General features: G+C 43.0%; 3 protein-coding genes across 6 annotated transcripts; 1 reads left to right on the top strand and 2 right to left on the bottom strand.

The window, feature by feature from the left end:
- Positions 1–1,520: 1,520 nt before the first annotated feature.
- Positions 1,521–37,218, top strand: nipal1 (NIPA like domain containing 1). 2 transcript variants are annotated; one of them, XR_004413259.1, is made up of 7 exons: positions 1,521–1,807; positions 11,584–11,850; positions 14,028–14,084; positions 28,267–28,357; positions 30,377–30,537; positions 35,566–36,849; positions 37,207–37,218. XR_004413259.1 is itself a non-coding variant. In XM_033028191.1 (6 exons), the coding sequence occupies exons 1-6, from the start codon at positions 1,786–1,788 to the stop codon at positions 36,195–36,197; spliced, it is 1,230 nt and encodes a 409-aa protein (XP_032884082.1). In that variant the 5' UTR covers positions 1,521–1,785; the 3' UTR covers positions 36,198–37,015. The 2 variants fall into 2 exon arrangements, 1 of the variants encoding a protein (XP_032884082.1); XM_033028191.1 differs by lacking the exon at positions 37,207–37,218 and having other exon boundaries at positions 35,566–37,015.
- A 25,897-nt stretch (positions 37,219–63,115) lies between these two features.
- On the bottom strand, positions 63,116–113,846 carry LOC116974472 (tyrosine-protein kinase TXK-like). Its single transcript, XM_033022967.1, has 15 exons — positions 113,723–113,846; positions 84,372–84,420; positions 84,155–84,257; positions 83,286–83,491; positions 82,177–82,242; positions 81,024–81,078; positions 79,144–79,223; positions 78,126–78,259; positions 74,399–74,473; positions 72,930–73,101; positions 70,983–71,199; positions 70,052–70,116; positions 68,484–68,602; positions 66,230–66,387; positions 63,116–63,394 (listed from the first exon to the last, which is right to left on the bottom strand). The coding sequence occupies exons 1-15, from the start codon at positions 113,736–113,738 to the stop codon at positions 63,320–63,322; spliced, it is 1,590 nt and encodes a 529-aa protein (XP_032878858.1). The 5' UTR covers positions 113,739–113,846; the 3' UTR covers positions 63,116–63,319.
- Positions 113,847–123,649: 9,803 nt separating this feature from the next.
- Positions 123,650–240,976, bottom strand: tec (tec protein tyrosine kinase). Of its 3 annotated transcripts, XM_033028206.1 has the most exons (19): positions 240,623–240,702; positions 226,403–226,531; positions 223,998–224,193; positions 209,036–209,140; positions 182,206–182,287; positions 177,179–177,307; positions 175,368–175,405; positions 163,560–163,771; positions 158,093–158,158; positions 154,380–154,434; positions 152,620–152,699; positions 141,568–141,695; positions 141,143–141,217; positions 137,329–137,500; positions 131,312–131,528; positions 130,200–130,264; positions 127,021–127,139; positions 126,355–126,512; positions 123,651–124,409 (listed from the first exon to the last, which is right to left on the bottom strand). In XM_033028206.1, the coding sequence occupies exons 2-19, from the start codon at positions 226,507–226,509 to the stop codon at positions 124,338–124,340; spliced, it is 2,076 nt and encodes a 691-aa protein (XP_032884097.1). In that variant the 5' UTR covers positions 226,510–226,531; positions 240,623–240,702; the 3' UTR covers positions 123,651–124,337. The 3 variants fall into 3 exon arrangements, with proteins under 3 accessions (XP_032884115.1, XP_032884107.1, XP_032884097.1); XM_033028224.1 differs by lacking the exons at positions 226,403–226,531; positions 240,623–240,702 and adding an exon at positions 240,863–240,976 and having other exon boundaries at positions 123,650–124,409; XM_033028216.1 differs by lacking the exon at positions 226,403–226,531 and having other exon boundaries at positions 123,650–124,409; positions 240,623–240,708.
- Positions 240,977–243,793: the final 2,817 nt, after the last annotated feature.

The raw sequence follows: 243,793 nt of genomic DNA on the forward strand, positions 1-243,793 counted from the left end.
TTTAAGAATTATTCACATTTTAAGCTTTAATAAATCCCTTTTCCACTTGTCGTGCCCGTCAGCTGCCCCTGCGCAGTAATACCTGCGTGGTCTACGTCACAATGGGAATGATGCAATGGGAGGGAATTGCTGCGCTGCCAGAGATCCACTAAGAGTGGATGGGGGGGGGGAGAGTTTGAGAGGGTGATGTAGTGAGTGCGTGGGGGGGGGGGGGGGAAGGGCAAGAGGGGGGGTGGGGGGGGGGGGGTAAGGGGAGGAGGGGGGATCAGAGGTGTCACAACGGGAACCCGTCAGCCGTGCCCGCGCAGTTGGGGGCTCTGCGTGAGTGGTGGAATATTAGAATTGGTGGTGAGGTAGAATATTGCGTTGGGGGACCAGCCCTCCCGTGTGAGAATGGGACCCAATGGGTCCTACAGTATAGTACATAGTAAACGCAATAGTTTCTGATATAATTTCAACTGTGGTAGTGACGACCTGTATGCCATGTCAAACTGTTGCAGCATGTCAGTGTTCCCTTCTCCCTCATTCACTCTCCCAACCAGAACTCAACTTTTTCTTTTCATTTCAGGACAAGCTAATGACAGCTGACACTTTCTCATCAATATTCCCAGCAAGCCTGCATCCTGGTCACTAAAATCAGTCTGGATCAGCGAAGCAATAAAAAATATTGACAACAAAAAAGACATTTGCTCATCAGTCACCTCTCACTATAGTTTAGGTTTGACTCTTGTCAAGATTATTCAGCAAAAAATGTGATTACAGCCTTGGTACAGATTACAATACTGAACAGCAGGGAAAACGAGTATTCTCCTTGCTATCCAGAGGAAATTCACTCAAATGACTCATGCCCTGTTGAAACCCAAATCAATGAAGATCCGGAGAAAATTCTCCAGCGACTAGAGTCTCACTGAGCACAAAGGAAGATAATATGGTCATAAGATGCCTCATTTAACACTAAAGTATCTGAAGGCAGCTTTGGCTCAATGTCTTCAGCTGGTTTACCAATGGCCTTATCTCAAATAAAGGTTGAGTGGCAACACAAGAGACTACAGCTACTGGAATCTTGAGGGGAAAAAACAGAGGGGAACAGGAGGAATCACAGAGCTACTGCAGGAGGAGAGCATGAACCACAAAGGGGGAACAGTGAGAGAGGGTCAGAAGAGAAGTTTAACGTGGGTTTCCTGCCACATCCCAAAAATGTGCGGGTATGTGAGTTAATTGGTCTATGTAAAATTCCCCCTTCTGTGTAAGGAATGGGTTAACATGTGAATGAATGGGTGATCAGTGGTTGGCGGGGACCGAAGAGCCTGCTTCCACACTGTATCTCTAAAGTAAACTCGAAACATAACGCCAGTGCAATGCGTTAGCAGGTCGAAAGAAAACTATTCTACCTAAAATCGTCACTAATGACATCACGCAACCGCTTGGGGACAACGAGTCCCCTGTACCTGCTGTGAAACAAGGGCGGGACGGGACGGGACGGGACGGGACGGGGCGGACCGGACTGTCTGTGCGCCAGGTTGCCTCCTCATTGACACCTGGGGTCTGGCGAGCAACACGTGGGAGGGACGCCTGGCGGGAGTGTCCGCAGCCCCGCGATGCAGTAGGTATCCAGCCGAATGGGGGAGGATAGCGACAGAGTTAAAAGTATAAGGAGTTTCAAATTGTGAGCTGGACAAAGATTTTGGTGAGCAACTTTCAGCGCGCCCAAGATATTAGCCAAAAAAGACCTGCTTATTTAGCTTCGGGGAAACACCGCTTCCAGATATACAGAGACATCTTTTAATGGATCCAGCGTGTGTTGAAGGTAATGTAAATGTCTTTTAGCTGTGCCGGCCATGATCACATTGAATGGCGGTGCTGGCTCGAAGGGCCGAATGGCCTGTTCCTGCACCTATTGTCTATTGGCCTGCCAGTCCTATTTTAAGTGCTTTATATTTGCTGTTGAAAACTGTTTTATTTCCACCCATCGCACAAATATTACACGGGGCATTTAATATTGCACGATTTGAACTTCACAACAGGTTTCCAACATATATTTCATGTGATTACGTACTTGTACTTCCTTGTCAACCTACAACAATGTGAAGGCAATCGAAACGCTGTGTAAACGTCATCCTCTGTTTGTGGAGCTCAAAGTTGCCCATAGTAGTCCAGTACTGAGCTGACCCATTTTATATAGGTAGACAAAAGTGCTGGAGAAACTCAGCGGGTGCAGCAGCATCTATGGAGCGAAGGAAATGGGCAACGTTTCGGGTCAAAACCCTTCTTCAGACCTTGTAGGGTGGGAGTGGGAGGGGGGGGGGGGGGGGGATGGGGAGAAGAAAGGAAGAGGAAGGAGAGCTGAGAAGGGGAGGAGACAGCAAAGGCTACTGGGGGGATGGGAAGAGAGAGCAGTGTTACGGGGTATGGAAGAGACCCTTGTGAGAGCCTCATCTATAGTAGGGGAGGGGAACCCCCGTTCCCTGAAGAATAAGGACATTTCCAATGCCCTGATGTGGAACACCTCATCCTGGGAGCAGATGCGGCGTAGACGGAGGAATTGGGAGATGGGGATGGCGTCCTTACAGGAAGCAGGGTTTTTTGTCTAATTGTAGGTCTGTGTCCAAGATGGCTGCCGTGAAGAGAGAGTGGACGCTGGCGCGCTTTGGCTGCCGCTGCTCTCTTTTCACACTGTGTTTTTGATTTTCTGTTTTTGGATTGAATTCTGTTTTTAATTTGTGTCACTGTGATGTCTTTAATTACTTGTTTTATTCCGATTATATGTTTTTATTCCGATTACTATGTAAGGTGTCCTTGAGATGTATGAAAGGCGCCCATTAAATAAAATTTATTATTATTATTATTAGGGTGGGAAGAAGAGTAGTCTAGATAGCCATGGGAGTCAGTGGGTTTATAGTGGATGTTGGTCAGAAGTCTATCACCTGCGATGGAGATAGTGAGGTCAAGAAAAGGTAGGGAAGTGTCGGAAATGGTCCAGGTGTATTTGAGTGCCGGATGGAAGTTAGTGGTGAAGCGGATGAAGTCAGTTGTGTGTGGGTGCAGGAGGTAGCACCAAAGCAACCGTTGATGTAATAATAATAATAATAATACATTTTATTTATGGGCGCCTTTCAAGAGTCTCAAGGACACCTTACAAAAATGTAGCAAGTAGAGGGAAAACATGTATGTGGAATGAAATAAATAGTAGAGACATGACTAGTACACAAATTAAAGACAGAATTCAATTCAAAACACAATATGAGGCAATTCAAGCACAGATGAAAAGGGAGGGGGACGTGGGGCTAAGGATAGGCAGAGGTGAAGAGATGGGTCTTGAGGCGGGACTGGAAGATGGTGAGGGACACGGAATTGCGGATCAGTTGGGGGAGGGAGTTCCAGAGCCTGGGAGCTGCCCTGGAGAAGGCTCTGTCCCCAAAACTGCGGAGGTTAGATTTGTGGATGGAGAGGAGACCGGCTGATGTGGATCTGAAGGACCGTGAGGGTTGGTAGGGGGAGAGGAGGTCAGTGAGATATGGGGGGGCCAGATGGTGGAGGGCTTTGTAGGTGAGGACCAGGATTTTGTAGGTGATCCGGTGGGAGATGGGAAGCCAGTGAAGTTGTTTGAGGACTGGAGTGATGTGATGCCAGGATTTGGTGTGGGTGATGAGTCGGGTGGCTGCGTTCTGGACCAGTTGGAGTCGGTTGATGTAGGTGGAGCTGATGCCAAGGAGAAGTGAGTTGCAGTAGTCCAGTCGGGAGGAGATGAAGGCATGGATGAGTCTTTCAGCAGCGGGAGGTGTGAGAGAGGGTCTGATTTTGGCGATGTTGCGGAGGTGAAAGAAGGAGGTTTTAATGACATGGCAGATGTGAGGCTCAAGGGAGAGGGTGGAATCAAAGATCACGCCAAGGTTGCGGAGATGGGGAGACAGTGGTGCCGTCGATGGTGAGAGTGAGAGATGATGTAGCGGAGGTAGAGGTCGGGGATAGGCCCCGGGTATGTCTAGAACAAGGATTGCTCGATGTACCTTACAAAGAGGCAGGCATAGCTGGGGCCCATGCACGTGCCCATAGTTACGCCTTGTATTTGGAGGAAATGGGAGGAGTCAAACGAGAAGTTATTGATGGTAAGGACCAACTCCGCTAGGTGGAGGTGAGTATCAGTGGACGGGTATAGGTTGATTCTCCGGTCGAGGAAGAACCGGAGGGCTTTGAGACCATCCTGGTGGGGGATGGAGGTGTAGAGTGACTGGACGTCCATGGTGAAGATGAGGGGGTGAGGGCCTAGAGAATGGAATACCCGGAGACAACGGAGAGTGTCTGAGGTGTCTTGAACGTAGGGAGGGATTTAACCAAGGGGGATAGGATGGAGTCATGGTATGTGGAAATAAGTTCGGTAGGGCACGAATAGGCAGAGACAATGGGTCTACCAGGATAGTCAGGTTTGTGCATTTTGAGGAGAAGGTAAAATCGGGCCGTGCGGGGCTGGGGAATGATGAGGTTGGAGGCTCGGTCGGGCAGGGAGCCGGAGTTGATGAAGTCGGTGATGGTGGTGGAGATGGTGGCCTGGTGCTCGTCAGTGGGGTCATGGTCCATGGGTAAGTAGGAGGAGGTGTCCGAGAGTTGGCGCGTGGCCTCGGCTTTGTAGAGATCGACGCGCCAGACTACCATGGCACCTCCCTTGTTGGCGGGTTTGATAACCCAGTCTGGGTTGTTGCGAAGTGAGTCGATGGCTGTACGTTCAGGGGGCGAGAGATTGGAGTGAGACAGGGGAGTGGAGGTGGTTGATGTCGCAACGGCAGTTTTGGATAAAAGGGTCTAAAGCCGGAAGGCCATGAGAGGGTGTCCACGAGGAGGGGGTTCGTTGGAGACGGGAAAAGGGATCATCAATGGGGGGCGAGGACTCCTTCCCATGGAATAACGCTGTGAGGCGGAGGTGATGGCAGAAGAGCTCCAAGTCGTGGTGGGCGCGGAACTCATTGAGGTGGGGACGGATGGGGACAAAGGTTAGACCTCTGCTGAGGACCGACAGTTCGGTGTCGGAGAGGGGGAGGTCGGGGGGATGGTGAACACCCTGCAGGGATGGGGGTTGGGGCGGAGGAAGGCAGGTAAGTGGACTGAGGCCGAGGGGATGTCTGGTGGTGGGTGGCCAGGGAGGAGGGGGGCATGAAGACTGTAGTGTGGGTGGGGAAGAGCAGGGGTCACATAGTTAGAGGGGGATGGGGAAGACACAGTGGAACAGCCACTGAGGTTACCTGGGTTGGGGAGACTAGCACTATGACCCAATGCAGTAAAACCCAGGGGAGTGGAAGTTAGCAGCGTGGAGGCTTCAGGCCCAGTGCTGAGTCTAGGCTGCAGGTAAGGCGACGGCTGCGAGCTGCTGGAGGGCGGTGGAGTGGCGAGCTTCGGTGGAATCGATGGTAGGAGTCTGCGGGCAGTAGAGTCCGGGTCGGCGGGCGATGCGTGGGAGGACCTGGTGGGTGGATAGTCGGTGGGGCAGCGCGGTGAGGCAATGAGGTGAGTAGGGCGCGGTGCGACGGCCATGTCTACAGAGAGCCCTGGTCCAGCGGCGATGTTGGATGGGACGGGTGCGACGCCGATATTCGGCGTGTCCAGTGTGACGGCGATGTTGAATGGGTCCGGTCCGACAGCGATGTTGGATGGGCCGGGTGCAGCGATGAGGTTAGGCGGTACCGGGGGATGGATTATATAGGTCGTTTTGTAAATTTCACTGCTCTTGGCATCAAATTCTGGCATTCATCAAGTTATCATTTATGAAATTGGTTATCACTTGGGAAATTGTTATAATATGAAACTTACTGCTGTCGCCATGTAAGGAATGGCGTTAATAGGGTTTATAACCAGAAAATCGAGTCTGCCAAAAATCAAAACTCCGTTGGTTATGAAATGTCACTTAACCCCGAAAGTAAATTTGTTGGGGGACATTGACATGGCATCACAATTTACATTATTCAACCTTAACTAGTTGTACTGCTGTTTACAGAGAAAACAAAATATTTCAGCTCTGTGGCCTTTTGTTCCGTGACCATAGTTCAAAGCAGGTGTTTTTTTCAGAAACAATCGACAGCAGATGCTGGCTTACAAAAAAAGACACAAAGTGCTGGTGTAACTCTGTGTGCCAAGAGCATCTCTGAGAACATGAATATGTGACGTTTCAGGTTGGGGCCCTTCTTCAGACTGATTGAGGTGGGGGAAAAATGCTGGAAGAGAGGTGGGGGCAGGATAAAGCCTGCCAAGTGATAGGTGGATACAGGTGACATGTGCAGTCTAGTTTTCTTAAATTCTAGCAATATTTTAAACTGTAGGTTAATTGGATGTCATTTGTGTGATCAAATCATGAGATTTTGTAGGAGGGAACTGCAGATGCTGGTTTAAACGGAAGATAGACACAAAATGCTGGAGTAACTCAGAGACAGGCAGAATCTCTGGATAGAAGGAATGGGTGACGTCTCATGAGATTTTATTGTTCTGGTATATTTGACCTGCAATGGTGACAAATTGGGTACAATATTTCGAGTCCAGTTGGCATACTTTCCAAGAGTGGAACATATACTAGATATCAATATTATACTTGTAGAATTTAATGTTTTACTGCAAAATAAATAAGTTTTCTCCAAGCAAATATTCATTATGAAGTCAATTTTATCCCAGTAGTTATAATTTTATCCAAGTAGTTATAATTATATGTTGGGTTAAGTTTAAAGGCAGAATGTTTAGAGCCATTGGAAAATTCAATTCAAGATTCCTGTTCAGAGAACACTCATGAAACAAAAAATTGTTTGTATAAATTAAGGAAAAGCAGGATTTAACATTAGCTTTTACAAACAATATTGATACATATTTTATGCCGAATTTACTAATCTGAGACCAAAAAAGAGATCCATGATCTTGGCAGAATTCTGTTTACACATTCATTCTACCTTCCTATTCATTAATTATCATCTTGGAAATCCGGCAGCAAATTTGATTTGTGGTATAACTGCATGGCTCTCGAATAATCACATCTTTGACCTCGATTTTGCTGCTTGATTTCATTTTCAGTCCAAAGCCTACTGAGGCCCTGAGAGTGCAAAATGTTTTTGAGAAGTACGTCCTTATCTCAATTTTAAATGGTTAAACACTTATTCCCCCACACTTGCTCCTTCATAATACCTCCCAATAGTATCTACTTCAAGGCCCCTCTGAATTCCATCTCTTTCTTCTAAACTCCAGAGATCAATAACCGATTTTGCCCAGTCGTTCCTCATAGGTGAACTTCTCATCCAGGTGAATGTTCACTGCAGTGCATCTAAGCAAAAAATATATATTTTATGTTTTAATAAAGCAAACAAAACTGTGCAATGCTTCATGTGTGGTTGAGCCTAAAGGGCCTGCCCCACTTACATGTCCTTGGCACGTAAATTATGCGAGCCGTGACGGTCCTGCGAAGGTCGCGTGTGATTTCATGCGTACGCACAGCCGTCTGGAGCGTGTGACGTCATTTGAAGATGGACGCAAAATGCAGGAGTAACTCAGCGGGACCGGCAGCAACTCTGGAGAGAAGCAATGGGTGACGTTTCGTGGCAAGACTCTTCTTCAGTCTGAAAGAAGGGTCTCGACCCGAAATGTCACCCATTGCTTCTCTCCAGAGATGCTGCCGGTCACGGTGAGTTACTCAAGCATTTTGTGTCTATTTTCAACGTCTACGCCCCACTCTGGGAGTAGAAGTGGGGGCGGATCCGGACCGCAACGGCCGTGAGCCACAGGCCGAGTTCGACGATCGTTTGCCTGTTTCTGCTGCTGTTGGAGGTGAGACGTTGCGTCGCGCCAGGATCTTGGGCCTGTCCCACTTTGGCCGTCAGTTCCGGGACAGGCCGTTGGTGCGCGAAGATTTTGTTTGTTACAAAAATTTCGGAGCCCCGCGCGATGTCGCGCACAACTACATACCCCTTCGCGCTTCTCAGTGGGACCGGCCCCGCACAGACTTATGATGCCTGTGCGCCTCAACATGACCACGAGGTCGCGTAATTTGCGGGCCAAGGACATGCCCTTAAGCCTGGTTAGCTGCAGCAAGACTGCTTTACTCTTGCAGTCCATCTTACTACTGGAAAGGGCATTTGTGTTCTTAATAATTATTGTTCCTATTTGATCATATTGGATGAAAGCACCTAGCTTTCTCTACACATTGATGATTAGCTACACATTAGTCACAATTTGGATGCTTTATTCCTGTTATGTTCCAGTTCAGAAGTTTACAGCCTGATCAAATTTACAAAAATATCAAGCAATACAAATCAAATATAAAATCTGATGTAAATATCCAATTGTTTTAACTTCATTGCAGAAGCAAATGGGCTCATCTTAGCAAAGGTTCTTTACATTTACACTGAGGAAACCAATTGGGTAGAACTTTTTATTTGACTGTTCTGTGATCCAAATTCTTGACCTAAAATGATTTATTCTCACTCTGAAATTATTTTTGTGTTGGCTTAATATAGTTTGGACTTGATCTGACGCACACCGAGTCGGATCCCATTATGCCTTCTATGTTTTGGTGTTTCAAGTGATCATCTGAATACTCCTAAATACCATAAGATCTTTGCTAAATACGGCTAAAATGTCATGGGAGTATCTGCCACCAGCAAGCACTCAGGCAGTGCATTCCAAATCAAAAGCATCCAGTTGGTGAAGCACCATTTCTGCAAATCACCTCTGAAACCTCTACTCCTTGCTTTAAATCAGTCCTTTGGTTATAGACAGACACCTCTGTTTTGGAGGAAAGTTTCTTGCCATCTACCCTACCTTGTGTCTCATAATATAGAAATGTCAGGTCCCACCCTCCCACAACCCCCTCTTGCTCCAAGGAAATCAAACAAGCCTATCCAGTCTTTCCTCATAACTCAATCACTACCTCACTCTCCAGTCTTTCCTCATAGATGAATCTGAGGTGACTCTCCATTGCTTCCTTTATGGTGCAATCATAGAAACATAGAAAATAGGTGCAGGAGTAGGCCATTTGGCCCTTTGAGCCTGCACCGCCATTCAATATGATCATGGCTGATCATCCAACTCAGTATCCTGTACCTGCCTTCTCTCCATACCCCCTGATCCCTTTAGCCACAAGGGCCACATCTAACTCCCTCTTAAATATAGCCAATGAACTGGCCTCAACTACCTTCTGCCAACTACAATCATATCCTTTGTGTAGTGGAGTGATCAGGGCTATGCACTAAATGTTTTATATTGTTGCATGATTACCCCTTTGACCCTGGATAATGAAAGCAAGTATCCTGTCTGCTGTCTTGAGTATCACCTCTAGTACTCCTGCTACAATCTTCAGGGATCCTTGTACACTCAGATTCTTTGTTTCTCAGCACTTACTTGGGTCCTACAATCCATTGTTTGTGTCTGATGTTGGTCCATCACCTCACATATCTTTTTTATCATGATTAATTTCCATTTGCTCTTACTCTGCCCTTCTTACCAACGCATCAATAACATTCTGTAGCCAAGGGCTCTGTTTATTAAAAATAAATAAATGAAATTAAAATGCTTTTAGCAGTATTTGAAAGTCATCCAGTGTTTTGGGTTAATATATTTTCTTTGTTCAACATCATCATGCACATTGTCTGGTCAAAAGTGGGTGGTATTGTAGATAGTGAAGATGGTTGTCAAAAATTGCAGCAGGATCTTGATCGGGTGGGCTCGGGAATGGTTGATGGAATGAGGTGTTGCATTTTGGGTGCACTAACATGGGCAGAACCTACACTGTGAATAGTAGGGATTTGGGGAGTGTTGTAGAGCAGAGGGATCTAGGAGTACAGGAATATAGTTAGTTGGAAGTGGCATCACAGATAGATGGGGTGGTCAAAAAGGTTTTTAGCTCATTGTCCTTCATCTGTCAGAGTATAGAAGTTGGGCGGTCATGTTGCAGTTGTATAAGACATCGATGGAGCAGCAATTGGAGTGTTGTGTTCATTTTTGGGCACTATGTTATAGGAAAGATGTTGTCAAGCTGGAAAGGGCGCAGAGAAGATTTACAAGGAAGTTGCCAAGACTTTAGGGCCTGAGCTATAGCAAGAGGTTGAGCAAGCTGGAACGATTCTTTGGAGCGCAGGAGGATGAGGCATGATCTTATAGAGGTGTACAAAATCATGAGGGGAATAGATCGGGTAGACGCACAGAGTCTCTTGCCCAGAGTAGGGGAATCATGAACCAGAGAACACGGGTTTAAGGTGAGGGGGGAAAGATAAGAACAAGAGGGATAACTTTTTCACACACAGGGTGATGGGTGTATGGAATGAGCTGCGAGAGGAGGTGGTTGAGGAAGGTACTATCGCAATGTTTAAGAAACATTTAAACCGGTACATGGATAGGACAAGTTTAGAGGGATATGGGCCAAATGCAGGCAGATGGGACTAGTGTAGATGTGACAAGTTGTAAAACTCTATGACTCTATTTCAAGAAGGGCCGAGATGGCCTGTTTCCGTGCTGTAATTGTTATATGGTTATATGGCTATTTGTAAGTTTTAACTGGTTTTGTTCCTTTCTGAGGGTGACTGACTAAACTGGTATGTTGTAAACTGGGAGCCTCCTAATGGAATAGACTGCAGCTGTGTCAATTTGTCTTTCTATTGGGTATTCATTAAGTGACAGTTGCTCTCAGATTCATGGTACATTAGTTAAATTATCACCATGGATTCACAGTCATGGATGTTCCTCCAGCCTCGGCTACCCTTCTATGCCATTTTCCCCATTCCCTCACCTCTTTCAAATCGTTAGGAAGAAAAGGGAGAGCATTTTAAAAATGAGGTCATTTTGAAACATAAAATTCTGAGTGGTGTTGATAAGATAGATGCTGAGTGGGAAGTTTCCTAATGGGATGGAGATTTGTCAATAAGGGAGGGGGTGAGGTACATATAAGATGGAGGTAAAGAGGAATTTCTTCTCTAGCAGTCGCTACACCAAAGGCTGTATGAAGGCTGAAATGGAAAGGTTTTTGAGCTATTGGGATACAAGGGGTATGGAGAACAGGCAGGAAGGTGGAAGGAGGGCTGGATCAGATTTACCATAATCTTAGTGAATAAAGGTGAAAACTGTCCATATCACAATTTTAGATAATGCAACGCGGTGTCATCGATTCAAGCTTAGAGAAGTGTGTTTGGAAAAAAATTATTATTTATTTACTTTTTTCACAAATTCTGTAAGGGTGAATTTTATTTCATATCTCAGATCTTTGGGTCGTGATTTGTGAACTATAAGGGTGAATTTATTTTACACAAATCACTATCGTTGGGGTTGTCTGCATTGGAACAGATTTATGAATCTAAATGCCTAATTCTCTCGTTTCTTGTGTTGGTTTTTTCACATTTTTGGTAATTTAAAAAATTTGCAAAACTGAATATTTTGAGTAAAATGTGGTTATTTTAAAAATAAATACAAATTAGCTAAAATACATTTCTCAATTTACTTTTTTATAACCCTTTAGTGACATCATCTAATCATAGGTGGGGTACTTATGTATAACTTGAAGTTGCACCTTCATGTGTTCAAAAAGATGTTTCTTCTTTAGCTTGATTAAAATGAAAATGTTTTCCCTTACAGGTTCCTTCATTTCTTTAGCTTGCCCTTCTGCTCGACAGGCTTTATGTCAGATCATCAATGTAACCAAAATGAAAGACATGCACCGCCAAAAGCAAAATGAAGAATTCAATGGGACAGCCCTTGGAAAAGTAATTTGGCCCGAAACGCAATACAACTTGTATATAGGGTTGGCCTTAGCAATTACATCCAGCCTCTTCATTGGAAGCAGTTTTATACTCAAGAAGAAAGGTCTCTTGCGATTGGCTGAAAAAGGAATTGCCAGAGCAGGTAAATGTTCACATATTTTTTAGGCATTTTGAAATCAACATACTATAAGTTTCAATGATGAAGTGGCTTTGTAATTTGTTGGAACCACTGACTGCACAAATTGATTATCCAAAATCCATGTACCCATAAAGTTTGAGGGAATTTGGACATGAGCTTGATATAAATGGTGTATAAATGGAAGTATGGATGACATTCAAACTTTATTTCCATGACAAATATCTTGAGATAACTTGCAAATAGAGACCATGAAATTTTCCTTTATAACCAAAGGATAAAGAAATGTAGCACTGTAGTTCAAAGCCTCCCTTTCATAGATAGGTATGCAATTCTTTCGAGCTTAAGCAAAGTTCCTTGCAATCTTTATTGACCAGTCCTACCTGTTCATTTTGTAATGTGGGGTATAATAGTGTATGGTAATCAAATCATCTTCCTCCATTTATCCTGGCGATCTTGTTTTGGAATTTATTGCAATAGTGAAGCAAACTTTGATCTTAAACTATAAAATATAATTAAGCCCTTAATTTCATCACGTAAACTTGAAAATAAATGTGCTGTTGAAGGACTCTCTGAACTTTGAATGCAGTTCATAGAAGGTTTACTAGATTGATACCTGAACTGCCATGTGTGGAAAGGAGGGGCAGGCTAGGCTTGTATTTGCTGAGCTTAAAAGAGTGAGAGGGGACTTGACTGACACATAAGATCCGGAGAGATCATGACAGAGGATATGGAGAGGATGTTCCCTTGTAGTGCCAGAGTATTGTAAAATTGCCCATTTGACACCCATTTCAAAACGGGGAGAGTGGGAGAGACAAGGGGTAGATAGTTATGGGCTGATTAGCCCAACATCTGTTGGAAACGTGTTCAGATCAATTATTGAGGAATTAATAGTTACACATTTGGAAAACTGGGTTCTAATCAAGCAGTAGGCCTGTTTTTTTCTGAAGGGGAAAAATTGTGTCTGCAAATACCTTGGCTTTATAAGCAAATCTTAATAAAGTGTATCGTGGAGAACCAGAAGATGTATTTGAATGTTCGGAAGACTTTTGACAAGGGTATCTCAAAAAGCTAAGTCATCAAAGCTAAGTCATCGGAGGTTAATCTATTGGCAAGGATGAGGATTGATCAACATGCAAATAAGGATAGGGAGTTAAGATTGGTGAAAAACCAAGGAGTCTTGGTCTTCTTCTTGCGTATGGCGTGCACAGCCTAAAGTTGGAGGACAACTTGTTCTATTCGATCTTATTTGATTGTTCACGTCGGGTTGATTGCATTAGTCGAAACAGGGTGGACCACGTGAAGGTTGCAATCTCCCACCCCAGGAGCCTTGGTGATAGGTCATAAGAGCTCCTTGTTTCGGACATTATTGTCAGTCAAGGCATTGTTTCTGTTTAAATTGAAAAGGCATGGGGAAATGGGACCAGAAAGGTTCCTTGGAACAATGTATTGATTTTAGGGGAGGAGGGGTGGACTGGGGCTGATGCGAGAAAGGGAGGTGGAAAACATTCAATGATGTCCCGATAGAATGCAAAGTACAGGCTATGATGGTATACTTAATCTTTTGAGTGATATGAGAAAGGATTATGGTTGATAGTACCAGGAGCGAATGTGTTGGGTTGATTGTAAGGTTACCATGACCCACCTATAGCCTACATTAGAAAAAAGTTAGCAACCTGACGGCCTACTTTCTCACTATTTGTGTGGACATACACAGCACAAAGCTGCTTTCTATATTAATTCAAAAGAAAAATGCTGCCATGCTAATTTGCTGAAGTTCATGTGTATTCTTAAATTCACCATTACTGTTACTGGATTAACTGGTAAATTTCTGAGATCCAACTTCCGCTGAACTGCTAATTTTGCCTGCTCAGCTCTCATTAGTCTAGTTGCTGGAAGTAGACTTCAATTAATTATCAAAAATGTAATTGATTCATTTTACATGACTCATTTTGTAGTGGCAATTAATACTTCAAATAATACAAAAGTAGGGTATTAAAGTTTGAAGCTATGAACTTTCTAGGGAGGGGGTTGTTGAATAACTTTCTGCCTGTGACAATATGTTAAGATAATAATCCTTACTCCTATTCATTTGCACCAATGGTTAAGGTGGAGATTGCTGATATTTGTTACCTGGCACAAATACAATCTATCTTTTTAATTCTTCTGTGATAACTTCACAGGTCAAGGAGGATATGCCTATTTAAAGGAATGGCTCTGGTGGGGAGGACTTCTATTGAGTAAGTTGCTTTACATATGTTGTACATTAAATTTAACTTGAGCTACTTAAAGTGGTGTGTAATCAATCCATTCAAACCGAGCTTGCAGTATCGAAGTTACTATTGTGCAAGGTTGCTAAAGGTGATCTGTCTTAAATTTGCAAAGTAAATTGAAATGACCACATCTTTGGTTTTATTTTTAAGCCAATTGCTTGGGACCTACACTACAGATCTCAGAATGGAATATTGAAAGGCGAGGGCTGGTAACAGCTGTTAGCATCGCATCTATTAGTACTGATGCCCAAAGTCAATTTCTCCTTCTCCAGTCTTGCAATGCTTTCAGGAATTTTATGTTTTTTGATTTCTTATTGTTGTATTTTTACTTTCATTTTTATTCCTGATTTATGTGGTACACCTGCACAATAATGTCTGGAGATATTAGTAAAAACAAACACTCTTCCCAGAGGAAAATATTTTTTGAAATGTGAATTGGCATGAGTGGATTGCTTATAGAATAAGCAGCAAACAACATTTTATGCAGCTTTTAGTGACTACAACCACTGATCATAACATCAGAGATAGACAAAAATGTTGGAGTAACTCAGCGGGTGAGACAGCATCTATGGAGCGAAGGAATAGGTGACGTTTCGGGTCGAGACCCTTCTTCAGACTGATGTGAGGGTGGGGGCGCGGGAAGAAGTGGAGACGAGCTGTGGGAGAGCTGGGAACGGGAGAGGAAAGAGGGAGAAAGCAAGGACTACCTGAAATTGGAGAAGTCAATGTTCATACCGCTGGGGTGTAAGTACCCAAGCAAAATATGAGGTGCTGCTCCTCCAATTTGCGATGGGACTCACTCTGGCCATGGAGGAGGCCCAGGACAGAAAGGTCGGATTCGGAATGGGAGGGGGAGTTGAAGTGCTGAGCCACCGGGAGATCATCTGAAGGGAATACACCAATAAAAACCGTGAAGGGATGATAGTGAGACCCAGAATTGAACTTTGATGCTCATAAACAAAGTATTGGGCCACAATGGAGATACAGGAAACTGCAAATGCTGGAAACTTGAACAAAGAACAAACTGCTGGAGGAAGTCCGCATCATACTGCATTGAAACAGGCCCTTCGGCCCAACCTGTCTTTGCTGACAAATGCCCCATTTAGGCTAGTCCCATGTACCCGGCTTGGGAGCATGTCCATCTTTTCACTTTACCTCAGTACACGTGACAATAAACAAACTGAACTTTCCTATCCATGTACCTGTTCAAATGTGTTTCTAAACAATGTTATTGTAACTGTCTCAACTCCTTTCTCTGGTAGCTCGTTCCATATACCCATGGGAAGGGGAGTTAAATAGTTAGCAGCAAAGCGATACCTGATTCGGGTGGAGAGCCACCTGACTAAGGTATACGTAGCATACATTCTTTAATTGTGATTTCACAGTTACCCAATTTTTACAAATGTACACTCCTGACATTTGGTTATGACGTGTGTGTATGTGTGTGTTGAGATTTTGTTGGCATTCATCCAAAAAATTTTTTTTTACCCTTTCGAACACATTCCTTTTGTAGATAGCAAAGGCCACTCCCTGTGGTGACTCTCCAAAAGGAATGTGTTAAGAAAATCTGTTCTAGTCCGTCTACCCCAATAGCTAACAAAGGTTTTGTACTCTGTACAAATGTAGCACCTCGTGCTGAACAACATAAACGTATTATCTGTGTTTAGAAACATAGAAAATAGGTGCAGGAGGAGGCCATTCGGCCCTTCGAGCCAGCACCACCATTCATTGTGATCATGGCTGATCGTCCCCAATCAATATCCTGTGCCTGCCTTCTCCCCATAACCCTTGATTCCACTAGCCCCTAGAGCTCTATCTAACTCTCTCATAAATCCATCCAGTGATTTGGCCTCCACTGCCTCTGTGGCAGGGAATTCCACAAATTCACAACTCTGGGAGAAAAAGTTTTTTCTCACCTCAGTCTTAAATGTCCTCCCTTTTATTCTAAAACTATGGCCCCTGGTTCTGATCTCGCCCAACATTGGGAACATCTTTCCTGCACTAGCTTGTCCAGTCCTTTTATAATTTTATATGTTTCTATAAGAATCCCCCTCATCCTTCTAAACTCCAGTGAATACAAGTCTTTTCAATCTTTCCTCATATGACAGTCCCGCCATCCCAGGGATCAGCTCATGAACCTGTGCTGCACTGCCTCAATCACAAGGATGTCCTTCCTCAAATTAGGAGACCAAAACTGTACACAATACTCCAGATGTGGTTTTACCAGAGCCCTATACAACTGCAGAAGAACCTCTTTACTCCTGTACTGAAATCCTCTTGTTATGAAGGCCAACATTCCATTAGCTTTCTTCACTGCCTGCTGTACCTGTAAGCCAACTTTCAGTGACCGGTGTATAAGGACGCCCAGGTCTCTATGCATCACCCCCTTACCTAACCTAACCCCATTGAGATAATACTATGCCCCCTTGTTTTTGCCGCCGAAGTGGATAACCTCACATTTATTTATATTATACTGCATCTGCCCACTCACGCAACCTGTCCACAGGGCCGGTCCTAGGCCTATTGGACCGATTTTATCCAAATTGGGCCCCGCGCCCAAGGGGGGCCCCGCGTTAATTTTCCGTATTTCATATGGAAATACAAATTCGCTTTGTTAAATAAAGATTTAAAAAAAAACATTTGCCATACGGATTTGTTTACAAAACGAACATGGATAACAACCGCTGTGAATAATAAACGATGTGTTAACTGCTACTCAACAATGGGTCATCAATGCATATCGATACCCATTCCTCAGTAAATACGTTAAATTGTGTCACTCGCTGCCGCAGGAGCGGCCGAGACGGGGGGGGGGGGGGGGGGGAGGTAGGAGTCCACAGGGCAGCAAGCCCCAGCACCGCAGCGAACTCAGCCGTGAGTATTCTCGGGCAGGCAGGCGGTGTGTGCGTGAGAGGGGGGGCGAGAAAGGGTCGGCCCGCTCTTGGTAGGGGGGGGGGGGGGGGGATAGAGTTAAAAGACCTGAAGCAGAAACGAAAGACAACTGGCCGGATAATTGCGGGAGGGAGACAATCTGTGGATAAACAGATCTGGGGGTTGTGTTAACTCGTTCGTTGCCGGTACAACAGCAGACCAGGTTGGAGGTTTGAGTCTGTGTTACCATTGGTGTCGGGGTTAATGTCTGGGCCGGGGTACGGGTGGGATTTAACTCTGTCTGTGTCTGTCTGTATGTGTGTGTGTGTGTCTGTGTATGTCTCTGTGGCTGTGTGTGTGTGTCTCTGTGGCTGTGTTTGTGTGTCTCTGTCTGTGTGTGTGGGGGAGCCGTGGAGAAACAGAGGGGGGACTTTCAGATGCAAACCACACGTTTTCAGTTCAGAGTTGGACACGATTACTGTCAATATGAGCAGCTCACGGAGCAGAGTCAGAATGAGAAACACTGCTCGGCTCTCACACACACACTCGTGGACTGAACTGTAGACATAAACGTGGCTGGGGGAGATGGAGAGAAAAGAGAGGAAGGGGGAGAGAAAGAGAGAGGAAGGGGGGGAGAGAGAAGGAAGAGAGAGGGGGGGGCGAGAGAGGGAGAAAGGGGGAGAGAGAGAGAGTTCTCCCTTCTGCCTCACCACTGTTGGCTGCCCTTTGTGAGATGACTGGAGACCAAAACCAGTTACCCTTTAGATCTCCCTCTCCCTACCTCCTTCTCCCTCCTTCTTTGGAGAGGGGGGGGATGATGAGGGTAGGAAGGGGGGAGAGGGCGGAGGGGAGAGAGGAGTGTGCCTTGCTTGGTGGAGAAGAGGGATGTGGGAACGCTGACTCACTCTCACACTGGGATCCCCCCCCTGTCATTGCGCAGTCTATCTGACTCCCTGCACCCCCCCCCCCCCCCCCCCCGTCCCTCTTTGGAGCGAAGGAAATATGCAACATTTCGGGTCGAAACCCTTCTTCAGACCCGGCCCGAAACGTTGGCTATTTCCTTCGCTCCATAGATGCTGCCTCAAGCCCTGTCCCACTGTGCGAGTTCACCCAAGAGCTCTCCCGAGTTTAAAATCTCTGTGTAGCATCTCTGTCCCTATCTTCAAATTCCCACTTTGAAATAAAAAACAATTTTCGACTTAAAAATTTCGCAGCAGGATCGCGATTAGTCGATTCCCACGCATTTTCAATCGTCGTTCGATTCAGTGTAATTTTCACACCTGGTTGATGTAGTTTAAAAAAAAATATATGGTACATTACAATAAACAGTTTCAAGCATACCCGGTACTAAACGCACAAACATTAAGGTGGTTACTGATGTTACAAACTGTTATAAATGAATATAATTTCAAAGTGAAATAGGAGATTTCCGTGGAAAGAATATTTAACCAGAATATGGTGAGGTCGCTGCAAAATGCTCACTTAACGGTTGAGACGGCGTTCTGGCGGCGGTGACCTGAGTCCGGGGTTCAGCGCGGGCCAGCGGCTGCGTCCGCTGGACTGGAGGGCGGCAGCTTCGACCACCCCGGGCCACGGTGTTTGAGCCGGCCCGTTTGCGGGGTTCGGTGAGCCGCGGGACTGTTTGTACCATCGCCCGGTGGGGTATCGCCTCAGCGCAGAGGTAGAAGAGGAGGGAAGAGACTGCAGCCCTAAGATTTTTGCCTCCATCACAGTGAGGAGGTGCTTGGTGGACTCACTGTGGTGGATGTTAATTTGTGTTTATTGTTGTTTATTATTGTATGTATGACTGCAAGCACGAAATTTCGTTCAGACCGTAAGGTCTGAATGACAACAAAGGTAATTCTAATTCTAATTCTTCTAAAACAATACGCCGTCAACTCAGGATTGTTTCTTAGCCCTCTGACAGGTGTTTCAATCTCACCTCGTAGCTCGCTGTTAATCGATTCATAGTAAAACAAATGTTCTTCTTCAAGTACTGTTGTTTCTGGGATGGGGGTGACTGATAACAAATAACCCACATTCTGTATTTTGTCATAATGTGGCTGAAACAATGGCATATCTTGTGATATTTATTGAGATAGAAAGATACAACGGAGTTTGGGCAAGATATTACCTTGCAACATTCTGTATGTCTGATAGATATTGTGAAATGGAACTCAGAAATTATGGGCGGATTACATAAAACTACAATTCAAAGGTAATGAATATACAGAGTATTCTTATTTCCATCATGAACATATAATAGTGATATAGGACACCAGGTCCTACTACGGCAAACTCACGAGCTACTACGATATGACTACGTGTTAAAAAGTATCACATTTTTACATCCTGAGTATATTTTACTCGTGGACATTTTTCAACATGTTGAAAAATCTTCACGAGTCACCACGTTTCCCAAGTACCTGCCATTAGCGCTAAGAAATGGCATGTTGGCCTTTATAACAAGAGGAATCGAATATCGGAGCAAAGAGGTCCTTCTGCAGTTGTACAGAGTTCTAGTGTGACCGCACCTGGAGTATTATGTGCAGTTTTGGTACCCTAATTTGAGGAAGGGCATTCTTGCTATTGAGGGAATACAGCGTAGATTTACAAGGTTAATTCCGGGATGGCGGGACAGTCATATGCTGAGAGAATGGAGCAGCTGGGCTTGTACACTCTGGAGTTTAGAACGATGAGAGGGGATCTCATTGAAACATATAAGATTGTTAAGGGCATGGACACGCTAGAGTTCCCGATGTTGGGTGAGTCCAGAACCTGGGGCCACAGTTTAAGAATAAGGAGTAAGCTATTTACGACGGAGACGAGGAAACACTTTTTCTCAGAGAGTGGTGAGTCTGTGGAATGCTCTGCCGGTGGAGGCAGGTTCTCTGGAAGCTTTCAAGAGAGAGCTAGATAGGGCTCTTAAAAATAGCGGAGTCAGGGGATATGGGGAGAAGGCAGGAACGGGGTACTGATAGGGGATGATCAGCCATGATCACATTGAATGTATGTGATATGAAAGTGAATTAGGTGTCAAATTAAACTTCTTTTTATGCTTTATCTGATGGGATAAATTGCAGACTTGATTTTTTAAATCTCAAAATTTTTAACATTGCTAGAAAATGTACCTGCATCTTGGAGGCCGGAGGTTAGGTTATTAGCAAAGAAAGACAGGCTTCATTATCCCTCAGTACAGCAACATCAAGAACGATGTTGCTGTACTGAGATACAGCCAAGTCTATCTCTCATTGCTAGCAGCTGATGGGAAACGGCTGTAAAGTTGGAAGCGGCTGTAAAAGGACAGCGCTGCTGGGGGGGGGAGGAGTTCCTTTCAGAGCGTGTGGGAAGTCTGCCCAGGGGTAAAGTAGCGGGGAGGGCAGGACGGTTGAGATGGAGGGGGTCGGCTGGGGATCATCCAGCTCAAGAGCGGGTCAGTGGGCGATGGAGCTTACTCCATATGTCAGGGCGAGTAACCTCAATTGATCCCTTGTTCGCGCTGACACAGGATCAAGCTCCATCGCCCGCTGTGATGTTATCAATCACCCGCTGACCCACTCCGCTTTGCTCTTGAGCTGGTCCCCTCTCTGTTCAGACGGAGAGCACTGCCAGAGGTGAGCGGGCCGGCAGAAGGCGCTGAGATGGCAGTCGGTTCCGCTGTCCGGTGATGGAAGCCGCTCGTAGCCACACGAGCTGCTTCCCTCCCCGGCCACAATGCGGTAGCTCTGCGCCCGGAACGCCGCGGCAGCGGTGAGTGAGTGTTACTGGCATGAACCCGACCCCCTCCTTCTCAACGCTCCCGCAACTTTATACCTGGCTAGACTCCCCACACGCTGTGGAAGGAACTCTCCCTCGAATTGTCATGACACGTGACTCATTTATAATTATTTATTTATATTTATACGAAAAAATTTCCCAATTGGGCCCCGCACCTCCTAAGGCCGGCCCTGCCTGTCCAGGTCACCCTGCAACCTCCTAACATCCTCTTCACAGTTCACACTGCCACCCAGCTTTGTGTCATCGCAAACGTAAAAAAAAAAAAGAAAACAACATGCTCCACAAATCTCCTTTAAATGTTACCCTTTTCACTTTAAAACTATGCCTTCTAATCTTTGACATTTCCATCCTGGTGAAAAAGTTTCTGACTATCTTCCCTATTTACGCCTCTCCTAACTTTATACATTTCTATCAGGTTTCCCCTCAACCTCCAACATTCCAGAGAAAGAATGCATCTTTGTTTCCTTATAGGTCATGACCTCTAACCTATGCAGTATTCTGGTAAACTTCTTTGGCACCCTCTCCAAACCCTTCACATCCTTCCCATATTGGAGTAACCACAACTGTACTCCAAATTCAGTCTAACCAATGTCCTATAAAGCAGCAACATAACTTCCTGAATCTTGTACTCAATGCCCCGACTAATGAAGGCAAGCATACCTTATGCTGGGTTTTGCACTTTCAGGGAGCCATAGACTTGGACCTCCTGATCCTCTGCACATCTATGCTGTTAAGGGTTTTGCCTTTAACTATATACTTTATTTTTCCATTTAATGTCCCAAAGTGCAACATCTCACACTTGCTCAGATTGAACACCATCTGCCGTTTCACTATCAATTTCTGTAACTGATCTATCTCCCACTGTTACCTTCCTCACTGTCCGCAACTCCACTTTTGTTTGTCGTCTCCACTGGTCACAGCCCCCCGGCCAGAAAACACGCCACAACCACCTGTCTTCCATGAGTAAACCAGTTCTGAATTCAAATCATCAAATCATCTTGGATCCCTTTACCTCTGGTTCAGCCTGCCATGGACTTTTATAAAATGCCTATAGCCAACATCTCTACCCTACACTCATCAGTCACTTTCATCACCTGCTCAAAACCGAATCATGTTATTCCTTAAAGAACAGGATGAGGGGTGATCTTAGAGGTGTATTAGGTCATGAGAGGAATTAGATGGGGTAAATTGAGTCTTTTACACACAATATGGGAATCAAGAACCAGATAACATGGATTTAAGGTGCAGTGGGAAAGATTTAATAGGAACACGAGGGGCATTTTTTTCGCACACAGGGTGGTGGGTATGGAACAAGCTGCCAGAGGAGGTAGTTGAGGCAGGTACAATCTCCTTTCTTGTCTCTCAATAACCTCGGATAAATCCCATATTCGTGCTATTGAGGGAGTGCAGCGTAGGTTTACAAGGTTAATTCCCGGGATGGCGGGACTGTCATATGCTGAGTGAATGGAGCAGCTGGGTTTGTACACTCTGGAGTTTAGAAGCATGAGAGGGTATCTCATTGAAACATATATGATTGTTAAGGGTTTGGACACGCTAGAGGCAGGAAACATGTTCCCGATGTTGGGGGAGTCCAGAACCAGGGGCCACAGTTTAAGAATAAGGAGTAAGCCATTTAGAACAGAGACGAGGAAACACTTTTTCTCACAGCGAGTGGTGAGTGGAATTCTCTGCCTCAGAGGGCGGTGGCGGCAGGTTCTCAAGATTATTTCAAGAGAGAGCTAGATGGGGCTCTTAAAAATAGCGTAGTCAGGGGATATGGGGAGAAGGCAGGAACGGGGTACTGATTGGGGATGATCAGCCATGATCACATTGAAGGGCCGAATGGCCTACTCCTGCACCTATTGTCTATTGTCTAAAACCCTGGGGTTTATGCACATTAATGCTCTTCAAGAGACCAAAATAAAATTATTCACCTTGATCTTAAACTGCCCTTTCATATTAGACTTCCCCCACACTGATCTCACTGTCCTACATGTCTTTCTCCTCGGTGATTAGAGATGCAAAGTGTTTGTTTAGTACCTTACCCATGTCCTCTGACCCCAAACGTAAATTCCTTCCTTTGTCCTTGTGCCACCTTTGTATAACCTTGGTTACCCTCACTTTCTATAATCTGCCTCATCAATGACATTTCATGGCTCCTTTTGGCCCTTCTAGTTGCCTGCTTGAATTATTTCCTGTTTTATATTCCACAGAGGCCCTGTTTGATTTCAAATTTCTAAACATGCTTTTTTTTCCTCTCTTTTTGACCAAATTTGAAACCTCTGGTCATCCAACGTTCCCTTACCAAACCATTTATTTCCTCCTTGTTAGAACATGCCAGTCCTGAGCTGGGCTTTTAAACGAATCCCATGTGTCAGATGTGGACATACCCAATAATAACTGTTCGCAATTTACTCGCCTGGGCTGCTGCCTAACAATTTTGTGAACTGCCTTGCCCATATTCCCCCAATGTCCAGACTTCCCCTTATTCATAAATATCTTAAAACATTTGCAGTTGTAACTGCTGCTCCAAAATACTCTTCCACTGAAACACCAGTCACATGGCCAGGCTCATTTTCCAATACACAAACCAGTTTGTCCCTCCTCGTGTTGGACCACCCACAATACTGCTTCAGGAAACCCTCTTGGATACCTCTTGGATACACCTAACAAATGTGGCCCTGTCTAAGCCTTTTGCACCTAAAGTCTCAGTCAATATTTGGGAAGTTAAAGTCACCCACTATGACAATCCTGTTGCTTTTGCATCCTTCCATAGTCTACAAATCTATTCCTCTACCTCCCGCTGGTGGTCCATAAATACAATTTTATTAGAGTGAGCACACTGTTCTTATTTTTGAAGATGGACACAAAAAGCTGGAGTAACTCAGTGGGACAGACAGCATCTCAGGAGAGATGGAATGGGTGACGTTTCGGGTCGAGACCCTCCTTATTTTTTAGCTCTACCCATATTGCCATAATAGATGAATCTTCCAGTATGTCCTCTCTAAGTATCACCATGACATTCTCCCTGGTTAATTAAGCAACTCCTCCACCTCTTTTACTGCTCTCTATCCCATCTGAAGCAACAAAATGGTGGAACAAGTCTCCGTAATGGCCATGATCTTTGCAATTGTCCGTGCAAACTTTATAAAAGCTTTTATTATAAGATTCTTTCAAAACCAGTCTGCTTGATCATGAAGCCGCTTTCTCCCCCCCCCCCCAACTCTTTCCTTCCGTTTTGGGATAATATACTATATTCGGAAAAAGGCCTTTCATCTCCATTAGACTTGTTCTGCCTCCAGTGAGAAATGTAACTTAATAAGCGAGTTCGGTATTCCGAAAAACGCAAGGAATCATGGGATTTGTCAAAGGTCATTCACCATAAAGAAAAGGCGAACAAAGCGCTGTCTGAAGAAACTGTATAAATTCTTATCTTTATTCATAATTTATGCATAAAAATATATTTAATCTGAGGAACGGGGGTGCCGTGTGTTCACATTATAAGAAAATTAATGTATTCCAGACTGGAACACAACGAGGGGTGGGAGATTGCAACCTTCACGTTGTCCGCCCTGTTTCGACAAATGCAATCAACCCGGTGTGCACAATCAAATAAGATCAAATAGAACAAGTTGTCCTACAACTCTAGGCTGTGCACACCATACGCAAGAAGAAGAAGAACTCAACGATGCTAGTTTCTGAGTCGAATTTCACTATTCTGCTACATTCAAGGCAATGGAATTCTTCAGCCTCATCTATGAATACGAATGAGCAATGAAATTATCGATTCCAGAGGGACTTCCATAAATGGTCAACTCCTCATCTCTTCCCCCTCAAAGGGCAGATGCGAGTGGGAGACAGGAGAGCCGCACACAGACCCGTGCCTCATCCGCTGCCAGGATCGAACCCGGGTCCCTGGCACCGCAAGCACTGCCGAACCGCCACTGGACCGCCCCCCCCCCCCGAGTGTCCCATCCCCACCTGGGGGTGGCGGCCGGAGATGTCCGGGGCGACCCCAGACCAACAACACCAGCGGCCCCAAGCCCACAGTGCGGAGAAGCGCCAACCCCAGTACAACTCCGCCTGACCCGCCAAGCCACTGCAGCACACCGTGTGCATCCCCGCCCATGATCGGCGCTCGGTCCCCTCCGGCACCGAGGGGGCCAACTGACAGCCACTGGACAAGGAGAGAGGCGCACCCGACGGTCCCCGGTCCGCCCGGCTTGCCAGCCCGGCCCGACACCTCTGGCCAACCCCGGACAGGGACGGGGCACCCGGGAGGGTACGGGGATGGCCCAGCAGCAACTCAACAGCGCCCGTAGCATCGGAGACCCGGTCCCGACCTTGACCATGAACAAGCACGATCTCGCTCACTCACCAAAACATAAAGCAATAAAAACGACAAAATAATCTTAGCTTTTAACAAAGGAACAATAAATACAACTAATTCATAGTTTGAAAGCCATATTTTCTTACCTAGAAAAATCAATGCTGGAAAAACCGGAAGAAATGAAGGTGTATCTGTACACAGCTCCACTGCTTTCCAGCAATGTTTTTTGCATAGTGACCTTTGACATGGGCATGCGCAGGCCGAATACCGAACTCTTATTCTTGCCACCGAGCTTGATACCATAACCTCTAGAACAATTACCTCAACATATCATGCTTGTCTTCAAAGGGTCAGTTGTTCAAACCTTCAACAACACTTGGAACCAAATGCTCCACTTTGCCCCCATTCTTCGTTGGAAGTAGTGTATTCAGATATACCCAGCGAAGGGCGCAGCATGGACATTGCTGGGGGTCGCCAGAGAGGTGTGCTCCGATCGCTGGCCCGCGGACTGTTACATCCTGACGCCGCGGTCTGTGGAGCTTCTAGCCGCGGGCGTGGCGTGGACTTACCATCCGGAGCCTGGGATCCCTCGCTGGGGATCCCTGGAGAAGAGCTCCGACCGCCGGCCTGCGGCCTACATCATCCTGAAGCCACGGTCTCCGGTAAGAAAGCGCCGATTCGGGATTTACAAGCCGTGGAATGTGTTTGACCATCCCAACGTCGGAGTTTCAATCATCCCGACGAGAGGCCCTATAAATCGGGCTGTCCATAGTGGCGACTGCGGAGGTTTATAGCCCCGACCATGGGTGAACAAGGAAGAGGGCTTACTAAACTTTGTGGCTTCCACCATAGTGAAGAATGCTGTGGTTGATTTTTGTGTTAAATCTTACTGGGTATTGTGTTTTCTTTTTAAGTATATCGCTACTGGCAAATTCATTTCACTACACGTTTGGGTGTATGTGATGAATAAAAATTTGACTTTATTCCTTTTATTCCATTTTATTCTGCTATATTTCCAATAAATGCACCCAATCATCTCGTGGATCCACTGATTGGGGATCATTCACCAGAGCAGTTTCCAAAGATGAACCATGCTTTCTTTTGCACTCTTGTTGCTCTCAATAAATTTATTTTTAAAGGAAGTACTCTTTTTAAAGGAAAGGTGTTTTGCAGAATGTTATAACTCTATCTGCTGTCTGTCTTGTGAATTGCAGCTAGCATTGTTAACTTGGTGAACATTTATTCCAGAAGGGTGAGAGAATTAATTTGAACTTTTCAGAAGCAGCAGCAGAACTTGCTAAATGAAGTTCAAACACAGGGTCCTGCTTACTCAAAATAAGATTATTAGGGCCGGGCATATTGAGAATCATTTATTTTGACACTGAAATAAAAAGAAAACACTGGAAATAATAGATAAAATAATCTGATGAATATTTGCAGCGTTTCTTTTATGTTTGATAATCAGCATCCTGCAATATCTTGTTTTGGATTTGTGTATTGAAATGTTTTTCTACTTTTCAGTTAGCTTAGATTTGCTACTGAAGGAGGCTATTCATCTCATCAGGTCGATACTAACTCCCTATAGAACGGCTCAATTCCACTTCATAGCTTATCAGCACCTACGAAAATGCAATTTAATATTGGTTAATAAATAATGATTTTATGTGTGCATTACAAGAATTTTTTTTTTTAAATCAATGGTCAGCTTCCTCTTTGGAAGTATAACTAAGCCACCTAAACAATAGCTAAAGTGTAGTTTGTTATTTTACTCCATGTTAGCACTGTTTTAATAGAATGTTAAGGGAATCAGCAGATACCCTTACTTCCTTTCTCAATACATTTCAGCGTGCCAGTAGGCCAAAGGCTGTGTGCATCACCTTCATTTTAATGTGTCTGGTATTTGTTTTTAAGGACCCAATTATTTTAGCGGCTTCAGCTGTTAATAAAACCAATAATGCCTGTATCTAGTCCAATTCAAAGTATTTATTTTTTTAATGAGCAAATATTTTGCTCCAGCTATTCTATGGTTCCTAAGCCCCACTCCCATCTTGCCATTCTTTCTCTGTGGTGTATCAAACTAGGACTGCCTATAAGTAGGTGACTTCTTAGGTGAGGAATATCTGCTTGCAAGGTAATATGTATACTGCTGGATCAATGAAAATTGAATATTGTTGATTGTAACATTTCCTGCAGTGCAGAAATGTTGTTCCTTCTCTAATCCTGAAAGTTGTCATGTTGAGGCATGCAGAATATAAGATAGATTAGTGAGAAAAACAGTGTCCCTAAAGTTGCACTTGTGGAAGATATGTGTTGGACAGAACACATTCACTGTTAATTAGCTGATGCTGAACAACATATCACATTTTCTTTTTTAAATGTCTTTAGTGCTATCGATATTAGTGAAATTTACCAAATCCCAGGGGTCCTTCGGTCGCAAGGTTTCTCTATGCTGGAATTGCATATTAATATTATTTGTGAGCATGCCTCAATATAAGATGTAATTTTTGATTGAAAAAATTAGTTTGGTTAAGTATTGGTTCATCTAGGAGTGTTTAATCAAAAATTGCTTCAAACATATATTAGTTTAGTAATTTGATAATAATGAAGTAAAAAATAACGACATTTAATTAATTGTGCTTTTGCTGGCTTCCTAATGAAACTACTCCATAAACCCTTGTTTCACCACCATAACTCTGCATATTTTTTCACTTTATGCTTATCAAGTTTCCTTGAATCTGTTTCCACCATTCTGACAGGTAGAGCATGTTCAAGAAGGAACTGCAGATGCTGGAAAATCTAAGGTAGACAAAAGTGCTGGAGAAACTCACCCGCTGAGTTTCTCCAGCACTTTTGTCTGACAGGTAGAGCATTCCTAGTCATAACTTGATGCATAAGAAATAATGTTTGTCAAATATCTTTGAATTTGCATTATCTAGTTCCTGGTCTTGTGTCAATGAAAACTGTTTTCCCTCATTCACTCTCTCAAAACTCTTCATGATTTTTAGCATATCAATAGCACTAAAGAAATTTTTAAAAAGTAAATCATTTGGCATTGGCCTTTCCCAAATTGATATGGACACAATGGAAAATGAATTCTAAAAGCTTTCAAAAAGCTAGGGTGGACAATCCCTTTCATGTTTCTAAACTCCTTCTTGCTATTTTATTTTGCAGTGGGTGCTGGAGAAGCTGCAAACTTTACTGCATATGTGTTTGCACCTGCCACACTGGTTACCCCATTGGGTGCACTAAGTGTGCTAATAAGGTATGTTTTATTATTGCAATAATTAAAATGGAGGGTTGCATTTGAAACATTACCATATTGAAAGGTACAGCATGGAAATGGGCCCTTTGCCTCACTGACTCCATACTAATCATCGATACCCATTCACACTAGTTCCACCTTTCCTACTCTTGAATCCACGCCTTGCACACTAGCAGAAATTTACAGAGGTCAATTAAATTACAAATCTGCACGTCTTTGGGATGTGGGAGGAAACGAGCACTCAGAGGAAACCAGAGCACTCGGAGGAAACCCACAGGGAGAACGTGCAATCTTTACACAGACAGCATCCAGTAAGGTAAACAAAATGGGCTTCAAGGTCAGTTTATTGTCAAATGTACCAATTAAGATACAGTGAAAATTGAGTTACCATACAGCCATACTAAGTGAAAAGCAACAAGACACACAACCACATAAAAATTAAGATAAACATCCATCACAGTAGACGTTTATGATAAATGTTGGGCCAGTTTTGAAGTAAAAGTGGGACCAAATGACATTGTTAAATTTATAGTTTGATTTCAGTTTTCTTTCGAAGTTCTCAGTGGGTGCTCTAATTGATAACAATAATCAGTTCAATTTTAAATGGGAGTTGACATCCCTGGTTTTGACTAGATTATGGCAAATATATCTTTGTGTACACTGCTACTCGGGGCATTACTGTACAATCAATCCTACAAACAAAAACTAGGCCATCCTTTTGTTAGGCAGGAGAAAACACAATGTGTAGGAAGAAACCGCAGATGCTGGTTTAAACCGAAGATAAACTCAAAAAGCTGGAGTAACTCAGCGGATCAGACAGCATCTCTGGAGAAAAGAGATAGGTAAAGTTTCGGCTTGAGACCTTTCTTCAGACCACATCAGGTGTGAAGAAGGGTCTTGACCCGAAATGTCACCTATTCCTTTTCTCCAGAGTTGCTGTCTGACCCACTGAGTTACTCCAGTTTTTGTGTCTCTGCCATAAAATGTTTTTTTCTCTATGCATGTTTTAAAGCACAAGTCTGTCAACTTTCATAAAATCCGGAGACGCGAGACTGCAGATGCTGGAATCATGATTTAAAAAAAACTAACAGACTGACTTCGACAAGGGCAGTATTTGTGGAGGGAAATGGACAGACAATATTTCCGGTCAGGACTCTTCTTCAGCGGAGGTGTAGTCATTCTGAGGAAGGTTCTTGACCAGAAATGTTGTCTGTCCACTTCCCTCCACAGATGCTGCCTGACCTGCTGAGTTCCTCCAGGTGTTTATTTTTTACCCATAAAATCTGGAACAGATGAATATTATCAATAGGAACACCTATTGAAAACTTAGAAGTAAATCAAACTTCCTTGTAAATGGGTTAGGATTATTTATTGTGTTCAATATAGTCAGTGTAATGCCTGTGTACCATAACCTTATGTGTTGTCCTACAAAGAAAATAAAATAGTATCTTCATCATCCAGGGGTGCAATGCACAGACATAATGTTTAGGGGGTCTTGTGCCTGGGGAAGTCTAAAGTAAAACCTGCTGAAAGTAAAACAAGTAAATCAGGACAAAGGCATTGATAGTAAATGACAAATTTGCTTGAATTACTTGAGAATCTTATAATAGAGCCATGAGTGATACAGTGTGGAAACAGGCCCTTCGGCCCAGCTTGCCCACACTGGCAAACATGTCCCAGCTACACTAGTCCCACCTGTCAGCATTAGGTCCATATCCCTCCAACCCTGTCTTATCCATGTACCTGTCTAACTGCTTCTTAAATGTTGGAATAGTCCCTGCCTCAACTACTGTAACTTGTCTAGCAGCTTATTCCATACATCCACCACCCTGAACGACTGAAATACATCACTGGACCACATTTAAGAACCAATACTCATGGATCAATTCATTAATGCTGGAATGTTAATTGTCTAGGAAAAATATTATTTAAAAAAAAACATTATAGACTGAACAAATCTTCCTTTGTTTGCAAATCGTTCACTGCAGTATCCTGCTATTTTTTATATTTTCCAAACAGTGCTGTGCTTTCATCTTATGCCTTGCATGAGCGACTGAACATCCATGGCAAGTTGGGGTGCCTGCTCTGCGTTGTAGGATCAACTATAATAGTCATTCATGCACCGGAAGAAGAAGGAGTCCACTCCTTGGATGAGATGCAAGAGAAGCTAAAAGACACTGGTACATCCGTTTTATTTTAACAAAACATTTTTGCACAATAACCAATTTGGAAAAATCAGGAATGGTTGTTCATTCTTAGACATTACTAGCTGCTTTCTTTGTATTGGATACTGCAAAAATCTGGTTCAGTCTAATAGGTTTTTTTTTTGCTGTAATTCTATTTGATTATTGCACCAAATTTTAATAAAGTAAGAAAACTATTGGTTATTTAGTTAGCAGAAACAAATGTTGAAAAATGCAGGAAATACTCAGCAGGTCAGTTAGCATCTGAAGAGCGAGCAACCAATTTAACATTTCAAGTCAGTGACATTTAATCAGAACATGGAAAATTTAGAAATCAAATGTATTTTTAATTGTGAAGAGAGAAGGGAACAAAGGGAATGGATTCCAGGAGCAGCTGAATGACATAAGACTGCTGCTGTCTGAGAGAGGCTAGTTAATCAAGGCCATTCTGTATGGAGATGTATAGAAGAGATAAAAGAGAAACACAAATGCTGGAACTGAGTTTATAAAATGCTGCAGTTGCTGGAATTCTGAAATCAACAAGTTTAGACAATAGGTGCAGGAGTAGGCCATTCGGCCCTTCGAGCCAGCACCACCATTCAATGTGATCATGGCTGATCATCCCCAATCAGTACCCCGTTCCTGCCTTCTCCCCATATCCCCTGACTACGCTGTCTTTAAGAGCCCTATCTAGCACTCTCTTGAAAGTATCCAATTTACTGAAAATAACAAGCCGGACAGGCAGAATGTCTAGAGAAAGAACATTACAAGTTGATCTTTTTTATTTCAGACTTTCTAATTACTGAAAATGAAAACACTAGTTGACTGAAGCTGTTGAATTCTTTCAGTCTTGAGACTTATGAGCATCAAATGCAATACACTAAATTAGAAGAAGCACAAGTATATTTGTGCCTCGCTTGGATGAAGTGCTTAGATCCTTGGTTGGAAAGGAAGAGGTAGATATGACTCGTGCAGTTGCTTGGAAAGGTGCCATGAGAAAGGCAGTGAATGTCAACTGAGATGGATCAGTCTGGTAATGGAATCACATTGGGATGGACGGTATTGGGTGATCTGTATAATATGGAGGCTAGTGGTTTAGAAGATAAGGAACAAAGAGCATTCTGTGGTTGTTTTGGTTGGGAAGGGGAAAGTGGAGATGTATAGAAAATAGGACATATAATGCTGCAAGCCATTTCAACAATTATGGAGGGGAAACCACAGATCAAGAAAAGGGGAGATATCTAGGCAGCACTGGTATAGGAGGTGTTGCCATCAAAATGGATATACCTGTAACATACCTGGAGAAAATAGAAGAATAAAGTGCTGTCCTTGCAGGAAACAGTATGGGATGAGTTGTAGACCAGTTAGAAACTGAGCTTGGAATGGATATTGGTCACTAACTTACCATGAGATGGGAATGGAAAAATCAAGAAAAGGAGGGGGATAGTGGGAGATGGACCACTTAAAGGTAAGAAAAGAGGAACAATTAATAATGAGAGTGAAGCTTTTGAATTCTGTATGAGAGCAAAAAGCAGCATTAAAACATTTAGAAAAGGACACGTAGGGTTCAAGATAGTACTGAAACAGTTTCACATTTTCTATAATAGCTGAGCACAATTTGGACCCCTGTATTCATAGCTGCAGCCTACACATTTTTAAACCAGGCCTCCAGGAATTCACTTGCTCTAGTTCCAATTTGGTGTACTGCATTCAGTGCTCACCATCAGGGGCAGAAAACCCGGGGGGGGGGGGGGGGGGGGCAGAGGGGACACGTCCCCCCCATGTTTTTGTCATCCGGATTTTAAAATCTCCGCTTTTCTCGAGACAGTGGAGGTGGGACTGCTGATTGGACGAGAGAGACGTCGGTCAGCAGGCAATGGGGGCGGGACATGATGATTCAGCGCGATGATTGGAGGAGGGAGGAGTGGGGGGGGGGGCTGGGACTGAGGATAGAGTGCGGTGATTGGAGGAGGGAGACGTGGCACAGACCTGCGCTTCATCCGCAGCCAGGATCGATCCCGGCCGGGTCTCCGGCGCTGCCCCTTCCCCACCCGAGTGGCCCCCCCCCCCACGGGTGGCCAGAGAGGTCGGGAGTCAGACGGGAGCTGTACCCACAGGCCCACAACCAGCGCAGAGAAGCAGCGCTAAACCCAGCTCAACTCTGCCTGAGCCGCCAGGTTAACCTGCCTGGGCTTGCGGGAAATATGGCCCAGGTATACAGCCAGCGCGGAGAAGCAGCGCTGGTGTCCTGTCAGTCCAGGCAGGGCTGTAGGTTAACCCGGCGAGACAGGCAGAGTTGAGCTGCATTTAGCGCTGGATTGAGTCTCTGAAGTGTGTGAGTGTGCGCATGCACGCGCGGCCGCCAAAAAGATTGTGTCCCCCCTGTCCCCCGGTCTCCTCCATATTTTGATACTGAGTTCCGTGCCTGCTCACAATGCAGTCGCTTCCACGTTGGAGAACCCAAACACATATTGATTAACCACTTTGCAGAATACTTTCGCTCATTCTGAACTGCCTGTTGCCTATCACTTTAAATCTTTATTCTGACTTTTGGCCTCTTCCTAATCAGTATTTCCTTTTAATTGGGTAGATATCAAATCTCATGTATCAACATTGAATTTGGCAATTTGATGTAACAAGCCTTCCCATCTGCAAAGCCACTACTAGTCATCAACCTGTTACACTAACACAATTTTTCTCCCTACACGGGTACTGCCTGACATTTTTATGTTTATTTCTAAGATTTCCAGCAAATACAATGTTTTGTATTTCACTGTTCCAGCATTGTTCTTTGTCTTATCTCTCATTCCTCTGTCAGCGTTCACAGATCAGTTGCAGTTAACAAACCTTCACTGTCCTCTTTCAGCTGGCACCGCCAGCATTTGTCTTTCCATCTCTCTGAGACTTCACACTATCATATATATTCCCTTTGTCCTCCCCCACTTCCTGTATAACTGCATTTTAAACCAGGCATTGCATTTTAACTTTTCTCAGTTCCTGTGAAAGGCCAGTGATCATTTTCTAAGTAAAACACCAGCTCTGATTCTCTCGCCAGATGCTGTCTGATCTGAGTGTTTCCGACCGTTTGTGTTATGGTTTAAGTTTTACAGCTTGTTTGTGGTAGATTTTCATCTATATTTTTCAGCATAATATATTTTTGAATCTCATGGTGAGAAACAGATTTATTAGAAAAATAAATATGGCGCATTTTTGAGAAGCATCACTGAAACAGCCCCTTCAGCCCAACATGACCATGCCGATCAAGATGCCCCATCTACGCTAGTCCCATTTGTCTATGTTTGCCACATAACACTCAAATTTTCCTGTCCAAGTGTCTTTGTTATACTCAATTACCTCCTAGCAGCTCGTTCCAGGTACCCACCACCCTCTCTGGAAAATGTTACCCTCTGGCTCCTATTAAATCTTTCCCTTCTCACCTTTAACCTCTGTGCTCTGGTTCTTGATTCCTCTACTCTGGGTAAAAGACTGTGCATTCACTCTTTCTAATCCCCTCAAGATTTTAAACACCTTTACAAGATCACCCATCAACCTCCTGTGCACCAACTAATAAAATCCTAGCCTGCACAACCTCTCCCTATATATCTCACGCCCTCAAGTCCTGGCAACATACTTGTAAATCTTCTCTGTACTCTTTCCAGTTTAATTACATTCTTCCTACAGCAGAGTCCAAATGTGGCCTTGCCAACATCTTGTACAACTGTAGCATAATGTCCCAACCTCTGTATTTGGTATCCTGACTGATGAGGTTCAATCTATCAAAAGACTTCCTGACGACCCTATCTACCTGTGGTGCCACTTTCAGGGAACGATGTACCTATGCTCCTAGACCCCTCTGCTCAACAACACTCCCCAAGGCCTCACCAGTCACTGTGGATTTCCTGCCCTGGATTGACTTCTTGCAACATCTTGCACCTATCTGCATTAAACTCCATTCCATCGCTCACTAGCCCAGCTGATCAAAATCCTGCTGTAATTTCTGATAGCCAGTTTCACTATCCATGACACTTTTGTGTTTTTGAGCTGTATATTTTGGAGCCGTGTAGAGCCAGAATCTAGAATGATGCTTCTTGTTTGTCTCATTGAGACAAAATCAGTTGACTTATCACAACTCTGAAATCAGGTTGCCTTCAATCCTTTTTGAAAACAGGAATTGTTTGTTAGTTCTGCGTTCAGAGGAATAATAAATGTGAATTACTGAATGCAGCTGGAGGATCTGTATTTAAGGTGCATGAACAACCAATCAGTCCGTGAATTCTGGTGAAGAATGCGAGGGGAACAAGATTTATATCAAACCCTCTACTTGCCAGAATTGAGTTGTGATGAGCTGTGAGAAATTGCTAATGCTGTTGGTGTGTTTCTTATCACTAATTTTTCACTCTTTAGATGAGTTAAATCATACTGAGAATTGATTGCAGCTGTTATTCCCCATGTTTTCTGGTAAATAAAGTTGCTTAACAATTCATATTTGGCATTTTGCAAAGAGTACCTATTGCCTTTGGCAATGGCAGGAGAAAATATGAAACATGATCACATGGGCCTATTGTTACACCTGTAAATGGATATTTTGTCAATGTGGATACATCGCTGAATATAAAATACTTGGGCAAATTGTGTGGGCAACTGAAGACTCTAACTCACTGAGGGAAAAGTTAGAGCGGCATGGTGGCGCAGCGGTAGAGTTGCTGCCTTGCAGAGCCAGAGACCCAGGTTCGATTCTGACTACGAATGCTTTCTGTGCAGGTCACGTTCTCCCTATGACCGCGTGGGTTTTTTTCCGGGTGCTCTGGTTTCCTCCCATATTACAAAGATGTACAGGTTTGTAGGTCAATTGGCTTCTATAAAATTGTTCCCAGTGTGTAGAACAGTATTAGTGAACGGGGATCGCTGGTCAGCGCGGATTCAGTGGTCAGAGGGCCTGTTTCCGTGCTGTATCTCTAAACTAATCGAATTTAAAACTTATTTGTTTATGTTTAATTTATGTTTTGTTTTTCTTTTTTCTTTCAGGATTCATCATATTTGCCAGCATAATGATCATAGTTTCTGTGGTGTTAATTTTCTTTATTGCCCCTAAATTGGGAAGAACAAATATTCTGGTCTATATCTTAATTTGCTCCCTGATTGGTGCCTTTTCTGTATCTTCGGTAAAAGGACTCGGCCTTGTGATAAAGGAGCTGATTGAGAACAGACCTGTGATCAGCAAACCATTCAGTTGGGTTCTGCTCCTGACCTTGATCATTTCTATTGGCACGCAAATCAACTATTTAAATAAAGCTCTTGATACCTTCAACATCTCCTTAGTTACCCCAATTTACTATGTGCTCTTCACAACTACCGTCATCACTTGCTCTGTCATCCTTTTCAAAGAATGGAATGGTGTGAATGTCAAGGATGTCATTGGGATTATCAGTGGATTCTGTACCATCATTTTGGGCATCTTTTTACTTCATGCGTTTAAGGATATTGAAGTCACTTGGCAACAGTTAGTATCTCTGACAAAGAAGATTGAAAAAGAAGAAACAAATGGATTTGAACATGATGATCATCATACATTATTGGAGAACATGGGCAGCCCATCTGCCAGATATGAAGATGAAATGCATATATTCTTTGATAGGAGAAATGATGATTTACAATAGTGGCCTAATTTAAATAGCTAATTATGAAAAAGGAACATTATTTTGATCTGCACATTACCTGTGCAACCAGTGTATTAGATCATAAGATCGCTATATGTACATCTTTTGATTTGCACAGTATTTACATTATTTATATCATTGGTTTCTAGATTTAATTGTGCACTCAATGGACAGTCCTGTGTTCTAAATTAAGTAATGCAAGTACAAAGGAACTGCTAGCAGTTCATCTTTGGTCAGTGATGTTAAGTATTCTATATGGTTGCATAATCATATCAGCATTTTGTATTCTACCTCCAGAATTCATTCCCTTGATTGAATTCTGATCTGAGAACACTTCTGCAGTTATTAACTAACACCATTTGTTCCGAACAAATTAGAGAGAGTTTTTAAATGAACTGCTTTGACTTGTAGGAAGTATAGTGCAATTTCAATGTGAGGCATTTGTTTCTGGGATCATGGTGAAAGAATGGATATTTGCATTAGAGATTTGGTCTTCAAATAAGATTTCTGGAACTTGTTGCTGTGCTCAATTAAAATGGGCTGCCTCGTACCATAAAAAAAAAATAAGATCTGGGTTGCAACTCTTGAATTGTACATTGTATGCCACATAGGTATTTTTTTTTCAAAATATTCTAGCACTTTTGTTAACAATGTATTACAGATGTGTATAATTTAATAAAGTCTGTATGCAGTGGAGATTTGTAAACATAGCTCTCACTCCATGGCAAATAGTTCCTATTGAGGGTGAAAGTGTTTGAATATAACTGCAAGTATTTGCTTTATTTTTATAAATAAAGGTTGGCCTATATTAAGATCAACTATCTGATCTGTACTTTTCTTAATTTTTGATAATCCATGTTTTCATATTGATGTTTTAGAATTATTTTAAATGTTAGCTTATCTCAAAATTATTTTGACTTTATCAGTAGACCAAATGAACATCTTTGTTTTCATATGTGAACAGCAGGATAAGCATTCAACCTAATACTTTACTTTGTGGTAAAAAAAGATGTGGTATACTTGCCTTCATAGGTCAGGGCATTGAGTGTAAGACTCAGGAAGTCATGAAGCAGCTTTATAGGACTTCGGTTAGGCCACATTTGGAGTATTGCGTGCAGTCCTGGTTGCCCCATTACAGACAGGATGTGGAGGCTTTACAAATACTGCAGAGGGGGCTGATAAGGAAGTTGTAGCTACTGGGAGAGGTCGGACAAACTTGGATTGTTTTCCCTTGAATGCCAGAGACTGAGGGAAGACCTGATAGAAGTATATAAAATCAGGAGATGCAGAGATCATGTAGACCTATTTCCTAAGATGGAAATATCTAACTGTACATGAAGGTTTCTCTTTAAACTGAGAGGGGCAAAATTAGTGTCTGGTGAGTGTCTGGAGCATGCTGCCATAGTTGATGATGGAGGCAAATACAATAGTGGCGTGTATGAGACTTTTGTATAGGCACATGGATATGCATGGCAAGGGGGGAAATGAATTATGTGCAGGCAGATAAGAGTTGTTCTTGGCATAGTGTTTGACACAGACATTTTGGGTCATAGGTGCTGTTCCTGTGCTGTACTATGTTCTAACTTGCCGTGTTATAAACAAACAAGCTTGTGATGTGAAGATTATAAACTGTAGTCTCATTCATTTGAATTTGAAGAAAGATCCCAACCTGAAACGCCACCTATCCATGCTGGGACTGAAGAAGGGTTCCAACCTCAAACATCGCCTATCTATGTTCTCCAGGGATGCTGCCTGACCTGCTGAGTTACTCCAACGCGTTGCATCTCATTTAAACATCTCAAGAAATGACATGAGTACAAGACAAGAATGTCAAATAGCTGGGGAATATAAACAAGTCTTTAATTTCATGCTGTTCCAAGTCAAGTTGTCAACATTTTGCTGGTATTTCCAAAATAATTGAAGTATTGGTATAATGTAACAGTCTTGGGAATAGCCAAAGCTGGACAACCAGACAATCTTATTTTTACATGTCAATTTGTGTTTTATCTTAATCAGCTTATGTCAAAGTTTGTTACTTTAATAACTAGTGTGATTTGTAATTGGAGGTACCTGTAATAGTTGCTGGACAAACTATTCTTACTGCAGTGGGTAACAAAGAAGATATCTGTTGACAAGCAGTAATTCTTGTACTTATAATATGCTCTGATGGAGGTAGGGAAGGATAGTATGTCCTCAATTGTTTTGGTATCATACTCCATTTGGGCATTGATTTTTGGTTTATTCTATTACTGTGGCCTGCAATTTAAGGAATTATATTCTCATGCTTTTTTTCCCAATCAATAAGATAAACAAAACTACTGCAAGCAATGGATTCATTTTGAAGTGCACTTGCAGTCCAAAAAGGTCAACCAGCCAGGAAATATTGATTAGTACATACAATGATTTAAGGGATGTCCAGGGAGAAATCATGATCACACCTCCAGGAGAACTTACTGATATATTTGAATAGCACCATGGAACCAACTAACTAATACAATAAACTGAATTCAGCAAATCAAAGTAATCAATGGAAGTCAAGATTTGTCCAACTTTTAATTTCATTTAGTTGGACAGATCAACATTAGAAGAAAAGAAAGCATCTAAATGTTTCATTCATACGGAATTTACTTAAACTACGACACGTGATGTTTCAAAGGTTGAGTTGATATGCATACCTAGTTGGGTTATAGTAAACCCTTGACCTGATGATTGCAGCGATTTTGAAGAAGCAGTAACAAAAAAAATGTGTAAGATAAGATATATAAAGGGAAAGTGCTAGGCTGTAAGAATGTATCATTTTTTTTCAAAATTCCTATTTTGGTCACATGAAACAAACCAGGAACTATCATTGGGTATTTATAGATTTTTTAAAATTGTGAATGACATAATTTAGATATTATTATAGTCATACAACACAGAAATAGACCCTTTGGCCCAACTTGTCCATGTCGACCAAGATGCCCCAATCTAAGCTTGTTCATAGAAACATAGAAATTAGATGCAGGAGTAGGCCATTCGGCCCTTCGAGCCTGCACCGCCATTCAATATGATCATGGCTGATCATCCAACTCCGTATACTGTACCTGCCTTCTCTCCATACCCCCTGATCCCTTTAGCCACAAGGGCCACATCTAACTCCCTCTTAAATATAGCCATTGAACTGGCCTCAACTACATTCTGTGGCAGAGAATTCCAGAGATTCACCACTCCTGTGTGAAAAATGTTTTTCTCATCTCGGTCCTAAAAGATTTCCCCCTTATCCTTAAACTGTGACCCCTTGTTCTGGACTTCCCCAACATCGGGAACAATCTTCCTGCATCTAGCCTGTCCACCCCCTTAAGAATTTTGTAAGTTTCTATAAGATCCCCCCTCAAACTTCTAAATTCTAATGAGTACAAGCCAAGTCTATCCAGTCTTTCTTCATATGAAAGTCCTGACATCCCAGGAATCAGTCTGGTGAACCTTCTCTGTACTCCCTCTATGGCAAGAACGTCTTTCCTCCGATTAGGAGACCAAAACTGTACGCAATACTCCAGGTGTGGTCTCACCAAGACCCTGTACAACTGCAGTAGAACCTCCCTGCTCCTATACTCGAATTTCCATTTAACTGTGTTTGGGCTATGTTCATCTACACCTTTTCTATCCATATACCTGTCCAAGCGTCTTTTAAATGTTCCCATAGTACCTGCCTCTACCTCTTCTGGCAGCTCATTCCATATACCCACCATCCACTGAGTGAAAAGGTTGCTCTTCAGGGGCTTAAGTCTTTCCCCTCTCACCTTAAACCTATGTTTCGTGGTTCTCCTACCCTGGGTAAAAGACTCCATGCATTTGCCCTCATGATTTTATGCACTCTATAAAATCATTCCTTGGCCTCCAAGGAATAAAGTCCTAGACCCCCTAACCTCTCCCTATAGCTCAGCTTCTCGAGTCCTGTCAACATCCTCGTAAACCTTCTCTGCACCCAGCGTATTGCTGTCAGCACGGAGGCCTCAGGATTTGTCCTCAACAAAGCACTTGACCCTCAACAGAGTCTTTCCCAGCACGTGACCTGTGTTATATCTACTGTGCTACTCACAGCAACTCATTTTAATTTGTCTAATTATCTTCTTGATCTCTTGCTGACTGCCTGCTCTGCGTACTAGACTGACCCAGTTTCCTTTTACTTGACGTCAGTTGAGTTTTGCTTTTGATTCAACGGAGTCTGGAGCTTATGGATATTTTTTTTAATGTTAAAGTCAAAAGAGAGTCGTGTGCTAGAAGCACTTATCTACTACGGCACATATAGGTTTCTCCCAAACGTGGTCGGTAGTTGTTCCCTTTGAGAAATACAGAATGGCATCAAGAATGAGCAGAAAGCAAGCTTCTTGAAGTGACACTTTGGCGGATCAAGGCAAAGACGGTTTGTTCAAATCAAATTTATTCTTAATCTGATTAACTGATGACAGTCTTGACAAAGCCACAGAAATGCAACTGACCACAATGGTGGTCTCCCAACGACTGAAGGGCGGAGCCCTGAAAACAGCGCGAAAACACGACCCCTCCCAGAGTTACGTGCACTCGGATTCTGACCGCAGGGTACGATACTTGCGAGCACCTGCAGGTGCCACTACATACCCCCCCTCCAGAAACATAGAAAATAGGTCCAGCACTTTGTTTCTAGATTCTAGCAGCTACAGTCTGTTCTGTCTTCGTCATTGTCCTCCTAAACACCACTATTGGCAGAAGAGGCCTGATCTTCCTAATTGCATCATTATGAGATGGGATAGTTGTTAACATAGAAACATAGAAAATAGGTGCAGGAGTAGGCCATTCGGCCCTTCGAGCCTGCACCGCCATTCAATATGATTATGGCTGATCATCCAACTCAGTATCCTTAACCTGCCTTCTCTCCATACTTGATACCTTTAGCCACAAGGGTCACATCTAACTCCGTCTTAAATATAGCAATGAACTGGCCTCAACTACCTTCTATGGCAGAGAATTCCACAGATTCACCACTCTCTGTGTGAAAACATTTTTTCTCATCTCGGTCCTAAAATACTTCCCCCTTATCCTTAAACTGTGACCCCTTGGGGAAGTCCAGACCCCTTGTTCTGGACTTCCCCAACATCGGGAACAATCGTCCTGCATCTAGCCTGTCCAACCCCTTAAGAATTTTGTAAGTTTCTATCAGATCCCCCCTTAATCTTCTAAATTCTAGCGAGTACAAGCCGAGTCTATCCAGTCTTTCTTCCTATGAAAGTCCTGACATCCCAGGAATCAGTCTGGTGAACCTTCTCTGTACTCCCTCTATGGCAAGAATGTCTTTCCTCAGATTAGGAGACCAAAACTGTACTCAATACTCCAGGTGTAGTCTCACCCAGACCGAGGTACGGAAACGAACCGGGAACCGAATGGTACGACCTGAACGCGTGGTCCTCAAACGCGGGAAGGGCGTAACAACAAGGACCGGTGGAACAGGGCCGGGAACAATAGCGCGAGGGAAAGACTGAACAGCCTGCAGACGACCTCTACGCCGTGGTGTAGCCACCAGCACTGGGCTGTCCTCATCCACATGAGCGGGCTTGAGACGGCCGACGGAGACAAACTCCTCCCGGCCACCCACGTCCAACGTGATCGTAGCGACTCCAGTTCGCAGCACCCGAAAAGGCACCTCATAAACCCGCTGCAGTGACGAGCGGTGAGCGTCCCTGCGAAGGAAAACATAAGCACAATTCTACAATGCGGTTGGCACATGCACCATGGCCCACCCATGCCTGGAGGTAGGGACAGGAGTCAACGCGCGCACCTGTTCGCGAAGCTCGGCCAGTACCGTCAAAGCTGAAACAGGCAGGAAATCCCCAGGCACCTGTAAGGCTGAGCTGTAAACGAGCTCAGCCGAGTAGGCAGCCAGGTCCTCTTTAGGCATAGTACGAATGCCCAGGAGGACCCAGGGCAACTGATTCACCCAATCCGGACCGGTGAGCTGGGTCTTCAACGTTGACTTAAGGTGCCGATGAAATCTCTCGACCAGCCCATTCGTCTCCGGGTGATAAGCTGTCATTTGGTGCTGACGGGCGCCGTATAGCTGCGCCAGCGTGGACCACAGAGACGAGGTGAACTGGGTCTGTGGTGATGTCAGAGGGTACCCCGAAACGGGTGATCCAGTTGGTTGCCAAAGCCCGGGCGCAAGCCTCCGCGGAGGTATCCGATAACAGGATAGCTTCTGACCACCTAGTAAACCTGTCCACCACAATAAGCAGGTGTGTGGCACCCCGCAAATAAGGCAAGGGACCTACTAGATTGAATTGAAATGAATTGAATCCTTTATTTGTCATTCAGACCTTTCGGTCTGATCCACATGGATGTGCAGGAACCTGCCATCAGGCAGAACTAAATCCTGCACGGGCGGCTGTACATGTCGCTGAACCTTGGAAGTCTGGCAAGGAATGCACTCACGAGCCCAGATGCACATCTCGTATGTGTATGTGACGAATAAACTTGACTTGACGACTTGACTTGGGCTTGCGGAGTCCGTGCCAGACGAACTTGGACGCTACCAGGGCAGACGTGGCACGAATAGAGGGGTGGGCTAAACCATGGACCGCATCGAAAACCCGCCGCCTCCAACAAACGGGAATAACCGGGCCTGTGGATACATTGCACAGGACCTTAACACCACCCGCGCCGCAAGGCACCTCGGCTAGCCTAAGGCCAGAATTAACATTATGATAGTCATCCACTGCCAGCTCACCATAGTCGACGCCCTGGTCCAGAGCCGAGACTGACGGAATGGCCAGGCGGGACAAAGTGTCGGCTACAACGTTAAGTATCCCAGCCACATGCCGAACGTCAGTAGTGAACTCGGATATATAGGCGAGGTGCCACTGCTGCCTTGCGGACCACGGATCAGTGATTTTACTCATCGCAAAAGTGAGCCGTTTGTGGTCCCTGAAAGCAGTGAAAGCGCGGCCCTCGAGAAAATAACGGAAGTGTCTGATCGCTAGACAGGCAGACTTTACTCAGAACTGCTGTAGTTTTGGGAGCAACAGCAGGAGGAGTTTAGCAAGAGATAAGACTGATTGGCACTAGCCCGAGTGGGAGGAGAGAAGTGAGTCAGTGCCGGGAAAACAGTTGAAAACTGAGGAATTTGGTTTGTAAATTGGTAAATCAGGCAATTTATCAGTCAATTTAAGCAAGACGGCTCTTGAGGAGTGGCAGTGAGTGAGCGGCCCTGTGAGAAAAGTGTGTGTCTTTGGCTCGAGAGTCTTAGGAGAGGAGACCACGCAATACGCTTGAGAGGTAGAGACGAAAGAAGGAGATGTCAGGCAAGCTGATTCAGTGCGATGCTTGCAGTATGTGGGAGGTCAAGGACACTGCTGGTGCCTCTGGCTGCTACAAATGCGAGAAGTGCATCTAGGTACAGCTCCTGAAGGACCGTGTTGTGGAACTGGAGAAGCAAGTGGATGACCTCCGGTTCGTCCGAGAAACGTAGTCGTTCCTCGACAAGTCCTACAGTAAGATTGTTACACCTAAGGTACTGGAAGAGAGAAGGTGGGAGACAGTGAGAAAGGGAGGGAAGCATGGAATGCAAACGTCCCCAGGTGTTGTACCTCTTGTGAACAGGTTCACCCACTTAGAAGCTGTCGGGACAGAAGACGTGTTTATAGTGAGCGGCGGACTGGCTTGCGATGCGAGTAGGGCTGTTGAGCCAAAACCAAAAAGGCCTAAGGCAGGCAACGCCATTGTAGTGGGAGACTCCATTGTGAGAGGTACGGACAGGGGTTTCTGCGGCAACAGACGGGATGCGAGGATGGTGTGCTGCCTTACTGGTGCCAGGATCCAGGATGTCACGGACAGAGTGCAGAAAATCCTCAAGGGCGTAGGTGAACAGCCGGAAGTGGTAGTGCATGTCGGCACAAACGATGTCGGAAAGAAAGGGATGAATATTCTGCAGCGTGACTTTAGAGAGCTCGGAAAAATGCTGAAAAGCAGGACCTCCAGGATTGTTATCTCCGGTTTGCTTCCAGTTCCTCGTGCTGGCGAGAGCAGGAACAGGGAGATACGGGACCTGAATGTGTGGCTGAGGAACTGGTGCACGGGGCAGGGATTTAGATTCTTAGATCACTGGGATCTGTTTTGGGGTAAGGGGGAACTGTACAAAAGGGACGGATTGCATCTTAACAGGTGTGGGACCAGCATTCTGGCAGGCAGGTTTGCCACTGCTACACGGGTGGGTTTAAACTGAATAAGGGGGGTGGGGTGTCGAATGGGATAGTGGAGGATGGAGTTAAAGGGAAAGGGTTTCTTAAATGTGTGAGCGTAGAGACAGAGGGGTGTAAAATGAATGTAGAAGCAATAGGTAGCAAGGTAAAAAGTAAAAGCGGCAGGCCGGCAAATCCAGGGCAAAAATCAAAAAGGGCCACTTTTCAGCATAATTGTATAAGGGGTAAGAGTGTTGTAAAAACAAGCCTGAAGGCTTTGTGTCTCAATGCAAGGAGCATTCGTAATAAGGTGGATGAGTTGAATGTGCAGATAGCTATTAATGACTATGATATAGGTGGGATCACGGAGACATGGCTCCAGGGTGACCAAGGCTGGGAGCTGAACATCCAGGGATATTCAATATTCAGGAGGGATAGACAGAAAGGGAAAGTAGGTGGGGTAGCGTTGCTGGCTAGAGAGCAGATTAACACAATAGAAAGGAAGGACTTTAGCTTGGAGGATGTGGAATCGATATGGGTAGAGCTGCGAAACACTAAGGGGCAGAAAACGCTAGTGGGAGTTGTGTACAGGCCACCTAACAGTAGTAGTGGAGTTGGGGATGGCATCAAACAGGAAATTAGAAATGCGTGCAACAAAGGTAAAACAGTTATAATGGGTGACTTCAATCTACATATAGATTGGGTGAATCAAATTGGCAAGGGTGCTGAGGAAGAGGATTTCTTGGAATGTATGCGGGATAGTTTTCTAAACCAACATGTAGAGGAACCGACGAGAGAGCAGGCTATTCTAGACTGGGTATTGAGTAATGAGGAAGGGTTAGTTAGCAGTCTTGTTGTGCGTGGCCCCTTGGGCAAGAGTGACCATAATATGGTTGAGTTCTTCATTAGGATGGAGAGTGACATCGTTAATTCAGAAACAAGGGTCCTGAACTTAAAGAAAGGTAACTTTGAGGGTATGAGACGTGAATTGGCCAAGATAGACTGGCAATTGATTCTTAATGGGTTGACGGTGGATATGCAATGGAAGGCATTTAAAGACTGCATGGATGAACTACAACAATTGTTCATCCCAGTTTGGCAAAAAAATAAATCAGGGAAGGTAGTGCATCCGTGGATAACAAGGGAAATCAGGGATAGTATCAAAACAAAAGATGAAGCGTACAAATTAGCCAGAAAAAGCAGCCTACCAGAGGACTGGGAGAAATTCAGAGACCAGCAGAGGAGGACAAAGGGCTTAATTAGGAAAGGGAAAATAGATTATGAAAGAAAACTGGCAGGGAACATAAAAACTGACTGCAAAAGCTTTTATAGATATGTGAAGAGAAAAAGATTAGTTAAAAGAAATGTAGGTCCCTTGCAGTCAGAAACGGATGAATTGATCATGGGGAACAAGGACATGGCAGACCAATTGAATAACTACTTTGGTTCTGTCTTCACTAAGGAAGACATAAATAATCTGCCGGAAATAGCAGGGGACCGGGGGTCAAATGAGATGGAGGAACTGAGTGAAATCCAGGTTAGCCGGGAAATGGTATTAGGTAAATTGAATGGATTAAAGGCTGATAAATCCCCAGGGCCAGATAGGCTGCATCCCAGAGTACTTAAGGAAGTAGCCCCAGAAATAGTGGATGCATTAGTGATAATTTTTCAAAACTCTTTAGATTCTGGAGTAGTTCCTGAGGATTGGAGGGTAGCTAATGTAACACCACTTTTTAAAAAGGAAGGGAGAGAGAAAACAGGGAATTACAGACCAGTTAGTCTAACGTCGGCAGTGGGGAAACTGCGAGAATCAGTTATTAAAGATGGGATAGCAGCACATTTGGAAAGTGGTGAAATCATTGGACAAAATCAGCATGGATTTATGAAGGGTAAATCATGTCTGACGAATCTTATAGAATTTTTCGAGGATGTAACTAGTAGAGTGGATAAGGGAGAACCAGTGGATGTGTTATATCTGGACTTTCAGAAGGCTTTCGACAAGGTCCCACATAAGAGATTAGTATACAAACTTAAAGCACACGGTATTGGGGGTTCAGTATTGATGTGGATAGAGAACTGGCTGGCAGACAGGAAGCAAAGAGTAGGAGTAAATGGGTCCTTTTCACAATGGCAGGCAGTGACTAGTGGGGTACCGCAAGGCTCAGTTCTGGGACCCCAGCTATTTACGATATATATTAATGATTTGGACGAGGGAATTGAATGCAACATCTCCAAGTTTGCGGATGACACGAAGCTGGGGGGCAGTGTTAGCTGTGAAGAGGATGCTAGGAGGCTGCAAGGTGACTTGGATAGGCTGGGTGAGTGGGCAAATGCATGGCAGATGCAGTATAATGTGGATAAATGTGAGGTTATCCACTTTGGCGGCAAAAACAGGATAGTAGGTTATTATCTGAATGGTAGCCAATTAGGAAAGGGGGAGATACAACGAGACCTGGGTGTCATGGTACACCAGTCATTAAAAGTAGGCATGCAGGTGCAGCAGGCAGTGAAGAAGGCGAATGGTATGTTAGCATTCATAGCAAAAGGATTTGAGTATAGGAGCAGGGAGGTTCTACTGCAGTTGTACAGGGTCTTGGTGAGACCACACCTGGAGTATTGCGTACAGTTTTGGTCTCCTAATCTGAGGAAAGACATTCTTGCCATAGAGGGAGTACAAAGAAGGTTCACCAGACTGATTCCTGGGATGTCAGGACTTTCATATGAAGAAAGACTGGATAGACTCGGTTTGTACTCGCTAGAATTTAGAAGATTGAGGGGGGATCTTATAGAAACTTACAAAATTCTTAAGGGGTTGGACAGGCTAGATGCAGGAAGATTGTTCCCGATGTTGGGGAAGTCCAGAACAAGGGGTCACTGTTTAAGGATAAGGGGGAAATCTTTTAGGACCGAGATGAGGAAAACTTTTTTCACACAAAGAGTGGTGAATCTCTGGAATTCTCTCCCGCAGAAGGTAGTTGAGGCCAGTTCATTGGCCATATTTAAGAGGGAGTTAGATGTGGCCCTTGTGGCTAAAGGGATCAGGGGGTATGGAGAGAAGGCAGGTACAGGATACTGAGTTGGATGATCAGCCATGATCATATTGAATGGCGGTGCAGGCTCGAAGGGCCGAATGGCCTACTTCTGCACCTATTTTCTATGTTTCTATGTTTCTATGCTAGGTAGAGCGCGAGGAGTTCCCTGTCGAAAGCGTTGTACTTGCATTCCTGAGCCCAGCAGCTGTCAGCTGAAAAACGGCAGCGGCTGCCAGCGGTCATCAACCAGCTGCTCCAGGACTGCACCTATAGCGACATCCGAAGCGTCAACGGTGAACTCAGTGGGAGCAGACGCCCTCGGGTGTACCAGCATGGTGGCGTTAGCCAGCACTGCCTTAGCACCCTTGAATGCCTTATCAGCCACGTCTGACCACACCAGGTCCTTCGGCTTGCCCGTCAGTCACTGGAACAGGGGTCGCATGACGGCAGCGGCAAATGGCACAAATCGGTGGTAAATATTTACCATGCCGATGTACTCCTGTAGACCCTTGACGTTCAACGGCCTAGGGAACTGGCGAATGGCATCCACCTTCGCAGAAAGTGGCTCAGCACCCTGTGGGGTGACCCGATGCCCCAAGAACAAAATGAAGCGCAGGCTGAACTGGCACTTAGCGGGACTAATCACCAGGCCGTGTTCGCGCAGGCGCTTGAACAAAAGGCGAAGGTGTTTAACGTGTTCTGCCTGCGAGCACCAGAATGTCATCCAAATAAATGAAGATAAAAGGCAAGCCCCGCGCGACCTGATCCATAAGCCGCTGGAACGCCTGAGTGGCGTTCTTTAGGCCGAACGGCATTCGAAACCATTCGAAAAGGCCGAACGGGGTGATGATGGCCGTCTTGGGGGTGTCATCGGGGTGGATGGGGATCTGATTACAGCCAGGTCCACTTTCGAGTAGAAAGTGGCGCCCGCAAGGTGTGCCGAAAAATCTTGTATAAGCGGCACCGGGTAACGGTCTGCCGTGGTCACATCGTTAAGCTGCCCAATATCAGCTGGGCAACAATGAACTTCCACCTATACAGGTGTGAGTCGAAAATGGGTCCGCGTACCGTACGTTCGAATGTCACTCCCAATAACGGCCGAGAGGACGGGGCCCATCTTACCACCACAGTTATCACGGCCGGTCGGGGGAAAGATGCTGACGATAGCACCGGAGTCCATGAGAAAATGGCGGCCAGTGTGGTGGTCACGGACGTAGAAGCATTCGTTCGGGCCGATCGCGGTCGCCTCGACAGGCGATCAGCCGAGACATTTCCCTGAAACATGCAGGGATTACGGCACTGTGGCGCTTCCATGCCTAAACGGAGGTGATAGTAGCACCAGTGGAAACTACTATGTATTTCAGGACGTGGCGGCTGTTCCTCAAAGGAGGCCGGTGGCGGGACCTCCTCGCGTGGCCACCGTGGTTGGAATCGAGCCTGTGCAGCTGGACGGCTGACATTGCAGACCTCCTGGTGTCATGTCATCCACAGCTCGTCGGCCCTCTCCGCTAGCTGTTGAGGATCGTTAAAATCGGCGCAGGCGAGCATCAGGCGGGCATCATCGGGCATCTGTTTCAGGAAAGCCAGTTCGAAAAGCAGGCAGGGGTGGTGACCATCCATCAAGGCAAGCATCAGGGCGGACGGTCTTCGATCACCCATGCCGTCCGTGTGAAGGATCCTTGCGGCATGGTCACGACGACTGAGCCCGAACGTGTGCAGTAACAGAGCCTTGAGGCCCTCGTACTTGGCCGTTGCAGGTTGGTCTTGCAGGTAAGTCAGCAAACGGGAGGCAGACTCCTGCGGTAGGGCTCCCACCATGTGGAAGTATCTAGTCTCATCCACAATGATGTGATGCAAATGGAATTGTGCCCCCACGTGCGCAAACTATACGTGGGGTTGATTGGGCCAAAACGGGGGTAGTCTGAGGTTGACCGTCTCTTGCTGAGCGCCCGCATCACCGGCGGGAAGGTAATTATCCTGCATATTCTTTGCCGGTTAAACGCGTCGGGGTCACCAATTTGGCGGATCAAGACAAAGACGGTTTGTTCAAATCAAATTTATTCTTAATCTGATTAACCGATTACGGTCTTGACAAAGCCGCAGAAATACAACTGGCCAAAACGGTAATCTCTCAACGACTGAAGGGCAGAACCCTAAAAACCGCGCGAAAAAACGACCCCTCCCAATCCTCACGTGCGCGAGGATTCCGACCACAAGGTTCGATACATGCGAGCACCAGTAGGTGCCGCTACAACACAATATAAAACCACTATTGACTTATCTTGGCATGTCCTGAAGAGTATAGCCAACACATCAAGTCTGGAATGTGTTAGTTGAACCTACATGAGGGATTATTGCTTTTATTTACAACTAGACTTAGTGAGACCCGTTGGGTCACAGCATCACATGGGAGGGCTGGTCCCCCAACGCAATATTCTACCTCTCCACCAGTTCCAATATTGGTGGCCAGTGGGGGGGAGGGAGGGGGGGGGGGTTCTGGAACGCTAGTGTGGGTGTTGTGGGCTGAAGGGGCTGGTTTCCAGAGAGCTAGTATGGACATTGTGGGCCAAATGGATTCTTGGGGTGGCAGCTCAGTCACTCAAGCCTGATGTGCAGGCAGTCACTCACGGCTGGTGGGCTGGCAGTTGACTCACGGCTATTCCTTGAAATTCCATTTCAAGCAGGGTGCAAGGCCACCAAATTCAGGTGCAGTTTCCTATCACTTCAAGCAGGTTGCAAGGCCACCAAATGCATGCAGTTTCATGCCATTTCAAGCAGGGTGCAAGGCCACCAAATTCAAGTGCCGTTTCATACCATTTCATGCAGGGTGCAAGGCCACCACATTCAAATGCAGTATAATACCATCTCAAGCAGGGTGAAACCACCATAAACCACCAAAAACCTCCATAAAACCACACAAAACAACAAATAAACACCACACTCACGGTTCAGTGGATATTCAGCGTGTTCAGTTGATTAACAGCTCAGACAGTCGTGACCTCTCCCTCCCCATCTTGCAGAGACTGAGCCACACCCACACTTCCGGGTTTTATAATCCCTCCCACCTCCCACCAGAAGGGGTGTGGCCTTCATGGCATGATTGACAGGAGAGAGAATCTCAACATTTTTTAAATGCTAATAACTTTTATTTTTCATCGATGGGAAAAATCCTCTTGTCCTACGCAGCGGAGGAGGACTCTGAGTAAGATGGCCAAAAATCACAGCTGAAGTGGCAGCGTTTTTTCCAAAATCAATATACAGAACAACAGGAAATGGTCAAGATCAAACTTTTAGTAATATAGATTATTGGCAACTTCTGAAGTTGACACAGTATCAAAATGCAAAACTCAGTGTGTGATGCTTTAATTATTCTCCACAGAAGCAAACAACTGCCAAAACACCTCGACAGATACATTAGTACTATTATCTGCTGTGCTTTGGATTTAGAAATGGAATTCTGAACCTGCATGGGGGCACTGCAACTGTTAGAACATCATCAATCTGATACATAGAAGGGTCTCGACCCAAAATGTCACCCATTCCTTCTCTCCAGAGACGTTGCCTCTCCCGCTGAGTTACTCCAGCATTTTGTGTTTACCTTCACTGATACTTCTACTTTCACCATAGATGTTGCCCAATATTTGCAGCAATTTGTTTTATTAAAAACTTTTGACCAATAGACAATAGGTGCAGGAGCAGGCCATTCGACCCTTCAAGCCAGCACCGCCATTCAATCTGATCATAGCTGATCATCCACAATCAGTACTCCATTCCTGCCTTCGCCCCATATCCCCTGTGCTATTTTTAAGAGCCCTATCTAGCTCTCTCTCTCTTGAAAGCATCCAGAGAACTTGCCTCCACTGCCCTCTGAGGCAGAGAATTCCACAGACTCACCACTATCTGTGAGAAAGGGTGTTTCCTCGTCTCCGTTCTAAATGGCTTACTCCTTATTCTTAAACTGTGGCCCCTGGTTCTGGACTCCCCCAACATCGGGAACATGTTTCCTGCCTCTAACCTGTCCAAACCCTTAACAATCTTATATGTTTCAATGGGATCCACTCTCATCCTTCTAAACTCCAGAGTGTACAAGCCCAGCTGCTCCATTCTCTCAGCATATGACAGTCCCGCCATCCCGGGAATTAACCTTGTAAACCTACGCTGCACTCCCTCAATAGCAAGAATGTCCTTCCTAAAATTAGGGGACCAAAATGGCACACAATACTCCAGGTGTGGTTTCACTAGGGCTCTGTACAACTGCAGAAGGACCTCTTTGCTCCTATATTCGATTCCTCTTGTTATAAAGGCCAAAATGCCATTCGTTTTCTTCACTGCCTGCTGTACCTGCATGCATACATACTTTCATAGACTGATGTACAAGGACCCCCAGATCCCGTTGTACTTCCCCTTTTCCCAACTTGACGCCATTTAGAGAGTAATCTGCCTTCCTGTTTTTGCTACCAAAGTGGATAACCTCACATTTATCCGCATTAAACTTCAACTGCCATGCATCTGCCCACTCCCCCAACCTGTCCAAGTCACCCTGCGTTCTCATAGCATCCTCCTCACAGTTCACACTGCCACCCAGCTTTGTGTCATCTGCAAATTTGCTAATGTTACTTTGAATCCCTTCATCCAAATCATTGATGTATATTGTAAATAGCTGCGATCCCAGCACCGAGCCTTGCGGTACCCCACTAGTCACTGCCTGCCATTCTGAAAGGGACCCGTTAATCCCTACTCTTTGTTTACTGTCTGCCAACCACCTCTATCCATGTCAGCACTCTACCCCCAATACCATGTGCCCTCATTTTGCCCACTAATCTCCTATGTAGGACCTTATCAAATGCTTTCTGAAAGTCCAGGTACACTACATCCACTGGCTCTCCCTTGTCCATTTTCCTAGTTACATCTTCAAAAAATTCCAGAAGATTAGTCAAGCATGATTTCCCCTTCGTAAATCCATGCTGACTTGGACCGATCCTGTTACTGCTATCCAAATGTTCGGCTCTCTCATCTTTTATAATTGACTCCAGCATCTTCCCCACCGCCGATGTCAGGCTCACTGGTCTATAATTTCCTCTCTCCCGCCTTTCTTAAAAAGTGGGATAACATTAGCTACCCTCCAACCCACAGGAACTGATCCTGAGTCTATAGAACATTGGAAAATTATCACTAATGCATCCACGATTTCTAGAGCCATTTCCTTAAGTACCCTGGAATGCAGACCATCAGGCCCTGGGGATTTATTCTTATTTCAGTCCCATCAGTCTATCCAACACCATTTCCTGCCATATGTGGATTTCCTTCAGTTCCTCTGTCACCCCAGATCCTCTGGCCACTACTATATCAGGAAGATTGTTTGTGTCGTCCTTAATGAAGACAGATCCAAAGTACCTGTTCAACTCATCTGCCATTTCCTTGTTCCCCATAATGCCTTTGATTCATATAACAAATTGCAAATAAGCTGTTAACAAAATAACGGGTCTAGGCAGCATCTCTGGAGAATATGAATAGGTGCTCTTTTAAAGTTTGACACCTATTGTTTTTGTCGTTCATAAGATATGAACAAAACTGCTCCAGTGAATGAGACTCCTTTTCAGTTACTAATAGCAATTATTAAAGGATTATGAGTTCAAAAAAAAATCTACTTATTTAGATTTGCTAATAAATAGATGAAAAACAACATCATAAACAAGCAGTGATGTTATGTCTAATTTACCATGACATTTGTTTTTAGAGAATTACAAGCATCAAAAGTTGATGGTAGGGGAACACCCACTTCTTCAAGCTTCTTGACCACATCATTATGTGAAGCATTAAAGATTTGGTTTCTCTACAGATCAAAAAGATGGGGAGATAAGAACAGCACGCAATACCTACCATTTTTTATGTTGCTTAATTCTAGCTATAGCTTTTACATGCACTAAATGTCTGCTGCTTATCTTGGCACCCTCATAGAGTCAAACAACATGGAAACAGGCCCTTTGGCCCAACGCCCATGCTGACCAACATGTCACACCTGCCTACATTTGGCCTATATGCCTCAACCTATCCATGTCCCCCTCAAAATGTTTCTTAAACATTGTGATAGTCCCTGCCTCAAGTACCTCCTCTGACAGCACAGTCCATATACCCACCACCCTTTGTGTGTAAAAGCAAACAGCAGAGGTTGGGATTGAACCTAGATCACTGTCACTGTCATGCCACGGGTCTACTAGTTGTGTCACCATGTTGTTGATTGTAAGGAAACATAGGTTGGAGAATGATTTTGACCATCCAATAAATTGGGTAAGGTGATGGCAGATGGAATGCAATCCTGATAGACGTGAGGAGAAGCATTTTAGGAGATCAAATAAGAGGAGAATCTATGGCTCAAAACAGTCCAACGGACTTTTGAGGAACAAAGGGACCTTGGTATTTAAGCCCAAAGATTCCTGAAGGTGGCAGCACCAGTAGCAAAGGTGGTGTGCACTGTGCAGCATTATATAAGAACAGGGAGTACTTGATACAGCTTAATGAAACATTGGTGAGGTAATGGCTGAAATACCTTGTGCAACGCTGGTTGCTATGATTTAGGAAGGACATGTTTTCACCAGAAAGGGTGCAGAAGAGATTCACCACGATATTGCTTCGGATGGATTATTGCAGTTATGAGAAGAAACTGACACGATTAATTAGTTTGCAGATACCACCATAATTGGTATTATAGCAGACAGTGAAATATGTCATTTAAGGTTGGGCATTGTGGGCAAGGGAATGACAAATTTAATTTAATTCGGACAAGTGTGAGGTGATGCCTTTTGGAAGGTTTGAGATGAAAAGGCAATGGTTAGTGATATAAGGAGATGAGATATATGTTTCTATGTTTCTATGAGGTTTGAAGTATAAAGCCAGTGAATATAACTGAAGGGAGGCAGGGGAAAGAGTGAACTGGGTGCACATCAAGATGGGACACAGGGATAATAATAATAATAATAAATTTTATTTATGGGCGCCTTTCAAGAGTCTCAAGGACACCTTACAAAAATTGAGCATGTAGAGGAAAAACATGTACGGGGAATGAAATAAGTAGTAAAGACATGACTAGTACACAAAGTAAAGACAGAATTCAATACAAAACACAGTATGAGGCAATTAATGCACAGATGAAAAGGGACGGGGACGTGGGGCTAAGGATAGGCAGAGGTGAAGAGATGGGTCTTGAGGCGGGACTGGAAGATGGTGAGGGACACGGAATTGCGGATCAGTTGGGGGAGGGAGTTCCAGAGCCTGGGAGCTGCCCTGGAGAAGGCTCTGTCCCCAAAACTGCGGAGGTTGGACTTGTGGATGGAGAGGAGACCGGCTGATGTGGATCTGAGGGACCGTGAGGGTTGGTAGGGGGAGAGGAGGTCAGTGAGATATGGGGGGGCCAGATGGTGGAGGGCTTTGTAGGTGAGGACCAGGATTTTGCAGGTGATCCGGTGGGAGATGGGAAGCCAGTGAAGTTTTTTGAGGACTGGAGTGATGTGATGCCAGGATTTGGTGTGGGTGATGAGTCGGGCGGCTGCGTTCTGGACCAGTTGGAGTCGGTTGATGTAGGTGGAGCTGATGCCAAGGAGAAGTGAGTTGCAATAGTCCAGTCGGGAGGAGATGAAGGCATGGATGAGTCTTTCAGCAGCAGGCGGTGTGAGAGAGGGTCTGAGTTTGGCGATGTTGCGGAGATGAAAGAAGGAGGTTTTAATGACATGGCGGATGTGAGGCCTCAAGGGAGAGGGTGGAATCAAAGATCACGCCAAGGTTGCGGGCCTGGGGAGATGGGGAGACAGTGGTGCCGTCGATGGTGAGAGTGGGGTTATTGATTTTGCTGAGTGTGGCTTTGGAGCCTATGAGGAGGAATTCTGTCTTATCGCTGTTGAGTTTGAGGAAATTATGTTGCATCCGGGTTTTTATAGCTGACAAACAGGAGTTGATATGGGAGAGGGGGGGGTTGTGGGGGGATTTGGTGCCAAGGTAAATCTGGGTGTCATCAGCGTAACAGTGGAAGTCCAGATTGAAGTGGCGGAGTATCTGACCAAGGGGGAGGATGTAGATGATGAAGAGGAGGGGGCTGAGTACGGAGCCTTGGGGAACGCCTTGAGTGACTGCGGCTGTAGCAGAGGTGTGGTTGTGGAGAGAGATGAAGTGGGATCTGTTGGAAAGGTAGGAACGGAGCCAGCTGAGTGCAGAGCCTTCAATGCCGAGGTCTTTGAGTCTGGTGAGCAGGATGTTATGGTTCACTGTATCGAAGGCTGCGCTCAGGTCGTGGAGGATGAGGATGTTGAGGGAACCAGTGTCAGCAGAGGTGAGGAGGTCGTTGAGGACTTTAATGGGGGGAGGGGGAGTGGGTGTGTTAGTAGATTAGTTACCTAAATAGGATAATTCAATGTTCATATTGTTCGGTTGTAAGGTACTCAAACAAAATATGAGTCTGTCCCTCCAGCTGGTGCATGGCCTCACTCTGGCAATAGAGGAGCCCCAAGACAGAATGGTGTGAATGAAAAGTGGGGTGAAAATGGTTAGCAACCGGGAGATCCAGTTGGCCTTGACTGACCGAGTACATGTTCATGTGAAACGATCGCCTAGTCTACGTTTGTGCTCGCTGCTGTACAGGAGAGCACATGGGGAGCACCAAATACATTAGATCAGATTAGAGGAGATGCACGTAAACCTCTGTCTCACCTGGAAGGGCTACTAGGGTCCCTGATGGTTACGAGGGAGAAGGTACAGGAATAGGTGTTCTCCCTCCTGGAATTGGAGGGGAAAGTACCTCTGGAAGTGATGTCTAGGATGGGAAGGGATGAGTGAAGCAAGGATTTGCAGAGGGAATTGTCTCTGTGGATAGAGGTGGGGATGGGAAGGTGTGACTTGTGATGAGGTCATGTTGAAGGTCAAGGAAATGTCAGAGAATGATGTGTTGAATACGGAGACTGTATGGGGGTTATGGGGTGAAAGGTAAGGATGAGGGGAACTCTCTACTATTCCATCTGGGTGGACTATCCATGGACCCCAGCAGCCCTTCCAGGTGGACAGAGGTTCATTTGCACCTCTTTTTCCTCATCCATTGATTTTGGTGCTCCCAATGTGTGGCCTCCTTGACATGGGTGAGACCAAGCTTACACTAGGCGACAGTGTTGCTGAATACTATTGCTCAGTCTGCCAATGCCTGCTGGATCTCCCAGTTGCTAATCATTTTAATTCCCCTTCCTATTCTCATACTGATTTTTCTGTTCAGCACCTCCTTCAGGAAGGATTAAGCGAGAGAGAATGCAGAAAAGTTTCACAAGGATGTTGGTGGAACTGGAGTGCTGAAGTAGTTACTGTATAAAGAGAGATTGGAAAGGTTGGGACTGTTTTCCTCGGAGCAGGGGTGGAAATCCCGGGGGGGGGAGGGCAGGGGGGACATGCCCCCCCCCCCTCTGTTTTGAGAGGTGGGGGACGATCCCCCCCATTTTTTTGTAATTGTGATCGAGGGCGCCGATTGGACAAGAGAGACGTCGGTCAGCAGGCAAAGGGGGTGGGACATCCTGATTCAGTGCGATCATTGGAGGAGGGAGGTGTCAGTCAGAGGCAGAAGTAGGGGGGATGGGACTGAGGATAGGTGCGGTGATTGGAGGAGGGAGATGTGCCAAGACACTTTTGGCACAGACCTGCACCTCATGCACAGCCAGGATCGATCCCGGCTCTCCGACGCTGTCCAGTCCCCACCCGAGTGCTCCCCTCCAAGCCCGGAGATGGCCATAGACGTCGGGAGTCTGACAGGCGTGGTGCCCCCAGGTCCACAGCCAGTGCAGAGAAGCAGCGCTAAACCCAGCTCAACTCTGCCTGTCCCGCCGGGTTAACCTACCGCCCTGCCTGGACTTGCAGGAAATATGACCCAGGTTTATAGCCAGCACGGAGAAGCAGCGCTGGTGTCCCGTCAGTCCAGGCAGGGCTGTAGGTTAACCCGGAGAGACAGGCAGAGTTGAGCTGCATTTAGCGCTGGATTGAGCCTCCGAAGCCTCGCGAGTGTGTGTGTGAGTGTGCGCATGCGCGCGCGGCCGCCAAGAAATTCTGTCCCCCCTGTCCCCCCTGTCCCCTCCATATTTTAATAGTGATTTCCGTGCCTGCCTCGGAGTGCAGTCGGCTGAGGGGGTGACCTTATAGAGATTTATAAATTCATGTTGGCCTTGGATAGGGTAGATGGTCATAGTCTTTTTTGTTCACAGGATAGGGGAGTCTAAAATTATAGTGGATAGGGTTAAGGTAACGGGAAAGATTTAAAGGAGAGCTGAAGGGGAAGTTTTGCACGCAGAGCGTGGTGGGGATATGAAAACAACAGCCCAAGGATGCAGTGGAGGCAGGTACACTTACAATACATAAAAGATGATATTTGGACAGATTTGTGGATGGGAAAGATTTAAAATAGGCTATTGTGCCCAGCTTAGGCAGGCACCTTGGTTAGCATGGACAAGTTGATCCATAGGACCTGTTTCCATATTGTGTAATTTTTATGCTTCTATGATTCGATGACAGAGGCATAGGTAAGGAGGTTTGGAGAGGATCTGAAGAAGAATGTTATTCACACAAATGGATGATTGTAATCTGGAATGCACTGCCTAAAAAGGTGATGGAGGTAGTTTCACCAAAAAAAACATAACTTTTGATTTCCTCTGACTAATTGATGAATAAAAAACAAAAATATCCATTTTACTTTTAAGCTTCAATTAGATCCTGGGGTACTTATAATCCATTGGGTGATTTTGCCTTCATTTCTTTTCTTCATCTTTGGTCATCAGGTCATAAGTCATAGGAGTAGAATTAGGCCATTCGGCCCATCAAGTCTACTCTGCCATTCAACCATGGCTGATCTATCCCTCCCTCCTAATCTCATTCATCTACCTTCTCCCCATAACCTCCAACACCTGGACTAATCAAGAATCTATCTATCTCTACCTTAAAAATATCCATTGACTTAGCCTTCACAGCCTTCTGTGGCAAAGAATTCCACAGATTCACCACCCTCTGACTAAATAAATTTCTCCTCATCTCCTTCCTAAAAAACGTCCTTTCATTCTGAAGCTGTGACCTCTCTTCTCTATCTTCCCCCTCAGTTTCTTTAACACAAAGCAACTGACAGGAAATGTACCTTGTGAACTGAATAGCAATGGAAACATGATGAGCGCCTGTACAGGAAATCAGAGGTTAACACCCACATATTTCTCATAGAAGCACATAAAGGTATGTAATGTTTATGTTTTTGCATTTTGCAATTGTGCCACCAACATTTACCATTGACAAAGATTATGGCTGAATTAAAATGCTGCAAAGCCTTGGATCCTATCTGTTAGATGTTTCATCCAATCCAACATGCATCACTCCACAAGATTCATGTTGGAGTGGATATATTTGGGATTTCTTCAGATAGTTCCTTTATCAGCTCTTACACTCTTTAAGTAGGACAGAGTAAATACTGTGACAGCTCCCCCTCCCTCGGATGCCAATCTGATCCCCATCACTGGCAGATAGGCCAGAAGAGGCCAAATCTCAGGACCATTGAGCTGAGGATTGGCTCATCTGTACCTCGTCAGCCTATTCCTTATAAACCCAGCTCTTCCAGCCAGAGGGGGAGGGTGAGAGAAGAAAGAGAAGAAGGAAAAGAGAGAGGATGGGAGAAAATGGGGTACCTTACTGCTAGCTGTATTTCCCCATTTACTTGACTTTAGACATACAGCACAGAAACAGATCCTTCAGCCCATCGAGTCCGCTGTGACTAACACTATCCTACACACTAGGGCCAATTTTATAATTTTACCAAAGCCAATTAACCTACAAACATGTACATCTTTGGAGTGTGGGAGAAAACCGGACCACCCAGACAAAACCCATGGAGGACCAGTATCGATGGGGCATCTTGGTTGGCATGAACAAGTTAGTATGAATTGCCTATTTATATGCTGTATGAGTCTCTGACCCAAGGCAAATAGCCTAGTACAATGTGGTCAGAAAATGACTGACACCATCATATGTGGTCACAGGGAGAACATACAAACTCCTTCCAGACAGCACCCATAGTCAGGATCGAACTCAGGTCTCTGGAGCTATAAGGCAACAATTCTACCGCTGCACCACTGTGTCACCTGTATTGCATATTAATATTAATTCAAATTGCCATTTATTATTAAGAAGGAACTGCAGATGCTGGAAAATCGAAGGTACACAAAAATACTGGAGAAACTCAGCGGGTGCAGCAGCATTTATGGAGCGAAGGAAATAGGCAACGTTTCAGGCCGAAACCCTGTCTGAAGAAGGGTTTAGGCCCGAATCGTTGCCTATTTCCTTCGCTCCATAGATGCTGCTGCACCCGCTGAGTTTCTCCAGTATTTTTGTGTACCTGCCATTTATTATTATTTCCTCATTTCCCTAACCCCAAAACACAGCAAAAATATTTCTGCACGATCAACAACTTTATTTGAACAAAGAGGAATCTTAGGACCAGCCTTCATTATCTATACATTTGATTGAACAGAATAAACATCTCAATACAATTCCTTGCAATTATGCTACGTCTTCACATCTACACTGTATATAAAACTTACAAATACTTCACAAAAAACATGTTTCAGGCACAATTCATTATCTACAGAGTCACCAAAAATCTCATCAAATGATAAAATAATCTCTATTACATGTTAATAACTTTTCTTTGCTGTTATAGGATACACATACAAAATTTAAACTGCTTAAGCAGAGTATATTATTAAACAGATGGTCATGATGCAGACTGGGATCTGTGGTCTGCAGTAGATGTGTGCAACCACCCTGACTAAACCAGGAAAATATTTTATTTGTCGTCTTCTAACCTGGTAGAGGCTACTGAAGAATGCAGTGCTCTGAGCTGCCTCAGACCTTCCATTCACAAACCTTTTCATGATGGAGATCAGAATCAATGCTGCCCACAAAAACTTTGATGGGCAACCGAGACACATGGTCTGCCTCAGCTGCCAGTCAAAGATATTTTGCCAGGAAATCTCAGAGCAACGGGATTCATGTGATAGATCCTTTTGCTGGTCTTTGGAGATGGAGGGAAGAGGTCATTGAAGCTAAGGAGAGGGTGGGCGAGCCCAGGAATCAAGCCAGTCAGCAGTATTGAGGAAAGGAGGATCGTCTGGGGGAATGTTGAAATTCAAAATATCCTGGAAGCACTTCCAGACAAATTGTTGAAAGTTCAGCAATCAATTAGGAGGATGAATGCTTTGTTGGTTTTTAATTCGCAAGAGAATTTGAATATACAAGGTCTTACGGCAATTAAACATGGACCTGGTGAGACCACACTTAGAATGCTGAACATAATTTTGATTTCCTCTGCTAAAATAATATAAACTTTCCATGGAGGGGTCGCAGTGAGAGGTGACAGGACTGGTTCAAGTGATGGTGGGTTGCTATACGAGGGGACCAGGCCTGTATTCTTGACAATTTACAAGAATGAGAAGGGCTAATGACAAAAGGGCTCAACAGGTTGGATGCAAGGAGTATGATTCCTTTGGCTGCAGTAGGTTAATTAGGTCTGATGTGGAATTACTTCACTGAGGTGTTGAATTATTTGAATTCTAAAAGGCTGCGGTAGCTCATATGTGGTTCATTCAAAACAGAGATTTATCGTTTTCTGGACAATAGGGGAATCGAGGGAAAGTGGGAAAGGAGAGGTAGAAGATCAGACATGAGACTGGACAAGTGCAGTGCAGTCCACAATGGGACAAAGACTAACCCCTGCTGCTGTTTCTGATGATGTGTTCTTATCAGGAACAACATCAGGAGAGAAATGAGGACCATTCTTCTAAACATTAATGAATATACTCACAAACTATTTATCCTCTCATGACAGGTTCTCAGAGCTGCAAATCTCTCAGGAAGGCTCTGGAGGATGATGAGGGGAATAGAAATGAAATAAGAGCATATGGGGAATATGTAGTGTTGATGCACAGTCATTTACACAGAGTAGGGGAAAACAAAAAGCTTTAAGGTAAGAGCGGAAAGATTATTCGGAACCTGAGGGGCAACTTTTCCACACAGAGGATGGTAGGTATACGGAACGAGCTGCTAGAGGAGATAGTTGAGACAGTTACCATAACAACATTTAAAAGACATTCGGACAATTACATGGATAGGAAAGGTTTAGAGGGATATGGGCCAAATGCGGGCAGGGAGGACCAGTATAGATGGGGCATCTTGGTCGGCAAGGACAAGTTGGTATGAATTGCCTGTTTCTCTGCTGTATGAGTCTCTGACCCAAGACAAACAGCTCAGGACAATGTGGTCAGAAAGTGAATGACACCATCATTTGTGTCCCTGCTGTGGAAGTCCCAACAATTTGCAAGACAACACAAAACCAAGATGCATTTCATATCTGGTGCCATTTGACCCAAAGGTAATACAGTAGCAACTGCCAGACTCTTGGCTTCAATTCCACAGCACTGAAGAGAACAGTACTAGGCTTTGAATTTACAGGCACACAAATATTTCTGAATAATTCTAAACATTAGGAAAATTTAAAAACTGATCAAAAATATCAGACTATTAAAATTCTACCCATAAAATCTAAAACACTTAGAATACTTTGAAGTGTGTTTACAAATATAATAGAAAAAATCGAACAATATTGTCACCTTAATCTACCATGCCTGTTTCTTCAACTGGATTTGCTAGCAAAGGGGCTGGAGCATTGTTGCAAGTTCAAGCTGCCTTGCTGGGCACAGTAAGGAGTCCAGTGTCACATCATTGTTGGGAAAGTGAGTTATCAACTCGCAGAAAATTTGAAGTCACACACGCTTTGGAAACCCTAAACTTGCTGTGATTTACACAGGAAAATGCCAGCATTTTCCCACAAAATCCAGACTATTCATTCATGTCAACGAATACAACCTAGTTGTGGGACAAGCTCACTTCAGTCCTAAAATGCTCCTCTTTCACCAGAAAGTTAACAAAATAAACGTGCATTTACTTAAGCCCATGTATGTTTTAACAAAACTTAAGCACAAGTTTCTGTTCTTTTACATATCCAAAAATTTCCCTTTTAACGAATGAATGTTTCAAAGCTTCTTTTTGATTTGCTGTAGTGAACTTGTTCCTGGTCTTTCTGATTAATGACACCATTTTTGTGGTATTAGCCAGAAGGAACAATGTAAAGATGAGAGGGTACACAAAAATGCTGGAGAAACTCAGCGGGTGCAGCAGCATCTATGGAGCGAAGGAAATAGGCAACATTTCGGGCCAATCAACGTAAAGATGAGCATTTCCAAATTAAGCACTTTGCACTACTACTTTTAATGCTGTGCTCTCTAATTTGTACTCATTTGTGATTGTAGTTATCACAATTAGCACATCTAAATGTAATCTTATCAAGTTCAATAAAGTCCTGCTTTATCAGCTTAAAATTATTAGTAAATATGTGATGCACCGGTAACTGTGATAACTTTAAAGAATCACATTGATGGCCATTTCAAAAGATAGCTAGGTAACCGTAACACATACTAACAGCACAAAGCAATTCCAATAGAAATATGAATATAAATATACCTGTAACTTACAGATAATATTTGAACCATATGTATCTCTTTGGAATTTTTTTTACACAAATATAGTATAATAAACAAAAATAACACAGTTAATACATTTCAACAAGATTTTCTAATATCTTTTCCTGAATATTTCTTTAATATTGCATTTGAATGCTTGCCAAACTGATGGGAGAATGAAAGATAACCTTCCAGAGATTCGAAGCACTTGTTTTTTGTAGCAGAATGTTTGAGGTAAAGTATCGATAGATGCAACACCTTGCTTGGAATGTTTTCTGAGGATTCTCAATATTTTATCATTTAAATCCAGCATTTTGAGCGTGTAGGAAGCTTTTTTAAGTATGATCATTCACAGCAACCTCATTGATTGAGTCCAATAATTCATGAAAGCTTGGTCGCCCATCTGGTTTCTGAAAAATGGTTGGAAAATGTGTTAGAGTGATGAGTATCATCTGTACAGGAACTGCTCTGTAGTTTTCTTTGGTACTGACCCCATTTCAAAGCCAAAGTCCTTGTATTATTCTGAGTTGCCCAAATGACTCCCTGCCACTCTGCATTGGATTTATATTATCAGGAAGAGAACAAATGTACTGGAGAAGCAGATTATTAGAGAAGACCCACTTTCTGGTTAATACATACCCTAATTTGGCAACACCTTTGGAGAACATGGATAGGTGACGTTTCAAGTCGGGACCCTTCTTCAGACTGACTTGAGTCTGAAAAAGGGTCCTGACCCAAAACATCACCTTTCCATGTTCTCCAGAGATGCTCCTGCACCTGACCCGCTTAAGGGCTTGTCCCACTTACCTGTCCTTGGCACGCAAATTACACGACCTCGTGGTCACGTTGAGGCGCACAAGGCCAGTCCCACTGAGAAGCGCGGAGGGGTATGTAGTTGTGCGCGACATCGCACGGGGCTCCAAAATTTTTGTAGTGAACAAAATCTTCGCGCGCCAACAGCCTGTCGCGTAACTGACGGCCAAAGTGGGACAGGCCCAAGACCCTGGCGCGATGCAACGTCTCACCTTCAACAGCAGCAGAAGGAGGCAAACGATCGCCGAACTCGGCCTGGGGCTCACGGCCGTTGCGGTCCGGATCCGCCCCCACTTCTACTCCCAGAGCGGTGGGCCAAGAAAATTGAAGATAGACACAAAATGCAGGAGTACAGGGCCTGTCCCACTTATGTGTCCTTGGCATGCAAATGTACGCGACCTCGTGGTCTCGTTGAGCCGCGACAGTCCCGCGAAGGTCGGGAGCGATTACATGCGTACGCACAGCCGTCTGGAGCGCATGACGTCATTTGAAGATGGACACAAAGCTGGAGTAACTCAGTGGGACCGGCAGCATCTCTGGAGAGAAGCAATGGGTGACGTTTCGTGTCGAGACTCTTCTTCAGTCTGAAAAGAAGGGTCTTGACCCGAAACGTCACCCATTGCTTCTCTCCAGAGATGCTGCCGGACCCGCTGAGTTACTCCTGCATTTTGTGTCTATCTTCAATTTTTTTGGCCATGCTCTGGGAGTAGAAGTGGGGGCGGATCCGGACCACAACGGCCGTGAGCCTCAGGCCGAGTTCGGCGATCGTTTGCCTGCTTCTGCTGCTGTTGAAGGTGAGATGTTGCGTCGTGCCAGGGTCTTGGACCTGTCCCACTTTGGCCGTCAGTTACGCAACAGGCCGTAGGCACGCGAAGATTTCGTTCACTACAAAAATGTCGGAGCCTCGCGCAATGTCTCGCACAACTACATACCCTCCCGCGCTTCTAAATGTGACCGGCCCCGCGCGGCCATACGATACCCGTACGCCTCAACGCCACCACGAGGTCGCGTAATTTCCGTGCCAAGGACACTTTAGTCACTCCAACACTTTGTGTCCTTTTGTATAAGGACCAGCCTCTGCAGTTCCTTGTTTCTGCCATTACATTTCTTGCGTTTTTAAACATGCATGATGTTAAAGAAACAATGAACAAAACAAATGCCCTCTGCTGTAGCAACTGCTATGGATAGAGTTATTCAAATAAAGCAACATTTAATGATGAAAAGGCTACAGTTGGGCAAAATTCATAAGAATGATCACTTGGGTGGGGGAAACATTAAAATATTTGACCCCGACTAAATTGTCAATGCACTTGTCAGTAGTAACAGATATCTTTTCAATTAGTCTCAACACTGTTGCTGTATCATGATTTACACAAACTGTTGAGATTAGCACCAAAGCTTTGGAGGATATTTGATTGTTTAATGTATAGTGCATGCTTTATATTCATAAAATTATTGTGCTATAACAATTATATTTAATAAATATTTAAGGTCCCAAATTCTAAGGGAACACGTTCATTGGCATATACTCAGGAAGTGTAGAAATCCCCAAACTACAAATTCCACCACCTTTAACTTGTAGGAAAAGGCTGTGCTATGAACCATCCTATATCAATGTTTCTTCAAGGCCACAACATCACCCACACACTCAACTCCAGTCTATACACCTGTCGGTGTTCCAGAGATGCAGAAAACCATTATGGTGCTGTGTGGAGTTTGTATGTTCTCCCTGTCACTGCTTGTGTTTTCTCCGGGTGCTCCGGTTTCCTCCTAATGATGCGCAGGGTTTGTAGGTTATTTGGCCTCTGTAACTTGACCCTAGTATGTAAGCAATGGATGAGAAAGTGGGATAACATTGAACTCGTGTGAAAGTGATCAATGGTGAACATGGACTTGGTGGACCGAAGGGCCTGTTTCTATGCTGTACCTCTAAACTAAACTAAATATTACCATGAGAAGATTTTAAAAGGCCTGACGAAAATCGGTGTTTTTCAATGGAAATATTCGGCTTCCACAGGAAGATAATCGATGCTCTTTCAGATTGATCAGCTTTTTTGTTAATGTTTTAGGTTTTTATTAGGGCACCAAGGGAAGACATGAGCTCTTAACTGATATCACTAAATCTCACTAGAGGCTTCAGCAAAATGTCCCTCCAAATGTACATGAGCGGCTGACGATGAATGAACTGCCTTTGTTACTTTTAAGGGGTATAACTCAAGCAAAACTGGATAGTCCCCTCAACTTCCAGACCCTTCCTGTGGAAATTCCTCATCCACCTCATCTAAACCCAAGACGTTATAGTGCCATAATATGCATAATTGTTTGCAATATTTTACATAAAAGGAAACTTGGTGAAACAATTTTGATTGAAATGAAGATATCCTCCTGTCACAATGATGAAAGCAGCACAAGTAGACGCGATTGGAACGAACCTCGTGCCAGCAGCTATACATGACCTGGAACACCACGGGCGATGTGTGGGATGGTCGGTAAAGCCGTTCTCCTCGAGATATCTCATCAACAACCTCAGCATTCGATTTGTTCTCAAAGGGCATCCTACCCTCAGTAAAAACTTCCCACATCAGAACACCTGAAGAGAAAAGACATAGAAAGCAGGGATCAACAGGGAGTTATCCAAATTGAGGCAGGAGCCTGGAAATTGACTTCCTTTAGGTCCTTTGCGTCCTGACCTGCAGGGCTGAGGCAAAGAAAGTTCCTCTCACATCTGTTGCAAATTCATTACAGGGACTGTAACAACACTCATTACGGATTTGAGTTAAGCTGAGTCACAATTATATACTCATAATTGTTTCTGTGGCATTCAGTAGCGGCTGTTTTAATCTATTATGTATTAAATAGGATTACCTATTTATGAGGTCAAAAACATTTTTTTCCAATCCACCCTTAGAAATTAGTCCAGTAATGTTGGAAACAGGGTGGCACAGCTGTCGAGTTGCTGCCTCACAGCTCCAGAGACCCAGGTTCGCTTCTGACTACGGATGCTGTCTGTATGGAGTTTGTATGTTGTCCCTGTGACCGCGTGGGTTTCCCCCAGGTGCTCTAGTTTCCACCCATGCTCCAAACAAGTACAGGTTTGTAGGTTAATTGGCTTCGGTAAAGATAGTAAATTGTCCCTAGTGTGTAGGATAGGGCTAGTGTACGGGGTTGACTGGTCAGTGCAGACTCGGTGGGCCGAAGGGTCTGTTTCCACGCTGTATTACTAAACTAAACTAAGCTAAACAATATACAATTACAAAATATGCAACATTTTGCAGATACTGTAAATCTAAATATAAATGAGGCGGCACATTGGCGCCGCTGGTTGAAATACTGCCTCACAACACCGGAGACCCGAGTTCAATCCTGTTCTTGTGTGCTCTCTATGTGGAGTTTACATATTCTCCCCGCTGCATGGGTTCCTTGCAAGTGCTCCGGTTTCCTTCCACACGCCAAAGACGTGCGGGTTTGTAGGAGATAACATGAAACTTGCGTGAATGGTGATCTATGGTCGGTGCGGACTGTGGGCTGAAGAGCCAATTTCCATGCTGTATCAGTCAGTTCATCTTTCAATGAATCAATGAAGCAAAAAACGTTGGAAACAATCACCAGGTTAGGTAACGCCTTTCTAGAGAGTCATACAACGTGGAAACAGGCCCTTCGGCCCAACTTGCCTACACTGACATGTCCCATCTACACTAGTTCCACCTGCATGCATTTAGCCCATATCCCTCTAAAACCTATCCTATCCATGTCCTGTCTAAATGTTTCTTTGACATTAAAGAGTGAGAGCTGGTAGTTTTGAGTCCACAATTGATTCCGATCACACAGAAGATTTCCAGCATTTTCGGGCTTTATTGTTTACTATACCAATACAATCAATAATAAGGCTGGGTCCAAGAACTTCAGCTGAACTGGCTCCAAGAACTTGCTTATATCTTGCGGATCAGAAGTTCTCAATGTGAAGACTTACCATATTAGAATTATATATTATATGCTTAACATTGATCTGTTGAGTCGGCAATTTAGATAAACATTGATCTGCCTTACCAATTGCCCGATCACCTAGATATGTCGAGTGCCAAAAATGATCATCAGTAGCTTTCTTTCAACCTTACTCTCAGCTCATTTGATATCACACAGAGAAAACAGGACAAACAACCCGTTCTTTATGGTATTCATGACTTTCTTTTGTATCTTGCACTTTTTCGTTAAAATGCAGGAGTATGGGGCACAGGAGGATGAGGGTTGATCTTATAAAGGTGTACAAGATCATAAGTAATAAGGTCATAAGTGATATGAACAGAATTAGATCATTTGGCCCTAATAGATAGGGAAAATGTCTTTTATCCAGAGTTGGGGAATCACGAACCAGATGATAAAGTTTTAAGGATAGGGGGGCAAAGATTTAATAGCAACCTGAGGAGCAACTAATTTACACATAGGGTGATAGGTGCATGGAACAAGCTGCCGGCGGAGGTAGTTGAGGCAGGTATTATCACTACATTTAGGTACAATGGATAGAATAGGTTTAGAGAGATATGGACCAAGCACAGGCAGATGGGACATGGGACATGTTGGGCGACGTGGGCAGGTTGGGACAAAGGGCCTGTTTCCACGCTGTATGACTCTATGACTCTCTAAACATGATCAGCCACAAGCTCAATGAATAAGCAGAAATTATTTTACCGAATGACCAGACATCTGATTTACTGCTGAATTTAGAAAAGTGGAAGACCTCAGGTGGTGACCATTTCACAGGAAATTTGGATCCGGTTGAGCTGGTGTACTCATCATCAAGAACGTACCTGGAAAATAATCACCCTGGATTTTAAACATACATTTTACAGGAACCCAATTACTTCACCATTATGGTTAATGATTGAAACTCCAAGCATTAGTTTTCAAACAATACATGTTTTTAAATTGCTGTGCCTTTAAGTTCATAGAACTTAAATTAGCCAATGTTTAACAGAGACGAGTCATTACAAGCTGTGAAAGTTATTCACATTGTTAAACTCCTTTTTCACAAACTCTTCTGGGCTTTTGATGCAACTACTAACGTTACAGAAGACAACATGAAGAATCCCCTGGAAACTCATTCCCAAAACATCCAATTACCTTTGCCCACCTATTTATATTCCGCAGTAGGCTTGTGGCATATTTCATGCTATCTGGTGCAGAGGTCACTTCCTTTGCCAAATATGGCAATGCAGTCTTTTCTTTGTACTTTTCTTTTCTAGCCATGCACCATTATTGATCTGTTTTTTTCCCTTGAAATTAAGATTCCCATCAAGCTTAATAATTCGATTTTGTAATGAATAGCAGTTTAAATTTGACATTCATATTCTATGTTCATAATAGTTGATATTCAAAGTTCACGAATGCACTACAATGAATAATTATTTCCTTTTGGTAAGAGAGTGCTGAGACGCCTCTCAGGAAAGGGGCTTTTCAAAATAACATCCGGTCTATAACTTTCTGCATCTGCACCTACATTCACAAACACATACCACAACAGAGACATTATCAAAATGTAGACTGGTGATTACATGCACGGCATTGAGAAAATGTACTTTATTATGGATAAAGAACTGCAACAGCATCTATTTATGAGGCATCTTTAGTATAGTGAAAACATCCCAAAATGTTTGACTGAAACACTTTTGAACAAAATGCACGTGCACTTAATGTCCATCACATTTGACTCCTTATAATAAGTTTCCAGCATAAATGCTTCCTGTGACCATGTGATTCATTATGTGCTCTGACCCCCAAGCCCACATGTTTTGGTGTAGTTAACTTTATAGGTCAATATTTTACTAATTGCTTTTAACCAAAATTAATTTTGTGCTTTTAACAGTTACAAAGCATTTGAGTGACCCGAAGAGTTACAAACTGATGCGGGTACCTGATTTGTGACAATGGTGAATTTTGATATGTTAATGATTTCCCATATCAAGAAATATTTTCAACATTTTTAGCAAGATAAATGTATATATTATTAAGCCACTTTTATCAAAAGGATAAAATGACACATGGAATACATTGTCCAGAGATATTAAATAATACCTGGAAAAGAACAATGGTCCTATCTTATGCTTCTGAATGCTTTAACACTTGCACTTTTGGGGATCCTTGGAGAGAATATTCCCTATTAATGACTCCAGCAGCAACATTAAATAGTAAGAAGGTGGGAAGTAGCTCACTAAAAATGCAAACTTAAGTCAGAATTGTGAATCAGCTAAACAACTTACCTTGCCATTCCAAAATCGGAAACCTTCACCACATTCTTGTCACTGACCAAACAATTCCTTGCAGCCTGGTTACAAGAAAACATTAAAAAGTGAATTTCATTGTTTCTAACAGATTGGTTATAAATTTATGACCCAATTTGATGGACTCACAAAGGATTTTTGGAAGTGAGGCTTGAAGTTGAAAGGTGCAACACTGTTAAAGGTATGGGGAAAGGAGATGGAACTTATTGACAAGCTGAGCTTTGGAGCAGATGCAAGGAGAGGGACTAGAGGGAGATTAAATTCAGGAAAAATGCTTTGGGAGAATTATGAACAAGTTGGCACCTGGTGAGAACTATTTAATGTGGCATGTTGGCGCAGCGGTAGGGTTGCTGCCTTACAGTGCCGGAGACCCAGGGTCGATCCTGACTATGGGTGCTGTCTGGATGGAGTTTTTACCCTCTCCCTGTGAATGCGTGGGTTTTCCCCGAGTGCTCCGTTTTCCTCCACATTAAAACAGCTTACAGGTTTGTAGGTTAACTATCATCAGTTCGTTTGCACGTGTGTCAGACGATGTCGCTCACTGTTGGCTTCTGTCATCGTCCAACATGTTGACAGAATTGTCATCCGACACGTCATAGAGTCCATCGCGTCATCACTTCCAGGGATCGCCAGGAGGAGGCTACTGTCATGATCCCCACTATCTTCAGTAAAGATTATAAATAGTCCCTAGTGTGTAGGATTGTGTTAGTGTACGCTGGTTAACGTGGACTCAGTGGGCCAAAGGGCCTGTTTCCGTGCTGTATCTCTAGAATAAACTAAACTAAGCTAGATGTGATACTCTTGGATGTGCACAGTATCACCTACAACCATTGATATTTCTTAATGCCATCCTAGTAAATTGCTAGTTTAAACTCCACTACCAGGTTTTGATTGTTGAGAGAAATCTTACCAAGTCCCGGTGAATGAAGTGGTTGCTCTCAAGATATGCCATCCCTTCACACACATCCTCACAAATACCTAATAAGACATCTTTGTTCAGTCGGCCTTGTCTCTGCCGCAGATAATTGAGTAGGCAGCCATTCTCCATGAACTCAGTAACTATACAGATTGGCTTCTGCTGTGTGCAAACTCCATAAAGTTGAACCAGGTTTGGGTGAGACAATCTCCTGTGGAAGGAAAGAAGTACGTGAGTAGCCAATTACATTATTCTATTAGGGGGTAAAATGTAAAATCCACATAGCCCTGTTAACATGTGGGATTATTTTGAATCGGAATATCCAAGACTTTATATCAAAGATTGCTGGAAATATTTAGCTGGTCAGGCTGTATCTGTGGAGATGGAAACAGAACTAATGTTTGAGGTTGACAACCATTCATCAGAACCTTTTGAGCTGTTAATTCTGTTTCCCTCTACATGTATTGCTTCATCCGATGAGGTTTTCCAAAATGTTCTATTTCATTTTGGGATTCCAGTTTTTGCAAAATTTTGAATGTTTTATTTTAAATTGGTGAGGGGAGATATGAATTGTGACACTAGTATCTGTATATATTTATTTGATGAGATCTAATGCATTTACACCAAAAATATTTTATTTATCTGTAAGAGTCATAGTCATACATCAGGGAAATGGGCCCTTCAGCCCATAATATCCATGCTCACCTTTTTTACCCATCTAAACTAATTCCATTTGCTTGCATTAGGACCATATCCTTCCATACCGTGACTATTTCAATGCCTGTTTAATTGCCTCTTAAACATAATAATTGTCTTTAATTCCGCCTCCTCTCTGACAGCAAGTTCCAGATATCAACCTATGTATAAATAAAATACCTCTCCGATCCCCTTTAAAACCTTCCTCTCATCTGAAGTCTAAGATCTCTTGTTTGTGATACTCCTACCCAGGGAAAAAAAGATTATCTACTCTTTTGATGCCTCATAATCTTATATACCTCCATCAGGTCACCCCTTCACACTAAAGAAAACAAGCCCAGTATATAAAATCTCTCTCTATAATTACAGTCGCCCAATCCAGGAGAAACCCTGATGAATCTCCTTTAGCCTCTTTTCAGTACAGTCATGTCCTTCCTATAGTGTGGTGACAAGGACTACAATATTCCATGTACCAACCCTTATATTCTATTCCCTGACCTAAGCAGACAACATGTAACCTCCAGCTTCAGGAAAAGCTTCTTCACAACAACCATCAGGCCATTGAACACAACTAACTCAAGCTCACCCCCCAACTACAGATTGCCTTGGTTGCACTTGGGATTTGTTTTGGGCTTTTCTTTGCACTATGTTGGCTTTTTTAAATTTATTGAGCTTCACTTTTTATGTTTGTTTATTATATTATCTATTAAGTACAGTGTTTAAAAACCTGTCATGCTGCTGCAAGTAAGAATGTCATTATTATTGATTGGTTGATGCCATATTTCCTCACAACCCTAATGACCGGTATTGCCACCTTCAGGGGACTGTGGACTTTTACCCAGAAGTCTCGCTGTTCATCTAATTCCTTAATGCCCTACCATTGACTTCATATGTGTTAGCCCTCTTTGACATCCCAAAATGCACCACTACAGAATAATGGAGATGTATGATAATGGATGTTTTACAGGATGGCTTCTTGTCAATTCCTTCCACTTTCAGGTTTTCCTCATCTTCTAGTCCTGAAGCAGCGAAACATTTTTAGCTTCTGAATGCAATCTGCCCTAACTAAAAAAACTGGGAATTCCAATAGAAATAAATTTGATAATTGTCTGATCTCAGAGGATTGTTCAAGGTCAGTAACATGTGGATTGATTTTCTGCACTAAGTGAATCTCCATGCCTATGACTTTTAAAAAAAACCCACACAAGTACCCACTGCTCTTTCTATATGATCAACAGCACTTACATCATGACCTTAGCTTCCTCAATAAAATCCTCTTCTGACATGGAACCTTCAAAAACAGTTTTGATTGCTACTTTATGCGTTGCTCTCCATTTTCCGAGACGCACCATCCCAAACTGTCCGCTCCCCAGCTCCTTCATGAAAGTCAGTTCCGACGTGTTGATCTCCCACTTTTCTGTGGAGGAAAAAAAATCAGCTATGGTGGTCAGCATGGAAATGTTTCATCCAGATTCATCAATTAAAATATGAAATAGGCCCACACAATCAACAAATGAAAGTGAAAAGGCTCAGAGATGGTGTGTGGTCGAGGATAGAATCATATGGCACAGAAACAGGCCCTTCAGCCCAGCTCATCCATGCCAACCAAGATGCTCCATCTAAACTCAACCCATTTGCCTGTGTTTCGCCCATATCCCTTTATGAATGCCAGGGCTTTCAACATCAACGTGTCTTTCTCACTCTTCTGCTGGAAGGGCTGCGACTCTTTTGCTTAAGTTACAACAGATGAGCTGGAGAATCCAAGTGGATTTTCAACCTGTAACTCTTCAACACCTCTTCAAATGAAACGTTGAATAATCTTTATGAAAATTAAAGGGGGAGATTTTCCCATTCGTGTGTTTGCCTGAGCAAAATGATTAGAAGATAAACAAGGGTTGTGGTGTTAAGTGGTAAAACCCGCCCATAAAGGAGCTGCAACTGGCTGCCTGTTCCTTTGGGCTCCTGTTTGTGTGCCCCATCTTGGGCTAACATGAAGTTTGGTTTAGAGACACAGCATGGAAATAAGCCCTTCAGCCCATTGAGTCCACACCAACCATCAATTGCTCCTTTATGTTGTCCCATTTCTCATCCACTCCCTGCACACCTGGGGCAACCTACAGAGGCAACAAATGTGTCACTGTGGAGGCAGGCCAGCCTATACATTACTCTTTTCAAGCACAATGCAGATTATCTGAAAGCCACATCACAGTAGAGCAGTGGAATATATATTTATTAAAAGATACAGAATGGAAACAGGCCCTTCAGCCCATCCAGTCCACACCAACCTGTTCACACTAGTTCTGTGTTTTACCACTTTCTCATCCACTCCTTAAACACTAGGGGCAATTTACAGAAGCCAATTAACCTACAAACTTGTGTGTCTTTGTAACGTGGGAGGAAACAGGAGGAAAGCCATGTGGTCACAGAGAGAATTTGCTAACTCCACACAGAGAGCACCCGAGGTCAGGCTCTATCAGCTGCTTCATTGTGCCTCCCGTTAGTTAACGCTTAATTCTTCCCGTCTCATATTTTATATTTTCTGTCTTAATACCAGGAGAAATTAGATTTAGGATATTTATATGTACACGCACGCACGCACGCACGCACGCACACACACACACACACACACACACACACACACACACACACACACACACACACACACACACACACGCGCACACACACACACTGATTTATGGAATAGTATACATTACCATAGCTGAAGCCAGCTGTTGCAGGAATGCATCTTCCCATTAATCCAACAGGATATCGAAATCTTGTGATAAGGCCTAAGCAATATTATGGAGTAGAAAATATTATTTATTGCAAATATTTATGGTCATTATGATAGTGAGGCGAAATAAGTGTGTGTCATGCATTTGTAAAATTGATTTTAAAATGGTTAGTTAGCTGTTTTTGTTCTTAATAAAAGCAATTTGCGAACTCCACACTTTTATTCTTAATAAAAACAACAGGGGCATTGTTAATTTTTTGGATGTCACTGAACGGTTGTAGCACATGCTTATTAATAATAATTATTATTAATAAGAATGTGCCACGTAATGAGGAGGAGGTGGGGGGGCGGGTACAAAAGAAAGAACCAGTGGTTTTGGGTAAGCAGTCAGGGAGCAAAAGGGTTGGATGAGGTGAGGGGCTGAAGTGCAGGAGTTTGGTGATGAGTCTCCATTGGGGATTGTAGGAGAAAGATAAGAAGGCTGGATTGGGTCCTTCAGGAACTGAGTTGGGTAGATGATCTGTTGAGGGTGGGATCATTAGTGCCTTGGACCACCTGGAATCTCAGGAGAGATCATGGGTAGGAAGGTAGTGCAGATGAAAGATGGTATTTTGTAACTTTTCCTGTACTCACTTCTCCATTAACTCCATCTTTATACTCCCAATTTGCCAATCACTAAATAGTGGGGGGGGGAGGGATTGAGGGAATTAAAGGAGAAGTGAGTGCAGGAAAAGTTACAAAAGATTCCCGAATAATGGGAAGGAAAGTTTGAGAAGGGATAAGAGAGTAAGGTCAGGCCAATAGGGACCGGAGTGAGAGGGGAGTGAGAGGGGTGTTGAATACAGAGGTCAAAGTGTTGTATATGAATACGCGAAGTATAAGAAATAAAGTGGACGAGCTTGAGGCTCAGTTAGAAATTGGCAAGTATGATATTGTGGGAATTACAGAGACATGGCTGCAAGAGGGCCAGGGCTGGGAACTGAATATTCAAGGGTATACCTCCTATCAAAAAGACAGACAGGTGGGCAGAGGGGGGTGGGGTAGCTCTGTTGGTGAGGAATAAAATTCAGTCCCTTGCAAGGGGTGACATTGAAACAGGAGATGTGTAGTCAATATGGATAGAACTAAGGAATTGTAAGAGTAAAACAACCCTAATGGGACTAATCTACAGGCCCGCAAATAGTAGTCTGGATATAGGGTGCAAGTTGAATCAAGAGTTAAAATTGGCATGTCGTAAAGGTAATGCTAGGGTTGTTATGGGAGATTTCAACATGCAGGTAGACTGGGAAAATCAGGTTGGACTGGACCCCAAGAAAGGGAGTTTGTTTAGTGCCTCCGTGATGGATTCTTAGAGCAGCTTGTATTGGAGCCTACCAGGGAGAAGGCAATTCTGGATTTAGTGTTGTGTAATGAACCGGATTTGATAAGGGAACTTGAGGTTAAGGAGACATTAGGAGGTAGTGATCATAATATGATAAGTTCTTCTACACTTTGAGAGGGAGAAGGGTAAATCGGAGGTGTCAGTATTACTGTTGAACAAAGGGGACTATGGAGCCATGAGGGAGGAGCTGGCCATAGTTAACTGGAAAGATACCCTAGCAGGGATAAAAATGGAACAACAATGGCAGGTATTTCTGGGAATAATACAGAAGGTGCAGGATCAGTTCATTCCAAAGAGGAAGAAATATTCCAAGGGGAGTAAGAGGCGACCGTGGCTGACAAGGGAAGTCAGAGACAGTTTAAAAATAAATGAGAAAAAGTACAACATAGGAAAGATGTGGGAAGCCAGAGGATAGAGTAATGTTTAAAGAGCATCAGAGGATAACTAAAAAGGCAATACGAGGAGAAAAGATGAGGTACGAAGGTAAGCTAGCCAAGAATATAAAGGAGGATAGTAAAAGCTTCTTTAGGCATGTGAAGAGGAAAAAATTAGTTAAGACCAAAGTTGAACCCTTGAAGACTGAAAAGGATGAACGGGATCTGGGGGTTCTTGTTCATCAGTCTATGAAAGTAAGCATGCAGGTACAGCAGGCAGTGAAGAAAGCGAATGGCATGTTAGCCTTCATAACAAGAGGAGTTGAGAATAGCAGCAAAGAGGTCCTCCTGCAGTTGTACAGGACCCTAGTGAGACCACACCTGGAGTATTGTGTGCAGTTTTGGTCTCCAAATTTGAGGAAGGACATTCTTGCTATTGAGGGAGTGCAACGTAGGCTCACAAGGTTAATTCCCGGGATGGCGGGACTGTCATATGCTGAGAGAATGGAGCGGCTAGGCTTGTATACTCTGGAATTTAGAAGGATGAGAGAGGATCTTATTGAAATATATAAGATTATTAAGGGTTTTGACACGCTAGAGGCAGGAAACATGTTCCCGATGTTGGGGGAGTCCAGAGCCAGGGGCCACAGTTTAAGAATAAGGGGTAAGCCATTTAGAACGGAGATGAGGAAACACTTTTTCACACAGAGAGTTGTGAGTCTGTGGAATTCTCTGCCTCAGAGGGCGGTGGAGGCCGGTTCTCTGGATACTTTCAAGAGAGACCTAGATAGGGCTCTTAAAGATAGTGGAGTCAGGGGATATGGGGAGAAAGCAGGAATGGGGTACTGATTGGGGATGATCAGCCATGATCACATTGAATGGTGGTGCTGGCTTGAAGGGCCGAATGGCCTACTCCTGCACCTATTGTCTATTGTCTATTGTCTTATGCTGGCGTTGAGAGCAATAGAGGTAAATGCAAGGAAGGGACTTTCCTTAGTAAAGACTCAGTCCAGTGCTGTGGCAAATTAAACCCACAGTTGTCATGGGAGAAACTAAAACTGGTTGGTAACATGATCTAATGTTCTCTTGTAATGGAATGATGTATGTTGATGTACATTGATCACAATATTGCTCAGTTACATGAAATGAAGGTCAAAATGGTGGATATTATGTTGTACGTTATAGTTATCATTGCATTTTATTGCCAAATGCATTTTTAATTGTGCAGCATTGAAATAAACTGAGACATGCGGTCTAATTTCTAAGAAGTTCCACTATTCAGTTCATATGGAAAATCGTGCTAACCACCTACATCTGATCCATCAAAGGAAAACCTCTGAAGATAGAAGCAGGAAAAATGCTTGTATTTATCTTCTGCCTGTTGCATCTTAAAATATTTCACACATCACAAGTTACTTTGAAGTGCAGAGAAAGTTAAAATGTAGAAGGTCCTGATGACGATTTTGAACATGGTACATACACAGTATAAACCACAATGTGGTAAACTGACAAGAACGAGGCATTACTGGTTGAGAGAGGTATTTTGCCTAACAAAATGAACTCCATGTGTAGGAAGGAACTGCAGGTGCTGATTTAAACCAAAGATAGACACAAAAAGCTGGAGTAACTCAGCAGGTCAGGCAGCATCTCTGGAGAAAAGGAATAGGTGACGTTTCGGGTTGAGACCCTTCTTCGGTGTTTTTTTGTGTCTATCTAAAATTAACTCCCTGTTCTTAACTAAGTATCCAAGTGGACAACAGAGCCAGGCAAACATAGTGAAACAATACCATATTCAGCATTGTAACATCTCATCACCGCCACGCTCCCAGTACAGAGTTCCCAGTGTAAGCTGACCGAAACATAAACTTGTGATCCAGATAATGGATCAGAAAATACATAAAAATCACACTTACTCAATGTTTAAACAGAATTGCATTTTCACGTTCCCATACCTGCTGCATTGTGTTCATGATATTCAATAAGCTCATGAATTGTATCAAATAGATGTTTCTCTGCCACGTAGTATTGTCTCTGTGACGCCTGCGTCTGCTTAATGTGATAATGTCTCACTGATCCATTTTGATCTCTGTTGGAACACACAGTAATCAGAAATAGAAACATAGAAACATAGAAAATAGGTGCAGGAGTAGGCCATTCGGCCCTTCGAGCCCGCACTGCCATTCAATATGATCATGGCTGATCATCCAACTCAGTATCCCATCCCTGCCTTCTCTCCATACCCCCTGATCCCTTTAGCCACAAGGGCCACATCTAACTCCCTCATAAATATAGCCAATGATCTGGCCTCAACTACCTTCTGTGGCAGAGAGTTCCACAGATTCACCACTCTCTGTGTAAAAAATGATTTTCTCATCTCGGTCCTAAAAGACTTTCCTCTTATCCTTAAACTGTGACCCCTAGTTCTGGACTTCCCCAACATCGGGAATAATCTTCCTGCTTCTAGCAGGAATGAAATGTATCCATTCAAGTAATTGTATTCCCACAATATTTCATCATATATTTTCTTACAGTTAGTATTGTAATTCAAAGGGGAATTGTTACCAAGTCATCACTGATCATCTATCTCACATGTCAATAACATGGTGTTACCAGTAGAAAAATCAATAAGATAACCTATTAGAAAGAATTACCCCATTCACACTAGTTCTATGTAATGTCACATTCGCAACCACTTCCTGCACATTAGGTGCAATATCACAGAGGCCAATTAACCTACAAACAAGCTCGTCTTTGAGATGTGGGAGGAAACCAGAGCCCATGTGGTTACAAGGAGAAGATGCAGACTCCACTTAGACAACACCCAAGTCCAGAAACAAACCTGGATCTCTGGCACTGTGAGGCAGCAGCTCCATCAGCTGTGCCATTGGGAGATAAAGGCACTTCCCGTAAAGATTTCTTATTTTTATAGATACACATCTGAATTGATGGTCTCATTAAATCATTGCTTACCCTCCAGCTCTGGTAAAAACAGATACAGTGTAAATCCCTTGTTGGCTGGAGTCTCTGACAATAAAGGCCCCTTCTTTACTCTGAAAGAAAAGATACATGAAATGATACCAAACAGCTTTTAAAACCAATGAACAAGTTTGCAAAAGATGTGGGTGATGAAATTGAATTAATTACTCATGGGAAAAGAAGAAATGGACCATTTGGCCTTTCCAGCTTCCTTTACCATTCAGGTCAATCATGGCTTATCTTCCAACTCAGTAGCATGTTCCTGCTCTCTCTCCCCACACCCCTTCATATCCTTTGTGATTCATGTCCATCCATTTCCTTCTTAAGTACATTCAGCAACTCACTAGGTTTCTGTGGTAGCAAATTCCATTAGCTCACCACCCTTGAAGTGAAGATATTTCTAAATGCCTTACTCTATTCCCCGCTACTGCGAACCCTCATTTTAAATCCACCATACACGGAAAAACGTTCCTCTGCCAATCCTTCCAGCTTATGAAGATGTGTCAGACTTTTATAAGTTTCCACGTGATCTCCTCTTCATCTTCTGCACTCCTGGTTGACCCAATCCCTCTGCATACAACAGTCCTATCATCCTGGAGACCAGTCAGGTGAATCCAAATTACCCTCCCTCCCTACAAGTGTATTCTTTCCCAAGTTGGGAGACTAAAACTCCAGATAATATACCAAGAGAAATCTCACCGAGATGCTGTAGAATGAGAGTAATTAGAAACATAGAAACATAGAAAATAGGTGCAGGAGTAGGCCATTCGGCCCTTCGAGCCTGGCTTTATTGATTCACAATGCACGGAAACAGGCACTTTAGCCAAACCTATCCATGCCAAGATATCTAAACTAATCATATTTGCCCACATTTGGCCAACATCCCTCTAAAACTTTCCTATCCATGTACCTGTCCAAGTGTCTTTTAAATGTTGTTATTGTACCTGCCTTAACTATCTCCTCTGGCAGCTCATTCCATGAGCAAGTTACACCTCAAGTTCCTATTAAATCTTTCCCTCCTCACCTCAAACTTATGTCCTCTTGATTTCCCTACCCTAGGGAAAAATATTGTAGTCACCCTATCTAGTCTCCTCGTGATTTTATATAGAGTACCTCTACGAAATCACCCTACAGTCTCCAGCACTGCAAGAGATAAAGACCTAGCTTGCCAACCTCTCCCTATAGCTCAAAGTCCTGGCAACAGCCTCATTAATCTTTTCTGCGGCTTTGTGAACTTTTTTTATTTTGTTGGCGTCAGAAACGTGGCGACTCTTTGTGCACCGTCTAAGTGAAGTCTGCTGTATAATATTACCAGAATGTATATAAAAACAATGAATTTTACTATACCTAGGTACATCTGACAATAAAGCATCATTGAATCAGTGAATGAATCAAGCTCTTGGTCCTGTCAGTTGAATTCTAAGATGCTCAGACTTGCTATCTATTGTGTTAACTCAACACGACACCTCTTTGCATCCAAACCTGACCTTAACTTCTTTTATTCATCACATTTGGGGAATTTTACTTCAGTGATGAAAGTCAAACAAAAATAAATAAAATATGAATGGCTGCCATTTCAATGAGAATGTATTTGTACCATAGTTGAAAATCAACTTTATTCATTTCCTCTGGAAAATATTAATAAAGGTTAAAAGGTAAAAAATGTCTCATGTGGCTAACTACTAATATTTCTGTTTTGTAAAATGCAATTCCTTTAATATACCACATAACTGTCACATCAAATACACATATATTTAAATTCTAAATTAGAAAAACAAATATTGAACAAAATCATATATTTTTTTAAAGTATTATGTAACTTTAAATTAAATGTATGTCCAAAGTACAATTGTAGAAATTTCTATGCAATTTACCTCTTGCCGAAGGAGCTGTTCTGCTTTGTTCCGTGTGATATTTTTACAATACCACCTGGGAGAAAGGGAGATTGTTATTATAGGAATATCTACATGTGATAGTACATACAGCATAGCTCTAGCAGTGCTGTACCTACAATGAAAAAGATCAATACATCTTTGTACAGCCATTCCTTAATTTATGAAAAATAAAATCAGAAGCCATGAAAAATGCATCACCGACATTTCAATACTGTGTATTCCTATGAGTGAAGAGTGGTAGGTTATTCTTGATAGTGAAATTTGATTAACTATTTCAGGTTTGGCTCTGCCCAAATGCGAGTCTCATGGCCAAAACCCCTACCCCACAGAAGCATTAAAAGCTCTTGTCTTTTACAGGCGCCCTGCTTAACGGAACAAAACCTTTCTGAGTGATACGAGCTGAGCTTTGCCAGATAATCTTCCCTCTTTGTGTATTTTATTTTGTTTACGCCCATCCCCACCTCACCCTCCCCTAATCCCCATGCTTCTTCTTTCCGCTTAATTTCAGATATTTCAATGGGAAGTCAATAGTGAAGTTAATGGCTATTTTCTTGATAATAAAGATAGGTATGCCTCGGAAAATCTTGAATGCCCTCCATGATTGAGTTAATGGAGAAGTAACCGTGAAGACTTCAGTCAATTGCATTTCATGATCCTGAACCAATTGTTGAGCAGGTCATCAGAAACGCTGTGTGTGAACTAATTCATGAGGCAGAGGTAGCTAAGAATTGCAATGACATTTCCTTCATGCTGCCACTCCACTACCACAATGACAGGATCCACAACTGTCTTACCCAACTCAGAAGGACAGAGCTTTCAGAGCTTTTAAATCACCCTGGTAACCTCCACACCCCTGGGCATGAAGCCCCAAAGAGTCAGTGATATTATGGTGAAAATGTATGAGAATGAAAAGTAACATCCATAAAATGAGGAATGTTCCTCTTTTCAGTATGTACCACACAAATGTATCACAGATCTGATTACCACATCAGTATAGTGTAATGCACGACAGCACAAGGATATTGCTGAATTAGAAACATTTGCCGACAACTACTCACTTTTAAACTATTCTTAATAACATAACAGGATTTTTGTTAATATTGAAATAGCAAGCTGTTTGAGGTGAACTTACTCAAATGCCTCTAAATTAATAGATTTCTTCTCAGTCACATAGTTGCTTGGAATGAATCCTTCATTTCTGAAATAGCACGCATAAATTATTCTTTATTTTGCAGCAATCAGATTAACAAAGCTTAAAGACAGTTCACAGCCTAAGTTCAAAGTTTGGGAGGTGGTTTCTGAGAATGTTTTTCAGTTACGCCACCACATTGCATGAATAAAGTCACCTAACTCGTCTAACTCATACTAGTTCTATGTTATTCCACTTTCGCATCCACTCCCTACATATGAGGGACAATTTACAGAGGCCAATTAACCTACAAACCAGCACGTCTTTGGGATGTGGAGGAAACTAGAGCACCTGCAAGAAACCCACACTGTCACAGGGAGAAAGTGCAAAATACAAACATGAGGTCATAGAAACATAGAAACATAGAAAATAGGTGCAGGAGTAGGCCATTCGGCCCTTCGAACCTGCACCGCCATTCAATATGATCATGGCTGACCATCCAACTCAGTATCCTGTACCTGCCTTCTCTCCATACCCCCTGATCCCTTTAGCCACAAGGGCCACATCTAACTCCCTCTTAAATATAGCCAATGAACTGGCCTCAACTACGTTCTGTGGCAGAGAATTCCACAGATTCACCACTCTCTGTGTGAAAAATGTTTTTCTCATCTCGGTCCTAAAAGATTTCCCCCTTATCCTTAAACTGTGACCCCTTGTTCTGGACTTCCCCAACATCGGGAACAATCTTCCTGCATCTAGCCTGTCCAACCCCTTAAGAATTTTGTAAGTTTCTATAAGATCCCCCTCAATCTTCTAAATTCTAGCGAGTACAAGCCAAGTCTATCCAGTCTTCCTTCATATGAAAGACCTGACATCCCAGGAATCAGTCTGGGTCATAAGGTCATAAGGGATAGGAGTAGAATTAAGCGATTTGGCCCATCAAGTCTACTCCACCATTCAATCATAGCTGACCTATCTCCCCCTCCTAAACTCCTGCCTTCTCCCCATAGCCTCCGACACCTTAACACCCGAGCTGCTTGCTAAATCCAACTAAAGGTCCCTCAAAAATGTACACTCTATATTGTATCAAATATGGCAAAACTAATTCTTACCCATCCTTGTCTCTCGCTTTCCACCAGTGAGGGTCATGCTTCTGAAGTATCATGTACTCTTCATACCTCCTGACACTCAGGTCAGTGGGTTCCTGGGCACAGAATTCATACAGTGCAATCACACGGACCTCTCCTCCATCCTCCTCATCAGCCTGGGGAGGTGGGGGAGGCTTCCTTCTCGATGGGACCCCCACTGTCCTGTTCACCTGCCCAGTGACACAGCATCGTAAGATAATAAACATATTGCAACTGTTAAAAATACTGTTAATCAGTGCAAAATATATATACCCCCAAAATAACAAAAATCAGTCATAATTCAACTAGGCAGAGGCCTGGATATGAAGAGGGTACTCCAGTAGTAGGAGTGTCTCGGATCGGAGGCCACAGCCTTTCAATAAAAGGACATACCTTTAGAAAGGAGATGAAGAGGAATTTCTTCAGCCAGAGGGTGGTGTATCTTTGGAACTCATTGCCACAGATGGCTGTGGAGACTGTCATTGGGTATTTTTAAAGCAGAGATTGATAGATTCTTGATTATTAAGGGTGTCATATATTATGGGGAGAGGCAGGAGAATGGCGTTGAGAGGGAAAAACATATCAGCCATGATTGAATGGCGGAACAGACTCGATGGGCCAAATAGCCTAATTCTGCTCCTTTGTCTTATGATCATAAAGACGATCTGTTTCTACATCTTTGAAAGCTTTCCCAGTGCAGTGGATGCATCTTGTAAATGGTGAAGTGAAGTGAAAGTTGCCTTTGTGTGACTGTTGTGATAAATGTCTCTCCCAGCTGTATATACAGTCGTGTTACGTGCAAGTTATATCCTGTATCATTTATTATGAAAACATTACAAAAATGTTTAACGTACTCTGTAAATATTTGATGAAGGATACGATGACTGGCGCTCTCTCAAGGGATACTCGTCCATGAGATCCGCATTATCTTCCAGGCTCATCTGAGTCGTGACTGCACTAAAATTGAACAAAAGTAAAGAAGGCATTAACCATGTTACTGTAGGCCATAGATGCTCAACACAAATATTTGAAATATACATTTAGCTGAAAGGTATTAAAGGCACAGCTTACCGCTTTTGAACAGTGCAGCAGCAGCAAAACACCGACTGGATGGTATGGTCTGAGGAGAGAGGAATTTGTTCAGCAACAACACTGTATTAACTGGAGAGATGATAGCACAATATAGCAGGTAACAGAAATGTGCCATTGACGTTGTGTTCTTTGAAACCCCAAAAAAATATTGTGCATCCACAAATGTTATCATTTGGAAGAAAATTTTCAGAGAGATTTATAGGGTTTCAGAAAAATGTAAGAACAAATGGTGGCCATAGAAATTCATCATTTGAAAACATAGCAACATTCACCTCTGATGGCATTAATTTGCACATTAATTTTGAGATTGTAATCTGGGACTATGTAATGAAAATAAATAGCACAAAACATGGTTTATTTTCTCTGAAATGCCAAAGGTTGAGGGGAGATCTGATGGAAGTGTATCAAGTTTTGAAGGCACATTGCATAGTGGCATTGGGGAGATTTATAGATAGGCCCATGGATACAAAGGGAATGGAGGGATATGGATCATGTGCAGGCAGAGGAGATTAGTTTATCTTGGCATCATGTTCTGTATAGATATTGTGGGCCGATGGGCATGTTTCTATGCTGTACTGTTCTATATTCTATGTTCTAAAGAATTTAAGTTTTAACTGACTATCATCTTGCATTTAATTATCTGTAATAATTTATGTTGTTTTAAAAGTCTATACAACAAGTCAATTTACCCAATACAGGGTGTCAGGGGTTGTGGGGAGAAGGTAGGAGAATGGGGTTAGGAGGGAGAGAAAGATTTAAGAAAACCTGATATACATCAGGAGGTGCAACTCCAGAGCCAACAATATCATGAGAGACCCCTTCCACCCCTGCAACGGACTGTTCCAGCTGCTACGGTCAGGCAAACGCCTCCGTTGCCATGCGGTGAGAACGGAGAGGTTGAGAAGGAGTTTCTTCCCAGAGGCCATTTTTTATATGACTGAGACTGTAAATGCCTATCTCACCAGGGACTAACTCTACTGAACGTTTTTCCTTCCATTATTTATTATGTAAAGGTATATGTGTGTTATGATTGTGTTTATAGTTTGTTTGGTTGTTTGTCTTTTTGCACAAAAGTCCGCGAGCATTGCCACTTTCATTTCACTGCACATCTCATATGTGTATGTGACAAATAAACTTGACTTGACTTGACTTGACTTGATCAGCCAATGGCGGAGTAGACTTGATGGGCCGAATGGCTTGATTCTACTACTATAATTTATGACCTTGTGAACAATACCCACCCACAAAATCATCCATGTCCCAGAATGGAATGGGTCAATTTGTCACATTGTGCCTTACAATGTTGGGTGAATGGGCACCTGTGATCACATGAATCCATATTGTCAATGATCTGCAGGTGTGGTGACCGACATTCTGGTGAAGCCACACTCGGGTCTGTTTCACAATAAATGTTACAATTACTTTAGATCACTTTAAATTCAGTTTCAATGTTAAAATGCTATCAGTTGAGCCGCTTTTGGTTGATGAGCCAGAGCTAGCGGCCCATTACACTCACTCATTTTTTCTCCGTCTTATGCAGGTATTACATAAATACATTTTCTGCTTAAATTGGTTTCTGGCTTTGGCAGAGTGGCAGCAAGAAGGAAATAATTCTGGCTTTGCGTGGCCAAAATGGTCGCATTATAGTCATTAGTTGACTAAATTACAATGAGTTGAGCTGATTGATGGGAGATTTTATGTTTGCTAATGAACGTTGTGGGAAATTCGAGTAACACTGGATTCTGGTAAAACCAGTATGAATTCCAGGACACGCTGGGTGTTATGTCCTGGGAATGGAAACTCGTTGCAGTAATTTCTGACCATCTCTAGGATATGTCATTGGGTTTCTCGTTCATATCATCCTCAGCCAATCAGAGCTGAAATAGTTTTATGGTAGAAGGCAGCCTGTTCAAGTCATGGACGGAACAAGCTGCAAAAGTCTCCACCAACACCCCCACCTCTCCACCTCTCTTCCAGCACTCTCCTCCTACTACAATCAAGCTGAAGAAGGAGCCCAACCTGAAACGTTGCCCATCCATGTGTTCCAGAGATACTTAGGAAGGAACTGCAGACGCTGGTTTATACCGAAGATAGACACAAAATACGAGAGTAATTCAGCAGGTCAAGCTGTATCTCTGGAGAAAATGAATAAGCGATGTTTCGGGTTGGAACCCTTCTTCAGAATCCCAGTCTGAAGAAGCATTCCAACCGGAAACGTCACCATTTCTTTTTCTCCAGAGATGACCCGCTGAGTTACTCCAGCACCTTGCGTCTATCCTCCAGAGATGCTACCTGACCTGCTGAGATATTCCAGCACTTTGTGTTCTGTGCAAGATTCCAGCATCTACAGTTCCCGACTGATGAAGGCCATTGTGCCAAAAGCCCTCTACACCACTCTATCTACCTGCAACACGACTTTCAGGGCATTGTATAGTTGTGCTCCTCGATCCCTCTGCTCTGCGACACTCCCAAGGGCCCTACTTTCACGGTGCATGGGAGATTTCTGGATTAGCTTCTCAAAGTGCAACAATGTACACTTATCTGGATTAAACTCCATTTGCTGTTCCTTGGCCTACATGCCTTCACGATCACGTTCATGATGTAATTCTTGATAGCCATCTTCATTCCCCTAAATCCACCTATTTTAGTGTCACCTGCAAACCTATTCTCATCCAGATCATTGATAGTATGACAGCGAGCAATGGCCCAGCACTGACCCAAGGCACACCACTAGTCACAGGCCTCCAGTCCAGTTCCTACCCTGAAGCTATTTCTGTATCCAGTTAGACTCAAACAACTGCAGATGTGGGTTACATAAAGGGACCCAAGTGCTGGAGTAACTCAGCAGGTCATGCGGCATCTTCAGAGGACATGATAGGTGATATTTTGGGTTGGAAGAAGGGTCCCCAACTGAAACATCACCTATCCACGTCGTCTAGAGATGCCGCCTGACCTGCAGTATCCAGTTAGCTAACTCTCCCTGGATCTCATGCGATCTAGTGTCCTCACAGTGTTTGGCTCATTCTAACAGATATTGTTTTATGTTTTGAAATATCAGACATATTTTAGTTTTGTTGCATTGTTACACATTATTACACATCACTTACACATCAACCACCCATTTAGCAGAAAATGTTGTAAATACTCATCAAGATAGGCCAATCTGTGGGAAGAAAAACAGAGTTAACATTTGTTTGAAAGGTCTTTGTCCTGAAATATTAACTCTGTTTCACTTCCCGGAGATGTGGCCTGGCCTGCGGAGTATTTTCAGCATTTTCTGTTTTTATTTTATACTTCGAGCAAGTGCAGTTAGTTTGATTTTCAAACACCCATATAATTTTTAGACATAAAATCCAGCCAATCTGCAGACTTCACTTTCACATACTAACATTGGCATACGTACTTTCCACAGGAACACTTACTTCATTTCCAAGTAATCACAACTACACCACAAGTTAGACTTGTATTTAGCATTTCCTGCTTTCATCATTTCTGCCCTAGCCAAACTCCTTTATATGACTCAGAAATGTATGTCCAATGATGGAGCGATCAGTTTATTATTCATTTCAAAGTCCAAAGTTGGAAAGTTCTTCCCTGAAGTTAATGGAGGTAAAATACTTCTAGCCCTTTGAAACAAACTTTCTTTCATACAGTTAGTCCCTTCCTTTCCTTTCTTACAAATGATGCAGAGAAATTAACAACCACTTGCTTAGAAGTGTCTCAGTTATGGGGCGAATTTCTATTTTCCTTTTCATTTCTTTTGCTCAGAAATCCTTAAACTGAACCTGTCAATTCAGACGGAATCAATCCTTAATATATCATTTAATGTGTCTATATTTAATACTGCCAATTTACATGAAAAACTGCAACTTTATCATAATTATAACTAAAATTATTTTAAAAGTTGGAGTACAACTTAACTTGAATTCCTGGAGATCATGTGTCATATCAAAAAGATAAAAAGAATGAGAACAACTCTTTTTGTGAAATATTAACCCCTCAGATCCCCAAAAGAATGAAAAAGAATACACTGGGCATTTAATGTAGGTAGAACAGGAAAGAGATTGAGAGGTTGATGATGGGGAACAGAAAATGTTGTTGGATGTTAATGTTTTGTGAATATTTCTGAAAGAATGAAGTTGATGGTGGAGGGAGGAAAAGGTCCAGAGGTAAAATAAAATTCATCTTGTTATTTAATGATTGCTTGTCATCAGTTTCACAGAAAGTTGTTTAGGTTTATTTTTGTTACAAATGGTGTGGTATGGTGAGAAAAAACCTTTGTTTGCTTGCCATCCAATCAGATCAGATAATACTATACATGAATACAAACTAAACACATGAACAAAATATAAAGGGAAGAGAAGATACCAGAGTGCAGAATATAGTTTCTTAGCATTATAGTGTTGCAATTCCACAGAAAAATGTCCAATGTTCGAAATGAGGCAAGTTGGAAGAAAGTGATGTACCCTAGCATATGGAAGGACCGTTCAGAAGCCTGACAAAAGAGGGGTAGAAGCTATTCTTGTGTCTGGTGATATACACTTTCAAATTTCTGTATCTTCATGCCTATCTACATGAATTCCACTTGCCTCCATTAATTTCAAGGCCCCCTATACATGTGAGAGCAGAGAGAAGATGGAATAACCAGGGTGAGAAAGGTCCTTGATTATGTTGGCTGTTTTCACAAGGAAGTGTGAAATGCAGATTGAGTCAATAGTGGGGAAACTGGTCGGTGTGATGGGCTGGTTTAAAATCGTTCAGTACAGAAAATTGAACATTTTAGAACATCATGCTATTTTAAGCAAAGAGAGAATATTCATAGTAAACAAGTTTTGCGGATAGTTTCAAAGTGTTTATGCTGTTAGAATGTACGCAGGATGTATACATTGGAGTCTGCAATCCCTTTGATGGAGTGGACGGTGATCTTGGGCAAACTTTGCAAGCAAAGGGAGTCCCAGCAGTGTAGAGAAGGCATCTTAATTCAATAGCCCATCGGTAACCAGCCAGGTGGCCTAGGCCAGACAGATAGGGTGGAAGGCGACTTCGCTTACTGGCCCATTCACTGCAGCAGAGGCCAGGAATTGACAATAATTGTGTCGGCACGGTGGCACAGCAGTATATTTGCTGCCTTACAGCACTTGCAGCACCGGAGACCCGGGTTCCATCCCGATTACGGGTGCTGTCTGTACGAAGTTTGTCCATTCTCCCCGTGACCGCCTGTGTTTTCTCCGAGATCTTCAGTTTTCTCCCAGACTCCAAAGATGTACAGGTTTGTAGGCTTGGTATAAGCGTAAATTGTCCCTGCTGTGTTGGTCAGCGTTAATGTGCGGGGATCATTGGTTGGTGCGGACTCGATGGGCCAACGGTCCTGTTTCTGCTCCTGTCTGCCCCACAAAAAAGTTATGAGTCTCCAGATCCTAGAGCACATTGGCATTATTTCAGAAAATGTGATGAGGATTTTTTTATTAGTTATTTGTTGGATGTGTACATCATACCAATGTCAAATCCCAAATAGAAACATATAAAATTCTTAAGGGATTGGACAGGCTAGATGCAGAAAAAATGTCCCCGATGTTGGGGGAATCCAGAACCAGGGGTCACAGTTTAAGAATAAGGGGTAGGCCATTTAGGACTGAGATGAGGAAAAACATTTTCACCCAGAGAGTTGTGAATCTGTGGTATTCTCTCCCACAGAAGGCAGTGGAGGCCAATTCACTGGATGTTTTCAAGAGAGAGTTTGATATAGCTCCTAACAGGGCCGGAATTACGTATAACCCTGACAAGCTTAAGCTTAGGGCCTCGAGATCTAGGGGGGCTTCGCAGAGCCGGATTTACCACTAGGCTTCATAGGCTGAAGCTTAGGGCCTCGAAATCTAGGCGGCCTCCGGCCAAGGCAGGACACCTGCCGTTCAACTCTGGGCGGCCCCCCTATCTCTCTCTCTGTCTGTCACTCTCCGTCTCCGCCCACCATCCGTATCCGTGTCCGGGCCGCCGGGTCTCCGCTCCCCGCTCGCTCCTCATCCACTGGCACGACAGGCCGCCTTGCACATGCGCACTGCAACGGCCAGCACATCCCCACCCCTGCACAAGCGCACAACCACGGCCAGCACATCATCGGCCACCCTACGCATGCGCACTGCCACGGCAACTGGTCGGCACTGGTCACTTTCTCCCTCGCTATGAATTGTGGGCGATCTGGCCGCCATTGCTGTCCAGTCGCCGCCTCTCCGCGACCGCTGAAAACCAACACAGAATCGCTCCCTGACCCTGGATCTGGAGTAACTCCCTGGAGTAACTCTTGTTTCTGGTTTCCTGGTCCTCCATAAATATTCTAAATGGAATTTAAACTGGAGGTGGTGGAGGGCTGAACAATAACAGCCCATTGCATTTTATCTGTTTATTTACTGTGTATATATATGGTCTATGGTATATAAACACACTGAACTTTTATCTCCTGTTCTGTATTATGTTTACATATTCTGTTGTGCTGCAGCAAGCAAGAATGTCATTGTCCTACCTGGGACACATGACAATCAAACTCTCTTGACTCTTGACTTGGACTTAAGCAAAAAATGGTTCTTGGGGAAAAGAGAGGTACCTTAAATTTAGTTGCGTCTGGTTGGGTAACTATGGTAGGGTGAAAACTATTCCATGCTTTAATTGTGCGGGGGAATTCCATGGAGCAGCCAGCGTCTCTGGATAGAAGAAATTGGGTGACGTTTCAGGTAGAGACCCTTCTTTAGACTCCCTCTGGTTTTAGTGTTGTTAGTTTAATTTAAAGATACAGCATGGAAACAGGCCCTTCGGCCCACCGAGTCCATGCCGACCACCGATCACCCGTACACTAGTTCTATCCCACACATTAGCGACGCAAGTCAAGAGTCAAGAGTGTTTTATTCTCTCACGTCCCAGTTAGAACAATAAAATCCTTACTTGCAGCAGCACAACAGAATATGTAAACATAGTACTCTGTAAACAATGTTATAAACGAGAAAACAAAATGATGTATATTTATATATGAATATATAACTATATAAATATATAATTGTGTGTGTGTGTGTGTGTGTGTGTGTGTGTGTGTGTGTGTGTGTGTGTGTGTGTGTGTGTGTGTGTGTGTGTGTGTGTGTGTGTGTGTGTGTGTGTGTGTGTGTGTGTGTGTGTGTGTGTGTGTGTGTGTGTGTGTGTGTGTGTAATATATATATCCACACACACTCACACAATTTCCCTCCTGGGATTAATAAAGTTCTATCGTATAGTATCGTGTGTGTAGGAAGGAACTGCAGATGCTGGTTTAAACTGAAGATAGACACAAAAAGCTGGAGTAACTCAACAGGTCAGACAGAATCTCTGGACGAAAGGAAAATATTACGTTTTGGGTTGGGTCTGAAATAGGTTCCTGCACACCTTTGGAATGTGGAAGGAAACAAGAGCACCTGGAGAAAACCCATGCGATCAAAGGGAAAAGGAGCAAACTCTATACAGACAGCACCCATATTCAGGATCAATTCCGGGTCTCTGGCGCTTTTAGGCAGCAACTTTATGGCTAATGTACTGCCCCATAGTCTTGAACTTAATTAAAACAGACAGTAGCTGTAAAGGGGGACATTGCGTCACTTGGGGGTGGGAGATTGCAACCTTCACGTGGTCCGCCCTGTTTCGACGAATGCTATCAATCTGGCGGGCACAATCAAGTAAGATCAAATAGAACAAGTTGTCCTACAACTTTAGGCTGTGCATGCCATACGCAAGAAGAAGAACAAGAAGAAGAAGAAGCATCACTTGGAGATTTAAAACTGAAAATGGATATTTTCATTTTTAAGTAACCAAAGTTATCAACGTATAATTTTTTGTGTGTTGGAAAACAAAATATAGTGGCACAGCTGGTAAGCTTGCTGCCTCACACGCCAGAGATCTGTGTTCGATCCTGTCCTCGGGCACTGTCTGTGTTCAATTTGCACATTCTCCCTGCAAGCGTGTGGGTTTCCTCCCACATCCCAAAGATGCATTGGCTTTGTAGGTTAACTTGTCTCTGTAAAATTGCCCCTAATGTGTAGGGAGTGGGTGAGGAAAGTGGGATAACAGAACTTGTGTGAATGGGTAGACAAAAATGCTGGAGAAACTCAGCGGGTGAGGCAGCATCTATGGAGCGAAGGAAATAGGCGACGTTTCGGGTCGAGACCCTTCTTCAGACTGATGTGAGGTGGGGGGGATGGGAAGTAGAAAGGAAGAGGCGGAGATAGTGGGCTGAGGGAGAGCTGGGAAGGGGAGGAGAAAGCAGGGATTACCTAAAATTGAAGAAGTCAATGTTCATATTGCTGGGGTGTAAACTACCCAAGCAAAATATGAGGTGCTGCTCCTCCAATTTACGGTGGGCCTCACTCTGGCCATGGAGGAGGCCCAAGACAGAAAGGTCGGATTCGGAATGGGAAGGGGAGTTGAAGTGTTGAGCCACCGGGAGATCAGGTTGGTTATTGCGAACTGAGTGGAGATGTTGGGCAAAGCGATCGCCAAGCCTGCGCTTGGTCTCACCGACTGGTAACTACGCACTTCGTCCGAGCACATTATCGCACGCTTCATGCAAGCCGTCTTAAATGACCACCTAAACTGTCATTTGGCAACTTAAAAAGCTGCCAAGGTTGCCCGGCTGGCATCAGGGAAAAAAAATTAAGTGAGAGCCCTGCAAGGTATATAATATTTTTGACACCGTCATAGGCCTTTCTTACAAAGTCAAATGTGGGTCCCTTGAAGGCAGACATGGGTGAAATTATTATGGGCAACAAGGAAATGGCAGAAGAGTTGAATAGGTACTTCGGATCTGTCTTCACTAAGGAAGACACCAACAATCTCCCAGATTTACTGGAGGATCTAAGGGGGTAGAGGAACTGAAATGAATTGTCATTAGGCGAGAAATAGTATTGGGTAGGCTAATGGGACTGAAGGATGATAAATCCCCTGGGCCTGATGGTCTGCATCCTCGGGTCCTCAGGGATGTGACTCTAGAAATAGTGGACGCATTGGTGATCATTTTCCAATGTTCAATAGATTCAGGATCAGTTCCTGTGGATTGGAGGATAGCTAATGTTATCCCACTTTTCAAGAAAGGAGCGAGAGAGAAAACGAGGAATTACAGACCAGTTAGCCTGACTTCGGTGGTGGGAAAGATGCTGGAGTCAATTATTAGAGAGGTAATAACGGGGCATTTGGATAGCAGTAAAAGGATTAGTCCAGGTCAGCATGGATTTATGAAAGGGAAATCATGCTTGACTAATCTTCTGGAATTCTTTGAGGATGTGACAAGTAAAATGGATGAAGGGGTGCCAGTGGATGTAGTGTATCTAGACTTTCAGAAAGCATTTGATAAGGTCCCGCACGGGAGACTGGTGACTAAAATTAGAGCACATGGTATTGGGGGTAGGGTGTTGACATGGATAGAAAATTGGTTGGCAGACCGGAAGCAAAGAGTAGGAGTGAACGGGTCCTTTTCAGAATGGCAGGCAGTGGCGAGTGGAGTGCCGCAAGGCTAAGTGTTGGGGCCACAACTGTTTACCATATATATTAACGATTTGGAAGAGGGAATTAGGAGCAACACTAGCAAGTTTGCAGATGACACAAAGCTGGGTGGCAGTGTGAACTGTGAAGAGGATGTTAGGAGGTTGCAGGGTGACCTGGACAGGTTGAGTGTGTGGGCAGATGCATGGCAGTTGCAGTATCTATATTACTAAAAGTCTGTTCTTGACCGGTTTTGGCCATCTGTGCTGTGATTTCCGAGAGAACGCCGCCACCTACGGCCGTCATTTTTGGCCACCTCGCTCAGAGCCCCCCTCCGCCGCATGTGTGCCAAGGATCTTTCCCGTCGATTAAAAATGACAGAGATATTAATGTTTTTACAAAATTACCCATTCTCTCTGCTGCCCCCGCTGGCGGCAGGGGGGAGGGACTATAAAACCAGGAAGTGGTGTGCCACACAGTCTCTTCAAGATGGAGGAAGGCAGAGGGTCACGTTTCACTGAGCTGTGAATAACACTGAACACATGTCTACTCAAATGTATGTGCCCTTAGTGGTTCTAAAATACTTGCAGAATGTGTCTATTGGTTCTAAAGCTTGCAAAAAAAGTGTCCATTGGTTCTAAAGCTTGCAAAATGTGTCTCTATTGGTTCTAAAGCTTGCAAAAAAATGACTATTGGTTCTAAAGCGTACAAAAATTGTCTCTATTGGTTCTAAAGCTTGCAAAAAAAATATTTATTGGTTCTAAAATGATTCATACTAGCGCTCCTTGGGTGCAATGGCTTGAAGTTAAAATGCATTACTTACTGCAAATGGGGGCGTGGGTGCATTGGCTTGAAGTTGAAAGGCACTACTTACTGCAAATTGTGGCTTGAAGTTGAAAGGCACTAACTGCAAATGGTGGCATGAAGTTGAAAGGCACTACTTACTGCAAATGGTGGCTTGGGTGCTTTGGCTTGCAGTTGAAAGGCAGTACTTACTGCAAATGGTGGCTTGGGAGCTTTGACTTGAAGTTGAAAGGCACTACTTACTGCAAATGGAGGCTTTGGTGCTTTGGCTTGAAGTTGAAAGGCACTATTACTGCGAATGGTGGTTTGGGAGCTTTGGCTTGAAGTTGAAAGGCACTACTTACTGCAAATGGTGGCTTGGTTGCTTTGACTTGAAGTGGAAAGGCACTACTTACTGCAAATGGTAGCTTGGGTGTGGCTTGGGTGTGGCTTGAAGTTGAAAGACACCACTTACTGCAAATGGTGGCTTGAATTTGTAAGGCACTACTTACTGCAAATGATGGCTTGGGTGCTTTGGCTTTAAGTTGAAAGGCACTACTGACTGCAAATTGTAGCTTGGGTGCTTTGGCATTAAGTTGAAAGGCACTGCAAATGGTGGCATGAAGTTGAAAGCCACTACTTACTGCAAATGGTGGCTTGGAGCTTTGGCATGAAGTAGAAAAGGCACTACTTACTGCAAATTGTGGCTTGGGTGCTTTGGCTTGAAGTCGAAAGGCACTACTTACTGCAAATGGTGGCATGAGGTTGACAGGCACTACTTACTGCAAATGGTGGCTTGGGTGCATTGGCTTGAAGTTGAAAGGCATTATTTATTGCTAATGGTGGCTTGGTTGCTTTGACTTGAAGTTGAAAGGCACCTCTTACTGCTAATGGTGGATTGGGTGTGGTTTGAAGTTGAAAGGCACTACTTACTGCAAATGGTGGCTTGGATGCAATGGTTTGAAGTTAAAAGGCATTACTTACTGCAAATGGTGGCATGAAGTTGAAATGCACTACTTACTGCAAATGGTGGCTTGGGTGCTTTGGCTTGAAGTTAAAAGGCACTACTGTAAATGCACTTACTTCCTGTTTGCACTGTATATTGATTTTAGATAAAACGCTACCACTTACGGCTGTGATTTTTGGCCATCTTACTCAGTCCCCCTCCGCTGAGCAGATGCAGAGAATTCTTCCCATCAATGAAAAATAAAAGTGTTATTAGTTTTTTTTTAAATGTTGAGAATCTCTCTCCTGTCAATCACTCCATGAAAGCCACACCTTTTCCGGTGGGGGGGGGGGGGAGGGGTTATAAAACCCGGAAATGTGGGTGTGGCTCAGTCTCTGCAAGATGGAGGAGGGAGAGGTCATGACTCGCTGTCTTTAGTGGCTTTGCACCCTACTTCAAATGGTATGAAACTGCACTTGAATTTGGTGGCCTTGTACCCTGCTTGAAATAGAATTTCAAGGATTAGCCGTGAGTCAACTACCAGCCCACCAGCCGTGAGTGAGTGAGTTGCCAGCACAACAGGCTTGATTGACTGAGACGCCAGTCCAAGAATCCATTTGGCGCACAATTTGCATACTAGCCCTCTGGAAACCAGTCCCTTCAGCCCACAACATCCATACTAGCGCTCCAGAAAGCCCCACCCCCCAACTGGCCACCAATATTAGAATTGGTGGAAAGGTGGAATATTGCGTTGGATGACCAGCCCTCCTGTGTGATGCTGGGACCCAATGGGTCCCACTTAGTCTAGTATATTACTAAATCTCTGATCTTGAGCGCTTTTGGCCTACTGTTCTGCGATTTCCGACAGAACGCTGCCACCTACGACCGTCATTTTTGGCCACCTCGCCCAGAGCCCCCCTCCGCCTTACGGGTGCGGAGGATTTTTCCCATCGATGAAAATCAGAGAGATATTAATGGGTTTTTTTTTAATCACCATTCTCTCTGCTGCCCCTGCTTGAGGGAGGGGGGGGGGACTATAAAACCAGGAAGTGGTGTGCCTCATTCAATCTCTGCAAGATGGATGAAGCCAAGGGTCACGTCTCTCTGAGCTCTGAATAACACTGAACAAATGTCTACACAACTGTGAGTCCACTTAATGTGTGGGTGCCTCACTCTCTACAAGATGGATGAAGCCAAGGGTCACATCTCTCTGAGCTCTGAATATCACTGAACAAATGTCTACACAACTGTGAGTACCCTTAATGTGGTTTGAAAATGAGAATATGGTTTGTTTGAAGTAAAAAGGCACTTCCTGCAAATGGTTGTTTGGATGCTTTGGCTTGAAGTTGAAAGGCACTACTTACTGCAAATGGTGGCATGAAGTTGAAAGGCACTACTTACTGCAAATGGTGGCTTTGGTGCTTTGGCTTGAAATTGAAATGCACTATTTACTGCAAATGGTTGCTTGGGAGCTTAGGTTTAAAGTTCAAAATGCACTACTTATTGCAAATGGTGTCTTGGGAGCTTTGGCTTGAAGTTTAAAAGAATCACCATTCTCTCTGCTGCACCTGCTGGAGGGAGGGGGAGGGACTATAAAACCAGGAAGTAGTGTGCCTCACTCACTCTCTGCAAAATGGATGAAGCCAAGGGTCACGTCTCTCTGAGCTCTGAATGACACTGAACAAATGTCTACACAACTGTGAGTACCCTTAATGTGGTTTGAAAATGAAAATATGTTTTTTTTTTAAAGTAAAAAGGCACTGCCTGCAAATGGTTGTTGTGTGCTTTGGCTTGAAGTTGAAAGGCATTACTTACTGCAAATGGTGGCTTGGGAGCTTTGGTTTAAATTTGAAAGGCACTACTTACTGCAAATGGTGGCTTGGGAGCTTTGGCTTGAAGTTGAAAGGCACTACTTACTGCAAATGGTGGCTTGGGTGTTTTGGCTTGAAGTTGAAAGGCCCTACTTACTGCAAATGGTGGCGGGAGCCTTGGCTTGAAGTTGAAAGGCACTACTTACTGCAAATGGTGGCTTGGGTGTTTTGCTTGAAGTTGAAAGGCACTACTTACTGCAAATGGTGGCTTGGGTGCTTTGGCTTCAAGGTGAAAGGCACTACTTACTGCAAATGGTGGCATGAAGTTGAAAGGCACTACTCTGCAAATGGTGGCTTGGGTGCTTTGGCTTGCAGTCGAAAGGCACTACTTATTGCACATGGTGGCTTGGATGCTTTGGCTTGAAGTTGAAAGGCATTACTTACTGCAAATGGTGGAGGGAGCTTTGGCTTGAAGTTGAAAGGCACTACTTACTGCAAATGGTGGCTTGGGTGTTTTGCTTGAAGTTGAAAGGCACTACTTACTGCAAATGGTGGCTTGGGTGTTTTGGCTTGAGGTTGAAAGGCACTACTTACTGCAAATGGTGGCGTGGGTGCTTTGCTTGAAGTTGAAAGGCACTACTTACTGCAAATTGTGGCTTGGGTGCTTTGGTTTGAAGTTGAAAGGCACTACTTACTGCAAATGGTGGTGGGAGCTTTGGCTTCAAGTTGAAAGGCACTACTTACTGCAAATGGTGGCTTGGGTGTTTTGCTTGAAGTTGAAAGGCACTACTTACTGCAAATGGTGGTGGGAGCTTTGGCTTCAAGTTGAAAGGCACTACTTACTGCAAATGGTGGCTTGGGTGTTTTGCTTGAAGTTGAAAGGCACTACTTACTGCAAATGGTGGCTTGGGTGCTTTGGCTTCAAGGTGAAAGGCACTACTTACTGCAAATGGTGGCATGAAGTTGAAAGGCACTACTTACTGCAAATGGTGGCTTGGGTGCTTTGGCTTGAAGTTGAAAGGCACTACTTACTGCAAATGGTGGCTTGGGTGCTTTGGCTTGAGGTTGAAATGCGCTATTTACAGCAAATGGTGGCTTGGGAGCTTTGGCTTGAAGTTTAAAAAAATCACCATTCTCTCTTGCATTTGGTGGCCTTGCACCCTGCTTGAAATGAAATTTGAAGGAATAGCCGTGAGTCAACTGCCAGCCCACCAGCCGTGTGAGCTGTCAGCACATCAGGCTTGAGTGTCTGAGCTGCCACCCCAATAATCCATTTGGCCCACAATGTACATACTAGCCCTCTGGAAACCAGTCCCTTCAGCCCACAACACCCATATTAGTGCTCCAGAAATCCTATCCTGAAGAGTTCCCTCCAATACCTTATCTACCACATGTGGGGCTCACTAGCCTATAATCCACTGGATTCTCTCCCCTTTATCTAATCTTGACTCTAATGTATCTGTTTATGGGGTGGGAGATTGCAACCTTCACGTGGTCCGCCCTGTTTCAACTAATGCAATCAACCTAGCGTGCACAATCAAATAAGATCAAATAGAACATGTTGTCCCACAACTTTAGGCTGTGCACGCTATCCGCAAAAAGAAGAAGATTGTAACTTATAAATTTGCCTCATTAGCTTTATGAACATTCGTGCTACAATTAAACAATATAACCCATAAAATAGGTGTATTTTTAGATACAAACCATAAAAATGTTATTCACATTTTAGATATGACGCATCAGCGCTGCAGTCAGGAAATGGATTGCTAAATATAGCAAAGGTGGTGGGAGGCATAGTTTTGTTCTCTGAATATTCCAATGAACTGAGCAGAAAGAATCAGAAAAACTTTCAAAGGAACGCTGATTATGCAAATGAATCGATAGGTCATTTGATGGAAATCTGTTTGTGATGCAATTAGAGTTAATCTAATATAATTTAAAAAAATCATCTGTGATCATTCCTACTTGATCAAATGCAAGATTTTCAGATGGATAATGAGAGACTGGGAGTTGCTAACAATTGTCTCCTTGACCACAGTTACTGTAAGTTCCTGCAAGCTCATTATGAAACTTTCAGTTACAGATCCACAATTAGCTACTGATTTGAACTTTTATTTATTCATCTATCAGGATCTGAGCATCACAAGTAGACTCATAGACTAATAGAGAGGGATAGTGTCATGCAGCGTGGAAACAGGCCCATCGGCCCAACTGAGTAAGGCCAGGATTTATACCCAACTTCAATAGCCCATGAAAAGCCGTTGATAGGGCACTTTTTCTGAACCACCGTAGCCCTTGTATTGAAAGCATTTCTGCAGGTCAGTTGGGGAGGCAGATCCACTTGGCACCTAAAAGATCTGGCTATATATTTCCAAGTGAGGATGGCATGTAACTCGGAGGGGAATATACCAACCTCGCTTGGAGATGTGTGGCGCTGGAGTTGCTATATAACTTGCGTAAGCGATAAATGCAGTGCATTTTGTGGATAACGGACACTGGAGTTGATGCACCGGTGGTGAATTTAGTTAATAATCTTGAATATAATGAAGAGACTGTCTCTAATGCCCCTGTTCCACTTAGGAAACCTGAACGGAAACCTCTGGAGACTTTGCGCCCCATCCAAGGTTTCCGTGTGGTTCCCGGAGGTTGCAGGTGGTTGCCGGAGGTTGCAGGTAGTGGAAGCAGGTAGGGAGACTGACAAAAACCTCCTAATTCCAGACCTGAACACTGCTGTCTGAATTGGAAAAGCTATCACACAGGTCAGTCATGAACATGGAACAATACAGCACAGGAACAGGCCCTTCAGCCCACAGAAACTGGTAGAGAAGCTGCCTCACAGCACCAGAGACCTGGTTTCAAGGTCAGTTGTACCAATTAAGGCACAATGAAATTTCCGTTACCATACAGCCATACTACAGGTAAGTAAAAAGCAACAAGCCACACAACCACATAACAGTTGACATAAACATCCATCACAGTGGATTGCATCCACATGCTTCACTGTGATGGAAGTCAATAAAGTTCAATTTTCTTCCTCTTCAATTCTAACCTCAGGTGCTGTCTGTGTGGAGTTTGCACCTTCTCCCTGTGATTGTGTGGGTTCCCTCAGGTGCTCCGCTTTCCTCGTAAGTTATGAATTCATAATTTGCAGCACATGAATACAATTAAATCAAGCACAAAAGGTAGAGAAGGGAAATGAAAATGGGGGGAAGGCAGGAGAATGGGGTTGGGAGGGAGAGAGAGATCTGGCATGAATTGACAGAGCAGATTCAAAGGACCGAATGGCCTAATTCTTCTAGGAGAATTAAGGCAATTAATCTCCAGGACATGATGACTTACATCCAGATTGTAATTACACCAGTTGTGAGTGTAGTCAAGAGAGAGTTAGATAGTTAGATTTAGTTCTTAGGGTCAAAGGAATCAAGGGATGTGGGGGAAAAGCAGGAACGGGGTACTGATTTTAGATGATCAGCCATAATCACATTGAATGATGGTGCTGGCACGAAGGGCCGAATGGCCTACTCATGCACCTAATTTTCTATGTTTCTAAAATTCTATCGATTCTAGAACTTCCCCATTAGATTAGAGGGACCAAATGTAACCCCATTATTTCAGAAAAGAGAGGGAAGAGAATAAATTGAACTATACTGACATTATTAGTATGGAAAATGCTAGAATATATTATTAAGGAAGTCATAAAGAGGAATGAAATTAATAGTAATGTTGGACAGTATTAACATGCATTTATCATCAGAGAGTCATGGACAGCATGGCAACAGGTCCTTTGGTGCAACTTGCCGATGCTGACCAAGATGCAATATCTACACTCATCCCACCTGAGAGATCCCACTCTCTCTCTACTTACTCTTGAGTCACCCTCTCTCTAGAATGGACAATAGAGTACGGTCAGGGCCAATTGCGAGCGGTGCGAGGGGGGAAGTGAATACGGAGGTCAAAGTGTTGTATATGAATGCACGAAGTATAAGGACTAAAGTGGACGAGCTTGAGGCTCAGTTAGAAACTGGCAAGTATGATGTTGTGGGAATTACTGAGACATGGCTGCAAGAGGGCCAGGGCTGGGAACTGAATATTCAAGGGTATATCTCCTATCGAAAAGACAGACAGGTGGGCAGAGGGGGTGGGGTTGCCCTGTTGGTGAGGAATGAAATTCAGTCCCTTGCAAGGGGTGACACTGAAACAGGAGATGTGGAGTCAGTATGGATAGAACTAAGGAATTGTAAGAGTAAAACGACCCTAATGGGACTAACCTACAGGCCCCCAAACAGTAGCCTGGACATAGGGCGCAAGTTGAATCAGGAGTTAAAATTGGCATGTAGTAAAAGTAATGCTGTGGTTGTTATGGGAGATTTCAACATGCAGGTAGACTGGGGAAATCAGGTTGGTACTGGACCCCAAGAAAGGGACTTTGTAGAGTGCCTTCATGATGGATTCTTAGAACAGCTTGTATTGGAGCCTACCAGGGAGAAGGCAATTCTGGATTTAGTGTTATGTAATGAACCAGATTTGATAAAGGACCTCGAGGTTAATGAGCCATTAGGAGGCAATGACCATAACATGGTCCGGTTTAATCTACAATTGGAGAGGGAGAAGAGTAGATCGGAGTGTTACAGTTGAATAAAGGGGACTATGGAGCCATGAGGCAGGAGCTGGCCAAAGTTGACTGGAAAGATACAGTAGCAGGGATGACAGTGGAACAAAAATGTTTCTAGGAATAATACAGAAGGTGCAGGATCAGTTCATTCCTAGGAGGAAGAAAGATTCCAAGAGGAGAAAGGGACGACCATGGCTGACAAGGGACGTCAGGGGCAGTATAAAAATTAAAGCGAAGAAGTACAACGTAGCAAAGATGAGCGGGAAACAAGAGGATTGGGTAATGTTTAAAGAACAACAGAAGATAACCAAAAACACAATACAGGGAGAAAAGATGAGGTACGAAGGTAAGCTAGCCAAGAATATAAAGCAGGATAGTAAAAGCTTCTTTAGGTATGTGAAGTGGAAAAAAATTAGTTAAGACCAAAGTTGGACCCTTGAAGACCAAAAAAGGTGAATTTATTATGCGGAACAAGGAAATAGCAGATGAGTTGAACAGGTACTTTGGATCTGTCTTCACTAAGGAGGACACAAACAATCTTCCTGATATAGTAGTGGCCAGAGGATCTGGGGTTACAGAGGAGCTGAAGGAAATCCACATTAGGCAGGAAATGGTGTTGGATAGGCTGATGGGGCTGAAGGCTGATAAATCCCCAGGGCCTGATGGTCTGCATTCCAGGGTACTTAAGGAAGTGGCTCTAGAAATCGTGGATGCATTGGTGATCATGTTCCAATGTTCTATAGACTCATGGATCAGTTCCTGTGGATTGGAGGAAAGCTAATGTTATCCCACTTTTTAAGAAAGGTGGGAGAGAGAAAACAGGGAATTATAGACCAGTTAGTCTGATATCGGTGATGGGGAAGATACTGGAGTCAATTATAAAATATGAGATAGCCATACATTTGGATAGCAGTAACAGGATCAGTCCAAGTCAGCATGGATTTACGAAGGGGAAATCATGCTTGGCTAATCTTCTGGAATTCTTTGAGGATGTGACAAGTAAAATGGATGAAGGGGTGCCAGTGGATGTAGTGTATCTAGACTTTCAGAAAGCATTTGATAAGGTCCCGCACACACTTCATTAACTTGCCCTTCCCAATTTCACAATACTAGATCCAGCGATGCCCTGTCACATGTAGGGGCCTCCATATACTGCTTAAGAAAACGTTCCTGAACACTTTCGAGGAATTGCACCCCATCTAAACCATTCATGCTGTGAAGTTCCCAGTCTATATTGGGAAAGTTAAAATCTCCTGCTACAAAAACATTATTTGACCTGCAGCTGTCTGCAATCTCCTGACACATTTGTTCTTCTAATTCCCGTTGACTATTCGGGGGTCTGTAGTACACCCCCAACAAGGTGATCATCTCTTTCTTGTTCCTCAGCTCCACCCATATAGCCTCACTAGACGAACTGTCCATAATGTCACCTCTGAACACAGCCATGACATCCTCCTTAACCAACATGCACCCCACCCCCCCTCCTCTTTTTCCCTCACCCCTGAAGCTCCTGTACCCTGGAACATTGAGCTGCCAGTCTTGCTCCTCCCTTAACCAGGTTTCAGTCATGGCTACAACGTCCCAGTCGCTCGTTTAGGGCATGGACCGATCCATGCCCTAAACTCATCTGCCTTACCCGTCAGGCCCCTTGCATTAAAATACGTGCAGTTTAAACCAACCCTCCTTCCTCACTCGCTGCCTTCCACCTGCCCATTAAGTCCACTAACCTTTCCCACACCACCATCCATACCAACTTCTAGCCTCTCATGTGCCTTTGTCCTGCACGAGATCCCACCCCCCTGCCAATCTAGTTTAAACCCTCCCGTGTAGCATTAGCAAACCTTCCCACAAGGATGTTGGTCCCCCTCCAGTTTAGGTGCAACCCACCCCTTTGATACAGGTCACCCCTGCCCTGGAAGAGATCCCAATGATCCTGAAATCTGAATCCCTGCTCCCTGCACCAACTCAACCACTCCTCGGACATATATGATTGCAATCAAGCCGCCACAATGTATAAATAGACCACAAATTGAACTTTGTTTGCTCATTGTGCTTGTAAATGTTGCCTAGATTAACTTCCCCATTTAATGTTATGAATCCAACAGAAGTCTGAAGAAGTGTCTCGACCCGAAACATCACTCATTCGTTCTCTCCAGAGATGTGGCCTGTCCCGTTGAATTACTCCAGCATTTTGTGTCTATCCTAGAAGTATTTTGTTATACTTCACTCCTGTTTGAAATATTTTGATTGTAATAGTCTCATAAAGTCATTATACAGCTGTTTAGGGGTTCTCAATTATAACGCAGGTCTGTATTTCTATGATGTAAATACCTTGGGTGTGAGGCTCCAGTCTGTCACCGTTTGATTTTCGGGGCTACTGGTGTCAGAAACATTCAGATGCTGATTTTCCGTGGCTAATCTTGAGAAACAGAGGCCAATGCTGGTGTCATTCTACAGTGGTGCCAAGAAGTTCAAATCAAGCCAGGAATGAAGTCTGGATCCTTTGGACTCACTATCATGTTGTCATTATAAGCAGAATCATGAAGCAATAGCAGCAGTTATTGGGAATTCTATTATGTTATTAAAATGTTGGCGATCAGTTTGAAGATGGCTTCCGACCCGATACGTCACCTGTCCTTTTTCTCCAGACATGCTGCCTGACCCGTTGAGATACTCCAGCACTTTGTGTCTATCTTCAGTATAAACCAGCACCTGCAGTTCCATCCCTACACCTTAGTAGATTATTATCTTTAACAATTCTTCACCTTTTTAAATAGGATTTTCATTGCTTTAATAAATAAACCTTAACCCTTTTCAAATATTCTATACTCCTTATATGGAGGCATTTACTTCCTGCCCTCAACCCCAATAAACTTGACGAATTTAATGTTACTAATGCGCAATCAGTAGTTGAAGTTGTTAGGAATGCATTCAAAAAGAAAGAGCTCAATGTGTTGAGGGTCCTGAGATCGCAAGCACAGAGAGCTGACAGATCTTTGCATTGGTCCTCCAAAGAGGGTGGGTATCAACCAGGTGCAGGGCAAAGAGGACTGAGGCTTCTATCTCTCCCAGCCTCCCACAACCAAACTAAAAGCGTTTTATTTTTCTGCGAGCAGCAGGTGCACGCAGCAGTTCATCTTATCACATCATCTGATTTTTTTTCTGTGGAAGTGGTTTATCTTCATTTGAAACCTCCTCCCATCAACCAGCTTAGAGATTCAAAACACACAGCTTGCTTATATGTATAACTCAAAGCCTTAACCTCAAATTTACCAGGGCACTGTACACATGTATGCTTCTCACTGTATTCCTTTAATGGTTTTTCCATGGTTATTCCATCTAGGGATTAATAGTTTTCACTTTAAGACAACTATCCAAACAATTATCCAACTATTCTTCATCTGTAGACATCTATCTTCTATCTATCTATCTTATGTAAAACAAAAACTCTGATCTTGTTATCTTCCAGTTAGCATGGTTTTTCTATTTGTGCAAAAACGATATATGATAGCACTACAATTTTTCACCACCTTACTCACCATTCTCCTGTGCTGCAAATGCAACAAGTTTTGTTCCAATCGATGGTATATTTAAAAGTTATTAAGGTTTAAAAATCTTAAAAACCGCGCATGCGCAGATTTGTCTCCTCTCCTATCAGTCACCGTCACGCAGATTGGTCTCCTCTCCTGTCAGTCACTGCCACAGCCGGGACAGCGATGCCCCTTCCTGCACCATCGCCACGCTGATTGGCCGCGTCCACTGTCACTCACTGGTGGTGCTCGCCTAGCCCAGCGAGGAGAATAAAGCTGAAGGAGCGGAGTGAGCAGAGTGTGCATGATCAATGTTCTGCCGGGTGGAGAGTGGCTAGGGCTGCGTCTGCGGGCACCGACGATCCGGGGCCTGGGCTCCGACGATGCGGGGCCTGGGTGCTGAGGATGGCTCTCAGGCCGACGGCTGCAACCTTGAGATCCTGGGGAGGTGAGGAAGGAGAGGGGAGGATTGTGGGAGATGAGGTGGTAGGGAGGGAGAGGGGCGAAAGTGGGGGAGGTCAAGTGGGGAGAGTGGGGGAGGAGGGGGAATAGAGGGAGAGGAGGGGGGATTGGGGGCGGTAGGGAGTGGGGAATAGAGGGAGAGGAGGGCAGTGGGGGAGGTGAGGAGGGATAGTGGGGGAGATGGGGGGAGGTGAGGTGGGGGATAGAGGGATAGGAGGGGGGTAGGGAGGGGAGAGAAGCTATGGAAGGAGGGAGGAAGGGAGTGACTGAGGGTAGGGGAAAGGAGAGGGAGAGTTGAGGGCGGGATTGGGCAGGGGAGGAGGAGAGGAGAAATCCTGGGTAGGTGAGGAGGGAGAGTGGGGGTACTGAGGGAAAGGAGGGGGTAGGGAGGGAGAGGGGGGAAAGTGGTGGAGGTGAGGAGGGACAGTGAGGGAGGAGGGGGAATAGAGGGAGAGGAGAGGGAGAGGAGAGGGGTAGGGAGGGGAGCAGAGCTATGAAGGGAGGGAGTGACAGTGTAGGGGAAAGGAAAGGGAGGGATAGGTGAGGGAGGGATTGGGGAGGAGAGGGGAAAGATCCTGGGGAGGTGAGGAGGGAGAGTGGGGGCGATTAGGGAGAGGAGGGTGTAGGGAGGAAGAGGGAGCAATGTGGGGGTGATGAGGAGGGATAGTGGGGGGGATAGAAGGAGGTGAGGAGTCGGTCAGGTGGGGGATAGAGGGATAGGAGGGGGGTAGGGAGAGGATAGGAGTTATTTAGGGTGGTAGGGGGTGACTGAGGGTAGGGGAAAGGAGAGGGAGGGAGACGTGAGGGAGGAATTGAGGAAGGGAGGAGGAGAGGGGAAAGAAAAGGGAGGGTGAAGAGGAAGGGGAGGGAGAGCTGGGGGATGAGGGGAAATGAGCAGCACCTGCGCAGTTGGGGGCTATGGGTATGTGGTGGAATATTGCATTGGGGAATGGGTTGCGTTGGGGGAACGGGTTGCGTTGGGGGAATGGGTGAGTGGTTGAATATTGCATTTGGGGAGCACTTAGTCTAATAGACTTTAAAAATAATTCTCCATTTGGTTCCCTGCTTGATCATTCTAGAATAATATTAATGCCTGCTGGATCTCCCAGTTCCGATCCACTTCCCCTTCCCATACCAACCTTTCTGTCTTGGCCTCCTCCGCTGTCAGGGTGAGGCCACACGCAAACTGGAGGAACAGCACCTTGTGTCCATTTGGGTAGCTTACAACCCAATGGTATGAACATTGAATTCTCCAATTTTAGGTAATTAACCACAGCCCTTTCCTCTTCCCCCATCACCTTCCACCTGCATCTCTACATCTGACCTCCTTACCTCACCACCTTCTGTGTTCCTCCCATATCTGGCCTTTGACCACCCATCTGCCAATCAAATTCCCCCTCACCTGTATCCACCTATCACTTGCCAGGCTTTATCCCGCCTCAATCTCTCTTCCAGCTTTCTCCCCCCTACTACAATCAATGTGAAGAAGGGTCCCGACCGGAAGCGTCGCCTATTCCTTCGCTCCATAGATGCTGCCTCACCCGCTGAGCTTCTCCAGCATTTTTGTCTACCTTCGATTTTTCCAGCATCTGCAGTTCCTTCTTAAAAATAACTCAGCAGGTCAGGCAGCATCTCTGGAGAAAAAGGATGGGTGATGTTTCGGGTCTGAAGAAACGTTACCCATCATTTTTCTCCAGAAATGTTGTCACACCCACTGAGTTACTCCAGCATTTTGTGTCAATCTTTAATGCAATAATAACATACATTCCTTGAAATATCAGGAGGTCTCTCTCTGAGTCGACCAATTGAGTACTGGCCCCTCACACCCTAATCCCTCCACAAAAATTCTGTGCTTAGTCAATTCCTTGGTCAGAATGAGTCTTGTAAATTGCACAATAGTTTAACACCAACTGATTCCTTTGCCATTTAATTGTTAAAATAGTTAGAAAAGTGGCTGCCAAATGAACATTGGACTTTCATATAGGTATGTGTAACATCAGTCTTAGTATCCGTGTGAGATAGCACCTTGCAACTTTGCAGCTGCATGGATTTTTTTGCCACTGATCTCACTTGCTTTCTTTATGGATTTAACCTTTGCCCAAATGCAAACTCCATTTTATCCCAATTGTGACAATAATGCAATCAAGTTCAAATTTTGAAATCCAGTCAGACTTTGGAATTGGTTTTCAGCAGACCACAGAACACATGGGAACAGCGTGAATAATGGCTTAAAATTCCCTGTTGGCGATTAATTAAACATTTCTCCCCAGAATTGTTTGTTTTACTAAAAATTGTCATATGAATAAAACTAACACCTCTTACACTACCAAGAACTTCTTTTCTAATTGTGTGTTTTTGTACTAATTTCAGTTTTATTTTTGGACAATCTTTTTCTTTTCAGTGACTTGCAGAATTTGTGTGTTATTAAGGTATAATTGAGGTATAATTTATGTTTTTGCGTGTTGTCTGAGTGTATCTGTGATTTACTGCAAGCAAGATTTTCATTGTACGTGTAACTCACTGTGTTTGTGATTTGAACTTGAACTTTGACTTGAGCTAATGGTTGTTTAGGCAAAACAGTCGTGACATTTGCTGCTTCGGTCTATCTTTCCTGCTATTGTATCTCAGTCTATTTTTAATCTCTTTCACCTCTTCAATTCCAAAGATAGAAGCTGAAGAGAAGCACTCAAACACTCTACATGAATGACCACTGCTCATGTCTGAGTCTTGTCAATCTTGATATTGAAGGAGCAGCATCTCATATTTTGCTTGGGTGGTTTACAACTCAGCAGTATGAATATTGATTTCTACAACTTCAAATAACCCTTGCTTTCCTTTTCTCTCTGTCCCTCCCCCACCTTAATTCTCTGACTAGTTTCACTGTCCTGATTAATTTTACTGATTGTGCACCTCCTTGTCCCCTCAGCTAACAATGAACCATTCTACATTTCCTTATCATCGTCTGCTTTGATCTGTCATTTTCAAACCTTACCCTTCCATATCTCAAGACCCTCTCCCGACTCTCAGTCTGAAGAATCTCGACCCTAAACATCACCCATTCCTTCTCTCCAGATTGTGGCCTGTTCCATTGAATCATGCACAGTCTGGGTGGGAGATTGCAACCTTCACGTGGTCCGCCCTGTTTCGACGAATGCAATCAACCTGGTGTGCACAATCAAATAAGATCAAATAGAACAAGTTGCCTACAACTTTAGGCTGTGCACGCCATACGCAAGAAGAAGAGGATGTACAGTCTGGGAGTTTTTAGCTGGTGAATGTTTCGCTGTGTTACACTCAGGATGTGACACAGAGATCCGATTGAACAGTTTACAGTTATGTTCATTGTGATTCATCTCACAGGAAACATAAGTTCTAGAAAATTAAATTCCAGGCTAAGGTACAACTAAATGAACTTTAAGCACACATTTGAATGACTTTAATTGAAGAGGAAACAATTTTCAATGTTGTGAAAACTCTGTTTTACCTTTAATACCCTATTTTGGAAAAACTGCCAAACCCTTAACCTCAACCACCTAAAAGACCAAGAACAGGAAGCGCTTGGGAACACCACCACCTGCAGGTTCACCACCAGGTCATGCACCATTCTAATTTGGAAATGTATCACCATTTCTTCATTTATAGGAAAGAACTGCTGATGCTGGTTTAAATCGAAGGTAGACACAAAATGCTGGGGTAACTGCGGGACAGGCAGCATCTCTGGAGTGAAGCAATAGGTGACGTTTCAGACTAAAGAAGGGTCTCGACCCAAAACGTCACCCATTCCTTTACTCCAGCATTTTATGCCTATCTTTGATAATGTAAGCTTCGATTCAGTAGAGATATAGTATTGTCTAGTCCTGTCCATACCTGATGCTCACACCAGCAATCAACAGTGTTTATTGAACAGAATTCGGGAGCAAGAAGTACACCTGACCTTCAATATTTCATGCTAATCTACAGCTTTTAGCATAACAGAGCATCCCAAGCCAATGCCTATAAGCATTTGGAAACAAAAGTTGATGCAGAGCAACTAAATGTCGCCAAAGAGATAGTCTTTAGAGAAATAGAGAAGAGAAAGGCAGAAAAATGCAAAGGGTCATTTTCAATGGTGGAATTTCAGCATGGAATGTCTGATTGGCAGCAGAATTTTGGATGCACTGATGTTTCTGGAGGGTTTTGCACAAAAAGCTGGTGGAGGAAGTATTGGAATTGTGGCGGAAGCCACATGAGAAGAACTCTGCAGCATGTGTGCTGACTGGAGCAGAGATGGGTGAAGTTGTGCAGATGCCTTGTGCACCACATTAACCCGCACAAGAGTCACGTAATTATGATGGGGCAAGAAACATAGTGGGATCTAAGCCAATGAGGCAATTTTCTTTCCAATCCCATCAGGCTTTCAAAATTAATTCAATTTCAAATTGTTTTGATATTGTTGAAAAATTCAAAAGCTTGAAGTAAAATTGCACAGCAACAAGAGAAAATAAGCAATGTAATAATAGGGTAAATGCAGAATCTTTGGCCCAGAGTAGGGTAATCAAGAACCAGAGGACATAGACTTAAGGTGAGCGGGCGGGGGGTGTAGGCACGTTGGGCCAAAGGGCCTGTTTGCATGATGTATAACTATGACTCTAATAATACAAGAACATACATCACACAAGAGAGCAATGCTAGGTAGACTGAGATAAAGATCACCTCTGCACCATGTCTTAAAGGCAGACGACAAGTTGCAGTTGCAGCGAAACACTGCAGTGACTGTGATCAATAGACAATAAAAATATCTGATTCACAGAAGGATTGGATGGATGCAATATTGCTGGCTACAATGTCTTCTGGAAATATAACTTAGGAAAAAAAGGTTAAAGAGGGGCAGTAATTGATCAAGGATATTCCAGCACTGGAAAAGAATGATAACTGATATTAATTTGAATTTGCACATGCTTTCAGAAAGTACAAAAGCAAGGAACTTACATTGTCTTTATATGTATTATATCGTAGTACCACAGGCATTATATCATTTCCATTTACATGGGTTTTAAAGATTTTTGACGGGTTTAAATCTTATTATATTCCATAATGGATTTGGACTTTGCTGATAATAAATGTTTATTGCCCCTAATCCTCTGGAAGTGATAATAAGTTAGCTTCTTTAACCACTGCAATCAACATGGTAAAGAAATCTTACAATAATGTTAAAGAAGGAACTGCAGATGCTGATAAATCGAAGGCAGACAAAAATGCTGCAGAAACTCAGCGGGTGAGGCAGCATCTATGGAGCGATGGAAATAGGCGACGTTTCGGGTCAAGACCCTTCTTCAGACCTTAAGGTTGTTCTTAACATTACAATAATGTTAAGTAGGAAGCACCAGGATTTTGCCTCAATGATAATAAAGGAATGTGTAAGATTGTGATTTGGAATGGAATTCAGAGAAAATATTGACCAGAGTGGAAATACTTCACCTGCATGGTAAGAATTATCAATTTGGAGATGGGGGCTTACAAAGGAGTAACTCGAGAGAAACTGTAATGGAAATGATTTGTTCGCTCGTGTGTCAGACGACGTTCTGCCATTGCTTGATGGTCAATGAAGCAAATTGGCAAAAGACCCAAAGAAGATATTAAGACAAAAGAACTAAATGGAGAAATTTGTCATCTGGAATGCATTGCCTGAAAGGTGGCAAAAAAAGTTCAATGGGAACTTATCAAGGGAATCGGGTGATTATTTGATCGAGGAATGTTTGCAGGAACTCATCGAATAACTCTTCCACAGAGCTGATGCAGGCACAACACAATTATGCCTATTTCTATACACTTTGTACTAATCAGGGATTGTGCTTAGGTATGGCGATACTTTACTGAACTGTATGCAAAAAAAGAAGTTAACAATCCATCTGTACATATGATAATCAAGTACCATTGAACAATCTGAACAGTCACCTATGGATCTGCATTACCACATGATTCTATAATACAGCAGTACAGATATCACAACACTCATGTGTGAAGTAACAGACCCTGCATATTAAACTCTTCATCATGGCATCTAAAATTCAATCATCATCCACAGACACACTAAACTGTTCAGGATAATATGGTTTGAATATTCAGGTGGAATCATAGAAAATTCACAATGTAGTCAGAGGCCATTTGACCAATTGCATCAGCAGCAAAAGAATTACCCAATCTAACTTCATCTTGCGATGCTTGCTCCATGGCCCTGCAGGTCATAGCTCTTTGGATGCACATATAAGCATCTTTCTAATTTGGTGAGGACTTCAGCAAAGAGATCCAGCCACAGATCACCCACCAGTGCAAACATATCTCTTCAGCTTCCCTCCACTAATTACTTTATGCCCATTGGTTTTCAACTTCCTTTCTAATGAAAACAGTGCATTCAAGATGCAGCGTTATGGGGCTTTGGTTAGTCCAAATTTAGAGTATTATGTGCAGTTCTGGTCTCCCCATTTACAGGTGGGATGTGGAGGCTTTAAAAGAATGCAGAGGTGGTTTACCAGGATGGTGCTTGGATTAGGGGATATTAGCTACAGGGAGAGTTTGGGCAGACAGATTGCTTTCTCTGGAATGCCACAGATTGCAGGGAAACCTAATAGAAGTCTACAAAATTATGTGCGACATAGATAGGATAGAAAGTCAGAAGCTTTTTTTGAGGATGGAAAAAATCAAACACTAGAGGCCTGAGGTTTAAGGTGTGAAATGTAAAGTTTAAAGGAGATATAATTGGCAGGTTTCCATATTTCTATCAGTATCATTGTTGTCAAGATAGAAAACAGCACTAATACAAGAAACACAATTAGATGAAACTCCAGAGTTTTGTGAAATATACCTGTTAAATTGCCAATGACACAAGATGGTGACTGTATTTAAATAAATGTCCATACAGGGAAGAAAACTGAACGGTTAGCATTATGCAGCCTAACTACTTGTCTGACTGCAAAAACTACTCCTATTACACCAACAGCATCATTTGCCATTCTTTATTTAGTATAGTCTGACTGTAAATTTGATATTCAAATTCTATATTCACATAAACAAATGACATTCGATATTCACATAAACATGACAACATAAGCAAAAAACGTTTCTCCATTCATGTTTAAAAAGTCTAATGTAAATTCGAAGCATTAGGAATGAATTATAAAGACTATTCATTGACGCATTCTAACTTGTGTATCTGAAAATCATTTATCCACTCGTTAAAAAAAGGCCAAACCATTTTCTCTTTACAAAAGTCTTTAAAAATGTCATTTCTTTTTTCCCCTCAGAGGCCAAATGGCCTCCTCCTGCACCGATTTTCTATGTTTTCTATGCAATGGAGGTGAAAATTAAGCAATGAAACCGACCAATCTTTCATACACTCAACTGCTCCAATATAAATTATTTTTGGTAATAATGCATGTATTTAAATTTTTGTTTTCATAAGTGACACATATAACTTTGAATTATGCAGTCGGAGAATAAGCATTTTAACATGCGGTCGGAGAATAAGCATTATTCAAAGAAGAAAATACAGCCTAAGTTATACCTATTTTGAAAGCATTTTGCACCATACAACCTATCGCTCATAGAAATATTCATTTCCACAGGTTGACTAACTTAAAATTGGCTATTTACTCCCATTCCAAATATTTCCTCTTTATTCTGTGCATACGGTAAACGCATGTAATAGGATGGTTACTTACAAGTAGAAAGAATCATTTTTTTCTTTTACTGCAATTAAAACATCCTTTTGAACGGCGACTGCTTAAGCTTTTCAATGCTTTTCATCCTCAATGTATTGCTTGAAGCATGCACAGTCTGATAATTTTTAGCTGGTGAACGTTTCGCTGTGTTACATTCAGGATGTGACATAGAGATCCGATTGAACAGTTTTCAGTTATGTTCATTGTGATTCATCTCACAAGTTCTAGAAAATTAAACTCCAGGCTATGGTACAACTAAATGAACTTTAAGCACACATATGAAATACTTTAATTGAAAAGGAAACAATTATCAATGCTGTGAAAACTCTGTTTTACCATTAATACCCTATTTTGGAAACACCTGCCAAACCCTTAACCTCAACCACCTAAAAGACCAAGAGCAGAAAATACTTGGGAACAACACCACCTGCAGGTTTACCACCAGGTCGTGCACCATTTCCATTTGGAAATGTATCACCACTTCTTCATTGGTAGGAAAGAACTGCTGATGCTGGTTTAAATCGAAGGTAGACACAAAATACTGGAGTAACTCAGCGGGACAGGCAGCATCTCCGGAGAGAAGGAATGGGTGACGTTTCGGGTCGAAACCACTTCTTCATTGTTATTGATCAGAATACTGGAACTCTGAACCCAGAAGCATTAGGAGAGCACCTTCACCACAAGGGATACTGCAGTTCAAGCAGGTGGAGATAAATGTTGGCTTCACAAACAACATCTGTATTGTGTGAATAAATATAAATATTTTTAAGGTTTATGAATTGGGTCTTTAGTTCTAAAAATGCATCCTCTTAAGGATGGGGGAGTGGCAGGTAGTTAATGATGATGCAAGATGAAAGATGGAATTGAGACAGATTGTCAGCATGGCTATGGTAGGGCAATGGGCCTGTTTCCATGATGTATGACTCCATGCTTTCTTAAAAGCCTACATCAAGCAAAGACAATTTAAAAAAGGGATGAATCCAATGAGATTATAGGATTTTCAGCTCTGGAAGTATTATAGTGCCCTCCATAATGTTTGGGACCCAGACCCATCATTTATTTATTTGCCTCTGTATTCCACAATTTGAGATTTGTAAAAGAAAAAAATTACATGTGGTTAAAGTGCACATTGTTAAATTTTAATAAAGGCCAATTTTAATCTCTTTTAAATCTGCCAAATAGTCCCTTTTAGAGGAAAAGTTATCTTTAAGGCCCCGTCATCATCCAGATCAATTTGCAACGCATCTTGTCTCTTGCATGCCTATGTCAGTGTCCAAATTTAACTGCAGTACGCACATGGGATCTGACAAACTCTCTATACAGCTGGTTTCCTCACTTTTGAATTCTTATTGGTGACGATGCAAAATCTTGCTTTAGATTCTATGATTATTATGTAGCTGATCATTATCTTAGTGGTATGTACATGTTCATACAATTCCCTGTAATCAACCACAGCTCCTACAGTGCCCTCCATAATGTTTGGGACAAAGACCTATCATTTATATATTTGACTCTATACTCCACAATTTGAGATTTGTAATAGAAAAAAAAAATCACATGTGGTTAAAGTGCACATTGTCAGATTTTATTAAAGGGTATTTTTATACATTTTGGTTTCAATGAATTTTGACTGTGAATAAGTCACATGGAGCTGTAGATGTAAAAGTCTTTATTCAGCACAAGAAGGCATTCTAGAGCATATGTCTCTCTCTGAGAGAATACGCTGGAGAAACTGGAGTATTTCTCCAAATTGCAAATACATTGAGTTTTTATATTCTGAAGAGCAAAAATAACAGATGATGTTTAGATGCCGTTTCAACAGTTGCAATTAAACAGTTTACTTCAATATGTGCTGACAATTGGTTCTATTGAATTATATGTTACTAAGGGAGTGCATTGTAACTGAAAAGACACCTCTGAATATTCAGACACCTCTGCTGGGCTACGGTAATTCACACAGATCGTCCAAGCCCCAAAATTATTGTTGCAAGGGGTGACTCTTTGGATATATAAATATCCTGATTATTGAGTAGAGCAAATATGCCCGTTGATGTGCTTAGTGACAAAATAGGTCTGGTCTGGAACCTACTTTGATCTCTGAGACAATAATGCAAAATAACTTGGCTGAAGGTGTCCGATGCCTAGCTTGATGCAGGCCAATGAACCTCTTCTCCTGAATAAAATTTCTCACTTTTCCAGTTTTGATGAAGAGTCCAGGACCAGAAAACTTTGATTCTGGTGCCCGGCCACAAATGCTGAGTGTTTCCAGCATCTTCAGATTTTGTTTCGGATTTCCAGCATCTGCAACATTTGCCTCAACTCCCATTGTACTGTTTTGTGTGAGGTTCCAAGATTGAGGTCCAAATCAGAAGACAGGGTGATTTGGTCTGTCGCCACAGACTCTGAGCAATGTCTACAGCTGTATAGTACAGAGCATACTGGCTGATTGCATCACCGCCTGGTTCAGCAACTCAAACGCCCAGGAACAAAAGGAAGCTGCAGAAAGTAGTAGGCATTGCTCAGTGCATCAAGGGTACTGACCTCTCCGCCATCGAAAGGGTCTACAGGAGGTGCTGTTTCTAAAAAGCAGCTAATTCCTTCAGACCCATACCATGATGGTTCTGCTCTCCTCTGTCTTGTACCATCGAAGCAAGGAAATCCTAACCTCCAGGTTCATGAACAGCTTCTTTCCCGCAATCATCATGCTCTTGAGTGCACAATCTCACCTCAGCAACTCTGATCTACTACGGACCTTGTTTTGGTTGAACTATAGACTTCAGCTTTGCACTATCACAGTCTGGATGCCAAGTATTACTTTGTTCTATTAATTTGTTTTCTTGATAACTGTATGTTTATTTGCATGTTATTGCATTAATGGGTATGTAAAGCTGCAGCAAGTAAGAATCTCATTGCTTTGTTGTTGGTACACAGGGCAACTAAACACTCTTGGATCGTGAACGTTTTCGTTCATTGTCCAATATCCATGACCAGTACCATGAAGTCATTGTCAAGGCAAAGATTGAGGCGCCAAGCAACCATACTCTTTCGTCTCTGACCATTACTCTCTTTAATCATTTATTTTCTGCCTATCCATATTCTTATCGCCTGTCGTAAATGCAGCTGATCCCTAACACACATTCACTGCAAAGCTCTAAATATTTGTCCACCTTTCCCAACAATGTTTTTGAACATTATCAATTGTATATAAGCCTTGGTACACTCCCCAAATGACATTCTTCTGTGACAGTGATCATTAGTCTTTGCCCAATACAGCTTTAACACCTTTCACCATTCCTTTTCACTGTATCTTACTAAGTGAGGTGGCAGTGGCTTGTTTTTTCTCTTCTGATCAACTCATGGACTCTTCTTCAGACAGAGAAAATAGATACAGGAGGCCATTCGGCCCTTTGAGCCACCGCCATTCATTGTGATCAAGGCTGATGGTCCCCAATCAATAACCCCAGCCTGCCTTTTCCCCATATCCCTTGATTCCACTAGCCCCGAGAGTGCTATCTAACTCTCTTAAATCCATCCAGTGATTTGGCCTCCACTGCCCTCTGTGGCAGGGAATTCCACAAACTCACAACTCTCTGGGTGAAAAGGTTTTTTCTCACCCCAGTCTTAAATGGCCTCCCCTTTAATCTAAGACTGTGGCCCCCTGGTTCTGGACTCGCCCAACATTGGGGAACATTTTCCTGCATCTAGCTTGTCCAGTCCTTTTATAATGTTATATGTTTCTATAACATCCCCCTCATCCTTCTAAATTCCAGTGAATACAAGCCTATCTTTTCAATCTTTCCTCATATGACAGCCCCAACATCCCAGGGATCAATCTCGTTAACCTATGCTGCACTGCCTCAATCACAAGGATGTCCTTCTTCAAATTAGGAGAACAAAACTGTAGATGATATGTGCATGTACCTTTAACATAGTGACCTCACCACTACTAACCACTCCCCATATCACAAGTATAATTACAACCTCCCCACCCATTGATCTCTCCCTAGTTCCCGTGACAGACCACGTACAGCTAGGGCAGTAACGTATGTACATCATGAATAAACAGTAGTAAAGACACAGTGTGTTGATGACTCTTCTTTACAATAACTGTACACAATACTCCAGATGTGGCCTTACCAGAGCCCTATCCTCCAGTTTGATGACCTGGAAAAGATCATCCACACATTCATCTCCTCCCGCCTAGATTACTGCAACTCCCTTTACATTGGCATCAGCCAATCTTCCCTGTCCCGCCTGCAACTGGTCCAAAACGCCGCAGCGAGACTCCTGACGGGCACCCGAAAAAGGGACCACATCACCCCGATCCTGGCCTCTCTCCACTGGCTCCCTGTGCGGTTCCGTATAAACTTCAAGATCCTCCTCCATGTCTACAAAGCCCTCAATGGGCTTGCTCCCACCTACATAAAAAGTCTTCTCTCCCACCACTCCACCTCCAGGCCCCTCAGATCGGCCGACTTGGGGTTGCTGAATATCCCACGGTCTAGGTATAAGCTCAGGGGCGACCTCACCTTTGCGGTTGCAGCCCCTAGACTGTGGAACAGCATCCCCCTTCCCATCAGAACTGCCCCCTCCATCGACTCTTTTAAGTCAAGACTAAAGAGTTATCTATACTCCCAAGCCTTTCCTGACGTCCTCTGAGTGAGGGCTACATGTATATAGTGTTCAAAAAGGAACTGCAGATGCTGGAATATCGAAGGTACACAAAATGGCTGGAGAAACTCAGCGGGTGCAGCAGCATCTATGGAGCGAAGGAAATAGGCGACGTTTCGGGCCGAAACCCTTCTTCAGACTGATGGGGGGTGGGGGGGGAGAAGGAAGGAAAAGGGGAGGAGGAGGAGGAGCCCGAGGGCGGGCGGATGGGAGGGTGGGAGGAGACAGCTAGAGGGTTAAGGAAGGGGAGGAGACAGCAAGGGCTAGCAAAATTGGGAGAATTCAATGTTAATGCCATCCGGACGCAAGGTCCCCAGACGGAATATGAGGTGCTGTTCCTCCAATTTCCGCTGTTGCTCACTCTGGCAATGGAGGAAACCCAGGACAGAGAGGTCGGATTGGGAATGGGAGGGGGAGTTGAAGTGCTGAGCCACCGGGAGTTCAGGTAGGTTATTGCGGACTGAGCGGAGGTGTTCGGCGAAACGATCGCCCAACCTACGCTTAGTCTCCCCATATATAGTTTGTTTTGTTGTGCTATTCAAATAACAAATGTAAAGCACTTTGGCCAACGAGATTTGTTTTTTTAAATGTGCTATATAAATAAATGTTACTTGACTTGACTTGACTATACAACTGCAGAAGAACCTCTTTACTCCTATACTGAAATCCTCTTGTTATGGAGATCCTCTTTCTCTGTCTCGAACCTCTTCCAGCCCTCAGAGGATTTTTGAGTTCCTCAGTCTCTGGCCTTTTGTACATCATTCTCTTTTCATCCCATTACCAGCATCTATCAGTTATCACGGGCCAGACATTTGTAATACCCACTGAACTTGTCTTCCGTCTGTTTCTTTTTATTTGATCTTCCTTAAAGCACACTGCTGACAGATCTATTAGCTTCCCCTCTTGATAAATTCCTTATGTTACTGACATTTTCTATTGATAATGTTTGTTTAAAGCACTTTACAATACTTGGTTATAAATGCCAGTTGCTATTTCTAGGTATGTTGCAAAGCCCACCTGAAGCGTCGTTAAAGATCTGCTGCTGAGGGTGTGCGCGATTTTGGCGCCGTTTAGAGGGGGCGGGTTTAAAACGCGATTTTCTCTAAGCTGTTCCAATCGAAAATGTTCAGCCTAGTTAATTATTAACGAAAAATCGCTGGAAGACCCCGTCGCAAAAGCTATTATTAGGTTTAAAGGCCTTGAATAATAGTTATAGTAGTTTAAAAATCAATCTCTAAACCCGCGACCGTCAGCAACCGCAGGGTCTCATAAAGCAAATAGCAGAAGTTAGGTTGTATATTTTTACATTAAAAAGGGCTTCTAAAGATCCCTTTATACTAAGTTTAATATTGCGAGTAGCTCAATTTGGGCCCATTATATCGCGCAGTATTTTTCTCGGCATTTGGGGCACAAATCTACCGCAATGTGAACGTTCTAAACCAGCGCGTTCCACAGGGACCCACTGGAAAGCTGATTTAAATGGGCATTTATTTACAGCAATTAAACACTAAATTCCTTCCATTTGGCCTATAAATTAATGTAAATGAGATTTAAAAATCATGTTTTATTGTGAATTATTTGTGAATATTATTTGGACATTTAGGCTATTTAAAAATGTTAATCATTTATTAAGAAATGGATAGATGTTTAGATCTAGTAATTGAAGTCTGAAATTAGCTACAATTAGGTAACTAACTAATTATATGCTTTAATTTCAGGTCATCCAAGTAAGATTATTTTATATTTGTTTCAGAATGCTTCAATCTATGATAACTGAAAATTTCATTCAGTTCTCTTAATTTTTAAGAAAGTTATGGGCTTTTGACTGTTCACGATCACAGCTTTTTTGTTATGTCCATAGAAAATCAATAGGGAACAAGATGCTCATTTCCCAGTATGAAAATGGCCATAACTTTTTAAATACTTGAGATATGAAAGTGAATTAGGTGTCAAATTAAACTTATTTTTATGCTTTATCTGATGGGATAAATTACAGACTTGATTTTTAAAATCTCAAAATTTTGTAACATTGCTACTATTTCTACTTAAGCAAATGCACTTGTTTTTTTTTTCTCTGAAGATCAAAGTATTGGGGAGTGGCAAGGAAAGATTGAACAGATCAGGATTCAGATCCATCCACTAAAACTCTGATCTTGTTATCTTCCGGTTTGGTGGTCTTTCTATTTGCGCAAAAACGGTTTGCTATAGCGCTATGATTTTTCGCCAGTTCACTCACTGTTCTCCTGTGCTGCGAATGCGCCAAGTTGAAAAATGTTAAAACCGCGCGTGCGCAGGTCGATCTCTTCTCCTGCCAGTCAGTGCCGCGCGGATTAGTATCTTCCCCTGTCACTACCCCGGGATGGTCCCCCTTTCCTGGTCCAGCCCAGCGTGGGAGACCCAGCCCAGCATGGAGTTGGAGATGTCGCCCGTCACCAAACGTAAAACGGACTCTGATCCTGGCAGAGACTCTGATCCCGGTGGCGGACACTCTGATCCCGGCAGAGGAGAATGACCAGCGCCGGCTGTGAGTCCCTATCGCACTGCCAATTCCGCCCACTACCCCTCTGGTCCCCCTCGCTGGCTCCTCCCTCCTCACCCCCATGGCTCTTCCCATATCAATGCAAGAAACAGTCGTGAGGGATGGAGATTTTGAAATCACAACTACAAATTTTACATTTAAAAATATTTATTTGGTTAATGTACAAACAAATGTGAAAAACACTTAGAATGTTCTATTTATAACATGTTAAATAGTTCACTGTCAGCAGCATGAAAGGCAGAAAATTAAAAGTCTGAGTTATTACACAAATTAAATCACTAATTAGGAATAAAAATTTGAAGCTATTCTAAACAGATCATTATTGACCCTGTAATATTCACAAGCATGTGCTTGTTTGTGAATATACTGCTTATGAATAATCACTGAACAATGTAGATATTGGACTTCATAAAAAGCAATTAATTCTGATACAAGCATATATCCCAAATTCACATTTGTGGGTGTTTGTTCTTAATAAAATCACCATTTTGACTGCAATATAAAAATATTTTTTTGGATTCATATATTGCAAATATAATTCTAAACTTAAAAATCTAGATTTAAAAAATCACAAGATGTTTCTAGTGTTGGATATGTATATATATATATATATATTCTTTATTAATCAACAAATGAATATTCAGTAAATTTATGGTAACAGAGATATATATATATATATATATATATATATATATGTATATGTATATGTATATGTATATGTATATATATATGCATATATATATATACATATATATATATATATATATATATACATATACACACACACATAAATATATATATATATATATAGGCCCCACCGCTGCTGAGTTTCCCGCTTCCACTGCCGAGGCCCCACCGCCACAGAGGTTCCTACTACCACCGAGATTTGCTAGTGCAGCTGGAATTTGTGGCATCCAGGAAGGGTTCACCTTGCTTAATAATTATGAAGGACACCCTTACCCCTAAAGATGAATCTTAGATAAAAGTGGTAAACGTTGAAGGAAAATGTTGAAGGAGACATTGCCCTAAAAGCTGGTGCCAAAGAAAAAAAATGCAGATGCTGAAAATCTGAAATAGAAAATGTCAAACATTCACAGTGCCCCACGGTGCACATATGGAGAGAGAAACAAATTAGGTCACATACAGTAGAATATAGAACAGTACAACTCAAGAACAGGTCCTTCGGCCCACAATGTCCATGCCGAACATAATGCCAAGACCAGTCCTTATCTACCTGCGTTTAATCCATATCCCTCCATATCCATATGCCTACCCAAAAGCCTCTTAACTACCACTATCATACCTACCTCAACCACAAATCCTGGCAGCATGTTCCATGCATTCACCGCCCTCTGTGTAAAACAATTACATAGAGGACGTATCTCCTTTAAACATTGCCACCTCTCACCTTAAAACAATGCTCTTTTCTATTTGATTTTTCCATCCGGGGGAAAAAGGTTCTGACCATTTACCCTAGATATATAGATATAATAGATATACAGTACATTTAAATCAATAGTTCCTTTTTAAGAGACTTTATTTACACGTTGCTACTCTGATATTCTCTAGCACCAAATTCCACTGGATCAGTGGGTTGCACTTGTCCTTATCCAATGGCCCAAGTTGAAGGTTGGTTTTCCTTTTTAATTAACAGATTACTTTCATTCAGTTTTGCAAATTTTGTTTCAAACCTTATTATGAATTTCACATAAGACTCTATGATCGAGTCCCCACACAGGAGGCCTCATTTGGAAATGGAACCATTAACCAGAGAGACAGAGTCCATGTGCTAATTCATGTCACGAACTATAATGTTCTACAATTCCATTCAAAATGTAACTGATGTACTTAGGTCAGCCACTCGATATTTTCAGTCATCCCAATGTTTTATCAATGTTTTATCAACCCATACAATCAACTATGCAAAACAATTTGACTAAGTCATTGAGAAAAGTTGATACTTCCAATTTTGAAATGGAGTTCAAAACTAGATTCATTGCTTCATACAAATAGATTGATATCATTTTCTACTGTTATTTACAGTTGTATCTTCACTTGAATTGAAAGATAATGTGGACATAATTTTTTCCGTAAAAAATATAAAAATTCAAAATGAATGAGATAGATCACCCCAATGTAAGTTAAGTACACCAAAAACTCCACGTAACCATATTTTTCCAATTACTGACAGAAATATTTCCAGCAACTTTAAAAATATATTGTCTGTAGTAAGATGTATGAGCTCTCCAAGTTTAATAAATCTATCTAATTTGGATTATGCATTGCTCTTCCAATTAGATACTTAGATATTGTCAAATACTATCTCCGCATTCAACATCTGGAGTATTGTGTACAGTTTTGGTCTCCTAATTTGAGGAAGGACATCCTTGTGATTGAGGCAGTGCAGCGTAGGTTCACGAGATTGATTCCTGGGATGGCGGGATTGTCATAAGAGGAAAGATTGAAAAGATTAGGCTTGTATTCACTGGCGTTTAGAAGGATGAGGGGGATCTTATAGAAACATATAAAATTATAAAAGGACTGGACAACCTAGTGCAGGAAAAATGTTCCCAATGTTGGGCGAGTCCAGAACCAGGGGCCAGTGTCTTAGAATAAACGGGAGGTCATTTAAGACTGAGGTGAGAAAAAACTTTTTCACCCAGAGAGTAGTGAATTTATGGAATTCCCTGCCACAGAGGGCAGTGGAGGCCAAGTCACTGGATGGATTTATGAGAGAGTTAGATAGAGCTCTAGGGGCTAGTGGAGTCAAGGGATATGGGGAGAAGGCAGGCACGGGGTATTGATAGGGGACGATCAGACATGATCACAATGAATGGTGGTGCTGGCTCGATGGGGCCGAATGGCCTGCTCCTGCACCTATTTTCTATGTTTCTATGATATTTTAGAATTATGCAATGGCACATAGTCTATCAACCTCAGAAAGGCAAGAAAGAAAGAAAGAAATAGTTGCTAAAAATTAGTTCAGCAAAAATTGTTGATGGTTTAATTAAATTTCTAGTGTCAAGAATAGTAATGGGTTAAAAGTTGCCCTTAGATGTGAAATTGGCAATGAGATATAATTATTAAAAATGTGACAAATCAGAATCAGTTTCAATGCAAGGCTTCAATTATGCTCTCTATCATTTCAGATTACATCACAGAAAGTGAATATATTACTCTACAAATGTACACAGTGATGGTTAATATTCCATTTACACAAGGCGTATTTGCATCAAACATGTGATTTCCTCTTCTTAATCACCATATTGTGTTCTAGATATGCACAACGCTTTTGAACTGATGATCTGAATTATTGACAAACTCCCAAAATAATTTGTCATAATACATAAATGTATGGATCTTTGACTTGATTCAAAAACATTTTACAGCCAGCTGAAAGTCACTTTAATAGTCAGGTTCCATTATTTCATTGATCTTCACTAGTAACTCTGAAAAACATGGTCTTCCTTCAGCTTTCTGGAAAGATAAATGATACAACAAACATTATCATTAAAAACAAATCTAATGAACTGAAATTAGATTTAGTCAGAGACAGCTACAAATAAAAAATATTCTTCTATGGATCTAGAAATCCACCAGAAGCTTTTGCAAAATTGAATATAGTAAAAGACAATGTAAATACTACACATACTATCTGCCTTAGTTTATATAGGGACTCCCAAACTTAATTACCACATGAAGCCTGACAGATCTACCATTTTCCTTTAAATATTGGAGACCTTCAAAACCATACCCATTTTTCTCCAAAACTCACCATTGATTCTCTGCATTTTGTTCTTAACATAACATTGAACCAATGTCACCAAATTGCAAGTATAGCCACAGTTGATATAAACTAAAAGGGCCAATCAAGTATAAATTATACTGAAATTGGACAAATCCTACTTGACAAAACACAAATAGTTTTTCACAAAATGTGGTCAATAGCAATTATATATTTGTGAATTAAACTAATAAAAAATGATATTCACTTCCTTTGGAGTCACTAAGACTTACCAATTTCAGATAACCATGGAGTTAACACATTTGTCCCATTCTCAAGCTTGCAGAAGCATTTCATAAATGAGTTTAGATGTAGCGCAAACTTCCTTCTTTCCCAATATGTTCAGAGCAGTACAAACCCTAGGTTCAAATATTTCAATGTACTGCTGGGATTTTTATCATATTCTATTCTACTCAACAACATCAACCAAACTTTGCTGACCATACTGACCATGTCCCACTTTGCATCTAGCTCCTTTACCCATTAGTTTTGTGCTTGCTGACCAATAACAGCTATTGGTTAAACAACATCAGTATTTTAGAAAACCAATGTGCTTTCAAATCTCTCTAAGGTCCTGTCTCTTCCCGTCTCCGTGGCCTCTTCAACAAGATAATCCTCAGAAGCACCTGTGCTCCTCCAGTTCTTCGGTATTCTCCAGTCGCTTTAATATTCCTTAACTTAATTTCCAAACCTATGGTAATATGACATCAATTGTCAAGGTTCTAAGCTCTAAAATTCCCTGCCTAAATGTATCCCTCTTTCTGACTCTTTATTCCTTAAGACACTTCACATTAGCAGAACCTTAGTCAAAATTCTTATGCCCAAATAACACATTTTTGAATAATGCTTATGCTTACATACAAATAATGCTTTCTTTGAGATGTGTTGCTACATAAAGAAGCAGCTGGATGATGTTTTACTGCAAATTCCAAACATGGGTGAGCACAATCCACCACTAACATCAGTGGCATAGACTTATACAGCATGGAAACACCCTTTTCAGCCCAACTTGTCCATGCCAACCAGGTTGCCTATCTGAGCTGGTCCCATTTGCCTACATTTGACCCATATCCTGATGAATCTTTTCCATTCATGTACCGGTCCAAATGTCTGGCATATATTGTAACTGTAACCATTTCCACCACTCCCTCTGGCAGCTCATTTCAGATATCCATCACCCTCTATGTGAATAAATTGCCCCTCATGTCTCCGTTAATCTTTTCCCTCTCATTTTAAATTTAAGCCCTCTAGTTTCAGATTTCCCTACCCTGGAAAAAGATGTAACCATTCACCTTATCTGCACCCCTCAAGGTCCAATATATATCCATCTGGTCACCCCTCAGCCTCCTGTGTTCCAGAGAAAAAAGCCACAATATTTCCAACTTTTCCTTAAAACCGAAGCCTTCCAGATCTGGTAACATCCTTGTGAATCTTTTCTGCGCCCTTTCCAACTTAATGACATGCTACCTATAGTAGGTGACCAGAACAATATTCCAAGTGTGGTCTCATCAACACCATGTACAGATGTAACAACGACGTCTTAACTCTTGCACCGTGGGTGTACAATAATCTGGGTAATGTATTAACTAATTTCAAACATTTTTATTCATAGAAGCAATTAAAAGTTGTGTCACTAACCTCATGCCAACAAAGATTCATGATCTCGTAAACAGCTTTTGATGCTTGCTTTGGTCGATATAATCGAAAGCCAGATGAAATGAATTCAACTACTTCTGCATTTGTTTTAGTTTCAAATGGCATTTTTCCATCATTGTAAACTTCCCACATCAGAACACCTGTAAATTTAAATTTAAAAATTGCTATTGAGGTTCCCAAGACCAAATTAACCTCATATCAAATTATTCACTATATATCAACATAAAATAGGTAGACTGAATTATTCTGATTGTTTTTTTGAATTTTCCAAACTGACTAGATAGATATGTTCTGATTCTCCCAAATGATTTGGAAAGAATGAGTACACAATGATGTTCAGGAAAACAAGAAAAAGGTTAAATGTATATGAATTAATCATAACACTTGTGTATAATAAGTCTTAATGTCAAAGGAGAAATATTTAAAATTTTCAAGCTTGTGGCTCATGAGATGCTCAGGTGGTTTTGGAGCTCCGGTTTTTAGTACGACAGCTGGGTCCATTGCCCTTGCTATATCCAGTGTTCTCAGCCATTGTATTTGATTGTAATGTTCACAATAAAAATGGCTTTTAATTGTTAGAGATACGCAAAATAAAGTAGAGAGTAAGGCATGTATTTAAAGTGTATACTCTTGATTACATTTGCTTACCAAACGACCATATATCCGATTTACTGCTGAACTTCGAGTAATGTAGCACCTCAGGGGGTGACCATTTCACAGGAAACTTGGCACCTGAAGAACTAGTGTACTGATCATCCAACACGTATCTAAAGATTGAGCAATTAAATATAGTTATATTGTGGATATCTTAACAAAAGGAGGCCATTTGTTTCATCACTAGGGCATCGGTGCTATCTATTCCAATCTATTCTGTTCTTCTCCACATCCAATATTTTGTACACATCTACAAGTTACTGAAATGTGTTTCTGAAATGGTACCAACAGTGGCATATTTGAATGCATTATATATTGTATTAATGCATAGAAAAAATATAAATTTTATGCACGCATTCAAAAATCTGCAAATTTCAGCCTCATTATATTTTCATTAATCGTTGGAAATTAGGTTTCAGCACAATTGTAAAATGCTTCAATATCTACTTAGTTATCACTAAGGTTATGGTTTGAAGCTACTCTCCAGAATTTCAGCTCTAACAGTTTATGGGATTACTTCTGAAATTATTGTGAAACACCAAGTGGAACCATTAAATCCTACAGACAAATACACCTTCAGAGCTGCACTATATTGAATGTTGACGGCTTGTGCACAATTGTCTATTATCCCCCTTGAGAAAGTAAAATTCAGATTCAGGTCACAATTTCACTGATCTGGGCTAAGAATTATTATGTTTATGCTTAGGGTTTAGAGTTTATTTTTAATAATTAGTTTCAAATCAACAATATGATGACATACAACCTCTTGAAATTAGTAATATTTTATTTTACTACATGTTACTTTTACTTAAAATTGACATGAAATATTTCAATTGACTTTAATCGATTTCATTTTGAGCAAATATCCATGGATTAGGATTTATTTTTTTTAATCAATTGTTCCTATTGTAAAAGTGGGAAAATGCAAGAGATGTTTTTCTGGTAACAGTAACATTTTCACATTCAAATGTCCATCATGAAATAAATCAATGAATTAAGTTAATAATGTCCACTTAAAGCCTAGACATTGAAGATAGTTTGAGGCTTTACATTAAAATAAAACTTCACCTATACAGTGAGTACATTTTTTAATTTTTTTAAAATTTTGAGTAAAATGTTTCCTTGGACATTACCTTACGAAGTAGAAGAGTGCATTAGAATTTAAAGAATAACTGATGTAATATAATGTGGACCAATGACACCATGGCATTCATTTAGCTCGTTGACACAGAACATAGCACAGTACAGCAGAAGAATAGGTCTAACAAATATGGTCTAACTAAAGTACTATCATCACTTCCCTCAATGCTCCATACCATATGCCTTTAGCCCACAATGTCTGTACCAAACATGATGCCAAAACCAATTCATGGTTTCACAATTCACTAATGTGGCCAAAGTACTATAAAGCTGCATCATGACTCCCTTCAATGCCCCGACCAATGACGCCAAGCATACCATATGCCTTCTTTACCACTCATCCATTTGTGTTGCCACTCCAGGGAGCTATGGACTTGGACCCCAAGATCCTTCTCTACCTCAAATTGTATAATTTTCCCCTTACATTTGACCTCCAAAATTGCAACACCTCACATTTGCTCAGATTAAATTCTATCTGCCATTTCTTCACCCATCACCGTAGCTGATCTATATCGCACTGCATACTTTGACAGCCTTCCAAACTTACTAACGTCTATGTATACGTTCAAGTCATCTATACATATCATAAACAGCCTGAATATTGTCCTTCCAGCACAACTCTCTCTCTCTTCTATCAATAAGCTTGTTCTGAACACATACAACCAAGTCACTGTTAATTGTGTTCATCACATTCTTCTGGATCAGCCTATCATGGGGGACTTCATCAAAGGCCTTACTAAAATCCACGTTGACAACATCCATAGAAACATAGAAACATAGAAATTAGGTGCAGGAGTAGGCCATTCGGCCCTTCGAGCCTGCACCGCCATTCAATATGATCATGGCTGATCATCCAACTCAGTATCCCGTACCTGCCTTCTCTCCATACCCTCTGATCCCCTTAGCCACAAGGGCCACATCTAACTCCCTCTTAAATATAGCCAATGAACTGGCCTCGACTACCCTCTGTGGCAGAGAGTTCCAGAGATTCACCACTCTCTGTGTGAAAAAAGTTCTTCTCATCTCGGTTTTAAAAGATTTCCCCCTTATCCTTAAGTTGTGACCCCTTGTCCTGGACTTCCCCAACATCGGGAGCAATCTTCCTGCATCTAGCCTGTCCAACCCCTTAAGAATTTTGTAAGTTTCTATAAGATCCCCTCTCAATCTCCTAAATTCTAGAGAGTATAAACCAAGTCTATCCAGTCTTTCTTCATAAGACAGTCCTGACATCCCAGGAATCAGTCTGGTGAACCTTCTCTGCACTCCCTCTATGGCAATAATGTCCTTCCTCAGATTTGGAGACCAAAACTGTACGCAATACTCCAGGTGTGGTCTCACCAAGACCCTGTACAACTGCAGTAGAACCTCCCTGCTCCTATACTCAAATCCTTTTGCTATGAAAGCTAACATACCATTCGCTTTCTTCACTGCCTGCTGCACCTGCATGCCCACTTTCAATGACTGGTGTACCATGACACCCAGGTCTCGCTGCATCTCCCCTTTTCCTAGTCGGCCACCATTTAGATAAGTCTGCTTTCCTGTTTTTGCCACCAAAATGGATAACCTCACATTTATCCACATTATACTGCATCTGCCAAACATTTGCCCACTCACCCAGCCTATCCAAGTCACCTTGCAGTCTCCTAGCATCCTCCTCACAGCTAACACTGCCCCCCAGCTTAGTGTCATCCGCAAACTTGGAGATATTGCCTTCAATTCCCTAGTATGATTTATCCATCGCCCTACCCTCATCAATCAGCAATTATAATTGCTTCTCTGGGATTGTTGTTACTATTTGGATGTTAGATTTTCCATTCTCAACATGATACAGAAAGGAAAATTAAAATGCATAACACTCTTGCCATATAGAAGATCTTTTTTTTCTCTTAAATGTATGGGATATGGTTAGTTTACATTAACTATTAAGGAACTGAAGTACTTAAGTCATATGAAGCAGTCTCTTAATAGATTTGATGAATTTGATTTTGTTTAACAAATCACAAGAAAACCTTTTGGTACAAGCATAATCTTACCTGGTCATTCCAAAATCAGACACTTTCACCACATGTGAATCACTCACCAAGCAGTTCCTGGCGGCCTAAAAAAAATGCCATACTTCTTAAAATAAAATTTGAGCTTTTCATTGCTATTGGGGTGAACAATGGCAATCATTGTTAAACAATTCACAATCTCAACGAGAATGAGGTTTGCTTTAGATTTCCATGTAGTTATTCAAAGGGTCAAGTTTCACATGTTCATCATTATAATCACATTCATGCTTAATTCATTCTATTTAGTAGTATGATTTATCTGATTTATCTGAGTATTGGAGTTGAATTTACAAGTTTTGTTTGACTATCTGCTATAAGGAACAGACCAATTAAACTATCCATAGAAATTCAACATTACTTATCACATAAATTCAAAAATTGTACAGGGAATTTAACAATACATAACTTCGATTATGTATAAACTTCAGAAAGTTGATAACCAATGAAATTCAATCTAACAATTTTGAACTATACCCACAGGCACTTATTTTCAATGTTTCCATGAATAAATTGTTAATGGATACTACCTATGCAAACCTGTTACTTATTCCTTCCATTCCTTGAGGACTATGCTTGGGGTCTTATTTGCTATTTTCCCATCTGTTTCATATACAATGACATGACTGAAAATAATACACATTAATGTTTGCAATTCAATTTCAATTATCATTGGTATTAATTGACAACTTAGTAATTAACCATCTCAATTGTAATATTGTAGTTTTACTGATATAACATATACAAAGGGTTCGTAATCCAATCGTATGAATAACTGTAGGCTGGCAAAGTTTACAAAATGCAAAGTTTAATATTTAAATAGTTCTGGTGGCTTTGAACAAAGAGACCAAGGGGTATAGTTCCTCAAATAATTAATTTCATTCAAGAAAATATGACTCCTTGCTGGGCTATATACGATTTGTATTGCTGAGCTATACATGATTTGGACTGTTGCATTCAATCTGGATTCCGCAAACTTTCTTTTAATTTGGACTCTACACGTTTTCTCTCCTTTTCAAAAGGAAAACCTGCCATTGCAGTTCAAAGTATTTTGATACAAATTTGCATTATTTATCGTAAAGCAATTGAACAATTACCAGATCTCTGTGGATGAACCTATTTGCTTCCAAGTATGACATGCCTTCGCAAACATCCTGGCACATGCTCAGTAACATTTCATGGTTTATCTGTCCTCTTCTTTGTCTGAGATAGTTCAGTAGACAACCGAGTTCCATAAATTCGGTCACAATATAAATTGGCTTTTGCTGTGTGCAAACTCCATATAATTGCACTAATTTAGGATGAGATAACTTCCTGCAGATAAATTAATGAGGTTATGAATGTTTGAATCCAAAGTTGAATTCATTTTTTTATCACTATATTTATGGAACAATGACACTTATTTGGAATGGACAACTCTAAAATTGCACGGAAACAGCAGCAACATAAGATCGTGCTCACCTTTAACCAGTGGAACTAACGCCCATTTCCTGCCCACTCTTCAGCATGCATTGAAAGGTAGAAATCAGTGACAAGATGGAGATCGATGCTAGTGCATCTGACCTTGCACTCAACTGATGGACTGCACAAAGTTCAGTGGCAGATCACAGGAGGACAAAGCAAAGAATAAGATGTTTTGCATCTTAAGTAAAAATAGAAAATGCTGGAATGATGCAGCACATGTGGGAAGAGAAACCATTAACATTTCAGATAAAACGTCCATCAAAATGGAGAAACAGAGAATTTCTCTTTCCACAGATCACAAAGTGCTGGAGTACCTCAGTGAGTCAGGTAGCGTCTCAGAGGACATGGACAGGAAGTTTCAGGTTGGGACCCTTCTTAAGCCTTGAGTATCCTCATCCTCCAGAGATGTTGCCTGACTTGCTGAGTTACTCCAGCATTTTGCATTTAAATCAAGATTCCAGCATCTCCAGCCCAGTATTCCAATTGTTTTAATTGAGGTGGTATTGTACATTTTAAAGGATTTACATTTTTGTAATTATTTATCTCCATTTCAACAAAGTCTTTAGATGCTTGACAATCAGATACATTTAAAAACAGATCATTAACAACATTGAGCTGTTACAGTGTCAGCAGATGTTCTGTTAATAGGCAAAGCTCTAGGATGACCACAGAAGGTTTAGTCACTGTTCACAACATGCTGCACTGAGGATAACACCCAGCTTTCCCAATCCTCCTAATCAATAACTGGAATTTAGAAGGATGAGAGGGTATCTTATAGAAACATATAAAATTGTAAAAGGACTGGAGAAGCTAGATGGAGAAAAAATGTTCCCAATGTTGGGGGAGTCCAGAACCAGGTGCCACAATCTAAGAATAAAGGGGAGGCCATTTAAAACTGAGATGAGAAAAAACTTTTTCAGCCAGAGAGTTGTGAATTTGTGGCATTCTCTGCCACAGAAGGCAGTGGAGGCAAATTTACTGGATGAATTTAAAAGAGAGTTAGATAGAGCTCTAGGGGCTAGCGGAATCAAGGGACTAGGCAAGGGACAAGGCAAGGGTCCCAACCTGTTCCGGTGGGCGGCGCGACTCACGTCGCAGCGGCCTCTGCAGTCCGTCTGTCTTTTTATTATTTTTTATCTCGTTTGAATGTAGTTTTTATTTTATTTTTTTGTGTATGTGTGTGGGTGTGTGTGGGTATGTGTGTGGGGGGCGGGGGGCTGGGGGTGGGGGAAACTTTTAAAATCTATCCCCTGCACGGAGAACCCGACCTTTTCTCTGTCGGGTCTCCGTTGTCGTTGGGGCCGAGCACCGTGGGGCAGCCTCCAGCAGGAACGACCTGGGGCTCCAGTCACGGAGCTGCGGACCTACTCACCATCGCGGAGCTGGCCGAGTTCGGTGCGGGTGGAGCTGTGGTGGCGCTCGGCTGCGACCTGACCCCGGAGATTCAGAGCTCCAACCACAGGTCTGGTGGACAGTGACACCGGGTCCCTGCTGGGAGACCGCTTTTCGGGGCTTCCGCAACGGCGACTTCACCAGCCCGAGTTGCGGGGTTGAAGAGTACCTGGAGCGCGGCCTTGCATCACTCGGCACGGCGTTAATGGCCGCGGGACAATTACCATCGCCCGCCGGGGGCTTTGACTCTGGCATCGGGAGGGGAATGGGAAGTGCAGGGGAGAGATAAGTTTTTGCCTTCCATCACAGTGAGGAGGAGATGCGCTGTGATGGATGTTTGTGTAAATTGTGTTGTGTCTTGGTTCTTTCTTGTGTATGACTGTAGAAACAACATTTCGTTTGAACCTCAATGGGGTTCAAATGACAAATAAATTGTATTGTATTGTATTGGATATGGGAGAAGGCAGGCACGGGTTGCTGATTATAGATGATCAGCCATGATTACAATGAATGGCGGTGCAGGCTCGAAGGGCCAAATGGCCTCCTCCTACACCCATTTTTCATCTTTCTATGCAATAACAGGATAGTGCTGAGACAGATATGGTGGCTGGTGAGATCAGGGACAGAATGATCTGAGAGTGGGAGAGTCTAGGTCTAGGTCATAGTCTCAAAATTAAAGGACGTTCCTTTGGGAAGGAGATAAGGACGAATTTCTTTAGTCAGAGGGTGGTGAATCTGTGGAATCTTTGCCACAGAAGGCTGTGGAGGCTGTCAGTGGATATATTTAAGGCAGAGGTAGATAGATTCTTGATTATTACAGGTGTCAAAGGTTATGGTGAGAAGGTAGGAGAATGGGGTTAGGAGGGAGAGATAAATCAGCCATGATTGAATGGCAGAGTAGACTTGATGGTCCAAATGGCCTAATTCTGCTCCTATTACATGATCTTATGATCTGATATAGTACTAAACCAGTCAGAGTTGCGCAGTATAAAAACAGGCCCTTTGTCTTTGCTATCCATCATGCCCATCTTTACTAATCCAAATTTCAGGTATTACTTCAATATCTCTCAATGCCTTGCTCATTCATGTATCTGTCCTGATGCCTCATAAATGCCGTTACTGTTTCTGCCTCCATCACCTTCTCTGGCAGCTCATTCCAGTTAATAACTAGTCTACATGGAAACGTTTTCTCTCAGATCCCCTTTAAACCTCCTCCCTCTCACAGTTTCAGATACTCCTACCATGGGAAGGACTCTTCCTTTCTACCCAACTATGCCTCTCCTAGTTTTATATACTCCATGATGTCACCTCTCGGCCTCCTTTGCTTCAGAGAAAACAGGCCCAACCTATCCTGATAACTCAAGCCATTCTTGTAAATCTTTTCCGCACTCTTCCAGCTTAGTCGCAGCTATCTTATAGGGTGGCAGAAATGTACGCAATACTGCAAGTACAGCCTATATATAGAAGCTGTAACATAATGTGCAAATTCCAATATTCAATGCTTCAGCTGAAGGCAAGCATGCCAGACACTTTCTCCCAGTGTCACCACTTTCATGGAACTACATACATGTACTCAAGGTCTGTCTGTACAATACACACCCCAGGACCTTGCCATTTGGTGTGCATATTCTGGCTTATTTTAACTTCGCAATGGGCATAATGTCTGAATTAAATTTCATCAACCATTCCTTTGCCCACTTTCCCAGTAACCGAGACCCTGTTGCAACCTTAAAAAACCTTCTTCACTATCCATTATATCACTAATTTTAGTATCAACTGAAAACTAACTGACCATGCCACTGACATTCTCTTCCAAATGATTAATATATATGACAAACAACAAAAGACCCATTCCCAATCCCGGAGGCATATCACTAGTTACAGGGCCCTAATCCGGAAAGTAATCCTTTCCTATCACCTTCTGTCACCTACCACCAAGCAAATTTTGTATCGAATTCACTATCATACATTGGATCCCACTTCTCATAACCTTCTGAACCAGACTACCACGAGGGACCTTGTCAAAAGTCTTGCTAAAGTTTATCTACACAACATCCACTGTTCGATGTTGTCAACATGGACTCAGCCTTCGTCAATCCTCATGACCACTTCTTCAAAAAAAAAAAACTCTTCTTTTCTGTATCTTATCCCTCAGAATCCTCTCCAGTAACTTTCCTACCACGGATATCAGGCTTACTCGTCTAAACTGCCCAAGTTTTTCTTTCCGGACTTTTTTTTAAACTGAGGCAGAACATTATCCACCTTTCGTTCTTCCAACACCTCAACCTCATCGAGCAAAGATTCATTTATCTCAGCGAAGGCTCCTGCAATTTTCTGCTTGAGCTTCCCACAGTCCTTGGATATATCTGATACCCTGAAGATGTATCCATCTGCATACTTTTTAGGATGTCCTGCGCCTCCTCAATTGTAATACGGAATACGGACTGCAAGGTGACTTGGATAGGCTGGGTGAGTGGGCAAATGTTTGGCAGATGCAGTATAATGTGGATAAATGTGAGGTTATCCATTTTGGTGGCAAAAACAGGAAAGCAGACTATTATCTAAATGGTGGCCGACTAGGAAAAGGGGAGATGCAGCGAGACCTGGGTGTCATGGTACACCAGTCATTGAAAGTGGGCATGCAGGTGCAGCAGGCAGTGAAGAAAGCGAATGGTATGTTAGCTTTCATAGCAAAAGGATTTGAGTATAGGAGCAGGGAGGTTCTACTGCAGTTGTACAGGGTCTTGGTGAGACCACACCTGGAGTATTGCGTACAGTTTTGGTCTCCAAATCTGAGGAAGGACATTATTGCCATAGAGGGAGTGCAGAGAAGGTTCACCAGACTGATTCCTGGGATGTCAGGACTGTCTTATAAAGAAAGACTGGATAGACTTGGTTTATACTCTCTAGAATTTAGGAGATTGAGAGGGGATCTTATAGAAACTTACAAAATTCTTAAGGGGTTGGACAGGCTAGATGCAGGAAGATTGCTCCCGATGTTGGGGAAGTCCAGGACAAGGGGTCACAGCTTAAGGATAAGGGGGAAATCCTTTAAAACCGAGATGAGAAGAACTTTTTTCACACAGAGAGTGGTGAATCTCTGGAACTCCCTGCCACAGAGGGTAGTCGAGGCCAGTTCATTGGCTATATTTAAGAGGGAGTTAGATGTGGCCCTTGTGGCTAAGGGGATCAGAGGGTATGGAGAGAAGGCAGGTACGGGATACTGAGTTGGATGATCAGCCATGATCAAATTGAATGGCGGTGCAGGCTCGAAGGGCCGAATGGCCTACTCCTGCACCTAATTTCTATGTTTCTATGTTTCTATGTCCCCAAGATATCAGCCATTAACTTTCTCAATCTGCCTAGTTTTCATGTCTTCCTCCGTGGTAAAAACAGGGGAGAAATATTAATTGAAGACATTACCCATCTCCTGCAGCTACGCATATTAAACATTTATTTCGTTTCTGAGGGCCCCCAATTTCCTCTTGTTACACTTTTCTCCTAATATACTCATAAAATCTCTTTGGATTCTCAATCTCATCTGTCAGAGAAGTGTTGATCAACTAAAAGTCACAAGAATATCACCGAAAAAAACACATGCAATCCTATCTTGGACACTATATTTTTGTAGTGCATAATAGATGAAGCTGGAAGAGTTGCGGGACCATGCAAAGGCTACTATAATACACATGAATGATGCTGTTGAGGAAGGATGGTCAAACATGTGATCAAAGCTTCTAATTATATTAATTGGGTAGCACAGATGGGTGAATGGTAGAGCACAATAAGAACTCATCTGTGAGTTGATAAACACCTGGCTCCATGGCAGAGCAGAGCAGGTAAGGTTGGACCCCTCTAACTTATACCAAGTAGACATCAAGTCTCAGATCAAGGCACATTTCGATGTGAGGGACCTTGGATCTGCAACTACATTTTGCACAAGTGACATCAAGACATACATTGCATATTGAGCCAATACTCGTTTTCATGGTTAATTTTGTCCAGGGATGACCTGGAGCACATTTTCAAAAGTCTGCAATCTGCTCACAAAGCATCCAGTTGCCTTTAGAGATGGAGATCAAATTTGTTCACATACTGCACAACAAAATTGAAAAATGTGATATAATTTCCATCCTGAGAGACATATAGTACTTTAACCACATTGAATAATTTTGCCAAACCATGTGAAACAATTCTACCATAGTTTATTGATTTGTTAAAGCTATATAAAATCTGAAGTTAATTTGGTATCACTCACATCATGATCTTTGCTTCTTCTATGAAATCCTCTTCACACATTGCACCTTCGCGAATTGCTTTAATTGCTACTTTGTGTTGAGCTCGCCATTTCCCCAAACGTACCACTCCAAACTGTCCACTTCCTAACTCTTTCATAAAAGTTAGTTCAGATGGATTTATTTCCCACTTATCTGTGTGAATAATAAACAAAATTTTAGATTGTGTTAATGAATGGAAACTTCCAATAATACAGGAGAGAAATGAACCTGCTTATTTGTATCAGTCTAATTTTAATTGTATTAGTTGCCTTTATCTATAAAGTGCAGACACACTTTAAAGCATCATTATGGCAGTATGCAATGGATGGGAACCTGTGTCTGAAGAAATAAAACCTGTTTGTATTGCAAACAAAAAATGTCTTTTAGACACAAAACAAAAGCTTTGAGGGTCTATATTTAAGTATTATTTTGTAAAGAAAAAGCATTTAAAGTATTTTAAACCAAATTGTGCATCTACATTTCCATGTAGTAGTTTGGAACGCACCTCCATTTTATTCGAAGCTATATATTTTATAATATTAATGTGTTGGAATATTTTACTATATCATTGCTACATTGCAAAATCATCGGAAAAATATATGAATACAAAAATGTTATGAATGTATCAGCCAAAGCTTACAAAAGCTGTTTACTGGAGAATGGCATCCACCTTGATTAAAAATACCTGATTTTGATTCCAGATAATAGATGGATTAGACAATAGACAATAGATGCAGCAGTAGGCCATTCGGCCCATCAAGCCAGCACCGCCATTCAATGTGATCATGACTGATCATCCCCAATCAGTACCCCGTTCCTGCCTTCTCCCCATATCCCCTGACTCCGCTATTTTTAAGAGCCCTATCTAGCTCTCTCTTGCAAATATCCAGAGAACCCGCCTCCACCGCCCTCTGAGGCAGAGAATTCCACAGACTCACCACTCCCTGTGAGAAAAAGTGTTTCCTCATCTCCGTTCTAAACAGCTTACTCCTTATTCTTAAACTGTGGCCCCTAGTTCTGGACTCCCCCCAACTTCGGGAACCAGTTTCCTGCCTCTAGCGTGTCCAAACCCTTAACAATCCTATACGTTTCAATGAGATACCCTCTCATCCTTCTAAACTACAGAGTGTACAAGCCCAGCTGCTCCATTCTCTCAGCATATGACAGTCCTGCAAATCGCGGGAATTAACCTTGTAAACCTACGCTGCACTCCCTCAATAGCAAGAATGTCCTTCCTCAAATCAGGGGACCAAAACTGCACAAAATACTCCAGGTGTGGTCTCACTAGGGCTCTGTACAACTGCAGAAGGACCTCTTTGCTCCTATATTCGATTCCTCTTGTTATAAAGGCCAACATGCCATTCGCTTTCTTCACTGCCTGCTGTACCTGCATGCTTACTTTCATAGACTGATGTACAAGGTCCCCCAGATCCCATTGCACTTCCCCTTTTCCCAACTTGACGCCATTTAGATAGTAATCTGCCTTCCTGTTTTTGCTACCAAAGTGGATAACCTCACATTTATCCGCATTAAACTTCATCAGCCATGCATCTGCCCACTCCCCCAACGTGTCCAAGTCACCCTGCATTCTCATAGCATCCTCCTCACAGTTCACACTGCCACCCAGCTTTGTGTCATCTGCAAATTTGCTAATGTTACTTTGAATCCCTTTATCAAAATCATTGATGTATATTGTAAATAGCTGCGGTCCCAGCACCGAACCTTGCGGTACCCCACTAGTCACTGCCTGCCATTCTGAAAGGGGCTCGTTAATCCCTGCTCTTTGTTTCCTGTCTGCCAACCACTTCTCTATCCATGTCAGCACTCTACCCCCAATACCATGTGCCATAATTTTGCCCACTAATCTCCTATGTGGGACCTTATCAAATGCTTTCTGAAAGTCCAGGTACACTACATCCACTGGCTCTCCCTTGTCCATTTTCCTAGTTACATCATCAAAAAAATCCAGAAGATTAGTCAAGCATGATTTCCACTTCGTAAATCCATGCTGACTCGGACCGATCCTGTTACTGCTATCCAAAGGAGCGGCTATCTCATCTTTTATAATTGACTCCAGCATCTTCCCCACCACCGATGTCAGGCTAACTGGCCTATAATTCCGTTTTCTCTCTCCCGCCTTTCTTAAAAAGTGGGATAACATTAGCTATCCTCCAATCCACAGGAACTGACCCTGAGTCTTTAGAACATTGGAACATTATCACTAATGCATCCACGATTTCTAGAGCCACTTCCTTAAGTACCCTGGGATGCAGACCATCAGGCCCTGGGGATTTATCAGCCTTCAGTCCCATCAGTCTATTCAACACCATTTCCCGCCTAATGTGGATTTCCTTCAGTTCCTCCGTCACCCCAGATCCTCTGGCCACTACTATATCAGGGAGATTGTTTGTGTCCTCCTTAGTGAAGACAGATCCAAAGTAGCTGTTCAACTCATCTGCCATTTCCTTGTTCCCATAATAAATTCACCTTTTTCGGTCTTCAAGGGACCAACTTTGGTCTTAACTAATTTTTTCCTCTTCACATATCTAAAGAAGCTTTTACTATCCTGCTTTTATATTCTTGGCTAGCTTACCTTCGTACCTCATCTTTTCTCCTCATAATGTCTTTTTGGTTATTTTCTGTTGTTCTTTAAACATTACCCAATCCTCTTACTTCCCGCTCATCTTTGCTTCGTTGTACTTCTTTGCTTTCATTTTTATACTGTCCCTGGCGTCCCTTGTTAGCCATGGTTGTTCCTTTCTCCCCTTGGAATCTTTCTTCCTCCTAGGAATGAACTGATCCTGCACCTTCTGTATTATTCCTAGAAACACCTGCCATTTTTGTTCCACTGTCATCCCTGCTAGTGTATCTTTCCAGTCAACTTTGGCCAGCTCCTCCCTCATGGCCCCATAGTCCCCTTTATTCAACTGCAACACTGACACCTCTGATCTACTCTTCTCCCTCTCCAATTGTAGATTAAACCTAACCATGTTATGGTCACTGCCTCCTAATGGCTCATTAACATCGAGGTCCTTTATCAAATCCGGTTCATTACATAACACTACATCCAGAATTGCCTTCTCCCTGGTAGGCTCCAATACAAGCTGTTCTAAGAATCCATCATGAAGGCACTCTACAAAGTCCCTTTCTTGGGGTCCAGTACCAACCTGATTTTCCCAGTCTACCTGCATGTTGAAATCTCCCATAACAACCACAGCATTACTTTTGCTACATGCCAATTTTAACTCCTGATTCAACTTGCGCCCTATGTCCAGGCTACTGTTTGGGGGCCTGTAGGTTAGTCCCATTAGGGTCTTTTTACCCTTACAATTCCTTAGTTCTATCCATACTGACTCCACATCTCCTGCTTCAATGTCATCCCTTGCAAGGGACTGAATGTCATTCCTCACCAACAGGGCAACCCCACCCCCTCTGTCCACCTGTCTGTCTTTTCGATAGGAGGTATACCCTTGAATATTCAGTTCCCAACCCTGGCCCTCTTGCAGCCATGTCTCATTAATTCCCACAACATCATACTTGCCAGTTTCTAACTGAGCCGCAAGCTCGTCCACTTTATTCCTTATACTTCATATGGGATTCTACCATCAATTCTATACATTGAATTGGGTTGGATGATTTTCAAATAAACAAGTAAATGCTCAACTGACAGGAAAAAAAAGCAAACATTAGTTATATGAGGTAGGTAGGGGGTTTAAGAAACAGACACAAATCTACAACAGAAGTTGCAAAGTGTTTGGGTTACTGAAGAATTAGGTAATTAGATGGCCATATTACCATAACTAAAGCCAGCAGTTTTAGGTGCAGATCGTCCTTTGCGGCCCACTGGATATCGTAATCTTGTGACCAGACCTAAGATGATATTGCATGATGTTATTCGGCATTAATTCTGCACTTATTTTTCTTCAATGTCTTACAATCAGTTTTGCACCAGGATATATGAAACATGACAGAACACGGCACAGAATTAATCCACCACCGCTTTTTATCATTCACAGCATTAGATCCAACAAAATCAATCTATGTCATGAGACTTCAACATATTTTCTGTAACAGGATCCCCCGAAGATGTCTTGGACATACGTATTATCTTATATTTTATGCCCCTACCAACAATCTCAAAACACTGACTTTTAAACCCATTATATTTTATCTTAAAATAATTTTGTATTTGTTTGGATTTTGCATTTGGGTCACATTACCTGCTGCATTGTGTTGATGATATCCAATTAAATCAGGAATATTATTAAACAGATGTTTTTCTGCCAGATAGTACTGTACATTAGGTTTCTGGTTTAACTTTATATGGTAATGTCGAATAGATCCCTCCCTGAAAAAAAACATAACTGATGGTCAACAATTATTCTTCAACTCTTATTTAACAAATACTGGGGATTATGGCCCCTCATCACCTTTGCTTCTTCCTCTTATCAATTTAAGTATATACAAGTTAGAAAGTATTAATTATTTATTTCATTAAACATATTCATAATTTTGAATACTTTGATCAAATAGTGACCTGTACCATGCAGAAATGGTCTGTTGACTATTCATATAATTCCAGTTAATCACTCCTCCTCAAGGTTGTAATATTCTTTCCAACATCCAGTGCCACGAATGTTTCATAAACACTTCCTTGAGCCTTTTCTCCAATGACCAAAGTTGATCCCACACACGTGTTTAAGCAGTGTTCTTGATTTTTCCTATTACATTCAAAGATACACTGAAACCCTACATCCACCCACTTTAGTATAATTCCATTTAGCAAATATCGCCCGGTCCACCAAGGACTACCGGATTTCCCAGTTGCTAAAGGGCCTGTCCCACTATACGGGTTTATCCAAGAGCTCTCCCGAGTAAAAAAAAAATCAAACTCGTGGTAAGTACGTAGAATGTACGTAGTGGGTAATTTGGAGCTCGGGACGTCTCTTAACGGCTCGTAACGCTAACGGCAGCTACTCGGGAAACGGGGTATGCTCGTGAAGTTTTGTCAGCACTGTGAAAAATGTCCACGAGAGTCCCGAGTACCTACAAATGGCTATTACCGTAATTCTCCGAGTTCGAATCAGGGGAAACTCAGGAGAACTCTTGAATTACCTCGTACAGTGAGACAGGCCCTTAACCATTTTAAATCCCTTTCACACACCAACACTGACCTTTCTGTCCTGGGCATCTGTCAATGCCAGACTGCCACATGCAAACTGGTGGAAAAATCTTGTCTTAACAATTTGCTTAAATATTTCAAAGAAACATCAAAGTGTGTTGATGAACAACTTCATGGAGTTCAGCAAGGCTCTTGTCGAGCCCATGAGAGCAGGCAAATTGGAAGACTGGATACTAAAATGGTTTGGTAATACGAGGCAGAGTGCGATTTCGGGAGTTGTTTTTGTGACTGGAAACCTGCGATTGGTGGTCTACTGGAGGATGTGGGACAGGGTACCAAGATGTTTGTTATATATATTTTGGATGTGAATGCTGGAGAAATGATCAGTCAGTTCAGAGATGACATGAAAATTGGTGGAATCATTGATAGTGAGAAGGTTAATCCTATATTATAGAACACCTGTCTTCTGCCTGTTCTTTTTATTTGATCTTCCTTAAATCACACTTCTGACTGATCTATTAGTTCCCCTTCTTGATAAATTCCTTATCTTACTGACATTTTCTATTTAATACTTTTGGTTATAAATGCTAGTTGCTATTTCTACTTAAGCAAATGCACTCGTTTTTTTTTCTCTGAAGAAAATATTGGGGAGTAGCAAGGAAAGATTGAACAGATCAGGATTCAGATCCATCCATCCATCCACTAAAACTCTGATTTTGTTATCTTCTGGTTTCACGGTCTTTCTATTTGCGCAAAAACGGTTTGCAATAGCCCTATGATTTTTTGCCAGTTCACTCATTGTTCTCCTGTGCTGCGAGTGTGCCAAGTTTCCTTCCGATCGGTTGCGATGCCAGTTGAAGGTGATTGCCAGAGGTTGAAGGTGGTTGCCGGAGGTTGCAGGTGGTTGCCGGAGGTTGCAGGTGGTTGCCGGAGGTTGCAGTTGGTTGCCGGAGGTTGCAGGTAGTGGAAGGTAACCACCTTCAACTAGCATCGCAACCGGCTTCGACTAAAAAATTACTGATTTTTAAAACGGCAACCTATTTTTAGTCGCGGACGGTTTTGGATTTTTTGAAATAATCATATAACCATATAACAATTACAGCACGGAAACAGGCCATCTCGGCCCTACAAGTCCGTGCCGAACAATTATTTTCCCTTAGTCCCACCTGCCTGCACTCATACCATAACCCTCCATTCCCTTCTCATCCATATGCCTATCCAATTTATTTTTAAATGATACCATCGAACCTGCCTCCACCACTTCCACTGGAAGCTCATTCCACACCGCTACCAATCTCTGAGTAAAGAAGTTCCCCCTCATGTTACCACTAAACTTCTGTCCCTTAATTCTGAAGTCATGTCCTCTTGTTTGAATCTTCCCTATTCTCAAAGGGAAAAGCTTGTCCACATCAACTCTGTCTATCCCTCTCATCATTTTAAAGCCCTCTATCAAGTCCCCCCTTAACCTTCTGCGCTCCAGAGAATAAAGACCTAACTTATTCAACTATTCAGGGATAGTTAATCGCCGGAACATAGAAGAAGTGGAAACCACTTTCGATCATTAGGGAGACTGACAAAAACCTCCGGGAACCGCACGGAAACCTTGGGTGGGGCGCAAAGTCTCCAGAGGGTTCCGTTCAGGTTTCCTAAGTGGGAGAGGGGCATTAGATTCTTAGATCAGTGGGATCTGTTTTGGGGGGCCAGCATTATTGCAGGCAGGTTTGCCATTGCTACACGGGTGGTTTTAAACTGAATAAGGGGGGTGGGGTGTCAAATGGGATAGTCGAGGATGGAGTTAAAGGGAAAGAGAGTAAAGGGATAGTTAATGACCCCAGAATTAACAGGAAAGGAAGCTCACAAAGGGATAGGAGAGTATGGCCAAGTGTAATAGGGATCGATGTGAAAGGTGAGATGCGTAAGGAATTAAAAGTATTGTATATGAATACGCGAAGTATAAGAAGTAAAGTAGATGATCTTGAGGCTCAGTTACAGGTTGGTAGATATGACATTGTGGAGATTACTGAGACGTGGCTGCAGGAGGATCGGGCCTGGAACTTAATATTCAGGGTTATACATCTTATAGAAAGGACAGGCAGGTGGGCAGAGGAGGGGGGGTAGCTCTGCTGGTGAGGGATGGCATTCAGTCCCTTGCGAGGGAAGACATAGGGACTGACGAGGTAGAGTCACTGTGGAATGAGTTGAGGAATTGTAAAGGCAAGAAGACACTAATTAATCTTATCTACAGACCCCCAAATAGTAGCCCAAATGTATGGTGTAAGTTGCAGCAGGAGTTAAAACTGGCATGTAACAAAGGTAATGCCACTGTGGTGATGGGGGATTTCAATATGCAGGTAGACTGGGAAAATCAGGTTGGTTCAAGACCCCAAGAAAGAGAGTTTGCAGAATGCCACCAAGATGGATTCTTAGAGCAGCTTGTAATGGAGCCGACCAGAGAAAAGGCAATTCTGGATTTAGTGTTGTCCAATGAACCAGATATGATAAGAGAACTCGAGGGGAAGGAACCGCTTGGAGGTAGTGATCATAATATGATTAGTTTTAATCTGCAATTTGAGAAGGAGAAGGTTAAATCGGAAGTGTCAGTGATGCAGTTGAACAAAGGGGACTATGAAGGCATGAGAGGGGAGCTGGCCAAGGTATACTGGAAAGGGATCCTAGCAGGAATGATGGTGGAACAGCAATGGCAGGAATTTCTGGGCATAATCCGGAAGACACAGGATCATTTCATTCTGTGAGGGATAAGATGATTAAACCACCATTGTGAGGGGCCGAACGGTTGTAGTCACCAACCTTGTGATGGGCTGAGTAACTGGAAACACCAACCTTGTGATTCGAACAAACAGTCAGACCTTCAGAGCTGTTGATAACATTGTCCCATAACAAGATGAGGTAAGGAATGTAGCTGACAACGCAGAAGCTATTCTTTAGGTCAAAGGCAATTAATTAGGTTAGGGCACAGATACTGCGCATGCTTAATAAGTTAAATGAATATTAACTTTACGCCCCTCATGACAAAGAACCTAATTTAAATGTACATGCGATGTATGATGTGGGAGGAGAGGGAATGATTGATGACGCACGGAGGAGAGGGTTGGAAGATTGTGAACCTCGGTACCCTGATTGGAAGGGGTCAGAAGGGGAGGCGTCCGATCAATAAAGACTGTATACTGAATTGTATAAAACAAGACGTTTTTCCTTTGCTCGGTGTGTCTCAACTTGGAGAGGCACCCGATTCTGCAGACTCGCAAATAAAGCATTTCTTGTTTCCACGATTTAGTCTCTGAGTAGTGATTGTGAGCACAAACAATATATCTCACAATTCCAAAAAGGAAGAAAGATTCTAAGGGGAGTAGGAGGCAACCGTGGCTGACAAGAGAAGTTAGGGATTGAATAAAACTAACGAAAAGATGTACAACAGCAAAGAGGAGCCGGAAGACAGAGGATTGGGAAACTTTCATAGGACAACAGAAGGAAACAAAACGGGCAATATGGGCTGAAAAGATGAAGTACGAAGGGAAGCTGGCCAGGAATATAAAGAATGACAGTAAAAGCTTCTTTAGATATGTTAAGAAAAAAAGAGTAGCAAAGTCAAATGTGGTTCCCTTGAAGGCAGACATGGGTGAAATTATTATGGGCAACAAGGAAATAGCAGAAGAGTTGAATAGGTACTTCGGATCTGTCTTCACTAAGGAAGACACAAACAATCTCCCAGATGTACTGGAGGACAGAGGATCTAAGGGGGTAGAGGAACTGAAATAAATTTTCATTAGGCAAGAAATAGTATTGGGTAGGCTAATGGGACTGAAGGAGGATAAATCCCCTGGGCCTGATGGTCTGCATCCCAGGGTCCTCATGGAGGTGGCTCTAGAAATAGTGGACGCATTGGTGATCATTTTCCATTGTTCAATAGATCCAGGATCAGTTCCTGTGGATTGGTGGATAGCTAATGTTATCCCACTTTTCAAAGAGTGAGAGAGAAAACAGGGAATAACAGACCAGCTAGCCTGACTTCAGTGGTGGGAAAGATGCTGGAGTCAATTATTAAAGAGGTAATCTTTATTAAAGAGGTTATCTATTTTGGTGGCAAAAACAGGAAAGCAGGCTATTATCTAAATGGTGGCCGACTAGGAAAAGGGGAGATGCAGTGAGACCTGGGTGTCATGGTACACCAGTCATTGAAAGTGGGCATGCAGGTGCAGCAGGCAGTGAAGAAAGCGAATGGTATGTTAGCTTTCATAGCAAAAGGATTTGAGTATAGGAGCAGGGAGGTTCTACTGCAGTTGTACAGGGTCTTGGTGAGACCACACCTGGAGTATTGCGTACAGTTTTGGTCTCCAAATCTGAGGAAGGACATTATTGCCATAGAGGGAGTGCAGAGAAGGTTCACCAGACTGATTCCTGGGATGTCAGGACTGTCTTATGAAGAAAGACTGGATAGACTTGGTTTATACTCTCTAGAATTTAGGAGATTGAGAGGGGATCTTATAGAAACTTACAAAATTCTTAAGGGGTTGGACAGGCTAGATGCAGGAAGATTGCTCCCGATGTTGGGGAAGTCCAGGACAAGGGGTCACAGCTTAAGGATAAGGGGGAAATCCTTTAAAACCGAGATGAGAAGAACCTTTTTCACACAGAGAGTGGTGAATCTCTGGAACTCCCTGCCACAGAGGGTAGTCGAGGCCAGTTCATTGGCTATATTTAAGAGGGAGTTAGATGTGGCCCTTGTGGCTAAGGGGATCAGAGGGTATGGAGAGAAGGCAGGTACGGGATACTGAGTTGGATGATCAGCCATGATCATATTGAATGGCGGTGCAGGCTCGAAGGGCCGAATGGCCTACTCCTGCACCTAATTTCTATGTTTCTATGTAATAATGGGGCATTTGGATAGCAGTAAAATGATTAGTCCAAGTCAACATGGATTTATGAAAGGGAAATCATGTTTGACTAAACTTCTGGAATTTTTTGAGGATGTGACAAATAAAATGGATGAAGGGGTGCCAGTGGATGTAGTGTATCTAGACTTTCAGAAAGCCTTTGATAAGGTCCTGCAAGGGAGACCGGTGATTAAAATTAGAGCACATGGTATTGGGGGTAGGGTGTTGACATGGATAGAAAATTGATTGGCAGACCGGAAGTAAAGAGTAGGAGTGAACGGGTCCTTTTCAGAATGGCAGGCAGTGGCGAGTGGAGTGCCACAAGGCTCGGTGTTGGGGCCGCAACTGTTTACCATATATATTAATGATACGGAAGAGGGAATTAGGAGCAACACTAGAAAGTTTGCGGATGACACAAAGCTGCGTGGCAGTGTGAACTGTGAAGAGGATGTTAGGAGGTTGCAGGGTGACCTGGACAAGTTGAGTGAGTGGGCAGATGCATGTCAGATGCAGTAAATTATAGATAAATGTGAGGTTATCCACTTTGGTGGCAAAAACAAGGGGGCAGATTATTATCTCAATGGGGTTAAGTTAGGTAAGGGGGAGGTGCAGCGAGACCTGGACGTCCTTGTACATCGGTCACTGAAAGTTGGCGTGCAGGCAGTGAATGGTATGTTGGCCTTCATAACAAGAGGATTGCAGTATAGCAGTAATGAGGTCCTTCTGCAGTTGTATAGGGCTCTGGTGAGACCACATCTGGAGTATTGGGTACAGTTTTCGTCTCCTAATTTGAGGAAGGACATCTTTGTGATTGAGGCAGTGCAGCGTAGGTTCACGAGATTGATTCCTGGGATGGCGGGACTGTCATATGAGGAAAGATTGAAAAGACTAGGCTTGTATTCACTGGAGTTTAGAAGGATGAGGGGTGATCTTATAGAAACATATAAAATTATAAAAGGACTGGACAAGCTAGATGCAGGAAAAATTTTCCCAATGTTGGGCGAGTCCAGAACCAGGGGTCACAGTCTTAGAATAAAGGGGAGGCCATTTCAGACTGAGGTGAGAAAAAACTTTTTCACCCAGAGAGTTGTGAATTTATGGAATTCCCTGCCACAGAGGGCAGTGGAGGACAAGTCACTGGATGGATTTAAGAGAGAATTAGATAGAGCTCTAGGGGCTAGTGGAGTCAAGGGACATGGGGAGAAGGCAGGCACGGGTTATCGATACGGGACGATCAGCCATGATCACAATGAATGGCGGTGCTGGCTCGAAGGGCCAAATGGCCTCCTACTGCACCTATTTTCTATGTTTCTATGTCACCTTGCTCTTCTTGGGCACCGGTATTATTGATGCCCTTTTAAAGCAGGAGGGAACCTCAGACCTCAGAAGTGAGAGGTTGAAAATGTCCGTAAAAACTCCAGCCAGTTGGTCCGCACAGCTTTTTAAAACACGCCTGCGTATACCATCAGGTCCAGGTACTCTCCGAGGGTTCACCCCTCTGAAGGATCTTCTGACGTCAGCCTCTGTGACTGTGACCGAAATACCAGCACGGCGAATGAGGGCTCGGGAAGGAACATTAGTGTTCTCCCTATCAAAACGTGCGTAAAACGCATTGAGCTCATCAGAGAGTGATGCTACGCTGACATGTGAGCTGCCTCCTGATTTCGCCTTGTAGGATGTGATTGCATTCAAACCCCGCCACAGCTGCCGAACATCTGTCTCATCCTCCAGCTTGGAGCAGAAGTCCCTTTTGGCCTTTTTGATGGCCAAAAGTTGTATCTGGACTTCTTGTAGACCTCTGTATCTCCAGACCTGAATGACCGGGATCTGGTCTTCAGAAGAATGCGAATCTCATGGTTTATCCAAGGCTTCTGGTTAGGAAACACTCAGAAGGTTTTTGTTGGGATGCAGTCCTCCACACATTTCTTTATGAAGTCTGTGACGACTGTGGCGTATTCGTTCAGGTCCGTTGCCAAGTCCCTGAACATTGCCCAGTCTACAGACTCCAAACAGTTAGGGAGCGATTTCTTAAGGTTGGCTTTGTTGGTCCCCGGCTACGGTGGTAAACGCCTCGGGGTAAGCCGTCTGTTGCTTGTTGACCACGACGTGCTGCTCCTCCAGTGCCAGACGGACGTCTGCCTGGGGTGGGACATAGACCGTGGTCAGGATGATGGAGAATTCCCTCGGTAGGTAGAAGATATGACACTTCACTGCCAGATGTTCGAGGTGCGGAGAGCAGGAGTTGCATAGGACTGCCACGTCTGAGCACCACGCAGAGTTGACCATGAGGCAGACGCCCCCTCCTCTCCCTTTCCCAGATGCCAGTGTACGGTCCATACGGTGGATGGAGAACCCTTCAGGCTGGACCGCTGAGTCTGGGGTGCTGGGGGTGAGCCATGTCTCTGTGAAACAGAACACAGAGCATTCCCTCAGCTCCCTTTGGTAAAGCAGCCTTGACCTTAAGTTTGTTTTCTAGTGACTGCACGTTGGCCAGTAGGATGGTAGGGAGAGGGAGCCGAAATCCCCTACACTTCAGTCTTACTTGTAGTTCTGCTCGATTACCACATTTCCGTACTCCATGAAGCCCTCCTCGGTGTTTACAGGTACAGTACTTACGGGTCTCCGTGAGGTCGGGGATTCCCCTGAGATGGGGAATTCCCATACAGTCGGCACCTCTAGCTCCTTTGCTGCTGGGAGATCTTGCCCGACGGCCTCGATTCCGGACTCCATTAGGGCCTCCCCGGTGTTTACAGGTACAGTACAGGAAGGATTCCCTTCCGTTCGGTGATTCCCTTACCGTCGCTATCTACGAGAGTTCGCAGTAGCGCTAATGTATTTAAATGTGTTAGCAGCTTGCTACTTACAACGTTGGTTTCTGCAGATTCTTTGATACAGATGAACTCAGAAATACTATATTTGAAGATTTTCTGTTGTGCCGCTGGCAAAATGTCGCTGCAGGTAGGCGCCATGTTAGGAAAACTCGCTGCATATTAGGAGAACCAATAAGGTAAGGACAATACACAATGAATGATAGGGTTCAAGGGAGTATTGAGGAACAGAAGAACCTCGGTATACAAGTTCCAGGTTCCATGACAATGCCAGTACTTATGTTCCACCAGACTTAATTGAGGACATCAATCTCAATGTATTCTTTTATTCCAGTTCAATTATATTCTTTCCAAACTTTCCCTAAAATGTATCAATGCAATTTCTTTGAACTAGCTGAATCAAGTTTCTAAATAGACAGAGGCATCAGTGCACTTTATCGTCAAGTGATCAACCCATGAAACTGGCTGAAATCTCACATTAGGTTTAATGCCCTGATCGGGATCATGGATGAAATACTAACAGAAATCTTGCATTTCACTCTGCTTAACATAGCTCATGATCCCAATGATTGGGGTGGGAGATTGCAACCTTCACGTGGTCCGCCCTGTTTCAACGAATGCAATCAACCTGGCGTGCACAATCATATAAGATCAAATAGAACAAGTTGTCCTACAATTTTAGGCTGTGCACGCCATGAGCAAGAAGAAGAGATCCCAATGATTGCAACGCTTTCCTCGGTACCTCTCATCACATGCCTCATATGCCCATAGAATGTTTTCTCTATTTCCTAATGCTAATTTATTCACTATCATTCTCCTTACTTCTGGACACCTTATTCATCCTGCATGCAGAATGGCCTCCTCCTGCACCTATTTTCTATGTTTCTATGTTTCTAATTAATTCTAGAAGTGCAGTTAAAATCAAAACTCAGCTTCCCAACAGTTCTATTTTCAAAATCTTCAACATCAGTTAAAATATATTTAAAAAATTCAAACTTGCTCTGCTACTGAAACAAAAGATTAACAGGAGATGCAACTTGTCCATTTTTTTCTTAATTAAGTCAAGAATATCTTTAAATATCTGCATTAGCCAACTTCATATAATCCTCTGTAGAAAAATATTAAATCTTGGATACGAATATTTGCTGAAATCTGCGAGTATATGAAAATATCATAGATATTGCACAATATCAATATGGAGTACTTTTACCAATCAACATTGCTAAAGATTTAGCCATCAGAGGTATAACTAAAGAACACAAGAAATAGATGGAGTATGCTTGGCAGCCCCTTGAGTTCCGACCACCTTCTAATAAGATTGAGGAATATTGAAATTGACACGATCATTGGCCTCAACTCAAGGGTCCTCAACCCCAACTGCCAAAGATTCACCACCATCTGACATGAGAATCCCAGAATTAGTAACTCAAGCTATCCTCAAAGTTTCTTTTTGATGTAGCAAAGTAATGCAAATAATTGAAAATTTTGTTTTTCCAGTAATTTTATGCTTCCAAGCCAGCGCCCAACCAAGGTAACTATTTGCACGCTAGCTGCAAAAGCAGATCTACAATCACATATTACAATTGCCCAACACTAAATCTCTACACTGTCAATGGCTCGATTGAAATCATGTGTTGTCTTTCCGATGACTGGATAGCATGCAACAAAAGCTTTTCACTGCACCTCAGTACAAGTGACAATAAACTAAACTAAACAGAACTGAATTTCAGATATGACATTTTCCAAGCCTTTGATCACCTTCTGGCCATCTCTTCCTCCGTCTCATTTTGCTCCTTGAAACACTTGGGGCTGCTTACATTGCAGGAAAAATGTAAATTAAATGTTTCTGTTGTATCATCTGCAGAAAATTTGTGGACACACATTAGCTCAATGATACAAGCAGAGCCATAAACATCACTTTTGGAAAGGATACAAAGTGCTGGAGTAACTCAGCAAGTCAGGCTGCTCGACCTGCTGAGTTACTCCAGCACTTTGTGTCTTTTTGTGAATCAACCAGCATCCCCAGTTCTTTGTTTCTACCATTTTGGGAGATATTCATTGTATTAGATCATATGGTTTTCTTCTAAACTCTGAATCACAAATGAATGCAAATCAAACGTACTGCACAAATCATGCATTCAATTCTCAATAGCGCAAGCTGTTTACTTCTGTAATTTTCCAGGAGTAAAATAATGGAAGCATGATAGAATTAAGCTACCTCCTTCAATTCTATAATAGCATCTCTCATTTTAGGTTTGTATGGATGAAAAAATGTATATAGCAGAATTTAATCAGATAACCCCAAATCCTGGGTGGAGAATCAAACCCGTCTGGCTGGCCAATGCCATCTGTAGGCCTTCCGACAGCCAGTCCATGCCCATCTGGTGAAGAGGGAAAAGGATTATTGAAGTAGAAGCAGTATATGCTCACCCTCCAAATTTAGTGTAAAGAGACACAGTATACATCCCTGGTTGGCTGGAATCTCTCACCAAAAATCCTCCCTCTTTGTCCTGTAAAATAAATAAATATTTAAACCTTCGCAAAGTAATTTCCTGTCAAAGTAACTGGAACAAAATATAAAAATCAGTAATTGATTTTCCCTCAGATTCCTTCATATTAATACATTTTTTAATGAATAAACTGATATTTTAGAGGTACTTTTCTTTTATATTGTGGGTTTGGGATGGCATACCCACTATCAGAAAGTTATGGGCTCGATTTCTTTCATAAATCACATATCCCAGCATTTCAATAAAGTACTTCTAATTAGAGATTCCATATTTCAATTGAGATGTTGAACTGACACTGCCAATCTTCTGAGTTTGGCATAAAAGACCACACCATTATTAACAGCCGAGAGATAACTTGTTTTAATAAAAGCATAAAATTATGGAAATGTACATTATGTCAGGCAATATCTCTTGAGAGAAACAAAGTTAATGTTTCCTGTCCCTTGCCTCCTGACCAACATTTAACTGTCAATGAACACCAGGAAAACAGATCTTATTGCGGCAAAACTTTTATTGTATGCTTTACATTACAATGCTAATTACACTTCGAAAGTTCTTCACCGACTGAAAAGTCACTGAGAACTTAGATTGCAAGTGTTCTATTCTAGGATATTTTGAGAGAAAATTCAAAACATTTGAAAAGATCACCTAAACAATAAAAGCAATGCTACAGAATGACAAAAACGTCATTTTAAAAGCCATCTGGCACTCATATGAAGAATTCACCAACTGAGCAACTGAGGCCTTGTTTGCTGATGAAACTTAAAGATGCACTGAAAATTTAAAGGTGCACATTACTAAGTGATGAGATTTATACACATCACACTCAGAAATGGGTGATCTTATATCCAGACCTTTTCTGGATTTGCCAAGGTAAACCGTGTTTCAGTTGAGACCATGGTCGCAACTCCTTGGTTCACATCCCTTCCCACCCAAACCATCTCTTCCCAAAGCACTTTCCCTGCAACCGCAGGAGATGTATCACCTGTCTCTGCGCCTCCTCCTTCACATCTACCCAGCGACTCCAGCAGCCCTTACATGTGAGACAGAGATTCACATGTACCTTCTCTAACCTCATCTGCGGCGTTCTGTGCTCCCGATATGGCCTGCATATAGCTTACACTAGGTGACCCTACCTTGGCACTGTATCAATAAATGACTTTCTAATGTTTTATTGTGAAGACGTTCGGCCTACGATCAATCAAACGAGAGATGGAATAAGGGTTATCAGAAGCATGCAGATGCTGGCAATTGATGCTGCTCTTTTCAAACCAAAGGAAATTACAATTCATCCACATGTGCAGTGATTATGAAATGGATCAATTCAAATAATTCAAGATGACCTTAATGAAATTTTGCCTAAGGTTTTTCAAACAAGAACATCCCAAATTGTAATTGAACTTGTGTTGCATGTAGCTCTATGACTTAACACAATTAATTTCAATAAAGTATAGAGCATTTTATAAATGCAACAGACTTAGTTATAGCACTGAAATTATTGTTAACTACATGCAGTTGACTCTTTGCTCAAGATATTGTTAAGCATAAATATTAAAACATAGCCTCATATGTTGTGCGCTTTCTGTGTTGGTGTTATCAATAATCTAGTTTATCCAACTTTTCCATTTATTTGAATACTACATTAATGTGTAACTTCTTTGTAAATAATGTCACCATTACCTCAGATCTCAGTAAACACTCTGCTTTACTTCTATTAACATTTTTGCAATACCACCTAAACAAACAAAAACAAATCAGAGAATTGCATAGTTTTCAGTAAATTACATCCACAGCATTATGTTTAAGAAGGAACTGCAGATGCTGGAAAAATCGAAGGTAAACAAAAATGCTGGAGAAACTCAGCGGGTGAAGCAGCATCTATGGAGAGAAGGAATAGGTGACATTTCGGATCGAGACCCTTCTTCAGATTCCTTCTCTCCATAGATGCTGCCTCACCCGCTGAGTTTCTCCAGCATTTTTTGTCTACCTCCACAGCATTTTAGGTAAGCAGTTATTTATGTCATTGCAGCCTATGGAAACCAACTGTATGATCATTTGCCGTATGGTTTTAGAATACCCCAAGGATGGATTAAATAATAGCAAATTCTTACAATGCTTCTCAAAACAAAATGGTGCTGGTGCGTCAAAATCTCCACGTGTTTTAGATTGTCTGATGGAATTGAAAGATTGCTCTTAGGACTTCCTCTCAGGGTAAAAAGTTGGGCAAGTGGCTGTATTGTCAGGCCGGGTGCACTCTGGGACCAGTGACCATAATTAGATTAGATTTACAATCATCCTACCACAACCAGAGAGCAGTGCTGAACTACTATCTACCTCTTTAGTGACCTTCGGACTATTCTCGATCGGACTTTGCTGCCTTTACCTTGCATTAAATGTTATTCCCTTATCAGTGTATACACTGTAAATGGCTCGATTTTTAATCATGTATTGTCTATCTGCTGACTGGTTAGTACGCAACAAAAGCTTTACACTGTGCCTTGTTACAAGTGACAATAAACTAAACTGAACAGATAAACTAAACTGAAATAGTTATGGAGAAAGGTAGGACTGGTGCAAAGTCCAGGTCCTAAATTGGGGCAAGGCCAATTTTGAAGGCACAGGCAGAAACCTGCAGAGGTCAATTGCGTGAGACTGTTTGCAGGTCAAGGGAGGCTTTTAAAAATGCGATAGCAGGAGATCAGAGACATCATGTTCACGTTAGGGTGAAGGGCAAGGCCGACTGATTTTAGGAACCTGCACTTAAAGCATATCAAGTTGGATAAATCCCCAGTGCCCCAGGGCCCAACAAATTGCATCCACAGGTCTTGTGGAAACTTAGGGAAGAGTTGTGGAGCCCTTTGCTAAGATATTTTATGATTTTTATAAAAACATGATTTTTAGCTACATCTGAAGTTCCTCAAGACGGGAGGCTGGCTAATATTGTACTGTTATTTTCAAAGGTCTTCAAGGACAAGCCAGGAACCACAGGCTACTGAGCTTGATATCAGTGGTGGGTAAGTTACTGGAGCGGATTAAGGGGGACAGCATCTACCAGCATTTGGATAGACAAGGACTGATTAAGGATAGGCAGCACAGTTTTGAACTTTGGAAACCATGTCTCACAAATCTATTCTGGCTATTTTGAACCAATCAAGGGGACTGATGAGGTCAAGGCAGTAAATGTTGTCTGCATAGACTACAGCAAGGTATTTGATAATGTTCTGCATGGTGGGCTAGTCTGGAAGGTTAGATTGCAGAGAGATAGATTTTGCTCTCAGGGTTAAAGGAATCAAGGGATATGGGGAAAAAGCACGTGCGGGGGGCACTGATTTTAGATGATCACCCATGATCATATTGAATGGCGGTGCTGGCTCGAAGGGCCGAATGGCCTCCTCATGCACCTATTTTTCTATGTTTCTATGATCCAGGAAGAGCGACTAATTAGAAACATAATTGGCTATATGGCAAAAGGCAGAGGGCAGTGGTGGAAGGTTTTCTTTTTCTGACTGGAGGCCTGTGACTAGTGGTGTAGATAGATAGATAGATAGATAGATCCTTTATTGTCTCAAGGATGGGTACTGGGCTCATTGTTGTTTGTCATTTATATAAGTTGGATTGGAATATACATCCTGAGGTTCAAAGGTATCAAAGGTATTTTATTAGTCACATTCACCCAGGTGTAGTGAAGTGAAATGCTTTTTGCCATTTTGCAGCACACAAAAAATACAGACATAACACCAATGAGAGTCTTATCCCCCCACAATGGCTCCCACCATGAGGGAAGGCACAAAGTCCAGTCCCCAGGTTGGTAAGTTTGCAGATGATGCTGAAGTAGGTGGTTTCATACACATTGAAGAAGGTCGTCAAAGATTACATCAGGATCTAGAGCAACCAGGTAAGTAGGTTGAAGATTGACAAATGGTGTCTAATTCAGATAAGTCTAAGGTGCTACGTTTTGGGAAGACAAACTAAGGTAGGACTTTCATAGTGAAGAATAGGGCCCAGGGGAATGTTAGGGAACAGCAGGATCTAGGACTGCAAATGCATACTTCAGTGAAAGTGTCCGTGAAGGACCAGAGGTGAATACACATTATTTTTCACAGGTAAGATGAGTAAAAAATTAGAGGGCGTGCGTTTAAGCTGTGGGGGGAACAATTTCAAAGGGAATTGAGGGGCAACACCTCCACACAGAGAATGTGCAGATATTGAATGAACTGCCAGATAAAGTTTAAGGCGGGTGCAGTAACAGCATTTAAAAGACATTTGGACAGGTACATGGATAGTAAAGTTTTAGAGGGTTATGGGCCAAAATTGGGCAAATGGGACTAGATTAGATGGGTATCATGGTCAGCGTAGATGAGTTGGGCCTTAGGCCTGTTACTGTGCTGCATGTCTGACTCTGGTAGTTGATTTTCATGTATTTTCTCTGTAAGGGAATATGTGTAGCACTGTTATTGAGAAAGGAAACAGGAATTGGGGAACTAAAAAATGCAACAATCCATTTCCCATGAAGTGGTGACCAGGTACATAGAAAATGACGAAGGAGTGTCAGCATGCTCTATCTGAAGGAAGTCACATGTAGAAAATGTAATGAATGGAGTGGGTAATAGGGATATCATTAAATGGAGTAAACCTGAAATTCAAAGGTACAGGATACGAGCACAACTACTACAGCTGCTGCCTTAGAATGTCTGGAATCAACCCTATCCTCAGTGTAGTCTGTGTGTCATTTGCACTTTCTCTCTGTGAGAAATGCAAAATGTATCAACAGTTTGGGTTTTATCCAGGAGCTCTGTTTTCCTATTACATCCCAAAGGCACGCAGGTTGGTAAGCTAACTGTATTATAAATTGACCCCAGTCTATATACAAGTTGTAGAATCTAGAAAAGTTGATGAGAATGTAGGGAGAATAAAACGATAGGAATATATACATAATAGGATTAATGTATATGATTGACCGATGGCCAGCATGGAATTAGTGGGCCTCGCTCGGATGGAGATATTTGCACTGAAACAGGTCTCAGTGAGGATGCCCTGGTAGACACTGTATATTTCTTGCCAAGGTTCAGTTGGAGCACTGGTGTCTACACATCATCCTGAAATTTGGACCATTCACCCAACGTATCTTGTTCTTAGACACAAAATGCTGGAGTAACTCAGCGGGACAGGCAGCATCTCTGGAGAGAAGGAATGGGTGACGTTTCAGGTCAAGACCCTTCTTCAGGCTGATGATCTTATTCTGCTCTTTGTACAGTCTCCACTGTTTCCTTGTCATCATATATTACAAGCCCAAGGCCTGGTAATTTCACCCCACATATCCCGAGTCAAATCTTACAATAATTTAACATAAAGCATTAAAATTCTACATGACTGTAGAAGACTGCAGGACTTACTCATATTTTTCCAAATTGCTGGATTTCTTCTCAGTTACATAGTTGCTTGGAATGTAGCCCTCAAATCTATTAAGGAAAAAATATATGCAATGATTCTAATGATACATGTACCATTACTATTTACTTATACTGCAGTTTTCTGCTTTATACTACCAGTCTGAAATTGTAAACTGCAGAATTCTAAAATTGTACATTCTTCAAATGCCTTCCTTTTTTAATGTTAGTTGCGTATGGATAGTACTGTCCACGTTCTTATAAAATTAAAGACATTCGATGCAAAATGTATCAACTGTTGATTTCAACTGACTGTGTGAATAAACCCAAGATTTTATAATTGGTCTTTTTGACTTAGTGTCCTCATTATACTCTTTTATATCGCTAACCCAAGATTAAATGTTGTGATTTCAACTTGATTCCATGTGAATACAGTACCATAATTAGTTCATACTAGAAATAGCCAGGGCTATGACAGAAATATTTCAAATGTCATTAGAAACGGGAATAGTCCCCGAGGATTGGCGTACTGCGCATGTTGTTCCATTGTTTAAAAAGGGTTCTAAGAGTAAACCTAGCAATTATAGACCTGTTAGTTTGACTTCAGTGGTGGGCAAATTAATGGAAAAGATACTTAGAGATAATATATATAAGCATCTGGATAAACAGGGTCTGATTAGGAACAGTCAACATGGATTTGTGCCTGGAAGGTCATGTTTGACTAATCTTCTTGAATTTTTTGAAGAGGTTACTAGGGAAATTGACGAGGGTAAAGCAGTGGATGTTGTCTAAATGGACTTTAGTAAGGCCTTTGACAAGGTTCCTTATGGAAGGTTGGTTAAGAAGGTTAAACTGTTGGGTATAAATGCAGGAATAGCAAGATGGATTCAGCAGTGGCTGAATGGAAGAAGCCAGAGGGTAATGGTGGATGGCTGTTTGTCAGGTTGGAGGCAGGTGACTAGTGGGGTGCCTCAGGGATCTGTGTTGGGTCCTTTGTTGTTTGTCATGTACATCAATGATCTGGATGAAGGGGTGGTAAATTGGATTAGTAAGTATGCAGATGATACCAAGATAGGGGGTGTTGTGGATAACGAAGAGGATTTCCAAAGTCTACAGAGTGATTTAGGCCATTTGGAAAAATGGGCTGAAAGATGGCAGATGGAGTTTAATGCTGATAAATGTGAGGTGTTACACCTTGGCAGGACAAATCAAAATAGGACGTACATGATAAATGGTAGGGAATTGAAGAATACAGTTGAACAGAGGGATCTGGGAATAACCGTGCATAGTTCCTTGAAGGTGGAATCTCATATAGATAGGGTGGTAAAGAAAGCTTTTGGTATGCTAGCCTTTATAAATCAGAGCATTGAGTATAGAAGCTGGGATGTAATGTTAAAATTGTACAAGGCATTGGTGAGACCAAATCTGGAGTATGGTGTACAATTTTGGTCGCCCAATTATAGGAAGGATGTCAACAAAATAGAGAGAGTACAGAGGAGATTTACTAGAATGTTGCCTGGGTTTCAACAACTAAGTTACAGAGATAGGTTGAATAAGTTAGGTCTTTATTCTCTGGAGCGCAGAAGGTTAAGGGGGGACTTGATAGAGGTCTTTAAAATGATGAGAGGGATAGACAGAGTTGATGTGATCAAGCTTTTCCCTTTGAGAATAGGGAAGATTCAAACAAGAGGACATGACTTCAGAATTAAGGGACAGAAGTTTAGGGGTAACATGAGGGGGAACTTCTTTACTCAGAGAGTGGTAGCGGTGTGGAATGAGCTTCCAGTGGAAGTGGTGGCGGCAGGTTCGTTGGTATCATTTAAAAATAAATTGGATAGGCATATGGATGAGAAGGGAATGGAGGGTTATGGTATGAGTGCAGGCAGGTGGGACTAAGGGAAAAAAGTTGTTCGGCACGGACTTGTAGGGCCGAGATGGCCTGTTTCCGTGCTGTAATTGTTATATGGTTATATGGTTATATCAGCACTGTATTGGGATCCTTATCAAGAAAGTACCATTAACATAAGCAGATGCACAAGAAAGAAAAATGCACACCATTTCAGTCAGAAGCGTTCTTTCACAAATGTGGTTGTGCCGTTTTGCAGAAAGGATGGTATCAGTCTGTCAAATGACATGTGTGATGAAACATGTTTTTATAGGATCAGATCTTATGTAGTTCCAAACTTTGCCTCTACAGCTATCTTTAATTTTAGAACTAGTTACTGTATCCCCTTTCCTAACAGGAATTCAGCTCGTTATCATAATGTGCTTCCATGGAGAGTTTGATAGCAATATGGTTTTATTTTACAATTGTTTGGCAAAACAGCACCTCAGAGTGCAACCTCCTTATTTCTATACTATAATCATTCATTTGTAGTCACCAGAATAGGTTATCCAATTTCCACATAAATAACAATCAGCACTGTTATTTCCATTACAAAATTAATTTCTAAATCTGAATCAATGATCTTGCAATAAGCAAGTACACTATAGCCAAGAGGTTGATTTAATCTATAATCACAGTAAAACAGCATTGAAGCTAGAAGTGCAAATGATCACCACTAGGGGCGCTGCATTGAAGGCGCCTCTACCTACAGCCTGTCTGTTTTTTTCTATCTTTTTTTAATTTTAGTTTGTCTAACAGTTTTGTTTTGTGGATTCTTTCGTTTTTCTATGGGGGGGGAGGGATAAGGGGGAAACCGCTTCCCAGTCGCTTCCTGGCGAGGATGCGACTATTTCTCCGAGTCGCGCCCTCGCCCCCCCCCCCCCCACCTCGGGGCCCACCAGCTGGATCGGAGCGGCCTTTTCTACCGGAGACTGGGGACCAGACCAGAGCTTCGGCAGCGGCGCGGTGCTGGATTCAACGCGGAGCGGGCGATAACTACTTGGATCGCCGTTTGGAGCTCCGGAGCGTTGGTCCCGCTGCTCCGACATCGCGGAGCTGTGGTTCACGGATCTCCCAGCGCGGGCGGCGCTGACCGACATCGCGGAGTCCCCGGGGCCCTTTGCCGAGGGCCGCCAGGGCGAGTCTCCGCCCGGCGCGGCCTGGGGACGTCGGGAGCTGCGGACTCCGGTGGGAAGCAGCCGTTTTGGAGGTCCAAGCAGCTGAGGTTGGCCTCCAGCCCCGACATCGGAGAGCCAACATCCCGGCGAGCGGGCCTGAGCGGCGGGCTGCCCATAGAGGCAACTGCGGAGGGCTCCGGAGGCCCCAACCACGGGTGAACATTGAGGAAGAGACTGACTTTGGTGCCTTCCATCACAGTGGGAAACTTTTGATTCTGCTGTGTTGGGATGTTTTATGTTTAAATCTATCGTGTGTTGTGTTCTTTATTTAAGTGTATGGCTGTATGGTGATCACATTTCACTGTGCCATCAATGGATCCACAAGCCATGAAAGAGGGTTCTGGGAGAGTGCTCACAAGAAACCTGGGTAGCAGAATGCAGGAGGCCACAGAGGATCTCGATGATTACAGCCACTGTGTAAATGTTAACATTATTTGCAAAAGATATTTGTCAGAAAGTAAATACTGTAGTGGATGAATCTTCTGCCAAAAAAAAAAGAACAAGCACCCTGATGGACACTAAGCCACCCACCGTTACACGCTAAATTATTCCATCCTGGGTCATCCCAATTTTCAACAACACTGTACCTCTTTAAAACTATTGCACAATGGTAAATTTAAGTGGCACGGTGGCACTGGTGGTAGAGCTGTTGCCTCACTGTCAGAGACCAAAATTCAATCCTGACTTCAGGTACTGCCCATGTGGCAGGTGCACAAAATTGCTGGGGAAACTCAGCGGGTGCAGCAGCATCTATGGAGCAAAGGAAATAGGCGACGTTTCGGGCCGAAACCCTTCTTCAGACTGATGGGGGGTGGGGGGGGGGGAGAAAGAAAGAGAAGGGGAGGAGGAGGAGGAGCCCGAGGGCGGGCGGATGGGAGGGTGGGAGGAGACAGCTACAGGGTTAAGGAAGGGGAGGAGACAGCAAGGGCTAGCAAAATTGGGAGAATTCAATGTTAATGCCATACGGACGCAAGGTCCCCAGACGGAATATGAGGTGCTGTTCCTCCAATTTCCGCTGTTGCTCACTCTGGCAATGGAGGAGACCCAGGACAGAGAGGTCGGATTGGGAATGGGAGGGGGAGTTGAAGTGCTGAGCCACCGGGAGTTCAGGTAGGTTATTGCGGACTGAGCGGAGGTGTTCGGCGAAACGATCGCCCAACCTACGCTTGGTCTCCCCGATGTAAATCAGCTGACATCTAGAGCAGCGGATGCAGTAGATGAGGTTGGAGGAGATACAGGTGAACCTTTGTCGCATCTGGAACGACTGCTGGGGTCCTTGAATGGAGTCGAGGGGGGAGGTGAAGGGACAGGTGTTGCATTTCTTGCGGTTGCAACGGAAAGTGCCCGGGGAGGGGGTGGTGCGGGAGGGAAGGGAAGAATTGACGAGGGAGTTGCGGAGGGAGCGGTCTTTGCGGAAGGCAGACATGGGGGGAGATGGGAAGATGTGGCGAGTGGTGGGGTCACGTTGGAGGTGGCGGAAATGGCAGAGAATTATGTGTTGTATTTGCCGGCTGGTGGGGTGAAAGGTGAGGACCAGAGGGACTCTGCCCTTGTTGCGAGTGCGGGGATGGGGAGAGAGAGCAGTGTTACGGGGTATGGATGAGACCCTGGTGTGAGCCTCATCTATGGTGGCGGAGGGGAATCCCCGTTCCCTGAAGAACGAGGACATTTCCGATGCCCTGGTATGGAATGTCTCATCCTGGGAACAGATGCGGCGTAGGCGGAGGAATTGGAAGTAGGGGATGGAGTCTTTACAGGGGGCAGGGTGGGAAGACGTGTAGTCCAGATAGCCATGTGAGTCAGTGGGTTTGTAATGTATGTCGGTCAGGAGTCTGTCCCCTGCGATGGAGATGGTGAGGTCAAGGAATGGTAGGGAAGTGTCGGAAATCGTCCAGGTGTATTGGAGTGCCGGACTCGCTGCGACCTGACATGGTTTTCCTCTGGGTGCTCTGGGTCCTCTGGGTGCTCTGGGTGCTCCAGTTTCCTCCAACATCTTAAAGAAGTGAGGGTTTGTAGGTTAATTGGCTTTTGTAAAACTTCCTCCTAATATGTAGGGAATGGATGTGAAATTGGGATAATATGAACCTAGCGTGAACATGTGGTCAATGGTCAGCGTGGACTAGATACACCAAAGCACCCGTTTCCATGCTGTATCTCTCTAAACTAAACTTAGCAAAAATAAAATAACACAGATATTGAATTCTGGAACCTACTCTCCCAAAAAAACTTGTAAACTCAGAATGGTTCAGGTATAGATGAACACTAGAAATGTATATAATGCTAAACAGTTTTATAATGGGAATGGAACCATATAAATTAACATTTAAATGTAGAACTGTTACGTTCAAGTCACATCCTACATTCAAAATACACTGGGTTCAAGTTATAAGAGCCACTAGAAGACACTTACCCATTTTTATCTTTTGCTCTCCACCAATTTACATCAGATTTTGTTAGAAGCTCATATTCTTCTCCCTTAACTAGACTTAAATCGTGAGCTTCCAATGCTTCAAAATCATACATTGCAAGAACCACTTCAGCTTCTTCCTCCTCCTCTGTTTCTTCATGTTGTGGTAAGTGTGATGGAAACTTGTGAAGAGTTCCTGTGAGATTGTTACGTAGCTGTTGAATTATGATGGGAATAAAGGCAGAATATTATACAATGAAAAGTAACTTCCATGGATCAAATGCTATGAAAATCATCAGCCTCATTTTACATTCAATTGCCAAGTTTGTACTTAAATATAAAAGCAGCATTTAACACATGAACATGTCTGGTCAAGAAAGATTTTCCCTCACCAGGATTCTAAAAGTAGAAAAATATTTGGGTGCTTTTATAAATCTCTAGCATGTACAAATTCTTGAACTTCAACTCAGTTCTGTTTTCTCTTTAGCCGTCAAACCTTAGGCTATAGGTTTTCAAGAGATAGTTAGATTTAGCTCCTAGGGCTAAAGGAATCAATGGATATGGGGAAAAAGCAGGAATGAAGTACTGATTTTGGATGATCAGCCATGATCATATTGAATGGTGGTGCTGGCTCGAAGGGCCAGATGGCCTACTCCTGTACCTATTTTCTATGTTTCTATGTGTTTCTATAAAAAATTAGGCTTTAGTGTTCCTATAACATGGCAAAATCAAATAGCCATAGTTGGTTAGATGGCAATTCCAGGCAAATTCAATTGATGCTTAATGAATGGGTTTACTTTGCTTTGGCATTTTTTTTATACGCCTGCTTTATTAATACCTGGTTTCACCCTTTAGCTAAAATAAACCCAAGGCTTTGTCACTATCACACGCATAAATATCACCTAATTACAACAAAAATAAAGCCTGTGTATAATCCTGAATTAGCTACATTTCTTTCAAAAAGTTCAGAATAAAAGTGGAGAAAAAAAAATGATAGGAGCTTCTCGATGGAGGAGAATTAATACATGCGGTCGAGTCTATTCTGGATGCGTTTTATATCATCTGAAGTGAAGAATTAGACTCAAAAGATTAAACTAAAAACATTCAGAAGATACCAACACAGTATTTGCCATATTAATAAGACAGTCTCAATATTAATTTGCATGATGGAGTAAATATTTTGCCAAAATAATGAAACTAGAAAAAGATATAAATATAGCTGATTGAACTAACAAAATTGGCCACTGGAGCACAAAGCATTCAAGATTATATGAATGCAAGACAAGCCACATTGAAATTGATCAATACTGATTTACTGCACAACAATCTTGAACAATTTAGTCAGAAGCTTTCTCACTGATACCATAGAACTTAATAGAGTCAGTCAGTAATGGAAATACCAATTGACTGAATGTAATCTGACAACGCAATTCTGAAACTGAGCTCCATCTTACATGTCAATTATAACCAATCCAGCCAAGTATAGTAAAACTCTGATACTCTATTACCCTTTGATAACTCGGTGTCTGGCGCACCAGGTAATATTTACCATGCTACATTGCAGGTTCCCTGGATCCTGTGCTCCCTTTCAACTCATCAATGATGTCCACACTCTCTGGCACCTGTTACCACTCTCCCATTCCATTTAATGGGGCAGGTTGAACTGTTCTGGCAGCTCCACGCAAATGTGGGTATTCATACTTATCAACTGAAGCCAAATGTTTAATATGTTTGCTTTATTAATGCCCATTTTTACATTTTCACAATCACAATCACAATAATACTTTATTAGCCAAGTATGTTTTGCATCATACGAGGAATTTCATTTGCCAAGTCAGTCATACAAATAAAAAGCAACGGAACACACAAATCACATTTTAACCTAAACATCCACCACAGTGACTCCTCCACATTCCTCACTGTGATGGAAGGTGAAAAAAAAGTTCAAATCTCTTCCCTTCATTGGCCTCGAGCCCTCCGCCTAGGGGCGATCAGCACCTGCATCGGGGGGATGTCAGCTCCACCGTGCCGGCGATCGGAGCCCGGGTCGGGGCTGGTCGAACCTTTGCGTCGTTGGAGTTCCCGACTAGCCACTCCTCAGACTGCAAGCTCTTGATGGTGTCCGCAGGCCGCGGTTGGAGCGATCCCAGGCAAGGGATCGGCTCTGATGTTAAGTCCACGCCCCACGGTGGGGCTCAAGGTCAGTCCGAGGAGGCCTCCAGCTCCATCGATGGTAGGCCGCAGTGACCGGAGATACGATCCGGAAAATAATCGCATCTCCGGCAAGGAGAGAAACTGAAAAAAAGTTTCTCCCTCCCCCCATAAAACAAAACGGAGAACATTTACACAAACTTTTAACACACACTAAAAAAAACTTTAAAAGACGAAAAACAAACAGACTGTTGGCGGGGCTGCCAATGATGCGGCACCTCTGGTGGAATAACCAAAAATATATCCGAGGCTTTGTCACCATCATATTCATAAATATCACCTCATTAGAACAAACATTACATTCTGGGTATAATCCTGAATTCATTTCTTTAAAACAGCTCAGAATAAAAGGAGGTAAAATAGGAATGTACATTTAGTTAGAAAAGATAGTTGCAAGATGATAGGAGCATCTAAATGGAAGAGACAAATGGAGAATGATTATCTATTCTGAATGAGGTTTATATCATATGAAGCGTGAAAAATTTGAGTGAAAACTTTGAGTGAAAAATCAGACTCAAAGTATTAGTCGAAGAAAATTCAGAAGCTATGTCAACACAGTTTTTGCCATATTAATAAGACCTTCTAACTGGCTTAATTATTATGGGGATATTATGTGGGGGTATTCATTTATTGTGTATATTAATTTATTGAGTTTTAGTTTAGTATATATTATCGATGTGTATTGTGTTTACAGGCCTGTTGTCCTGCTGCAAGTAAGAATGTCATTGTTCCGTTGCTGGTAGATATGCCAATTAAACATTCTTGACTCACAAAGGTCCCCATTTCCAGCCAGTCTTTAATCTGATGATGATCCAATTTCTAGTCCTCTCTTTAACTGGGAGGCTATAATATTGTGCATCACCACCAAAAAATTGCGTGGGGATATTAATAAGAGTACCATCCAACAGGCCAGAAAAATCAGCAAATCTGCGGCCACCAAAGTCCTGAATGAGCCTGATTATCAGAATTTCACTGGATAATGTTGTTCCAACTAAAAATGACTATACCTGTTTAACATTTATAACTAAAGGTTACAGGAGAATTTCTGATGACATTCTAATAACCATAATGCTGCAGAACCCGAGTCAACCTAGAAAAAAAGGCACTTCCTGCTGTCCAGGAAACATGTTTGTTTCCGTCAACAATGATAGGAACGTTGCCTTTTCTGACACCGACAATTATCAAGAGTTCAGTTCATCGAGATTCCAAACATTTCACTGTTGCGATACCATCAAGCTGGATGAGAACTCTCATCGGAAAAAAACTAGGAATCAATGTAATATTAACTTTTTTAATTTAATCTATGTATAATAGTCATTTAAGAATAAGGGGTAAGTCATTTAGGACTGAGATGAGGAAATTTTTTTATAGCCAGAGAGTTGTGAATCTGTGGAATTCTCTGCCACAGAAGGCAGTGGAGGCCAATTCACTGGTTGTTTTTAGGAGAAAGTTAGATTTAGCTCTTAAGGCTGATGGAATCAAGGGATATGGGGGAAAAGCAGGAACAGGGTACTGATTTTGGATGATCAGCCATGATCATATTGAATGGCAGTGCTGGCTCAAAGGGCCAAATGGCCTACTCCAGCACCTATTTTCTATGTTTCTATAAAAACTGAAACATAAACAAGCTTCTAATAAGAGGTGAAATGTCAAGACTTTTTTAAAAAAACACATAAAATGTCATGTCTTGGACAAACTCTTGCTGAGAATATATAAATGCAAAATTATTATGCTTTTTAAAAGGGAAAATCATAGATTAGAATACTTTTAAAAACTTACTTGAAGTACAAGATATGCATGGTATTTTCGAGGACTATTTCATGTAACCTGTGATTTCTAATGGTTTCAGCTTGATTTCAGTGGAGAAGGTTGCAACAGGCCTGGAATGGCTGCATCACTGATGGCAAAATCAGAACAAACACTAAAATAAAAGTGAAAATCTTGCCAATACTGAAAGAGTGCTGCAGAGGGCAGCACCGAGGCACAGCAAGATTTCCTTCGCTCCATAGATGCTCCATAGGTGCTGCCGCACCCGCTGAGTTTCGCCAGCACTTTTGTCTACCTATCTCATTTTGACCCTGTCCTCTATTGCTGATTGTGTCATTTTGACCCTGTCCTCTATTGCTGAGAGTTTGCATGCGCTCCCTGTGCCTGGTTCCTCCAAGTGCTCTGGTTTCGTCCCGCATCCTAGACACATGTTGGTCAGTAGGTTGATTGGCTATTGTGAATAATTCCTTATGGTAGCAGAAGCAGGGTGAATTTCTTAGGCATATAAGTATGAATGTGTTACAGGGAAATAAGTGAGGGAATGGCATTGATGCAATTACAAGTGACCCCCACCTTACAGCAGTTTGAGTAACTGAAATGTGCACTTCCGGAATTCACAAATCACTCCCAAAACTCTGGCCTATGGAATAAACATTTTCTCTCTCAAAATTTATGTTTACATTTTTATGTGTCCCATAACACCCAGGGATAGACCTCATCCTGCACTGGGGAATTGTCCACCTTAATGTGCATCAATTTCCCTAATGCTTCCTCTCCGTTACACACACATTCAAGACTTTCACTGTACATTTCCCTAAAGCAAATTATGGATTGTGCACACAACACACATCTCCTGGCTCCACACAAAGATTTTCCTTTCAGCTCCTGAAGCAGGGCCGGATTTACGTATAAGCTAGACAAGTTTAAGCTTAGGGCCTCGAGATCTAGGGGGGCCTACTCACCTCGCTGCCTCACCGGACCCGTCGAACCTCGCCGCCCCACCGACGAGGCCAATTCACTGGATGTGTTCAAGAGAGTTAAATATAGTTCTTAGCACTAATGGAATTGAGGCATATGGGAAGAAAGCAGCTTCTCCAGAGATGCTGCCTGACCCGCTGAGTTACTCCAGCACTTTTTGAGTCTTTTTTCCCCGTTGAATTACACTCTGCTGACTCATGGTTGACTATCAACAGGGAATATCTTTCTGCTCCCGATCCTCGCAATTGCTCCCAGTCCCAAATCTGGAATTTTCCATCCCACCTCCCCTCCCCTCCCCCAAGTCCCCAATCCCTGGACTCCCCCATCACAGGTGTATATTCCCCTCTGCTCCATATCCCAAGGATTAGGCATGGACATGTTGGACGCATTGGCGAGTTGGGCTGAGGGGCCAATTTCCATGCTGCATGACTATGACTTGAGCGGTGCAGAGAGGTATAGGTTAGTGGAAGAAAAACTAACGGATGCTATAACCAGCATTCACAAGGATAAGATCTGGATGGGATGAGATAGTGGATGGGACGTGGAGATTCCAGTGGCGCCGTGGTAGAGTTGCTGCCTTAAAACACTTCACAAGTCGGGGCTGTCGGGGGCCTCACAAGTGAAATAGCTTAGGGCCTCTCTTCATCTAAATCCGGCCCTGTACTGAAGGGATCTACTTATTCCCTCGATACCTTTTGGTTCTAATTTATTCATAATAGATTTTGGAATTCTCTTTAATTCTATTGGCCAAGACCATTTCATGTCCCCTATTTGCTCACACGATAATGATATTGTACACCTGGCTTGTACTTCCTTCATTTTCTCCAATCAAATCCTCAATTTCCTTTGTTAACCAAGATACCTTAATGTTACCAACTGCTTTTTATTCTTACAGGGACATAAGAGTCATACAGCACGGGAAACAGGCCCTTTGGCCAAACCTGCTTATGTAAATCTACTGAAGTTTTTCTGAAGATGTAACTGGTTGAACAGATGAGCAGAAATCAGAGAAGGCAGTGCATCCTAATTGTCAAAAGGTATTTGATCAAATTGGACTTGAGGTAAATTAAAGTAAATGGGATTGGGAGTAAAATATTGGCATGGATTAAAATTAGTTGACCAATGGAAAACAAAATAGGAATAAATTTAATTGTTTTAGAATGGTAAAGGTAGACTGGTGGTGTTCCACAGTGTTCAGTGCTTGAGCCACAGTCATTATCAAAAATTTGGATGAGTAAAACAAATGTAATATTTCTAAATTTACAGATGACATGAAATGGAGTGGGATTAAGAATTGTGAAGAGGTTGTAATGACGCTTCACAAGAAATTTCGTGAACAGGCAGATAGATCACAAATGAACATAACATGGATAAATAAGTAGTTATTCGCTTTTAGCGGAAATTATCTAAAAGGCAGGTTGTTATTTAAATTATCATTCAATTGGGAAATGTGGCTGTGCAGAGTGATCTGGGTGTCATTATATACCTGTAGCCAAACAAGCAAGTGCACCCACCAGTTAAGAGGTCGTTATGTCATGTTCTTCAGTTTAAAATATGTTTTAACTACCGGAGCAAAGATGTCTTACTACAATTATACAAAGCCTTGAGGAGCCCAAGGAGTCTGGAGTTTTGTGCCCACTTTTAGTCAACCAAGCCTGTATCCAAGTATTAATAAAGAAAGGAGATTTTATTGTAGCATACATTTTTACAGGGCTGTACAGGTTGGGTGGAGAGGAGATGTGTCCCTCCATTCCACATCCACAGTGATCACAGTCTCAGGATACAGTGCAAGATATTTAAGATTGAGATGGAGAGGAATTTCTTCACTGAGGGCACTGAACCAGTGGAATTTTCAACTTCAGAAACCCGTGGAGGCCAAGTCAGTGAGGAAAAGGAAATCAATAGATTCACAGATACGAAAAGCAGCAAGGATCATGGGGAGAGAGCAGTAATGAGGTAGGCACTTCTTCTATGGCAAGAATAAAAGTGGGCAAAACCCTCCAGATGCGAGCATCTTTGCTTCTATACTGAACAATGCCTTAAATTGAAGGACAAGATATAATTTGACATCTTAACTGGTGGCTGTGCTTGTATGTTTGGTTACAGGTGCACAATGACACCCAGATCTCTCTGCACAGCAACATTTCCCATTGGTCAATAATTTAAATAATAACCTGTAGTGGCGCCTGCTGGCGCACGCAGATATCGAACCCGGCGTTCGGAAGCCGCGGTCACGTGACTCGGGAGGGGCTGCTGCTTTTGCGCGGTTTCGCTTTCGCGCCACAGTTGTTTTGCTGACCACCGTTGCGATCAAGCATGTTTGCAGAGACTTGTTTGCCAAGGAGCGATTTTGTAAATAAATCAGTTCAGAAAACTTGGTTGTCGTTTCTGCATCCGCTAAATTGGTGCCCCGACCTGTCTGGCCGTCGTTAGACAAGAGATCATGCAGGAGGATTACATCCCCGCAGAATCAGCCAGCACGAGGCAGGGCTCACCGGGCTTCAACCTACCTTCCTTTTGGCCAGATCAACCTCAGGTGTGGTTCGCCCACATAGAGGCACAGTTCCATCTGTATCGACTAATAGCGGATGACACGATGTATTTTCACGTGGTGGGAGCTCTGCCACAGGACTGTGCCTCGAGGCTGCTGCCGTATATCAGAGACCCACCGACGATCACAAAGTACGAAGGTTTGAAGGCCCTGCTTCTACATACCTTCGGTCTCAGCCGTAGAGACAGGGCGACGAAGATCCTGCACATGGACAGTGTCGGCGATCGGGTGTCCATCCACCATCATGGCGTAGATGCTGGCCCTGATGGACGGGCATCGCCCGTGTCTACTATTCGAACAGGCGTTCCTAGAGCAGATGCCAGACTAGGTCCGTTTGATGCTCGCCGGAGCCGATTTCAGCGATCCCCAGCACCTCGCAGAGAGAGCCGACGAGTTGTGGGCCCACAGACGGCGGGATGTTTGTTCTTTCACCCGCCCCACTGCCACGGCGTGGGTGCAACCAAGACGACATCGGGACGAAGGTCAGGATCCGCCCAGCGCCGAAGAAGCATTGCCGCAGCCGGAGGTGTACAGCCGTCGCCGTTGGTGTTACTACCATCTCCGTTACGGTGTGGAAGCCCGAAGATATCAGAGTCCCTACTCGTTTCAGGGAAATGCCTCGGCCGATCGCCCATAGAGGCGAACGCGATCGGCCCGAACGAACGCCTCTACGTCCGTGATCGCCACTCCGGCCACCGTTTCTTGGTCGACTCCGGTGCCATAACCAGCCACCGACCGCCCGAGACACCTGCGTCGGTAAGGTAGCTCCCGTCCTCTCGGCCGTTAATGTGAGCGACATTCAAACTTATGGTGCGCGGACCCTGGACTTAAATTTCGACTCCCACCCATATAGGTGGAAGTTCACCGTTGCTGACGTCGCCCAGCCGATATTGGGGGCCGACTTCTTGCGTGCGTTCTCCCTGCTAGTCGATGTGCGAGGCGGGCGCATGGTTCTGTTGTCGGACCTGTGCCCTGCCAAGCCGCATTATACATTCACGCCCCAGCAGCATCTCGACGAGGTGGCTGAGATCCAGCAACCTTTCTGTAACTTGGTTTCTGCAGTCATACAACAAGAAAAGAACCAAGACACAACACAATTTACACAAACATCCATCACAGTGAATCTCCTCCTCACTGTGATGGAAGGCAAAGTCTTATCTCTCCCCTGCACTCCCCATTCTCCTCCCGATGTCAAAGTCAAAGCACCTGGCGGGCGATGGTAAGTAAGTCCCGCGGCCATTAAGGCCACGCCGGGCGATGCAAGGCCATGCTCCGGTTCTTGATGTTGGAGCCCGCTGCGGGCGCTAGCAAGTCCCCGCGGCCATGAAAACCGCGCCGGGCGATGCAAGGCCCCGCGCCAGGTAATTTTCAACCCCGCAACTCGGGCAGGAGAAGTTGCCGCTGTGGAAGCTCCGAAAAAAAGCATTCCCACCGAGGGCCCACTGCGCATTGCATGAGACGAGTTCAAGATCATGGAAGACATGGGGATTGTCTGGCAGTCGGATAGCCCTTGGGCTTCCCTTTGCATATGGTGCCCAAAGCGTCCGGGGGATGGAGACCTTGCGGTGATTACAGGCGTCTAAACACGGTAACCACAGCAGATCGGTACCCAGTCCCGAACATCCAAGATTTCTCGACTCATTTGGAGGGAGCCGCCTTCTTCTCGAAGGTCGACCTGGTCCGCGGGTATAATCAGATCTCGGTCCATCCCGATGACGTCCTAAGACGGCCACCATTACCCCTTACGGCCTTTTCGAATGGCTAAGAATGCCTTTTGGCCTGAAGAACGCCGCTCAAGCATTCCAAAGGCTAATGGATCAGGTCGGGCGGGGTTTGCCGTTCATATTCATCTATCTCGATGATATTCTGGTAGCCAGCAGCTAGCAGGCTGAACATGTTAAACATCTCCGCCTGCTCTTCGAACGGCTGCGTAAGCACGGGTTGGTGATCAACCCCGCGAAGTGCCAGTTTGGATTGCGCTCCATCTCCTTTTTAGGTCACAGCATAACCTGACAAGGCGCGCAACCGCTGCCTGAGAATGTCGACGCAATCCGTCGCTTCCCAAGGCCACTGTCCGTCAAGGGCCTGCAGGAATTCATTGGAATGGTCAATTTCTTCCACCGATTCGTCCCGTCAGCAGCCGCCATCATGCGGCCGTTGTTCCAATGTCTGGCCGGCAAGCCCAAGGACCTGGTTTGGTCCAAGGAGGCAGGGATAACTTTCGAGGGGGCTAAGACCGCGCTGGCCAATGCCACCATGCTGGTGCACCCTTGGGCATCAGCCCTCACAGCTCTCACCGTGGACGCGTCGGACGTCGTGGTGGGTGCTGTCCTCAAACAGCAGGTAGGTAACCGCTGGCTGCCGCTGGCGTTTTTCAGCAGGCAGCTGCGGGCCTCGGAGATCAAGTACAGCGCTTTCGATCGGGAGCTCCTCGCGCTTTACCTAGTGATCCGACATTTCCGTTATTTTCTAGAGGGCCGCGCGTTTACTGCATTCAAGGACCACAAGCCGCTCACATTCGCTTTAAATAAGGTGTCCGACCCCTGGTCTGCAAGGCAACAGCGGCACCTCGCCTACATATCCCAGTTCACGTCTGACATTCGGCATGTGGCGGGGAAGCTGAACATTGTGGTCGACACGCTATCCCTTCCGGCAGTCCCTGAGGTTTCCGTTTTAAACCTCGGTGTGGATTATGCGGGCCGACGCCGGCATGGAGGGTTATCGCAATTCTGAATCAGGTCTCAAGCTGACTGAGGTGCCTTGTGGCGCCGCAGGCGTGCGAGTCATTTGCGATATCTCAACGGGTAAAGCCCGTCCGATTGTCCCGATTGCCTGGAGGCGTCGGATTTTCGACACCATCCACAGCCTCGCTCACCCGTCCATTCGCGCCACCTCTGCCCTGGTCGCGGCCAAGTTGGTCTGGCACGGGTTACGAAAGCAAGTTGCAGCATGGGCCCGCGCTTGTATCCCCGTCAGACTTCCAAGGGGCAGAGGCATGTGCGCCCGCCCGTGCAGGATTTTGCTGTTCCAGACGGCAGGTTACTGCACATCCATGTTTGCCTGGTGGGTCCCTTGCTGTGTTCGCGTGGGGCCACTCACTTACTATCGTGGACAGGTTCACCAGGTGGGCGGAGACAATACCGTTAACTGATACCTCCGCTGAGGCTTGTGTCCGCGCTATTATCTCCAGTTGGATCGCCCGTTCTGGGTCCCTTCAGATATCACTACCGATCGTGGGGCCCAGTTCACGTCCTCCCTGTGGTGTGGTATGGTGCAGCTGTACGGTGCGAAGCTGCACCAGCCCACTGCGCAGCATCCGGAGGCGAACGGTTTAGTCGAACGTTTTCACAGACACCTTAAGTCGGCGTTGAAAGCTCGGCTCACCGGCCCCGATTGGGTTGACCAGTCGCCCTGGGTTCTCCTGGGCATCAGAACTACGCCTAAGGAAGACCTCGACGCCTCCTCGGCCGAGCTGGTTTATGGCTCGGTTTTGCGGGTACCTGAGGATATTTTATCCACCACCCGTGATCAGGAGGTCCCGGCTTCGGCGGTGCTAGCTGACCTTCGCGAGCAGCAGTCACGTGACTCGGGAGGGGCTGCTGTTTTCACGCGGTTTCGCTTTTGCGCCACAGTTGTTTTGCTGACCACCATTGTGATCAGACGTGTGTGCAGAGACCCGTTTGCCAAGGAGCGATTGTGTAAATAAATCAGATCAGAAAACTTGGTTGTCGTTTCTGCATCCGCTAAAAACCTGCCTTTATTTTTTTTCCTGCAAGGTATGTATTTGCCTGCTCAATAAATTTGGTATGAAGCCTCTTTGCAGCCCCTCGCAATTCTCAATCCCACCCCTGTTTAATATCATCGGAAAACATGGAAGCGTCAGTGATCCATGATCATCATCAGTACCTACGCAAACACAAAAGGAATACACTGAAGAAGGGTCTCGACCCAAAACGTCACCCATTCCTTCTCTCCATAGATGCTGTCTGTCCCGCTGAGTTACTCCAGCAATTTGTGTCTACCTTTGATTTAAACCAACATCTGCAGTTCTTTCTTACAGAAAAGGAATACTCCTGCCCTTATTTTTCTTTGCCACTTAATGATAGGCCAGTGCTATAATAATTCAATTATTAGAGTTGGTCTGCAAAAATTGCTGGAACCACTTGCCAGTACTTTATAATCATTTCCATCTGCTATATTGAGCATCGACGATTTGAAAGTTTATACCACAGTGAGAGAACATTCAAAAAGTAATGCTTGCAATAATGAATTTACTGTAGACGTGACATTTTGTCATTTCTTACCACATCATCAGGCGTTGGTGGAAGTGGTTTACGTGTAACTAAAAATAAAAGACATTGTTTTCAGTATTGACGCAATCTCTAGCAGAAGACTATAAAGAACACTTTGGTTCATAAATTGATAAATGTTCCTTATGTTAGTGCAGCTATTGTCAATGAAATTCTCACTCAAAATAATTAATTCACCATTCATTATAAATGCTTGTAGCTTGACTACTTCTGACTCACTAAGCACTAAAACTACCGACCGAACATTTGACAGAATACACAATATCATATTTACATGAGCATGCTATGATCAACAACAGTAGGTGAATTTTCATAAAAAGAATCATGATTAGATTTCACGAATACATCCTTAGATCAAAAGTGAAAATACATTGAAAAAGAATATTTATGTAACAATAGAATATTAATCTGACAATGCCTGACAGAGAGGCACCATAATAATCTAGTCTGAAATAGAACAATTACCAGGTGTCCCATTTTGTCATCTAAAAAAGGCAGTGGGTTTTGAACAATGGGAATGAGGAACCTGATGAGCCTGTGTCAGGTCCCCTACAGTAAGCTGACGGTAACATACAAGGATGATGTGAGGCCAGCCCTGATAGAACATAGAAGAGCACAGCACAAGAACAAGCCCTTTGGCCCATAGCATCTGTGCTCAGACCAACACTTATCTACCTGCACATAACCCATATTCCTGCATTCCCTGCATATCCATATGCAAATCCAAAAATGCTACTAACATATCTGCCTCAACCAACACAGCAACACGTTCCAGACACTCAACACTATGTAAAAAGGTTGCCTTGGCCATCTTCTTTAAACTTTGCCCCTCTCACCTTAAAGCTATGCCCTCTAGTATTTAATATTTCCATTCTGGAAAATAGATTCTGACCGCCTATCCGATCTATGCATCTCATAATTTTATTTACTTCTATCAGCTCTCCCTGTAAACTCTGGCGTTCTCAAGAAAACAATCTAACTTCTCCCCGTAGCTAATATCACCTAATCCAGAATTCTTCCACTACTGAGGGCTTAAGAGCAACTGAAAACTAATGGCAAGTTCATTCAGCAGTGGTGCCTAGTGATTTAAAGTCAGCTGTCCCACACCATTAATCCTCACTCAGGATTCACCTCAGAACAAGTGGTAAAACAATGTTCAAAATGAAAGCATAAACTGCCAGCAGCTTGAACAATATTTTTCTGATAAAGTCAGACTTCTATTTCAAGCTAGTCCCTGGATTTATGGCCAGGGACTAGCTTGTGGTATATGGACACACTTTTATATTATGGTATATGGACACACTTATCTGTTTTGTAGTAAATGCCTACTATGTTCTGTGTGCTGAAGCAAAGCAAGAATTTCATTGTCCTATACAGGGACACATGACAATAAACTCACTTGAACTTGAGGGCTGTCTGCTTGCACATCATTCCTTTTGGACTCAGAAACTCAGAAAAAATGGAACAAAAATTGCCATATCACAAGCATAACATGGAATGGCTGATTGCATCCAATTTACAGTGTTAGCTCAGCTTCAACAGGGAATTGCATCTTTTCAATTGTCCAGCAAAATTATATATAAGTATATATAAATTTTCTGAGTGATTTTATTGAATGTCATGAATGTTTAACCCAGTGCCTTTTCACCTAGATCTATTAGATGCACGTAAACAGCAATATAGAGCATGGCTAATAACAGAATATGTAGCATGAATAACACATCCTTTTCCAAGATAGCAATGACATTTTCCTCAATGTCAAATATCACAGCCTTATTGTCAAACACGAGACGCCCAATACTTACTATCACCGAAGAGGTTATATTCCTCACAGCCTGGAGCAAGTTTATCTGCTTGCCTACAACACTGCCATGATCCATCTGCCCAGAACTTCGGATGGTATTTTGGCATTATCAATTCATTGTTTCTTATTTCTATTTAAAAGAAAATCGAAAGGTATTGATTAACCACAAAGAATAATGATTGTTGGACGATAACTTTGGATAATGAAATTACAATAGCTCCTAATGTGACCATAATCAACCCAGATCTAATTTATATGTACTGCAACAGTAGATTGAATATATGTTTTATGTCATTTGAAACTGAAACCTTAAGGTTTTTAATTAAGCTACAAAGCCAAATCAAAAAGGTAGCATGTTTATAAAAACAATTTATAAGGTATAACTTTTCTTTTTTTCCATTGTTTTCTTAAAATATGTATTACTATTTAAACTGTGATGGTTAATAATATTTCATTGCATAGCTGCAGGGGATCGCTAAATCATCTAATTTGACTCAATCACAACATTTAGTTCAATAACCCCTCAGGTATTGCTTTACACAATTATTGACAGTTCCTGTACAGGTCATACACAGCTCAAGGCAAATTAGAACTAAACTTGCCAGAATTTCTTTAGGCTTACGACAGGATGGCAAATAGATTGGGTTCTTGATGGCTTCTGTCTTCATCAAACCCAAGTACATCGGAACTTAGACTCACACGGGCAAACGGGGTGAAAAGATGAAGTATGAGGGTAAGCTGGCCAAGAATATAAAGAAGGATAGTAAAAGCTTCTTTAGGTATGTTAAGAGAAAAAGATTAGTAAAGACAAATGTGGGTCCCTTGAAGGCAGAAACGGGTGAAATTATTATGGGGAACAAGGAAATGGCAGAAGAGTTGAATGGGTACTTTGGTTCCGTCTTCATTAAGGAAGACACAAACAATCTGTCAGATGTACTAGAGGACAGAGGATCTAGGGAGACAGCGAGACTGTAAATAAAATTGCATTAGGTGAGAAATAGTATTTGGTAGACTGATGGGACTGACGGTTGATAAATCCCCAGGGCCTGATAGTCTGCATGCCAAGGTTCTCAAGGAGGTGGCTCTAGAAATTGTGGACGCATTGGTGATCATTTTCCAATGTTTTATAGATTCTGGATCAGTTCCTGTGGATTGGAGGATAGCTAATGTTATCCCACTTTTCAAGAAAGGAGCGAGAGAGAAAACAGGGAATTATAGACCAGTTAGCCTGACTTCGGTGGTGGGGAAGATGCTGGTCAATTATTAAAGAAGTAATAACGGTGCATTTGGATAGCAGTAAAAGGAATGGTCCAAGTCAGCATGGATTTATGAAAGGGAAATCCTGCTTGACTAATCTTGTCAAATTTTTTGAGGATGTGACAAGTAAAATGGATGTCCGGAAGACGCAGGTTCATTTCATTCCACAATGGAAGAAAGATTCTAAAGGGAGTAGGAGGACAGAGGATCTAAGGGGGTAGAGGAACTGAAATAAATTTTCATTAGGCGAGAAATAGTATTGGGTAGGCTAATGGGACTGAAGGATGATAAATCCCCTGGACCTGATGGTCTGCATCCCAGGGTCCTCAGGGAGGTGGCTCTAGAAATAGTGGATGCATTGGTGATAATTTTCCAATGTTCAATAGATTCTGGATCAGTTCCTGTGGATTGGAGGATAGCTAATGTTATCCCACTTTTCAAGAAAGGAGCGAGAGAGAAAACGGGGAATTACAGACCAGTTAGCCTGACTTCAGTGGTGGGAAAGATGCTGGAGTCAATTATTAAAGAGGTAATAATGGGGCATTTGGATAGCAGTAAAAGGATTAGTCCAGGTCAACATGGATTTATGAAAGGGAAATAATGCTTGACTAATCTTCTGGAATTTTTTGAGGATGTGACAAGTAAAATGGATGAAGGGGTGCCAGTGGTTGTAATGTATCTAGACTTTCAGAAAGCCTTTGATAAAGTCCCGCAAGGGAGACTGGTGACTAAAATTAGAGCACATGGTATTGTGGGTAGGGTGTTGACATGGATAGAAAATTGGTTGGCAGACCGGAAACAAAGAGTAGAAGTGAATGGGTCCTTTTCAGAATGGCAGGCAGTGGCGAGTGGAGTGCCGCAAGGCTCGGTGTTGGGGCCGCAACTGTTTACCATATATATTAATGATTTGGAAGAGGGAATTAAGAGCAACACTAGCAAGTTTGCGGATGACACAAAGCTGGGTGACAGTGTGAGCTGCGAAGAGGATGTTAGGAGGTTGCAGGGTGACCTGGACAGGTTGAGTGAGTGGGCAGATGCGTGGCAGATGCAGTATAATATAGATAAATGTGAGGTTTTCCACTTTGGTGGCAAAAACAAGGGGGCAGATTATTATCTCAATGGGGTTAAGTTAGGTAAGGGGGAGGTGCAGCGAGACCTGGGTGTCCTTGTACACCGCTCATTGTAAGTTGGCGTACAGGTACAGCAGGCAGTGAAGAAAGCTAATGGAATGTTGGCCTTCATAACAAGAGGATTTCAGTTTAGGAGTAAAGTGGTTCTTCTGCAGTTGTATAGGGCTCTGGTGAGGCCACATCTGGAGTATTGTGTACAGTTTTGGTCTCCTAATTTGAGGAAGGACATCCTTGTGATTGAGGCAGTGCTCACTAGATTGATTCCTGGGATGGCACGACTGTCATATGAGGAAAGATTGAAAAGCCTAGGCTTGTATTCACTGGAGTTTAGAAGGATGAGGGGATATCTTAAAGAAACATATAAAATTTTAAAAGGACTGGACAAGCTAGATGCAGGAAAAATATTCCCAATGTTGGGCGAGTCCATAACCAGGGGCCACAGTCTTAGAATAAAGGGGAGGTCATTTAAGACTGAGGTGAGAAAAAACTTTTTCACCCAGAGAGTTGTGAATTTATGGAATTCCATGCCACAGAGGGCAGTGGAGGCCAAGTCACTGGATGTATTTAAGAAAGAGTTAGAGCTCTAGGGGCTAGTGGAGTCAGGGGATATGGGGAGAAGGCAGGCATGGGTTATTGATAGGGGACGATCCGCCATGATCACAATGAATGGCGGTGCTGGCTCGAAGGGCCGAATGGCCTCCTCCTGCACCTATTTTCTATGTTTCTATGTAGGAAAGCCAGTGGATGTGGTATATCTGGACTTTCAGAAAGCCTTTGCTAAGGTCCCACACAGGAGATTAGTGGGCAAAATTAGAGCACATGGTAATGGGGGTATGGTATTGACATGGATAAAGAATTGGTTGGCAGATAGGAAACAAAGAGTAGGAATAAACGGGTCCCTGTCAGAATGGCAGGTAGTGGCAAGCGGAGTGCCGCAAGACTCGGTGCTGGGGCCGCAACTACTTACAATATATATATTAATGATTTAGATGATGGGATTAAAAGTAACACAAGCAAATTTGCAGATGACACAAAGCGGGGTGGCAGTATGAACTGCGAAGAGTTTGCTCGGAGGTTGCAGGGTGACTTGGACAGGTTGAGTGAGTGGGCAGATGCATGTCAGATGCAGTATAAAGTAGATACATGTGAGGTTATCCACTTTGTGGCAAGAACAAGGGGGCAGATTGTTATCTCAATGGTGTCAGATTAGGAAAAAGGGAAATGCAATGAGACCTGGGTGTTCATGTGCACCAGTCACTGAAAGTAAACATGCAGGTATAGCAGGCAGTGAAGATAGCTAGTGACATGTTGGCTTTCAAAAGAAGAGGATTTGAGTATCGGAGTAAGGAGGTCTTTCTGCAGTTGTACAGGCCCCTGGTGAGACCACATCTGGAGTAATTTTACACAGTAATTTTATTTACCTAACTTTGAGCATTATAAAACTCTTATCAGGATAGGTACAACTACTGGGTTCAACAGCAGCCATCAAAGCAACTAATGACTACATATCAAACAGAAGCGACACACTTGCACTTACACTTGCAGCCATTCAGAATTAATTAGTTTATTCAACAGGAAGCAGGAATAGGAGCCTGATAATTGCAATGTCCAGGTTCAGGAGCAGCCACTTCCCTGGAACCATCAGGCTATAACACTGCAACCTCCAAATTAAGCTCCGAACTACATAGACTTGGGGCATTATTTTTGTCTTTGCACTATTATTGTTTGTTTTTTTGTATAGTCTTACAACATGCAAACAGGCTCTTCGGCCCAACTTTCCCATGCCGACCAGCATATCCCATCAGCACTTATCCCACTTGCCTGCGTTTGGCGTATATCCTTCTAAACCTATCTGATCCATGTATCTGTACAAAAGCTTTTTTTTTAAGTTGGGTTAATACCTGCCTCAACAACCTCCTCTGGCAGTTTGTTCCATAGACCTGCTACCCTTTGTGTTAAAAGGTTTCCCCTCAAGGTCCTATTAAATCTTCTCCCCCCCCCCCCCTCCCCCTCACTTTAAACCTATTTCCTCTAGTTCTTGATTCCCCCTACTCTAGACAAAAGACTGTGCATTTACCCTACCTATTCCTCCCATTTTGTACACCTCTATATGATCACCCCTTATCCTCTTGCGCTCCAAGGAATAAAGTCCTAGCCTGTTCAACCACTTCTATAGCTCAGGCCCTCGAGTCCTAACAACATCTTCGGAAATCTCTCTGCATACTTTCCTACTTAACACCATCTTTCCTATAGCAGGGTGACCACGACTCTAAATGTGGCCTCACCAATGTCTTGTACAACTGCACCATGACCTCCCAATGTCTATACTCAATGCTCTGACTGATGAAGGCTAGTGAGCCAAAAGCCTTCTTGACCACCCTATTTACCCGTGATGCCACTTTCAAGGAACCATGAATCTGCCCTCCTGGATCTATTCTCTACAGCCACCCACTGGAGTTCTGCCATTCAGTGTAGATAATGCCTGGGATATATGACAATAAAACACTCTTGACAATTGAATTTTATTTAAGATTTGAATTTGAGCAGTGCATTATTATTTCCTCTCAATTATATAAAGTTTCCAACATTCGCTTCAATTTGAAAGAAACTATTGGCTGAATTAGCAAAAGACAAACATTACCTTCTTTGAGCTTTTTCACCCACTGGCTCCTGCTATCAGCATTTGGAGCAAAAACATACAGGGTATTAGAGTCATATATAACCTGAAACCAAAACACAGAATTTAAAATTACCATAATGCATAAGGATTTGAACCCAATAAAGAGGAAAAAAGACACACCAAGTTGATGCCCAACATTTGTGCAAAACGATGCAGGAACTGGTTCATTGTACATAGTTCTCTAGATGCACTAATACCCTGATGAAAAATCACACATTGTTATTCGACATTAAATGTTTTTGTATTTATGCCATTTTTTTCTGCATTGTTAGTTGATGTCACAGAACTCTGATGTTAGTAGATACTTTTGGATTCTGATTCTACTCCCATACTGATGAATAGTATGACCAAGTCCATACTTATCATTTAAGGACTTTAGAAAGAATAATTTAATAACAATGAAATGCAATAATTCCAGACCTTTAAAACCAAAAATGTATGTCAGAAAGCAAAAATAAACATCAGAAAAAAGTTAAGGAAAAATAGCAGGTTTTATTAAAATAGCACTATGAAGTATATCAGTAGCCACACCTGCAGTAAGAACACATATATAGTGCCCTCCATAATGTTTAGGACAAAAACCATCATTTATATATTTGCCTCAATAGACAATAGGTGCAGGAGCAGGCCATTTGGCCCTTCGAGCCAGCTGCTCATCCCCAATCAGTACCCCGTTCCTGCCTTCTCCCCATATCTTCTGACTCCGCTATTTTTAAGAGCCCTATCTAGCTCCCTCTTGAAAGCATCCAGTGAACCTGCTAATTCAGCCCTGAGGCAAAGAATTCCACAGACTCACAACTCTCTGTGAGAAAAAGTGTTTCCTCGTCTCCGTTCTAAATGGCTTGCTCCTTGTTCTTAAACTGTGGCCCCTGGTTGTGGACTCCCCCAACATCGGGAACATGTTTCCTGCCTCTAGCGTGTCCAAGCCCTTAACAATCTTATATGTTTCAATGAGATACCCTCTCATCCTTCTAAACTCCAGAGTGTACAAGCCCAGCTGCTCCATTCTCTCAGCATATGACAGTCCCGCCATCCCGGGAATTAACCATGTAAACCTACGCTGCACTCCCTCAATAGCAAGAATGTCCTTCCTCAAATTAGGGGACCAAAACTGCACACAATACTCCAGGTGTGGTCTCACTAGGGCTCTGTACAACTGCAGAAGAACCTCTTTGCTCCTATATTCGATTCCTCTTGTTATAAAGGCCAACATGCCATTCACTTTCTTCACTGCCTGCTGTACCTGCATGCTTACTTTCATAGACTGATGTTCATAGAGCCTCTGTACTCCAAAAGTTTTTTTTTTAATGCCACTAACATATCTGCCTCAACCAACCTAGTAGCACGTTCCAGACACTCACCACTATGTAAAATTGCCCTGGACATCTCCTTTAAACTTTGCCCCTCTGACCTTAAAGCAATGCCCTCTAGTATTTAATGTTTCCATTCATGGAAAAAGATTCTGACCGCCTACCCTATCTACACTTCTCATAATTTATAGACAACTAGACCAAGTGCAGACCCGTTGGGTCTGTTCCCCCAACGTGCGGTTGTGGGCGGGGAGGCAACATGCAGCATCACGCACACTAACTATCCCCCCCCCCTCCCCGCACTCACGCTAATTACCCCCTTGATATTATATTAATATTATTAATTTGCTCCTTTTACCCCATAAACACCCTATCCACTGACGCATAGCCCCCAACTTGCAGTCACACCTAGAGAGGGGGGGGGGGGGCTAGAGAGTGAGGGCAGAGAGAGAAGGGGCAGAGACAGAGAGAGAGACAGAGACACAGAGAAAGGGGCAAGAGGGAGAGGGGGGTGGAGAGGAGAAGAGGGAGGGTGGGTGAGGGGGGAAAGGTGGGGGAGGAGGGGAGGAGAGAGGGTGAGAGTGAGGGGGAGAGAGAGGGGGAGCTGAGAGGGGGGTGAGGGGGAGAGGGGGGGAGGGTGGAGGGAAGAGGGTAGGGGGTGTGGAGGGGAGGGGGTTTAGGGGAGGGAGGCAGGGTGGGGGAGGGGATGGAGGGGAGGAGGGGAGAGAGAGAGAGGGGGGAGGAGAGAGGGGGGGGGAGAGGAGAGGGGGGGAGAGGAGAGGAGGGGGGGAGAGGAGAGGAGGGGGGGGGAGAGGAGAGGAGAGGGGGGGAGAGGAGAGGGGGGGAGAGGAGAGGAGAGGGGGGGAGAGGAGAGGAAGAGGGGGGAGGGGAGAGAGGAGAAGAGGGGGAGAGGAGAGGAGGGGGAGAGGAGAGGAGGGGGAGAGGAGAGGAGAGGGGGGGAGAGGAGAGTGGGGGGGAGAGGAGAGGGGGGGAGAGGAGGGGGGGGAGAGAAGAGGGGGGAGAGGAGAGGGGGGGAGAGGAGAGGGGGAGAGGAGAGGGGGAGAGGAGAGGGGGAGAGGGGGAGAGGAGAGGGGGAGAGGGGGGGGAGAGGGGGGGAGGGGGGGGAGAGGGGGGGGAGAGGAGAGGAGGGGAGAGGAGGGGAGAGGGGAGGAGGGGGGGGGAGAGGGGAGCGGAGGGGAGAGCAAGAGAGGGGGGGAGAGGAGAGGAGAGGGGGGAGAGGAGAGGAGAGGGGGGAGAGGAGGGGGTGGAGAGGAGAGGGGGGGGCAGCAGAGAGAATGGGGAATTTTGTAAAAACATTAATATCTCTGTCATTTTTCATCAGAAATCGCAGCACAGATGGCCAAAACCGGTCAAGAACAGACTTTTAGTAATATAGATATTGTCTAGTGTCTATTTACATCTATCAGGTCTCCCTGGAACTTTGGCGTTCTAGAGAAAACAATCCAACCTCTCCCTGAATGGGATGAGTTTTAAGTCAAAGCTTTGAGTTAATATTTAATTTTTGATTTGCCACATGACAGATTATCGACTGAATTCCACAACTATATGGCAATGTTTGAGTTTCAGTCTCTGGATTGTTAGTCCATGCCTCTGGATTACTAGTGAAGTCATTTAACCACTGCAACTTCACTGTAGTAGAAATGGTGCACAATTATTTATTTTAAAATGTTAATGTTGACCCAAAATACAAAAATAAAGCTTTGAGGCTTCTTCTAAGGACTGGAGTCCTCATCTCAGCTTTTGGAGCATTATCCAGGGACTATACTGGCTTTGCAAGGATACCGATTGACCAAAATAATACAGGGACTAAAAAGATTAAATTATGAAAACCAGCTGCAAAAACATGGTTTGCATTCCTGGAGTTTAGAAGGTTAAAGGTTTATCTGAGTGAGGTATATAAACAACATGGGTTATTCTATGCTATCTACCTCACCAAAATTAATCCAAACAATAAATATAAAAATTGTCATGGATCCAACATTACACTTTGGCCCCTCGTCCGTCTACTCAAGGACTGGAAGGAAAGTAGGCCTAACATTGTGGAGTGGCACGGCCTTTCCTGGAGACCGACCCGGCGCATTAACGCAGGCGCGGCACAGATTGACCATTGTGGAGCTGCAATCCCCTTGCCGGGGATCAACTGTGGAGAGCTCCAACCACAGCCTGTGGACTTTAACATCTTGAGCCCGGTTTAAACATCGCGTTCCCTGGTTAGACACTGAAACGGGGCTCCAAGCCATGCTGAGTTTCAACCATAATAATAATAATAATAATAATGGATGGGATTTATATAGCGCCTTTCTAATACTCAAGGCGCTTTACATCGCATTATTCATTCACTCCTCAGTCACACTCGGTGGTGGTAAGCTACATCTGTAGCCACAGCTGCCCTGGGGCAGACTGACGGAAGCGTGGCTGCCAATCTGCGCCTACGGCCCTTCCGACCACCACCAATCACTCACACACATTCACACACAGGCAAAGGTGGGTGAAGTGTCTTGCCCAAGGACACAACGACGAGGGAGTTCCATCACCCCGACGCGAGGGCCTCAGATCGCCGGCTGCGGGAGCTTTGATGGCCCCGACCGTGGATGGTTCGAAAGCCCCGACCGCGGAGAAGTGACTGGACTATATTGCCTTCGATCACAGTGAGGAATGTGGGGACCTGTGTGGTGGATGTTTATTCAGATTCAGATTCAGATTCAGATTCAATTTTAATTGTCATTGTCAGTGTACAGTACAGAGACAACGAAATGCATTTAGCAGCTCCCTGTCTTATGTTCAATTTTAATTTTTGTGGTTGTGTTTCTTACTACTTTTCACTTGGTGTGGCTGTATGGTAATTCAAATTTCACTGAGCCTTATGGTACATGTGAAAATAAACCCATCTTGAATTTTGGAAGGAAAGTATGTGGCGAATGCTGGAACTCCCCCCTTTTGGCAAGAAGCAGTGGCGAGAACATGATTGCATTGAGGAGGGTGCAGAGGAGATTCACCAAGATGCTGCAAGGAATGATACATTTCAGTTTTAAGAGAGTAGGATAGGCTGTTTGTTTTTCTCAGAGCAGGAGGCTGAAGGAGACCTGAAAGAGTTATGAAGGTAGACAAAAATGCTGGAGAAACTCAGCGGATGAGGCAGCATCTATGGAGCAAAGGAATAGGTGACGTTTCGGGTCGAGACCATTCTTCAGACTCAAACTTATGAGGTGCTCAGAGGGGATAGATGTCAGGAATGTGACCACCGAGCGGAGTTACCCAAGTTTAATGGGCAAAGGTTTAGCATCAGGGGTTAGAGGTTTAAAGGAGATCCGAGGAAGAATATTTGCACACAAAGGATGATTAAATCCCACTGCCAGTGAGGGTGCTGGCAGCAGGTACTCTCACAACATTTACAAAAGTATCTAGAACAGCAAAAGGACACAAAGTGCAGGAGACACTCAGGTTGAGAGTGTTCTTCAGATCTCCAGGGATGTTGCCTGACCTGCTGAGTTACTCCAGCACTTTCAGTCCTTTTCTATATTAATCAGCATCTGCAGTTATTTGTTTCTATATCTGGATCAGCACTTGAATCATCAACACAGAGGCCACACCCAAGTGATGGTAAACGGGGTTAGCTTAGATAGACACTTGATGGTTGATATGGACAATGTCCCTTATGACCCAAGGAGTTCCAGTCTTCTGCCAATTTGCCTACATGACAGGCACATCATAGTGTTCCTGGATGTCTCTGGAAATGTTACCCCTATTTAGCACGACATGAACCGTCCAGGTATTCTCCCAAGAAACTGAAGCAAGAAATCACGTAACTGCCTTCTGTTTCCTTCCTTATTGCAACACATTCTTTCAATCATTAGGATATGGATATCAATAAGAAAATAAATAATTATGGTCATTACTTCATAAGTGATAGAAGCAGAATTAGGCCAATCGGCACATTTAGTCTACTCCACCATTCAATCATGGCTGATCTATCTCTCCCTCCTAAATTGCATACAGTTTTGGTCTCCTAATCTGAGGAAAGACATTCTTGCCATAGAGGGAGTACAGAGAAGGTTCACCAGACTGATTCCTGGGATGTCAGGACTTTCATATGAAGAAAGACTGGATAGACTTGGCTTGTGCTCGCTAGAATTTAGAAGATTGAGGGGCGAACTTATAGAAACTTACAAAATTCTTAAGGGGTTGGACAGGCTAGATGCAGGAAGATTGTTCCCGATGTTGGGGAAGTCCAGAACATGGGGTCACAGTTTAAGGATAAGGGGGAAATCTTTTAGGACCGAGATGAGAAAAACACTTTTCACACAGAGAGTGGTGAATCTCTGGAATTCTCAGCCACAGAAGGTAGTTGAGGCCAGTTCATTGGCTATATTTAAGAGGGAGTTAGATGTGGCCCTTGTGCCTAAAGGGATCAGGGGGTATGGAGAGAAGGCAGGTACGGGATACTGAGTTGGATGATCAGCCATGATCATATTGAATGGCAGTGTAGGCTCGAAGGGCCGAATGACCTACTCCTGCACCTATTTTCTATGTTAACCCCATTCAGGTTCTATGTTAGATCAAAAGCAACAACAACAAAATCACATGATACGTAACCAGTTCAAAATAAATTCTGACACCAAGGATGCCACATACCATAGGTAAACCGCAGATCATATCTTATTGGAAGTTTAAAATACATAAGCACCGTGCAGTAAGTCGTGGAGCTTCCTCAAAAAAAACAGTCACCTACCACATGCTATGCAGATTGCGAAGAGAGGGAAAAAAATTTGCAGAGCTCAATGTTCAAATTGGAAATCTTTTACAGCAATTTACAGTTCACATTTTAAAATATAGTGAAACTGGATTGTTGTCAAATAGAGAGAGAGGCTACATTAATTATTGATTCAAATCTTCCATGGGATAAAAAGGGGAAGAATTAATAATCATTTAAAACATGCTACTTTTAAAGCTTTCTGCCAGCATATGGAACTAGCTAATTATTATAAAAAGCAAGTTATCAGTCATAGCAGAGGATGTAAATTTTTAGAGAGGGGCACAGGCAATTGGAGATTTCAAAAACCATTTCGTAGAACTTTTCATAGGTGTCTTTTTACTTCATATTATTCTTATGCAATGAATTCCAACTACAATTTTTTACCTTAAAGATACTAATTTGGTTATTTCAGATGGCAGTAGCCATCGCAACAATATGACCAGACACCATTTTCAGGCCACTTCTGTCAAAGCAGAAACAACGTCTTATCACCTCATTGTGTTGACCTTTAGACAGAGAAGCTGGTGAGTAGCAATCTGATTAGCTGTCATTTTTTTTTTTAAAGCCTTCTACTCTGAACTTTGGTACGGCCTCTCTGGCTCGGCAAGACCTTAATTTACACCTTTCAGAGGCTCCATGATGATTAGAGAATATTGAGAACCAGAACTCGGCACAGATAGCAGAGTGGCTCTCATCAGTAGTCGGTGGGGGCACTGCCAGACGGCTGCCCTGCCAGCAGCATGTTTGTTATTTCTACTTTTTTGTTTTTTTTAGTGTGTCCAAATGTTTGTTTTAGTGTCTCTTGGTGTGTCTTGTGTGGGGGGTGGTGAGGGGCGGTTAAGGGAGGAACCACTTTCAATTGTCTCCTCCATGGAGAGGCGACTTTTTCCATGTCGCCTCCCTCGCGGCCTAACAGCATGGATTGGAGCGGCCTTTCCAGGAGTCGGGCCTGGAATTTCAGCAGCGGGCGCAGCGTGGACTTTTCATCGCGGAGCGGGCGAGCCCTTGCCGAGGTCGCCAGAAGGGAGTGCTCCGATCGCTGGCCCGCGGACTGTTACATCCTGAAGCCGCGGTCTGCGGAGCTTCTAGCTGCGGGCGCAACGTCCCGAGCCTGGAATCGCTCGTCGGGGATCCCCAGAGAAGAGCTCCAACCGCCGGCACGTGGCCTATAACATCCAGAAGTCTGCGGGGCTTCTAGCCGCGGGCGCTGCGTGGACTTACCATCCGGAGCCTGTGTTCCCTCGCCGGGGATCCCCAGAGAAGAGCTCCGACCGCCGGCGCGCAGCCTATAACATCATGAAGCCGCGGTCTGCGGGGCTTCTAGCCGCGGGCGTGGCATGGACTTACCATCCGGACAGAGCCTGGGTTCCCTCGCTGGGGACAGCCAGGGAAGAGCTCCGACCGCCAACTTGTGGCCTATAACATCCTGAAGCCGCGGTCTCCGGTAGGAAAGAGGCAATTCGGGACCTCCAAGTGTGTTCGACCATCCCGACGAGAGGGCCTGTACATCCGGCCGTAGCGGTGACTGCGGAGGTTTATGGCCCCGACCACGGGTGAACAATGGTGGAGGACTGACTGTACTTTGTGCCTTCCACCACAGTGAAGAATGCTGTGGTTGATGTTTGTGCTAAATCTTATTGTGTATTGTGTATTCTTTTTTGTTTTATTGTACTGCTGCTGGCAAATTCATTTAACTGCACTTATATGCGTATGTGACGAATAAAACTGATTGATTATGATAGTTCATATGACTTTTCCAAACAAGATCACCTCAGCTTCTTGTTAGATTCAAGATACACATCACCCTCGATGTGGGAAAAAAATGTCCCTCTAGTCCCTTTTAAATCTTTCCCCTCACCTTAAATAACATTCCCTATCCGGGGGAGAAATCTGTGGCTACTGATCCTACATATTCACCGCATGATTTTATACACCTCTTTAAGATTACCCCTCGGCCCCCTGCGAGATATAAGGTCCTAGTTTGCCCAATCTTGCCCTATAGCTCAGTCCCAGCAACATCCTCGCAAATCTTCCCTGTCAGACTGAAGAAGGGTCCTGAGCCAAAACATCACCTATCCATGTTTTCCAAAGATGCTGCCTCACCTGCGGATTACTCCAGTACTTTATATCTTATTTTGTAAATCAATATCTGCAGTTCATTGTTTCTGCATTCTCTGCACTCTTTCCAGTTTAATGGTATTTTTCTAGTTTAATAGCAATAGTTATTGCAACTCCACGTCACCAATGCTTAGCAATGTTTCTGAAAATCCTGCAGGAACAGTATTGAAAAAGAAGGAATCATGCAAGAGATCAAATTATTAGATAAAAGTTCATTTAAAAATCAACTGAACTTGCTTCAATATTATTCCAGACATTTTACTGAATAGATTTAAGGTTTTTTCTAGTTTAGTTTTGTAAATTATAACTATCTCAATATTTTTAGTTGTTTGTTCATTTTTTAAATACTTTCATAATATTTGTGGTGTCAAACATATTAAAAGACTTTGATAGCTAGCTCAGTCCAAGTTTATTTTCAGCTGTTTCATGGGTGGGGCTTCTTCTGCTCCCCTCACTTGATGCCATTTACAAACACAAGGCTGTGATGATTCACAGGGTCACGTCATTACGATTGGGCTATGACTTGGCAGGAATGTGACAACCGGAGAGAGGCACCCACACAAGTTAATGGTGAGTGCAAGTTGTTTGTTACGGGCAGCAAAATCTCAGCCAATATTTCTCAAAGATAGATTTAATACAAGTGTCACAGTAGCAGTGGAACTTCAAAAAGAACTCAACACAAATGCCACACCAAACCTATAAGGCAATAGCTTTCGTTCATACGAGCATAAAATAACATCTCTTGATATTTTGTAATAGCACAAACTACACGCTAATAAAATGTTATCTGATAGGTTTCAAAGAGATCATGAAAAGTCCACTTAAATCAATCAATCAATCAATCAATCAACCTTTATTGTCATCTTGCAAGCAACAGTTGTACAGTGCAAAATGAAAAGACGTTTCCCAGGGAATAGCGGAGCATCGCACATGAAATTTAAAACATTTCACACATAATAACACTAAAAACAATCCAGTCCCTGATGGAACAGTATAAATAGTTAAAAGCAGGTAAAACAACAACGTTAAAATACAGTAAAACCAATCATAAAAATGTCCGGGGCAGCTGATTTGAGTGGCCAGTGCCAGTTATTAAAGTGGCCAGTGCCAGTTATTAAAGTGTCCGTGCCAAGCCTCAGAATCAGGTGACTGTGAGTACAGAGTGACTGTTTAGCAGCCTCACAGCCTGTGGCAGGAAGCTGTTTAGCAGTCTTGTAGTCCGGGCTTTGATGCTGCGATATCTCTTGCCTGATGGCAGGAGATCCAGGTGTATGTGGAGGGGGTGCAGTTTGTCCTTAGCAATTCTCTGAGCTTTTTTCAGACAGCGGCTCTGGAACAGTTCTTGTACCGAGGGTAGGGAGACTGATATGATGATAGAAGAGAATTGGAGAGTAATTCCAGAGCTGAATCAGGATATGTAAGGCAAAGAGTGAAGAGAATAAAGAGCTCAAATAATAGGAGCAGAAGGTGGAACAAGCTGTCATGTAAGTGAAATAGGAAATCAGGTTATGGAAGCATTTAAAAATGCAAGACATGCAGAGACAAGAATCTGGTCAGGACGTGAGCAATGGGCAAGTCTGAATACAGTAGATGATTCAGTCAGCAGAGTTTCATTTGGCTGATATACAAAAAGGACGGGTTGCACTTGAACCCGAGGGGGACCAATATCCTGGCGGGGAGATTTGCAAAGGCTACTGGGGAGACTTTAAACTAGAACGGTTGGGGGGAGGGACTCAAATACAGAAAGCTAGTAGGCAGTGTGTGAGGCAGGAGGCAGAGAAGGGAAGCACCCAGACCCAACATGTAGAGGAGAAAGAAGAAAAAGATAATAAACAGAAAATAAGAGGTGGTGGGTTTTTTAAATGTGTGAGCAGAGAGACAGAGGGGTGTAAAATGAGGGTAGAAGCAATAGGTAGCAAGGTGAAAAGTAAAAGTGGCAGGCAGACAAATCCTGGGCAAAAATCAAAAAGGGCCACTTTTCAACATAATTGTATAAGGGGTAAGAGTGTTGTAAAACCAAGCCTGAAGGCTTTGTGTCTCAATGCAAGGAGCATTCGTAATAAGGTGGATGAGTTGAATGTGCAGATAGTTATTAATGACTATGATATAGTTGGGATCACGGAGACATGGCTCCAGGGTGACCAAGGCTGGGAGCTGAACATCCAGGGATATTCAATATTCAAGAGGGATAGACAGAAAGGAAAAGGAGGTGGGGTAACGTTGCTGGTTAGATAGGAGATTAACGCAATAGAAAGGAAGGACATTAGCTTGGAGGATGTGGAATCGATATGGGTAGAGCGGCGAAACACTAAGGGGCAGAAAACGCTAGTGGGAGTTGTGTACAGGCCACCTAACAGTAGTAGTGGAGTTGGGGATGGCATCAAACAGGAAATTAAAAATGCGTGCAACAAAGGTAAAACAGTTATAATGGGTGACTTCAATCTACATATAGATTGGGTTAATCAAATTGGCAGGGGTGCTGAGGAAGAGGATTTCTTGGAATGTATGCGGGATAGTTTTCTAAACCAACATGTAGAGGAACCAACGAGAGAGCAGGCTATTCTAGACTGGGTATTGAGTAATGAAGAAGGGTTAGTTAGCAGTCTTGTTGTGTGTGGCCCCTTGGGCAAGAGTAACCATAATATGGTTGAGTTCTTCATTAGGATGGAGAGTGACATAATTAATTCAGAAACAAGGGTTCTGAACTTAAAGAAAGGTAACTTTGAGGGTATGAGACGGGAATTGGCCAAGATAGACTGACAATTGATTCTTAAAGGGTTGACGGTTGATATGCAATGGAAGGCATTTAAAGACTGCATGGATGAACTACCACAATTGTTCATCCCAGTTTGGCAAAATAATAAATCAGGGAAGGTAGTGCATCCGTGGATAACAAGGGAAATCAGGGGTAGTATCAAAACAAAAGATGAAGCATACAAATTAGCCAGAAAAAGCAGCCTACCAGAGGACTGGGAGAAATTCAGTCCAGCAGGAGGACATAGGGCTTAATTAGGAAAGGGAAAATAGATTATGAAAGAAAACTGGCAGGGAACATAAAAACTGACTGCAAAAGTTTTTATAGATATGTGAAGAGAAAAAGATTAGTTAAAACAAATGTAGGTCCCTTGCAGTCAGAAACAGGTGAATTGATCATGGGGTACAAGGACATGGCAGACCAATTGAATAACTACTTTGGTTCTATCTTCACTAAGGAAGACATAAATAATCTGCCGGAAATAGCAGGGGACCGGGGGTAAAATGAAATGGAGGAACTGAGTGAAATCCAGGTTAGCCGGGAAGTGGTGTTAGGTAAATTGAATGGATTAAAGGCCGATAAATCCCCAGGTCCAGATAGGCTGCATCCCAGAGTACTTAAGGAAGTAGCTCCAGAAATAGTGGATGCATGAGTGATAATTTTTCAAAACTCTTTAGATTCTGGAGTAGTTCCTGAGGATTGGAGGATAGCTAATGTAACCCTACTTTTTAAAAAGGAAGGGAGAGAGAAAATGGGGAATTACAGACCAGTTAGTCTAACATCGGTAGTGGGGAAACTGCTAGAGTCAGTTATTAAAGATGTGATAGCAGCACATTTGGAAAGTGGTGAAATCATTGGAAAAAGTCAGCATGGATTTATGAAAGGTAAATCATGTCTGATGAATCTTATAGAATTTTTCGAGGATGTAACTAGTAGAGTGGATAAGAGAGAACCAGTGGATGTGTTATATCTGGACTTTCAGAAGGCTTTCGACAAGGTCCCACATAAGAGATTAGTATACAAACTTAAGGCACACGGTATTGGGTGGTTCAGTATTGATGTGGATAGAGAACTGGCTGGAAGACAGGAAGCAAAGAGTAGGAGTAAACGGGTCCTTTTCAGAATGGCAGGCAGTGACTAGTGGGGTACCGCAAGGCTCAGTGCTGGAACCCCAGCTATTTACAATATATATTAATGATTTGGACAAGGGAATTGAATGCAACATCTCCAAGTTCGCGGACGACACAAAGCTGAGGGGCAGTGTTAGCTGTGAGGAGGATGCTAGGAGGCTGCAAGGTGACTTGGATAGGTTGGGTGAGTGGGCAAATGCATGGAAGATGCAGTATAATGAATATAAATGTGAGGTAATCCACTTTGGTGGCAAAAACAGGAAAGTAGACTATTATATGAATAGTGGCCGATTAGGAAAAGGGGAGATGCAACAATACCTGGGTGTCATGGTGCACCAGTCATTGAAAGTAGGCAGGTACACAAAAATGCTGGAGAAACTCAGCGGGTGCAGCAGCATCTATGGAGAGAAGGAAATAGGTAACGTTTCGGGCTGAAACCCTTCTTCTGACTGAAGGTAGGCATGCAGGTGCAGCAGGCAGTGAAGAAAGCGAATGGTATGTTAGCATTCATTGCAAAAGGATTTGAGTATAGGAGCAGGGAGGTTCTACTGCAGTTGTACAGGGTCTTGGTGAGACCACATCTTGAGTATTGCGTACAGTTTTGGTCCCCTAATCTGAGGAAAGACATTCTTGCCATAGAGGGATTCCAGAGAAGGTTCACCAGACCGATTCCTGGGATGTCAGGACTTTCATATGAAGAAAGACTGGATAGACTCGGCTTGTACTCGCTAGAATTTAGAAGATTGAGGTGGGATCTTATAGAAACTTACAAAATTCTTAAGGGGTTGGACAGGCTAGATGCAGGAAGATTGTTCCTGATGTTGGGGAAGTCCAGAACAAGGGGTCACAGTTTAAGGATAAGGGAGAAGTCTTTTAGGACCGAGATGAGAAAAACATTTTTCACACAGAGAATGGTGAATCTCTGGAATTCTCTGCCACAGTAGGTAGTTGAGGCCAGTTCATTGGCTATATTTAAGAGGGAGTTAGATGTGGCCCTTGTGGCTAAAGGGATCAGGGGGTATGGAGAAGGCAGTTACAGGATACCGAGTTGGATGATCAGCCATGATCATATTGAATGGCGGTGCAGGCTCGAAGGGCCAAATGGCCTACTTCTGCACTTATTTTCTATGTTTGGGAGATGGGGTGTAAATTACAATTGGCTTGAGAGGCAACCATTGTTCTATCCTTTCCTCAATATCCACCATGATCAGCATAATTTTTACACAATTTTTACCCTCATCCTGTCAACCAGTTACATTTTTTTTTAAAGATGCATCTTTGCGCAAACAATTAGTTTCAAGCTAATTCCAATCCCCTCAAATTTAAACACAATAGCTTTGTCAGTAATGTTTTTGTTGCTTTTGATGTTTTTGATCCCATCCCTAAACTTTTCTTCCACTGTAACACCAGTCACCTGGCCAGGCTCATTTCCCAACACATGGTCTACTATGTTTCTTTCTCAAGTTGGACTATCCACTTACTGTTTCAAGAAATCGCCACTTTATTGAATATTTCCTGGTAGTCAATACAATAGAGTCAAGTCAAAAGTCAAGTGTTTTATTGTCATATGTCCCAGAAAGCAGAATGAAATTCTTAAGGCCCTGTCCTACTTCAATGAGTTACTCACAAACTCTCCCGAGTTTTCCCCTTGATTCGAACTCGGAGAATTACGGTAATAGCCATTCGTCGGTACTCGGGGCTATTTTTTAACTCGTGGACATTTTTCAACATGCTGAAAAAACATCCCGACTTACCTGATGCCCCGAGTTCCTACGGCTGGCATTACGAGCCGCTACGAAACATCTACTGACTCCTACGGCCTCCTACGAGCTCACTACCGACATTCCCTGAGTTCGAATCAAGGGGAAAACTCGGTGGAGTTCGTGAGTAACTCGGGAAAGTGGGACAGGGCCTTAACTTGCAGCAGCACACCAGAATATGTAAACATACCACATTGTAAACAATATAACAAAGGAGAAAAAAAGTTCACACACCCATACGCACACTTAAAAAAAAAAAACAATAATAGTTTAAAGAAGGGTCTCAACCCAAAAAGTCACCTATTCCTTCACTCCATAGATGCTGCCTCACCCGCTGAGTTTCTCCAGCATTTTTGTCTACCTTTGATTTTTCCAGCCTCTGCAGTTCTTTCTTAAACAATAATAGTGCAATAACAACAATAATAGTCTATGTAGTTCAGAGCTAATTTGGAGGTTATAGTGTTTATTAGCCTAATGGCTGTAGAGAATAAGCTGTTCCTGAACCTGGACGTTACAGTTTACAGGATGTGCTGTATTTTTTTCAAATTAGTACCTTTTTGATTTAATAATATTTTTGAAATACAGTGGATTTGGTACAGAAAGGTTTTCAGCAATCTTTGATATGGCATCAGCTGCATGAGATCCAAGGAAAATAAAATAGTAGTAAGCATATAAAATTGGATGGAAAACTGTATGGAAAGTAAAAAGTAAAAGTTGAGTTTGAGAAGAGTTTCGTGAAACATAATCATGGATTCTGTTCTAGATTCATTGTGTACACATCAACAATTTGAATAGAAAAACAGAAGAAATGTGTTACTAAAGTAGAAAGGTAGTCGTTTTGGAGACTCAAGTGAGGCCACAGGAAATGATGAAACTGTGAATAGACAAAAGCACAGTAAAATAATTCATTGTTCGGAAATGTAATTTTAGTTTTTAAAAACTTACACTGACAAACATGGAATGATATGCAAGTGCGGAGGGGTTTGAGGACTCAAGATATTAAAACATCTCAATGTGAGAATTGGGAATTTAGAACGGCATCTAAAAACATTTTTTCCATTTTTCCCCCTCATCTCCCAAGTCCTAAATGGCTTACCCCTTATTTCAGTTTAAGAATAAGGGGTAGGCCATTTAGGACTGAGATGATAATTTTTTTTTCACCCAGAGTTGTGAATCCGTGGAATTCTCTGCCACAGAAAGCAGTGGAGGCCAATTCACTGGATGTTTTCAAGAGAGAGTTAGATTTGGCTCTTAGGGCTAAAGGAATTGAGGGATATGGGGAAAAATTAAGGAACGGGGTACTAATGATCAGCCATGATCATATTGAATGGCGGTACTGGCTCGAAGGGCCGAATGGCCTACTCCTGCACTTATGTTTCTATGTTCCGCATGGTGCGGTGCTCTGGAAAGTTAGATCGCATGGTATCCAGGGTGAGACAGCTAACTGGATACAGAATTGGCTGCATATAAAGATTCAAGATTCAAGAGAGTATATTGTCATGTGTCCCATATAGGACAATGAAATTCTTGCTTTGCTTCAGCACAACAGAATATAGTAGGCATGAATACAGAACAGATCAGTGTGTCCATATACCATTATATAAATATATACACACATGAATAAATAAACGGATAAAGTGCAAATAAACAGATAATGGTCTATTAATGTTCAGAGTTTTGTTTCAGTTGAGTTTAATAGCCTGATGGCTGTGGGGAAGTAGCTATTCCTGAACCTGGACGTTGCAGTCCTCAGGCTCATGTACCTTCTACCTGAAGGTAGCAGGGAGATGAGTGTGCGGCCAGGATGGTGTGGGTCCTTGATGATGCTGCCAGCCTTTTTGAGGCAGTGACTGCGATAGATCCCCTCGATGCTAGGGAGGTCAGAGCCGATGATGGACTGGGCAGTGTTTACTACTTTTTGTAGTCTTTTCGGCTCCTGGGCGCTCAATTTGCCGAACCAAACCACAATGCAACCGGTCAGCATGCTCTCTACTGTGTACCTGTAGAAGTTAGAGTCCTCCTTGACATACCGACTCTCCGTAATCTTCTCAGGAAGTAGCGGCGCTGATGTGCTTTCTTTATAATTGCATCAGTGTTCTGGGACCAAGAGAGATTTTCAGAAATATGAATGCTCAGGAATTTGAAGCTCTTGACCCTCTCCACCATCGACCCGTTGATTAAATGGGCCTGTGAGTCCCCATCGTACCCCTTCCAAAGTCCACAATCAGTTCCTTGGTTTTGTTGGTGTTGAGGGCCAGGTTATTGTGCTGGCACAATTTGGTCAGTCAGTCAGTCAATCTCTCTTCTATACTCGTCCCCATCGGCGATACCATCAGAGGGTGGTGTTAGAAGTTTGTTTTTCAGACTGGAGACCAGTGACTAGTGTTAGGCTTCAGGGATCGGAGCTAGGCCCATTCCTGATTGTGGGTTATTTCGGGGATTTAGCTCAAAATGTACAAGGCATAATTAGTAAATTTACAGATTACACTATCTTCACTGTCACAGACATCAACATGATCTTGATCAGCTGAGCAAGTGGGCTGAAGAATGGCTAATGGAGTTTAATGTAGATAGGTGTGAGGTGTTGCATTTTGGAAAGTCAAACATTCACGGTGAATGGATTGGCCCTTAGTAATGTTGTGGAGCAGGGGAATCTAGGAGTACAGGTACATAGTTCCTTGAAAGTAGTCACAGGTAGATAAGGCGATTAAAAAATATATACTTTTGGTGCCTTGGCCTTCATGAGTCAGATTATTGAACATAAAAGTTGGGACGTTATGTTACAGTTGTACAAGATGTTGTTGAGGCTGTATTTGAAGTATTGCGTTCAATTTTGGCACTTTTCCGTTGGAAGGATGTCATTAAGCTAGAAAGGATACATTAAAAATAAATGATGATGTTGCCAGGATTTGTGTGGCTGAGCTGTAAGGAGAGGTTGAACAGACTTTATACCTTGGAGAGCAGGAGGCTGATGGGGGATTTTATAGTGTATAAAATCATGAGGGGAATAGATAGGGTGAATGTAGCAATGTTACAAAATTTTGAGATTTTTAAAATCAAGTCTGCAATTTATCCCATCAGATAAAGCACAAAAATAAGTTTAATTTGACACCTAATTCACTTTCATATCTTCAGTATTAAAAAAGTTATGGCCATTTTCATACTCGGAAATTAGCATCTTGTTCCCTATTGATTTTCCATTGACTTAACACAAAAGCTGTGATCGAGGACAGTGAAATGGCCATAACTTTCTTAAAAATTAAGAGAACTGAAATAAATTTTCAGTTATTATAGATTGAAGCATTCTGAAACAAATATGAAACAATCTTACTTGGATGACCTGAAATAATAATTAGTTAGTTACCCAATTGTAGCTAATTCCAAACTTCAATTACTAGATCCAAACATCTATCCATTTCTTCAGAAAAGATTAACATTTTTAAATAGCCTAAGTGTCCAAATAATTCACAAAAAATTCACAATAAAAAATGATATTTAAATCTCATTGACATTAATTTATAGGCCAAATGGAAGGCATTTAGTGTTCAATTGCTGTAAATTAATGGCCATTTAAATCAGCTTTCGAGTGGGATCCTGTGGAACTCTGTGGCACGCGCTGGTTTAGAACATTCTCATTGCAGTAGATTTGTACCCCAAATGCCCAGAAAAATACTGCGGGATTTAATGGGTCCCCAAATTAGCTACTCGCAATATAAAACTTTGTATAAAGAGATCTTAAGAAGCCCTTTTTAATGTAAAAATAAACAACCTACCTTCCGTTGTCCGCTGTATGAGATCCATCCCGTTGTCCGCTGTCGCGGGTTTAGAGGATAATTTTTAACTTACTATAACAACTAAATTAACCAATATAGTTTCAAAATAGCTCCAGCGAACCAACGTCCCAGCGATTTTTCGTCAGCAACTAAGTAGGCTGAACAACCTCGATTTGAATAGACTAGGGAAAATCGCGTTTTAAACCTGCCCCCCTCTCAACGGCGCTAAAATCACGCACACGGGCTGGGACAGATCTGCAGCAACGCTGAAGATAGGTTTTGCAACATACCTAGTGAATGCACAGAGTCTTTTACCCAGAGTAAAATAATCAACAGCCAGAGGATATGGATTTATAGTGGCATCAGAAGGATTTAATAGGAACTAGAGGTGTAACCTTTTCAGAGGGAGATGAGCATACACATCAAGAGGAGGTAGTTGAGGCAGGTACTATAACAGCATTTAAAAGACATTTGGACGGGTACATGGATAGAAAAGGTTTAGGGAGATATGGGCTAAACACAGTCAAATGGGACTAACTTAGATGGGATGTCTCGGTCAACATGAATGAGTTGGGTCAAAGGATATATTTATGTGTTGTATTGACTCTCTTAGACAAACACACAGACATAACAAAACTAGCAAACTGCAACCGTCATCAACGTATGAGCGATGAAGTAATGAGGTGGAAGTGAGCCTTGACGCAACTTCTGCTTATCGAGTCTAAGAGTCATGCTACATGGAAACATGCTATTTGGCCCAACTCCCCACACTGACCAAGATGCCACACGTAAGCCTGTGTTTTGGCCCACATCCTCATAAACCTTTCTACAGGGTGAACGAAGGTTGAACATTTATCATTTTCCCATTTTATTTCAGGCGCACAATATTAAACTAAGCTCTGTAAACTGGGGGGAGGGGAGAAATCACTGCCTATTCAAACCTTTTCTATTAAAGGAATATTAGATTTTCTCTCAGTGACTGTAGAAACTGCCTTTGCCGAATCAGACTCTGTTCACTTTTCTCTGCTCACTATATTACTCATATTGCAACCTGTAAAATTGTCATGGATTGTGAAAGCTGATCTTTCAATATTTTGATGACTGGTGCACATGATCTTATGCCATGTGGGGAAAACGTCAAAAAATACAGCTGAGTTGCAGAGAGACAAAATTACAGCAACACATTTTTGTTTCTAGAGGTGAAATACTGAATCAGTTTGTTTTCTCAAATATATTTAAAAGATCTACACTATGTCATTAAACCATAGCTATGGGATATTTTAGCTGGTGAACCTTCACTTTGCAGTTACTATCCCTGCAGTTCATTGTTCTAATCTAGTGATAATATTGTTTAGGTTCATCATTTCTGCCACAGATAAAGGAGAGTCTGGGTCTGGGGTTAGCTGGGCAAGTGGCAAACCCCAGGGGTACTCAAGAAGGGAGGCCAGAGATCCTGGCAGCAGCTGAAAGAGAGGACAACCCCTTGTGATTGACCAATGGGGAGACCAGACACCTTGGAAGTAGAAAATAAAATGCAGACGATTTGGTCTGTAGCAGTAAAGATGTGATGTTGTAGAATCCACAATTTCTGCAATGTGGCTACTTAGGTCAGGCCTTATTGAAGAACTCATATGTGCTTCACTTTTAGCATGATATTAATAATAATAACAATAAACTTTATTACGGACTCAAGGTCCAGACAAGGGGCAACATTACATTAAAAATGCATTGCATATCAAATATCATAAATATATATAAAATCATGGTATATCACATAAAAACATAATTTATATTTAACAAAAACCCACAATACTTAAAAGATGATCAATGTCCTACAACGAGACAACGATACCAGTGTCTCCACAACTGGGATTCGTAGCGTGTAGTGCTAACCTTATGTTTGTCAAGGCCACAATAAGCACATTTTTAGAGTCATTTATCCTGCAAATGAATTTATACATGTGGTGTCTTAGGATAGCTTCTAAAGTACTGACTCCTGCAGCCACAAACATATTACTGGCACTACACCATCTAGGTTGCCTTAGCAGTGTTCTCATGGCATCGTTATATGCCACCTTTAGTCTCTGCATACTTGTCTTTAAATAGTTCGACCACAGGTGCGCAGTGTAGAGGGGTGTGCAGTATGCTCTAAATAGCGACATCTTCACCACATCTGCACACGCACACCAAATTTGCGCAAGAGGATATTTGCCTGTACATACAGCATGCGTCGTTGCCTATAAATATCCTCATCATCTGTCATTTGTTCGGTAATAATATGCCCTAGATATTTTATCTTATTACAGACACTAAGATTGTTGTCAAACAATTTAAAAACAGGATATTTTAGGCATTTATCCTCTTTGATTCTACAGACCATAACAGCACTCTTACTAGCATTATATTTAATGTCATGTTCCACACTATACACGGAACATATAGTAAGGAGCTGCTGGAGACCAGCGCTAGATGAATTAAAGACCACAAGATCATCTGCATACATAATATGGTTCACTAAAATATTACCAATCACGCACCCAGTGTTACAGGCTTTCAATTGTTTAGACAGATCAACAATATATAGATTAAAAAGGACTGGGGACAAAATTCCCCCTTGTCTAACACCATTGCTAACCCCAAATGGGGCTGAGACCCTATTGCCCCATTTTATTTGCATATTCTGGTGGGCCAGAATTCTAACAATGTATTCTGGCACCCCTCTTTGACTCATTTTACCAAACAGCTTTCTGTGATTAACACGGTCAAAGGCTTTGGAAGCATCAATAAAGCACATAAGGATTGAAGAGTTTTTGCCTCTAGATTAGATTAGATTAGATTAGATTATTTAATGACCACACAGTCAAGCTGGTGGAATTCAGGTTCAGTACAGGATGTTACAAGGTAGGCTGATTCCCGTCAAACATAACATAAAACACAACATCATACAATATACAGTACATGCATGGGGAGGATATGTGCTGTTATCATAGTGTGTTCAGAATTCGGATTGCGTGTGGGTAAAAACTGTTTTTAAATCGAGATGTCTTGGCGGACAGTGAGTTGTAGCGCCTTCCTGATGGCAGCAGGTGGAAGATGTGGTGAGCTGGGTGGAAGGGATCAGAGATGATTTTCTTCACCCTTGACACAGACCGTTTGTGATGGAGTGATTCTATTGATGGAAGGGGAGTGCTGATGATTTTGGATGCTTTGTTAACTATGCGTTGTAATTTATTACGGGAGTGAGTGTCTAAACTGCTGAACCAGACTGTAATTGATGAAGTGAGCATGCTTTGGATGATGGCTGTGTAGAATTTGATTAGGAGGTGTTTCCTTACTCTAACCTTCTTGAGCTGGCGGAGGAAGAAGAGTCTTTGGTTGGCTTTTTTGTAGATGTGTTTAGCTTTAAAGCCAAACTGGTTATCTGTGGAGTTAACAAACTCATTTATTCTATCCAGCAGAACTCTTTCTAAGACTTTTGACAATATGCTGGCTAAAGCTATGGGCCTGTAATTATTTAGGCTGCCTACTTTACCAGCTTTGTCCTTAATGACCGGCACTAACAGGACAGACAACATTGAGTCTGGTAACAAGCCATGAATCATAAAGCCAGTAAAACAAATAGCTAGGAGAGGAGCTATCCTCATACTCGCATACTTAAGATGTTCAGCAGAGATATGATCCAAACCACTTACTTTGTTGTTGGACAGCTTGTTCATGGCATGATACACCTCATGTGACATAATCACCATCGAGTCATTACTCTCAATATTTTCCACCCTATACAAGTCACCTTGGACACAGTTGAATAAAGTGCTATAATGTTGTCGCCATAACTCCGCGATATTAGCTGTTCCGGAGATTCCAACTACAGTACATGGAAGAAATGTTTTGCAACTGCTAAGAGCTCTCACTTCCTTCCAAAAATCTGTAGCATTGTTACTTGGCAGCTTCTTAGCCATGGAATCAGCCCTCATAGCTTGCTCATTTTTACAGATGAAGCAAACAGCATACTTATACCTTGCATTAGTGAGCTTCTTGTGCTCAAACACAGGCCCCTGTCTGGGTCTACCTGCCATAGCCCATGATTTGGTGGCTTCACGGGCTTCAGTATGATACTCAGCTACATACTTATTCCAGTCAGGTCTGATGTTATGTGTCTTATTTTTATGCTTGCAGTAGGGCTTACTGCCTACATATAAGGCGCTTACTATATCATTATACATGGAGCAGATATCTCTCCTATTCTTCATATCTTTACAATTAACATTGCTACATATTATTACATCTTTAGGTAGATGAATATTGCTTAAGGATTTATCTGTCTGGGCATAATAGGCTAGGATGTCTTCCTTTGTAAGCGTTGACCAGTCCAGTTTTTCTGTATTAAAGCTATTTCTATCTCTGGATACCACAGGTATGTGTTCAACATTTATTGTCATAGCAACAGGTATATGATCAGTCATTGCTGCCCCGTACAGAATGCTCATACACCCCAATGAGGCATGTGCATCAGCTGTACTAATACAGTGGTCCAGCCATGATGTGGTGTGCCAGGCCTCACTAATATAAGTATAGCTATCTGTAGGTAAAAGCACTTTGCTTGACAATATTAAATTATTATCTTGACAGAACTGAGCCATATGATTGGCAAATAATGAGTTCCTATCTGAGATATCTGCATTCATATCCTCAATGACATATACACTACAATAATTATTGTTTTGAATGAAAGAATAGATGAAAGCAAGTCTATTTAAATATTCATCCTCATTCTGATGGCATTCATAGGGTGTATACACATTCAGGATAACAAATTCCTTGTCGTTGTGAGTAAAGTGTATGGCAATGCACCAGTCAACATCAAGCCGAATCATATTTACTGATGAGTCAAGCTTCTTGTTCCATAGAATAGCCACACCACCTGGTATCCTACCTCTCACTATTCCCATGCCAAGGTCAGTTGTAGACTCCCCAGCCCCATGAAAGTTGTCATTGAGAGAATTGAGTTTGTCCAAGTCTTGCTTCGCTAAGAATGTCTCTTGCATACATAGTATGTCACAGTTCTCCAGGAGGTTGTCAACAACTGAGCGGCGAGCTTTATCCCCTGCGCTCTGGCCCAAACGCAGGCCACGACAATTGTACGATAGTACTCGAATGTTCATTTAGCGAGACTAGTGAGTGCCCCTAGCACCAGCAGGTATACTCATTCCCCCCGCGGCAGGCGCGGTGCTTGATCTGATGACTCCAACCCTGCGCGGCTCGTAATAACGCCGGACAAATGCCCCTCTGGCCAGAGCTCCGGTTTGTACATTTCACCAACCTCATTGCATTCCGCAGATATTCAGAGCAAAGTTTTGAAAGTAATGAAGCATACAACAAACACAATGCATTCAATAGACAATAGGTGCAGGAGTAGGGCATTCGGCCTTTCGAGCCAGCACCGCCATTCACTGTGATCATGGTTGATCATCCACAATCAGTACCTCGTTCCTGCCTTCTCCCCATATCCCCTGACTCTGCTATCTTTAAGAGCCCTATCTAGCTCTTTCTTGAAAGTATCCAGAGAATAGGCCTCCTGCAGCAGAGAATTCCACAGATTCACAACAGATGGTCGAAGCGTTAACCTTCTCCCTACTCGCTCCAATCTACATTAAAAACTAAACTTCTGCGCAAGCATTTCAGCTCCAAACACGGCCAAAAACACGTCATAAATCCCACCCACAATATAACGGGTAGTCTAAAATTGAAAAGCACATGCCATCATCAATAACATGTAAAACAAGCCATTTAGGCCATTTAGATGAGGAAAAACTTTTTCACCAAGAGAGTTGTGAATCTGTGGAATTCTCTATTTTTAACATGTGGTCCCTGGTTCATTTGTCCTTAATACCGTCTATATCTCTTGTTCCTCTTTCCCCTGACTCAGTCTGAAGAGGGTATCGACCAGAAACGTCACCTATTCCGCTCTATGATCTTTGTTTTCGTCCATCTGTCCGCGCGTTCGCTCACTCTTGGTGCCAGCACTTCTCCCCTCAGACTCCGCCAAACACACACACACACGACATGAATGGCAGTAAAAGGCATTATTTTCTATTCTATCTTATGGAGGTGTTCAAGATCATGTGAGGAATAGATCAGGTAAACGTACAGTCTTTTCCCAGAGTATCGAAAACAAGAACCAGAGGATATAGGAATAAGGTGGGGGGGGGGGGGGGGGGGGGGGGAAAGAATTAATAGGAAACTGAAGGGTAACGTTTTTACATAAAGGGTGGTGGGTTTGGAACGAGCTGCAGGAGGGGGTAGTTGAGGCAGCTACTATTGTCATATTTAACAAGCATTTAGATAAGTACATCGATAGAATAAGTTGAGATAGATATGGGCCAAATGCAGGCAAGTGGGAGTAGTGTAGATGGGGCTTGTTGGGCGGCGTGGGTAAGTTGGGCTGGAGATCCTGTTTCTGTGTTGTAGGACTATGACTAAATAAAACAGGACATGACTAAACTTTAAGGAAACTGGAGTTTATTCATGGTGACATTTGAAAACGACAACAAGAAATTAATGTTAGAGGTGGCATAGTTGAAGATTAACTTTATGTATGGGTGAGGTAAGCAAGTAGAATTAAAGAGGTCAATTATGTCAATTGATTATGGTTCAGGTAATGGAATATCAGTTCATCATCAAATATGGCATAAGATCACGTTATACATAGTTCATACTTGTACAGACAACTGCACAGTCGTCAGATGGAGCAATGGTTGGGCCCATAAAATACAAGCTCTTTGGAACATTCCTATCATAACTGTGTCAGCTGTGAATCGGGCAGGTACAGTGCACTCAGAAAGTATTCAGACCCCTTCACTTTTTCCACATTTTGCGATGTTACAGCCTTATTCTAAAATGGATTAAAAAAAAAAAATTTTCATCAATCTATACACAATACCCCAGAATAAAAAAGCAAAAACCGGAGATTAGAATTTTTTGCAAAGGAATTAAAAATAATTAACTGAAATATCACATTTAAATAAGTATTCAGACCCTTTACTCAGTACTTTGTTGAGGCACCTTTGACACCTCAAGTCTTCTTGGGATTGACGTTACAAGCTTGGCACAGCTGTATTTGGGTAATTTCTCCCATTCTTCTCTGCAGATCCTCTCAAGCTCTGTCAGGTTGGATGCACAGCTATTTTCAGGTCCCTCCAGAGATATTCGGTTCAAGTCCGAGCTCTAGCTGGGCCACTCAAGGACATTCACAGACTTGTCACGAAGCCACTCCTGTGTTGTTTTGGCTATTTGCTTAGGGTCGTAGTCCTGTTGAAAGGTGAACTTCTGCCCCAGTCTGAGGTCTAGAACGCTCTGGAGCAGTTTTTCATCAAGGATCTCTCTGTACTTTGCTCTGTTCATCTTTCCCTCGATCACGAATAGTTTCCCAGTTCCTGCCGCTGAAAAACATCCCCACAGCATGATGCTGCCACCACCATGCTTCACCGTGGGTATGGTATTGACCAGGTGATGAGCGGTGCCTTATTTCCTCCAGACGTGGCACTTGGCATTCAGGCCAAAGAGTTCAATCTTGGTTTCATCAGACCAGAGAATTCCGTTTAGGTGCCTTTTGGCAAACTCCAAGCAGGCTGTCACATGCCTTTTATTGTGGAGTGGCTTCTTTCAGTCTGGCCACTTTACCATAAAGGCCTGATTTGTGGAATGCTGCAGATATAGTTGTCCTTCTGGAAGTTTCTCCCATCTCCACAGTGGAACTCTGGAGCTCTGTCAGAGTGACCATCGGTTTCTTGTTCACCTCCCTGACCAAGGCCCTTCTCCCCCGCTTGCTCAGTTTGGCCGGGCGGCCAGCTCTATGAAGAGTCCTGGTGGTTTCAAACTTCTTCCATTTAAGAATGACGGAGGTCACTGTGCTCTTCGGGACCTTCAATGCTGCAGAAATTGTTTTATACCCTTCCCCAGATCTGTGTCTCGACATAATCCTGTCTCTGAGGTCTACGGACAATTCCTTCATCTTCATGGCTTGGTTTTTGCTCTGACATGCACTGTTAACTGCGGGACCTTATATAGGCAGATGTGTGCCTTTCCAAATCATGTCCAATTAATTTAATTTACCACTGGTGGACTCTAATCAAGTTGTAGAAACTTCTCAAGGATAATCAATGGAAACAGGATGAACCTTAGCTGGGTGGGGAGAGGGGTGAGACACACACACACAGAAATAAAAGTATATAAATATGATATGATAGCAAAGGGTCTGAATACTTATGTAAATGTGATATTTCAGTAATTTATTTTAAATAACTTTGCAAACGTTTCTAAACACCTGTTTTCCCTTTTTTATTATGAGGTATTGTGTGTAGATTGTTGATACAAAAATGAATTTAATCCATTTTAGGGTAAGGCTGTAACGTAACAAAATGTGGAAAAAGTGAATGGGTCTGAATACTTTCTAAATGCACTGGAGTAAATGTTTCGGAACGATTGCAGTAAGTTTGACTTCATGTTAAGAATTGAGAACATGTTAAGAATTGAGAAGAGGCTAATAATTCCCAACCACCCCAAATAATCAGTGAGGACATCAGCAGCAGCGAGGATTCCAACTTGACTAGTGCTCAAAATGTTTATTGGCAGTTTAAGCCAGGAGAAGCGGCAGCAGCAGCAGCAACGTGCAATGTGTGGTTTTGAAAGCTTTTGGGGGATCTAGGGGAGGATCTGCAGAGATTCTGCAGTTTCATTATATATAAACCAGCCAATGCTTATTGGTTCTGCCATGATTTTCTCCCGCAGGAGTGGCAGAGGATTGGTGATTCTTTTTTTTTTTGTGCTGCAGGTTGCAATATCAATCCCCCACACAACTGTTCTAGAATGCACTGCAAAAACTGTTCAAATATTCCCTCTGTAAATAACTGTGAGAAGGTCATGGTCATAAATTTATAAAGTGCTCAAATGGTTTACAGCCATAAACTATGCTGGTTTGGGATTCAAATACACTCTCTTTACTTGAATCATGACATAAAGATCCTGGAAATTGCTACACACCTTAACCATAGAGCCAGAGAAGCAAAGGGACCTCTAAACTGCAGTGACCGCTGGATAATAACAGCCTTGTAGCATAATCCACATCCAATAAAAAGTAAAAATACACCCAAAATATTAAACAATGTTACAGACCTGAAAGGGATACTTGTTTTGACAAGGAATAGGGCTAGAGTCATGCTTCACAATTTCTGCACACTTGATTGTAGGTAAATCAATGGATCCTTTTTTGTTCTTTTTCTAGAGAAAGATTTAAACAAACACTGTCATTTTTGCTACTAGAATGTGTGGAGTATTTAAAGTATTCATCTTAATTCATAAAAATACTTCATGACTTGGCCTCCACAGCCTTTGGCAATGTGTTCCACAGATTCAGTACCCTCTGGCTAAAGACATTCCTTCTTATCTCCATGCTTTTACTGTGAGGCCGTTGTGCCCACTGATGCTAGATTCTCCCACTATTGGAAACAGATGTCATTTCCACATCTGCTGTAACTAGGCTTTTCATTATTCGGTAGGTTTCAATCCAACTGATTATAATCAATATTAACAATTTTCTTTTGAGCACAGGAAGCTGAAGGGTAACCTTATCAAGGTACACAACGTGATGAAGGACAAAGATAAGGTGAATGTTCTCAGTTCTTTTCTCCTGGGTAGCCGATTCTAAAACTACTGGGCATCGGCTTAAGGTGAGAGTGGAGAGATTTAAGAAGGTATTCAAACAACTTTTATACTCAGAAGCAGAATCAGCTGCCAGAGAAAGCTACAGAAGCAGATCCAATGATGGCTTCTAAAATACATTTTAACAGATATACGGATAGAGAGGGTTAGAGGATTGTGGGCGAAAAGCCGGTAAGGACTAGTCCAATATGCCAACTTGATTGGCATGGACACGGCAGACCAAAGGACCCATTTCCATGTTGCACCACTCAATGATTCTGTTTTCCCGAAGGTTACACTGCTGTTGAATGAATTGGAGTACTATCTAGTTCAAAGACATTGATTACATTTTAAGTGCATTGCAAAATTAATTGAGAACAATCAGACAAGAAGGGGAAAAAAATCATCTAGGGTTTAAACATTCAGGAATCTTAAGATGACTAATTTAAGATATTTTAGGCCTGGTTTGAAATCACTTCAGGGAACTTAATTCTTCAAAGGGTCGAATGGCCTACTGCACCTATTGTCTATTGTGTATTATCTATTGTAATGAAGTGCCTCAGTCAGTTATGTAGCAAAGTGCTGCAAATTGCACCATCTTGCAAATATCTCCTTTATCAGCATGCAATTAACCAGACACTTCAAGGTTCAATGAAACACTCATCATAACAAGCTGTGGTTGTGGGTTGTACATTGTTCACAAATCATTTGTTTGCACAGAGCTTGGACGGAAATGTATTGATGATGTATCAATAACTCAAACCCCCTCAATTTCCAAGCTCATTTATTGTTTTTATAAGTAAACGGATCCCTTAATTCCCTTTCCTCACTCCTATTCATTCAGTCCACTCATCTCTGGCAGCAGGGAATGAAATGAAGTGACCGCTCTGGATCTCATAAATCTCCTTAATACGCAGCACTCACTGCCAAAAATCTAGATGCTACACCCATCTAGAAGATGCTTTAAATGCTCAACTATTCTGAGCCGTTTCTGCATTAACAGCCACACGCAGTCTGATGCTTTAATATATTTCAGTGACAACCTTCTAAACATCCCTTTAAATAGCACGGGTGGGAGTAGAATGAACATGCTAAGCAGCGGTAATGTTCAAAGGTGTCAGCTGGGAGATATTTGTAAATGGCATCAAATCGGCTGTTCATTCAGTTTGTTATCTTATTCAATTTTTACTAAGCGTGGCAGATGGTCATTAGAATGTGCATTCCAACATAGCATTCAATACACCTCTGATTGGAATCTGAAATAGGATGCTCCAAACCACAAGCCTTCATCAGTATTTTGGTGAAATTTCAATAAACAGAAACACTTCTTTTTCCAAAAGATGCCACCTAACTTTTTTAAATTTTAGACCACAAGTTGTAGTTATTCCGTATCAATATATAATGAATGTTTGATAAGTGTAACACATTTCCAGTTCACTGAATCTGCTAAGGAAAGAAAACTGATGGTCACCATAAACTTCCACTCAGCTTTCAAGGCCTTTTACAGTAATTACTTACAGCTCTAGCTTCACCTCCGTTACTGGAAATCTAGTTGTCTGGTCTTCTTCTGCTGTGCAATTTACATTGTTTATGGAAATTTGATGAGGATGATAAAAGGCACGATTAATAAGTTTGCATGTTCCCCATGTTACAAGCAAGTATCCTAGATTTCAGTTTTCATAGAAAAACTGAACCATGAAAATGATCCTGAATCACAAATAAAAGTCCCAAAATCTGTGCCATTAAAACAGTTCACATGGCCTTGGTCAAATTACTTTATTGATGTTTGTTTTTGAATAGGTATATCAGCAAACCAGTCTGCATCAATGAGAGTTACAGTCATACAGCATGGAAACAGGCCCTTCACCCAACTTGCTCATGCCGACCAATATGCCCCATCTACACTAGTCCTATCCATGTACCTGTCCAAATGTCTTTGAAATATTGCTATAGTACTATATACTAATACTATTTTTGAGCTGTTATTTTTTTTAATGTTTGCGAGGTTGGCATTCACATATATTTTTAATTAATATTTTCCCCATTAAAAAAAATTCCCATTAGATTTTTCATCTTTTAGCAGAAAGAAAGGTTAAGTTACTAGCTCTTCCAAAAATAGTTTGAAGCATGATACAATTCTTTATATATTCGATTATAAATGTGTGAGGTACAGATCTTGAAAAATATACGTATCTGTTTTACAATTTAATAGATCAGACAAGTACCCAAAAGATGTTAATAATGAAGCTGAAAATGTCTCTCAAACCATAATGTCACAACATGAAAATCGTGGAAGGAAGGCATTGATTGGGCAGGTATTTCAGAAATCCCTCCAACGGATGTTATTAAAAGCTTTAAGAATCAACACCAAATTTAGATTATCTGGTCCCACCATTTTTAAAGCATTAAATATAAAATAAATTCCCGATTAAATATTAATTCAAAAGCGTTCTCAAAGTTGGATTATTATCATCCAACCAGCGATTGGCTTTAAGTCCTCTTCCTCTGGGACTGTTGAAGCTTCACTAAGAAAAAAGGGTAGTGTGTCTTTAAGGGCTTGATGCCACATGGTCATGTGATTATCCCCACCCCATTTTGTCTCGCTTGTGATCTGAACAGAATATAAAACATTATTTAAATCATCAACAGAAACAACGGCTTGACCGTGTTGATGCAATGAGGAAGCTAAATGTTAAAAAAAACTTCCAAAATTTGTAATTGAAAAGGGCTTTTTTTAAATTTCTCTCCACTGCATCAAAAATAAAAATCATTAGGCCATTCAGCAATGAGGGTGAGCCAATGGTATTGTTGAGTCCTATGTGGTAATTCGACAGCAATACATTTAAAGAAAATATAGCAGAGACTTACAGCCCAGATCTGCCCGAGTATTCTACTGTTAGAGAAAGACCGAGAAAGTGTAACAATTTGTGTAGTGGCTGACTTGAAGGAGAGCAGATTAGGTTCAATTGCAGGTTTGGATTCAGAGACACAAACAGAAAGAAGCAAACATTAGATTGACAGATAAAAGAAACAGCAGCTACAGGGAAATAAGTATAATCTTCCAACTTTGAAGGTTACAAAAAATAATTTGAGGACAGCACTGGAGTACAGCTAGCTGATGCTTCACAAAGGCAGAGACCTTGGTTCGACCCTACCCTCAGGTGCTGTCTGCGTGGAATTTGTACGTTCTCCCTATGACCGCGTGGGTTTCCGGTTTCTTCCCACATCCCAAAGACATGCAAGCTTATAGGTTAATTGGCTTTAGTAAATTGCCCCTTGTGTGTAGGGAGTGGATGAGAAAGTGGTTTAAAATAACTAATGTGAACGGGTGACCAATGGTCTGCGTACACTTTGTGGGCCGAGGAGCCTGTTTCCATGATGTATCTCTAAACTACTTCACAATGGAAAAAATACAAGATAGGATGTCTTTTGACTACTTGTGCCTCCTCTACCAGTCAATAACATCATGCCTGATGATCTTTAACCTCAATGCTTACATGTGCAAATCCCATCTCTTCTTGGCTCTTCAATGTCAAAATCATACCTTGAATGTATTGAATGACCGACTGAACGTCATGAAGGAAAAAGACTGAATAATTTCAATTGCTCAGTTGTTGCATTTCTAACACAACATTATTTTCCTCCAAGGTTGTATATTATGATGCAGAGAGCAGTGGGTTTTTTAAAATGAGAAAAATAAGCAGAAGTATTGTGACACACTTGACATGCAATCTTAGAAGTGCTGACATGCAGTCTAGCAGAGGAGGTGCCGGTGGTTCTCGAGGAAAATGATTGCAAACAATTAGTAGGCCCTTGACATGGAACATGCAGGACGGTACAGGAACATTCCATCAGTCGACATTAACTTCTGAATAGTACATTTTAATTCGTCACCACTTCAACCGATGTAGAGGATATCATCATGTTAATACGATCCAGAGTTTCAATTCTTAAGTTTTGCAAACTGATGATTCTCACTGTTTTATGAAAAGCTACTCAGTTTGGCTTAACTTGGAGAGAGAATGACATTTTCTCCATTATCACTTTTTTTTTTTTTTAACTCATGAATGCTCATTTTTGGGCCACTGCTAATATTTTATGCAGCTCATAACACTGCTTTCAAGTGCCTAGTATGATTAAAACAATGTATGTGGTAAGTTGTTGTTGTTTGCAGCCGCAACAAAGAAGATTTCCAAAGGTCTTTTCTTCCATATATAAAGTGCCACATGCAGTGCCCTCCATAATGTTTGGGATAAAGACCCGTCATTTATTTATTTGCCTCTGTACTCCATAAATTGAGATTTGTAATAGAGAAAAAAAAAAAATCACATGTGGTTAAAGTGCACATTGTCAGATTTATACATTTTGGTTTCACCATGTAGAAATTACAGCTGTGTTCATATATAGTTCCCCCATTTCAGGGCACCATAATGTTTGGGACACATGGCTTCACAGGCGTTTGTAATTGCTCAGGTGTGTTTAATTGCCTCCTTAATGCAGGTATAAGAGAGCTCCCAACACCTAGTTTTTTCCTCCAATCTTTCCATCACCTTTGGAAACTTTTATTGCTGATCAACATGAGAACCAAAGTTGTGCCAATGTCAAAGAAGCCATTATGAGACTGAGAAACAAGAATCAAACTGTTAAGAGAAATCAACTGTTTAGAACATCATTTATAAGAAAGAGAGCACTGGTGAGCTTACTAATCGCAAAGAGACTGGCAGGCCAAGGAAGACCTCCACAGCTGATGACAGAAGAATTCTCTCTGTAATAAATTAAATCCCCAAACACCTGTCCGATGGATCGGAAACACTCTTCAGGAGTCAGGTGTGGATTTGTCAATGGCCACTGTCCGCAGAAGACTTCATGAACAGAAATACAGACTACAGAGCAAGATGCAAACCACTGGTTAGCCGCAAAAATAGGATGGTCAGATTACAGTTTGCCAAGAAGTACTTCAAAGAGCAACCACAGTTCTGTATAAAGGTCTTGTGGACAGATGAGACAGGGATTAACTTATATCAGTGATTGCAAAAGCAATCTATGAAGGAGAGAATGAACTGCCCAAGATCCAAAGCATACCACCTCATCTGTGAAACACAGTGGTGGGGGTGTTATGGCCTGGGCATGTATGGCTGCTGAAGGTACTGGCTCACTTATCTTCATTGATGATACAACTGCTGATAGTAGTAGCATAATAAATCAGAAGGGTATAGACACATCCTATCTGCTCAAGTTCAAACAAATGCCTCAAAACTCATTGGCCGGCGGTTCATTCTACAGCAAGACAATGATCCCAAACATACTGCTAAAGCAACAAAGGAGTTTTTCCAAAGCTAAAAAATGGTCAGTTCTTGAGTGGCCAAGTCAATCACCCGATCTGAACCCAATTGAGCATGCCTTTTATATGCTGAAGAGAAAACTGAAGGGGACTAGTGCCCAAATCAAGCATAAGCTAAAGATGGCTGCAATACAGGCCTGGCAGAGCATCACCAGAGAAGACACCCAGCAACTGGTGATGTCCATGAATCGCAGACTTCAAGCAGTCATTGCATGCATAGGACATGCAACAAAATACTAAACATGACTACTTTCATTTAGATTACATTGCTGTGTCCCAAACATTATGGTGCCATGAAATGGGGGGACTATGTATAAACACTGCTGTAATTTCTACATGGTGACACCAAAATGTATAAAAATGACCTTTATTAAAATCTGACAATTTGCACTTTAACCACTTGTAATTTTTTCTATTACAAATCTCAAATTGTGGAGTACAGAGGCAAATAAATAAATGATGGGTCTATGTCCCAAACATTATAGAGGGCAGTGTATCACCCTCCCTATTAACGGGACAGAACTCTGGGCTTTACAACAATGGCTAATTTCTCTTAAATGCATCATCAATTGTACACATAAAACGATTTATCAGATATTGTAGGCCAAGATAAAAGAGAGGAACCAGCAAAGCAAAAAAGACCAGCTCAACTCTCTGCAACTGAAGATGTTTGAACAGTGGTCAGGGCTTTGTAGCAATCACTGGCATCCTTTGCATGGAAGGCAAGTAGATCTTATCACATGGAGATGCTACTGAGCATTCATAGTCCTGCGATTAAAAAAAATAAAATAAACAAAGAGGCTCTGTTCAAGTGTGTACAACATCCTTCACCATTCCCTTTAACTAATATTAACCATATAACCATATAACAATTACAGCACAGAAACAGGCCATCTCGACCCTTCTAATCCGTGCCGAACACGTATTCTCCCCTAGTCCCATATACCTGCGCTCACACCATAACCCTTCATTCCTTTCCCGTCCATATAACTATCCAATTTATTTTTAAATGATAAAAATGAACCTGCCTCCACCACCTTCACTGGAAGCTCATTCCACACAGCCACCATTCTCTGAGTAAAGAAGTTCCCCCTCATGTTACCCCTAAACTTCTGTCCCTTAATTCTCAAGCCATGTCCCATTGTTTGAATCTTCCCTACTCTCAGTGGGAAAAGCTTATCCACATCAACTCTGTCTATCCCTCTCATAATTTTAAAGACCTCTATCAAGTCCCCCCTTAACCTTCTGCGCTCCAAAGAATAAAGCCCTAACTTGTTCAACCTTTCTCTGTAACTTAGTTGCTGAAACCCAGGCAACATTCTAGTAAATCTCCTCTGTACTCTCTCTATTTTGTTGACATCCTTCCTATAATTAGGCGACCAAAATTGTACACCATACTCCAGAATTGGCCTCACCAATGCCTTGTACAATTTTAACACTACATCCCAACTTCTATACTCAATGCTCTGATTTATAAAGGCCAGCACACCAAAAGCTTTCTTTACCACCCTATCTACATGAGATTCCATTTCAGGGAACTGTGCACAGTTATTCCCAGATCCCTCTGTTCACCTGCATTCTTCAATTCCCTACCATTTACCATGTACGTCCTATTTTGATTTGTCCTGCCAAGATGTAGCACCTCACACTTATCAGCATTAAACTCCATCTGCCATCTTTCAGCCCACTCTTCCAACTCGCATAAACCTCTCTGTAGACTTTGAAAATCTACTTCATTATCCACAACCCCACCTATCTTAGTATCATCTGCATACTTACTAATCCAATTTACCACACCATCATCCAGATCATTGATGTACATGACAAACAACAGTGGACAAACAACAGCTGAAGCTTACAAAGCTATCCCCCTCCCCCACCTTGGTCAGTCTGATCACGTCTCATTGTTCCTGCTCCCTAAGTACTCCCCACTCATCAGACGGGTTAAACCAACTGTGAGGACAGTTAAAGTCTGGTCAGAGGAAGCGGACTTCACACTTCAGCAGTGTTTTGGAAACACTGACTGGAAGGCGTTTGCAGCCCAGGCCACCCTTGACTCCCACACGGACATTGATTCCTACACATCCTCTGTTCTGGACTTTATAAACTCCACCATCAATAGTGTCACCTCCCTCAAACAGGTGACCATATTCCCGAATCAGAAGCCATGGATGAACAGCGAGGTCAGGCTACTGCTGAAAGCACGGGACAGTGCTTTCAGGTCAGGCGATGCTCGAGCCTACAGTTCAGCCAGGGCTAACCTGAAGAGGGGCATCAAGAAGGCCAAGCACTGCCATAAGCTCAGGATTGAGGAGCACTTCAACAACAACTCCGACCCCCGACGCATGTGGCAAGGCATCCAGGCCATCACGGACTACAGACCCTCCAACACCACCCCCACATCCAGCGACGCCTCCTTCCTTGAGGAGCTTAACCACTTCTATGGCCGCTTCGACAGGGACAATCTAGAGACAGCCATCAAGGCTGTGCTACCTGCCGATCACCAACCCCTCACACTCACCCCCTACGACGTATTCGTGGCACTGAGTAGGACTAATGCACGTAAAGCTGCTGGCCCTGACGGCATCCCCGGGCGCGTGCTCAGGGCCTGTGCTGCGCAGCTGACAGACGTCTGGACTGACATCTTCAACCTGTCACTTGCCCAAGCAGTTGTCCCCACGTGCCTTAAAACCACCTCCATCGTGCCAGTGCCAAAACACTCCACTGCGGCAAGCCTCAACGACTTCCGCCCAGTTGCACTTACCCCCATCATCACCAAGTGCTTCGAGAGGCTGGTCCTGGCACACCTCAAAAGCTGCCTACCCCCCACACTGGATCCCTATCAGTTTGCCTACCGCAAGAACAGGAGTACGGAGGATGCCATCTCAACGGCACTTCACTCCGCCCTCTCCCACCTCGACAACAGAGACACTTACGTAAGAATGCTGTTCATCGATTACAGCTCAGCATTCAACACCATTATACCATCAAAACTGATCACCAAACTCGGTAACCTGGGCATCGACCCCTCCCTCTGCAACTGGATACTGGACTTTCTAACCAACAGACCCCAGTCTGTTAGGTTAGACAAGCACACCTCTTCAACCCTCACCCTGAACACCGGCGTTCCACAGGGCTGTGTGCTGAGCCCCCTCCTCTAATCCCTCTTCACCTATGACTGCACACCTGTACATGGTACTAACACCATCATCAAGTATGCAGATGATACAACGGTGATTGGCCTCATCAGCAACAACGATGAGTCGGCCTACAGGGAGGAGGTCCAGCACTTAGCAGCATGGTGCGCTGACAACAACCTGGCCCTTAACTCCAAGAAGACCAAGGAGCTCATTGTAGACTTCAGGAAGTCCAGGGGCGGCACGCACACTCCCATCCACATTAACGGGACGGAGGTGGAACGTGTTTCTAGCTTCAGGTTCCTGGGAGTCAACATCTCCGATGACCTCTCTTGGACCCACAATACCTCAACTCTGATCAAGAAGGCTCACCAGCATCTCTTCTTCCTGAGGAGACTGAAGAAGGTCCATCCGTCTCCTCAGATCCTGGTGAACTTCTACCGCTGCACCATCGAGAGCATCCTTACCAACTGCATCACAGTATGGTATGGCAACTGCTCTGTCTCCGACCGGAAGGCATTGCAGAGGGTGGTGAAAATTGCCCAACGCATCACCGGTTCCTCGCTCCCCTCCATTGAGTCTGTCCAAAGCAAGCGTTGTCTGCGGAGGGCGCTCAGCATCGCCAAGGACTGCTCTCACCCCAACCATGGACTGTTTACCCTCCTACCATCCGGGAGGCGCTACAGGTCTCTCCGTTGCCGAACCAGCAGGTCCAGGAACAGCTTCTTCCCGGCGGCTGTCACTCTACTCAACAACGTACCTCGGTGACTGCCAATCACCCCCCCCACCCCCCGGACACTTATTATCACTTATTATTATTTATTTAAATCATTTGCTATGTCGCTCTTCCAGGGAGATGCTAAATGCATTTCGTTGTCTCTGTACTGTACACTGACAATGACAATTAAAATTGAATCTGAATCTGAATCTGAACCCAACACAGATCCCTGTGGCACCCCACTAGTCACTGGCCTCCAACCTGACAAACAACCATCCACCATTACTCTCTGGCACCTCCCATTCAGCCACTGTTGAATCCATCTTGCTACTCTACCATTAATACCCAACAATTGAACCTTCTTAACCAACCTTCCGTGAGGAACCTTGTCAAAGGCCTTACTGAAGTCCATATATACAACATCCACTGCTTTACCCTCATCAATTTCCCGCGTAACCTCTTCAAAAAATTCAAGAAGATTAGTCAAACATGACCTTCCAGGCACAAATCCATGTTGACTGTTCTTAATCAGACCCTGTTTATCCAGATGCTTATATATATTATCTCTAAGTATCCTTTCCTGTATGAGAACCGGCCGGATCTCATACAGGGGACAACAGAAGGTATGCTGTTTATTTTTACGTTAAAAAGGGCTTCTTAAGATCCCTTTATACAAAGTTTAATATTGCGAGTAGCTAATTTTGGGCCCATTATATCCCGCAGTATTTTTCTGGGCATTTGCAGGTACAAATCTACTGCAATGTGAACGTTCTAAACCAGCGCGTTCACAGGATCCCACTAGAAAGTTGATTTAAATGGACTTTAATTTACAGCAATTAAACACTAAATTCCTTCCATTTGGCCTATAAATTAATGTAAATGAGATATAAAAATCATGTTTTACTGTGAATTATTTGTGAATATTATTTGGACACTTAGGCTATTTAAAAATGTTAATCATTTATTAAGAAATGGATAGATGTTTAGATCTGGTAATTGAAGTTTGAAATTAGCTACAATTAGGTAACTAACTAATTATATGCTTTAATTTCAGGTCATCCAAGTAAAATTATTTTATATTTGTTTCAGAATGCTTCAATCTATGATAACTGAAAATTTCATTCAGTTCTCTTAATTTTTAAGAAAGTTATGGGCTTTTGACTGTCCACGATCACAGCCTTTTTGTTATGTCCATAGAAAATCAATAGGGAACAAGATGCTAATTTCCGAGTATGAAAATGGCCATAACATTTTTAATACTTGAGATATGAAAGTGAATTAGGTGTCAAATTAAACTTATTTTTATGCTTTATCTGATGGGATAAATTGCAGACTTGATTTTTTAAATCTCAAAATTTTGTAACATTGCTACTTAATGACCTGACCCGTTTAAATCCAGATTACTAAACATGGGAGGGATTGTCCATCACCTCTCAAAACATGGGAGGGACGTGTGTGTGTGTGTGTGTGTGTGTGTGTGTGTCTCTCCCCCCCCCCCCCCCCCCCCCCCCCCGTGATTTCCGCCCATGATTGTCTGTGTGTATTGGGTTTACAAGTCTATAAGCTGCTGCAAGAACTTCATTGCTCCTTTGTCAATAAAAATGACATTTAAACACTCTTGGCTGTTGATCTGATTGGATGATGATCAAGCCTACACAATCTCCACCCTGTCACAGTCATTCCTTTCTGCTCCTCCCCATCCCCTTCGCTGCAATTTAACCACTTTATTTTCCAGTTTTTATAGTTATTAACCTGAAACGTTAACTCCAACATTTTCTATTTTTAAACCAGGATAGGGCTTTTCTGCCACAGAATGGCAGATTTTGAAGTAAGCTGGTATTGGTGTAGTAGTTCGATTCTCACACTATCGATACACAGGCCAGCACACTGACACATTAAAAACCATCAAGGCAGCTGTGGAATGCACACAGTTAATGACAGTTATGAGGAAATTATCAGAGTATCAGGTCTGCCTGATCAACAAAATGTTCTCATAAATTGCATGACATCTTCTCGGACAAAGAAGGTGGAGAATTAGAAATATAACTAGTCAAAGAAACTTTAGAAAATAGGTTCAGGAGTAGGCCATTTGGCCCTTCGAGCCAGCACCGCCATTCAATATGATCATGTCTGATCATCAACAATCAGTACCCCAATCCTGCTTCCCCCCCCCCCCCCTATTTCCCTAGATTCAGTTAGCCCCAAAATTTTAACTGAATTCTATCTTGAAAACATCCAGCGAATGGCCTCCACTGCCTTCTGTGGCAGAGAATTCCACAAATTCAAAACTCTGGCTGAAAATGTTTTTCATCTCAGTTATAAATGACCTACCCCTTATTCTTAAACTGTGACCCCTGGTTCTGGAATCCCCCATCATCTGGAACATTTTTCCTGCATCTAGCCTGTCCAATAATTTAAGGATTTTATATTTTTCTATAAGATCCCCTCTCATCCTAAATTCCAGTGAACACAAGCCCAGTCGACCCATTCCTTCATCATATGTCAGTCCCGCCATCCTGGGAATTAACCAGGTGAACCTACGCTGCACTCCCTCATTAGCAAGAATGTCCTTCCTCAAATTAGACCAAAACTGCACACAATACTCCAGGTGTGGTCTCATCAGGGCCCTGTACAACTGCAATAGGACCTCCTTGCTCCTATTATCAAATCCACTCGCTATGACACTGCACAGGCAAGGTTCTGGAGTAACTCAGCAGATCAGGCAACATCTCTGAAAAACATAGATGGGTGACCTTTAGGCTCAAGACCCTTCTTTTGACAGACAGACAGGCACATAAACGCATCTGATCAACTACTGCCCTTCAAAGGAGGAAATCTGCCAACCCAAATGGCTGTTGATCTGATTGGAAGTGGCTGCGCTGCCTTGCAGCTGCGGCTCGCCTGCAGACCGTTTGCCTTTTCTGTTTTTTGTTTTCTTTTGTCCTGTTTTTGCGGTTTGTTTCGGTTTGTTTGGCTGTGTGTGTGTGGGGGGGTGGGTGTGGTGTGTTTTTTGGCTCTTCCTTCGGGGGGGATGTGACTTTTCCTGCCGTATCCCCCGTCTCCGTGTCCGTCTGCGCTGAGGCCTATCGCGGAGCTGGCGGCCTCCAACTGCGACCGACCTCGAGGCTGTGGAGGCTGTGGAGCAGAGCCAGGACTTACCAACGCGAGCCTAGCCGACTTCGGGGCTGTGGTTGCGGTGCGGCACAACTTCCGACCCGACTTTGGAGCCTCGGCCGCGGGCCAGTGGGCCAGTGGACGACATCATCGGGAGCTCGAGTTCTGTTTTCCGGAGCTCCCGCAACTACAGCTGCGTCTGCTGGACTGGAGGACGGCAGCTTCGGCAGCTTCGACCGCCCCGGGCCGCGGAGTTTGAACCGGCCCGTTTGCGGAGCACGGATTCAGCTGCGGGACTTACCTACCATCACCCGGCGGGGTCATAACATCGGAGGCTTGGATTGCCTCAGCGCAGAGGGAGAGCAAGGAGGGAAGAGACAATGACTTTGGGACTTTAAACTGTGTTGAGTGCTTGTTATTTATTCTATGTTATGACTGCAGGCTAAACCATATTGTTTGTTTTGTTTTTGTTTTTGTCTTTTGTTTTTACCTTGTTTGGGATGTGTTTATCTTGTGTGGGACTAAAGATGGAAATTAGCCACAGGCTACAATCTTGCATATTACATGCAAATGTTTTATTAATATGCACTGTCCCTAATAAAATCAATTCAAATTCAATTCAAATCTGCTAACCGCACCAGCCCCTCCCATGTGAATGACCATTAAGTGCCCTCGATAAAGGATTTAGCAAGCCACTCAGATAACCATAATTGTGGTACCGAAATAGACCAATAACAAAAATGGACAGGCCACCCATCATCAACGAAGCATGGAAATTGGACGCAGTAAAGTCACTTCCAGTCTTCTTCATAAAGATCTTGTGAATTAAATTAGTTTGGATCATCTAACTTAGTCTGTGTTGCAACTCTTCCTGTCAAGTGAAAGTCCGATATGGAAGAGGCTTCCAGTTTATTCACCCTCCCACAGCTCTACTTTCAGTATGAAGAATGGTTTCAACTTAAGCATCACATTCTTTTATTTCCAGAAATGCTGCCTAACCCGCTGAGTTGCTTCATCATGTTGTATTGGGCTACAATAGTGCTAAATGAGATAGGCTGATAAAAGATATGGCAGCTCAAAACTCAACATCACTGAGTACTGCAGCAGTAGCAGGAACTGACACCACCACAATTTGTGTCTTGATGACCCAATATAGCCTTCATTAGCATCAAGCAGGCATCAACTCTGGTTCACTGAGGAACATAGAAGGACATGACAGGAACAGCAAGAGGTTTATCTTAAAATCAATTACCCACTGGAAGTTACAACAAATATCTAATGAATGTTTAACTGCTAACACAGCATGCAATTCGCAGCTATGTGATTTCACAACCAATGGACTAGATCGTAGCAGAGGAGCAGACCTTTCGGCACTTCGAGCCAGCATCGCCATTCAATGTGATCATGGCTGATCATCCCCAATCAATATCCCATTCCTGCTTTTTCCCCATAGCCCTCGATTCCTTTAGCCCTAAGAACTAAATCTAACTCTCTTGAAAACATCCAGTGAATTAGCCACCTGTGGCAGAGAATTCCACAGATTCACAACTCTTGGGGTGAAGTAGTTTTTCTGTATCTCAGTCCTAAATTGCCTACCTCATATTCTTAAACTTTGACTCCTGGTTCTGGAATCCCCAAAAATCGAGAACATTTTTCCTACATTTAGCCTGTCCAATCCCTTATGAATTTTTATGTTTTTATAAGATCCGCTCTCATCCTAATTTCCAGCGAATACAAGCCCAGTCATCCATTCTTTCATAATATGTCAGCCCCGCCATCCCAGAAATTAACCTGCTGAACCTACGCTGCGCTCCCTCAATATCCTAATCATCTGAACACTTATTAAATATGCTCTGTTTTATATAACATTAAGTGGCTTGGTTGGGTTAAAATGTTTATAGTCCATTTCTCTAATTGAAGACTTGAGCATAAAACCTATGTTGAAACACCAATACAATAGTGAGAAAATGTTGAAAGGTTATTTCAAATCTATTTTAGAGAAAGTGATCAAAAGTCCTGATGAGGAGGAACAATGTTCTTGAGTTTTACTCGCATGCATGAATTCCCAATCAAAACTTTCAGTTAAAGCAAGGCAAAAACGTACAAAGTATTAATAATTAACCTCACCTCAGAACGATTTTCATAATACGTTAATCTTGACTTCGTTAAAACAAAGAGTCGTTCTTTGTAATTGAGTGGAGAAGTCCGTTTTTTCTGCTGTGATCTTTTAATTAAAGTTTCTTGAAGTATAGGATCTGCATTCATCTCTCCCCAGATTCCTGTTATGTTCTTCCTGTGAGCAGAAGGCCCACTACACTGAGAGCTGAAATAAATTTGGAAAATGAAGCATCAGATAAGATTTTACAATCAAACAATACAGCAAACTTCTGTGTGATTTATTACTGATAAGGGTGGCACAGAAATGTAGCTGGTAGTGCTGCTGCCTCACAGCGCCAGAGACCCGGGTTTGTTCCCGACTTGTGGCGCAGTGTGTATGGCGTTTGCACGTTCTTCCTGTGACGGCGTGAGTTTCCTGCAGGTCCTCTTATTTCCTCCCACATCCTAACGACGTGCTGGTTTGTGGGTTAATTGGATGTTGTAAATTGCCCCCTAGTTTGTAGGGAATGGGATAACAAAGAACTAGGTGTGGACGGGTGATCAATGGTGGGCGTCGACTGGGTGGGCCAAAGGGCATGTTTCCATGCTGCATCTCCAAACTAAACTTACCTTGCTGATTACAAAATAATAGGTAACTGGAATCATGTTTAATAGTTAATAATTTACTTTGCCAAAAATTGTGTGTTTTAAAAAAAAATTACAATCTATTATGATGATTAATGAATGAATGAATAAGTTTATTGGCCAAGTATTCACATACATGGAATTTGCCTTGGTGCTCCACCAGCAAGTGACGATATACAATGACAGTTAGGAATGACACTTAAAACATTAAACATTAATAATAAAACATTATTGATTGAACATGTGAATTAAATAAAATACCAGAGCAAAAGGAGGCTACAGATTTTTGGTTATTGAGTAGAGCTACTACTTGTGGAAAAAAGCTGTTTTTATGTCTGGCTGTAGCAGCTTTGACAGTCCAGAGTCGCCTTCCAGAGGGAAGTGATTCAAAGATGATCTTACCCGCTCGCTCCCTGGCCCTTGCAGTGTACAGTTCGTCAATGCAGAGAAGATTGCAGCCAACAATCTTCTCAGCTGATTGGATGATTCGCTGCAGCCTCCAGATGTCATGCTTGGTGGCTGAGCCAAACCAGATCATGATGGAGGAGGTGAGGACAGACATTATTAGCAATTAAACATGATTCCAGTTACCTATTATTTTGTAATCAGCAAGGTAAGTTTAGTTTGGAGATACAGCATGGAAACTACTAGAATTGGACTATCATTGCCTGTGGCAGATTGCGCTTCCTCAGCTGCCGCAGAAAGTACATCCTCTGTTATTTCTTTTTGACTGTGGAGTCCATGGTAACCCCATTCAAGGTCCTTGGAGATGATGGTTCCCAGGAACTTAAGACACCACAGATGTGACTGTGGTGTTGTTGATGGTGAGTGGGGTGAGGGGAGGGGGAGCTCTCCTAAAGTCTACAATCAATTGCACTGTCTTAAGAGCATTGAGCTCCAGGTTGTTGCGATGGCACTAGGACACCAGCTGTGTCATTTCCTGTCTGTAGGCAGATTCTTCCCCATCCTGGATCAGTCCAATCAGGGTTGTGTCATCCACAAACATGAAAAGCTTGACAGAGGAATCAGTGGAGGTACAGTCATTGGTGTAGAAGGAGGAGAGGAGAGGGGAGAGTGCACAGGCTTGCGATGCTCCTATGTTGAGGGTTTGTGGGTCAAAATGTGCTTTCCAAGCCTCACATGCTGCCAGGAAGCTGGTGATCCACCAGCAGAGGGGTTGAGGCACAGTCAACTCGGAAAGTTTGGAGTGTAGTAGCTCTGGCACAATGGTGTTGAATGCAGAGCTAAAATCAACAAACAAAATCCTCGCATAGGTCCCCTGGCAGTCTAGGTGCTGGAGGATGAAGTGCAGGCCTAGGTTGACTGCGTCATCCACAGATCTATTGGCCTGATATGCAAACTGCAGAGGGTCCAGCAGGGGGTTAGTGATATTTTTCACAATACTTTACCATCCTCCAAATAAAATTAATTTACAAGCTTATCTATATATTAAAATATTCCAAATACAAGCACATTGTAAAGTAATAACAGAAAAAGCAATTCAAACAATATCTGCATTTAGAGAAATATAATGCCCGACTCATCAGCAATCTGATGATACCATCGTGATTTCAGATTTTCCAATTGTTGTGCTACTAGTGTTTACATTCTACTGTTATAAATTTTGCTCTGAATGTAGCTGCATGCTGAAGGGCAATACAAGGAGAATTAGATATGCTAAATGGCTCCTTAGAACAAACATTTTATCGGTTGGTAAGTTACGACAATCTCAACGTGGCTAGTATAATGTTTAAAAGTGTGATAAAAGCAAAGCAGGATCAATTGCTCACCCTCCACAAATTCTGTTCCTTGAACTCCTCCCTAGCAACTGTTTAAGCTGAGCCCGAATGAACACTGAGATCACAAACAATCCACTGAGCTGGCATTCCAATCCCATGTGCTGAGATTCCTTGGTTCTTCTGTGATATCCACAAAGACAACATGTGGGAAGAATTGTGAAAAAGCATTATGGGCAGATAATACTTTTTCATTATAACACAAAAATGACTTGATAAATTGAGACCAGGCACCCTAAATTGATCCTAAGAATCAATAACGTTACAGTGAAATGGTATAAATCATTACAGTAAAACAGTAAACTGAGGAATTACTGTGCTCTCCATCACATCCACTTATTTCCATTTCTGATGTGGTGAACAGAGGGATCTGCGTCTCCTTCAGACAATTTCTGTAATACTTCCGCTCTCCATTTCTTCGCGAGCCTATCTGCTGTCTGCTGTTGAAAGCCCTCATGTTACTTCCATATTCAATTGTTTTGATATTTTCCTGGTGAACCTCGCATCTTCTGAAGTACATAGATCTTCCTCCACCAGCATGCAATACCATCTGCCAATCACAGCTTTACTGACCCAGGCTATTTTGTCCGCACCTCCAAGCCCACAACCTCTACCATCAGAACTTGCTCAGACACCGTGGCTCAGCGGTAGTGTTGCTGCCTTACAGCGTCAGAGCCCCAAATTACCCGACTATCGGTGCTGTCTGTAAGGAGTTTGCACGTTCTCCCTGAGATTGTGTGGGGTTTCACTGGGTGCTCCGGTTTCTTCACACATTCCAAAGCTGTGCAGGTTTGTAGATTAATCAGCTTCTGTAAAATTGTCCCCTGTGTGTAGAATAGAACTAGTGTTTGGGCTGATTGTTGGTGGGTGTGGACTCTGCAGACCCAAAGGCCTGTATCTCTAAACTAAACTAATGTTTAGGTCCTTCGTCATCTTATTCTCGAACTCCGGGACTCCTTCCCAGACAGCACTGTGGAAATACCTTCATCAGAAGGACAGCAAGAGGTTCTAAATGACCGCTCACCACCATCTTCTCAAAGGCAATTTGTGATGGGCACTTAATGTTAGACGCCAGCAATATGCAGATCAAACAATTATGTTACCCAAAAAGGTGATCTTGATAAATAATTCAAACGAATACAGTTTACAAAAAATGTCAATAATGTACTGCTGAAATCACCGTGAGAGTTATCTTCAAAGGTTCAAAGGTATTTTATTGTCGCGTGTAGCAATTACACAAGAATCATAAGGTACAGTGAAACTCGATTTATCTTTCTATTGCCCCATAGACAACAGTGTCGCAGTTTGTAGAGACACTGCCACACAGCACCAGAGACCAGTCTCAATCCTAACTTCGAGTGCTGCTTGTTGGGAGCTTGTATGTGTTCCCTGTGACTTTGTGTGTTTTCTCCGTGTTATAGAGTCATAGAGTGATACAGTATGAAAGCAGGCCCTTCGGCTCAACTTGCCCACACCGGCCCAACTTGCCCATACCGGCCAACAATGTCCCAGCTACACTAGTCCCACTTGCCTGCGCTTGGTCACGATCCCTCCAAAACTGTGTTCCTCAGTTTCCTCCCTCATTCAAAGTCCCATGGGTTGTTTGATCAAATTGTCACTGCAAACTGCCCTCAGGTGTGTAGGTGTGGCAGAGAATCCTATAGTGAAGGTCAGTTGGTAAAAATGTGGGAGAATAAAAATGGACTCATGTAGGATTTATGTAAATGTTGATGGTCAGTATGGACTTGATGTACATAATTTCTATCAGAATTTACAGAAAATGGATACAAAATTAAATTTAAATTACAACACGACTGTTCAGGTCCAGAATACTCTCCTGCCCCTGAAATGTTCAATGGTCACCATGACGCTCCAGAAAGCCAATGGACACAACGTGCTCCATCTGCAGGGATGCCAAGGAATGGATGTATCCTCAGAAGATGAAAAGGCAGTCATGTCTACAGCCATTGCTGCATGTGTGAATGACTACTTGACTAGCTTGTTTACAGTCATCTTGGATCAGAAGATCATGCTGTGGCCAAACGATAAAAACATTTTTTTTTAAGGGCAAAAATCAAGATTGATTTTAATCTCTGATGTACTTTAACAGTAGTTAATTATTTGTTCCACTCTTGTTATGTGGAAAATAGCTGTGTCACAAACTTTCTAAGAAATTTAGATGGTTCCAGTTATGATGCAATTCACTTATGAAATAATTTATTGGAAAGATTGGGACATTAAAATATTCACCATTGCAGTAATACGTCTGTCTGGGCTAATGTGTCACAGACATAGAGTCATACAATGTGGAAATAGGCCATTCAGCCCAACTTGCTCACGCTGACAAACATGCCCCATCTATACTAGCTGCACCTCCCTGTGTTTGGCCCATGCCCTTCTAAACATATCCTATTCACATACCGATCCAAATGTCTTTTAAATGTTGTGATGGTACATGCCTCAACTACCTCCTCTGGCAGCTCATTCCAGATGCCCACCACACTGTGTAAAAAAAGTTGTTCATATTCCTATTAAATCTTTTCTCTGTCACCTTAAACCTCTGTACTCCAGTTATTGGTTCCCCTGCTCTGGGTACAAGACTTCATGATCTTAAACACCTCTATAATATCACCCCTCATCCTCCTGCTCTCCAAGGAATAAAGAGCGCACCTGCTCTCCCTATAGCTCAGGCCCTCACGTCCTGGCAACACCCTCATAAATCTTTTCTACACCCTTTCCAACTTAACATCTTTCCTATAACAGGGTGACCAAAAATGAACAGGGTGACTAAAAATGAACACAATACTCCAAATGTGGCTACACCAATGTCTTTGTACAATTGTAATATAACCGCACAACTTCTATACTCAATAGATAAGCACAAAAAAGCAGGGGTAGCTCAGCAGGTCAGACAGCATTTCTGGAGAAAACGAATGGGTTACGTTTCAGGTCGAGACATTTCTATACTCAATATTCTGACTCGTGAAGGCCAATGTGCCGAAAGCCTTCTTGACCACCTTACCTACCCGTGATGCCACTTTCAAGGAACTATGTATCTGCACTTCAAGATCCTCTCATTCCCAAATATTACAACTTCAGGTACCTCACTTTCCCTGGCTGGACAGTTCTATTGCAGGTCATTAAGTGTACTGTTAGCTCCATTTTTTTCGACGGGCGGCACGGTGGCATAGCTGATTGAGCTACTGCCTCACAGCGACAAAGATCCCAGGTTCGAACCCGACCTCAAGTGTGAAATTTGCACATTCTCCCTGTGACCATTCCTGGGTTTCTTCCAGGTACTTCGGTTTCCGTCCAAATCCAAAGATGTGTGGGTTTGTAGGTTAAGGGGTCTCTGTGAATTGCCTCTAGAGTGTGGGGAACGGATGTGAAAGTGGGATAACATTCCATAGACATACAGGTTTGAAGGTTAATTGACTTCAGTGAAATTGTAAAATTGTCCCTCGAGTGTAGAATAGTTTTACTGTATGGGGTGATCGCTGGTTGACGTGGACTCAATGGGCCAAAGGACCTGTTTCTGTATCTCAAGTCTAAAGGAATGGATGCGAAAGTGGATAACATAAAATATAGTGGGCCAAAATGCCTGACCTTTCAATCAAGCAGTTACCATTAGTACCTTGCCCTGCTGGGCATTTTCTACCACTCTCCAACAGCCCTCATTATTCTACCGCATGCCATTTTCAACAGTTTATCACAGTGATAATCTTGGCCTCACCCTATCATATTCCCTTATCCTATTCATTCCCAGCCTCTTAAATAAATGAAACTAACATGTTTTCCCTCTTTCTTTGTTCCAACTGATAAGGTTCAACCTGATATATAATATTTTTCTTTTTCCACAGTTGCTGACAGACCAATAGGGCATTTTCAGCTATTTTGCTGTGTTTATTCCGTTTAGATGGACACATGGATATGTAGGGAATGGTGGCATAAGGATCACTTGCAGGCAAAGCTTATTAGAAAGAGAAAGACTTCTTTCGTTTTTTTTAATATTGGAATCAAACGTTTTACTTTTTCTGTACTTTCTCCTGTACATCATCTTTCTTATCTATTTAGCAAACAATAGCACCGAGGCACAGACGGTAAAGTGGGTGCCATGCAGCCCCACAGACCCAGGTTCGATCCTCACCTCAGGTGCTGTCTGTGCGGAGTTGGACGTTCTCGTTGTGACCACGTGGGTTTCCTCCAGGTGCGCTGGTTTCCTCCCACATCCCAAAGATGTGCAGGCTTGCATGTTAATTGGCCTCTGTAAATTGCCCCGAGTATGCCAGGAGTGGATGAGAAAGTGATATAACATAGAATTGGTGTGGGTGTGGACTCGGTGGCCAAAAGACCTGTTTCACTACACTAAACCAAGACATTAGTTGCAATATTCAGCAGTTATTGTCTGACAATAATACTTTTTCACCATTGCCTCTGCCTTATAGTGAATATCTTTTAATTATGTAATTCAATATTTTGTTGATTATTGAATCTACTTCAACTCCTACATATCCCTTATAATCTTCCTCAGCTATCTCAACCATAACATGCTCACACATCTACCCATGTAGATCTCATATTTGCATGAAATACGTTGTATTATTTTAAATATTTGCATAGTTTATCTAACTTTTCCCAAATGGGATTGCATTGTTTGCCATTGCATCTCCACTGTCAACCCTTTAAGTATAATTTGCCAGTCTATCCCAGCCAATTCCTCTCATACCTTCAAAGTCTCCTTTCTTTCAGGACCCTAGTCTCTGAATTATCTGTATCACACCCCATCCTAATGCAGAATTCCACCATGTTATGATCACTGTTGCCCAAGGGGCTCTGCACAACAAGATCGCTAACTAATCCTTCCTCATTACACGATACCCACTCTGGGATGGCCGGCCCTCTATTCGGATCCTCTACAAATTGGTTTAAAAAACCCATCCCGTATACATTCCAGGAAATCCTCCTCCTCAGCGCTGCTACTAGTTTGTTTGGCCCAATCTAGATGTAGATTAAAGTCACCCATGATAACTGCTGTACCTTTGCTAAACGTATCCCTAATTTCCTGCTTGATGCTATCCCTAACCTCCCTACTGCTGCTTGGTGGTCTATATACAGCTCCAACAAGTGTTTTCTGCCCTTGGCCATTTCGCAGTTCTACCCATACCGATTCTACAGCATCCAAGCTAATATCTTTCCTTGCTATTGCATTAATCTCATTAACCAGCAATGCCACCCCACCTCCTCTTCCTTTCTATCTACAGGGCTCTCGCTTAACTTTTTTTCCCTGTTGCCAGCCGGACAACCTTGGCAGCTTTTTAGGTTGCCAAATGACAGTTCAGGTGGTTATTTAAGATGGCTTGCATGACGCGTGCGATAATGTGCTCGGACGAAGCGCGTAGTTACCAGTCGGATATTATTTCTTTCAAATAAAGTCACAAACTACACATTCACCAATCAAGACATGATATATCCCACAATGACATGCAGCAAAATAATAAGACAGTATCTCAACTCTTTTTACATATTGCAATTAATGCAATTTCTATTAGTTCTTTCCACGTCCAAACAAAAATGTGGTTGGATTATTCAGCGTATGATCAACCTGTGTCAATAAATCCTGGACCATGGTAACATATATGCGTACGTATAGTTGTGAATGTTGCTCATTAAATAACTACAGTGCTGATACTCCATATTAAGATCCGTTAAAATGAATTCTGTAATAACATGTCAACGGTAGCAGTGACAATCGAACACTGCGGTTTTGATGTTTCACGTGTTCACAATAGAATCCATCTTTATGGATTAAAACAAATAATAACATTGGGAATTAAAACACATTTGATTGCATTCCGTTATCAAACATAGTCAATATTCGGTCTGAAGACATTTCCAGGACAATAGGGTCAGGGAAGGGGGTGTGTGTGAATCAGTGCGGGGTGGATAGATGGAGGGGAGGGGGGGGGGGGGGGGGGGGGTGGTTAGAAGGCAGTTAGAAGGCAGTCGGTGCAGAATGGATGGAATGAGGCAGGTGAATTAGTACGTGTTGGTTGGAGTAGGTAAAATTGTGATGGGAGAGCACGGGGGATGTCAGTGGTGTTGAATGGGGGGGGGGGTAAGTACGGGGTGGGTGGGGGTAGACAAAGTGCTGGAGAAACTCAGCGGGTGAGGCAGCATCTATGGAGAGAAGGAAATAGGCAACGTTTCGGGTCGAGACCCTTCTTCAGACTGTTCCCCCCATTCTTCTTGAATGGGAGGATCAGTACAGGATGGATGGGGGAGGGAGATCAGCGCAGGATGAATGGGGGGGGGGGGGGGGGTGTCAGTACAGTGTGGATCGGAGGGTCTGTGCAGGATGAATGGGAAATCACTACAGGATGAATGGGAAAGGTGCAGGGTAAATGGAGGGTGGGTCAGTACGGGATTAATGCATGGATTAGTACAGGATGGATGGGGGAATCAGTACAGAATGGATGGAGGAGGTGCAGGATGGATGGGAAAGGGGTCAGTACAGGGTGAATTGGGGAACCAATGTAGGATGGATGGGGGGGGGGGGTGGCAGGAGACTTAATGTGAGGTGGATAGGGTGATCAGCGCAGGATGAATAGATTGGGGGGGGGGAAGCACAAGGGATGTCAGTGAGGACTGAATAGAGGCGGGAATGGGTATCAGTGCGGGATGTAGAGGAGATGTCCCAGGATAAAGGGGGGGGGAGGGGTGGAGGGGGCATACAAGAGAGAGAGAGAGAGAGAGAGAGAGAGAAGGGGGGCGAGGTGGGGAGGAAGGAAGGTCAGCGCTCCTCGGACAACATCGCCCGCTGCCTTGGCCGTTGGGAATTCCTCCCCACCGCCTCCCTCCTCCGCCAGTCAACGGTGCGGAGCGGTGCAGCTCAAAGATCCTATAGCTATAGTATCTTTGGTGCAGCTGCTTCAGAAGTGTCGGAGCGAATGATGGGTCCCGCGCAGCGGCGGCGGCGGCAGCGGCTCCATCACCAACTCCTCCCTGATAGCAGCCGCTGCTTGCAAACCCGCTAACGGGATAACCGCTTTCAAAACAAACCCTCCCGCACGCCGAGGCCTCTCCCTCCTCCCGGCCTCGGCATGCGGGAGTTTTTTTTAAAAGCGCCGGGTAGTGGATTTGCACTTATCAGGGCGGGCGGGGTGCGTGGGGAGGAGGAGATGGAGCCGCTGCTGTCGCGGCCGCTGCTGTCGCTGTGCGGGACCAGTCATTCGCTGCGACCCTTCGTCACCACGCACCTAGTATCTTTCTCACGCAATACAGCCGTCACCGCCGACACAGAACGTCGCGTTCCTTTTCTCCACAGATGCTGCCTGACCCGCGGAGTTACTCCAGTTTTTTGTGTCTATCTTCGGTACAAACCAGTATCTGGTTGCCAAGCCGGGCAAAATGACTCGGTGTTTAGTTGCCCGGCGGCGCTTTGAGTGGTCAATGGCACCCAGGCAACCATTAATTTCGAGCCCTGATCTATCCCTCCTGAATATTGAATACCCCCGCATGTTTAGCTCCCAGCCTTGGTCATCCTGGAGCCATGTCTCCATAATTCCAGCTATATTATATTCCTTAATTACTAACTGTACATTCAGTTCATCCACCTTATTACGAATGCTCCTCGCATTAAAGCACAAAGCTCATATCCCTTTTGCTTCCGTCCTCCTTTTATGGCCCTCCGGTCTCCTTGCATTGGTTCCCATCCCCTTGTCCTGTTAGTTAAAACGTGTACTTTCCCACACTGGTTCCCGTTAACTACAGGAATACACTTCCACGTTGTTGACTCCATATTCTTGCTATTGAGGGAGTGCAGAGTAGGTTCACCAGGTCAATTCCCGGAATGGCGGGACTGACACATGATGAAAGAATGGTTCGACTGGGCTTATATTCACTGAAATTTGGAAGGATGAGGGGTTCTTATAGAAACATATAAAATTCTTAAGGGATTGGACAGACGTTGCAGGAACAATTTTCCCGATGTTGGGGGTGTGCAGAACCAGGGGTCACAGTTTAAGAATAAAAGATAGGCCATTTAGGAATGAGATGAGGAAAAATGTTTTCACCCAGAGAGTTGTGCATCTGTGGAATTCTCTGCTATAGAAGGCAGTGGAGGTCAATTCACTGGTTGTGGTATGGGCTGAATCACCTGCAGCTGAACACCAACAAGACTAAGGAGTTGATGGTGGGCTTAAGGAGGAGAGGAACCCCACCTTGTCCCCAGTCTCCATCACTGTTTACCTGGGAGTATAAATACCTTGGAGTTTACCCTGACAGTAAACTGGACTAGTCCAGGAACACTGAGGCCCTGTACAAGAAGGGACAGAGGTGGCTGCACTTTTTGAGAAGGCTCCACTCCATCATGGTCTGGTTCGGCTCAGCCACCAAGCACAACACCCGGAGGCTGCAGCGAATCGTCCGATCAGCTGGGAAGGTTATTGGCTGCAACCTTTCCTCCATTGACAAACTGTACACTTGCACGGGCCAGGAAGCGAGTGGGTAAGATCATCTCTGACCCCTCTCACCCTGGCCACAAACTCTTTGAATCACTTCCGTCTGGAATGCGACTCCAAACTGTCAAAGCTGCCACAGCCAGACATAATAGCAGCTTTTTTTCCACGAGTAGTAACTCTACTCAATAACTCCTTGCTCTAACTCCAATACCCATGAAGTGCTTTGAAAGGCTGGTCCTCTCCCACATCAAATCCAGCATCCCTGCCTCACTGGACTCTCATCAATTCACATACAGGGCAAATAGATCACAGAGGATGCATCTCTCTGGCTCTTCACACTGTCCGGACTCACCTGGAAAGACAGGGCACGTACGTGAGGATGCTCTTCATAGACTATAGCTCTGCCTTCCGCACGGTCATCCCCACCAAGCTCACCACCAAACTCCACCAGCTAGGCCTCAGCTCACCGATATGAGACTGGATCCTGAATTTCCTGACGGATCGACCGCAGGCAGTGACACTGGGCCCGCACCTGTCCTCCACTATCACCCTGAGTACCAGCACACCACAGGGCTGTGTACTGAGCCCCATGCTCTACTCCCTCTTCACACATGACTGTGTTCCTGCATTCGACACCAACACCATCGTCAAGTTCGCAGACGACACAACGGTGATCGGGCTGATCACCAACGGTGATGAAACAAACTACAGAGCGGAGGTGCAGAACCTGGCGGACTGGTGCTCACGTAACAACTTGTCCCTAAACACCTCCAAGACCAAGGAGCTGATTGTCGACTTCAGGAGGACACAAAATAGAGATTACGCCCCAATCTCCATCTACGGGGACAGTGTGGAAAGAGTGTCCAGCTTTAGGTTTCTGGGCACACACATTTCAGAAGACCTCACATGGTCCACCAACACCGCTGCGCTGGTCAAGAAGGCACAGCAACAACTGTTCTTCCTAAGAACATTGAAAAAGACTGGTCTGCCCCAACAGCTGCTGACAACCTTCTACCGCTGCACCACAGAAAGCATATCAACGTATGGCATCTCTGTGTGGTATCTCAGCTGCACGGAGGCAGAGAGGAGAGCTCTTCAGCGCGTCGTCCACAGAGCGTAGAGGATTATTGGGACACAGCTACCAGCCTTGGAGGGCATCTACTACACACGGTGCCTCAGGAAGGCCGTCAGCATCCATAAAGACTCCTCACACCCTCGTAATAGTCTGTTCGAACTCCTACCCTCCGGCAGACGTTACAAGGCCTTCTACGCCTGCACCTCCAGACTCAGGAACAGCTTCATCCCCAGAGCTATAGCTGCTCTGAACCGGCCCTGCTGAGTGCCCCCCACCCCCACCCCCACGGACTGTCTCCCTAGGATGGTCTCGTCACACATCGACCCGGAACAGACCTATTTGCACTTTAGACTATTTTACTGTTCTTTTTTATAAATCATGTTTCTCGGGGTATCTAAATTGTATCAACATTTTATTAGTTGTTTAAGTTATGACATCGGATGGAAGCTGCATACCAAATCTCGTTGCACCTATGTGCAATGACAATAAAATATATTATTATAATTAACCAAAAACCTTTTGCTCCGGTATTTTATTTAATTCACAAGTTTAATACAATAATGTTTTATTATTAATGTTTAATGTTTTATGTATCATTCTTAACTGTCACTATGTCATGATGTCACTTGCGGGCAGAGCACCAAGGCAAATTCCTTGTATGTGAATACTTGGCCAATAAACATATTCATTCATTCATTCATTTATTCATTCAATGTCTGCAGTAAGATGCATGAGATGTTCTACCAATCGGTGGTAGCCAGTGCCATTTTCTTTGCTGGGGCAGCAGGGCGAAGGCTGCGGACGCCAATAAGATCACCAAACTCATCAGGAAGGCTGGTTCCGTCCTGAGGGCGGAGTTGGATTCATGGGAGGTGGTCTTGGAGGGGAGGATGCTCATCAAACTTCGGAGCATCCTGGACAATACGGCTCATCCCCTGCATGACACACTGGTCAACTGAGGAGTGCCTTCAGCAACAAACTGGCTCCACCAAGATGCAGGACAGAACGCCACAGGAGATCCTTCTTCCCTGTGGCTATAAAACTTCACAACTTCTCCCCCTTCTGTCATGGGTGGTAGACCGAGACGGTTAATATGTTATATGGTTAATTGTTATATGGTTATATGGTTATTAATACACATCTATTCCAGTTACTAAAAATCACCTTTAATTTTTTTTTCCAATCCATCAGCCTACCCTTGTAAGCAGTAATTAGTCTGAAGGGTTTCGACCCAAAACGTCACCTATTCCTTCGCTCCATAGATGCTGCCTCACCCGCTGGGTTTCTCCAGCATTTTTGTCAACCTTTACCCATAAATAAAATGATTCCTGACAATTTTCCTTATTTTCCCTTCACCTATTTGAACACACACAAAAGTGTATTGAAGAGCATTGCACAATATACTACAACTTAATCCATACTCCTTTGCTGCTAATTGTTCAGTGTGTTACCTCAAGGAAGTATCGCCACAGATACCTGCAACCCTGACCGTTCCCTTTTCTTTCTTCTACCTTCTGGGAGAAGATACAGGAACTTGAACTCCAGGCACCCCCAGCGCTGTCAGACTCCTGAACCATTCACCACTTCCCAGAAATGCTGCTATGCACTATTACTCTTAATTCATTGCACTTCAGTTTTTTGTTCTACTACTTCAGATTGCACTCCAATCTTTGCACCACCCTCTTGTTTTGCATTTGCTGATGTATTTATCATAACCACATATACTGATCACTTTCTTATTTTCATGCACACAAATAATTTAATTGCACCCTGATGTATATGATAATAAACAAAACCAATCTAATCTATGGAATGTCAGCAACGTCGTTATTTTTTCAACATTATTCTCACCTAATTTAGTGCTGGACAATGTAGAAATTGCCAATGTTTCTACACAACCCCCAAGGGCTAATATATTAGCCATGCTCAATTTGAACTATTGTTCCACAAAATTATGATTTTATTTAATCCTGTATATATTATGTTGTGCCCTCAGATTCCACTGATCCTTGCATTGTAGTAACAAATTTGCATTGAAGTACAAGTCAACACCTCATATTCCGAGTGGTAGCTTACTACCCAATGGTATGAACATTGAATTCTCCAATGTTAGATAAATACAAATCTTTCCCCCTCTCACTTCTTCCTCCTATACCCCCCTCCCCCTCGTTCCCCACCCTGGACTCGCACCTATTTCTCACCTCCCACTCCCATCCACCTATAATCTTTCCTCTAGCTTCACAATTTGCAATTTGAATCCTTTTGTCTCACGCCTTCAGTCTTTTCATCTCTGGCGTTTGTCCATCGCTTGCTACCCCCTCCATTCCAGCTTTCTTTCCCCTCCCTAATATCAGTCTGAAGAAGAGCCTGACCCAAAACTTTACGTATCCATGGTCTTCAGAGATACTGCCTACCCCCCACTGAGTTACTTCAGCACTTTGTCTCCATCTTTGTAAAATGGCATCTGAAGCCACATTGTATACTATGTTAGTTCTTTCTGACCCGCCACTCACTTCTACATCGTGACATCACTTCTGTCAATGAAATACTCTTTTCTTTCCCTTAGCCAATAAAGTTTCCATTTGCTGACATTTTGTTGAGATTCAACACTGAAATCATTAAGAATCTGGTCAAATGCTTCCTCAAAAGTCTGGAACCACAATATCACATAACTTTCAATTTTGAAGTGTTACTTCTTGTAAAACATCAACAATCACTGGACCAAGAGCCAAAAGTGCATGCTGAAAGTAGCTCACAAATGGAGATATTCGTCAACAGTAACTGAACTTCAGGCTGTTCTTTTTACAATATGAACTTAAGTTGGTATTTTTACAGCTCGGGATCAATGCTTGCAATGGCATTGCCAGAGATATATATTTCTGTTGCATCCCCCCCATATAGACTGCACACAATGCTCATGTGATAAAAAATACTAAAAAGCCACACATTTCAAAAGAAAATATATTGATTCTGAGAACCCACAATATTTTTAATAGAATACCAAACATTTTTCCCCAGGACTGTGTTGATGCTACATTTTTATGGAAGAAAAAAAAAGAATTGGAAACAAAACACTGGAATATTATTTGTTGTCTGACCAAAGTTGTTTTTAGTGGGAATAAAAAATAAGGAGATAACAGGGGACTCTGGGAAGATTAATAGATATTCTCAATCTTTGCGGTTTCATTTTGAACCATTATGGATTACAAAATCATTTTCAGCTGTATTGGGCCCTAATGAGACCACACCTGGAGTATTGTGTGCAGTTTTGGTCCCCTAATTTGAGGAAGGACATTCTTGCTATTGAGGGAGTGCAGCATAGGTTTACAAGGTTAATTCCCAGGATGGCGAAACTGTCATATGCTGAGAGAATGGAGCGGTTGGGCTTGTATATTCTGGAGTTTAGAAGGATGAGAGGATATCATTGAAACATATAATAATATTACGGGTTTGGACACGATAGAGGCAGGAAACATGTTCCTGATGTTGGGGGAGTCCAGAACCAGGGCCACAGTTTAAGAATAAGGGGTAAGCCATTTAGAACAGAGATGAAGAAACACTTTTTCTCACAGAGAGTTGTGAGTCTGTGGAATTCTCTACCTCAGAGGGCAGTGGAGGCCGGTTCTCTGGATACTTTCAAGAGAGAGTTAGATAGGGCTCTTAAAGATAGCGGAGTCAGGGGATATGGGGAGAAGGCAGGAACTGATTGGGAATGATCAGCCATGATCACATTGAATGGCAGTGCAGGCTGGAAGGGCCGAATGGCCTACTCCTGCACCTATTGTCTATTGTTTCATAAACAGATTTCCAATTTGAATCTTTAACAAAAAGAGAAACTAACCATTGGTTTACCAATTATTTTCACATGACATTGTGGTAAAGTTACTGAAATTGGGGTATGTCCAAGCACTTAGCCATACAAATTTTAATAGCAGTTACATAAATTCCATTTGCCAAAACTAACCCAGATTAATTTTTGAGATTATTAATTTGGCGGATTGTACAATGGGTCCACGGCCGAGAAGTCGTCAAGCACAGATTTCACTGATCTGTCCGGGCAAGAACTTCGAGAGTTTTTTTTAATGTTTTTCTGTGAGAGTTTTTTTTAATGATAGGTCCGGATAGAGGTGTCAAATTAAAAGAAGAAATGCTGGACAGACAGGATCCATGAACAGAAGAAAAGCAGCAGTATGACATGCCATTCAAGTGCAACCAACTGTGTAAATGCCTTCGGCAAGAGGATATTTCAAATAGTGGCGTGCTACTCTCGCAGATCTCCTTCCAGATTAAAGATTTTAGATTAGAAATAAATTGTGCCCAATGCATGAAATTGCATTTTGTAACAAAGAAAGTGAAACAAGGAAATTCAAAGTACTCGAAAAGTCCGGTCGCTGAAATCAGTAATTAAAGTACTCTGTACACAAAATTAATCAATTCGGATTTAAACACATCCTACAATGCAGACCGCAGTCTAAACAAATATTTTTCTCCCGCATGTCATATCAATTCACATCATAGCGACAACTCGTCCAAAACTTACTATAATTCACTTCCTGAGTTTCAGCACACACTACAGACAAATCGCTGGTTCACGATTTAACCTCACACTTTACAATTAATTTGCACCAATAATATATTATTTCCTATTCTTTCCTTTAAAAAAAAGAACAAGTTACGTACTTTGTTTTGAAGGGACGGATGCAAGTTCACAGTGACCGACCGACCGACCCGGCTCGCCAATGTTCACCGGCCGAGGCGACTGCGCGCGCGCTCCCCCGGGTTTACCTAAATGCGCGCGCGCGCTCGCGCCGTACAGGTGTTTCCAGGATCTCTGTGTGTGTGTGTGCGCGCGCTCCCCCGGGCAGGCGAGGAACCCGCAAGTGCGCGCGTGCCCGCCCTCCTGGCCTTTGCCTCCCTTACCTGACAACTTGTTGGCCACTCTTTTGCAGATCGACAGCTTTAAAAAAAAAGCTTCTCGCTTTCCGTTTTTTTATTGCGTGAACCGGACACTTGACTCAGCCGCCCGTCTACTTGCAACGCACGACATCAAGCCGCAAAAACACACCATCAAGCAGAGCACGCCGGGACAGAGCATTCTTGGAAGGTGCTGATAGCGGAAATTCGACCGTTTCCAGTTCGGCATCGATTTCTGTCAATCAATCTATAAACGGAAATGCACAATGATATAAAGATATATAGCGTTGATGCTGGGATCTTGAGTAAAAAACTATGTAACTCAGTGGGTCAGGCAAAATTCGTGGAGGACGTAAATAGGCGAGGTTTTGGGTCGGGACCCTTCTTCAGGCTCTGCTTAATAGACAATAGGTGCAGGAGTAGTCCGGCTCTTCATTGAATGGCGAGCCAGCACCGCCATTCAATGTGATCATGGCTAATCATCCACAATCAGTACCCCGCTCCTGCCTTCTTCCCATATCCCTGACTCCGCTATCTTTAAGAGCTCTATCTATTCTAACTCTCTTGAAAGCATCCAGAGAATTGGCCTCCACCAGGAGGCAGAGAATTCCACAGATTCACAGTCCTCTGTGTAAAAAAAGTTCCTCATTTACGTTCTAAATGGCTTACCCCTTATTTTTAAACTGTGGCCCCTAGTTCTGGACTCCCCCAACATCAGGAACATGTTTCCTGCCTCTAGGCTGTCCAAACCCTTAATAATCTTATGTTCCAATAAGATCACCTCTCATCCTTCTAAATTCCAGTGTATACAAGCCCAGCCGCTCCATTCTATCAACATATGACGGTCCTGCCATCCCTGGAATTAACCACGTGAACCTACGCTGCACTCCTTCAATAGCAAGAATTTACTGCTCAAATATGGGTTAAATATGCCCTGTGACATAAACGGATTGAGCTCATTGCATATTTTTCAGGTCGGTGATTGCCCAGTGTCAGCAATTACCTGAAATACAGCTTGGCCTTCGGCCCATCTTGCCCATGCTGACCAAGATGCCCCACCTACAATAGTCCCACCTGCCCACATTTAGCCCACATCCCTCTAAACCATTACTATCTGTCTAAACTTTTCCCATCCATGCTGAAAACAATTCTTGGACGCAATTATACAGCCTCCAGAAACTGAAGTATCAATAATCCAAAGGAACACAATGATTTGAAACATTTAGCGGATAATTTGACATTCTGTGGAGCAGCATAAAGAATAAACTTTTGAGACCGATGCATTTTCATTAAAACTGAAAAAAGGTACACAAGCAGGTTTTACTTTGGTGTGCACAAAAGGGGAAGATTATGACTAGAGTGGAAGGCTGAAAGGGTTAAATCCTGGGAGTATTAAAAGCCAAAGAGGAAATATGGTGGTGATGAATCAGGTAAAGAAACAAAATATCAGTCTGGAGGGGCTGCAAAGGGAGGGAGTCATGATCATCAGAGGTTACAAATGCCTGCAATACAGAAGCAGGCTCTTTGGCGCACTGAGTCTGCACCAACTATCAAGGACCCACTGACACTAATCCCTAATCACCCAACCCTCATTATCATCAATTCCCCCAAACCTATAACAGTGCCACCGTGAACAAGAGGGAAACTCTCGAAACACGGAACTGCAGATGCTGGAATCTTGAGCAAACCACAAATAGCCAGAGTAACTCAGTGGGTCAGATATTTGAAGACATGGATAGGCGACATTTTGGGTCGAGACCCTTCTTCAAACCCAGAATGAAATGTGGGATGAATGTGCCTCGAAACAACTACCATCTGAGACATCAAAAAGATGTGGCCAGGAAGAGACTGAATGGGGGGAATAGTATCACTGAATAAACAAATAGGATAAAAACAGGCTGAAACAAAGTCTAGCAGAATGGTCTTGTGGAAAATGTAAAATAAAGTAGTATATGATTGGGAGGCTACGCAATGAAGATCATAATTGAAGATGAGACAAATGGCAGTCGGGAAAATGATGATCTCATGTTTGGTAAGATCATGGCACAGCGGGAGGTGTGAAAAAGTTTTTGAGAGTTGGCTTTAAGCTTCCATGTGCAAAACCAAGTAACTAAATAACAGCACTATCATCAGTAGCTCATGTACAGAACAGCAGGAATTTCCCAGCCCCATGGGACTAAACCTTCTGGATATTTTAGTTCACAATTCTGCCGTCCACAATACCTTGCTTTTTCCCAAGGCAACATTTGGTGCTTTACCTAGTCTTCAAAACTGTCCTGGGCCATAAATTCTTCAAGAGAAGCAGTGATTTATCTGCATTTCTTTCAATTTAGGTATACAGTTTGTTGATGAATATGGTCTTCCCAACTTTGAGTCAATCGAATGACCTATATGCAGTATACTTTAATTCATTCCACAAATATGTTTTCAGGTTTCCAGTACTTTGTAACTTTAGTTTGCCAACTCACTCCCATTTTGATGTGTTTATCTTTACAATGTTCCAACAGAGATCGCCGTAAACTCATAGAATAGCTCTTCATCTCAAACTAAGCGGCATTATCCCATACACAACACTGTATAATTTCTGATTTAGCACTTTCAGTGTTTTGATTTCAGGTTTCTACTTTCTCAGTTTTCATATATATATATATATATATGACTTGTAAATATGACTGGAATCATATATAATTAAGTATAATTATATTATATAAATATAATATAGTGAATATAATTGTGAGTGTGTTTTTTGAATGAGACTGCTGCAGAGGTCTGGTTCCTGAATCAGCCAAATTAATGGGCGAGGGCAGTTCTTGTGGGTTCCTCCCTTTACTGAAACCCACTGACTGCCAGTGTGCTGAATGGGGGTCACGGCCATAGTGGGACTGGGGCAGTGCCAGGCTGGGGGACAGACTTGCAAAGCATCTTCCAGTCGCTTTA

The sequence above is a fragment of the Amblyraja radiata genome, chromosome 1, assembly GCF_010909765.2.
Source record: "Amblyraja radiata isolate CabotCenter1 chromosome 1, sAmbRad1.1.pri, whole genome shotgun sequence".
Classification (NCBI taxonomy): Eukaryota; Metazoa; Chordata; class Chondrichthyes; order Rajiformes; family Rajidae; genus Amblyraja; species Amblyraja radiata.

Bases quoted from the DNA above. Each gene is read 5' to 3' on its own strand.
- tec (XM_033028206.1), bottom strand. From the start codon at position 226,509: ATGGGATTGGAATGCCAGCTCAGTGGATTGTTTGTGATCTCAGTGTTC. The intron at 182,288-209,035 runs GTCTGTAACATT...TTTTGGTTTCAG, and splicing joins AAAACAAGTATCCCTTTCAG to GTTATATATGACTCTAATAC. The intron at 127,140-130,199 runs GTAAGATTATGC...CTCAATCTTTAG, and splicing joins TCTGATTTTGGAATGACCAG to ATACGTGTTGGATGATCAGT.
- LOC116974472 (XM_033022967.1), bottom strand. The intron at 74,474-78,125 runs GTATGGGAACGT...AATATTGCTTAG, and splicing joins TCATGAACACAATGCAGCAG to GCCTTATCACAAGATTTCGA. The intron at 68,603-70,051 runs GTAAGTTGTTTA...ATTATTTTCCAG, and splicing joins TCCGATTTTGGAATGGCAAG to GTACGTTCTTGATGATGAGT.
- nipal1 (XM_033028191.1), top strand. From the start codon at position 1,786: ATGGATCCAGCGTGTGTTGAAG. The intron at 1,808-11,583 runs GTAATGTAAATG...TTTCCCTTACAG, and splicing joins GGATCCAGCGTGTGTTGAAG to GTTCCTTCATTTCTTTAGCT. The intron at 11,851-14,027 runs GTAAATGTTCAC...ATAACTTCACAG, and splicing joins AAAAGGAATTGCCAGAGCAG to GTCAAGGAGGATATGCCTAT.